Here is a 279,970-nt window from a genome sequence, read left to right on the forward strand (position 1 = left end):
ATATTTATTATGCCTTTGATGTTCCATAAGAACAGTTGTGGCTTCTGCTTAGTCTCCGACATCCGATTGACAATTGTTTATTAGTTTTAAAATAGCTGAAATTCATGTCAAACATTCCGCATGTTAGAAAAATGTTTATGAAGTGTTATCATAGTTTATTTAACTGTGAATGTTTAGGAAACGGGCATAAAATATAATGGACCACACAAGGCTCTGAGCAGCCTAAGGATGGTAGGCTCACTTCGTGGGCCACAGAAAAGAGCAATGCCACCTTCAGCCTCAGGCAGGGTCCAGCTGCCTAAAATGTTCCCCAGGTACACTGTTACAGGCTCATGAGACCAAGCAACCAGGATTTGGGTTTATTTAGTTTTGTCTTAAGGACATTCCTTCTAAAAAGTTTACTAGAGCAATGCTTGTAATGGCTGCTTTTGCACGACTGGCTTGAGCACAGGTTTTTAAGGCAGGGAGGGAAGGTTTGCTTCCTTTGAGCCACAAAAGCTTGGCTGATGTGCACTATGAGCACCCTGAGACAGATTTCAGATGTAGAGCATTAATATTCATGCATCATGAATAGTTACACTACACAGACATGATGTACTCTGCATTAATATTTATGGTGTCCGAGACACTGCAAGTTTTCCTTTATAGTTTGGGGGAAAAAAAAAAAAAAAAGAGTTTTTTGCAAAGGCAACAGGTTTGGATGAAATTTTAGCTCTTCTTTCTCCAGAGCTGTAATTTCCAGCCCAGGGTTACACTGGCAACTGACCATTTGGATAAACCCTTTATGCTCCTGCCTGCAAACATGAGGTGCAAAATACAATCTGAGCTAGCAGTTCCTATCATTTTGGAATCACTCTGCTCTGTAGCAAAGTCTATTCACCTGTAAGAACCAGAAGAGGTGCAGGTAAATATCTGGAAGTATTAAATCAGCAAATTACTGCAAGCAGAAAAAGCTGGCTCAGGAGCAGCACAGTACCTCGTCTTCATTCAGGACCCTCGGATGTTAATGCCAGTGAAATATATGTGGTAAAACAGTCCCTACAATTGGGCACCACCAACAGCTGATTGCCATCTACAGTTGCATATGGGAGATCAGATTTTGGAAATTCAGCATCAACAGCCCCCAATTTGGGGAGCTTTCCCTTGAAACCCACAGCTCTAGCAGCAGGACAGGGGAAGGAAATATCAGGTTGTTCTTCCCAGCAAGTGACAGAGAAGTGGAACAATAGGAAAGGATATTTTAGTCATTGGGTTAAAATGTTTTTTTCCCCTCACTGATAAAAAATGACCTCATGGGTCTCATTCTCAAGTCTGTGCCCGGATGAACCCCGCAAGACCAGCCACAGACTTTGAGATCTTTATTCGTTGCCTTACAACCACAAGCTCTGCAAAGATGCGCTGATACTGCAAGCCCTTCCAGGACAACTCTTGTATGACCAGCATCTTCTGTCCAGACATGAACCAGCTCCTGCAGACTTCACCACAAAGGTAACACAAGGCAGTTTACAAAAACAAAGCTACAGCAAGCCCTCTCCTAGTAAGGATCCCACTAGCAGCCCAGGGTGGTATTTCTGGAGGCAGCTTCCCAGGCTGGGTGTTACAGCAGTCACTGCACAGCTCCTTCGCTCCTCGCCCAGGGTCAGAGAAGACCAATCCACACCCCAGCTCGGCCCCCAGATTAATTGCTTTTGTCCCTAACCCTTTTCTGGGAGCAAAGCGTTGCTTCTGCCATTGATTTTATTTTCGTCTGCTGGCACACAAGAGGATCTGTTTTGAGCAGCTTTGCTCTCCTGTTGTTTTATAAGAAGGCATCGCTGTGTGCCTGGAGCTCTGACCTCTGGGGCCTGACTCTGTTCCCATTTGATGATTCTGTTCCCATCTGACAAACAATTTCCCACTGGTGTCCGTGGGTGCACGCTGGAAGGAGGGAAGGGCTGGCACATGGAGGGCTCGGGGCCCCAGCTCCACAGGGCAGGCACCATGGAGCGCCGAGCACTGCACTTCTGCACTCCTTCTGTTCCCATCACCTTCAGCTGAACGCTTTTTCCCCTCCAATCATAAAATTTCCACTTCTAATATTTTAAACTTATTTCTCATAAAACCCCCAAGTATGAAAATTTCTTTTAAAGAAATACACTATTAATGTATCTTTATGATGTGCAGCTGATGCTCACAGCATGGGCTATGACTTTTTTATGTTCCCTACTTGTCCTTGAGACATTTTATTTTGACACCATATCCTTATATGTTAAATTAAAACATATTTTTATTATCTGTTATATGCCAGCAGACAGCAGCGCCTTAAAGCTGTTGTACAGCTCCTCGTGTCCATCTCAGGGCACCTTCCCCTCTTCCTCCCCACTTCCCCCCTCCCTCCACCTCTCCGAAACCCCATGGAGCGAGTTATCCCCACTGACAGCAATTTACAGTCCCCATTAACGGTCATATAAATTCCAGTGGATCAAGGGAGCTTCGAGTCTACGATATTCAGACGCAGCTAATAGCTCTGGGATAATTGCCATCTCGTGTTCCTGCACTCCGGGCCCGACTGTTTATATCTGCAGGACAAGCGAGCGGTGAAACGAGTTTCCACGTTCCCCCGAGTCACCCAAGGAGCTGCCGGCTCCAATAGCAGGCGGAGGGCTGGAGGTGGCAGTCATTTCCTAGAGTTGTGGCTCGCTGCTTCTGCAGGGCTCCCCTGCTCCCGTAGGAGGTCAGTCCGGCTGCCCTTCTGCATGGGTTGCGCGGGGAAAAATTGGCCAGCTTGGTGTCATCACTGCTATCATAACAGCTTAAGGTGGCTTCAGTTCCTGCTGCATCGGTCTCTCAAAGCACCTATATTAATCTGTAGTTTCGGGGTTTGGAGTCGGTAGCTTGAAAGCTTGATTAATAGGGATATTTACTGCAAAATCCTAGTTGGCTTTGAAAGCTTGGCTAATAGGGTTATTTGCTGTGAAATCTTTGCTGATAAATAACCACCCAGCTTAACGGTAGAAGGAAATCGGGCCACTGCTCACCCCGTGGGTGATTGGCATGTTGGTAGCAGCAAGGAAAGCTGGTCCCCTCCTTCCCCAAGCCCATGGCAGGGGTCATTTGTGTAGGGCCTGGGAGATGCCCACCGCGAGCCCGGCAGAGCCGGCAGGGGCACGGCTGCGTGCAGCTCATCCCGAGTGGGGCTGAGCGGTGGGAGAAGCAGCCCCACGGTGCTGCAGCAGGGTCGGCATCGCCTGCGCAGGCTGTTTGCAGACAGGTGGGGACTTCTCACACCGGAGAGCCACAGTTCGGGTTCACAGCAAGGGAAATGCTCACCAGGTGGGACGCTGAACATCTCCAGGGAAGCAGCCTGAGTTTGGGGGAAAAGTCAGGGTATTTTGCACATGTGCTCTTCCTCTTTCCGGTGATGCTGACCAAATGTTCTTCAATGGATGTAAAACTCAAAAAGTTTGTGACTTAAAACCTGCTCACTTGTGTCTTTTCTTCAGGACTTTGAGGGTGAGGAGTCTGTTTTACTAGAAGGAACAATAATGCTCTAACAACTAACTGTGAATATTAGTTTTTTGATCTTGCTCATGCAAACTGCATCATAGCAAAGCTTTTGCAGCAAATGAGCAGGACGCAGCCCCTGGCAAGGCACCTGGTGGTGCTCAGAGCTCCCTGCAATGGAGCAACTGCTTTGTGTACCAGGGACAGACGACATCCTTGGACACATGGGCAGAGCAGGCCCCAAATCAGTAATCATTACCTGGGGGGCAGCTGAAAAAAAGCCATTTTCCCCCATAATCATACCTCGGTGAGGATGCTGTGACCCAGAGCCCACACCAGGGGGTTCCCCCCAGCAGCTCTGCAGGATTGAAGGCCCCCCCCCCGTGTCCCAATCCCACCCTGGTGCTCGGGGCAGCGGAGATGGCACCGCTTCTCCTGCTGCATACCTGCCCACGCTCCCACCGTGATTCCTTGGGCCTCGCGCTTGTTTGCTCACTTGCAAGCCAAGAAAATCTATTTTTTTTTTTGGTAGGAAATTAAGAGGAATCCTCTCTGTCATGCACATTTTTAATAAATTATTCACGAGCTCACGACTTTCATGTCGGCACAGTCTGTCAGTGCTGTTTGCTCGCGATTGATGCATCCCACCCCAGCGGAGGGGGGAGATTTGATCACGGCACAATTAAGGCTGACAGGGTTATCAGACGACCTTCTGAAAAATTGCAAAGCACTCTCCATCCTTGGTGAGATGGACAGCTAAAGCTTGAGGTGCTGCTCTGGTGCACCAGCTGGAGAAGGCAGCAGGGGCGCGCTAAGCGGGCAGCCAGGTGGCCGGGCTGGGCACCCTGCACCAAGACCCCACTGTTCGCAGCATATTTGTGGCTGCTGCCCTATAAATCTGCAGGGCTGGCAAGAGCTGCTGGCTCTCCGCACGGAGATGTCGAGCATCACTCCAGAAGCACCTCGTTTGTATGGAGCCCTCCTGGACGCGGAGCCAGGGACGCCATCGGATGGGCGTTCCCCAAAATCTGGGCACCTTGTTATCCTGGGGAGGGGGGGCAGGAGGATCCCAGGAGTGCCCAAGGAGAAACTCCTCTGTGCAAACCCTTAGGGTGGTGCCAGGCCCCTGCCTACACACCTTGTTCTCATGGGTTTCACGTGTTTCAGCATCATGAGAGTGCCAAACTTGTTGATAGTGGGTGGGAGTTTCGCCCGCCCGCACCAAGCGAGCTCTCCCGAGCTGCGCCTCGCCTTCCTGGAATTTGCTGTTATCCCCAGCTATTTGCTGACTCGCTCAGCTCGGTGGCTTTCATCCTCCCGTTACTCCCGAAACGTTTGCTTTGACTATTTGTAGAGCTGACCGAGCCTTCTTTCAATATACTCTTTTTTTTTTTTTTTTGGTTTGGAAAAAATTTTTTTTTCCGCTACGCTTTAGCCAAACTGTGCCACGTTCCCCTGGCTCTGCCAAAACGGTCATCGGCTTTAACCTTAAAAACTTCAGGAATGAGAACAGAGGAGAGGATTTTGGGATTTGTTGGTGGGCTGGGTTGTGCTGAACAACGCTCAGCCATTGTGAAGTGACATCTCTGCACCTACTTTTCCGTATTTTATTATTTTGACCATTTGAATCACTACTATGATATCCAACAGTGTTTTGAGCATGCGCATTGGCACTTTCCTGCAAATAATATGGCTTCAGGGCAATGAATTTTGCAAGGCGTGGAACGCAGATGAAGATGTGACTCTTGACACCCCTGGGAGGACGTCACCGTCCCCATCCTTGTCCCCATCCCTGTCCCTGCCCCTGTCCCCTGCCAAAAGGCATAAGCAGCAAAGCTGTGGATGCAGAATGAATTCAGGTTTCAACTTTTTTGATTTTGCAGTAAACCTAAGTTCAGTAAATTGATTTTTGTAGTAATAAAAGCTGAACACTCATAACACCCAAAGCGATAAACATTTTACTGCTATTTAGAATTTATATTTTATTTCTAGTCTTTCCTTGGATATGCCCTGAGGGGGAGCATTTTATGTGCAGCTCTAGAAATGAACTGAGTGCAAATATTTTTATTTTCTGCTAAGCATCAAAATTTTGATGCATTCTCATGAGACCAAATGCACTTCTTAAAAGTACAGTACAGCCAGCAGAGCAACTTGGCTGCTTTTTTAATTTTTTTTCCTGAAGAAAAAAAGTACTATCAGTAAAACTAGGCACCAGGCAAAACGGACTGAACATAATAAGTACCAAACTCTGATCTTGACCACCTCTTTTCTTGATGTTCGGCTAGAATGAATCCGTTTTTTGATGTGTTTATGTGTTCCTGTAACTTGCTCAAAGGCACAGAGGAAAAGATACTGAGGTGCCTCAAGAAGAACCACCTCGTGTGCCTTTGTTCTTGGAGCAGCATTTTTAGTCCAGGGCTGCGTAGGACCAGATCTCCTGCTGGTGTGAGATGCTTGCCTGGAGGGTTGGGAAGTCCCAGGATGCTGAAGCTTCAAATAACAACATGGTGATGGATGAGGAGACTACTGCAGGTGCATTTTAGAGATTTCCAAAATGTCTGAGCTATAACTCTTCTCTCCTTACAAGCCCTGGGTGGCCAGATTCACAGCAAGAAAATACACCTGGCTTTTTATGCAAAGGGATAAAAGAAGCAATACATATAAATGATATTAATGCTCTCTAAAACATGCTGGAAATATTCCTTCCGTAAAACCTATATGACAGGTATAGATGACATCTCATAAGGTGACCCAGATGATTCAGCACTTGGCTGCACATGAGTGATGTGGCCATGCCCAGTTCTCTAGCAGTAACCTCTTTACTCCGGGTAATGCCATCCAGGAGATGCGCAGCGCTTTCTGCGTGCAGAAATGAAGGCTGGAGGAGCCGGGTGCCGGATTTCAGCCAGCTGTGTTAACCATTGCCATGCCCCAGAAAACCTGCTTGGGGGGGACCGCGGCTGGGGGCGCTGAGCTCAGCAGGACCCCCCAGAATCATTGCCCAAGTACTGGGCTGTTACTGGGTGCTCAGTACTGGGGGGCTGCTGAGTAAATACTGAGAACTGGGGAAATGTTTGAGCATTGGCCTGTTTGGCCCCTCCGGACAGGACAGCATCCCACGGGGTATTTCTGGGGAGCCTGTGGTTGTTTTCTCTGCCAGTGTATGGGGACAAGTGATTTGGGGGATCAGCGTTCATGCATTTGCTCAAGCAAGTTTTCCTGCTTGCCCCCTCAGACAGAAAAGCTCCCTTTTCCTTTGCATGTAACATTAAGCGCCACCGCTGTCCTACACCAGCTAAATGAGGGCAGGATGAGACCTGGGGAAACTTCCTTTTGCTCAGCACCAGCTCCGAAATTGCCTTCCCATCAATGAAGCCGTACAATGAGCCATGCTTAATGAGTCAAAATGTTAATTAACACACACATAAATTCAGCAGCCCTGCCTGGGTGATGGCTGCCCCCCTCTGCTGCTCTGAATCCCTCCCCCTCATCATCATCACATCTTCTGGCTCTCTCCTTCATTAGTTTTTATCTGATGATTTAATGCCACCGCTAGCCAAAAAAATTATCAGTGCTTGCATGCACACAGAGCACACTGCAAGTGAGCGTTGTAAAACATGAGGCAATTGATGCCACAAAGATGTCACGCGGCGAAAGAAATATCTCCCTCGTTTCCACCGAGGACTGAATGGACATGGTGACCTGGGAGCCTCGGCACCACTCGGCTCCTGTAGAAGTAAAAGCATAAGAGCCAGGTAAAATTGTCTGCGATTAAACGAGGCATCCTGGCCAGCAAGAAGAGGAGGTTTGTTCGTTATCTGGTCTTGTGCCGCACTGGAAAATGTTGCTGTAACTGGGCTTTTGCTGGTAGCTTGGAGCAAACCGGAGCATTTCTTTGTCAGGAGTGCAGCGAGGGTACTGGGCACCGACTTCTCCTCTGCGGTGCTGTGACCTGTCTGCCTGCACGGTCCGGCCCCCTGCAGCACAGCAGACCCCGGTCCCAGCATTTTGGTGCCCAGCTGTGGGGCATTTGGAGCGGTTTCCACCCGTGGAGCCTTATCCAGCCCTCACAGGCAGCAGGGAGAGATGCTTTCAGTGCCTTCACCTGCTTCTCTCTCCTCACGATGCTTATCGTAAACCACGCCTGCCCACCCCACCTTGAAGACATCTTCCTGCTCCATAACTCAGCCAAAAAGGGTCATTAATTCCTAATTATTTAACCCCTGTGGTCCTCTGCATTCTTGATGTTGTGTTGTACGAGCAGCCTCTGACACAGCCGTATAACCCATGGCAGCCCCTGCGTACCCACTGTACCTCCTCAGCGGGCATCTCCACCAAGGCAGAGCATCCCCAGGGAAAGAGCCCTAGGGGTGCACAGAGCCCCATCACCCAGAGCCCTGCTTTGCATGCAGTAAACATAGGGGCAGTATTCTGATGTGTTTTCTTCTCACAAGCTGACAGTCCCAGCAAGCAGAGCTGGCTGCTTTGGTAGAGACCAGAGCAGGACACACACAGCCACGGGCTGAGGAGCTCCGGGCAGCAAAGCCCTGGGCTGACATCTGCCCCCCCGGGCACCTCCTCCTGCCCATCACCGTTCGACACCCTCCTATCAGCTTGAATTTTGGGCACCCACTAACAATCAGCACAGGGTGAAGTGTTTGACACCAGACCCTCTGGGTGGGCTTGGAGTAGTTGTTTTTCCTTGGTCATTAGGAGACATTACGGAAATAATTAAGCCATTTATTTACCGGTTCGCCGTGCCAGAGCACTGATCCATCAGCCCTGCACACCGGGGACTCCTGCTGATCACCAGGACCCTTAGGCAAGCGTAGAATTGGGTTTCAAAGAGGACTTCTGGAGAAGCACGGGGCCTCCTCCACCACTCGGGCTGCTCATGGAGCCACTGCATCCATTGCACTGCCTTGGCTGAGTCTGCCCTCAGACGCTGAGCAGAAAGGAATATGTTAATCGTCCCGGGCACTGACAGCTAACATATACACAGCCTAGATAGCTTGCCTGCTAGATAAAGGAGAGAAAACATCTCCTTGAGAGAAAACACAGGATTTCCTTCTCTGTGATGTTTCATCTCTGTTGACTCTGGATTTCGATCTCCCAGCCCCCTGGGCAGGATGCTCACAGCTGCCTCCCTGCCGCCTTGGGGATGCTGAGCCCCTTCCCTGCGTAGCGTAATGGTTATCAAGGTTCCCTATGGATGGTGCGGGTTTGGGGGAAGAAAATCTGTTTTCTTTGCTGTCTTTGCTGGGGTTGTTGGGTGCTGGTGGCAGCAAACAGGGCAGGGGCCCAGCACCCCGGCCCAGCCCAGCCCACCCTTTGCCTCTTTCTCCAAGCAGATTTTTGTGCTGCACGGTACAAAGGGGTTGCAAATGCCTTTTTCTCTGGCTTAGAGGGAGAGGGAAATGTTTCTGGATCTAACCCAAATATTCAAACTCTTGCTTTCTGGCATCCAAAGAAATCCGCAGGGTTTGTTTTGCAAGGAAGTAAGTGCTGAAAAGTGATCTGCAGAGGTTAAATACAGAGAAAGGTGCATTCGGGGTCTTAAAGGAAAGAGCGCCTTAAGAATAATGTTAATTATTTAAGACTAAGTGCACTGAAGGATACACCGGGAGTTTTTGTGCATCAGACAAGAGCTCAGATTGATTTGTGCTGCCTCTGCACCGCCATCGATTCCCAGTCCCAGCCCATTAGTCCTGCCAGCGGGACCTGCCACGGGGTTGGGGCTGTGGGCTCTGCTGGAAACTCCTCACTCAGGCCAAAACCCCACAGCTCGCAGCCCCTCGGACGCAAACCTGCCCCTGCCCGGCTGCTGGAGTCAAGGGAGGGTTTGGTGGAGAAGTACGAACTCCTGCACTAATGGCCAAGTCCAGCCCCTGCGGCTGGAGGGTCGCACGTGCGCTAGGATGGGCAGCCTCACCTCCTGAAATAGCTTTTTGGGGCTGGTGCTCACGAGGCTTAATATTCCTGAAGGTGCCGGCGTGATGCTTTGTTATGATGTGCCACGCTTTGTTAAGATGTGCCATGCTTTGTTATGATGTGCCACGTCACGCCAAGGATTTAAATTTGGGATCTTGCTCCGATTTGCACCAGCACCCGTGTCCTAGCGGAGCGGCAAAGCCAGGAGCGAACAGAGCCAGCACCACGGAGCAGAGGGGGAAAGGATCAGTGCGAAAGGGAAGGGCCCCGCCGCACGCAGATAGGGGTTAATAAGTGAGCCATTCATCTGATAGCGACACGGGGGAAGTTTGCAGGTATTCGGCCCCGCTGCAATTCGGCAATACCACTTGGCTTTATCTCTCGCCCAAGTAACACAAACATTTATGGAATTACATTTTAAGGCTTTTAAAGGTGTATTTAGAACGTGTTTTCTTTGAAGCGTTATCTTTGCAAGCTCTCATACGCTGATAAAAGCCGTGTTTAGCTGCCTCTCGAGGAGCGCTTGAAAACTGCCGGTGCAGAGGGGTTTTGCTCCCTTCGGGCAGGGCCACAGGGCTGAGGATGGCAGCGGCAGGAGGGCTGTGGTGGTGGCACCACCGTGGGTGACAGCCTCAGGGACAGAGCAGCTCTTCCAGGGCTGAGGATAGATGGGAACATGAACACAAGGGAACAAAGCCTTGGTCTCAGCATACATCGCAGCGTTCAAGCTACTATCCCCCTCCCCGGGAGCCTTCGGGAGAAGGGAAAGAGCGCGGCGAAACAAATGACTTCACTCCAGGATGGTTCCACTTAGCATCGCCGTCCCTCCTCCCGGCCCTGCCCAGAGATGAAGACGTCGTCCAACAGCTCATCACTCAGCAGCAGGCTCCGAGCCGCGCGCCAGCGCCCAGACCCCGCGCCTCATCCCGCAGTCAGAAGACCTGACCCGGAGCTCCTCGAAATCAATGGAAAGGCTCCAGTGGATTTCTACGGGTCTTGGATCTGAGCAAATGTTGGCAAACTCCACCGAAGCTAATGGGAGCTTTGCTGGCAGTGTAGGCTGACGGGTCAGGCAGAGGGAGAAAATTAATTCGTCAGGAAGATTTCGTCTTCTCTTCATGTTTCCAAGGAGTTTCTTAAAGGAGCATTGAGGAACATGCCTTCACATGGGGAGAGGTGCCTCTCCAAGTGCCATTTGGAATACCAGCAGCTCTGGATTGGCAGCGATGCCGTTGCACATAGCTGGAGGGAGTCTAAATGTCTCCCCCCATCCCCTTTGCCCCTTTTCTGTCCCTCCCTCGCTCGGCGCAGGCTGTCTGCTCCTGACCTCCACCCTCGCCTGGAGCCAAAATCTCTGCGCTGGATCCCGGCCACGCTCGCCCCAGCCCTGCTCGGCCGCCCCTGTGTTGTTGCTTTCATTCATTTTCTTCCCCCCGAATCGCCAGGCACAACTTGTCTGAACGTATGCCGAACCTGATAAGCCTTTGGCAGCCTCAAGAATAAATTGCTTTAATAAAAATGAAAACCATTTTGTGAGGGATGGGGATGGGGGTGGGAAGGGAAGCAAAAGCAAATGCGAAAATAATGTGCAGGCAAGGACCCATGCGATCACCTGGCAGGAAGAGACATTCGCAAATCAAAGCATAAATCACGGCCCTGCGAGCAGCAGGGCCAGGCAGGGAGGCGGGCGGTGAAGCCCTGCACCTTCGGGCTTTATTTGCGTGCTCATTCCTGCAAGGATCATGGAGTGGGCATGTCTTCCATCAGGCCACACTGGGGAATTGCTAAAGGACTCCCCAAAATGAGCGGGAGGAGAAAGGATCCCCCTGCATGGGAGTCAGGATGCAGGAGTGCGGGCATGCAGTGGTTTTGCAGCTTATTGGGGCAGGAGATGGAGATCTGGGGCAGGTGAAGGAGATGGGAGCCATCCCCGGGCATCCTCATGGGACGTGGGCACGTGCTTGGCATCTTCTGACAGCAACATGGGCACACACGTGTGAAGGAGGCTCACAGGGCTCGAGAAGGACCCTGCAAACCCAGGGCTGCAAAGTCAGGGTTTTGGCCCAACCCTTGGCGCAGGTCAGCAGAGATATTGGCCCAAAGACAGCGCATTCCCAAAAGGAGCTTTTACACTTAGAGAGCAAAAATTCATGGAGGTCCCTGCAACCACACAAGGTGCGCGTGAGGAAGGGACGTAAATCACCGCTTCGTGCAGCCCCAGCCATTGCACAACTGCACACACGACTTTTCAAGGGTTACATCACACAGCCCGGCAGATTAGCGATGAGGCCCTAGGGCAAATCTTACATTTCCAACGATTTTGGCCCTAGAAGGAAAACATAATGTTGCTAGCACCAGCTTAGCAATTTGTATGTGTAAGCACGGCGCTCGTTTAGCCGAGTCCTTTTATTCACCTTCTGGGTTTGGAGGCTACCCAGTTTTTCTTTGCATCCTCCTTGGTGGAGAGCTACTTTATATTCCCTAATTGCTGGTCGGAGACCACTGCAAACCGGGCCTTAAAGGGGGTCATTAGATGCTGGGAGAGTGATGAGAAACCAGTGGTGAATTAGTGGCAGGAGACCTGTTCCTGCCTTTCACCACGGTGAGACCTCTCCATCGTCTCCTGTGACATCAGCCGAGGGTGGCAGGCACAAGATGGGCACACACCACCACTCCTGGTTTCCCATCATGGGGAAGAGAAATGGAAACAGTGAGGGAAAAAATTAAAAAATGTGACTTGGTGCTTTCAGGCTTCATACACTGGTTGTTCAGGTGGAGATAACATGTTGAGGAGAGCCTGGAAGATGAGAACAGTAAAACGTCTCTTGCTCCAAGGGCTCGTTCCAGAAATCAACTTCAAAATAAGTTTTTTTGTCTTGAAGACCGAGATATTAATGATGAATTAATTACAGAGGGATAAATGACATAGTTGTGTTTTACAGGCAAAACATTTGAAGCCTACCAAAAATACAGACCTGTCATCTCTCCTCCGCTCTTGAGAGCCGGAGCCGTTCCAATGAAAACCTTTGCTAACAAAGTAGTTGTGAAAAATATTTACTGCCAGAGTTTCTTCAATTGACATTTGCATCTTCTGCAATTTGCCAAACTCTCTGTGTAATTGGAGCCATTTTCATGGGACTGTAATCAACAGGAAGGGTTTTTTCTTCACTTCTTGGTGTCCGCCTAAAAAAAAACCAAAAGCATCTTTGGCTCTGAAATTCACACTTAATTTTTTATTTTGTTTTGGCCAGAGGAGGAGGGAGGAGCAAGGGAAAATGGATATTGTAGGAGACAGAGCAGAGACAGAGGAGTAAGAGATAGGAAGGACTCTTTCATGCAGGGTTTCTCAAGCCGTGAGTCATGACCGCCTAAAGGAGAGCCAAGACGTGTCAGAGGACAGCGGGGTCCTCCCCGGTTCAGCCAAGAGGGAGCCAGCTGAAAACAGATGAAGTTTGCCTCTCCCCAGGGAAAAAAAAATGGATTTGGGGCGGGACCAGCACTGTGGTCCAGCTGGGATGGGAGCTGGATGAGGGGCTACCCAGCTGCCCCCCGTAATTGGGGAGGAACAGCTTAAAACCCCCAAATTTCATCAGCGTCCTCCATGGCGGTGAGAGCTGGGCACAGGGTCCAGGATGCCAGTGTTCCCTCAAAGCACCCGATTATTATGGGGTGGGTCAGGTTATTTCTTAGGGTATCTGATATTCATGTGCTGGGCTATTGGGGAAATCTGAGGAACAGGGATAGGAGCAGGTGAATTTAGGTGGGATCATGAAAACTTACAACGTGTTTCCTGACTAGACAAGTTGTGCCAAAGCCGGACATCAACAGTTACGTTTCCATCATCGTTTTGTGCTTCATTGAGAACAGCTGCCACCCAGTTTTCTGATGCCTTTGTACTCTCCTGCACGTTTGCAGCACCTTGGAAGGCAAGCGCCGCTCGCCCCAAGTGTTTGCAACCCAGATGTTGCAGGTTCAAGAAGGTGAAAGAAAACTGAGCCAACATGGAAAGGACTCATCTGCTTCTCCTTCCAACCGAGGGAAAAATTACAGCTAAAGGGCAAAGTAGCACCGGTGCGAGCAGGATGAAGCGTGACCGCAGCTCGCCGGTGCGCATCCAGGCCCAGGGCTGGCAGCGTTAGCCCGGAGAAGGAAAGGAGGATTTTATTGCAGGAAATTTGCCCACCTCCTGTTTCAGACCGGACAATGTATTTCCATTCTGAGAGGCAAAGGATAAAAATTGACTGGTTCCGCCATTTCTACGAGACTCGAAGTTTCCTCTGTTGGCTTTACAGGGCACATCTGCCAGCACTGGCACTGCTGGGGTGATGCTGGCCACGTGCTGGATCTCATGCTGGATCTCATGCCACATCTCATGCAGGCTGGGTTGTGAGATTCAGTGCTCGCCAGGAAAGAGCTGCTCAAACAGCACCAATATCCTCATGCTGAACATCTTTGCAGCAATAGCCTTTCCTAGCTCATGCACGCTCCCTGCAGCACTGCCGTGTCGGCATGAAGCTGCTGGGTCCAGGAAAAGCTACCCTTTTCTGTGGGTCTAAATATTCCAGGAGTTCCCGAAGGGGCAAGTTCATCCTCTTCCTTGACATGCATTTTGCTCTGCTTTGCTAACCATGACTGGAGGTTTGCAAGCAGTAGCTGCTGGCTCTGAAATCAGTGGGACAGCTCAGAGAAGCTGAGCTACGCCCTCCAGGAGCAGATGGTGAGAGGAAAAAACCTGTATAAAAATAGAATTTACTCTGTGCCACAGGTACACTCGGAGTGGCCTTTCTCCCAGCCAATCTGTTTTTTTTTTATCTTTCTGTAAGGGAAATCTGAGGCAGGTAAAGCCTTAAAACCAGCTTTTCCGAGCAGGGGTTGCAGAAGCTCCCTGTCACCCCACGCCCTGAGTGCCCAGCGCCAGCCCCTGCCCCAGGGAGCCCGTTTCCTTGCTGCTGCGGGTGTATAGGAGAGAGACAAAGTGGGGAGCAGGGCCGAGGGGCCAGGGGCGCCCCGGCCCCCGCAGCCTCCCCCCGAGCCCCCTCGGCGGGGCTCCCGCTCAGCCTCCGCCGGGCAGCTCCGGGCTCCGCCGGCCGCTTCCCAAAGCCGGCAGCAGCCCCTGGTGGACGCTGCCTGCTACTTGTGCTGCTCTGCAGTACCCCAGGCCGCCCCGCTGCGAAATGTGCCTGCTTTGCTCTATATCGCTTTTCTTTTTTAATTAATTTTTTTTTTTTTTTTGGCCTTCGTTCCTGCCTGTTTTCTGCAGCGTGCGGTGAGCCCAGGGGTGTTGCTCCCATCTGCTTGCTCCTGCTGAGGAAAGCTCTGGGCGCGTTCGATCCTATGGGGCTCTATGAAAAGTCCCGGGAGGATCAGGCTCTGAAGGGCCCTCAGGCTTGTTCCTGACGGCTGCTGTTGACTCAAGGCCAGAAATGGGGCGGCAGCACCTCAGCCATGGTGCATTAGGCTCGTCCTCATCAATGCAAACCCCACTTGGGCCCCAAGCGAGGGGACATTTGCCTTTTGGCCACTGATGGACCAAAAGGAAAAGTCCTGCACAGTCCATAGGAAGATTCTTTGGTGCAGGCAAATATATCCTGCAATTACCACTTTTAGCATGCATCCCTGCATGCCATGGATGATCGCATTCGCCTCACTCGGCTTCCCAGGAAAGCTGTGCAGGTGGAGCCGTCACTTCCAGCGAGGTTTCTGTGCGCAGAGACCACATCACTTCCAAACGAGGGAGAGGATGTATTGCCCAAATTCCCACTGACTTGACACATGCTAATGATTCCTTCAGAGAAACCGCGTTCAGCATGGCTGCGAAAATGCCAGAGCCCCCGCTGACAAGGCAATGATGATTGCAAGCCTGGAAAAAACGTTTCTTTAATCTTCACTGAGATAGATGACTGTTAACAAGAGAAAAAGATGTTTTCATGCTGGATCTCCAGCCTGAGATCACCAAAGACATCTGGAGCTCTGGTCCTTAATTGCCCTGCATGCCGCTGCACTGGTAGGTCCTGATTTCTGCCTAACCCTGATTTATTTTCTGCTTGCACTGTAACGGGGATAAGGACAGTGCTTCTTGCAAAAAGGCAGCCCTTAGGCAGGGCAGGTGCAAGACAAGCAGAGGACAGAGGCCTTACATCTAAATGGAAGTAGGGATGGGCAGGAGAACTTTGGCAATGCCACCAAGAACTGCAGGGGGTGCTCCTGCTGCTCACCCTGCCCGGGGGCGGGCAGACACTTCGGGCTCCTCATGGCAGCCTGGGGTTCTGTTTTATGTCTTTTGGTCCCAAAATACTGATCAGAATGGCACTGGGGCCCCCCAGAGTTAGGTTAGCAGGTGGGGAGATGCACACCATGGGGCTGGCGCAGGTGAAGTTGGCTCTAGCATCCCTAGATTTACTTGGACGTTCTCTTCCCTGACCTCTTATTTTGTCTTCTCTGGTCTTTTTTTTTTTTTTTTTTTTCCCTTAACTCTCACCTACTCTCCTATTGCCTTCTGTCATCTTCTCTTCTCTTTTTACTGACCTCTTCAAAATATTCTTTGATCTTCTATGGCCATCTTTCCTCTGGCCTCCTGGTCTCCTCTCTGCTCGCATATTATTTTTTAAATCTCTTCATCCCTGATCTTCCCACCCCTGCTCTTCTTTTCCCTGGCCCTCTTTCTTCCTTATTTCTGCCTTCTCTGAGTTTTTCCAACATCACTGAACTTTCTCTTAATTTTCTTTGGCCTTGTTTGACATTCTTTGACACTCTGGTCCTCTCTGACACTCCCAGACCTTCCCTTCTTTAGTAATCCTGGACTTCTTTTTTCTAATTTCTTCTTCTCATCTCTGACCTTCTCCTCTCTGTCCTTCACTGCTATTTTTCTCTCTGCTCTGCTCTTCTCTGATCTCCCCCTGTGATTTTGGTCACGTCCTTTCCATCCAGCAAATAGGCTGGAACAGCCTTCTTGTCTCGTCCGGTAATGGCAAGAGCTGGGATTCGGCAGGGTGAGCAGTGCACTAACAAGGGGAAAAACAGGCCTTGCCGTACAAAAAGATTCAGTTCAGAGGAGTACCAAACCAGATTGCTTTTTCCTAGATACCGCTGTCTGATGGACCTTCTCCCACACTGCCTATGGCAGCCCCGTTGTTGCCGAGCCTCCTCGCTGCCCGTGCAGCAACGCTCTCGCCTCACTGGTTTCCAGTCCCAGCCGCCTATCTCAGTCTTGATCAGATATCTCCAGGTTGCAGTAGTGGTTTCATGTTTCTTTGCTTAGAAGACTCTTTTTTTTTCCTAGAAAAAGTGCTTGATTTATTTTTTTCCCCTTTCCTTTTATTTATTTATATATATATTTTAATTCTCAGTTGGAAAGAAAGAGAGTTCCTGTCCAGATCTTTTTGCTTTCCAGCCTGGGAGCAGGATAATCTTTGATGCAATCACGGTTTCTCCAGGCAGCCTGCGTGATCTCCAATAGACATCTGTAAGACAAGGTGGAGATCATTTCAAAACGCATCACTTTCTTCTTCCCAGCAGTGCCTATTCTGCCTTCTCACACATCACCACAACCCGTCCAGGCACCTGCCTCGAGTTTCCTCGCTGCTGCAGCTTGCGTGGGTGGCACAGCCCATCCACCCACCAGCAGCCCGTGCCACCGAGCCCTCCTTTTACCCTTTCCTTTCCCAAAACCTCCGTGGGAGATGCTGCAGATAGCACAGCAGCTGCACCGTTGGCGGTGGCGGTGCCCCCACGACCGGTGCCGCGTGTCCCACTCGGAGGTCTGGCTGCTGCTGGTTATCCGGCAGGGCTTTGCGCCTCCCTGCTGCCCTGCCAGGCTGGTCCAAGCACGGCTGGATGCCTCTTCCGTGGGGCTGCCATTAACTCCACCACCGCAGACATCAGCCTGAGGTACTGGGCTGGACCAAGCAATCAATCTCTAATTGCCATATCCCTTTGTAGAGCAAACAGCCCAAAAGGAAAGAGAAGGGAATAAAAGCAAGAGCTTCCTTTAGCCCGCCGCAGATGGCTTGTGAGAAGTGTTGGGTGAAAACAACCCCCCCGTAGCCCCTTGCTCCGTCCCTCTCGCAGAGGAACGAGCCGGGAATTTCGTGCAGGATGAGCAACCGCCAAACAGTCCCTACAGGTCCGCCGAGGACCACAGCTCGCCGAGCGGCTGCTTGTTTACCTGCCGCCCATTTCCATGGCGTGGGCGTGCAGCCGCATTCCTGGCAGCCCCGGCTGGTCCCCGCCTGCCCGACCCGTCCGCGTGCCACCGGTGGAGCCCGAAGCCGACGTTTGGCAGCAGAGCTGCAGATCGCCGGCGCGATTGCTGCAGGAAACGCTGCCAAGGATGCTCAGCGCCGCGCTGGGCTTACTTAAGCAGCCAGCTCAGCAGCTGGGGTGTAAATCGGCGTGGGGATGTTGCTGCCGGTGGACGGATGGGGATTTACACAGCGACGGGGTCTGACTGGCGGGGGGAGCTGAGATCTGGGGATGTGCAGCATTGTGGGGCTTCCCCAGTGGGTAACTCAAAGAAGGGGCTCAGCTGAATGTTCCCAACCCTTTTCCCTACCCAACAGCCCTGGAAATATCCCGGGGGAACAACCTTCCTCAGCTTTCACGTCCTGCTAACCAATGTGGGTGCATCCCTCCTGCAGAGCCGCGCTCACAGGCATCTGCACCAGCGGGGCCCTGCACTCACCAGGCGGCTCTCAGCCAAGCAGGACGTGCCCTCTGCTTCTTGAACACGTCAGTGACAACTTTCTGTTGCTTTTTCTTTGTGCCATGCTGGTGGTGAGCACATGCGCTCTGCAAGCGCACACCTCCTGGGCTCGCAGCAGCCGCGGGGACGCGGGGCAGCGCGGGGGAAGCTGGACCTGCCCAGCCTGGTGGGACTGGGCCGGGCAGGGGAGTTGATGCCAGCATTTTTCTGGGGGATGCTGAAATAGCTGCACTTCAAAGGCTCAGGACGTGTCCACGTCGCCTTCGGCTCTGCCAGCCCACAGCTGGGCTGGAAGCTGCTTGTGTCAGCAGCCGGAGCGGGGAGACAACCCGGGCTGGGGCTGCCGGCCAGGATCAGCACCCACATCACCCAGCCTTCCCCTGCTGCTCCCCCACCCCAGGGTGCCCCGAGAGGCACTCAGAGACCACGGGTTTTTTCTCTACCTGCGCCTGCAAGCAGCCAGAGGTGTCGATTTGGGCACGTCCCTTCTCCTGTCCCAGGCTGTTTGCTGCATGGCCGTGTTGCGTGCCCTGTGCTGAGCCCTGCCACAGCAGGGAGCCGAGGCCAAAGGCAGCCCCTGGTCCACGCTGCCCCCCCAAGAAGTGGCCCTGCAGGTAGGCAACATCCCTCTGAGTTAGCCTTATGGGTGCTCAAGGGTTTAGTAGGGCAGGATGCCTCTGTCGCTGTGCTCTTCCACTCCGAAAGGGCCACGTTACGTAAAAAGCAGAAATTCCCACCTTAATGGTGGCTGAATTATTTAAATGGGTCTGTTTGCTAATGTGATTGACTCCAACCAACAGCGCAGGTTGGGCTGTAATTATGGGAAAACAATCAAATCTCTATCTGGGTTCAAACCCTACTGGTCCTGCCGCTTTTTCTGTGCTACAGCAGAACCTGCTCAGCAGCTTCAGCCGCGCTCTGCCTCCTTTCTGCTGCCGGGGCAAAGAATCGCAAACCAGCAGAGCCAGTCGGACTGCAAAGAAAAAATTATGGCTTATTGTCTGTGCGAGTTCACCCACACTGCTCACTTCTGCCTCCCGTGTCCCAGGTGACTGTCCTGATCCCGGCTTAGCTGAGCCACAGGAGTCGAGGGAGAGACACCCAGAGGCAGTCCCCCGCCGTGAGTATGGTGCCCGCACCGATTTTTATCTGTCCCCTGGCACTCGGCGCACGGAGCTGGGGAGGGAGCTTTGGGGGGGGCTGTGCCTGGAGAAGTGCCCCAAAACCGCACGGCAGCGCTCCGGGGAGTGCTGTCACTTGGTGCCGGCAGCAGGAGCCTGGCCCTGCTCCCGTCCGAGGGGCAGTGGCACGGCTTGGCTTGCTTTTCTGTCCCCTCTCTGGGCTCGCGGAGGAAATTTGGGTTTTCCTCGCAGGCGGGGAGCTGCAGGCGTGCTGCAGAGCGGTGGCTCTGGCGCTGCAGGGAGCGGGCAGACGGGTCGGCAGGGAGCAGGGCTGAGCCTGCCCAGCACCACTGGGCTCACCTCGCCAGCAAACCCTTCTCCTCTGGCCTCTCCATCTGGGCGGGAAGGGCGGTGGGACGTCGCTGGGATTTGAAATGCAAAGAAATGGCACCCAGCTCACGCTCGGGATGAGTGCAGTGCCTGCACGAGTGTCGGGGCAGGTTACGGTGTCGGGCTGTGTGCCAGTAGTCGGGAGTCCGGTCACATTTGTATTTAAAGAGCAGGGACCGGAGGCTTTCTCTGAGCAAATATCCGGGGCTGTGACAAAGCCGCGTCCTCGGTCACACCGGGACAAGCCACAGGAGCACGGGGGTTTGTGGCAGTGCCTGTCCTGGGCAGGTGGCACCGCTGCCCTGAGTGTCAACACCCAGCTCCTGGGGCATCGCCCCGTTCCACCCCTTCCATGCAGCATCTCACACTGGGCTGCACCAAACCACGGGCGCGCTCAGCAGCAGATAGCTTCCAGTGGGGTTGTCAGGCTCCCTTCCCATCCCCGTTTTCCCACCCTAAATTGACCACATCTCTATTGCCAGGGCTACGGAGCAGCCCACAGGCTGCAGTCCCCTCCCTGCTCTCCCCTCCCTTAAATCCAGGCTGAAGGATGTGATGGGGGGGTGAGGGGGGGGACTGTGTCCATGCACATTGCTTTTGCTGCTGATTTTGCTGCTGGGATGGTCCCACGATGCAGAAAGGCCTGAAAATGCTCACAGGGGAGCCAAGCACACATCCTCCCGTGTGCTCTGGTGGAGGACACAGGACACTAGCACGTGGTATTGTTTCAAAAGCCAGCCTGGGCAGCAAAGTGTCCCCATCAGCAATGTGTCACCAAGCATTTGAGACAAACAGATGCCTCAGCCCATAAAAATGCCTGGCTGAGGCTGTCCTGCTGGGATGGCACCGTGCAGGGCAGAGCCGTGGTGCCACAACAGGGCTAAAGCCCAGGCAGAGCGGAGCTCCCTGCAGAGCCCTGGAGAGGGTCAAGCACCCCGTTATCTTTAGATGCAGCAGCCAGGGGAGAAAGCGTGGTTCTGTGCAAGCCTAAGAGTAGCAGAAGAGAATAGCTGGGCATGCAAAATATTTCCCAAAGACGGCATCTTCCCCTGCACTTTGCCCCCGATGCGCTCAGCAGCGGCGAGGGAGCACAAGTCCCAGCTAGCCTGCAAACTGCGCCGCAGCGGGGGCTGAGGCAGGAGCTGCCGGGCTCTGCTGCAAAGCTGCCTGCAGCTGGGGGCTGCTGTACGGGGCAGGGAAGGCACAGCCTGGCTGGATGAGGCTGGGTGGGTTTTTTCCTCCAAATCCGAGGCGTCGGGCACTTTACCTCCACTAGACTTCCCATCTGTTTTGCCATGAGCTGCAGGAATTCCTGCAGGATGGAGATTTAGGGGAATTAGTCATTGGTATCTTTGATCAAAGCTTCTCCAGGACTTCTGGAGGCAGCTCCTTTATTCCTGCCCCGCTTCCCCACGAGCGTGCTCCTGTACCACTCTCAGCGATGGGAACCTGGCTCCCACACCTGGCCAGGAGCAGAAAGCATCCACCCTTCCTGCCCCGCTTCTGCTCGACCTGAGGAGACCTCGTCTGCATGACAGCTGAAATCCTCTTGTTGCTGAAATTGCCAAAAGGAACCTTTAAAGCAGAGAAGCAAAATCCGGAGATTTACTCCACTGTTGCTTTGGAAGAGCCGTGAGGAATGTGCAGGGAAACCCAAGGCGTGAGCTCTTGCCCAAGAACGGAGCAGCGAGTGCAGCTCATGTGGAGCAGATCCCTGCAAACGAAAGGGCCCCTCACAGCACCCCAGCAAACCCCTCACCCCAAATCAGGCACCAAATCCCCCATCGGGGCATCCCCATCAGCAGGGGACCTGGATTTAATATAGGGGGTTTAATATAGCTCCCGGGGAGGAGAAGCGCCGCGGCTCTCTCTCCCCCAGCCAAGTGCAACCAGCATCCAGTATGGTTTTGCAGGACCGAATGTTTCTTATTATAAACAGCACCAAAGAGAAAAGCTGATTCAGTTAAGGACTTCATTATCTGCGTTGTATCCAGGGGAGAGAGATTTATTCTTTTCATTTGTGTTAGACTGGCTCACGATGGCCGTGCACACTGTGCCACAGCAGGGACAGAGGCGCCGGTTTATGCGAGCGTGGTTACGATGGATTTTCACACCCCTCATCCCGTACAAGACCCACTTGCTCGTGCAGGACCGCAGATGCCCACAGCAGCTGGTTTCCAGCAGCTGGCCCAGCAGAGGCGAGCCCCCGAGGTGTCCCGGTGCTGCTGCAGCCTTGCTCAGCCCCCAGCAGGGCAAGAGCAACCCAGGAGCTTTGCGGGATAAAACCCAGGAGCTTTGCGGGATAAAACCCAGGAGCTTTGCAGGATAAAACCCAGGAACCTTGCAGGATAAAACCCAGGGCAGAAATGGGCTCCCCATCCACCAGGAGCAGTGTGGGCTCTAGAGCACGTTGCTTTCGAGGTTTTCTTCCATCGAGGAGGGGAGAACAGGACCAAAGTGCTACAATGCACACAGCGTAACAGGGCCATGGGCTGACTCCATCGCTCCCCAGCTCCCCAGGGCAGCTCCTTCCCGCTCCCCCCAGCTTTTTTTGGGGGGGAAGGGGGAGGCCAAGGGAGTGTTGGGTTCTTTGGGTGCTTTGGGCTGGGAGGAGGCAGCTGCGCCTCTGCTCCCGACAGAGCCTTGAGCTATTCCCTGAGCCTCACCGCTTCTCAATTAAAACACCTGAAAAACGCGATAATGCTTCATTACCCACTTCCCAGAGCATTTTGAGGTGTTAATTAAGCAATGTTTATAGAAGCTGTGGTTATCCCGAGATGCACAGGCAGATAAGTGACTATTTTCTTTCCTATTCTGAGCCCTCGTGCAGGCACACAGACTTGCCCTCGCTCCCCGTGCATCCACCCAAGCCCACCGTGCCCTGAGCAGCATCACGGCACGGCCAGAGGGTCCAAATGTGGCCGTCCCATGTGGGGAGCAGGATGGAAATCTGCTGCTAAACCTCATCAAAGCAACAGGGAGCTGCTGACGGCAGGGACTGGAGGGCAGGAGGGCAAAGCCCCCTTCCCAGCTGGGGAAGGTGCAAGGAGAGATCCTGTAAACGCCCGCCTCAGTCCCATAAATGCTCACCCCCTGTATGAAATCCAAAGTCCAGTTCCTGGGCATGTTCACGTACTGCAGAGGACCAGCCTCTCCTGTCTTAGGGATCCCACAACCGCATTGCTGCACACATCAGGTGGGGTATTTGGGGCAGTAATAACGTTATTGAATAAAATCTACATTGCTTTGGTGGCTGCCACAGGGGTTAGAGAAGCAGAAGCTGCCTCCAAAAGGGCCACAGCGGTGGGGGAGAAGCTGAGCTGCTGCTTTCACTAAGGCAGGGGCTGTGTTGTATTATGGCAACGCAGACTTTATGGGGTTTAAGTAAATAGGTGCGCAGGTTGGGACTTGAGGCTGGATTCGCCCCTGTTTTTGCCCTGAAATGGGGCACATCTACCTACCCTTGAGCAGGGCAGCATATCCCCTGTGCCCTGCAGCCCCGTGTCAGCCTGTGCCACTGTCCCTCATTTGCAGCAATGGGCAAGTGTTACAGAGAGCTGCAGGAAACCCAAAAGGCTGGAGAGGCGGCTGCAGCCTCGTGGCCCCTCTGGGGCTCGGGATGGCCTGGGAGCCAGCATCCCCAGCCAGCACCCCAAGCCAAAAACTGGTGCAGGTGACCCTGGGGCAGGGGGTCTGCAGCGAGGGCTGTCTGTAAACCACCCCCAGGCTGCTCTTGGCGCTGATGGAGCCGCTCAGAGCAGCAGCCCGGCTTCATCGAGGATTTTCGGGTTGTGCGAGGCGGAGGTGAGAGCTGAAGTTGCTCCTCCTGTCGCTCCTGTCGGGGGGGTTCCAATGTGCCGGCCCCCACCCAGCAGCCGCACACACGACCGGTGTGCAGAGAGCAAGTGCTTGGTGGGACAGCCCGTGCCACGTTCGTCGGCCGTACAAATAAACAATTGCCAGCAGAAATAAACTCCCCCAAATCTGCCAAGCGCACAGTTCATCGGCAAAGCAGATCGGCTTCACGCTGGCCTGCAAAATACTCCCAGCACTGCAGATTTTCCATGAGTGATCAGGCGGCTTTTCTGAGTATAAATTCAATTTATGCTTCTAAAATTAGACCAGGAACATAGCGGGGTAGCCAACAGAAGAAAGTTTGGGTAGTGAGAACAGCGCTGCCCAGCAGTCACACAGCGAAAGGTACAGTGCATAAACCCAACGTGAAGCTGAACCACTGCTGATGGGGAAATATCTGATTATAAATCCATTAAGCTCAGCTGATCCGACAGTGCCAGAACTTCAGAGTCCCGAATTTATTTTTTTTTAATGACTTAAGCTCATTTAGCTAATGAGCTGCTTTATTCTTCTGGGAAGGACACGGTGCTGAGGGTGGGGATGCGAGCACCGCCGGCTGTGCCGGGGATGGGAAGGAGAGGCCAGAGCCCCTGGGAACCTGGGAACCTCAGGCAGCGCTGCCTGAGCCCACCCCTTCCCAAACCCCATGGCAGGGGGTAGGAAACACCCTCCCCGTGGCTCTCCCTCCCCAAGAAAGAGGAAGGAAGGCGCACAGAGAGCAAGGGAGTGAAGCTATCACTGGCCCCGGTGCTTTTTCCAAAGCAGCCAGATTTAGGGGCTGGCGGGGGAGCTCCCCAACCCTGGGTCTGTGTTAGCAGAGGGCACCCGTCACTGTGAAATACACCCGGCCCCACGACGGGGCCGCATCCAGCGCCGCCGGGTGTATATTAATGGTGACAGCTCGGGAAAGGGCTCAGGGCTGTAAATGAAACCCCTGTCTCGGGGTCTCTGTGCTCTGGTCTTCATCAATAAATCTCCCTCGATAAATCCTCCCGAGTGGGGCGGAGGAGCAGGGGGCCGCGGCTTCGCGCCTTGGCTGGTGCACACAGGGTGAGAAGGGAGCACATCAAAACTGCTGGGAGCCCGGGCTGCCTGCAGGGCTGCTCCGCCAGGGCGAAAGGATGGATCCTGGGTACAGAAATGTGGGGGCTGATGCTCCCCAACATCTCCTTGTAACTGTGGGTGCGCACAGACCAGACACCCAATTTCCTCTCCAGGTCCTTCCCAGTCCCATGTGCAGGTCCCATGTGCAGACAGGGACGGGTGCTGGCAGCTCAAAAAGCACCAAAATTTGCAAGAGCTTTCCCATGCAAAGGCCCAGGACCAAAGCCCCAGGCAGGTCGCGCATCCCCTGCTGACTCAGGGGTGCTGAGAAGATCAGGATGAGGAGTCCCAGCCTCTCTCCAGCCACAGCCGCAGCTGTGCGCAGGGAGCAGAGCAGCTGCCCACACCCCAGCCAAAATTACAGCCCCGGATCCTGACCTGCCAGGCTCTGCCCACGGCGCTGAGTCACCGCAGCTGCTCGCGGCACCGCTGGGAGGGCTCTGCCCCATGGCCCATGGGGACCTGGCCCCATATCCTGCCTGCCCCCAGCTCCCACCACCACCAAGCCCAAATCTGCCTGCCCGGCTGCAGGCTGACACGAGGCGAAACGGGACGTGACTTTCCCGGGACATCCCAGCTGCAGACCGAAACGCCCTGGCGCTGCTTGAGATGCCAGCAGGACAGGGAAGGTGACACCAGGACAGGGCAGCGCTGGGGACGGCAGCGTGGGCAGGGGCTGATCCAGCACCAGGGAGAGCCGACGGGAGCCCACGCTCCCTCGGCGGCTTCGCTTCCAGGTGCAAAACCTTCCCACCTTGCAGCGCTGGTAACGAGTGCCTGAGCACTTCAAAGCCTGCCCAGCCAGCACACGGGGTTGCAGCCCTGAGAGGCAGTGGAAAATCTCACCACCTGCCCCTCGCCCCAGGCAGCACCCAGTTCAGGACTCAGCAATCCCCAGAAGCTGCCAGCTACACCGAGGGAGCTCTCGTTAACATCTTTTTGTCGGGGTTTTTTTGGGGAGATGAGCTGGGTGTAATTTCACCTGGCTCGTTATTAAGCTATGGTTCTTGAGGTTGAGCAGGAGAGATCGGTTCCCAATCCCATTTCACGGTGGCTGATCCCGAGCCAGCCTGTTAGCTGTGCGAGCCGCAACAAGCCACGCTGCGTTTGGGAGCGCACTGCGGGCTGCGAGGGAGCACCCAGCCCTGGGAAAGGCAGCTTTGTGCCCAGGGAAGGGGGAGCAAAGCTGTTTGGGGTCTCTTTGTTCCCCAAAACAGCAAAATCTCTGGTCTGTTTGTACAAGACTTGCTCAAAAGCCAAGGCAAGCTGCTCAGTTTAGCGTTCAAGGAGCCCGGTTTGCAGCGGAGCCCTGATGCACCCCGGCTGTCTTCGGGTCGCCGTCTCGCCGAGCCGAGCGTGGGGAGAGCACACAAGCCGAGCTTGCTGCTTGTGCTCACCGGCGCGTGCCTCATTTCTTTTTAAAATCAGACCCTTTAGGGGAAAGTTTCTTCTTCCAGCTCTGCATGCCCACATCTTGCATATGCAGGCGATCAGGCACACCTCTGCTCTGCATGCAGATAAAGGCGCGCGGGTGCCGGCAGGGAAGGGGAGCGTGCGGAGGCTGCGAGGCTCTCCCCGTGCTGCCGTGGGGCTGCGAAACTCCAGTCCCGACAGCTCCGCTCCAGCCCGTCACCTCTGAGACACAGAGGGGCAGATTGCTCCCCGTTAATATCCGCGTGGCTTAAGTGGCTTTGTCGGGAAGGGGATTAACGGCCATGATTCAGCCACCCGGCGTGATGTTTCATGGGTTTGCACAGCTCCCACGCGGCGACGCTGAAGGCTCCCACGGGGATGTCCCTCTTCTCGTGGTGCAGCTCGGGTCCTCCGCGGGTGTGCAAGGCTTTGCTGGCACACCCAGAGGGTGCTTCCTGGGTGCCCAGATCGCACACTCCTCCTGCCCAAACGCAGGGTGAGAGCCCTCTGCGATGCCCTGCAGCGATGCCACTTTCCAAGCCATCGCTCTTCTGCTTTGTCTGTGGTCCCAGCCCTGGGCTGATGCAGGCTGGACAGCTCTGAGAGTCCTCCTCCTGGTGAGCATGCTACTTTTGTTCCATGTATGGGTTAGCAAATTATTTTACTTTCTGCAGTTGGGCAGGTATTTCTTTGTCCTGTTTCTAAGGCTTTGCAAAATGCCATATACACAAGATATATATATATATTTTTATTTTTTTTAATGGACACTTTTTCTGTTCTAGGCTAAATTCTGAATAATTTAAAAGAGAAGGACATCCTTATACTGGAAGCAGGCACTTCCAACACAGCCTGGGAGCACGGCACAGCCCTGAACATGACCACAGACACTTTTGCAGAGTTCCTGAACAAGCTCAAGGAAATTCACGAGAAAGAAGTTCAAGGTAGGGAGACATGAGAAGTCTTCTTATAAACTGGCCAAGGTCCATGGTCTGTGACAAGGGTGACTTGTCGGTGTGAAGGTGGTGATGCTGTTCCCACCCACGTTCTGCAAAAGTGCTGGGAAAACACCTGGAAGAAAGCAGACGCCAGGGAGGGTGGCAGAAGGGTGCGAGCAGTGAGGAGTACATGTGCTGGGTGTCCTCTGTGAGGCCAGGAGGGTTGGGATATGGCTTGGATACTGGGGGATCAGAGGGAAAGGGGAAAGATGCAATAATCCGTGAGGCAGAAGTAGCCGGAGTTGGAGGCTCTGTTACAGAAAACCTTGGAGTAAGGCTGGATAGTTTATTCCTCTAGGGAGTTTCCTGGTCATACATCATTGAAATAAGAACCACTAAGTTAAGCAAACAAATGCCAAATCCAATTGTTTTCCTATTAAAATAATTCCCAATATCAGCATTATGAACAAAACAACAGCATTTTTGAACAATTCTGGCTTATGAATTCATTCTTGTCTTGTGTAATTTCAGGCCATGTGAGAGTTAGAGAAAACCATTGAGCAATCCAAACCACATGTTTACATCTATTTTGCATAAAATGGATCTGACAAAATGTACCGTCTGCTGATCCATCACTGAAAGCCATTCTTGTTGAGCTGTAAATATTCTCCAAGTTGCTTTGCAGCCCTGACAGCCATAAAACACTGCCCACCTGGGAGATGCCTGGCGTGGCTGAAATAACTGGAAACAAAACTGAAACAGACTTCTCGGGGGTGGAGGGGAAACGCAAACTCATTAAACAGTGGAAATACAAAATGTGCTCCCATTCTGTTCAGCTTTTCCAGTTACATTAACCCGTGCTGCCATTTAGCACAGGCGTTAGCCTTTCTCAGGAATTAGGTTTGGAAGCGGTGAGGTTCCTCCCAGCCGAGGCACCCTCCTGAACCTAGATTATTGCCTTTTGTGTCTGAGGTGCCACGGAACCTGCGCTAATCACCCACCTCTGTCTCTGTTAATTATTGCAGGGCTGCAATCAAAGCTAACGGAGCTGACGACGGAGAAGTGCCGGTGAGCAGTGCCCAGCCCCGCGGTGCCCACGTCCCGGCACGGTGCAGGGAGAGGTTCACGCTGCTCAGTTAAACACCTCCCAGGCACTTGTGTGTCTTGAGGAGGTGCCCACCAAGGCCACGAGCCCCGAGCAGGAGGTTCCCTGATTTAGAGAGCACCGTTTGGCTTTTGGGCTCCACCAAATTTAAGCATTTTGGTGCCTTTCGCCGTGCAGGTCACCAGCAGGGGCAGCCAGGGCTGATCCCAGCCCACCTCCACCCTGCCTGCCCACGGACACAATGAGAAGCTATATTAATTCCTGGGAATTCATTAATTAATTACAGTGCTTCCTGGGAAGCAACAAAACGGGACAAAGCAAGCTGCTGACTCCAAGGGCAGCACCTGGGCTGTTCCCTGGGCTCCAGCTCCAACACGTTTGTTTTCTGCCCAAGTAAAAGCGCTTTGAGCTGCAGCAGCGTGAGCAGCACAGCGCGCTCAGAGCAGAAACCTTTCCCATTGACCGGGTGCTGAGGATAAATCCCCAGGTCTGGGGAGAAGCCTGGTAACCCTCTTTTCTTGGGTCTTCTCTCACATTAGTGACGCCCAGAGAATCGAAGAGTTGTTTGCTAAAAACCACCAACTAAGGGAACAACAGAAGGTCCTCAAAGAAAACGTGAAAGTGCTAGAAAACAGGTAAGCTTTCATTTTCAGCTAAGCATTTCTCGGTGGCAGTGTGTGCACTCTCCTAGAGGCACAGTCTGGGTTTTGGTGTCTCCCAAAAGCGGGCTGTAGCACGTGAGCAGCTTTTCTGCCACTTGGGGGGCTGGCACAGGGGAGCTTCCCCAAACCGAGGGGTCGTGGGGCAGGGGCTGGGGAGGTGGAAGCATGGGGCTGCGTGAACGCTGACAGTTTTGCTCATGTGTCTTGTGATGGGTTGGGCACACACCCTTCTGCACGTGCGTGGTGCTCGTTTCCCACGGGGATGTGTGGTAACACGCTCCCGGCCATGGGTTTTCATCCAGGCTGCGAGCGGGTCTCTGCGACAGATGCATGGTCACCCAGGAGCTGGCAAAAAAGAAGCAGAATGAGTACGAGACCTCCCACTTCCAGAGCCTCCAGCACATCTTCATTCTCAGTAGGTACCAAGGTCTGCTGTAAGCTTGGCTGTGGCTGGCTGGGTCTTTGCTCAGGCAGTGCCTCTCTTTGACATTTGCGTGGGAGCCACTCCAGTACCTGCACACTCAGGAGGTGTTTGGTGATGGGGAGGAGGGAGGGAGCGATGGAAGCGTGGAGGTATTGAGAAATGAGATCTGGAAACCGCACATGAAGTACTGGAGCTGGAGGTGGCAGCCCTCCGTATCTCCAGTAAAATGAGAGATAAGGAATAGGGGCTGCAGCCCTGCTCCGTGCAGCACCCAAAATTGCAGCTCTCCTCTTGTCTCTTTGCAGCTAATGAGATGAGTCGCCTGAAGGAGGAGAATAAAACTCTCAAGGAAGAACTGAAGAGGCTCCAGAGCCTGGAGTAAGTGCTCTTCTGAGTGTCATTCATGATGTGCAGCACTGGTACTGCAGAGGCCTCCCTGCCATCGAGCAGGGTCTGGGTCAGCCCAGAACTGGTGGGTCTTTAGCGCCTAATTCCCATGGATTCCTGTAGAAGCTAAGACAGCAAAATACCTGTCATGCTCCAAGTCCTCACTGAGCTTTGCTCACTCAGCTCTTCACATGCATCCAAGAGCTGAGCCTTCGGAGAACACGGGTACCCCCACAGGGAACCGAGGATGGGAAGTAAAGCCCTGGGCTGCTCGCCTTGGCCACGGAGCTCGCCTTGGGATTTCAGAGCTCCCAGAGCAGCAGCCACAGGCAGCAGGATGAGTCTGGTGCAGGAAGCAGAGCTGCGTGCACGGGATCGCAAGGGGCTGCGGCAGAGAGGAGCTGCTCCAGCAGGCTGATGTCCCGGCACAGCGCTGCGCTGAAAGCCAAGCAACCCGTCGGGCGGGCCAGTAAATAGAAACCCGTTCATTCCTCAGTGTTTAAAGTCCGGGGGAATTAGCACGGAGGGATTAGTTTAGAAATGTGTTTTCTTTGGAGCTCAGAAGCACGACCTGCTTAAAGAGAAGCTCTGACTTCTACGCCCCGATGCTTTTCAAGGCCTGGGGAGTTTCGGAGCTGCCGATCCGGTTGGGTTTGCTGAGCACCAAGCGCGCCAGCTCTGCTTTTCCCTCGGTTGCTGCACAGTAAGATTTTCACCCAAACATCCATGTCTTGGCACAAAGTCCAGCCAGGATTTGATCCATGCCATAGGTGTAGGGCTCAGACCTGCAGCGGCTCCCTCCTGGGGACCAAAAGCATCAGCTCTGCCAGCTCAAAATGGTGACAGCCCCCAGGCCCTGAATCCACCCCTATGCCAGGCTGAAAGCCCAGGCGGGGACGTACGGGTTCTCACACAGCTCTTGCAACAGCCACGGCTGGCTTTTGGCTTACCCAACGTTGCGGCTTCCCGCGACGTTACCCACAGCCAGGTGGGGAAATCAGACCTTGAGCTGTCGCGCTGGCTCCGTCCCATGCTGCAGACTGCAGCTGAGCCAGTGATAAGCTGAAAGGGAAGGAGGCTGAGGAGCCGGTATAACCACATTGTGTATAAATATGTATATTTATATATCAGGTTCTGTAACTCAGAGCTGCCAGCACAGTGGCTCTCAACCTGGCGATTTCCTTCTCCTGCCCCTTCTCATTCCTTCGTGTCCCCTCTCCGCAGGGACAGGACCAAGTGCCCAGGAGCCATCTCCAGAGAGAGCAGCTCCGCGCCCAGCTCCCCCTTGGCATTACTGTCCCCAGCGAGCAGGAACGCCAGCAGCGAGAGAGGGGCTCCCAGGGCAGCAGAGGAGACCCACCATGACGTGCCGGGGCTTGAGCTGGGTGAAGGTGGGTGCTGCTGCCTCCCACTGCCTCTCGAGGGGTTTGCAGCCTTGGTGCCAAGCACACAAGCAGCAGAGGGTCCCTGCCTTCACATGCTGGCTTGAGGCAGAAGGAAATTGTGGCTCTGTGGGACCGTCACGGTGGGTGGCTGTGTCTTTTTTTTGCAGAAAAGCCTGCAGGACAGAGAAGCTCTCCGAGCAGCAGGATTTCCCCAAGCACCGTCCTCCAGGAGGCCAGCCTTGCAGAAATGGTGAGTGACAGAGGTAGCCTGACGTCCTCAGGTCTTCTCCCCACTATGGTGGCCATCTGTACAGATCACGAGGGGTATAAGATGATAGAGAAAGAGTAGGAGGCATTTAGGGGGTAAAACAATTAGCCAGAATTGGGCAGCCCACTGTTGCCAAGGCCAAGTAGGGAACCTACCCAATGCCAGGTGCAGAAATCGCCACTATTTGCAAGCAAAGCATTTAGGGTTTGGCATAGGCTCCTGTTCCCCATCGCGAGAGCGCACCCCTTTGGTTTGCTCCCATGTTTACCCTCCAAGACAATGCACCCAGCATCCCCCAGTCCTCTGCCCATCATGCTGGTTCCTCTCTTGTTAGGGAAACCCCTGGTCACGGGGAGATCATGCTGACCCACGTTTCAGGGCAGCTTATCCTGAGCTATAGTCAGGAACAGGAGGCTGGAGCTCTGTGAAAGATGGAAAAGCCTGGAGAGCATGTGAAATGTGGAGGGTTTGGGTACAGAGTACAAACACGCCACAGCAGCCCTGCCCGAGAGCATCACAGATGTCTCTCCATCTGCAGCATAATGAATATGGGTGTTTTCGGAGGGGCTGGCATTCGGTGGTTGCCGTTGCGTGCATTGATGTCAGCCTGCCGTGCCTTTGAAGCGCAGCGTGTGTGTCAGCCGAGGGATGCTGAGTGGTAGGGTGATATTGGGCACGGGGGGATGAGGCTGCAGGACCCGGAGCCCTGCTCCTCGCCATGGGAACCCAAGCCCACATCCACACCCACACGGATGCTTTTGTTTTGGCACGGGCTCTGCTTACCCGAACGCCACAATAAAACTGAGAGAGCAGGTGAAGTGGGGTTTTGGTAAGGCCGCGGGCAGGCTGCGAGGATAATTAATGGGGATCGCAGGAAGGCTTGGTGACATCTCTGGGTAGGCAGGGAAAAGTCAAGTCAGAACATGTGGTGAGCCCTCTATGGCAGGAGATGGAGATCGTGATGGCCTGGCTTCAGAGCCAGGGCTTCGCTGGAAGTACACCCAGCAAATAAGGAATAAAACATGTGATAGGTCCTGCTAGGAAGCATGAAGGGGAACGTTCTGGGGAAAACCAGTAATGTTACAGTTCAGCTGGTGATTGGGTTTGTACCAAATCGTTTCTCAGCACCTCTGGAGCGGAAACACATAAAAGCTGGTGGCAAGATGTTATTTGTACGGAGCACCCAGGAGAAGTTTCTGCTCACGCTGGCATAGGTCTGGGTAGCACCCAGAGCCCTGCTGCTCACAGCCAAACCGCTCACCCAGAGTTTTCTCCACAGGCATCCCAGAGGATCTCCAACCAGCTGCACGGGACCATCGCCTTGGTGAGACCCGGCTCCAGACCGTGTCTCCTGGAGAAAAGTCCTTCGGGAGCAGCAGTGTCCCCCCCGGCAAGAAAAACCCCTCTGCCGCTGGAGCGGGAGCGCAGCCCCAGCCTGGAGCCGTGAGTCCCCCACTCGGGGCTGGTGGTGGGCAGGCACGGGCCGGATCCTTGCCCCTGTCCCTTTTGGGTGGCTGGTATTCGCCCACCTTCTTCTGCAGACATCCTGCAATGCCCACAGCCCCAGGGAAAGGGGGCTGGGGGGGGGGTCTCCCAGTTTACACCAGCAACAATGACCGGAATCCAGCCCGACCAGCCCAGGCTCCTGCTCCTTCATCTTCAGACAGCCCCAGCGGGTGCCCGTCCCGCCTGCCCTCCCTGCTGCTCCTTATCTATTCTAATGGGCTTTTCTGCAGGGCTCAGCACCTCCCAGGGCTTCTCCTCCCCGTGGGTTTCAGGGCGCAGAGGGCTAAGCAGAGCCAGCACGGACCGAGCTGCCCGTTGTGGGGGGGACCTGTGGTGCACCCCCAGGGAAAGCCCGCACACGGGGCCCTTGCCAAAAAATAAGTGATAGCCGAGACTCGGCTTGCATGGGCAGGCTCACGTGCCGCACAGTGAGAGTCTCCCAGAGGCAATTAGGGGATTGTTCCCCTGTCCTGGAGTGATTACTTTTATCCCTCTTTCTTTTAGCTATTTAACAGCAACCAAACCAGACTCACCCAAGCTTGCCTCGTCTTACGAAACCCTAAAACTGACCGCCCGGAAAGAGCAGCTCTGCCTCCTCAACAGGCACTTCTCCCTGCACCAGCTGGGGCTGGCGGGCAACTGCGCCCTGGCCGACAGGGACGGCAGCTTCCCCAGCCACCTGCTCAGGGCCAAAGACGGCGAGGGCAGGATGAGGCCCCCCGACGACTGGGACGACCGCGCTGCCCTGCTCAAGCTCCCCGCCGCCGTGGTGTACATGAGGGACCAGCACCTGGAGGGGAAGCTGCACCTCCTCAAGCACCGGGAGCAGCTGCAGCATCTCCTCCTGCACCAGCGGCAGCAAAGCCAACGGGCCAGGGCAGAGAGTGACCCGAAATCCGTGCCCGAGGAGCGGCCCCTGTCCCCGTGGCCGAGCATCGTGGGGGGATGCAAGGAGGAGAGGTCCTTCCTGGAGGATGCCGTGGATGGGAAGGAGGAGAAGGAGCTCTGGCTGAGCCGGGATGGCTCCGAGCACCGAGAAAAGGTGGAGGCGGGGAGGGACTATGGTGCGGACGTACCGCTGGACCTGTCGGATGCTGGCCGCGGCAGGGAAGCAGGCTGGAGGGACTGCCGGGAGCCGCGGGAGGCCGGCAGCCCACGGCCGAGCCCCAGGGGCAGCCCCATGCACGGCCCCTGCGGGCGGCACGGGATGGAGCGGGACGGCTCGCGTCCCCCCAGCCGCTGGCCCAGCACTGCCCGGGCACCGCTCGCAGAGCAGCACGGTGCTGCTGAGGAGGAGGAGGAGGAGGAGCAGGAGGAAGAAGCTATGGTGAGTACCGCGCAGGCTGGCAACACCCATGGCCCCTTCCTTGCTGCTGGGAGCCCAGTGCTCGATGTCAGTGTCATTACACCCACCGTTAACGTCCCATTCTGAAATGGCCCAGGAATGGGTGGCTTTGCCACGTGTCTGCCGATGGGGTTTTCCACCTGGCTCAGCAGAAAGGCACACAGCAGCCTTTCTCCCTCCACACCGGCTGGTTCTCATCCCTGCATTTGTCACCGTCATCACGTAGGGGCTGGGGACAGCCCTTTTCTCCTGCCTGTGAAGGCAGCATTTGTATAGCTAGGCCACCTGTAGGCATTCATGGGATTTCTGCTCTTTACAGCTCGCTCTCTCCCGGACGCATCCTACAAGCAAGCCAACGCTGAGCGACCCAGAGGCCCTCACAGAGCCCAGGGTGAGACTGGCTGCCAGTGCACACAAGGGAGAACCAGGTAAGGAGCCCCAGGCAAGCGTGACATCTGAGAAGGCAAGAGCCAAAGGCGCATTCTGCAGTGCGTGGAGGCATCCTGCAGCAGGGAACAGCCTGTGCTGGCTGTTGCAACCACCCGCACTCTCTGCAGCCCACAGCAGGTGTTAACCAGCTCAGGAGACCCTTTCAGGGGACCGGGTGCTCCTAGCTCCCAGCTCTTTTGGACCCTCAGGGAATTCGGGATTTCACCCTGAGCACGGAGGGAGGGATGCTGCTACCCGCAGCAGGCAGGACAGGGAACACTCTCCCCTTTTCCACGCCCCGTCCCCAGTAAAAGTCCTTCCCATCCCCAAACTGAGCAGTGACTCCAGCCTGAGCTGCTCTCTCCTTGCTGACCACCGTGGGGCAGGGGGGCAGTTTTACCCCGTGGGGTGGGAGGCAGCAGCCATGTGGAGCGCAGCGGGAGGCACGTCGGCTGGGACCTGCTCCCTACCGGCCCTACAGGCTCGGCCAGAAAGTTGAGCTCGCCTGGATTAGTTGGTCTGGGCGTGTCGGAGTGGTTTGGGAACACTCTCCAGAGCGGGATTTTGCACGGTGGAAAAAAAAAAGGGGGGGGGTGTCCTAGGTGATTTACATGTTAGGGAGATATCATCATGGCAGAAGAATTTCAGCTGATTACATTCTGGGTGTGGGAAAATGCAGGACTTTCTTCAGCACTCACCTGAAGGTTGACACAAAGCCCAGGAAACAATGCACTGATACTTCTGCACTTTTCAGTGAACCTTAACGCCCGGAAGGACAGCGTGAGGACGGGGTCAGGCTGCCGGGGCTCTTGGGGTGCCTGAGAGTGGCACCAACGTCCCCCCCCGGGCAGGGGCAGGAGGAAGCTGCCCAGCCTGCAGCCCCCCTGCCAGACCTGGGTGGGCAGGAGCAGGCTTAGGGCAAGAAGTGATGGGGTGCTCGGGGTGTCAGACAGAGCTCTGAGAAGTCTGGGATTTTAAACGCCCCTCGGCTTCATCACCTGCACATGGCCACTGGCTTCGGGACAGTGCTCACCACCTCCTCATAGCAAAGCCCTACAGAGACAGTGTTATTGGGCGTCTGTCCCCAGAGTCCCCTGTTTGGTGTCCCCTAAATGTCCATTTCAATAAACAGCCATGGGGACACCAGAGCCCTTCCCTCGGCCGGGAGCACCCAGGGGGAGTGTGGCCTCGTCCCTGCTCCGTCTCCTCATGTCTTCGTGTTTTTAGGTGCCCTGAATGCAGACACCCAGTAACGAAGAGCCAGTGGCTCTGTATCATGCCTGTGAGCTTGTCAGCCCCAGGCCGGCCAAAACCCTTCCTTTCATGTTTCCACAGATGACGACGATGCTGAGTCCGGGCAGCAGGAATCCGACGAGGCAGACACGACGGACAGCGAGGTTGGTTTGCTCTCCCAGCCCCTTGGCTTCGGCTGCCTGGGCCTGGCAGCACCTTCAGACTGGGGATTCCTGTTCGGAGAGGCACTGGGAGGTGCAGGACGGGTTGTCCCTGCCCGGCTCCCTGCGGGAGGTGGTGGCTCTTCCTCCACCAGATGCCAAGCCCCACTTCCACAGTTACCCAACTGGTTGCTGAGGGGTAGCGATGTCGCTCTTTCCAGATAGGTTTCTGAACACCAGCACTTGTCACAACTCCGTGGCCATGGCCACAAAGGTCCTTGGCTGTTAGCGCCATGGAAATTGGGGCAGTTTGTAAGCTGACTGCTCTTCTGCTCGGTGCAGGTGGCTGCCCCTTGTGAGCACGACGTCCTGCAAGAAGCCCAGGCTGAAGGGAAATACTTTTGCACCAAAGACAGAGCTCACGCACTACAAAAGAAGAGGAAAAGAGGACAGGATCCCTGGACAAAAGGTAGGGAGAAGGAGTTCCTCATGCCATCAGCTCAGGGCTACAGCCTCAGCTGCTTCCCAAGGGGCAAGCCAAGGGCACCACCACGAACAGATGCCACGCTGCACACAGATTTTGCCCAAGGTGACGCAGCAGAGTCGTTCGGTTCCCTGCAATAAACCACACCGGTTGGCTCTGCAGCCAGAGGAGCCTCTGCTAATGGTTAGCCAGGGGCAGGGTGGGCAGGAGAGCGCCCCGGAGCACCTAAGCTAACAGGTCTAAGTCCCCCGTGTTTGCTTAGCCGCTCAGGGAGGAGCCGATCGGAGAAGGCCAAATTCCCAGCAACGAGCTGTTGACACTCGGAGAAAGGTTTCTGCCAGCCCTGTTGATTTTCCAGTGTGGCCGTGGAGGCTTTCCCTGGCTGACAAAGGAATGTGTCGTGCCCACGCTTCCTACAGGTGAATAAGCAGAAAACGACTCCTGATAAGGGCGAGGATAAGCCAGCGTGGCTGTCAAGCCTTAAATATTGCCCTGTCAGAAATATCCTGCTCCTAACCCTCTCTGCACCCCCAGTAAAGAAAGGGCAGTGTTGACCAAATTAAACGTATGTAGAGGCATAAAAGGGCCTTGTCTGATGGGCCAGCACTGCCCCTCGCTCCATGCCCAGCCCTCAGGGGTGGCTGCCAGCTCTGCGAGCCCCACAGCAGCTGGGGGAGGAGAGGATTTACTTGGCAAACCGAGATGCTCAGAGCAATGGGGAAGAAAAAGGGCCTGTGTCCCCAGGGCAGGCATGCACTGTCTCTGGTGTGGGCCCTCCAGGACTGGATGTAGACACTCAGACTTGTGAGAGGGATTTCTCTTCGTCTTTCTGTTGCTGAGCTTTGCTTCCTCCTGTGCAGTCCCTGTTTTGGGACTAGGCCGCAGTGACCTCACAGATGCAAAGCCATTGCTCTGCGGTTAACTCCTATCATCATCTTGCTGTTAGCAGGATCTAAGAAGTCAATGAGAGGGAGAAAGAAAGTCAAAGCTGAACAGTGCTCGGCGGGGATCACAGAGGAGCCAGAGAACTGCTCGGCTGCCAGCCACGACGCCTCCGAGGAGAGCTAAGAGCAGGACGAGGAGCAGCACAGGAGCTGCAGGCCGAAGGAGAAGGCTCAGAGACCTCGGCATCCCTCCCGCGCTGGGAGAGCGGCTCCTGCCTGATGTGCCAGGAATGAGGGAACTCAGAGGGGCTCTGGAACGAGCAGAGCACCACAAAAGCCTTCACTCAGCACCCCGGCAGAGGCTCGGCGAGGAAGAGGGCTGTGGGTGAGACCGGGAGCAGCCAGGTGGCTGTGGCGGGGCGGCACACCCCGTGCCCCCCAGCCCTGTGCCCTCCCGCTGGTGCCAGGAGGGGGAGATGCCGCTGCAGCACGGGCCCTGGGCCAGGACCAAATCCTCCTTGGGATTTCATGCTGGGAGAACGGAGCACCCAGACCCCAGGGATATCTCCCTGGTGGCTGCCCAAAGCCTGAGCACCACGGGGTCCTGCTGTCGCCACGCGTGAACCCACATCAATTAAATCCCTATCCAGTTTTCACACAAATCTGCATCTTTTTTGAACAGCAGAAAGCCGATGGCTTTCCTTTCTAGTTTGTGGGGAGCAGGCACAAGGGCTGGGCAGGCGGGACACGTCCCCAGAGAGGGAAGGGAGAAGAGCAGGAGGAGGGTGAGGGTGCACGTTCCCCCTGCCCGCGGTGTCCTGTGTCCCTGCAAGAGCCAGGCGGGCAAGTCCCAGCTGCGGCTCAGCAGCTCGCCCTGACCTTGGCAGTGCTGCCAGGAGCTTGTTTTCACATGGATCGACCATTCTTAAGCAATTTTGCTGATGCGTTAAGCATGGGCAAGTTGCCCTTCAGCATCGAGCGATGGGGCTGCTCACGCTCTGTGGCCCAGGACGGGACAAGAAGAGCGGCGGAGAGCATCGCTGCAGCCACAGCATCGCACCAGGGGCCAGGGCTGCTCGCAGCACACGTGCAGAGACCAGAGCCGAAACGGAGGCAGAGGTGCCGGAGACAGCATCTGCCCTGCCTGGTGTTTTTCCACAGCCGTTTGCTTTAGTAGGCGTCGCTCCCGGTTAAACGTGGGTTTGTTTTTAGCAGAGTAAAATAACACTAAAAATCAATAAATAAATAAACATTTATTAAATAAAAATAAAAAAAGGAAAAAGAAGATGGGAAAAAAAGGAAAAAGAAAGCAAAGAAGAAAATAAAACGAAAAAAAAGGGGGGGAAAAAGAAAAAAAAGAAAAAAAAGAAAAAAAGAAAAAAAAAGGAGGGGAGCGGGGCCGCGGTCGGGCAGCGCCGCCTGCTGGGCACAGCCGTGCCGAGCCGTGCCGGGCCGTGCTGCTCCTGGCAATCCCAAAACTTGTCCCTGGCTACAGGGGGTTGTCCCCTGCGTCTTCCCGGCCCGGGACAGAGGATGTCTGGGTTCTTCTTTCCCTTTGAGTGCCTCCTGCCTGGCTGGGGTCCCCAGGGCAGAGGATGAGGGGACCAGGGCAGCAGGGCTGCAGGCGTGGGACTCCATCCCGCTGCTGGCCCAAGCAACCCGCAGCTGCCTCCCCAAGGCCGAGGGGTTTTGTAGGGTTTAGGGTTTGCAGAGCTCCATGCTGGGCAGGGTTTGCCCAGGGATGCTGCTGGTGGCTGTGGTTTCGGGGTGCTGGGGGTGCTCAGCAGCTCTGGCACCAGGGATGGAGCAGTAAGGATGCTTTTTTTTTTTTTTTTCTGAATCAAGCAGCATCCAAGCAAGTTGTTGAAGGGAAATAAAGCTTTGTACTCTGCTCTTTATCCAACCCTGTAAATGCTGCTCTTATCCAGCCCCTGGCATGCTGGTACCCACCACCAGCACACTACAGACACACAGATAACTGCTGAAGTCCATTAATTCTCGTACTTACGCCTGCCAGTCTCTCGTTCGTACAATTCCCGTCAGATAAATGCATGTATTGATTTAGTGAGCTACAGCCAGTCTGAGGCTTGAATTGTTCTGCCATAAGGAAGGAACCTGAGCTTTCCACGGCTCCTCTGAGCCTCGCAGGGCTTCCAGCTGCAGGTGCAGCTCTGCTCGGGGCAGTGCATTTCCAGGAGTGTGGGCAGTGCTCAGCCTGGGGGCAGATCCTGCCTCCCCCAGAGCACAGTGCTCAATTGTGGCTCTCTGGAGTTGTGCTAAGGACTCTGAGGGATGTCAGTGCCCAAGAACCAGTGATCTGTGCTTCAGAGTTTAAACATTTTGTTCCCACACTTCCATTCAGCGCAGGGCAGCCTTGTGCAGGGGGTCTCCAAAAAGTCACCGAAATTACCCTTGGTAGAGTGTGTGAGTTACAGCCCACAGCGCAATAAAGCAGAAGAGAAGCTGTCCCAAGAACAGATCGGTCCTTCCAGAAGGCTGGCAGCTCACGTTTGTTTTGTTTAGGCATATTGTAGCTCTGATCTCATCCGTGCAGAAGTGTAGGCAGGGTGCTGGGCCCATGAGCTGGTTTCCCACAGGACTGGGTTCGGAGCACAGCCGGGTTTTTCTCCTCTCAGGGGCCGCATCTGAAATCTGAAAGAGCGGCCACGTAAGTAGTGCTGTTCACTCTTAGCCCATCAAAAATAGCATGACTGGCTGCCTTGCTGCCTGTCATGCAAAACAGTTCCAATTACAGACCGTCACAAGTCTTCTGCTTGCTGTTCCTTGAGCATTTTGTGTATGCTGAATCATTCCTACGGCAGCGATGGCTGCTCCCTGCTTGCAGCCCCGGGGAGAGCACACCGAGCCCCTCGTCCTCAGCACATCAGCCTCCCCCTAACTCAGCAGTGAAGCGACATTTTCAGCCACTGCTTTGTAAAATGGAGTAAGAAATAAGTTTGTGCAAGCCTAGATGTGAATATAAATCTCCACCTCGGAAAAAAAAAAAAAAAAAAAATTGCCGCCACACAAAGGTTCCTCTGTTGCACTTGTAACTGAGATGCTGCTGTGCAGGGAAGCAGGAAGTCGAACGAGCTGCAAGCGAGAGGGGACGTGGCTGGTGAAATGCAGGAACTAAAAGCACCAAAAATAGAGAAGTGCATGCCAGATCCTCCCCTTTCCCTTACATTCTTATGCGGCGTTATTCCCCCTACAGCAGTAGGTATTTTGAAGGTGCCTTAAGCCATGCCCTTTTCCTGAGCCACCTTCTCTGTAGCAAAATCCTTTAAAATGAGAGCTGATTGGTGCGTAACGCCCATGTATAGTGCTGGCTTCAGAAACACAGCTTTGCTCGACACTTCACTGCAGGAAAACTCGTTCCAGGCATTACCGAAGTCTTGTTTAAGTCCTTTTTCAGGGGTTTGAGTGGGATGGGCATTTTGTGACGGTCCTTCCTGAGGTCGGCTGCACCCTGCATGTGGGGAAGAGGCAGCAGCAATGCAGGCAGCCCTCGTGTGTGGTTCTGCTGGGCACTGCTGGGGGAGTAGAGGGGACACGGGCAACTGGAGAGCAAGACTTTAAGCTTTTGGGATGATTGCAGATGCTTTGTAGGAGGCTGTGAGGCAATGGGAAGGTTTTGCAAGTGCAGCACACAGTGGTGGTTCTTGGAAGGGAGAGATTTGGGGAATTGCTTTGCTGCTGGCCTTTATCTGGAGCAGAGGTTTCTTGCAGGGCTTTTTGAGCCAAGATAAGTGCATGATCCTTCTGCATCCCTCAGGCATCATGGCCTTCCACTCTGCCTCGAGCATTGTCAGCAAGCCTTTGGGAGACCCACAGCGCTGGCAGGGCTGTGCTGCACGCCCTGCTGTCACCAAACCGCTGCTGTGTGCGCTGACCGGCAGCGGGGCCTCTCCAGAAAACACATCTCACAAGATCCTCCCATGAAAGTTATTGATCTATTAACATCGCCTTGTAGTGCAGCTCTCGTGCCGCGTGGTTCAGGAGAGGGTTTGATTCATTCATTCACTGGCCCTCACATAAGCACCACATACATTTGTCACGCAGCGAGCGCCCAGCCCTCCCTGGTGCAGAGCCACGCGATTAAATCAATCTCAGCTCCATATTTTTTAAATACTTCGTGTCACGCAGGAAAGCCTGAGTCATTGTCCAAGGCATGCTGTTATCAGCAGAGGTCTGTTGGTAATGTTTCCCTCCCGGGGCTCAGCATGTTAGTAGGCTTTAACTGGAAATCTGCAGCGACAGAAGAGGATTGCATCACTCGCCGCGGGCGCTGGGAATCGGGGGGACACGGCCACACAGCTGCGGACGGTGCCAGGAGAAACCAGGGCTCCCAGCTGAAGCTGCTGTAACCAGAATAAAATCTTTACAGGTCACACTTGTGATGTACCAGTGGGGCCAACAGCTCGAGTCAGATGTGGCTGGCAGGTTTGGGATGCAGGAGGGGAGTCGAAGGAGATGGATGAGCCAGCGAGGAGTGGTCTGAGACGTACGTGTGTGAGGTTGGGAAAGGCTTTCATAATTTCTCGCATATGTAACGTGTAGGGAAATGTACCCCCTGCAAATTTCTGAGATGTAATAAATAGGAGGGGCTAGATGAGCTCAGGGGAATGCAAAGTCCCCGGCGTGGTGCCTGGCTTTGGGATGGACGTGGTGGGTGTGACGGTGGGCCCCAAAGAGTACTAGGCATCCTGGGCCTGATGATTTAAGGAGAGGATTTGATAAGGATGAACCGTGATGGGGTTCTTGGGACAGGGACCTTGGAGTAGAGCCTGTTCAGGAGAGAAGGGATGGTAAATTCTCGAGCACGGAACTCTTACATGTCACCCTGCCAGGAAGACTGCAGGTAAAATTCACCGGGAGAACCTGCCCATTTCTTGTGTGTTTTGCTCTGTACAGGAGCAGGCGAAGGCGTTGGGTGGGCGCTCTGTCACTGCACAGCCACCACCGCCCAGCTTCTGTGCCAAGAAGCACAGGCAGCTCCCAGAGGCCACGCTTCTCCTGCCCGTTGTCCCTCTGGGCTTGGGCTCGGCATGAAAGAAAAGTCCTGAGCTGACAGCCCCACCGGGGCTGCTGCAGTGGCAGAGATTTAGGGGCGCAGGGAGTGCTTCTCTAACCACAAGAAATCAGAAAGCATTTCAATGACTGCTGGGAGAATTATTTGTGGTTTTGAACTATGCTCCTGTGTGCTCGGGCTTTCAGACAAAAGCCACATTTTTCACTCCATTTCCCTTTTCCTGGGACAGATGGCGAAGCAGAGAGGAGCTGGCAGGAGACACCTGAGCACGGGGACAGAGCAGCACGGGACTGCAGGAGGGGCGCACAGCACCCAGGCTGGAGAATTTGTACAGAAAGTCCTCGGGCTTTGTCTCCATACCAGCAGTTCCTCCAACTGGAAGCCTGTTCCTCTGGTTCCCAGACTAAATATAATCATGACCTGCTTATCTTTGCTTGAGTTTGGGCCATGATTTTGCAAAAATCTAACACCCAGCCCACGTATGTACTTGAAATGCTGTCTCATATCAGATGCTCAGACCAAATCCTGCAATTCTTGCACGTAGGAAAAAAACTCCCAGTGACTTTGGTGACCCTATTCCCCATATAATGTTGCAACAAGGGCTTGGAGGCTTGGCCCACTGCAGAGCAGCTCCTTATTCCAGCAGATCCTGCCTTCGCAGCCATGTACCCACATAGTCCAGCCGTTAGTCCAGCAGCAGCATGAGGTGAGTTACGTACTGGAGATTCAAAGCGGTGCTTTACATCCCTGCAATAATGCTGCTGTAAATGCAAAACCGCCCGCCTTCACGTTTGTCCTGGGGCTCTGCAGAAGTTAAGATTCAAGCATGCCTCAGCTGAAAACGTACAAAATAGCATCAGGGGGTTTGCATCACCAACAAGTTCGGTCACAGCAGAGCTCTGGCTTCCTCCGTCCCCCCCGCTGTGGTGCTTCCCTCGCTGCAGGAAGCAGTGCGGGAGGAAAGGTTGCTCTGGGTTGCACCCAGCCCCTGCCCTCGGTGGAAGTGCTGCTGACGTGCCGCCCATCCGTTTCGGCAGCGGATTCCTTGAAACACAGCACCGTGCCCACTACAGTCTCACACCATGAGCTCGTACGCTTGTCAGATGGAGATGAAAGCTCCCCAGCACCAACAGCAGCAACACTCAAACCTCTGAATTCAGCTTTGAAGATAGCAGCCCACAAAGCTACGGAGGCTGGCTCCTTTCTGCTTCATCCTGTGCTGACTCAGTGGGACGATTTACATCCTACAGCTGTTTTTACAAGGAAAGAATGAAAAAAACATCGTTATTTTTACTAGATTCTTGGGTTCTCAAGAACTGTTTGCAGAAAGCCTGGCTAAGTTTCCATGCCCGTTTATCCCTTGGCTTATTTGATAAGCTTGCCAGCGGGAAAGATTTTAATTCCTTTTTATCCCAAATTATTTTTTCACAGCTGTGACATGAGATGATTCCGCCCAATAATTTAGGCTCAAAATTTGACCTATATTGAATGTCGTAAGATGCTAAGGATGTTCTTAGGATTTTAAGGGGAGACTTTGTACTGCACCGTATTATTTTAATAGCTTTTGATGAAAGCCTACAAGAAAACAGTGTATGTTTCCAATCTTGTTACTATTATTATTAAGTACTGCTAATACTGTAAGACAAACATTGATGTCCTACTTGTAACTGTATGTAACAACAAAAATAAAAGGATCTTATGAAACAGTCATATGAAAAGACTTTGCACCTGTATGCATTTTATCAGACAGTTTCAAAATCTGTTCTTTATTCCATGCCCACATTTCAGGTCATATCGTTAGACGTCAGTTTGACTGCTGGTGGAAAATGTGAACAATTTTTAGAAGATGTCACGTAGCTTTTTTAAAACCAGGACCCTGGCTGGCAAAAGCAATTACCATTCCGCGGGTCTAGCACTGCAAACACACGAACTCCTGCCTAACAGTGAATGTCTCAGTAGTCCCCTGCTCATGGCACACTGGGGCTGGTGTGCTCTTGCCTGCAGCGTCGGGAGCACCCACTGCTTGGAGCATGCACGAGGGGAAGCACAGCGTGGCTGCAGGGCCGGGCAGCCCGTGGGGCCACCAGCGCCCATCCTGCTGTGCACAGCACCAGCAGCTTCGTCACTCTTGCAAAACTCAGGTCACATCTGCAGGGCCCGGCGACGTCCTCCGAGGGCGGCAGAAAGGGCACAGCTCCCCTGCTCGGCAAGCGCTCGGGGCATCATCCCGGGACGTGGCAGACATCAGCTCAAGTGCCTGAGGGGTATGTTTACTCTGTGCAGTATAAACACGAGCCTGGGAAGCAGTGTGCCGCGCAGACATGTCTTGAGTCACTTTGTGGAGATAATACCAAGTTTATGTTCCTCCAGATCCCCACCGAGGCTTCTCCAGGTCCGCCTTTCCCATATACGGCCCCGCTCGGCGCCGCGCTGCCTCAGCTTTGCTTCGGCAGCCTGGGAGCACGGACGTTCGTCGCTGGGAGCAGGTTTCGGGTGCTGTCGGTGAGTCTCAGCGCCAGGTACCCGTGTGCTTGGGGCAGCAGGCTGGCGCTCATCCTGCCCCGTGGGGCAGGGAATACCGGCCTTAATCCGCCGGTAGAGCAGCGGACAGCCCGTGCACACGAGCGCTGCTCGTTTTAGCAGATGTCCCCGGGCGTGCACGACGGCTGTGGGACCACGACACTGCTGGGGGTCCCGGGGGGGCTGAGAGGGGAGATGGAGAAGTTTTGAAATGTCATAAAAAAAAAAAAAAAAGGACATGCTGAGGGGGGATAGGGGATGGCGGCGGGTGTGTGGCTGTGGCAGGGAAGTGCCCAAGGGAGGCCGGGGCCGGGGAGAGGCCGGGAGGGCTCCCGGAGGCCGCACGGGGCTCACCCGCCGGGGGCACCCCGGGGCGGCTTGGAGGCGCTGAGCGGCGGCGCTAGGACCGCGCGTCCCCCCCACTTTGCGGGCCGCCCGGCGGGGAAGGGCGGGGCTCCGCGCGAACCCCCCCCCCCCCCCACCCTGCAACCAATGAACGCGGCGGGTCGCGGCGGCTCATTTGCATCTCGGCGCGTCGCAGCCAATGAGCGGGCGGGCTGGCGGCGGCGGCGGCGCGCTCGGAGCCGCCCCGGCTCATTCGGAGAATGGCCGCGGCCACGGCGTGCGGCTCCCCGGCGCCCCGGCCGCGCAGACGGGGCGACTCGCGGCGGCGGCAGGCCGCCCTCTTCTTCCTCACCAACATCTCCCTGGACGGCCGCCCGCCCTGCCCGGCCGCCGAGAAGCAGCCTCCCCTTCCTCCTCCTCTTCCTCCTCCCCCTCCTCCTCCTCCTCCTCTGCCCGCCGGGGAAGGGGAGGAAGAGGAGGAGGAGGAGGAGGAGGAGGCGGCGGAGCCGGCCGGAGCCCCGCCGCGCTCGCTGGCCCCGCAGCGGGTTCCCCCCGGGTTCCCGGGTGCCTCGCTGCTGCCCGGTTCTTCCCCGGCTGCCGCGGGGAAAGGGGAAGCGGAGCAGCCCCGGGGGGGCGGCTTCACGCCGCTGCCGCAGGGCGCCCCGCTCTGCCCGCTGCCGCCCGCCCCCCCGGGGCTGCCGGGCTCCGCCAAACCGGGGGGCCCCGGGCTGCTGAGCCCCGCGCCGGGCGCTGCGGGAGGCGGCTTGGCGCTGGAGGTGCAGCGGCAGAGGTGAGTGAGGGGCCGGGGCTGGGCTCCTCCCCGCCGGCCCGCCCCCCCATCCCGGCCCTATAACCCTTCTCCCCCCCCCCCCCAAAGCTTCCCACCCGTTCGCACAGCCGCCCGGTCCCGCGGGGCGTGGGAAGCCCTGGGAAGAGCCGCACTTTCCCAGGGCCCGCAGCCCCCGGGGGGGTGCGGAGCGAGCGTGGGAAAGCGGCGCCCCCGGGGGGAGCGGGCGTGGGAAACGGGGCTGCAGCCTCCCCTCCGCCCCCCCCCCCCCGCTGCCGGGGGCAAGCACCTGCCCGGGGGGGTGCCAGCATGGAGCTCCCCCCCCCCCAGCCGCTGGAGCCTCTGCAATCGCCCTGGGAGCACCATCCAACCCCGCTGCCCCCCGGGGGCGAGGTGGCCGGCTGGGTGGCCAGAGCATCCCTGCATCCTTGTGCCGGGGTGCCCCCCCCGTTGGGAGCGGGGGCTGCGCCTCTCCTGCCCGAGCGCCCAGGATGTCGTGGTAGCCCTGCTGGGGGTGCTGGGGGGGCTCGCCCAGCTCTCCAGGGGTCTGCTTGCGTGTGCGGTGGGCGGCCAGACTGGTAGCGGTGTCTGGTGAGTGGGGGGGATTTGGAGAATATTTCTCCAGCGTAGTCTGGCTGGAGGTCTGCTGCAGCAGGAACCCTTCCTCGTGCTTTTCCTGGGCCTGGGTTTTGAATTTTGCTGTCTCCAGGTGAAGCTGGCCAAGGCGCTGCTAGGTAGGAGTCTTACTCCAGGTAACGTGACCATTACTGGTGTGCCTTCTTTTAATCTCCGCTGCCTGTTTGTGCAGTAACTCTACAAGCAATGCTAATAATTGCTTGTACTCTGGGAACTTTCGAAGCTGCCTTTAGAGGAGGATATTCTGGCCCTCAGTGCAGAATTACCATTGTATTTGCAGGGGACGTCTATCAGCCTGGAAGTATCAGTTTTCTAATCTTCTGAAAGGTAGGCTTCTGCTCCGGTCTTGGGGATTTGAGCTCCAAAAGAACTCTTTTTTTTTTCAGGCCACTTCTTGCATAAACAGCCTTGTAAAGTGAGCTGGCCCTCTGAGGCTGCAGATAAGCAAAACAATATCGAAGACATCTAAGTCTCCGCGGTCTTTATAGTGGCTTCCAGAGCTTTGTTAGTAGGCTGGAATGGAGGTGTTGTCTGTGCTTTAAAGCCAGGGAGCTTTGCTCATGCAGGTCATTGGTGCCACCTTTCTGTGAACATCTGCTAACAGATGGGTCCTGCTGGTCCTCGGGATGGAGGATGAGTGAATTCAAGGAAATGTAGCCCTGTGAGTAACGGTGTGGGGGGTCCTCCTGCGTGTGTTCCCTCCCAGGGTTTTACCTTATTGAATTATTTGTAGTGCTTGGTGCTTTTCTTCCCATAAAAGATGGGATCCTTCTTTCCTTACTTCTTGGAGAAACTGCAGCTGGGCCTGCTACTTCCATGTCCTCTGAGCATGGATGATGCTGTTGTGTACCGCTTGTTGAGCAGCGAAGCCTGAAGTCACAGTGTCACTGTGACACAGCTCCTTCCTAGCACTCCTGCTCCATGCACTCGGTGCTGTGCTGCTCATTTTCCTGATTTCTTCTTGTAGATAAGGCTTTTGAGGGAGAGTTCAGTATCAGGAGCTTTGCAAGTACGGTGGTGTCCATGTGTGAGACGTTCGGCGTGCCTGTGCATGGGCTTATTGAGTTTAGGACCACTGGAGTTCGTGTAAATTATTCCTTCCTTCCCTTTTCCATGCCGAGTCAGTAAGACGCTAAGAAAATACTCTTTAATATGTGTTCCTTGGATCTCTTCTTGTTTTATGTCCTTCCTCCTCTTCCCTTGGCATCTGATTTTGAGATGTTATGTTCCACTATAGTATTCTAATCAATCTAACCGAAAAGATTAAATCAGAAATAAGAGGTTGAGGGAAGTGCAAGGAGGGTAATTGGGAGAATAAAAGGGCTTTTGTATGAGTAATGACAAAACAGACTGATTCCTCAGCTTGGGAAAGAGATACTTGAAAGGGTATATGGCATCGTATTAATCACTTTATCTACTTCTTATGAGAGTGACTGGGAGTGAGAGTTCATCTATTTCTTTGTCCTTAAAGAAAGAGGAGTGGATAGTGAACATCACCGAAACTATATACATATATATATATATATATATACACACACACATACATATATTCTGATAAAAAGTTTTGCACTGCCTCATTAAACCCAACGTATCTATTTCTAGTTGCGTTGGGCACAGGAGTACGCAGGAGTGGCAGAGACAGACCATTCCATTGGAATTACATTTTTACCTGCGATGCCAAGGCTTTCAGGGTGAGGGACTCCAACACTTTTTTTTTTTTTTCTGGGTGGTTCCTTGAGTTGTGTTGAGACAGAGCAGCCCTGTTCCCTGTGGAACAGCAAATACACAATGAGCGATTCAGGAACTTTCTTCCTTGTGGAGGTTGTACTGCTTCCCCTTTTGTGTTTGGCATACTGCAAATGAAAGTTCAGAAATCAACAAGCAAATGTGTCTTCCCTCCTGCTGCGACTCTGAGATCTGGGTGATGTTTTGCCATGCAGTGGTGTTGCTGCTTCCTAGGCAGGTGAACATCATGCAAACATATGGAGGTATGAAGCCACCAGAGGAAAAGGGGAGGTGGAATCTGCACTGCTGCTCGGGACATCTCCTCTCTGGTGCCCACGGCAGGCAGCCGCTCTCCTCAGCATCCTTTTTTGGTCACTGTAAAAGGCTGCTTTGGTCTGCTGTGAGTGGAGTCTCCCTTAAATACACCAGGAGCAGGGCAGGGGGGTCCCCCAGATGCGATCATCTGTTTGAGGTGATTGGTGCTGTGAGTCCCGGGCCATCGTCGGCGATTTCATAGCGCTGGGGCCTGCCCAGATCTGAGAGGTCGTCTTCGTTGTGCAGAGTGTTACTGCAAAACTCGGTGTTGTTTGCCGTGGTTGTGAAGCTGCACGCAGCTGATGTGGCCGGGCAGCGTGGCTCAGGGCAGGCTGCCGCTACACCTCTGCTACAGCCGGCGCTGTTTGCTAGCAGCAGGCAGGATCTTTGGTACAGTCCAAGGAACAAGAAACCTGCTGAGTTGACATAACGTGGAGGTTCTCGGAGTTGCTCAGTAGCTGTCAGGTTCTTTAGGATGGAAGCTTCCAGTGGTGAGCAGGGTGTGTGCTAACAGCCCTCCCTTGGAGGCACGCTTTAATCTGAATGCTTTGTTTCATTGTGCTGCTGGCTGAGCGTGATGAACGTAATGACTTTAACCTTCCACTTTTGTTTTCCTAAGGTATCTCCTGTTAATAGGATCTTAAATGACAAGTCTGTGTTGTGCCGCTTTCTTACTCCGCTTGTTATCCTCCCTCCCTTTCCATCTTACCCCGGTCGTTCAGAGAACAAGCTTAACAGAAAGCAGTGGATGGAGGCAGCAAATAGCGAACAAATCGGTATTCACAGTTTTTTAATGAATTTCTGCAGCTGGGTCTGAAACTGGCAGAGCTTTCTGGGGAAACACAGACAGCAAAGAGCCCTGAAAATAGCCAGGTTATGAAAGCATGAAATGAGGAATGGGAACAACAGCCCTGAATGTCAATGCTTGTTGTGCACTTCTGAGGTTTCGGTACAGTGTGATGTAGAACAGCTGGTTTTGCCATGTATTGCTGCATTTTGCTAGGCCTAAAAACAAATTCAGAGACTAAACTATTTGCAACCAGTGCTTTAATGCCCTTGATGATCAGCGGTAAGGCAGCTGAACTGAATGCTGGTGGGTGCTGATAAATCAGAAATGACTGGGCTGGTTTAGATAACTTTAAGGTTTGGAGTCTAAACTAGTTGGTAAGAGCAGTGCTTTAGACCAGCTCTGCATTTAAGGGTTAATTGGGTACTGTATTGCTAACGTAGGTGTGATCAAATCCGTTCCTTGCATGGAATGGCAGAAATGCTTGGTCAGGCTTTCATGCTTATGATGGCTAATGTATTGTTTTATACTATTGTCAGCCCAGCAGCTGTTTTCACTTTGAGAAGCATTTATTTAAAAAGAAACCCTCTGCTAACACATGTTTTGTGGAGATGGGTGAAATAATGCTTAAAGGCCCAAGTTTTAATTTCTAAGCCTTATTAGGAATAACCTGAGCATGCACAGTACTTTTCAGGAAGCAACAATATCTGTCAGAGGCTGCAGGCTTTGACCTTTGAGACATGAATAGTAGGCTGTTGTGTGCTGCTCAGGGCTGAAAATGAACATATCCGACGTCTGAACTTTATTTAAAACTCAGCTGAAATGTTAAGGCAGCAGTGTGCTGCTTGGCAAACGGTTTGCTTCAGCAACCTTCTCGCATACTTGCACCTGCAGGTGAATTGCAAGTGTCCAATATTAAATGGCTTACAATTTATAGCTACCTGCATTATTTATCTGGCGTTCCCAGCCAGGTATATTCATCCGAGTCAGAAGAAGCGCGTTGTATGCCTAGCAGGAAACCTGGAGATCTGATCCTTGTATCCTGCACGCCTCTGGGAAGGCTTCTAGGTCAAAAGAGAGACTCTTCAATGCTAAGGTTATTTAACCCCTTCATTTAGAGGGGTCTGAGGGCTTTTAAAGTAACTGTGCTCTCCACTCAGAGGAGTCTGTGTAGGGAATTAACTGTACTCGCAGCTGATGGGGCCTGTGGGTGGGTTGTGTAGCCTTGCAAGGCCAGCATGCGAGCGGCCTGACAGCTGCAGCTCCACATACGTGGTCTTGCTTCTTCAAGCTAACATCAGAAAAGGCTGCCTGATGAATCTGAAAAGCTTGACTGTGAGGAGGAGGTGGTGGGGCACTGCTCCGGGCTTCCAGCAAGTTCTGCAGGCGCGTGGTGACCGGAGCCGCCTCATCCTGGGGCTGCTCTGCCATGGGCTTCAGTGCCCTGCCGAGGACTGACGTGGTACCACAGCAGTCATGGCTCTTTCCTAACATTTTATATGCAAGGTTATTTACTTTACAAGGCTTTCCCCGCATCAGGAAAAAAATAAGTTTTGTTAGACCAGCATTTTCAGATGTAGCTCGACTCTGAAGTCTGCAGGATCTCACTGTCCTGGCTTAAAACATAGTTTTTCTAGCTCACAGTCTGACATGCTTATCTCTTCTCTCCTCCTTCTCTTCCTACCCCCAGATCTCCATTAGTGCCTCCTTTTGAGCCATAGCACTCGCATTTGGCAAAGCTCACATTGAGCAACAGCCATGTGCTGGGTGCCGTGGGTGCACATCTGGAGCAAATGCTTAGGCTGTCAGTGCTCTTCGCTGGAACTTGGCTTAGCACAAGAGTCCTCCTTGATAACTGCAGATAAGTGGCTGCTCAAACTCGCATCAGTGCTGCCAGTAGAGTGAGCAGCTATCTCACCTTATCTGCGGATGATGAAGCTTCTTTGTCAGGGCTCAGAGACTGAGCAGAAGAGTTTCTAGCTGTGGTGCTTGCTGTTTGCGGGCTGCCATAAACTGGGCTTTTTGTTTCAGAAGAGAAACAGAAAGATGGAGTGAAAGCGACTCTCACAAAATTGTTTGTTTTTATTTTTGTTGTATGTGTTGTTTTACTTGTATGAAGTCTTGAAGACTTAGCTTCAGGTGTCCTGTATTGCTCCTTATTCCATCTGTCGCTTTTTCCACGAAGACGCTTTTGAGCCTCCTTTTGTAGATTGTTCCGAATTCTTCATGCTCTGCAGTTTAAATCTAAAAATGCGTAATCTGACGTGCATGCAAGTATAGTGAAATTTGGGTTCTGTAATGAGGATGAGGTATTGTTGATAAAGCAGATGACTGCAGGTGGGTGGTGCTCAGCTACAGACAGTCTCGCTAGCTCTTCAGATGAAGATCTCTAACACTTGTAACCTTTGGTTTATAGCTATTGTGTGTATAATCTACTGTAAATTATTATATTCTAACTTCTGAAGGTGGTGTTAAATAAAGAACCTTTAGCTGCTCTCATAAGGGCGAGTGAAGCAGAAGAGTTTCACAAGACAGTGCTCTGACTGATGAGAAGTACAGAGTCTTTAAAACTAAAATCTCGCTGTCGTCTCGTGCTGTGAGCCTGGCAGCCCTTCCTGCAGGAGCTCTGAACACCTCTGCTGCGTGCAGCGACCTTCTCTGGGGAGCACTCCTCTTGGTCAGTGCTCACTGGCACGGCAGTAAGGAGCTCGGCCTGCCCCGCAGACCTGCCTTGATTTGCTAGAAATACAGCACAGATTTGCACTTGCTCTGTTGTGGTCTTTGCAATGTTAGCATAAAAAATTGCCTCGGTGAGGCTGCAGCCTCTTGATTGTAGGTTAGTGGGGATGACAGATGTGGTGGTGGGAAGAACCAAGCTCCCATTAAAGCCCTGGGAGAACTCAAAACTTTCCTTCACTTGGTTTCTTCCTGTCACCTGTTTTGAATTTTCTTCTTCCCAGTAAAAGCTCTTTTTTTTTTTTTTGTAACTTGGGAGTTTTATTGTGCTGAAGGCTTTTGTTTTAACAAGGCACAAGAAATGATATCATCATCTCTCAGGGAAGTAAGTGCGTGAGTGTTTCTAGCATAATGTCCTCAGTGTTGCAAAAGACACGTGTTGCGTTTCACTTGCCTGTTGATCAGCGTTTGTGTTTAGTGAACAGAGCACCGAGGAAACCAGGTTGGTGAGCAGTCCCTGGTAGGAACACCTACAGAAACTGGTTCAGACTTGGAGAATGGTCACTGGCTGCATCTTGGCAGCACATCCAGTTTGCTTTGTGAGAAGCAGCTGGGATTTTAGGAGCAGGCTTTAGAATTACTTTACAAGAAGCGGGCTCTAGGCACAGCAGACCTTGCATCTGGCTTGGTGGTTCTATTGCAACAGATGGCTTTCATAACACTTACTGGAAGGCATTATTTTCTCCTTGGGTTGTCTAAACACTCTTAGCACCAGAACAATGTGATGTATGAAACGCAATGAATACAAAGCTCGTTTCCTGGTAGCATTAGGTCTTAATCATATGTGGTTGTGAATCAGCAATGAAGTAGCAGCCACTGTGACAAGTATCTACAGTAATTTATTTCCTTGTTAGTATTTAAAACCATCCAGGCTTAGTAAACTTTCCATTTACTCTGCCTCCACCTTCATTCAAGCTACAGTTTATTTCTGTCCCTTCTCATTTGTCCTGTGCACTGCACGGCGTATTCTTTTTCTTGCATGTGGTGTTACTGTTCGTTGAGCAATGCAGGTTTTTCTCTTGGCTGTTTTGGACCAGCAGGAAAGCCATGGTGCTGCTTTGGTTTCATGAACAAACCTTGAATACGAGCACAAGGGTGAGGGAACTGGGCCTCCTCTTTAACCCCGAGTTCTGGCACAGAGACCTGCTCTGCAGCATGAAAGTACTCCTGTGCTCATGTGGGTAATCAGTTTGGATTTATTCCTAAAAAGGCAGATTATTGGAGAAACGTCTTAGACTAGACCCCCCTGTGAGACTTGTATTTATTCTCTGGCAGTGTGACTCTTTAAATAAATGTCAGAATGAACTCCTGGGACCGTGGCTTACAATCCACACTGCACGTCTGTGCTTCCAGTAGCGTTGCCATAAAACAGTGGATAGCTGACCTTGTAAAGGAGTGATTAGCTATACACTTGCTGTCATTTACACGGGGTGTCATCTCCTCTGCCGCTTCATTGCGTGTGAGATCTGAAACCATCTACCTGCAGAAATGGCTGAGTACTGGGCATTCATGGCAGAGATTCTTCATAAAAGATCTATTTTCCCAGATACGTGGTAGTGACGGTGGTTTGACTGTGCTTTAGTGTAAATGTGGTGTCTGACTTCTCTTGACTTTAATTACTGAAAACTTGTTGCTCCCGGTGAGCTGTACTCAACCTGCTTTCCTACTTCAATCAGGAAACCGATTAATATAAGCACCGATGGCAGTAAGGCACGGGGTGTGAGAACAGGGAGTCTCATACTCGTACGCTCTGGAATGCAAGCTTGGAAACAGTAAATGTTGCCTGAGCATAGGTAACAGCAGTTGACAAAAATTAAGCTAAAAAACTGGAACCGGTTTCCTTAATCCCTTGGTGACAGTATTTTTGCCTAGTCAAACTGAAACGCAGTTCATACCAGGTTGTTGGCTTGCCCGTAAGGAAGGAAAAACTACAAAGTTTAATTCTTCAAAGTATGTCTTGACAAAACAAATCTGACAGGTGTGTCTTCCTATTGAAAACAAGATTTGGGATCTGGATTTCTTGAGCAAATTACCTTTGACAGTTGTTACTAAGCCAGTGCCTCCACAAACCAATAAATGATTTTTGTCTTTGTTATATTAAACTCAGTCTCTCGACAGCTGTGATTATACTGAGGCATGTAGAAGACCTTACAAAGGGCCATCAATATTAAAATAACTTTCAAGTGAGAAATAAGAAACCAAATTCTGTTAGCCCCTAATTTTACACTGTAATTAAAAATCTTTGACCTGGTCTGTTCAATTCGTCTATTAGCAGTATGTATTGCTAAAGAGCAACAGAGGATACAAGCCTAGCTGCTAATTTTAGCAGAGTGCCCGTGGATGCATGTGCATACGTGTGAAAGCATCGCGGCATCCTTCCCTCTGGCAGAGGGATGTGACTGCATCTGAAACGAGCCTGCAGTGCCTGTCCGTTTTGCTACAGGAGGCCTCAAGTCATGTTGCTTTTGCAATATCTTTGAGCACTTGTGCCACAGGGCTTAGCCTGCTGCCCTCTTCTCCTGCTTTTTGATTTTTGTTGCTGCGTAGGTGAAGTGAAAATCAGATGTGAGGATAGGAGTCCCACAGCAAACTTGCCATACCAGAGCCACACACAGAAAGCATTTTCCACAGAGCCAGGAAGCTAACATGGTCTTGGTTAATTCAACACCATTGCTTTCGTGGTGTTAGAGGATGGAAGGAGCTCAGATATTTTGGAGCAAAAATTTAGGTTGGGTGCAACCTCTACTTTTGCCTCTTCTTCGGATCATCTGGCTTGCTTCCTACTTTTTCCTACAGTAGAGAGAGAATGGCTGGTCTAGTGGTCAGAAATGGAAATTTGTTCTAACTCAGCAAAAGGGAGCAGCATATGATCTTTTGATTGTCTCGTTCAGTGAGACCAGTGTTGAGATCTTTAAACTCACCCATAAAAGTGTGACAAGAGAAGAAGCTACTGGAAATGCTGCCCATATACTGAGGAAGGATAATATGAGCAACTTAATATTCAACTTAGATATTGCTCTCCTTTCTCTGTGATCACTTGAGCATCTTAAAAGACATCCTGCAGGGCAGTGAGGAATCCTCTAGCTTGGAGGCAGTTCACTTCCACTCTTCGGCACCCCTGCAAGCATCACCAACAATACATTAATTACTTTAATGTTCTTCTGCAGATGTTTACAGGAAGGTACTACATTTAAAGTGAAAAATGTGCAGAGGTTGAAATAGTGGTGTCAGACAGGAGTGCAGGCTTTCTCCTCTCCTGCTTGACCCTGCCCTAGGAGTGATCGTGGTAAGAGGTCAGGCAGAAGACGGACTCCAGATGCTGAGTGGCTCAGAGATACAGTTATAGGTGAAAACAGCTGAATGCTGCTTGAACGGACCCTCTCTGGCTGTAGGGTTGGCTCAGGGTGCAAACCTGTCCCTGTGAGAGGAGGCGGTTAGTTAGGACAAGAGAATCCCAGTCAGATTTCAGGAATTTCTGACTTCTCCCTTAGGGAGGAAGGAGAGCTGTTGGTCAGTCCACCTGCTGTGGCAGAAATACAGGGACCAGCAGGGCTGAACAGGGACGCTTCAAAAGGGCCAAACGACAGCTGCACTTCTTGCATTTTACAGGATATCTGTTTAAGAGTGGCTGTCTTAGGACTGTCTTAGGAATCTCCAACTACAGCAACGTCCTCACACTTTCCTCTTGTTCTTTTGGACGTCTGTGCGGCCTAGCCTGTGGGTAGGAAAGGGGAAATACTCTGGCAGGCCATCTGAAAGGTCACTGGTCTTTAATCTGAAGCTGTGACTTAAACAGATTTTTCCTTTCAATTTGCAAGACAGGACATTTAGGGATTACCGGTGCTATACATAGACTGCTCTTAGCTGTGTCCTGTCCTGCTGGGAACACTTAAGAGCTGAGTAAACCCCTGGCCAGGAGTCCTGTGTGCTGCTTCTCCATTGTCGTCTCCCTCTGTGAGAGTTTCTCTGGCACTCGCTAGGACATTGGCAGGGCCGGAGGAGGACAGATGTCTAAAGCCCTCAGAAGTGGGGTTTGTTTAGTGGGAAGTCCACCAGAAAGGATGAATTTGTGGGCTGGCTGCTGCTTAAGCTGTTGGTTTTTATCTGATCATGAGGTGTTTTTCACGTCCATGTTTAGCTCACCACAGATTGAGCGGTGCTGTTGGACTGTGCGTGGCCGTGTGCGCGCATGGAGATAACAAACCCAGGCTTAATCCAGAATCCCTCTGCTCGATAGTCCCTTATCTCTGGGCACACGCTGTGTGTGTTGAAGCCCTGGGTGGGTCCTGTTTTATTGGCTCTTAAAATAGTGGGGGAAGCACCCAAAACGTGAGTTCTTGACCAAGGCTGTACTTCCAAGCAAACAAACCCTCCGTAGCTTGTCAAGGAAATAGCTGGTATTGGCTAACAGACAGGTTTGGGCTTTCTTTTAGGATCCTATTGAAACTACAGCCTGCTTCATAGAACTCATTAAAATTTTAACATTGGATGATTCGATTTCTAATTATCAAGTAGCATTGTCAGTAAGAGTCAGTGTAAGGTAACTGACAGTGCGTGTATAGATTTTTGTGCGCTGCTTTAGTATTTAGGTCGCGTTTGGCAACAGATGCTCTGTGTAAATGACTTAAAATCCTTTGAACTCCTGTGGATCAGAGCACAAGCAAGAGGTGTTATCCTAGATGAATCTGCTTAGCCCAGGGGACATGACTACTTTTTTCATCAGGCAAGAGTCCTGAAGTGATCCCGTGCTGCCTGGTGTTGAGGTGTAAATTACTGCGTGAGAGGAGCACCACAACTAACACAAACAGTTTGCAAACTGACTGCAGACAACTCAAGAAGCCGTAATAGTTTCCAGCATACTCCAAGGATGCACTAATAAAGAAGCTTTGCTGATTAGTGCTACTGAGGAAGCCAGCAAGTCTCTGTCATTGTAAAATGTTTGAGCACACAACCTGTTTAGCATGGTCTGGATTAGCGAGACCTCTTTGCGTATTCCCTGTTTTGAGATTTGAGGAGAATATCTTGCCTAGCGTGTTGAATTTCTCCAAGGTGACAACAAATATTTTCTGTCCTCAAGTGAAGCTGAAGTGTAGCTAAAAATCAAGTTTCCTGTTGGCACAGTGGGGGTGAGTCATTGTGGTTTTGAGCAAAGGGGCAGGATCTTCCTTTCACTGCAGCAGCGTTTTACTGAGATAGGCTCTCACAGAGCAGTGGGTTCAGGTGCTTTGTGTTCTTGTCCCTATTGCTGAGGAAATGCAGCAGTGTTTGGATTTAGGGCTCCTGATGGGTCTGTACCGTAGTGGCCCAGCATTTTGGTGGTCACTGTGGCACCCTTACTGGCACCTTATGCTGGCATCCTTTTAAAGAGCCTTTTACGTCTTTTTTTGTACCAATGCCTGTTGTCATTGGTTTTAGCTTTGCTTTTCCTTAGCTCACCATACAAGGCTTCTTTCTGTCTGCATCCAGTCCGGTCTCCTTGAACTAGAGGGGAGGAAGTTTGGGGACATGGAGAACTGCAGTTCATGCCAGGACCTTTGAGACTGGCCTCCGCATTTCACAAAGGTGTTTTCTTATTGCATGTTAGAAGCCAAAATAGGCTGGAGTGCTCCTGTATATCTCTTATGTAGTGACAAAATAGTGTGGTTTGGTTTCTTACCCATCTCAGCTGGAGGATAGAAGGCAAAGTCACCAGGACTAGCAGATTGTCAAGTAACTTCAAAATCCTGAAGTGCTGGGCTTCAAGACCAGAGTAAATCCTGAGTAGCTCTTCTTGATCTTTAACTTGAATCAACTGAAGCTATAAATCTTTGCTGTAAAAAGTCATCCGTAGCCCTTAGCAATTAATAAATCCCATTTTGGCTGACCTCCTTGCCCCCTCCACTCCCCACCACCCAAGGTGCCACACTTTTGTTTTAGTGTTGCATGTTAACTTCCAAGTTTTGAGAGCCTGGCCTTGGTCTGTCTGAGCAGTTTGGCTGCTCATGTGCACGAGAGCTCTGAAAACTGTTTTTGAAGACTTTGGAACTTTCCAGTGGTCTACAGCTGCATAGCCTTGAGCACAAGTTCTCCACAGCAGCATGACCGCCATCTCCTGTTACGGATCTGCAACTTCTAATAAATGGCAATAATTTCTTTCTCAATGTATTTATTGTTTTTCCAGAGGTGAAAATATGTGGAGTTTTAAGTCTGAGTTTTTTCCAGAAGTTGATCTTGTCAAAGCAGCATCCCACTACTTATATCTAGTAAGTGTCTTCTTAGTTGGCTCCATGCCAATATCGGCCATCAGTTGGGTTATGATGATACTTTGGAAGAAAACCTGGGACTTGAATGCATGTGGCTTGTAGTAAAAGCACAGTGTGATGTATGCTTAAACAAAAGCAGAAAAAAGTAGAATTTGATAGTTGTAGTGTCAGTATTTTGGTGATGGTGGCTGAATCTGAGTGCCTTGTTCCTACAGAAATTGCAGCCAGTTTCCAAATTTATTTGTAAATCTCTACCCACAAAGAGTATAATGCATCTTACTTGGCAATGTCTTTTTTTTTTTTTTTTGGCTTAAGTGTGATATCCTATTTCTGTTAAAGTAACTCACAAGATTCTTATTATTCTCCTTGTGTCTTCCATTCTGGGATTTCAGATGGGCCCTGAATACTCTTAGCTTCCTCTAATAGTCCTCTCTATTGTTTTCCTGAGAGATCTGTCAATTTTATTGGGCTAGTGTCATGGACTCTTGGTCCGCAGATGCCTACTGCTGGAGAAGCACAGTGTTCAAAATCAGGAATACAAATACAGATGTTCCATCATCATACAGATATCTGTATATATACATGTTGGTAGATTGATATAAAATTACTTACTCCCTTGCCTTGATGCACATAGGGAGCTTTTTATGCTACTTATTTAAAATCCTGTAAGAAATATTGATTGGGAAGCTTTTTAGGTGTTTAACTTTATAGGTAGGTGTTCTTTTGTGTTGAAGGTAGTGAGTGCTCTTGCTGATGAAGTCAGTATAAACGTGTACTCAAAGTGACAGATTTTAAAATTCCTAGAGGGGGGTAACAAGTTCTTGGCCTTTTTAGGAACGTGAAACCCCTTGGTAAGCACTCTTCTAACAACAAAACAAATCCCCCCAAAAAAGCTGCCATTTGTCTTAAGAGCTCATAGATCTGTTGCAGTTCATAAACTCCGAGGCCATGAACTAATATTGTTCACTCTTCATGGTGTTGTACATTTTACAGAAGGCGTTTTATCTCCCAGCGCTGCTCTCTAGACTTTTTAGAAGACATAGTGGAATATGCCAGTGTACAAAGGTACTTTTTTTCAAAAGCAGCATTAATCTTAACTCGTTGCATGCAGTCCTCTCCTCCCTCCACCCTCTTCCACGCCAATATCTGAGGTCCTGCATGCTAGTGCTGCCATCTGATCATAAAACTGGCATGACTTTTTTTCAGAGCACTTAGGATTTTTTTTGTTTTCTTTTTACAATTGCAGAACCAAGAATATATCTGGGTCTCCGAGGCACAAAAGTTTGAAGAAGATGCACTTCATCAAGAACATGAGGCAGTATGACACAAAAAACAGCAGGTAACTTCAGCTGTGCCCCTTGTACTTGTGTGTGCTCATAAGTAAACTCCAGTTCAATGTGGTTAGCTCTTTAATATCGGTGGGAATAATGCAATGTCCTTGTGGTCTTGCTAATTTTAAACATCCTTATATTGAGGGCAGTAGGTGCTGATATCTGCTACATCTGCAGCAATCTTCTGATGGTTCTGCCATTCTGCTTTGAGGAGAAAGGAAGTTAATTCATTCTCTCCAAACGCCATCTTTATCTCTAGCACAAAGACTGAGGAGGCTGTAGGAGCTCTGAGGAGGATGTAAGGAGAATGGTTTGGTTTATCCAAATTCTTGGCTGAGCAGGAGAGAGAATGGGTTGCATTCGTATTTATTATTGCTAGATGTGTGAGACCTAGGAGTGGTACCATCATCCGTCTAAATGTAAAAATATTTATGAAAATATATTGATTTTTAAATAGGTATTTCTAATTTTTATGACTGAGATCTCCGAGTTGTTCTCAGGATGATGCCGGTTACAGAGCTGGGCTGTGAGATAGAGCTTGGCTCTAAGGCCCTGTAGGGTCAGAAGGAAACCTCTGCTTTTGTGCTGCTATCTGGAAACATAAAATCCATATCAGTATCTATGTAACTTACAAAGCAATTGAAGAGGAATCCAGTGTTCACAGTCTATAAAAAAGTATTGTAACTTCTAAATCTCAATTCTTATCCTGATCTTTTCCTATCTGCTTACAGGATAGTATTAATCTGTGCTAAACGAACACTGTGTGTGGCTTTTTCGATCCTACCTTACGGGGAGAGTTTACGAATCAGGTGAGTCATCCTTAACTGCTTCGTGAAATCTCTGGCCTATTGTTTGCGAAAGATGTTTTTAAATGAGTATAGGTGGTATAGGTCTTGTGTTTGAAGCCGGTGAACATACTTGACTTACTGCTTACGTGTAAGGACAAGAACTTGCTATCAGCGCAGTAAAATCAGACGTTGCTGCAGTGTCAGTGTTCACTGAAACTTCTAGAGAAAATACTGGAAAAGGGCAAACCTCTCTTAAGGTCTTTGTTCACGTTTCAAGCACTGCAGTCCTGTGAAATCCTCGAAACCAACTTTGAACACAACGTGGCTCCTTGCCATGTACATCAGACAAGGATGCTACACTATTTACTAGAAAATATTCAACCTTTAGCAGTTAAGCTATAACTAAGTTTAAGAAACTCTTCCATTTTTCACCTGTCCTAAGCCATGAATGTCACTATTTGTAATCTAAGAAAAACAGAAGCAGTTTAGCCCAATTGATACCAATTGATTCTGCTTTTAATGTTTGCACTCCCATTTTTTTTATAGAACTGTAAATATGATCAAATATGAGAACCAAAACCTGCTAACTGGACTTGCCTGCAGCTTTGCTCAGTCTCTTATGAACTCTAAGTTGATTCTGTGAAGGCCTAATCTACGAGTATGCCATAGAAAATAATTTTTATTTTAATCCACTTCTGCCAAAACAATTGTCTTGCCACTTCTGTTCCGTATGTAACTTATGGAAGAAGGAAACGGATGTTTAGTGGTGGGAATTGTATTGTATTCAAATACACTTGCTATAAAAATAGTTGATGGGAAAATGTTTTCTCATTTAATTGAAAAGCAGCAAGGTCACTGGAGTTATTTTAGAGCACTTCTGAGCACGGTGTCGTTCTGCTTGTGTGTAAGCTGGCGATGCAGTTCTTCAGCTGAAAGCTGCTTTTTTGCATTGGAATATAGGTGACAAAGCTGCATGTTGCCATCACTGAAACAGAGTTCTGCTTGCAGCCCTAATTCTTAGTGTGAGCTTGTGTGCACAGTGGTTGGGAAAATTGCAATTGAAAGGCAAGTTTCTAATCCTGAAAAACTAGTAATAAAATCATATTTGCTGTTATGTGTTTGAGCATTAGTGTATTACAAATGGTATAACCTTATGCAGAAAGACCATACTTAAAAAAAAAAAAAAAGTAGTGGGATATATTTGATAGGTACGTTGGTACAGATCTGATTTTTTTAAAATGAGATGAAATCTGATTCTTGAGTTAATGAACATCTTCACATTTTTGAGTATTTAAAAATTAATGCTTGCTTGGAGATGGGGTTGAGGGATTGCCTTGTTTCTGCATAGTAGAACTCTGACCACGTGGTGTTGGCTGCAGGTAGAGGATCGGCCTGGCGTTTACCATAGAAGAAGCTGAGCTCGTGGTACGTTTTCCAATTGTGCGTTTTCTTGTCTTCATTTAGTGATCTAAAAATGGAAGGACAGAAGCAGCGACATCCTTCTGGGGGAGTTTCAGTCTCCACTGAGATGGTCCTTGGAATGGAAGGAGTAGAGCTAGGTGCTGATGGCAAGGTAAGGAAATACTTTTTTTTTTCTTGATCTCCATCACTGAACCATTGACTGGCATGGGGATGATGGGTGGGTCAGCTGGCTCCTTTCACCGTTGTGACCATTTGATACCAGGAAGATTATTTAATTTATGGATAGCACAACACTGCCTAAAGTGAGAACTGTAACTTTTGAAAGCAGTGGAAGTTTAGATCCTTAACGTCTGAAACGTTTGACTTGTCATAATGCTGCTTCTGGGGAGGCCGTGAAAGTCCCTGGTGATTTCTGCCTCCATTTCTGGAGAATTGTTTTGACTCTGGTATCTCAGGCAACATGTAAATGATATTTTTATCAAAACATTTCCTTTTTGTCAAAACAAAATATGGGTGAAATTTATACCTCTTCAGTTAAATCTGTGTACTGCCAGGCTTTTATTGATGTGATTCTCCCTTTTTTATCCCCCCCCAAATCCTCTACAACCCTTCTATCCTGAAGTCGTGAATGTACAGCATTCTGTCCCCCCAGTTTCAAGGTCTTTACTCCCAAGTAGAAACTCTGCAGATCTGAGTTACAAAATTCTCAGTGTCTGGAAATAAGCTTTCAATACTTTTTCCCCTATAACTACAACAACTTTTTTTTTGAAGGTTGTGTCCTATGCAAAATTCCTGTATCCAACCAATGCCCTAGTTGTTCGTAAAGCTGACAGCCACAGTGCTGTTCCTTCATGTCGAGCTAGTGCTTCACGGAGTCTTCCTGGATCAAGATACAAACCTGTGACAGCAAAAACTATTCCAGCAGGATCAGAGCTTGGTAAGGACAGCTTCTAGCACTGTCACCATTTGTGCATGCAGCAGAAAAGCATGAGAAAAGCTTATTTTTCTGAAACAATTGCAAGTGGTGAAGTGCTTTACTGGGACAGATGTACTGGTTTTGGAAGGAGACTGGTTTTAGCACACCCTAGCAAAGAAGGCTTGTTAATGAAGTACAGGGGATGAACCTTAGGACTGAGACTTGCATATATTCCTTACATCCTCTGTATATTTGGCCTAGTTTTTGCAATTCGAAGACTGCAAAGCATTTCCTTGGAAATGTGAAGTTTTATATTTCTCAACAAGAAACACCTGGTGTGTCTGGGTACAGATGGTCCTCCTTGCCTTCTAGCACTGTAACAATGCATAAACCAAGGGTTTTTGACAAGAATGCATTCTCTTGTGTAAAAGAGCAAACCTGACAATGCTGTTGTCTGCTAGATCTGAGTATAAGCAAAAATTCAGTCTTCTGCAGTTGTTCTCTGTGCATATTTCTGGAAGACAAACTGTTAGCTTGCACTGTCTAAAATGGTGCATTGGGCATATGTTGGAGATGGAGCTGGTTTGTTTTTAAATAAATCTAATACTGACTAGTTCGTTTGTGGAATGAAAACAGGTGACTAATTGCAGTTTCTGTCTAATGGGGTCTCCCAGCACTTCTAATGTTTGCTGTTTGAACACTTGATTAAAGAGAAAACAGAACTTAAAGCTCCGTCTCTTGTGGCTCAGTGTTGTGCTTTCTTCGTTCCTTCAGGAAGTGAAGCTGGGGAAGCAGCAGAGTACGATCCAAATCTTCTGGATGACCCTCAGTGGCCCTGTGGAAAACACAAACGTGTTCTCATCTTTGCTTCTTACATGGTGAGTAGCTAACTGAACAGAGGAGTGAGCGAGCTCCTGGAAGATCCTCCTATAAAGAACTTCCACAGGGAAGAAAAAATCCTCCAGGAAGTAGTAGTTGTGGCTTTTTGAGAACAGATCAAGGAAGATACAAATAGCTTTGTACACTGTGCTTGTCAAGGTCCAACTTGACATCTGTGTCACTTATTTATTGTAACCATTTGCTTACTGGTTCGTTACAAATTAAGATTTTACATGGCTGAGATTCAACCTGAGGTATTACATAAGCCACTACAGAAGTTACAGAGTTAAAAAAAAAATGTTTTGCCTTTGCACTAAAGTGTCCTTGGAAACCTTGTTTTGCTGTCAGTGCTGTTCACAAGAGAAATAATAAATTTTGCATCCTGTGTTTCAGACAACAGTCATAGAATATGTGAAGCCCTCAGACCTGAAGAAGGATATGAACGAAACCTTTAGAGAGAAGTTTCCTCATATCAAGTTGACACTGAGCAAAATTAGGAGGTAAGAAACAAGCAGTGAATAATGAGAACTTCTGCACTGTTGCAAGACTTATCTTCCACTTGTATGGAGCAAATACTAGATCTATTAATAGTGTATATATAATTAAATACTAATCTCTTGTTGCCAGTTGAGCTGACTGTAGGATGACAGCCTTGTACAGGAATGCTTAGGATGCTGGAAAAGGGTAACAGTTGGTTTTCATAGTTCAGCCTAGATGGGTTTTGTTTCATCAACATTAATAGCCAATTAACAGTGAAGCAACATTAGCATTGAAACAAATACTTGTAACCTGATTGTTTCGCTATTGTGCAGTCCCACTCTTAACTAGTTTGGACCCTCTGCCTATTTTCACCTTTCAATTACAAGACTGTAGACTCTAACAGGACTCTAGGATAAAGAAGAAGGTTAGGTCTGTGGCGTCATGGTAAAGAAAAGCATTTCATGAAGGCAGGACACAGAATTCCTCATCTTCCAGGAAACATCTGAGCACTCACCACTGAGATGCACTGTTGCACCTTCAGAGAGTTGTAATTGTGCAGCAGTCAGGGCCTTCTGAAACAGCCAGCTTAAAACACAATACTGCTGAATCACTGGGGCTATGTGCAGCTCCCAGCTGTGAGTGGAAGGTTTGCTCTTTCTTAGTCTACATGTTCTGCCAGTGTCCTGCACGCTCCTCTTTGTAGCTGTTTCAATTGTGTGCTTGCAGAGAGATCTTCTGTAGGTGTAGCGTGGATGATAGCAATGAGAGAGCGTCCACCATAAAGTTTGCCTTTTTGTTGAAGTGAAAGGCCAGCAGTAGTGAGAAGGGTGTAAACCAGTCTGTCTTTCCCCTCAGACCTGATTTTCCTTAGAGGTGTGTGGTAGACAGGTCTCCATCTGCACAGCTTTGATGTGGCATTGTGTAGGCCAGCGTGGTTCAGTCTTATGATATGAATCATGAACAAGTTTGGGATCTTAGAAGGAGACCTACAGCAACAGCCTGCGTGTCAGTGAAGCAGCTAAATCCATGGTGTTTATGGACAGATGAGGAACTGTTCTTTCACAGTAGATGATGTCAGCCAGGTTAAGTCAGTTGTTCATCAGCTCCAGCTTGCAGCCAGCTGGGCTTCTCCAGCTGAAGATAACACCAGTCATGGTTTTCTAAGTAGGAGCCTTGCCTGTATGCTCTTCTGAGTTCCCATGCTGAAGTGTTTCTAGAGCATTTGGTAAAAGCTCTCAAGTTTGAGAGGGTGGATCTTTTTTTTTCCCCTCTGTTCTCAGTTTAAAGAGAGAAATGCGGAATCTGAGTGAAGAATGCAATCTGGAGCCAGTTACTGTGTCCATGGCTTACGTTTACTTTGAGAAGCTCGTTCTCCAAGGCAAACTTAACAAACAGAACCGCAAACTGTGCGCTGGTGCTTGCGTTCTGCTTGCAGCCAAGATCAGCAGTGACCTCAGGAAACACGAAGTCAAACACCTTATAGATGTAAGTACTATGCAACTTGTTTCAGGTTTGGTCAAAACCTTTCTGTTTCACGGAACAAGGTAAAGATGAAATGCAAGATTTTTAGCAGCACGTGCTTGTATTCAAGACCAGCTCTTTCAGTAGGTTTTCGTTCTCATCAGGGCTCTTCCTTTGGATGCTTCTTTTTAATTAATTTAAAGTACCTGACTGATGCAGTCTAATGTCCTATCAATCCTATAGTGAGGTTATTTTCACATTTAATGTTTGCCTGAGAAACAGTAACTGTTGTGCGGGTGTCACAGCTGAGCTGATGAGGTTGTTTACCTTTTTGATCTGTGGCAGTGCTTTTGATTCTTTGACTTAGCATAAAACAGGAATATGTGATGCAGACTTAATCTGATAGTGCGTTGGTATCGTGTGGATAACTGATTCTGTTTTTTTTCCCCCTCTCTTTTTCATTGACATCATAGAAATTAGAAGAGAGATTCAGATTCAACAGAAGAGATCTCATTGGTTTTGAATTCACCGTCCTTGTAGCTTTGGAACTGGCTCTCTATCTTCCTGAAAACCAGGTTTTACCTCATTACAGACGGCTCACACAACAGTCTTAACCAAAGCTACTTTCCAGCTGATAGCGTCACTGAACACGATTGCTGAAGTTGCCACTGGCCTTTCTGTGCCACTGTGTGCATCCTGCTATGGCTACAGCTAGCTTTGAAGTCTGCGACGTGTGTGTGAACTGTCAAGGTGTGCATTATGGACACGTATGCCAAGACTGGGAGATGGTACAAGAAGAGTTGTTGAACTTTATTTTCTTTTGGACATTTGAAGCACAAATATTCACCAGTTAGCTGTTATGGCTGCTGATTATTCCTTATTTATCTTTTCAGTTTTACTAAAACTGTTCTTCCCTATGAAGAATCCTACGGTATTGTTTCTTTTTTTAAGCCTTTATTGTATTCCTTGAAACTAAAGGAAGCATCACTTCCATTCCAGTGCACCATAAAGTTCAGAAGTTTCCAAGAATCTTTTTGCATTTTTACATTAGTGAAACACATACTTTATTTTTTTTGAAGATGTGCCTAAAACCGGCTGGTCTGGTACCAGTACTTTTTAAGTTAGTTATGTTATTTAGTGGGAAATTCTGAATTTATATAGCCATTTATTCTTTACCTGCATTGGCCTTGCATATAAGGAAAATAGTTCCAGTATATCTGCACTAATGATACACGGGGCATCTATACTATATAGCTAGATTGAAATTACTGTTTCAATTTAGTTAACTATAGTATTTTAAGATTATACACTTTATTTAAAAAGTAAAGATTGATTCAAAATCTGTCATGAAATACCACCTGTTGAACAAGGTAGCTGCAAAGTGATTGCCATCCTAATCCACTCTTAAATGGAAGATGAGTGCTTTTAACTAAGAACAACTTGCTGTAAAATGTATAATTTCTGGTTTTGATTTGTTTGTGTTTTGTAGTCTGAAATAAGCACCTTTTTAGTATGACTGTATTATATATGGTCTTAGTGCTCTGAGCAAGTACATAAGTCAGTGGAGCTATTCCTGCCAAACTAAGCCAGTGAAACAAAGCATGCTCAATATTTAAAATGCTACTTTTTAAAACTCTGTTCTTCCAAGCATTGCGTCACTGTGATGGTCCTCAAAACTAGCATTTGTTGCACATCGGAACAGCCACTTAGCAGCTGGTGCCAGGCAGCATTCTAATGCTTATGCCAGAGGTTAAATAACTTCTTTGACCATTGGCTATTCCTTCATTTATTTTTAAAATATCCAGGTTGGGAATGAACTCTGATTATACGTGGAACCTTCTGTGACATTGGCTCTTGGTTTTATTTTCTGAAGCAATATTATGATACAAGTAACTGTCTATTTGCAGGAAACAAAACTGATGCTTGGCTGTTGTGACTGAGAAATTTGTAATTTGTTTGACTCCCAAATGAAATACTAGACCTCATAAGGTTACCTGCTATCTAATATGTAAAGTAATGTAAATTGCTGTTCCTTGTATTAAATGTTGGTTTTAGGCAAAGACAAAGCTGAATCTTTGTTCTTCAGCTGTGTTTTGCCTAAAGCTGATTTGTCGTCATTAGAGTTGCACCAAAACTATACTGGAGCCCTTTCCTCTTTAAGTAGGGCTCAAAATGTATCTTTTCATGTAATAACTACAGTGACTATCAAATCTTCTGTAACTGTGTTCAACTGTGTGTAGCTTCAAGTTATTTGTGTAAACTGAATATGGTTCTGACTTCTCTTTAACACAGAAGGACTTTCCAGTCTCTGTAAGTGAGATGGTAGGCGTTAAGTTAGACAATAACCTTGCCAGTTATCTTCCAAAAGGTTTAGAAAAATGTCTACTAGTTCAGCTTTCTACTGAATATAACTGTCATTGCATGCAAGAAATAGCAACGTACTAAACATCTAGAGCATAGAGAGCCTTGAAATTAGAAAAATGTGGTAAACACAACTAAAGTGGTCCACCACTTCCTATACTCATTGTATGAGGGGAAAGAGCTAGAACTGAGTAAAGAAACTCCTCACAAGGTATCTCCAGAAATAGTAAAACACTTCATTTCGCGTAAGTGAAGTTGCAAAATGTCTTTCTTTGGGGACTTCCTTCTATTTAGTGTATAAAGTTTTCTGTAACATAACTTTCTCAGACATCTAGAGAAAAAGGTATTTATTTTTGGAACAGTTCAGTCTCTATTCAGTGGAAGTTTGTCTAGTTGCAGTGGGCATTTGGGCTAGAGATCCCCTCCCAGAATGGAAGGTATGGTTTCACATGATAAATGGGAAAGCTTTGGGGTTTGGTTTTTTAGTTTGCGTTTTCTTCAGAAGAACAGCTTAGGGTAAGGAATACTAAATGCCAGAATGCTGAATGCTGTTTAAAGGTAACTCTAACGTTGGCTCAGGCCCACACAGCATTGCTGAGCTCGGGACACCACGAAGCAAACGCTGTCCTGGCGCTTCTCAAACGGGCAGGGGCAGTGTTTGAGCAGTGCTGTAGGATGTGGGCCTTTGGCTGACGGCATCCAGGTGCTGGGCCTGCGACTTGTAAACTGGTACCTCTGTTGTGGTGCCTCTGCAGGAGCTGTCACTTCTGCAGGGTACGCAAGCTGTGTGTGTCTGTTAATTTCTCTGTAGCTAGAGTGTAGTTTGCAGTCCTGTTCAATTCTGCCTGCGTGGTAATATTTATCTTCTCACCTAAAAGCTGCCACCATGTGGCAAGGGACTATTCCTACATTACCAATTAATAAACTGAGAGGGGGACCCTCACGAAGCCTGTTTGGCGTTTCTTCTCCCCAAGGAGCTCCTGTTACTTCAGACAAGCAGCAAGCGCCCCATGAAGGTGACAAGAGCGAGATGTTCCTGTCTGCACCTGACTCCGTTACGGTTTCTGTCCTAGTGTGTTATTTAAGTTCCTCACTTGCCGCCCGTTCCCCATTTCGCCCTTGTGAACCCACGATGCTGTGAAATAAACCCAGTTTTATACGTGTTTTGTAACCAAATGCCCTGTGTGCAGTGCTGCTTGTGGTTGGTGCTGGGGGGGGGGGGGGACACGACGACACACAACGGGGCTGAGGGGCTTTCCCCGGCCCCTCAGGGCTGGGGGGGGGTAGGGGGGGGGATAAGAAACCGTCAGGCAGCAGTGCGCTGATGACGTCACGCCGCCCCCATGAGCAGTGACGTCACTCCCAAAGCGCGGTTGACGTCACAGCACCCCCCCGGAAGCCCTCCCTGCCCTCCCGACGCCTTTCCGCTTCCGCGGGGCCGCCCCTTCCTTTCCGCCGCACCGCGCGCGAGGTATGGCGGCGGCGGCGGGGCGCGGGCGGCGGCCGGAGGGCCTGGGGGGCGGCCCGGGGCTGGGTACCGGGTACCGTGGGGCCGGGGGGGTGGTGGTGGTGGTGGAGTGCTGCGGGAGGGGCCGGGCCGGGAGCGCTGCGTCCCCCCCCGGGCCTCGTGGGGCCGGGCCTGAGGCGCGCCTCGCTTCCCGTAGGTGTCACCGGGCGAGATGCAGAACGACGCCGGGGAGTTCGTGGACCTCTACGTGCCTCGCAAGTGGTGAGTGCGGCCCTGCGGCACCGGCAGCTCCGAACGGCGAGGGGCTTGGCTCCATAAACCTGTAGCCCCCCGAGTTCGGTGGAAAAATATAAATTTCTATTCATTTTTGTGCATAAATACCTTGCAGAAGTATGAGAAAAGTAAATTTAGAGAGAACTTTCAGCGTCTCAGCGAGGTGCGGCCCGTCCGTCTCAGGATGCGGCGGCTCCTTTGTGGCTGCTTTCAGGAGAAAATGGGTGTATTTGTGCTGCGTGAGCATTTCTGAGCTACGCGCTCCTGTAGTGAACTTGTTAAGTGATTGCTCGTTGTCCTGATAGCGCATCTTAGATGCTATTTTAAGATTGGAGAAAATTGGGTTTTGTTATATCTAATAAAACACATACAGATGGTTTGTTTTACAGTGATATTTTTTTGGATTAAATGTTACTAAGGCCTGTGATTCCTAAGAGGACCAAAGTTAGTGACCTGAATGTCTTCTGAGAGCTCTAATGGCTCCCAGTGAAAAAAGACACAGAATACGTTCTGAATTCCATTGGCTGCTGGAGGCTTTGCACATTAGAAAGGGACAATGTGATATTCTGCATTTTGAAGGTCAGTGCTTATGTGTGCACTGAATAGTAATGGACTGGGTTCATACAGATTAAATCAAAGGGATAGCTGGCAACTTAGCATGACTACACAGCGAAAGTTTCCGTTAAATGTTCTTAAAACTTGATTTTGACTTTCTGAGCACTGAACCTTAATCTCTTAGCGTCTGAACTTGCACAGCTTTAGTTTTCATGTAGGTTTGATTTTGATAGTCTTTGTTTGCTGTCACTGTCCATTTCCTTTTATTGAAACATATCTTGTTGTTTATTCCTTAGCTCTGCTAGCAACCGAATAATCGGTGCCAAGGATCATGCTTCTATTCAGATAAACATATCTGAGGTAAGTTTTCTTAACAGGAGTGATGAATAAAAGAGCAATGCATTTCAATTTTCATAGAATTTAGGAAATGTAAAAGCTTGTGATGAATCTCCAAATAATTCACTAGGAGTCATACAGGTGTAGAACTAGAAAGCTTTTGTACACGTAAGGATATTAGTATGTCGCCCCTGGTTATTTTTCAATCTATTGGAAAATAATTCTCTCTAGGCGATTATATAAAGCTCTGAAAACAGTCTGTTCCAGTGCTTAACTGAGTAAATAAAACTTCCTAAGAATAGACATTTAGAGTTAAAAATTAGGGGATTCCTTTTCCTGATGGAAAATGAGTGCTCCATTCTGGAAGATCAGTACCCCCCGCTACCTTCACCTGTCAGTAAAACAGCACAGTTCTTCAGCCTGTCCACGTACATCCAGTTTCAATTTTTTATTCTCATTGATCTGCGCCCTTTACAGTTTGTACCAAGTTTCAGAAAGGTGTGCGGTTTCCTGGGCAGAACTCTTTTTCTGTTCTGCGTTGCTTAACTAAAGTGCCATTTTCCATGTTTTGCATGAAACATTTCTGTTAACGCTGAAATGAGTTCTCTGTTAACTGAAAGGAGATTGCTTATGTGTTTTGTGTGCTGCATTACCATTTCTTTAACTTGGTTCTCAGGTTCTTAGACGCTGAGAACAATTCGTGTCCCTCGACTTGGATATTCCATTTTCCATTATACTGACTTAAGCATGAATAAAATAAATAAAGGCAGTAAAGTACACAGATAAGGTTTACATTGAACTGTTCCATTTCTGTAGAATTCCAATGTTTTCTTTTTTGAGCTACCATTTTCTATTGCATTTTTGTAATGCCCTATGATACATTAGATGTTATATCTGCATTATGTAGCAAAGAATAAATTTGCTCTGAGAACGTTCTCTGTATATTCTAGCTGAACTATTTGCCTTGAGTTTTTGAAGTTTGCAGTAAAAAAATATTTGCAAAGTTGAACAGGTAATATTTGTCTTCAAGGGTTTGGCAAGCATGAGGTGAGAGCATAAAATTCTGCGAGAATTCTGTAAGAATCTGTATGGAGTAATTTGCTTGTAATTACAGGTCGACAAGGTAACGGGGAGAGTCAATGGCCAGTTCAAAACATACGCCATTTGTGGAGCAATCCGTAGGATGGTAAGCGTTTTCTTGAGCTTGAAAATGATCATGCTTCCCTTTATATTGATTAGTAATATTTCAGGTTTATGTTTGGCCCTGGAAATGCAGTGTGCCTTCTGCACATTCTAGAGGAGAGCTTTTGTTGCGATAATTACAACAGTGCGAAGACTTGAACTAATTGACTTGAAAGAATGAGTTTCTTCTGTTTTTTCTTCAGTTTGTTGGTTTGGAGAACCGTTTATGTTTGTTATTGTTATTTTTTAAAAATCACTAGAAGGTGCAAGTGGATTTTTTTCCTCTAAGAATGCACTAAGCAGCTGATATCTGACTTTGTTTATAATTATTAGAGATTACACTATCATAATTTAAATTTGTAAGCATGATGTGAAGCTTCCTAGAGTTCATTTACTCAGAAGTACATCTTTTTAATGCAAGTCTATACTTTGTCAAGTTCTGTTTCTGTTTCTGAAGAATGGCGAAGGATTTAACAGCTTGTTTTAAAAATGCTGGTCTGTGTATGTAAAATGCAGTGATCTGTCAAAAAAAAAAGTTTGCATTTCACTGCCAGCATGAAATGCTGCTGCTGCTACCTCTCTCTTTTTAATGTGTGATAGCAATTATGTGCTCACTTCAGAATTATCCTTTTTATTATAGGGGGAATCAGACGACTCCATTCTGCGTCTAGCAAAAAATGATGGAATTGTTTCCAAGTAAGTATGTTTACCTTATCCTCAATAACTTTTGCAGAGGTAATTCAGTACCCAAATTCAACTTCTAGGTTAAAATCTGTACACTGTATTTACAGAATGTTTACACAGTTGGCCAAATAACTACTTGAGCTGTTGAATAGTTTCTAACATTGTTTCTTTCATTTTCTTCTAGGAATTTCTAACAGAAGAAAGTGGTATGGAACATTTGATATAAAATAAACAGTTCAAATGTATATTGTGTTGTGTCTTTTGTTAAGTCATAAACACCAGTGGAGTTGTTACAGTTTGTCTTAAAAGAATGTAGAAATGCAAGCCTAAGAAGGATGCATATTATACAGATTCTGACTGTGAATTCATACAGAACATCACCTCGTAGAGCAGTGCCAGAGTTTAAAATCAAGAATTTCCAGTTCACTCCTCTGTTCCCTATAATCCGTATTTCCAGCTGTAATAGGTTTTGCAATTGTAGCTCATCTCCTCTTAATCTGTAATGAAACTATTTGCAATGTAACAATCTTAATTCAGCTTGCTGCTATTTCACAGGAAAAACAAAAGAGTTTGTTTTGGTTATGATATCCAAGTTTATTTTTTCTGCTGATAAGGGCTCACAGTATTTCTTTTGCCATTTACACGTTCTGTAAGCAAATTATTAATACTGAAGTTCATGGAAAACTTATCAGAAATATTGTTGCATGCCAGCAAGTTGATTTCAACGTGAGAGAGACTCGAGGCTTTACCTTTTTTACTCTCAGGCATGACTTTGGTGCTGAGAAGCAGAGAAATGATTTAAGGAGAAATAACTCTTAATAATCTGGCAATATTTTGATAACTGACTTAAAAGCTCTTCAATAGCTAGATAAACTTTCCACCTGCTGATGTATTATTTTTTTAGTTATCTTTCTAGCAGAACCCAGGGAGGATGCAAACAGTCTAAATAATACCACATTTGCTGACTTTGCCTCTCTTATCTGTCCATTCCCTGTCTCTGTTTAACTTCCATCACTTCATAGTTTTGACATAACACGCAAAGAAACTTTTATAATTTAGTTCGAAAAAGTTCGTTCAGGGTTTTACTTGTACTTCAGATACTTAGTTTTAATTTAAACTGATGGATTGCTTGCAAAGCTTATGAAGCAGTCATCGTGAAAGAAAAATTGTTTACCACAGAGTACACAGACGCTCAAGCTTTGCTGAGTTAGTTTCAGGCATTAACTTTAGATACAGGATTAGAAATAAAGTTGATTTTTCTGCAATGCCGAAGTCATAGGTGTACTATAAAACTGAGGTGTTTAAAACACTTAAAATCATCATGATCTTGCATTAAATTTCCTGGTGTCTCTGAACTTGCTCCCTATTTGTGTGCCAAGATATGCCAGAAATACCTTGTTTCATGGCCTGTCCAGTCTTCTGTTTGATCAGGCCTTCAAAACAAGGTTTTGTATTGCGTTTGTAAAGCGCTGTGCTCGAGGTGCTGTACCTTTACTAAGGAACCTTTGGAATCTCGCGTAACTTCATTATGTTTTAACAGCATATTAAGTACTGTATAGGCCCTCTGGAAGTTTTCTCAAATGATAGGAATGTTTTTTGTGACACTTTCCTGTTTATGCTGTAAGTTGTCTCCATGTAGAGCTGGTTACCATGTGGCTTATTTCTGACTTGTTTGCAAGTTGCTGTGGATGCATGTGGGTGTGGGAAACTTCAGCCTCAGGCTTCTCTCGAGAGTCTGGAATAGGGGTACTGTTGCCTCTGAACTAAGGAGGAGGATCAACTATCCCAAGTTGGGTATCTTTATCTGTATTCTGCCTGCTTCTTAGACACTTCAAGCTGCAACGTATTTCTTTGGAAGATTATGGTATCTACTGAACCTAGGCACTGTAAATCAGGCCACGTTAATGGGTAGTTGCAGCGTAAAGCAAACGTTTGTTTCTGAGCAGAGAAGGCTGAAATCAGATCTTAGCTTTTGCTAACATGGCTGTGAACTAAAACATCTTTGGTAGCACATTCTGTCTTCCCACTGTTAACACTTGAATTTACTAGTCCTCCTCCAAGGTGACAGAACTTTTCCTGGGTTTCAGTTAAAAAGACTGAAAAAAAAGCTTCATGTTGAACCCACAACATACTAATACAGAAAGCACATGAGACAGATACCTTTTAAATACAAATCAAAAATTAAAAAAAAAACAAACACCTTGTTTTGGAGTTTTTTTCTGCCATCAGAGTCAACCATGAAGGATGTCTCCAAAAAAAAAAAAAAATCTGTTGTGATTCTCCTGGAAATAATTCATTTTTCCAGCAGATAAATCTTTGAAAACACTTTCTGGAAAGACAAATACACTCTCCAATCTGGGGAAATTTTGGCTTGGCTTATGTCCAACCCTCATTACTTTCCTTCATACACAGTAAAGGGAGATAAGTTTTAATTGGACTTGATGTTTCTTTCTGACTTATCTTAAATTAGCTGTTTCTGCCTTGGTATTAGGGTAGAACTTTAAATAAATCAGTAACTGTTTACTGCTGGTAAATGCCTAGTTTACCAAAGAGTCTAAATATTGTTGACTTGCTTCTGATCTCCCGGGACTCTGTTCATCCATGTGGATTTCAGTGGAATTCCCCCATTAAGACAAAGCGAACTGACAGCTTAAAAGCTCAAGATGAGCTTGAGGTCTCTCAGATGTCTTTTTAAGCAATAAATGTCCATCAAACTATAACTACCAAATTAAATTTACACCGCAGTGTTAATTATTTAAGAATTATGTTGTAATTCAAAACCTCTGCTATTAATGCTGATTGTTGCTGCTTGTATTTCAGAATTTAAGAAAAAAAAAAATCGCTTTAATTTCTTGTCAAAATAAGCCTATGAAATGTTATGATCCTGTATCCTAAACTTAGTTCGCTTGGAAGTGGGTTAGTGCTGCTCTAAAGGCTTCCTGAAATTCACACCACCTTCACCAGCAGAACTACGCACAGCGTGAGGTTTTACAAAACTTTCAGCAGAATCTTAACAAGGGTGTCCTTTTAAAAATCAGTTCCGAGTTGCATTTTCCCGTATTGTGATGTCAAATGTTCTTTGTTCCTGTGACAGGAATAGTTCAGATCTTCTAGAGCCATGAAAGGGAATGAACTGTACTTGTACTGTACAAGATGGACAGAGTTGCCCTTACATGGTTACATTGCACCAAGTCATGAAATTCTTTTCTGTTACAAGGACTTGGCAGTGGCATCCTAAAGACAGCTGATTTAGCTGGGGCTATTTCAGTGTCTTTGGCCAAAATTCTGTTGCTCAGGCAGAGCCTGTCTACTCCTTAAAACACCTTGCTTTTTGGTCGGGGCTCGTAGATGTCTCGCAATGCCGATTTGGTTTCTTTTAAGCCTCGTCATCCTTTTCATGAACTACGTGTTGCTGAAAAGCTGCTTTAGACAATCTCTGCGTGTTCTGATCAGAGGTCTGGGGTTAGGAGGCCACTGCATCTCCTGTTGCTGGGAGCACAGAATTAGCGGCGTAGATCGTATCAGTTCTGCTTGCAAGGTGCCAAACAGGCAAAACCGCTAAGGCTGGGAGAACACGACGGGCAAAATGCTTTCCTGGCATCCTTTGTGCTTTACTCATAAAAGGAGCGCTGTGACTCAGAAGAAGGATACAAAAGGCCAAGGGTGTCTTTTGCCTTCGTGTGTATCCATTACTGCTGCTCTGTGCTCGCAGGCTCAAACTGCCAAGGAGCGTGGAGCAGAGGCTGCCTCTCTAGTGCTCCCTACAGAAAGGAAGCTGGAATAGCTTGAAAGGGTTACAGTTTATTTTCCTAAAGCAAGCAAAGGCACAAAGCTGCTGTGATACTGGGGGCTGCTGAAAGCCCAGGCAGAGGAAGGACTGAGCTAAGCTGTTGCACTAGATTTGGCAGCATTTTTGTTTTTCGGTCGGCTGTTAGGGAGGGCTGTCCATTCCCATCCCGTGTTTTGTTCGGTTGCTGTCACTCTTGGTGATACGCAGAAATAAAGACACCTCTCTGATGCAAGTACTGAATAGGTTAAGGATGCTTTTGTTTTTGGTTAATGCACTGATGGCCGTTTGTGTTTAGGCATCCCAGGGGGAACAGCTTCCCTCCATGTATGCTGAAGTAATCAGCCATGAAAAAAATATAGAAAACTAATTAGGATTTTTTTCCTGCTGGGAAATACTCTATTGTTTAATATCAGGCAGGAGTTTCCCTTGGCTAAATCCTCACTTGGAGCTGTAGTTACTAAGAATTGAGAACTATTAATAAGGTCAAAGTGGGATTTTTTTTTAATGTCTTATGAGGAAAAGGGCACTGTATTTAACATCTATTCTCAGAGAGCTGATAACAAGCAAAGTGAACGTGGCCAGACTGAACCAAGTGAATTATTCTGCAGTGCACATACCTGTGTTTTACTCTGTCAAGAAATTCTGTTCCGTAGTTTTCTTCTACGGGCCTGGGATTATGAAGAAAAAACTAAGGACGTGCTTCTTCTGCTGAGGATTTGGGAACACTTCAGTCTGGGACTGCAAGCAGCGATCATGAGATCTGTAAACCAGTTAGTAATGAGAAAAGGGAACAGAATGGGCGCTGTCAGAGATGGTGGGGGTGAGCCACCGCTGGTGCCGCTGACGGCAGAGCCTTCCCCGCGAGTCGCCCTCGGGCAGCAGGAGCAGAGCTGGCAAAGCCGCAGAGTTATGTAAAGGCCGTCACGGACACAAAATTAGAAGGACGGTAAGATGCGATGATAAGGGGCATGATCTAGTGATGGGACTCAGTAGCTCGGGTTGATGGTTGGACTAGATTTGGAAGGCCTTTCCCAGCCAAGCTGATTCTATGTTCTCCTGAGAAAATGGAGGATATCCTTGTGCTGGGAGACCAGACCTGCTAGGCCTTGATTTGAGATCATTGCAGGGATGGAAATAAAAAGTCATACTTTGCGGTCATTCTGTGTGCTGGGGCATGCCACGCTTGTCGAAATGCAGCTGTTGTGTACTCGGGTCTCTCAACTGGCTCTAAATGAAATAATTTTTTTATTGATTTCATAGGGTAATGGACCTCTGAGAAAAGCGCCTTGATCCTGTTCCATCTATCAGTGCGTACCAGAATGCCCCACACTGGCGTTCTGATGAAGCTACTGGGACCGTCGGCCTCCCTCGTGAACTGCAATGTCTATCAGGTAAGAAAGGTTGAGGAAAATGTGTTTTATTTCACAAAACAGATTTTTCATAAAGTCATTAGCGAAACTCTATATGGGTTGATAGTTGGATATTCTCTGAGCTGAGAAATGTGATAGTTTATGCCCTAGGCAAAGTATTTCAAATGTCTGAGGCTGAATGAAAATAGCACTTAAAAATAAATTGGGTAGTGCACTGGGAGGGTGACAGGAGATCATTACTTGCAGCTTGTCCCTGTTTCACTCAGTTCTTTCCCCTGTGAGGGCTAGAAATGCTGGGGATTTGAATCTCCCTCTGACTAGTTTGGCTAAAAGAAGGTGATTTCTGTGCCTGATTTCTGTTCTGGACAATGGAGACATGCTTGCAGCAAGCTCCCTCTGCATTCCTAGGAAAATTGGGTCATTTGTGCTGGGTCACTCAGCCAAGCACGGGAGCCAGATCTGTGACTGTACAGTCCACTGGCTGGCTCTTCTGAGGAAATAACGACCTTAAAAAGTTGACACTGCAGTTAAGTTCAGTGTCTGCTGATAGGTCACTTTTGCTCCTGTCTTGTGTCTGCTTTCAAGCTCTTGAAAGCATCATCCCAGCATTCAGTACAGTTGCTGGTGATCTCAAACTTGGAAAAGTTTCCAGGCAGGCTGACCAAAATCTGAGGATCTGAGACTGCCTGTACCCAAAAATAAGTAAATAAAAGGAAGCTAATCCCAGATGGTGCTGATTAAAATGTGAACTTAAAAAAAAAAAAAAAGGCAGATTAAGGAAGCAGCTTTCAAGCTGCAAAGTATATTACCTGAGAGGAAGCTTGATCATTGTAGCACAGAGCTCATATTTCTGCAAACCCAGCACATCTTGACACAGCACTGCCTTTGGAGAGCCTGCATCCTGCTACAGAAGATAATGTGTCAATTGGGTCTTTTAATCAGATACGGCATTGGTATCTCGCTGGTCGCCTTCTCGCCTAGTGAAACAAGTGGGACCACATTAGGCACAAATCCCTTCAGGGTAAAAGGGGGTCAATTTTTAAGATTTTCCTTACCTTTTCCCTAATGCTGCACATGTCTAGGGAAGAGGAGTCTCTGCAGGTGTGGGACAGGTGGCAGCATACCTTCCTGCCGGCAGCACTGTGGCCAGCATTCACTTCTCATCTTGGCTGGAAATGTGGGTATGGCCTATTCTGTTATTCAACCCTTTTTGGTTTCATTGCCTTAAAAAATAATAATAATAATAATAATATGCAGCTGGTTTCTGGTGAGCAGAGAGCTGTTCCTGGTGCCCTTCCCTTGAAGTGTGCATCTCAGGCATTCAAAAAAACTAGCACGCTGGCAGCAAGGCTCAGGAGACCTGGTTTCTACGTCTGACAGTGACATTTGTTTTGAGCAAGGCCTCTCAGCTACTACAACCTATACTAGAGTTTAACCATCTCTAAAATGAATGTGGTGAAAAAAGTAGAAAACTTCAAATTGATTTGAGGGGTGATCAGAAAATGCAAGGTGAAGTGACAGCATTATTTAAATAAACTGTTACATAAGGCATATATACTTTAGAGAAGATCTGCAGTAAACTCAGTAGAGTTGAACCAGTCAGGTGTCCTAATTTACTATTTTAAACACTTGCTGATTTTATCCTCTATGCAGCAGGGAAATTTAACACCACCTGTGAATTTTCTGGACATGCAAATAAAATCCATTTTTTTTTCTCCTCTCAAATCCCAAATCATTTATGAGGGTGGGACTATTTGAGGTTTTTTCTTCCTTTAGGGCATGGGTAAGGAGAGGGAGAGTCATATCAGTTGACTGCTGGAAAGGGTGATTATGATTTACAATGCTCCGCAGCTTGAGATAATACCCTTGGTATTTTGGGATTCTAAAATGCAAAAAGTAGTGCTCATGGGGAGCCTGTTCTCAGTCAGCCGTTTCTCATATCGGTAGCTGGAACCTAGGAGTCATGAATGGCACAAAGGGCTGATCCTTGTACAATCCATTGCTACTCTAAGGTGCACAATCGCTTTGCTGCTACTTCTCTGGCCCAGTCTAAAGCCTTCTTGGACCTCTGAGGTAAATGGAGCCTTTAGTATAAATTCACAGGATACCATTAGACTTAAATTCCCTTCTTCATGAATTTGCACAATGACAAAGCTACACCAGAAACTCTCCAGAGGTGCTCTGAGCTGGGAACAAACCAAGAGAAATTCCAGCAAAGGGGGCGGTAACTGATTCTAGCTCCAGATAGCAGTTGTTATCAGAGAAGCTCATAAATCCACCCAATTTAAACAGAGTGTCAGGCAGCATCCCGTTCTGCATTGAATGTCCCCTCAAGGGATGTACAGCTGCTTGTTCTGATCAACAATTTCCACTCTATCTTTCAGGTTCCCAAAAGACACTATTTCCTGGAAAATGTTTGTGGGGGTGCTCGTTTTGAATGTCTGTGTGGCCTTAGGGAGAAGGAGCAGAACATGTTATTATATGAATAAACAACCCCAAACTGCTGTTTCGCTGTCACTCGGATGGCTGGGAAATGCACTAATGAGTAAAACAACATATATTGGCAAAAACAACTTGCCAGAATTATGGAGGTTGTTTAAATGTTGACTTTGGGATCTGATTTTCTAATCCAAAGCGTCTGTTGGAATCTGAAAAGTCTGCATCGAGAAACAGTGCCAGCATCTCTCCTGGGACTTGTAATCAGACACTTCATAGATCCATGGTCCTTGAAGCAGCAACACACCAATACCATCACTGTCACCCTTTTGGTGTCATCACTGCACTTCCAGAGTTACTCTCCTTCTTTGCAGACGAAGGTAATTTGAGAAGGACATGAGGCCACACCATGGCAGTCTGTGCATCTTAACTCCGGCTTTGTCTCAGGCATTTGTTTTTGGTTACAGTGGCTGAATAAAAAATGAGGTAGAACTTTGGGAGAAAATTTAGGTTTTCTGCTTGGGGAAAAAAAAAAAAAACAGCTTTGTGTTGGAAAACTATAGATCTGCTGTTAAAGAAGGGTCTAGATGTGAGAAGTTGGCCATCTCTGGCCAGTGGTTGGTCCCAGGTATGGTGTTAGGCTGACTCTCATGCTCTGAGTAATTTTGCAGCACGTGCTTCCTGCTGCATGATAAAATAATAATAATTTGTAAAATAATAATTATTTGTGTTGTGGTCAGCCCATCCTTTTTAGGGCACGATCATGTTTTTACTGTTGTAAAACGTCATTGAGGTTGGCAGTGTTCTGCGCTGTAGTGAAAGGTGAAGGCAGGGCAGGCAGCAAGCTCGTCTTACTGTCCTGAAATGAGCTGCCTGCACAAATGCCAAACCTGTGATCTTGCTTTCAAACCACCCCAATACAGCGTCACACAGTATGAAAGAGACCGCGCAGCGACGTGCGCTGCTTCCTGTACAGCTTTGAAATGCGTTGCGCTAGGTGAACGAGAGGTTTTACAGCTGCACACAACCCTCTCTCGTGGCCAAAAGCTGGGAGTAAACGGAGCACAACAGAAGACGAGAGACGTGAGATGTGAGGAGAGACACGGTGGCTCGGTAGAGAGATAAAAGAACAGGGAAGCCATAAAACTGGAGCCGATGCCGCCAGAACCACCGAGCACCTGGAGAGGGCCTGTTGATTCCCCTGCCCTGCCCTGCCCTGCTTGGCAGGAGGCATAAAGCCAGGTGAATGTGGCAGCAATGGGCACATTTGGACAGGAGGGGGGGAACCAGGAGGGATCGGCTGCCAAGCTTGGGAGGTGCTCGGTGGTCGCGACTCGAGGAAAATTTCGAAGAAAGATGCGCTGAAATCTGGAGGGAGGCACTGCTGCCTACTGGAAGAGATTGGGAAGGGAGGGAAGGTTTTTTTGCGTGTTTATTCGCTACGTGGGGCCCAGGCCTTCAGATCACTGTGCAGGCAGTGCTCTGCCATGTGTTCTCTGTAAATGCGTGAGCAATCACAGCCGAGTGTGTGCTTTCCAACCAGCAGCGCTGCATTCGTCTGCGCTGTCTGGTAGTGGTTAATCTTAAAAGAAGCAGTACTTCCCTGTCTGCTCATTAGAAATGACCTGAGCAGCAACAGCATAATCCCTTGCACTAAACACATGGCTGGAATCCTTTTGATAAAGTCCAAGGCCCAGGACGGCTTCCTATGCGTACTTTCCTAAAAGCCTGGGTGCCCTGATGGCAGAACTGACTGTCCGATTCCCATTGTAATGACATTTCAGAAGCAATTTTGTTTGTTCTGCTTAGCTTTAATTGAACAGCTGGGTTAATAACGGGGAAATTCCCGAGGTTGGCATCAGAGATGGGAAGGAAAGGAGTCATTCTGGAGTCCTTCCTTAATCCCAGCTCCTTTGTTAGAAATGTGGGTATTATTTAATTGACTGTTAAATCCTAATCACATGAGCACCTTCCCTGAGTGCAATCTCCTGTAATAAATTGCCCGGGACTCATGGCAGAAGTGCACTCTGTTCTCCAGCCTGTGCTAGCCTGAAAGTGCCCTCTGATTACAGCTGATTTCTGGAGAGGGAACAAGGCAGGATTAGAAGTTGTTTTGAGTACAAATTGATTTTAAAAGACATTTGACTCCAAAACAGGATGAAGATACCACCGCTTGGTCTGCTTGAGGTCTTTGTAGATGTAGCTATTTTTTCCATGCCCTTTAGCAAATGCTGCAGGGTCCAGGTCTTATCGGAGAAAGAAAAGGTGGTGCTGTCAGCTCTCAGCAGGGAGCAACCAGGCAATTGCACAGGGGCTCATCTCACAGGGAGAAGGGAGGGAAGGAAATGGACTAGGTTAAGTAGGAGCTCGGTATCTGTTGTAAGGCGTCTGCACACAGTCAGATCTCTGAGATCAGCAGAGAGAATTTGAAGGTGAAAATGGTTACTAGACTTGAAGGAGAAACTGAGCAGATAGGAGGATGGGAAGGAAGACCTGCAAGTCTTCAGGTACGCTCCTTGTCCTACAAGACTCTGATGTTTTTCCAGTTGCTTCTGGTTATCCTGCCCCCCCCCCCCAGAGATTTTACCTTAGGGACTTGAGAGCAACCACAGCTGGAAAGGTCGGGCTGAGTCAGAGCAAGGCATCCCCAAGGAGCATGGGTGCTTGTACGGGGTGAGCGTGCCGGGGGCAGTAAGTGATTTCTGAGGTGCTCACCCCTCCACTGGCTCTGTGCTCACAAAGCCATGGGAACAAGGAAGGCAGCACTGCCCGTGTTCTGTGCACCAGAAGGATCTCTGATCGTAGACCTCCACGTCTGGAAGAGGGCCAGAATTTGCTGGTTTTCAGAGGCAGATTTCCATCCAGCTGTGCAGTCACCTATGTTTACAGCCAGCTTAGCGGGCAGGTTTGGCTTTGCCTAGACAATCTCCAATTAGAAATTCCTGACCCAGTGTTTTCTTAACCGTCAGGGCACCATCCAAACAGCAAAGGACTCCAGGAAGGTGGCGGTGTGTGACAGCAGCCTAGAAGTTCATTGACAGCAAAGCCAGGAAACCAACATCCTGCAGCAGGAGAGGAGCAGCCAGGTGGAAAAAAGCTTGCAGCATGGACGAGTGCAGGTAAAATAAAAAGTCTGGCCCAGACTGGTTACACGTGTGTGCCAGGTGCAGGCAACTGCAGCTGGCTGAAGCATGGCCTGGTCTAACTGTCCCTGGCGCCAGGCAGGCGCTGGGGTACGGGGCTTCCCAGGCTTGTGCTGAGACCAATTTCTTATTTTAAATTCTAATTTTAAAGCTATGGCAGCAAGAGAAACGGCAACGTGCATTGTGGTGGGCTCAGGAAGCCCGTGGTGTGTCACTGGACTGCCGTGCACCCTATGGCACGCTGCCTGTGACCAGCCCGTCAGCTGCTGTGACGCGTCCCCATGTCCCACCGCGCTCACGGTGGCTCCTTTGGCATGGTCCTTCTGATAACAGCACATTTCCTGGGCCCGTTGCAGGCAATCTCTTATCCAAATGTCATTTCTCTCCCTAGTCCTGAATCATCACCAGGCTATCGGTGCCTGTGTGTCGGTACCAAAGGAACGTTTTATAATATCCCTTTTTCTCCTCGGCTTTCTCCCAGCTCCCTTTAAATCCAAAATAATGTGTACTTCCTTCTGACCCCAAAGGCAGTACAAAACGAATGTATTGACATGAAAGTAAGCACTTTAATCAGTAAAATCCAGGACTTTTTTTTTAAAAAAAAAATAATAATAACAGGACCCTGAAGGGAGGGAGACTGAGAAAGGAAGAGCAAATAAAAAGAAATGCTATGTATGTTCTGGCTAGGAGCCAAAGGCCCTCTGGGCCAGGTTTGGATAAAATAGGGCTTAATTCTTGGTGTGAGAAACCGCTAGAGTGAATCTGTAGCAAACAAAGGCCAATTCACAAAGGGACATAGGCCACGGATGGAGTAGGACGGGGCAGCCTGCCAGTTCTGCCAGCTCCTGTGATTTTATCATGTCTTGCGATATCAAAAGTTTTACCTGAAGCTTCCTTTTCTGCTTGTATTTTTTTAGAGTGCACTTCTACACGGGACTGTAGGGGAAAACTTGAAATATACCCCAAATATGGTGCAGAAAGCACAAGACAGATGAAAAACACCAGAGTTTGGTAACCTCATAAAACTTGAATCGAGATTCCTAAACAAGGCTCAGGGAGAGAGGGGCGATTCTTTTTTATTTTTTTACTGTTTGGGCTGGGCACTGTGAAATGCTTTCTTGGGCCGTGAACAAATGTTTACATTTGAAAAGAAACGCTGTGTCAGCAGTCCTGGGGGGCTCATCGCTCAGTGACAGCCTTATCTCCCTGGAGCGCTTCCAGGGCCAGAGGAGTGTGAGATCCCCCCAGCAGTGGCAGGGCTCCGCACTGGCCTCTTCCAGACCACCAAAGGCTGCCCCCTGCAGATCCGAGGGGCCAGAGGGATGACACAAAGCCAACTATGGTAATAGGGCAGCACGCATCCACCGAGGGAATTTTCTCCGTAATGGGAATTTTGCCTCATTCTTAAAAGGACTTCGGTCCACTTTTTCCCTCGAGACCGTACCAAAGAGCACGTACCCAGACCCACAGCATTTCCATCCCAGCCCAGGGTATGGGTGGTACCAACGGGAACAAGTTGCCCTCACGTCCCATTATGTACTCGGTTCTTTCCAATAACCGGAGCAGAGAGAATAGCTGGGTCTGCAAATCTAAAGCCGGTCTATTAGTCGTGCACTGTATTTAATGGCCTACCGATTACACAGTTGGATGGTAGAATATACTTTTTTAATTGCTCGGCTCTGTGTAGTGTGTTTGGTAGTTAGCCCTCAAACAACGGGGCATTTACTGCACTTACGGAAACTAAAAGCGATACGTACAGTGGAGGCAGCTTGCGTGTTCCGCTCAAGTAGGCTGCTGGGGATACAGGATTGCTTCCCCCGGGGGTCATCCCTGTGTTTTCCCATGATATTATCTGAGTCTGAGGCTGGTCGTGGAATTCTGCCTACGCGCATTTCTTGTTGCTGTTGTAGGTCCTGGGATGACAGTAGGTCGGCCCACACAGGCCGGCCTGTGGCCTCACCGGCCCAAACCAACATTAGCTCATCGCTAATTTTTGATTTTGAAAAACAAAGTTATGGGAGCGTAGGGAATGGGTCTTTTGGGTTACCAACTCTGCTTTGGGCTTACCTCAGGCAACCATGTCTTGGGCTTTCCCTATGAGCTTTGTGGCTGAACAGGAGGTGTGAGGTGTGTCTGTGGAACAGTTTTGGCCTTATCAAGGCTCATTCCCAACAGAGGCACTTCCAGGAACGGCCCCCTGAGCTGGTGCCACTCGAGCAAACTAAATCCATTCAAGTTTCCAGGAGCAGACGTAGAGCTAACGAGCGGAGATGTCGTGATGTGGTCGGCAAGAGGGAGTTGGAGGAGTGTGCATCGAGCCCCGCTCTGTATTACTGGAACATTCAAGCCCCATCCCAAAAGAAGGGAGGCAGTAAATGCAGTGGGAGGGTGAGGGATGAAATAACTTACTGGGGACTGAAACTCATGGGCTGGTAACCCTCTCCCAGCCTCCTGGCAGCGCACACAGCTGTCCCTCACTGGAGAAGGGAGCCCCAACCACCGTGTGCTCAGCCACGTGCCCATGGCCAGAGACCAGCACCAGGACCCCTCTGGGGGCACTGGCCGGCTCGGTGTGCAGAGGTGGGCAGGTGAGGGTGTGCTGCTGCCTTACACAGGCTTGGTGTGACTGATGGCAGGGAAACGGGGAGTGTTTGACCCTCGTTAGTGGCATACATTCAAGCGATGCCCACCCATCGCCTGAATAGTCTCTTACGCTTGCAGGGCTCTGACAAAGAGGGTTGTGTTCTTGCTGTATATGATTAACTAAACCCTGTGTTTGATGTGACAGGCTGGATGGGGAGCTGAGGACACTGTTTGCAGAGAAAAAGGAGATGCATCTGCACTGGCACAGCCAGTGCCTCTGCAGTCGTGTGTTTTGGGTAGAGAGAGAGGCCGGGTCCTGTTCTTGTCCTGTCTATAGCTGTGGTACTTACAGTACATACTTGAAATTTGAAAAATCCCTTTGTTTGGCCTTCCTCAGGCTTCCCACATGGAAAAAGGGTGTGTGTGGATAGGCGTGTGTAGGACTGTAAACACAGCGTGCTTTCTGCCGCTTGCATCGCCCAGGCTGATTGGGGCAATGGTGAGGGAAAAGTCGCCTGCATAATGGGAATTGCTTGGCTAATTGAGGCTCGGGGAAGCCCCATGGAGATCCATTTTTTGTTGTTCAGAACCTTCTCTCTTCCTTGCCCTTTACCCCCACGTTTCCCACTGTTTAGACACGGATTTGCTCACAGACACCATTTTTTCCCCCACTCTTTCTACTTGTGTCTCATCCCCTGAACCACATATATCAAATATTACAAGGGTCAGCTTCTTGCAGGACAAGGAGATACAGATAAGTCCCCAAGACTTTACGTGTTAATTCATTTCAGCATCACCTCTCTCTGCTGCTCATCATCTAACACCATTTTTATTACTCTTAATTGCCTTACTCTGTTTTTAAAATTTGGGCAGCTCAATTTTTGCCCGCAAATGCTTTTGAAGATTGACAGGAACAACACTTAAATTGTTGCATTCCAGCACGAGCATGCCTTTCACATCAGTGATTGGGATTAAAATGATAAATCTTGTTGGTGTTCCAGGTTTAATTTCACCTACAGCATCTGTATATTATATGGCAGCAGCCACTAGAAATGAATGATGCCAAAACTAGACAGAGCCTGTGCTCTTAATTGTAGGGACCATTTGCTGTGCTGATGACAGACAGTGACTGCCTGTGTCTGCTGCTTTCACTCTGTTCATGTGTCTCTACATTTTTGCTTCAGTGCTGGCAGTGAGAATACAAGAATAGAGGTGAGAATACACTTTTTGCACCCTCTGTGGTTGATTTTGTGTGCTTCTTTGTTTTGGTTTGGTTTTTGAAGTGTTCTGAAAGATTGTCTTGTGCTTACACAAGTGTTAGGTCTTTCAGCTGGATAGAGAGATGCCCGCAGGAATTCGTGCCAGCTTCAGGAACTGGTCTAGGAGACATCAGGAATATTAGGGGACAAAAGCGTTTCCATTTCCTCCCAGGGTGGCTGTGTCTTAGCTGAGATTGCTGCCCACGGCAAGCCCCTTCCAAGCACATTTGCTCAAGGCAAGAGTAGGCGTGGAGACAGACATGATACAACTGCCTGTGCAGCTTATTGCCCAAATGTGTTTTCTGCATGTTGAAGTTTCTCGTCACATTGTAGTGCAGTGGTCATTAACACACAGCGCATCATTTTTAATGGGTTTATGTTGGTATAAATACACAGCATGTATTTCTTTCATTTTTATTTTTACAAAAAGAAATTAGACAAGGCAAGAAACACCAAGGAATAGCCTAAACATGTGAAGCTAGAGAATACTGAAATGTCTGAAGGATTGTAGCATGGACACCAAATAAAAAAGAAAAAGAAAAAAAGTAAAAAGAAAAATAAAATTTAGCCAGTGGGACTAGGACAAGTGTGAGCTCTGTACTAAGTGCTTTCTGAAAGAGTCTTTAGGACAGTGTATTTCATCAGTTTGTTTTTATTTTCCTTTTGCATGCAGATGTATGCTATGTATGCACGTGGTCAGTCTCTTATGTAGGGGGTGTCCAGCTGTTTGCTAACTTTTCCACAGCAAAACATCGCTGTATTTGGCATTTGGTTTCCTGTGAACACCTTTGCTTCTGGGTACTGCTTTGGTAATCCTAACAAATGCCTTCCTGACAGCTCTGACTGATTGTCCCCATTCACAAAAATGCATCTTAATATCTAATTCTCACCAGCAGTGCTAGCCAGGCAGTTTCATTGTTAAAAAGATTAAACCATGGAAGTACCAATATCTAATTTTTAAAAGTTAGGCTAGAGTCCTCCAGTGATGGAAGATGCCAGGAGAATGCGAGGGATATTGTATTGCCTGGAGTTTCATGGCCAGTATGCGTTAAAACTCTGTGAGATAACCCGCCGTCCCATTCTTTATTTCTGTAGGTGGATTAGTGCTCCCTGCCTCAATCCAAACTCATCAGAAATGAAAGTGAAGCATCTTTTGTTTTGCTTTCAAAATAATTTTTATCTTCTGCTTGAGTCACAAGCTAAAATTATAGTTGATTTTGGACTATTTACAGCACGAGGATTTTAATAGCAGGCACTCCCTGAAAACTCAAAGAACAGTCCCCAGACATGGACAATTTAAACTCTTTGCTACTGTGTCTTGTACTACTACCAACTTTTTCCCATGGATCAGTATCAGATAGAGACATGATCTCACTGAGGTGCATTTTGAGTCAGATTCCTGCCGTCTTGGAAGAGCAGGCTGCTTGTTTTTACATATTTAGGAGGTTTTCATGAGAAGTCATTTGGGCTTCCAAGTACCTTTGGGTTTCACTGAGCCTACATTTAAAGGTGCAATTACACCCCAACATATGTTTTGAATTAAGCCATTTGGGCTGACAGGGGTCTAATGTAGACCAGATTTAAGTAGCTTGAGTTACAGTCAGAGATCCCCACGAGATTGAGCTTGGCCAGCTGAACACTTGCTAAAGGATGACTCATTTAATCTTTGTCAGCATGCTAGATGATGCATGTTAAACCGCACAAGCGGCCGTATCTAACAGTAAACCTTTGTCCAAGCTAGCTCGTGGTGCAGGGCGCTGCTGTGAGACAGCCCTGAGGAAGCCCTCGGGGACGGTGCAGTTGCCGGTGCTGGCGGGTGAGCGAAGGCGGCAGCAGCCCGAGCCATGGGGGTGCCACGCCGGGCCGGCGCGTTTGGTCGGGGCACTCGCTGGAAGTGCTGAGCCATTGCCAGCAAGGTCTGGAAAGTCAGCGTGGTCTAGAGAAAGTGATTAAACAAAGATCTGGGGGCCTAAGGAAGCGTCCTGATTAGCTGAGATTTATGAGCCATGGTTGGGTACGCCACGTGGAACTGCTAAAACAGGGGGATGGGCCTCAGCCCTTCCTGGCTGTGGGGGAGACCTGCAGGCTGCTCTTTCCCTTCTATTTGGTGTCCGTGCTACAATCCTGCAGACATTTCAGTATGCACTAGCTTCACGTGTTTAGGCTTTTCCTCGGTGTTTCTTGCCTTGCCTAATTTCTTCTTGTAAAAAAAAATAAACAAAATAAAATAAATCTGCAGCCTCGGTCATCTTTATATTTTCAGTTAAAAAAAAAAAAAGGTAATTTTTCTAAAGAGACTTGGATTTTTCTGCAGTTTTTATTTTTTTTTTTTTACTGAGCAGGGGAGCTCAGGCCAGGAAACCAGAGGCTGCCTGGTGGTGCTGTGCTGTACTTGTGCTATGATGGCACTGCTCTATGCTTGCAGCAGGATCCAACACTGACAGAGCTGCAGCGTGGGCTGAGAAGTAGGTCTCTGGGTTTGATTCATAGCTGCTGCTATGGCTGGGGAGTCTTCTGCTGACGTTAGGTGGCCTCTGTCAATGGCAGAACGGGACTTCGTAGCTACAGAGTACTCTCAAGGGTTACGTCTTAATAATGCAGCAAATCCCTACTTTGCCGAGTAAGAGAATGACTGGAGTTAGAGACTTGTGCTTCGACAATTTCTGCTCCTACCGGTTCTGAAGATGAAGGCCGGTTATCAGCCTCCAGAACACCTCCTGAGGCTTCTCAGGGCTGTAAAGAGCCAAAGTCAGGCTGGGAAGAAGCTGAAGTAACTCCCACTAACTGCAAAGATCCAGGGGTGACCTGTGGGATGAGCTGTCCTGGCTGTCCACATCACACAGCCGTGTGAGGGGTGAGAGGACAACGCCAGGTCCCCCGGGGTTGTCCCCTTCGCCACAGCCACCCTGTTGTGCCAGGAATTGTCTGGGACGATCGCCAGCCACGAAGCTGGAGATCCCTGAGGGGCCGACCGCCTTCACCTCGAGGAGGGGGATCTCCTGGTACCTTTTATCTCTAAAATAGCTTATGAAGGTAGAAGTGAGCTAAAGGGGCTAGAAATGGCAGCCAGGCGGGGGAATGATTTCAGAGGAGAAAAATGCTCGTGAACCTCTGCGCTCCTCCCAGGCAGAGGAGCTGCCAGCCTTGATGTGGCATGTCATTCGTCAAGCTGTCACCCCCGGGGCCTGCAGACCGTTCTGCCGACATCGGCTCGCCCGCGAGGGAGCACGGGGCACACCTGTAACCTTTGCCTCCCAGAGCTGTCTGCGGTTGTCCCCAAGGCTTGCTTTTGACTGCAGACGCAGCAATAGGCGGCGGGGGAGGCGGGGAGGGGCTGCGGGTTTAAGTGGGTGCTCCTACCTGCAGGGCTGGGAGCAGGCAGCGTGCGGAGTGCCCTGCAAAACCTCAGCTCCTCTCTTGCAGAGGCGTGCTGTGCCCGAGGGGCGCTCACCCAGTGCACAGAGCAGCAGCACAGCCCATAAATGTCCCAGGGGACCCCGCATCAGCTGAACCCGAACCCACAGGAGGTTCATTCTTGGCGGGGGATCCCCGGTGCTGGGTTTGGTGGTGCTGAGGGGGGGTGAGAGCTGCCTCAGAAGGCTGCTGATCACCTTCATGGGGCGCGGAGCGCCTCCCAGCCCTGATTTACTGCAAGCAGACAGCTCCTGTCAGCTAAAGATCGGGCTGTCAGGTTTTCTTTCCAAGTAACTCCTCCTTTCCCCATGAGCAACAGAACTGGGCACGCACGTCCACATTTTGCTTAGAAAGCTAGTTGCCAGATGTTACGGCAGCTTGGTCTCCGTGGCTTATCTTACGGTGGGGCACAAAGGAAGCCCCGTGCCCGGTCCCCAGCCTCACGCAGGCAGGACAGGCTTTGTGTTTGCCGAGGATAGGAGCTGCAATGTGCTAGCAGAGGCACAATAGCTAGGCAGGAGATGAAACACACACCTGGTAGGAAAAAGGAGTGAATGCCAGCTTTTTTTTCTTTTCTTTTCTTTTTTTCTGAAGTAACTTGAGTATCTGTATAGAGGGAGTGGTCTTTAAACAAGGGTAAAGGCCTCCCAGGCCAGTAAGTTCCACTCTTCTTGGTTGTTGTATAATTTATACAGTACTTCAAAGGCATTAGGGCACTCTGCAAGCAAGCACTAAGGGAGAATCCACTCCTCAGAAAGCCTGCAGTACGACCTTACAAGCATTAAATCCCCGACTCTCCATTTTTGCCATAACCTGGAACCCTTTCCTGCCCTGAAAAGTCTCCCGAGGTCCCTTTTCCTTCCCTTCAGCAGTTGCTTTGTTCTCATTACATCTAACTTCCTAGATTAGAGCAGTCTCTGTTCTTCCTGATATTTCAGAAGATGCTGTTATGCATCAGTGAATCCATTTCCTTTCTTAGCTGCTGAATATTTACAGACATTTGATTGCTTTCTTTAAGGCTTTGCTCCTTTTTTTTGCTGTAATTTTTGTTTCTTCTGATCTTCTGGCTCAAAGGGAAGTGGAAGCAGGGCGATACCACTTGTTACTTCAAAACAGCAGCTACAGCATTTCTGATATCAAGGCTGGGATGTTTGCTGAGGATCAAGGGAGCCTTTTCAAACTTCATTGTGTGTTACTGTTAAGAGGTGGCAGCTGCATCTTAAATGAATAACCAACCTTTGCATCCAAGGGAGCAGGCACTGGCAGCCGAGGAAAGCTAAATCCAGCGGCATGGGCAGGACTTCAGTTTCTTCCCGGTGAATTTGGGCAGCCCAGTTCTTGTAGCTGAGCTTTGGCCCCAGCGAGCCCCCAGGGGATGATGTGACCTTTAGTATGAATTTAGATCGGCGCTGGGACTTTTCTAAATTGTGCCTGCCAGGGGTCTTTGGGTCACAGCTCTCTTTCGTCAGAGCATGCCCAGCACACTCTGGGCAGTGTGGGAGAAGGGATGCAATCGCTGATGTTATTTTCAAAAAAAACTGGATGTAAACTGGGTGTAAAAATTACAACCTGCTTGGGGTTTGTGTCTGCTGCATGTTTAAGAGATGCTACTACCCCGCGTAGGACAGCAAATGGGCCTTGTGCATGTCCCAGGTGGTGTTTGTGCCACCATGCAAATGGTTAAAGTAGCAGAGCTGCCCTTTTTGCTTAGATAAACAGAGCCCCTGTGTGAATAACTTGCAGCCCCTGCTCATAATCCCTTTCTGATCTCTGGTTATAAAAATGATATATGGAATGTAAACGCCATAAAGATTAGTAATCACCAAAAGGGTGGAAAAAATATCGGGAAGAGTTGTAGGTTTTTTCTGCATGCCTGAGGAATTCTGCAGGGATTTTTGTTTGGTGGAGCTTGTGCTGTTCTCCAGCTCAGCTCCTTTCAAACTTGCTTCTGGAGACAGGGGAGATGTTTGTGGAGGATTTTCAGCTATTTTTAAAGAAATCTGGCATGGACTTACTGTGACCTCTTTGCCTCCGTTTCTGAAGTTGTAAAGAAGAGTAACAGGATGTATCTACTTGTCAAAGAATTTGGGGATTTACTGCTGGCTCGGATGGTGTGAGGTTCTCAGGGACGGAGTGTCAGCGATGCGGCGTTATGTGGAGAACAGCGGCCCGCTGTCATTCTGCACGTTTTGGCATATTCATGTGGGATCCTTTTCTCCTAATCTTTTGCACGCAGGGCAGCACTGCTGAGCAGAGCTAAGGATTTTGGTTGTCTGCTGTAGCAGGCCTGCTTTTCAGAAGTTCATTGTTTACCTTAAAATTTCGCTGTTTTAAGGCGTACAGATTTGGACTGCAAGTCACGTTCTCCCTCAAAAAATCCTGGTCCCGTGGTACACCTTGTGAAATACTCTGGGGTTTAAAAGCGTGAAGGTGGATCTCCCCCCAAAAAACCCTGGATGTTTTAGGATGGCTTGAGGGGGCTGAAGGGCCGAGTCCAGCTGGTGCAGGCGGTTTGGTGGGGTGGGGAGGATCGGGGAGCGAGCCCACCGAGCCGTTGTGGCCCGATGAAACCACCAGCGCAGAAGCCGTGCCTGAGCTGTAAGGTGAGGGTTTCGGGGGAAGTGAGGAGGCAGTTTCACCTCAACTTCTGCAGGGTTTTCCCGTGTACCTCCCACCCTCTGCAGTGCCTTTGGACTGCGTTCAGAGCAGCTGTGTCGGGTTGAACACTATGCTCCAGGGACAAAGTTGGGCTTTCATTTAGTAGGAAGGTGTTTGTGGGATGTTGCCAAGATGGTGTTTTATCACAAATTACCAGCGCGAGCTGCATCAGAGACCACCCAGATCTCTCCCTGAGAACATGGCTGTGCTTCCAAATTCCTGTCAGGAGACACCATCGCCATCTTGTACCTGCAGTGGTACAAGTTGCCCGTCCCCTGCTGATGCCATGGGCCAGTATGTGAGGTTGTCTTTTCAGTCATCCTAGGAGAGGCTTTTACCTCACTGTGTAGCATCACATCTGCTCTGTCTGCAGCAGATTGCAGCTGGGACACTGGCATGCAGGCAAGTCATTCTTCCAAGAAAAAGCATGAAATTCACGAGAAAAAAAAAGGGCTCAACCCAGCTCCCAGATAAGAACTTCAAGTTCGTTTTTGTTTTGTTTTGTTTTATTTTTTCATCTTATTTCTGCTGATTCATCTTTCCTGAAACTAACTGTGCTATTTATATCGCCAATCTGGATGTGGCTAGAGAATTCTTCAGCAACACATTTGGGATTTTGTCCTAATATGATCGGTAAGTCTAGGTGAAACAGCGCAACTTGTGTGCTCCATGAATAAAATACTCAGCTGTAAGTGCATTGATCTGTCTTCTCTCCCCTAAAATGGATGGAGCAGTTTCGGTTCTGGCCTAGTGACATGCCACTTTGCTTTACATCATTCCTCCTAGTATTAGAAACGGCTGTCTTAAATCAGCGAGAGCTGGATGTCCCCTCTCTCGACAGCTCCTAGTGCTTACCTGTTTTAACAGCCCTGTACCAAAATAGTTGTGCTTCCAGAAGTCCGACTCTTGCAGTCTCACAGGGAGTGCTTAAGATCGCTTAAAAAAATAAACTGTAGAAAAAAAAAATTATTTTGCCTCCCTTTTTATACCTGGGTCAGTTCCCTGTTCTGTTTCACAGCCTGGTTCCACAAATGGTTATGTTGGCACAACCAGAAGGGGAGCAGAAAGAGATTAGGCTGACACTGCTGCCAAAGACAACATGTTGTCAAACCGTGGCCTCAGTCCCTCCTGTGCAGCGAGCAGCTCTCCTCCGTTCTCTCCAGCCCTAAACACGATCAACAACTAGAAAACGAGAATCTGACGCTTCCTCTCCCAAACCCAGCGAGTGCCTGTAATAATAAGGATTTGATAAACTCCTCAAAGCACTTAATCTGCTTCTTCTGTGAGCTGCAGGCCAGGGAACAGCCAGAGAGACACTGAACAGCAAAAGCAGAATAGATTGTAATTAAGTTTAAAACCCTGTGAAACTTGTACTGCTCTGTGTGGTGGGCTTGTTTTGGAACAAAGTTGGGGTTTGTGCAAGTTCTAATCTTGGTATCAAGTCAAGGCTTGTCCAGAGAAAGTGTACGTACCTTTATTAACATGCAAATCACATACTCTGTTTATTACACTCCCTGCATCCCTCCCTCTAGAGCAGTTTAATAGAAGCAGGCAAGAACTAATTAAATTCCTTTATTCATACCTCATGCTTGAAGTGCAGAGCTCAAGGCAAGAATGCCAATGGGCACACGCCCATGCCCTCTCCGTTTCCAAAACGAGCGTGGCATGCCTGACCTTCACCTCATTAGGGAAGGAATAAATCCCTAGCATGAAGATGAGGATGTCAGGCACTATATGCATAAATCACAAAAGGAGTTTCCAAACGGCTTTCATCTCGTGAGTCCTTAAAAGTTCAGAGCTATGGATCAATCCGGAGTGGATACCTTTCATCAGTAATTCCACATCTGAAGCTCTTTAATAACGTGGGTCCTTTAAATAAAATTCTGAAAGCCCAAACCAGCTGCAATGGCAGCATACACTCAAGTTAATGACTTTAATTACTATAAAATTACCAGATAGTGTATTTGTAATTTTAATCTCCTAATCCGCAAAGTACCTTTTTCCCTTTAATGTTTTGAAAGAAGGTGAAGCAGCTTTTGGTTTCCTTGCCAGTTTTTCTAGGATCTTTGAAAACTGGAGAGGAACCTTCCACAAATATCCCAGCTGTGGTTCTGAGGTTTCTTTCTTCTTTATTTAAAATATTATCCATTGTATTAACACAAACTATTTAAAAGCAGTAAGAGGACCTACCCCAGCAAACCAGCCACTCTGCATTTAAGAAGATTTCTTTGGTTACCTGGATGACTGTACAAAGGTTACACACCATACAAACCTTCCCTAAAGTGCTGAGGAAATTGCAGGTTATTACAAGGGAAGAAAATCTCACACTGAAAACCAGCAGTTAAAGAATAAACCCATGACAAGTCTCTATTATGTTTCCACCTACCTTATGTGAAACGCTATATCTGGAAAACCACACCAACATTTTTGCACGGAGAGATCCCAAAGTGCTGCCCCATGGTTATCATCAAAGGTTTCTGACCTCTAGGGTTGCAGCAGCCTTTCTGCACAGCAGCTCATCCTCTGGGACGAACCAAAGTTCTCCAGCTCATCAGGGCAGCCTGCAGAGAGGCTGCCTCAGCATCCTGCCACAGTTTCCCCAGCTCATAGCCTTGGAGAAATACTGGAGAAGTCTCTCAGCCTGCTGTGTGAATCAGAGCTGGTGATGTTTTTTTTCCATTCACCAGCACTTGGTATGGAGTTTAGGGATCATCCTGATTCTGAATTGTGTAAATCCTAACAAACTTGTCAGTTTTTGTGCTTGCTGTTTAATCTCCTGGAAGGTGACTTGGAGAGGCCTGACAGCATGTGTGGGATTTTCCCTGAAGTTTATTGGACATACAAAATCAGGCAGGGCTTAGCTGGTTATAGCAGAGTTAAAAGTCCATCACCATCTGATGGCTGAGCACAGCTCTCACAGCTTTTATCCTCATAATACCCCATTAGGACTGCTACTACTTTTGATTCTGAGTTGGTGAAGAGATGCAAAGATAAAGCTAAGTGATGTGTCCAGGGTAATGCAGGAAGCTAGCAGGGAAGGGATTTGAGCTTCAGCCGTAGCCCAGGTTCTTGGCTGTGGCACCATTTTTCTCTGGGGTGTTAGAAACAGGCTAACAGCTCTTCTGCTTTGGAGGAAGCTCCTATTTTTCCTATTTGCTATCTTTTCCTACTGGGGGGATTATTTTTAAGTGCAAAATAACTAGCTGTTCCTATTAAGCTACTGGAGGAATAATGTGCGTGGAAAAAGCTCAGATGTTTTCCCAAATAGGAAGTAATTTAGATTTCAGATTAATGCCTGTGACAATGGAAATATGTAAAATCTTTTCCTGATATGGAGCCCAAACTATGGCTAGTTCTTATCTGTGGTGGACACGGGTGTAAAAACCAGCTCATGCTACGTGGAAGGGACAAACGCTGATGAAAGTCGTAAATACCACCTTTTCTGCAGCACACCCAGGCTGGGCTGTGCATTGACAGGGTGAGCCAGTCGGTGCTGGTGAAAGGCTTAGGAGTGAGCAGTAATGTTTCCGTGTATCCCCTATAAATTGACTCTTAGAAGCCAGTCCATACATGCAGCACAGAACCGAACTGTGCAGTGAGCCCATAGTGCCAGGAGAGGCTGTGCTGCTGTATTCGTTGTTCCTCGTTGCTGAATAATTTGTTTTTTCAGGAATATGCTGTGATGGGCGCAGCCCAAGCAGGCGCAAGGAGGTGTGCATATCCTGTGCAGTGCAGGTTGCAGTTTTTACCCACCAGTCAGGTGAATATCGCAGCCCAAAGGCCTCCTGTTCTGCAGCCCCTCTTCTGGTAGCAAATCTTTTGCTGCCTCTTTCCAAGCCTTTTCAGTGGCATGTCTGCAGGACCACAGCTGCAGAATCGCAGCAGCCCTTTGCTACACACCCTGAGCTGCAGGAAGGAGATCAAAATCTGCTGTGACCTTTTGCTTTCACCAAGAAAGCAAGGCCTTAGCTGGCCGAGGCTAATTCCTGCAGAGGATATGGTTATGGCTCATGGCCCACTCGGAGATGAAAGCCCACAGGCAGGTGTGGAGACTCAAGTCATCTTGTAGCTGCAATGAGATATAGCTCAGTGGTCACCATGTAGGAGTTACGGGGTGTTAGCTGAGCTGTCCTCAGCCTTTCAGCTCAAATGCTTGGACAGCTACTGACATTCCCCCATTTAACCGAAGAAAGGAAATCAAAGTGCACGTTGTCGCTCTGCCTGTCTGTGATACTGCAGTTGCCCTCTGTCATGTCTAAAACGGGAGTCTTGGAAGCTTCGTGTGCTGGACAGAAATAGGTGACTGAACTCTGAGATTCCCGGAATGAAAACATTTTATGCATTTCCAAAAAGTTGGAAATATGTGACAGCGCTTGGTCTTGCTAGTCTTCCCCTCTTGCAGGCATTGTGTCCCTGATCCCACTCGGGGAAGCGAACCGTCAGACTTGTACTCCCAGCAGCAAGAGTTAGACGGCAAGTTACGAAGCGCAGGGGTGCTGAGCCATCCTCTCAGGGACCTACAAATCCTCAGTTCTGTCAGTGAAAGGAGCTTTGCAACAGGAAAATGAAGGGTTATCTGGATGGCTGGGGTGGAGGAGCCAGTGCAAGGAGGGAGCCCGAGTTTGGAGTGGTGATAGGACTCTGCTGCTGTCAGCTGCGGTTTACAAAGGAGCCACTTATGTTCCCTCTGCCGTCACGGTCCTGTGTGTGGGATGCTCCCAGCCTTCTGGGGGACAGCAGCACTGCAGCCAGGGGATATCTTTGCAGGTCCCTGCTCGAGCAAAAGAAAATCTCTCATCTGTGCAGGCCTTAAGCTTTACGTGGCCAAAGGCACGTACCTGAGCAATTCAGATTTCACCCATCTGAAGGGTAACGGGGTGCACACGGTGCCTGGGAGCTTGCAGAGAGGGAAGTGATGGGAAGAGGTGGCTTGTTCAGGTCACGTAAGGATCTCTGCCGGTGCCTTTCCCTGTGTCCTGTGGTTCTGCTGGTTTTCTTTCACACCGATGGTTTTAAGTTGCTGAAAAGTGTGACCTGAATTTTGCTGCAGAGGGGCTGGTGAGGGCTGTGCATGGAGCACTCCTTGCTTTGCATTGCATGAGGGCCCTCCACATTCCTCACCTGCTACACTCGCTGATAAGGTTAGCAGGGGAAAGAAAATGGTGCTAAATGCATTTTAACAGATGAGTGCAGTTTGCACTCAGCTGTTAGCCTGGTGTTGGTTCTGACTTAGGAAACGCTGAATGGGAAATATTAGCTTGAATTAGTGAGAAGTGCAAGATGAAAGCGAAGAGACAATTGCAAAGTGAAGCCCTGCAAATTTCCCCTGCACTCAGTCAAACTACAAAATAATCAGATTAAGCCATAACTGTATAAATGGGGCCTGAGTGTGTTTGCTCTGCTTACTTGGTCGTGCATTCAGGACGTTCAGAGTGGTGTAACTATAGCCCAGGAGGTATTAGTCACGCTGGGAGAACTTCAGTGAATATAAGAGGGCTTCATCTGGGCAGTTACCAAGGCAACTCTTGCTAATATTTCATTACAATGCTTTCGCGCTCTCCAAGTCCCACGGATTAGGACTGGGAATCTCAGAAAGAAGAGTTTATTGTCAATATTGTGCTTGGATTGCGTGCATCCCAAAGAAGAAAAAAAAATAAAAAATAAAAATAAAAAGGCAAAGCATTCTCCATAGGCAAAATCCACAATGCGCAGCTGGAGCTAAACTCTCTGTCATCCATCACTTCCTTGTGCCCTGTGGAGTGTCTTGGGTCATAAATAATCTCTCTCTTTCCAGCTTTGAAATAAGTGGAGATGCAGGTATGAGCTCACTTCCATCTGCGTTGAGATGGTGCGAAGACACCCTGCCGCAGTGCCGTGCCGGTGTCATTCGGAGTGGCTGCAGCAGAGCTTGCACCCGTTTGAGCCGATGCTCCCAAACAGTGGGGCCAGCACGCCGGAGATGGAGTGACTTCGCACCGAGCTGGTCCCGCTGGGTGTTTGCTGGAGCCGCGTCCCCAGTGCCAGCACCGGGGTGCAGCAAGCAGCGCCCGTTTGGCCTTTCCCAGTCCTGGGAGCTAAGGCACCGCACAGGAATGTTGCTTGGCTTGCTCTCTTTCCATTGCAGCCTCTGCCCTGGCAAAGGATGGGGATTGCAGGGCAGAGTTAGGGATCACATTCACGTCTCCTCATGTGCTCAAATCAAAGTAATGCAAACACGAGGGCGTTTGGTGTCGGTGGTGCATACCCGGGATGCTGACTCCCTCTGTTTGTCCTCGTTGATCTTTGTTACTGGAGAGGAGCTGCCCTCTCCCACACCTTTTGTTGCCCTTGCCCTTTCTGAAGTGAGAAGAAAATGCAAAACCTCTGCATCGAGACTGGTTTTTCCCTCTATGCTTTGTCTGCAGAAGGTTGCAGTAATGGTCTTACTCTTGTCAGGATTAGACTAGCGCAGCAGGCAGGGAGGTGGGCGGCTGCTCCTTGGTTCCCATCCCTCAGCCAAATCCCCCTGGCTGCCTGCTGACCCTGCACAGCCTGCTGGGGTGGCAGAGGCCCCACGTCCTCCTTGTACCAGTGCCACTGGTACCGGCCGTTCAGCTTCCTGGATTTGGGGAATGAGGTTATTTCCCACGTCCAAAAACCGCTTTGAAAAGGATGAGGGAAGAAATCCTTCATTTCTAACTTTTTTTTTTTTTTCCAAACTGCATCTAACCTCTTTACCAGCTGGCACTGTTTATAAGACCCACGGTTCTGATTTCGTCTGGGAAAACATGTGCAGAGCAATTAGAAAAGCTGCTGAGGAGCGGCAAAAACTGGAGCTTTGTAGCCAGAACGTGGCCTCCCTGCTTCATTCAGCTCTGTGCTTTCTTAAATGCTGACGATTGGAGGTAGCAGGGAGATCCCAAATTTAAGTGTTTGTTCTGCTAAGTCCAATAAGCCTGTTGCATTGCTGGGTCCATGCACGTCCCTCTAACTCTTGCCCTTACGACTGACATGAGAGCTATTGCTGATTGCTTTGGGGAGCCGCAGCCAGTGTGTGTTAGGCTGGGCATCCCTCTAAGCTGGCAAAACACACATACAAACCAAAGGATACCTTCTGGTCTGGGATATTTGCTGAGATGACCCTTCCTGTGGGATGAGCTTGGTTCTTGTAATGTTGCCGAGACCTGTTGCTTGTTCCTAGCGACGCTTTTCGTTAACCATCTGTTATTTCTCATTAAAGAAATGGGACTTAATAGGAAAATGCCAATACTACCATCCTGGATGGCAGAGAAGGTAGTCTATTTATCAAGTCCATGTGCTAGAATTTGATAGCGGTGGGGCTTTAAGGCATGAGTAAGGTCTCATCAGTCCTGGGGAAACTGGCTCTGTACGATATGATGTATGATAATTAGCCCTAACAGGAACCAAGCATGTTCACACTGCGGAGATCAGAAGAGTATTAGAGCGTGTCCCTGCCATGTTGGGACTCCGGTTAGCAAGAGGCACCCGTGGGCACCCGTCTCCTTGTTTTCACTGGAAGTTAGTGCAGGCATGGTGGGCTGCTGGAGATTTCAGCTGGTGTGGGAGGGCAGCACCCAGGGGAGCATCGCAGCGTGTGTCTCTGGGCAGGTGAGGCACAGCCACCATGCACAAAGGCAAAACAAGCAACCTGCGGCTATCACACAGATCTGAACGTATCCCTCCAGTCAAGTTTAGACCGTAAGTAGAAAGATTCCCCAAACAAAATCAGATAAGCAGTTCTGAATCACTCTGACTACAGGAAAGAAATCTGACCTTCAAGTCCCCAGGTGTAGGTGAAAAGTTACTGACAAAAGGCCAGCTTGGAGGTAGAAGTTGTTTTCATAGCAGGAGCTCTGTGCTGTCCTGGGGAGCAGGTGTATTTGTGTCAGCGCTGTGGTACAGTAACCTAGCAAACAGCACACGAGCCCTGTTTTGAGCTGGTTTAGTAGTGCTAATAAAATCAGGCCTTTTCCCTGATGTAAGCAGACCCGTAGCTTTCCAGCTGAATGGAGGCACAGTTAATGAAAATGCAGTCACAGGGGCAGGGCAGGCAGAGGGAAACTATGCAACAGTCAGCTGTGCCTTGCCTTTCTGATCTGGATGAGATCTTCCTTTTGCTATGCTAGCTACTAACTTGCTCCAGGACCTATTGTTTTCAGAGTTATTTGTGACATTAGCACGAGCTCTCAACAACGGCAAGGAGAAAAGAAACCCCTTGAATGGAAATGCAGTGGATGATTTCGCCCAAGCAATCCTTGTTGGCATGAATTATTCCTCCCACTCCAGAAAAAAAAAAAAAAAAAAGCGTGGATATGCATTAGAAGTGCCAACTATTCTTTCTGAGATCCCCGAAGGACATTGCACCTGATAATCGCCACCTAGATTTTGAAAAACGGGATGTGATCTGATCTTTCCAGAGGGCAGCAAGGGTCTGTCACGACCCCGTGCCTGAAGAATATTCCTGCACATAGCCACGGGGTACAGAAGCAAGTGCGGGTGAAGTAATCTGTGGGAGAATGAACTTCCTGGTATTCCAAGAAGTTACAGCGACAGGGTAGGAGAAATCCTGTTCTGTGAGTCAGCCTTGAGTCAGTCGCCCTCGTGCAGCGCTGGATCCATCCCACCTTTGGGACAGGCCCTACAAGCCTCTTCTGTCTGTGGGTTTCCAGCTTGCCCCACTGCTCGTTCACACTCGAGGGGCTGCATTAGCTCCCATCATTGCTGGTTTTCACCCCAGGCACATTCGCTCGTCTCCCTGCTTCCTCTGGGGCTTCCATTTGACCCAGGAGTCTTCGTTCTCCTGCAGTGCTGAGCAGCTACCGTGTCTCGCCCTAGAAGTGGCTGCACTTTTCTGGTGGGTGAGCTGATCTCTGCTGACATGTCAGCTCGTTAAATCCGCAGGGCCCTTCAGGGCCATGCTGGCTGAAGGGAGAGCTGTGTGGCGTAAATCTAAAGCGTGATTTAGTTATTAACATAAAAAGCAGCTGTGTTCCTGTTAGATTTGTGCAAAGAAAAACACGTAGCTAATGATGACCAAGCCTAAAGCATGCCCAGCAGCTGGCACACGCATACATTTCCAGTGCGCGCCGGAGTAATATGGAGGTCGGGCTTTAAAAGAAAGTATTTGGGCCCTTGCCAGGTAGACAGACAGCATGAATGAAACACCTGTTCTGGCTTTGGGAGGGTTTTGGAACCAGTTGATTACAGGGAAGGTACAGGCTGACCTTAAAGTGAATTGAATTCTCTGGTGTAGAGTAACATGTCCTGCTAGATTATGAAACCTCTTGATCTATTCGTGCAAATGTCCTCCGCAGACAAAACACAGATGCGTGCCTTTTTTTTTGTTTGTTTTTAACTAAAAGGTGCTGCCCAGGCATGGTGAATCGACCAGCTATGAATCAAAATAGTCTTTTTCAAATTTGAATGAATGTTTAAGTGGGAATACTCTACAGGAAGTAAAGATAAGATACCTTAAAGCGATTTTACAAAGGGGGAAAAAAACTATTAATTCTAGATGTCTTTTAATTCTGCTCTTGCTTTTTTGGAGCTTCTGAGGTTTAGGGTTTTGCATTTTCACATAATGTAATTCAGTTTTGAGAAGATACAAAGGAGATTGCCTTTCCAAGAGTTGTTTCCTGTTGCATCACCGTATCAGTCTGCTTTGGTTGGGTTTGTCCAGTTTTAACTGTGTGTCTGTTAACATTGCAAAACCAGCATCGGGAATATTTTAATCAAAGCAGAGGGTGCTTGGTATAACACTGCGGTGTAGAATATTAAGGCTTGCAGTAGAGGGGCAGATACAGTAGTGCGAGGGGTCTGCTCATCCCTTCTGGCCTTTGGCTTTGTGCATTCCTAAGAACAAGGCTGAGAAAGTGAGGCAGATCCTGCTCAAATTCCTCATGCCTTCCGCGAAGCTTTGCAGCCATTTCCCAGCGCAGATCCAAACCGTGCCCAATCCCCCAAGATGCAGGAGGGTTTAAGAAGCTGTAATTGAGCTGTCAGTTTGGAGAACAAACAGGGAAAATGTACTTTGAGTCGCTGTTTGGGGGCTGTTTGCACAACTGTCTGTGTGCATACGTGGAGGGGCTGTCTGAATAGGGAGGGAGCTCCTTTCCACGCCTCTGCGAGCTGAGCAAACCCAACGTGAGCTCACTGGAAGACAGGGACTTGAAACCTGCTTATGTCTTCTGCTTTGTGTTGTTTTACAGTCCTCTCAGGTACAGCCTGTAAAATTATGAAGCTGGAGACGTGCTTGGAGGCTATTGATTGCTCTGGTGGCTTGTGTTGGTTCAGTTCCAGCTCATGTGGAATTAATTCGCAGCATCTAGTAGCTGATCTTGACACACGTGTGTCGGGACATGACACGCTTATGAAAATGGTGATGTAGGTACAGTGTTGTTAGGTCACCACCGAGCAAAGCTCAGGAAACACATTCCTTCACACCGCTTGCAGCGGAGTAGTAGAAAAGTAATTAAATCTGCCTTAAGCCAACATGTTCCTGACCCCACATAATGCACGGTACAGAAACCATATGCTCGGTTATTTCTCTTGGCTCAGGCCCTGCTTGCACTGACAGCGCTGTACGTAGTGGTACCTTGCTAGGAAGCCCTGTGCAGGAAGGCAACAGTTCTTCTTCCATTGGCCACACGTTGGTTTTCCCAGAGTGAGGAGCATCTGTGCTTTCTCAGTGTAATAGACAATACAAACCCAGTTAATTTATCCACAGCGAGCAGAACTTGTTGGTATTCCCACTGAATTACTCGGTAGGCCTCGCTTCCACCTGTGGAACACTTCCCTGCACTTAAAAGGGGACAAGTAGATAGGAAGGCTGGTGATTGAAATTTGATGAATGTTTGTTCAGATTTAAAAAGGGGGTTCCCTAATTGAGGTAAGCTTCGGGGAGCCCAAGCCTTACATTTGTTCTCAGACCTCTCTGAAGCTCTTCCTTTCCCACCACCCTCCCAAAAAGCCTGCTGTCATTTCTTCAGGTTTGCGGTTTCTGACGGCAAGCTCTTCATGGTCCTGCAATTTTTAGGAAGGCAAAACTAAAAACTTCAGTGGAATTCAGATGCCTTTAGTGGCTGCAGAAGGATAGCAGTCATGTCACTACATGTAGTTTTGGAGAATAGTTGAGTAGGATTGCCAGAGGCTGGATTTTTTCAGTTCTTTCTGCAGTCAGTGGCGGTGGATTGGATTTAAATGGAGAGGTCTTTTCTGCTTCAGCACCTCCAGCGTGAAAGTGTATCACTACGGCTGCTAGCTTCATGAAGCCAAGCAAAGGAGCACTTTGCTTGGCTCAAGACATCAGTAAAATTCAAAGGGGAATAGGAGTAGATAACGTGAATAGTAAATGTCCAGAGCTGTTGAACTTAGTGCTTTAAAAAAGCTTCCTAAATGGAAGAAAGGCTTTGGTGTTCAATCAGATTTCCAGCTGTTGCAGATCAGGGAGGTCTTTTTGGGAGCAGAGTTTTCTTTGTCTGCCTGTGGGGGTTTTCACCTGCGATGGTTGCTGCTGGTGACTCTCAGGTGAGACGTGTGGCCTGGGGACTCGTGTCGGGGCCAGATTAACAAATACGTCATGCCTTGTTTTCCTGGGAGTGGCTGACCAGAGCTGGCATCGGGATGGGAGTTCAAGCCTGGAACCTCAACTTTTTGGTTAACCTCAAAATTGGCTGTTTGGCTAAGTTATAAACCCTCTGCCCCTTTCTTTTAGTGATTTAGGAAGAAAAAGACAAACACTCAAAAACCTCTTTCTTTAAAGCATTTCCCTTGCTTCTCTGAGCACTCCCGATCCCCCCGTACAGGTGGCCACGGCGTGTTTTCAGCCCCTGAGCTGCCTTTGCAGAGTAGCTCTGCGGCCGACTCGAGGCCCGCTCAGGCTGCAGAAGGGTCGTTTTTCCTGCACGGTGCTGCTGAGCCTGTGCCGCAAAACCCACGTGCTAACTGTGATTTCGCTCTGGATGGATTGTTCGCTTTCCTTAATTGCCTTTTGGAGGGGTGATTAATTACGTGCCGCAACATTACCACTAGAGGGATTACAGATATTAGACTGGCCCCAGTGTTTTGCCTTGTAACAATCTTGTGGGGGTGGGAGAAAGCTATTTTCTTAATCTGTGCCCTGCTTTCCTGTTAACTCCTTTTATGTATTCGCAGATGCCATGGGGTATAAGCAGCTAATGAAATATGGCATTCGATAAAGTTTGAGGAAGTTTTAATTCCAGTTCTGTGGCGTATTGGTTTCCTGTCCATAAACACGTTAGTTAACGATTACTGCAGATCACAAGTATATTCAGAGGTGGTTGTTCCACTTTCCCCAGAGCAAGCTGCCCATCTTAATGTGGACTTTAAAGGGCAAAGACTGCCCGTGCTTTTTCAAAGAATTTGTTTTCAAGGGCTCTATTTAGCTTTTAAATTATATATTCATCTGCTAAGTAGTAAGACCTGGCATTAAGTGGGAAAAGCAGTGGGAAAACCTCCAAAGAGACAGACAAGCAGGAATGGGTTAGAGACGCCTGGAAGCCCTTTAGGAAGCCTGTGGAGCTGAAGGGGGTTTGGTGGCTGCGCTTGGCGCTTGCTGGCCGTGTGGAAGCGGGCACCCCGCAGCACCCTGCGCTGAGTCCTGGTGTCCTGCTGCAGCGCCTGCTGTGCGTGCCCGGGGACAGGCGGCGGTAACTTTTCAGAGCAGGATGGTTCCTGGGGACCGGCCACTAAAAAGACGTAGAGACGATGATGAGGGGCAGTGGGCAAATGCTCAGCAGCAGCTTGCGGGGACCTGGGTGCGCTTACGAGCTTGTGTTGCTTTCTGCAGGGTTCAAATACCACAGCGCTGCGACGTCTGGAGTCCAGGCCTGATCTCAGTTGATTTATTTTGTATCTTCTTCGGGTAGAGAAAGAGCATCGGTCAGTTCAGGCACACCATTTTATCCGTACAGAGTATTGCTTGATTTTTGGATTGAAGAGAAGCCCGCACATGGCGGGAAAATCAAAGCAGCTTTTTGTTGGGTTTGGTGATGTGTATAAGTATTTTGGTGATGTGTATGAAGTATTTTGGTGATGTGTATAACTATTTTGGCGATGTGTACAACTAACTGCGCTGGGTTGGGTTTCTTACCCCTAAGATGCCTTCTACCAGCGCGTCTGCCCTCACAGATCACACCGTGGGGGGACGGCACTGGGGTGGCAGAGGGGGGAGCAGGCTTTGGGGTGGCTCTGCTGCTGCTTTTCCCCCAGGGGAGAAGGTGAAGGCTTCTGTGGGCTGCCAGCCTTTCCGCCCCACGAAGAGGCAAATCTTCACCGTTTAATGAAAACAGACGGCGTACCTCGAGGAGAGCAAGTTGGGCTCTGTGGGACCTTTTAACGCTTTGTTAATTAGTAATAGGGCTTTTCCTGGAGATAAACCAACCTATCTGCTAACGGAGTTTATTAACGCCCTAAAAACACCGGCGAGCGAGACCACGGCAGCGCAGCGCCGCGGACACAATGCCCACATTGTTCCCCGCGAACATCCCATCCCTTTCGTTCCTTAAAAAAAAAAAAATAAAATAAAAAACACTTCACCCCGTTTGGCCTCTCCACCCCTACAGCTTCTAAAGGGGGTGGGGGGGGGGGTTCCCAGGGCGAGGCCGGCTCCGGGGGGCGAGGGCGGGGGTTGGGGGGGGGGGGGTCCGGAGGCGGCGCCTGCCGGGGCTGAAGTAGTGCGGGCGCGGCGCGGCGGGGCGCAGTGCCGGGGCCGGGGCTCGGGGGGAGGCCGCCGCCCGCCCCCGCTGCCTCCGGGGAAGATGGCGAGGGAGGCCGAGCGGGGCGGCGAGAGGCCGGGGGGACCGCTGAGGGGGTTACTGGGGCTGCTGGTGTGCTGGTGGTGGTGGTGCCCTCCGCCGCCGCCAGCCCCGCGGCGTCCTTCCCCGGCGACGTGAACGGGCACAGCCTGCACCCGCCCTACTTCAACCTGGCCGAGGGCACCCGCATCTCCGCCACCGCCACCTGCGGGGAGGAGGCGGCGGCGGCGGGAGCCGGCAGCCGCCGAGCCGTGGAGGATCTGTACTGCAAGCTGGTCGGGGGGCCGCTGGCCGGGGGGGACCCCAACCAGACCATCCAGGTAGGGCGGCGGGGGGGGGGGGAAGGCTCCTAGGCGGGTGGGGTGGCGGAGCTGCACCCCGGGACCCCCCCCCCCCTCCTGGGGAGGGTCGGGGTGGGGGGTCTAGAGGAGTCCGAGCCCCCCCCCCCTTTGTGCTCCCCTGGCCCTCGCTGCCTTGTCCCAGCCGTGCCACCCTGCTGTGGGCGCCGGAGGAGGGGGGGAGGTTGGGTGGGGGGCGCAGAGCCCCAGAACCCCCGCTGGTGGTTTCCCATGCGGCTGGAGTTGATGCGGAGCCGGTGTTCCCCGGCTTGTTGGGGGGGGCTTGGGCACCCCAGGAGGGGGGTGAGGGGCAGGTTGGGGTGCCCCCAGGCATCCCCCTTCCAGCCTGGCCCCAGTGCTGCAGCCGGGGTCCGTGGGAAGCCCCCCGGAGCAGCCAGGGCACGCAGCACACGTGCTCTGCTCTCCCGGGCTCCCCAGGAGTCCTGCACGTGAAGCGCGGTTTGCTGGGTTCCCGTGGCTTTATTTTTACAGGGGTTGGTTCTTTATGGCCCGTACGGCCCTGGGTGAGCCAGCCCCTGAAGTCCTCTGCCAGCCGGAGAACGGCTACGACATGCGTGAGAATATTTAGCTTCGGGGGGCTTAACTCTGAAATTCCCCCCGTGTTCGGTGGGGCATTAGGATGAGAAGACGGAGCGTTTTATGGGCGAGCGTCAGGTGACTTAGCTCAGGGGTCCCATTTTAAGCAGCCCGGAGGGAGCTCGCAGCCAGGAATGCAGATGGTAAAAACTGCCATGCAGTTTAACGGCCCTGGCCCTCTTAAAAAGAAGGAAGAAGAATTGTAAACAGGCTTGTAAAACGCTAGGTTTAGCTGCGGGAACGCCGGACCTGCTGCCCCCCTCGGGGCAGCCTGAGCAGGGAAAAGCAACTCTGCCTCGAAATGCGCTTGCAGCACGAAGCCCTCGGCAGAGCCGGCAGCTGCTGCCCACCAGCGCGTGCCGCTTGTTGCTTGCGGGGTTCCCGGTGCTGCCAGGTCACCTGTTGCAGCGGAGCAATGGGATTGTCTGGTTTGAATGCAGCAGGGATGAAGAGCAAGGGAGAAGCGTCAGCTTCTGGGACAGAGCCTTTCTTGGCCTTTCCTCGGGGTTGGCTTTGTTGTAAGATGAGCTCCTGAAGCATTTTTCTCATTCTGGCCGCATTCTCCTGAGTCAGTGCCGTACGAGGAATTTTCTGGCTTTTGTGTTTACGACGTGGAATTTTGCCCCGTTTGTCATAGAAATTGTTGAGGATGTTACTGGAGGGCAGAAAGCTGATAGAGTTTCCTCTGAGCGTTGCCACTTTTTAAAGGGATCTGTTCCACATTGCTGCACTGTAAAACACTGCGACTCGAGCAAGCTTTGCTTTAAGTAGCAGTACTGGGGGAGACCCCTGGGAGCTCTCTGAAGTCACTGTGCCTACAGTGATGCACGTTAGTTTTCACATAGAAAAAAGTAAGGAAAAGTAAAGAATTAACTGCTACTACGTGCAGTTAAAACTGTGAATAACCTGCCAAGCAGAAGTAGGAGGATAAAGCTGCTTAGAAAAGCTGGCAGGTGTGGGTCTGCGTTTATCGCTCTCCTGTCCGCCTGTGTGCTGGCCCCACTGCTAGCCTAGCAGCACGCGCTGTGCTACGGCTGTTCTCAAAAATAAACCACGCGGGCTGTGCCAGCCTTGGGGCAGCTGTAACTCATCCTCCAAGTTCAGCCCTTTCCTGGTACCGCAGGGTGTGCAAATCCTCCTGGCCTCCCCCAGCTGCCGTACGGGGCTCCTTGGCTGCAGATTTTACTGCAACCCCCTCCTGTCCCCTGCACAGCTCTGGTACAGGATCCTTTGATCTGAGCACCGCTTCCAAGGCCAGCGGTGCGGTCTTTGGTTGGTCCGAAAGCTTTAGAAAAACCCTTTTGTAGCGGCTCCTTCCCGTGACCACAGGCAGCACCTAAAAGGGAGGGGAGGAAGCAGGAGGCTCGGAGCAGAGGTCAGAGTTCCCAATTCATCCCCTTTAGGGGTTTTGGCACCACCCGGTGACTAAAGCAAAGAGGGGGGTGGGAGGGAAGTGTTCAATTTAGGCAGACTGCAGTGACAATAATGAACTCCACACGCACGTCCTCGGTATTTACGTGTCCCACCAGAGTGCCTTCCCTTACCTATTCACCTGCTCTGTGCTGTGGTGTAAAGGGGCTTTTCATTGGGAATTCTGAAAGAATGCTTTTTGGGACCCTCCAAGAGATTTCCTCCTGCTGTGGCGGTGAAGGGAAGTTTGCTTGATGGAAGACCTCGGGAAAGCATTATACAGCCATCCAGTCAGTGAGTTCAGTCACTTCTGTTTTCTGCCTGTTTCCATTGGATATCGTAGTAGACTTTTAGGAAAGGGAATTCATGCACTTTAAAACATGATATTGTTAAAATGGCGATAATCATTGAGCTTGCTAAGATAATGCTGCCCTAAAGACACTTGCAGTGTTTTTGGCACAGCTTGTGGGAAGGCTCTAAACCTTTTCAAGGAGTTTCCTTTGCTTTATTGAGGGCTCTTTGGCAGAAGACAGCATTTCTGACCGCGGGAGGCTTTTCAGCCTGTAAGGATGTGAGGCGAGGCGATGCTGAGGTGCGCTGAAAGGGACTCACATGAAGGTTTGCTTCCCTCCTTCCCCTCGCTAATCAGCGGGGGCAGGCCCACCTTAACGAGAAGTGCCTTTGAGCCATCTGTTGGAGCTGAGACAAAAGGGAGATCACGGGTTTATTTTTCTGATCGGGCTTTACCGAAGATGCCTGTAAGCTGTCTGTCTCCCCAGGCAGGGGCAGAGGCACAGCGGGGTGCTCAGGTTCCCCATCCCACCCAGCTGCCCGGGGGCTATTCCGGAGCCGTGCCAAAGCCAGCAGGGGCTGCGCGCTGCAAGGCAGGGCTGCAGATGATTGCTTGATTTCAGGAGATTAGCAGTACAACAATAAGGGAAGTTACTGGCATTAATTGAGGCAATTACCGTAGACTTTAAAAACGTGCAACAAACCGTACTGATTTCATATCACCGCCTCGCCTCTCTCACTTTCATTTGAAACCTGCCCTCGCCTAAGCCCTGCTGCCACAAAGTGCTCCTTTGCGTGTTGCGTCGCACCTGAGCAGCGTTGATGCTTGTGGGAGGTCTTGTCCAGGTGTAACAGAGGAGGGCTGAGTCTGTTTGATACCTGAATGTTGTGGCATTCTCTCTTGCTGTCCTGTGCTCATCAATGACCAGGGTTTCTTCGTCCCGTGCCGTGTCACAGTGCACGGCGGGGAGAGCCGGCCCAGCGCGGGGTCGCCGTGGGTTGGTTGGGTGGCTGCAGCGGGCCGGCTGGTGCTGTACGCCTCTCTCCTGTGGTTACGTGTGTGAAGGTACTGAGCTTTGGGGGCTTAACTGCAGTTGAAACGGAGTAATTCTGAGGGCGAGCTGCTGCAGCCTGCAGAAGACAGCTGGTGAGACAAGACCTGCCGAGCTCTGGGTGAGCAGCTGGTTGGTCTGGGAGGACAGCCCCGCTAAGGGCTCGTGGCACACCTCCTTGCCTCGTCTGCAATACTACTTTTTGCTCCCCGTTTCCAGCCCCGCTTACCTCACCCCGAACTGCCCGGGCTGGGTCACGCTCCCTGCGGTTTTCCGATAAATTAGATGAGGAGAGCAGAGGTTGGGTCATGGCAAGGCCAGATAAACCAGGACAAAGCCATCTGCTTTCCCCGAGGCGAGCCGTGCCAGCGGGGTGCCGGGCTAGGCTTTATGCTTAGGGGGAACTTCAGAGCTCCTATTGATGTGAGCAGGAGCAGGCCTTGCAGGTCTCTGGAAGCTGCTCACCATTATAATAACAGATCTCCTCCTTATCTCCCTCCCTTGCAGTTTGCTCTGATAGCGGCCGTTTTGTGTTCTCGAAGCTGCCTTGCATCTTCCCTGCATTGCTGAAGTTCTTTCTGTGGCATACCCTGGCGATATCCACGCCTCTCCTGCTCTGGTAACCTGCTGGCTCCCCTCACCCAGTGGCTCACAGCTGCTTTTTAATTAAAATCCTCCTCTGATGTCAGAGCTTCCCTTTTCCCATAGAGACCTGGCATGCTGCACAGGAGCACGAGTCACTTTAAAGCACAAATAGCTGGAAACGATTCTCACCAGATCTAGGTCCAGCTCTAATGAAACAGCTAACGAGCAACTGGTGCATGGGGGGGCCGTGATACTTTTAACAGCAAGCTTAGCTCAGCTGTTGACGTGTTACCAGCCCACTGGCAGCTAACACATGCAGGCTGCTCAGCGGTGCCCAGGGATAACATCAGCATTACAAATGTATAGCAGCTGAGCCTGATTTTTAGTCCCCTCTTATTAGGCTTGAATTGGCTGCCACCCGTCAACGCGAACATTTGGTTCGAAACGGTTTTTGCATCCGTAGCAAGAATTTGAAGTCTGAAAGCACTTTGTTTTTTGTTGTTTATCCCCATTTTGTAACCTTTCCTCGCTTCTCCCCCCCGTCTCGGTGTGCATCGTGCAGAAGTTTCCACACAACCTGTTGCACCGGTTCCCCTTGAGGTTTGTGCTCAGGAGTGGGTCAGTTTTATCTGGTCTGCTCGCCCTCCTTGCTCGGTGCGCGTTCCAACGGGACATGTCCTGACCTCTCCGCGCAGCAGGAGCTCCCTGCCTGGCATCAGGGTGGTTTCAGCTGCCCTGTTCGTTGTCCTGGTGCTTACCCATCTGCTGTTTTCACCTTCCTGGAGGAGTTAATTAAAAGGTGTGCTTGTCTGGCACAGTTTGCATTGCATAATTGCCTGCAAATAACATGGCTGTGGGGGAGAATGCAGGGAATTCTCAGTTTCCTTTGCATCGCAATTCTCCCGAAGTTTGGGGCATCTGGAAAATCTCTGGGGTGGCTGTGCCTTGCCTCAGCCCTCCTAGGGGTGCACATGGAGTAAGCAGGAAGGAGACTGCCTGTCTTGAAACCGTGTACCTGGTGTAATATTAAAGCTGGCTGCAGCTGGGACAGGCAAGGGCAGCTTGTTTGCCTGGGAATAACTGCACCTTTTAAAGGCAAATTGCCTGCAACAGAGTTCCCCTTCAGGCTCTGTGGCAGCAAGTCGAGTGACAGAACAGAGGCTCCACAAAACAAGTTCCTTGCTAATTTCAGGGCTGCTTGCAGGTTTCCTTGAGAGTGGGTCAGATTCATTTGTGCCTTAAATAGGAAAGAAAGAGTTGCCCTTAACAGCTCAGGTCTCTGTCTGATCCTGCTCAGGAGGTGCTGTTAAAGTTGCAGAGCTGTTTTTTTCTGGCAGCGTGTCCAGGGAGCTGACAGAGACGCTTGCACCACAAAAGCAAGACAGAAAAGACTTCATGAGAGTGATTGCAATGAGGTCCCTGGCCAAGTGACAGCAGGGGCTGTCCCTTTCGGGCCTTGCATGGAAGCATCACCAGCAAAAGGGACTTGGCTGCTACACCATTAAGCTTGAAAACGTAGCTGAAAGGACTATACTTGTGAAATGAATGGGTTGACAAGAAACAGATTGCAGAGTTGGACAGAAGAACTGGCAGCCTGGGTGCGTAGGGATGTCTGAATGGTCCAGGTCAGGATCTCTGGGTATTGACAGGGCTGTGAGTGGCAGCCCCGGCAGAGGAGCCGTGGGCTGGTGGCCCTGGAGCTCGGGCTGCCGCTGGGTGCTCTGCAGCTGGCAACTGCTTCCTTGTATTGGGTCCCTCGGCCAATGCACGGTGAAAAATACCTGAAGTATGGAAGGGGTACTTCTTAGAGCAGTCCAGAATTTACATTGGGTCAATGTGGGTTTTTACAGCTTTTTCTTGTTCCTTTTTCAGTCTCTAAATGGGCACAGAAAAAAAAAAGTTGATGTATTGATTCACACCATCAGGCTTGCATTCTTTATTTTCCGAAGTGTTCTGGTACCTGCCTGCTTTGAGTCGTGTTTTCCTGGCTACAGTTAAATGCTGTCTTGGTGCTTTCCAACAGGGCCAGTACTGCGACATCTGCTCCTCGGCGAACAGCAACAAGGCGCACCCCATAACGAACGCCATCGATGGGACAGAGCGCTGGTGGCAGAGCCCCCCGCTCTCCCGGGGGCTGGAGTTCAACCAGGTCAACGTCACTCTGGACCTTGGACAGGTAACTCAAGTCCTGCTTGGTTATGTTGGAGGCTGTGCTGGCGAGGACCTGTCCTTCTGGGCTTCTAAAGTCCTTTAGCGGCCTTTGCTGGGAGGGTGAGATGAGACCTCCTCATTTAATGACGTTTTCTGTTAAAACTTGGAAGGGAAAAACTTCATCTGTCTGTTCGTAGTATTAACTGCCATCTGTGCTATTTGCTGTTACTGTTTAGCTCTTTCCTAAAAGTTGGGTCATGAAAATCTCCCATGCCACACAGGTGCCATTCCCCTAAAGGGGGAGTACCTGGCTCCTGAAGGGGTACGATTTTTGGAACACAAAAATACAGCCCTGAGGAATTTAAGGTTGTGCTGTAAAACTTTAACTGGTGTATTCAAAGCTCTTTGAAGATGGTTAGCCCGTGCTGAAGATCTTCCTGTAAAAGACAGAGAATGACAATGGATTCTCGGTCTCTAATGCTGGCAAGTCAAAGGGAATTAACATTGTAATAGCGATGACTGCCAGCCCACGCCGCCTCCTCTGCTGCTCCTATTCAGCCTCAGACCCATTCCTCTGGCAGCAGGCTGTTCTCTCAGACCCTCCTCGGCTTAAGGGAGAGCAGCAGGAAAGATGTCCCATCTGAAGCTGCAGGAAGAGGAAAGTGGTGTAAACCAGAGGCCTGAGGGGCTGCAGGACGTGGCTCTGCTTCCTGATACGAGACCGTTGCTCTGGCTGATGGACGGGGAACTGCTGTGTCCTCGGTGCAGGAGGGGTGTGGGACGCCCCTTCCTTTGTGGTGCTGTGCTGCCTCGTCTCTGCCCCCAGCACCTCCGTTTGGGGGATGATACGGGGGGAGGCGGACTCAAAGTCCCCAGGGTTGTCTCTGATCTGCTCCCTGCTGTGCCACAGCACCTGCTCCGAGCCTCTCAGCACCCTCCCGGATCTGTTCTCTCCCATGCATGCCAACCACCCAGAGCTGTGCTATACGCAGCACCACCAAAATGTCCCCGACTGCCCGGGGCACAGCGTGCGTCGCACAGTGCTGTGTGGGCAAAGCCTTCTCGGGCTGCACACAGTGTGCTGGTCCCGTTAGCCAACGTAGGTGGCATCTGCTGTCTCTCAGAAACCTCCCTGCTGGCAGGGCTGTGCTGGTGGGAGGATTGCTTGCAGCCTCCCATGTGGCTTTCTGGTTGCTCGCTGCTCTCAAGAAAGGGATTCTCAAAGACCAACTTTTCTGGAGAGCTTCTCCTCCTCCTTGTCACTCACTGTCAATTTTCTGCCTTCAGGCCACAGCTAATCCAGCCATGCCAGCCACTTGCAAGCTGCTGATTCTGGCTCATCTGTGGGTTTGCAGCCTTTAGAGCTGCGCTGGTGGGAGTCAGAGCCTGGAAAATTTTGGGGGGGGTGCACTTCTGCTGAAACTGAGCTGCTGTAAGCTTACCTTGGCTCCCAAGCCCCCTGTATTTGCTCACTGTACCCTGAGGGGCAGGATTGCACCACTGCTCCTGCAGGGTTGGTGGCACGGCTTGCATGGTGCTGGTCGCAGTTTGTCTCATCCGGTGGGGAGTTCCTCTGGGCTTACAGATTGTTCAGCATCCCTCCTGCTTTTGTAAAGTAAGTGCTTGCCCAGCTCGTTGGAACGGGAGCACAAACTGAAGTATCAGCCCATTTTTAGTGGCTTCCTCTTAATACGTGCCCTTATTGTATGTAATTGCTTTAATAATCGGTTATGCTCCTGGTGAGAGTCAGTTCTTTGCTTTTCCCTCCTTTGTTTTGGTGGGTCAGACAATAGAAACAAGACGAAACGTTACAAAATCGCTAATTTCCTCCTTTTGAAGTTGAGGCTGGTTGAAAGGGAGGAGGATAAAGAGGATTTTTCGGGACCCAGTGGGGTCTGCAGGGTGAGTGCTGGAGCGGGCTGGTGGACCTGGCAGCCAGGCTCTGCAAATTCCTTGGATACCTGTGAAAGATGCAAGTAACACCCTCAGAGGCATGTCTGAGTGCAGGGCTTTTTTTTTGGCTGCCTAACAAGGCCTCTCCTTGCTCCACGTAACACTCTAGGGAGCTCTCGGATCAATTAAGATTTAATTTAAGGATACTGATGGCCACGGACAGCTTTTGTCCCTCTGGGGAATTGCTGGTGCCCAGCGTGCTGATGGCAGAGTCCTTCAGCAGGGGCTGGCACAGGAGGCTGTGGTGTCAACCTCATCCCATCGCTGTGGTGCTTCCCTGCTGTCATTGTCCCTCTTGAGCCATAACTGCTTAATTACCAGCTGGAATTGAGTTTCTCCAGCAGTTGGCAAAGCTGTGGCAATGGGGAGAGGGGCAGTTAATGAAGAAGCCTGTTGGTCTTTGCTCTTGCTGCCCAGGAGTTTGCTCTCCTCAAAGGGATGTTAAAATCCTTGGGAAGGAGAGAGGGAGGGATGTAATTCACAGCCAGCAGATAAGATTTTCTTTTGAAAACAACCAAAAAACAGCAAAAACCACTCAGGCTGGCCTCCCAGCTGGCGGGAGTATATTAAATACTTGGCATCATGTCATCTTAGTGCCAGCAGTGGCCTAATCTTAACAGCTTCATCGGCAAGGGAGATCAGAGCTCCTGCCCTGGCACGGGAAGAGATTGTGGCCGCTGATCTGCTGGGGGCTGGATCTGAGCTGCTCCTGCTGCCGCGTCTGTGCCTGCCTTCCTGGGAAGGGGAGCTTTGTCTTTAAAGAGTTGGTAGGGTGAAAAGCTGGGAGAGGAGTAAAAGTCACCGAGGGTTCCCTTGTAAGACCTGAATTTGGGAGGCAGAAATAAGGCAAGCAGCTCCAAGGAGGGAAGTCGAATGGATTTTAGGAGCTGTTGGGGCAGGGAGCATGAATAGGCTTTTTTTTTTTTTCCTTTTAATCCTGACTTTATGCTTAAAACTTTATTATGCTTAGGATGAGTGATTGGGTGACTGCATGGCTTTGCCTGCTGCGTCCCACAGCTCTGTGGCACCACGACGGAGCACGGGGCTGGCTTCAGGGGGTGGAAGGACTGCGGGGTGCCGCGCGCCGGGGGGACACATTGTGCATTGTGCTGTGCTCACCGAGCAGAGGGACGAGAGGCCGTGACTCACCGTCACTGGAAACCGTCCCCTGTGATCTCGCTGTGATTAAGCGCCACAGTGGGTGGAAGGGAGGAAAGGGTGTGATGGACTTTTTTTTTTTTTTAACTTTTTTTCCCCAAGTAGGTCACTTGAGTCAGAGCTGACAAAACTCAGGAGGTTTAAAGAACCATGAATGGCTGGCTCCCTGCCAGGGCCTGACATCTTCCTTGCGTGAAGGTGAACCCAGGCCAGCCCTTCCCAGAGATGTTTGTGGATAGCTGGTGCTTTATGATAAACTACGGGGAGAGGAACGCTCGCCGTCATGCGAGAGCGGGAGCTTCGTGCCAGCGCTTGCCCGGGGTTAATTGCTGCGGTGGGAAGGTGGCTGGGCAGCGGCCCCAGCTCCCTCCGGCCCCGGGACGCTGGAGAACAGCAGAGTTTTGATTTACACCGCTAAAGGTATTTAATTCTCATTTCAGCAGGAACAGGCTTTATGGCTGAAAGCCCCCACGGAAGGGGTGAGCCAGGTCTGGCGGCGCAGCGGCAGCAAAGGGGCTGCACAGCCTCCCCTCCACCCTGGTCACCAGCACGAAACACCCGCGTCCCCTCACCTCTGTCACCGAGCAGAGAGATCTGGGCTGCTAACCGCTTAAAATCTAGTTCCCTTTAGAGTATTTGAAACCAAACAAGAAGTCGCAGTCGTTGGTAACTTAGGAAGATGGATAGGAAATGAGGAGGACTGAGGGGAGCTCCTGGGCCAGCGTGATGGTGCCTTCTGCAGTCTAAGGGCCATGTCTAGGCGAGGGAACAGGCTGAGAGCTTACTGGGTGCCTTGAGAAGTCTCCTTTTTGAGTTTCGTATTACAGTGGGACCTGCCAAAGCTAGCATTTTTTCTGGCCGCTGTCGGGCTGGTTACCTTACGCGTGCCAGGCTCCTTGAGCTCCGAAGACGAGGTGTCGCTTGGCACAGGGCAGGCTGGGCGCTTCAGCCCTCGGCCAGCGGCCTGCTGTTCTGTCAGCACGAGAAGTGCCTCAAAAGGAGGTGTGTTTTTTTTCCTGTGGTGGATTTCCAGGGCATAAGCCTACTTCGTCTCCCTCTTGCACTGCGAACTTGGCCCCCGGGGACCTGCTCTGCGCAGAAGTTAGCCGTGCAGGATGCTTTCGGGCTCTGGGTATGAGGCCTGGCTTGCAGGAGCAAGTCGGTCCCTCTCGTGTGAGCTGGTTTTCTTGGTAATGAATATGAAGTTCTGCGCTGGGTTCAGTGGGTGGAAATGCTGCCTGGCCTAATGCTAAAGGAGCGCTGTTGGACGTAGTACAGCAGGGCATGGTACCTCGTGCCTCACAGCACTCTGAAATCTTCTTACGCTTGTTTCTAGCCTCCTGTTTGTTTTCACTGAGTTGAAATAGTAATGGGAGCTGCAGGCGGAGGTCTTCAGGAAGCCTCTTTGAAAGGCAGCTGGAAGGAAAGCCTTGCAGGCCGACGGGCTGAGCTTGCCTCCCTGCTCCCAGCAAAAGCCTTCAGCACACGTGAATCTGATGTTTATTCCCTGGCTTAGTTAATTAAAATATCCTTCTTAATGAGAGAACTTATGAAATCCCAGGAAGAGAGCTCGTGGTTACTGTGGAATGGAGCTTTTCTAGCGGCTGCTTACCCCAGGACTGGGGTGGGATAGGGGTTATGGTCATCTGAGAAAGAATTTTCAACTAAAAACTTCTCACCTTCTTCCTTTTGCACCCTTGTTTCAGTTGCTGTGAGATCTCTTACTTGCCTCTGGACGATATCACTGCTGCCAACGTTTTCCCCCAAGGCATCCCGTTCATTCTCACTGTACACAGGGGAGACTTGCGATGGGTCTCTCTTCCTTTACTTCCCTTCGGTGGAGATGTCTTCTGCATCCTTTTTGTACACACGTTTATAGCGAATGCACAGCTTCCATTTGCCTCGGGGCCACACGGTGCTTTAGCTGCCTGGCACACGTTTCTCACAGAGCGTTCCAAAAACATGTGAAGATTTCAGGACTTCTGTACAAAGTCTTTAGTGTTTGGTTTTTTTTTTCCAAAATCTTTTCCTGTAAGGACTTCTAGTTCTTCATTGTGCTGGGGTGCCACTGTGGGAAAGGGGTAGGAGGCACGGCGACATTTATTGGGAGGTTTTGCACCTTAAGTAAAGGACTAGGGCGTAAAATCCCTAACAAAGACGTTCTTTCTCCAAATTGTTTTCTGGCTCTTGGAGCAAAAGCAGTATTAAAAATAAAGCATGTTAAGCAGGCTGAGCAGAAATCCTTTTTGCTTTCACCAGCTGAGGCGACAGTCTCCTCTCCTATGTAGAATCCTCTACAATCTACAATTACCTAAAATCCTCCAAAAGCAGATCAAGATCTCTGTTCACTTACAGGCTTCAAAATTCTAGTTCCCCGGCGTGAAATGGCTTGTGGTGCCCCTTTTGCTTATGGATCCTAGTCAGTGCTGCTGTGTTTTAACGTGACCGTCTAGTGGAAGCAGGGTGCCTGTTTGTGATGCTTCCCTGGGAAAAGCTGGAAAGGTGCGAGTGTGAGAGCATGCGGTGCTGAGAGCTGGCGCTGAGCCCAGCTGTGTGGATCTTCTCTCCCAATATATTTTCCTCTTTATTGTTTGAAATAGCTTTGCTTGTGAAATCTGTTCTGTTTCTTTCAAACTTGCAGTTCCCCTGACCCAGACCAGGAGCCTTTTTTTTTTTTTTTCCCTCCTGATGAGGGGGGAATTTTCTTTCTTTTTTTTTTTGCCTTTGCTTGGCCCTTCTCGACCTCTCCGTGCTTTCTGCCGGCTCCCACAGGATTCCTGGCTCTAGCGGCTGTGCAGGAGCCGCTCAGGTGAGCGGGAAGGGAACACTCAGTTGTTAATCAGGTGGGGATCTGTCTGCTCCAGCAGCGAGAGCAAACCTATCCCCTTCCTTCCAAGCAGCCATGCTAAATCAGTTACCAAGTTCTTTGGTATCCAGAGCAGCCAAGGCTGATCCTTTTTTCTGCTTTGTTACTGCTAGTGCTGGTTGCTGTAAGAGAAAAGACACGCAGAACATCACTTGAGGTAAATCATGGGTGACGTGAATTTTAATTCTATGTTATGTTTACTTGTGTCATGAACCAGTACTGCTTACAATCAGTTTTCCAGGTCTGCAGTGAGTAGGTGGCATTGCACTTGCAGCATTTGATTCCCAAAAGACCTGCCATGCCTGGCAGCTATGCCAGGCTATGAGCACTGAGAATCGAAGACTCCTGGTGAAGGAGGAGGCTCTGAGCAGATCACTCATCATCGTGGCACCTTTTGTGATTTCCACGGAGGTTATTTCTGACTGTCCTTTGCATCTTGCACAAATGACCCTTGTGCTTCAACTGCTTAATCTCCCCAGAGGCTCTGCTTGCTCTGCCTGGACCTGAACCAGCTAAGGAGAATTCAGGTGTTAAAATTCAGCCTCAGCCTTCCCCCTAGGACAGCTCTGGGTAACAACTGATGAAAAGATAATTGCTCCGCTTCTAAAAAATGCATGCAAGATTTCCAGGGTAATTTCTCCCTGGGTATCACTGCTTATTTTTAATTTCGCTGTGATGAGAAATGAGGAGGCTGACGGTGAGGTTTCCTGCAGCGGAGCTCTCCCTCCCTGCCAGGCTGCCCGGTCCTGCTCCGCTCCCTGGGATTCTTCAAAGATTAGGAGAAAGCCTCGAGGCGAGCGCGAGCCGGGGAGAGGTCAGGCAAGCTGGGAGCTGGCGTATGGGAGGCTTTGGTTTGTAATGAATAGCTGGAAGGCAAGCCTTGTAATTTCTTGCTGTTCTCCTGGAAAGTGTCTGCTTGGCTGGGCTGGTAAACAAGAGTGTGCCTTGAATCGGGTGTGAATGTGTGCAGATACACGTGCTGCGGGGGTCGGCTTTGTCTGACCCCTTTGCGGCTGCTCCAGGCAAGTTAAAACAGACCAGACCCAGCTAGTTGGGCCTCTGCTTTACTGGAGGGTTGTGTTTTCCTGCTGCAGACAGATGTGGCAGGCAGTGTTTGTAAAGGTCGGCGTACCCAGGGGAAGCAGGGAGGGTCGCAGCCCTGACACGGAGCGTGCTGGTGTCTGTGACCCAGAAATGGGCTGGGAAACGTGTTCTTCCTGAGGCATTGCACAGTGGGTTCAGTTCTCGGTGCTTGTCCAGATCATGATGAGAAGCCTCTCAAGTGGGCAATTCCTGCTTCCCAAGGCGGGTTTCTGGAGCCATTCCTGCCTGCCACAGCCCTGTCCTGGCTTAGATCCACAGGGCTGGCAAGGAAAATGCTAAAATGCACCTCTCATCATCTGCCTAGTCAGCTTCTCTGCTCTTTCAAGCCTCTTTTGCCTGCCTCACCCCCCACCTTTCTTTCTCTGCTTTGCCACGCCTGGCTCAGCCCCGCTTTCATCTCTGCCTCATCCTTTTATTACAGTCGTAAACGTGGGCCTCTGGGCTGTGCCCAGCCTTGATCCTCGGCCCTTTCCTGTTTTCGGGACTCGGGGCTCCTCAAATTCCAGACCTCCCCTCCTGCGTGGGGTGCCAAGCAGCGCAGTCAATGGTGCGTTGCCTCCTGCTTGACAGGACGAAAAGGAGGACGGTCGGAAGGCACGAGGTGGGAGGCGCGTGCCTGGCGCGATGGCACACACGAGCCTTTCAAATGGCTTAGGAGCAGCCTGAGGGCCTGTGGCAGCTAACAAGGGAGATGTGGCCTGTTCACACAGACCTGGGACACGGCTCCTGCTTCTAGAGGCGTGCCGAGGAGCTGGTCAAAGAGGAGAGGGTGGAACAGGGATCGGTGACAGGGGAGGTGCAGGGAGGAGGACGAGGCTCGAAGGTGGCCCGTGGATGGCTGCGGGAGGTGAGGGCAGCGTGGTGGCTCGGGGCTTCCTTGGGTGAGGTCACCAGAGTCAGACAAGGGCAGGAGGAATGACTTTGTGCTCCACAGAAGGGCTTGCCAAGTGTGACTATAAAAAGGCCTTTGTTAACATGAGGTCACCGCTAATGGAAGGTGGGTCGGGATCGTGCCAGCTCCTGTTTGTGCAGCGCAGGAAGCAACGGTGCTGGCTTCCTCTGAGCGCTCGGCTTGCCCCACGTACCTTGGAAAGGGAGCCACCGGATACAGGGAGAGCAGAGGTGGGGCTGGTAGCGTAGGTTGGGGACTTGGCGTCCTCTTCCTCTCTGTCCTCTTCTTGGAGACCTCAGAGCTCCTGGAGGAAAGTGCTAGGATGGTAGTCTGACTGTCTTGTCCTTCCCTCCGTTGAATTGCAAGGGCTAGAGGAAACATTGGCTTGGGGGAAAATGTTCATGAGAGGCTTGAGTCTCCTGGATGTGGTGGGAAGCTCTGCACCTCTTGTTCCCAGCCACATCTACCTGGAGAAGCTGTGGCCCTGCCAGCAGGGTTAAATTAGCCAAGCCCTGGTTGCAGAGCTGTGTGTCAGTGGTGAGTGGTATACCAGGTTACCCAGAGCTTAGAATAAGGTGCCTTTATCCTGAAAGAGCTGCGTTACCATCGAGGGCTTTTACATCGTGCCTTGTTTTTGCTGAAAACCGTGTCTTTGGAGCAGACCTGCTGGCAAAGCTTGCCTGTGTAACTGTTCTAGCTCGTGCCCTGCGCCTGAAAATAAATCATGCATCTGCTGCTCGGCATTCTGAGGGCTTTCGGTGGTCGTTTGCGTAACCTGTGCAGGGACAAGCAAACAGCCGAACCCCGAGAGCTGCCCCAGTTTTTCACACATGCATTTAGTTGCTCTTTCTTGTTTCACTCTTTGCCTGCTTTGATAAAGAGCACCGCTGAGCCCTCGCACACGCAAACCCTCAGCTGAGCTCTGCTTATGGGTTCCTGAGAGCTCTCGTCACTGTGGATCGGAGCGCGCCCTGTGCCCAAAACCCGGCTGGCGTGCTGCTGGAGGCAGCTCTGGGATACAGTCAAATGCAGATGATGCCAAGGCCTGATCGGAAGGGGAAAAGAATGGCTTTCTGGTATTTGCACACAGCTGCAAACAGTAAACAGACGTACAACTGCAAACAGATCCGTGCCACTGCCTTCATCGTGCGTTGTTCTGGCTGTTTGCTAAGGCTGCCGCTTAATCCTTCTTCAGTCCTCTGCAAAGTCTGCGTTCACCCAAATGCAGTGGGCACGAAGGTTTTGGCTGGAGTCCACGATGGGTTTTGTGTGTTCTGTTTTCTTTATTTACCAGCCGTTGCTTTCTGCCTTGGCATCGGCTCACACCAGGTCTCGGTAAATGGGCCCGTAAATACGAGGGCGCTCCTGGGGTTCGTGTGAGTACAAAACCTGCGCTCTCGTGAGCTCTGTGCGTCCCGGCAGCGGTACGAACTGTCACACAACTGCTGTAGCTGCAGATCTCTGGTGTTAGCGGTGGCATTGGGAATGTTAATCCCGCTGCGACCCTGGTATGCGCTGCTGTTGGGTCAGCGAAGCTGGCTCTGAATGGCAGTGTCATGGTGGGAAACCTGCTGACAAACGCTAACGTGGTGTGTGGCTCGAACGCAGATTTTTAGAAGAATGAGCTTGCTTGCACGTGTCAGGTTTGGTATTGTTGAAATCTGCTAACCACTGAACAACAGCTTTAAACGCAGCGCTGCCGGAGCTTGCAGGAACCACGCAGAAGAATCGCAAAAAAGCGACATTGCTGAAATGTCTGGAAGTTCGATTCAGTCGGGGCTCGGTGCAAGGGGATGTTTTCTCCGAGGCTTTATTAGGAAATCAGCATGGTCCGGTTAGGGACCCGGAGCTTTGGGGTGAAATCTGGCCCCTGCCAGACTTCCCCTTAGGAGGAATGCCGAGGGAGCTGCCGGAGCAGCGTGGTTTATGTCAGCGTGTCGGTGTTTTTGCCATGCATGTGCAGAGGGACCCTGCTGGAGGAAGGTCCCTGTACGTGTGGGACCTGGAGCTGCTGCCTGAGGGTGGCAATAAAAGGGACCTTCCAAACCTGCTGCTTGGCCCTGGGAATGGGCAAGGTGGAAATAAGACAGGAAGGGAATGGTGTTTGTGTGCTTGTAGAGCTGGGTCAGAACCAGATGGAAACTGAGTGTCAGAAGTGGAGCATCCATATCCCCCTCCAGACCCATTCAGAAGGATTTAGCTGTGCTGCCCTTGGGCAGCAGTGAGCTCGGAGCTCCTCTGAGGTTCGTGTGAGTTCTTCTTCTTCAGCATTTGGCCATGTAAAATGAAATCCTTTCAGTGGCTTTGGTGGCATGCTGAGACCTCTCGCTTTGTGCCAATTTTTAGCTAATTCATCCTCTTCCCTTTCCTTCTCCTCCTTACCCTTCCCAAGCGTGCAGGTTTGTGACAGGATATCCACTTCATTCAAGAGAACGGGGGAAATATTTGCCTGTAGCGTGGCCAGTTGCCAAGCTTGCTTTGTTCTCCCAGTCTCTGAAAGGACAGGACAGCCCAAGGAAACGCTCGGAGCTGAAGCTGGCATGCAACTTGGAGCGAATTTGCTGCGGCTCTGCGAGTGAAATGTATGACACTGGAATTTTTTTTTTGATCCCATAAATGCAAGGAAAGAGAGAACCTGGGTGGGCTGTGGACAGGCTGGGTCTGAAATCCTCTTTGATGTGAAATTGCTGTGTCACAGCCATACAAGTTGTGCCTTCTTTATTTTTTTTGGCAAATCAAGTGCTGACCTCGTGTCAGCTTGTGAATTCAGTTGTGTGGTTAAGTCGGCTGTCCCTGCGTCCTTCACCATGTTGTAGCTGGAGGCTCTCCTTGGTGCCACCGAAGCCCTGCTGTGACTGCAGAAAGCCTCTTGTAACAAATCCAGACCCGTAATGCTGGTGGCAAGGAAAGCAGTGAGTTGTCGTGTCCGAGTTATAACCCCTCGGTGTGGGTAACTTCTCTTGCCCTTAACTCTTGAGGCCAAGAGAAGTCTCCAGGGCCAGCAGGGTGCCTGGCGTCGGGGCAGGCTGGTGCCTGGCTGCTGCCCTAACACCGTGCTCTGCCTGCATCTGCAGGACAGATGAGTTGGCTTCTGTTTGTCGCGGTACTTTGGGTGCCATTTATCTGTGTGCGTGCTGTGCTGTGGTGGGGTCGTTGCCTTGGGTCCCCCAAGAAGCCCTGGGAACTCCCCAGGCATCTCGTTCACTACTGCAACAGCTCCTGCTCGCTTCTTGAGCAAGTCTCGTCCAGTGCCTAAAGACCAAAATCCTATTTCTACCTTACGGAGGGGGACTTGGGTGTTCCTTTTTTCAGCCAATGACTTGGCCAAGGGCTTCCTGAATAAACTGAGCAAATCGGCAAGGCTTTGTTGTTACTGAAAAGGGTCTTACTGTACCTCTTACTGCATTTTTTCTTTAATTTTTAGTATTACAGAGCCTAGAGTGTTTGCTCATGGAGGGGGTCCCAGATTTGTACAACTCCTTGCATGCCCTGAAGAGCCCATCCCAATGAGGCTGTGGTCCTGGCTTGTAAAACTGTGGGGTCTAAATAATCCTGCATCCTCTCTAAAGCAGAGACAAGTGTTCTTTTGTCTGGCTTCTCCGTTCCAGTTGTAAAGTGGTCCAGGAACTCCTAAGAAAATTGAAATTGTCTCGCCCAACGAATCTGGGTTGGTATTACTGTAACTTAAACAATGCATAAAACATACAGTCAGGACCATTTGTTTGCTCTGGATGGCAGGAATGTCCTCTTGAAAATGTGCTGTGCTTTGGCAAGTATGAATAGAGGGTTTTTCCACCCCCCTTTCCAGGTTTCTGAAGGCCAAAGTCTTGAAACAACTTAGAAAGGCTGCTAAAGCTGTGCTGATAAGATAGGCAGCAAATGTGCTTGAGTGCCTAACGTAGGAACAGAAACGTTTAAGCTGTTTGCTTTTCCCTTAACGGTGTGAAAAATGAGCGGGTCTCGTTGAGGAACCCCGGGGGATCGTGTGCTTCGAGTGAGGGCTGCACCGAGTTATTGCAACTGGTTCGTTCTGTCGCTGGGGCTGGCAGCTGAACTGCTTGCTTCACATTTACCGGGTGGGAAGCTGGAGCTGGTGTGGGCTCTGCAGAGCCCCTCTTATCCCAGAACCGTTTCCAGCAGTCTCTGCCTAACACTTTGAGCGTGGTGCAGAGAGGAGGTTGTATCTTGATGCTGCAAGTCAGTGGTGTTTGGAGGAGTCATTTTTTTTTTGTATCCAGTTAATTCCTTGTTTTCTTCCCCCTCCGCTTGTTGTTAGCCTCGCTCAGCCAATAAGCCACGTTGTGTGGGACAATTCTGGTAGCAGGGCTTTGCAGAGGGTGCCTGTCGGAGCAGCGGGCTGGGAGCGTTCGGGTAGCCTGGGTTCACAGCACCGTCAGCCCGAGCCAGGGGAGGAGGATGCTCGACAGCCTCTGCCGTGCACCAGCGCTCTCCTTCCCCCAGTCCCCACCACCGCATTTGTGATCTGGGGCGCAGCTTAGGGTCACACGGGAGATTACGGGGCCTGGAGACCGCTCCCTGGAGGTGATCAGAATCACAAAGAAATAGCGAATCGCTTGTTATCTGTGGTGTGAGCAAAGTGCAGACGGGGCCTTCCGCACTGACGCGGGCAGCCAGAATTGCAGCCCTGCCTGCACGTGCCGCTCGTCAAACCAGCCTCGATGCAGGTGCTGTGCCTGCCCAGCCAGAAACAGCTCCGCTCCCAGGCTGGGCGGATGGGTCCTGGCCACAGCCTTGAGGCTTTGCTCGTCTTTTTGCTGCTTTTTCCCCCAAAAAGGCCCAAGTGGTTACGCCGGGTCGTGGGGCAGAGAGCAGGGTGCTCGTTTGTGCTGTGCCCCTCTTTCCACCATGCCGGGCTGCCCAGACATCGCGAGCATCTGCACAGAGCCGCAACAGCAAGCGTCAGTTAGACACATTTAATCTGGCAGGGGCACCATGAGGGTGATAATGCCAGTGCTTAAAAACTTGGTTTCAACGCTTCAACCTTCCGGGTAAGCGGTGTGGTTACGTTGTGCCCCCGCCCTGGACGCGTGCCATCGCACACGTGCTCCCTTCTTTCACTGGTGGTCTTTCTTCCAGTGGTGCGTGCTTACACACCCAGAGCTCTTATCTCTACTCAATCGTAGCTTTCTTAAGCCCTTGTGTTCTCTGTAGCGCTCCCCTTATCTCTGTTCCTTTCCAGGGCTGGGCAGTGGGAGCAGGGAGGCAGGAGGGGCTGAGCAAGCAGTAAATGTGTGTTTGCCCTGCAGCGATGCCGCAGGCTGGCTGCGAAAGGCGAGACGGAGAGCGGTGGGAACACCTGCAGGACGGTTGGGTTTTTCTGAATTGCTAGAATTTTACAAGAAATTCCTGGCTTTAGCGTTTGAGGAAGGAGGGTTTGGAGCATGCTGCTGCAGCACAGAGCTGCAGTTCCTCGCGTGAAGGTCTGCTCCCGGAGTGGGGCTGAAAACCGGCCCGAAGGTTGCCGTCAAGTGGTCGGCGGGCTTTGGCTCTGCTCTCTGTGCCCTGATCTCTGCCAACCATCCGAATGAGGATGCTGTGAAGCTCTGGGAAGGTGCTTGCAGTAGTCCCAGGCGGACTGGGGGGCCAGCAAGCATCCACACTTCTGAGGTCTGGGTGGTGGGACAGGGCTCTTCCGGTCCTTTTGGTCAGTGGCTCCAGCCAGGCTGGGTCTCGGCAGCCCCATGGGCTGCATCCTGCCTCTTGGGCACAGCTCAGCACCGTCTGCAGGGCAGGCGTGCCTGGTCTCCTGCCCAGCTCACGAAATTACTGGTTCCGGTGAGAAGTGTTGCAGTTACTTCTGTGTTTCCTTTCCCTTTTCTCCTACAAGCCTTCAGCGGTGGCTTTGCAGTGTGCGGTCACCTCCTGGCAGACCTCCGGCTTTGGGATCAGCTGCGGGTGCCTGGGCTGTCTACGTGGTGTTGCCCTCTTGTGGTTGAACCTGAAGGAAAAACCTGTGGGTTTTATCGCTGCACCTCGCCGGGACACCCGAATTGTTTGATGGCAGGAGCTAGGGAGTGCAGAGCCGGAGCTCTGCTTCCCAAGAGGGTATGTTTTCTGCGTGGGGGGTTTATTATCCACAGCGACGGGCAGCGGCTCCACAACTGCAACGCTTTTACCCCGTTCTGTAGCCAGAGCTGAAGGTTTGGGGCATGGTGCTAAGAGCTGCGTCTTTGCCCACCCTTTGGGGGAAACCTGTGCATCTGTGGTTGCACCTGGACGAGGTACGCCTGCTGGGGTGCAAGCAGCTGCGTGGCCGTGCGTATCCCTGAATAACATGCCAATAGCTGTCCGGCGCTGTTGGTTTTGCGCAGTTTATAAGGCATCTGACCTTTCTTTTGCTGAGGCTTTCAACGAGCCAATTTACAGTCCTGGGAGGGACCACCCAGTGCTTGCTTTCATGGCCGGCGGAGGGGGAAGGGAGGGAACTCTTCAAAGAGCAGAGGAGGTGAAGTTACCACCGCGGGCCGTGTATTGATTTCATGAGCCATGAGGCTCAGAGTCAGATGCCAGCCTGCTTTGCTCTGATCTCAGCAGAATGTGACCCCTGTCCCTCGGCGGCAGAGGCACGGAGGCGATCGCGTTTCTCCAGGCAGATCCCGTTTCTGGAGGCCGCCGGGGCGACGTACCCCACGCCTGGGAGCGGTGCGGGGAGGCATCGCAGGGGAGACATTGGCTACACCTGGCGGACACACCACGAGCACAGACCCCCACACCAGCTTTGGAGGCTGGTGCCAGACAGGGTGGGTTGCTTGTAGCTGCCCTGTTTGCATGAGCGGCTTCGCCTCCCCTCCTTTGAAGATGACGACTGTCTTTGAGAGCGGGAGATCAAGACTCAGTTCTCGGCTGAGTTGAAAGAGGCTGTTTACAAATGTTTATCCTGGAAAATATTTATAAACCTACCCCTGGGAGCAGGGCTGTACAGCACAGTGGCCTCCTTGGGACCGCAGAGCACCGCCATCTATTGCTCGTGAGCCGAGCCCATGCAGGATGGGCTGCGTCCCGCTGAGGGCTGCTGCTTGCTTTCCAGGAGCTGCTTATTGTCCCCCCGGTGTTTATGTCGCTGTTGCGCACAGCTCTGCACTAAACGCTACATCACGCTCACAAGTCCCCTGCCTCTAGAAGAGCTGTGAGTGTCAGGCGAAGAACAGAAGTGCAATGGCTGCTGCTCCTTGCAGCTGCTGTAGAAGTGTTTTGGGTTGTTCACACCAGGTCATTAAAAGCTCCTTGTTAATCTCGTGGGGGCGTAACGTGCTGCAGCGCTGCTCCTGCTTCTTCCAGAATAACGGCCTCGTGCCCTTCATTCCTGCCGTGTGTCAGAGGAGCGAGATGCTGTCGGTCAGCAGCAGTGCCGGGGGGTGCACACCTCCCTGTGTGCGGCCGGGAGCTGCCCATACCTCTGCCCTCACCCACACGGAGGTGAGCTGCTGGGGACAGCAAGGACACGCAGTGGCTCTCGGAGGCACGCCGGGGTTGTAACCCCGTGCTCACGCCGTATCCACAACCCCTACTCGAATCGCCGTCTGTTTTTCTTGTGTTGAAGCACAGTAAATCCCCTGCTCCACCCCAGCAGTGCCGTTTTCTGGGCAGGGAGCAGGGGATGGGCGCTTGGGTTTCCGTGCTGGCGGGGTGGACCTGCTGCCACCTGCACCACAGCAAGGAGGGGATGTGGGGTGGCTGCCGCGCGGGCCGGGGCGCTGTCTTTGGTGCCGGTGGTGGAAAGGCTTTGGGGGTTATTTTACCCACGTCCCGACATCTGCATCTCACGTCAGCAGCGAGCCCCACTGCGGTTTGCTGTTCCTGTCCCGTGTGTCTCAATGTCCCTCGGGCTGGGCCGGGGCCGGGGGGACAGGATGCGAGCGCGTTCGTGGCGTAGCTGCCTGGGGTCGGGTTGCTGAAAGGGAGAGGGGGTAACAGGTGCACTGCTGGGAGCACGGCCGGGCTCAGCACCACGCGGGGACGGATAGAAACTGCCCGGGTTTGAAACTAGGTCAGGAGCACGGCCTGAAACACACCGCTCCTCCGGCCCGCGGCAGTTCAGTCCAACGGTGCCTGGCTGCTGGGGCTCGTGCGTGCCTCAGAGGCCAGAAATTCGGTGTTGCTTGAGGCTGTCTGAGCAGAAGTGCTCGCAGGAGTGATGTTGTTTGCAGTTGGCCTGTTCCTTGAGTGCTGGTACGTTTCTGACCGCGATAGCTGGAGATGTTTTGAGAGCATCAGTCCTCAAGCAAAGTGAAGCCACTGCATTTGCACTGGGCTTTCTGCAGCCAGGTTACCTGCTCGGCAGTCCTGGGGCAGGTCGGAGAAAAGCAAGGCTCTGTGGCAAGCAGAGCAAAGCAGCTGCAGATGTCTGAGCCACGGGAGCCACCGGGGCTCAAGACCAGAGCGACCGCACGTGTCTGCAGCGTGCTTCTTCTTAACACGTTGTTTATTTGATGTCCTGTTTGTTCTGGCGCAGCCTGGTCGCCTGCTGAGATAGATAACTGAACGCTGGAGCACAGCGTGAGCAAACTTCTCTCCTTGCAGCTGCCAGGAGCAGCAGCCCTTCTCCCCGTGCCTGTTCGGTGGCAGCCAGGGAGCTGCCTAGGGAAGGGGAGGCTCGCCACACATCCCCGCGGCAGGGGAGATGGCACAGCTCCTTCTGGACCTGCCTTTGGGGTCTGGGGTCGCCAAGAGACTGGGACAAAGTCTTTAAACTTCTCTTGTCCCGCAGCTACAGGAGACAGAGCACATAGGATGGGGCACGGGAAGGCTTTTGGCTGGATCACACCTTCCCTCTTCCCTTCTAGCTGCTGCTGGGTCCATGGAGAGGTCTGCAGTGCTTCTGGCAGCCTCTGCTGCACGGCCAGGGGGCTGCGGCCATGCTGGGGACAGGCAGCAGCTGCCCCCCAGGGACTGCCTGCCGTCCTACCACGGTGTGAGCCCTTAATTTCCTGTTATTAGTTACAATAACACTGCGCATATTTAGAAAACAACCCCGCGTTAGTCCTCCCTCCGAAAGAATTTGAACCTGTCATGAAATTCGGAGGAGAAACGTTTTCCCAGACAGCCCATCTGCGGCAGGACCCTGCTGCTGCTGCCAGCTGCTGCTGCTGGGAAAAGCAGGCGCTGCGTCCACCGGGGGACCGTTCCTGGGGGCGCGGGGCTCAGCACCCAGCCCCCGGGACCCCATAAGTGCCTCCGGCAGGGGCAGGTTTGGGCAGCCCGACACCAGCTGAAGTCACCACACTTCGGACGCGACGCAGGGCACGGATCTGTAGCGAACACAGCCCCACTCCCTCCCACCTCCGCTCAACGCCGCTGCCCTGTGACGTGTGGTCAGCGACTGCCTCCAGCCCCTGGGATGCGCTGAAGGAGCAGAGAGGGGTGTGTAATGGGGAGGAAAGTGCTAAGGGTTCCCTGGGTTTTGCAAGGGTTGGTGTGAGCACAAGCCAGAGCAGTGTTTTGCGTGCACGTCCTGCCCAGCGTCACCTCTGCTCTGTTTGTTCTGACCTGGGCTGGAGGGGCTGGGCCCAGGGACAGCTCGAAGCAGCGCCCGGAGCGCGTCGGTTGCTGAGATGTGGGGAAGGGATTAAAGAATTCCCTGATATTTCAGTGGCTGATCGAAACCACACTGAAAATCTCTGCCAGGGGGAGTTGCTGGATTTCATTAAATAGGAGCAACCTCTTTTCATCCTGCTGCAGTCAAGCTGCCAGGCGCAGTCAGAAAATATCAGAAACTATCAATAGCGCGGTTGATATCACACTCGTGATTTGATCTTATCAGCTCCTGCCTGTGAATTGTGACCGAGTTTAATTGACTCTTTCCCCGAGTTGGTTTGGGAGGGTTCCTCTTCCCCAGCAAATGAGTTTTCCAGCTGCTTACTTTAAAGGGAAAAAAAATAGTTAGGGATTTTCTTTGGCTACCTCTCCAGCTTCCAGCTGTTAAGTACTGGAAATGTGTTCTTCATTATGTCCGAGAGAGAAATGTTTCTTTCTTCCGATTGGGGTGGCAATAAATAATTCAAAACATAATGTGCTGTAGACAAGTGGGTTAGTATCATTTGTTTTCTGCACAGCAGTGTGCTGCAGGCTGCGCCGGCCGCGGCGGGGAGCAAATGCCGACATGACGAAGGGGCCGGGGAGGCGCTGGGGTCTTGCCTTAATTCATCAGCTGTCCTTAGGCTGAGCGCAGTCGCTTTTGTTATTTGGGTACGGATTCAACAACTGAGTGTCCAGTTCTACCTGTAGGCAGCTTTGCGTTAATTAAAAAAAAAAATAAAGGCAGAAATAAGAAGTGATTCTTAGCAGCCTCTTTGAGCGAGCACGCTGCACGTCGCTGCCTTGGCGGCACCTCTCCAGCCCACGGCACCTCTCTCCTCATCTGACCCCTGAGCACTCGAGTCCTGGAGTGATCTCGACAAGCCGGTGATGGGGCTATTTTGGATTAGGAGGAGGAGGGGTGAATTCCAGTTTTGCGGAGCGTTGCCTCCTCTGCCAGGGTTGGCTCCAGCTTGCATGCTGCTGGGGGTCTTGGCCGGGCCAGCATGACCAGGGCACTTCCACTAACAGGAGGGTCCCAGGACACAGCCTTCCACTTGTTCCTCCTAGCCTTGGGTAAATAAGTCTCTGAAGTTTGGCACGTGCTTTCCCTCCTTGGTCAAGAAGGTGCCAGGAGTTCGAGGAGATGAATTTGGGCAGCTGCAGGAGTTGCTGTCTGTGGTGGCTGCCTCTGGCCGGGCTCCCCCGGCAGACCCTGTGGTGACGTTGGGGACTGATGGCAGCGTCTAGGTCTTCTTGGAAAGAAAAGAAAGCATCTTTTTTGGAAAGGTAGGGAAAGATGGAGAGAGAGGGCTGTCATTGATGGTTAGCAGCAACCCCTTATCTAGATCAGCTTGGCTGAAAGCCGTGTAATCGGGACGCATCCCTGAATGAGCCCCTGGAGCAGAACGAGGCAACATCTCATCCGATGCTGCGGATGATCCATCGGTGTGAGAGGGAAAAAAATACTGAAGATTTTGCCGGGAGCTAATTGAATTTCAAAGGGGTATGAATCAGAGTAAGCCCCCAGTGAGAGATGAGATCACTGACGGAGAAAGAGCGGAGCTGGAAAGTGCAACTAAAATCTTTCTCAGACAGGAAAGGAGGCCACGGTCCCTCGAGTGGGAAGGTGGCCTGAGCCGCCAGTCTCTGGTGTGGCCCCGGTTCTGCAGCTGGGAGCAGGCAGCGCTCGCAAAGCCCGCACGTTGTTTGGGCTGTGAGGGGCACGCAGGCACCCCCGTGGGAGTGGGGACGGGCTTGAATGCTGCTGTGGGCCGGTGCGAGCTCCTAAGTGTGCGTGTGGTATCTGCTACCTCTGCTGACACCAAATTGCCGAAATCAGCTGTCGTGTTCTCCCCTGCCTGAGAACCTCCGACGACGTCTCCATCCTTTTGGCCTCTCTGTGTTCTCTTACCCCCAGCCCAAAGCTAACGGGAGAGGCAGGCTGTGAAAGGGCTTCTCACATGTTCAAGGGTTTTATTCCCAACGTGGTAAATACTTTAAAATGTTTTGCCCGCAAAGACGGCAGCATGTGTTTCCCTTTAAAATGATGCTTAATAAGAATATTTTTCAAAGAATTAAAATACCAATGAAAGCAGGAGGGCGTAAGCCAAACGCTAAGAAAAAACCCTTGAGGATAGAATGAGTTGGTGAGCAGTTGGGTCTTGAACTCTGTGGGAATTGGACGAAATCTGTGAAGTCTTCCCGGATATCCCGCCATAACTTGGAGCCCTAAAAATAGCACAAGACTCGAATGGCCCAGATGACCTCGAAGCTGCTTTGCGAGAGCCTTGCAGCGTAGCCAGAGTAGGTGAACACCCTGCAGCACATTTGGGCTTCAGAAACCTCTGTGGCGGGGATTGCTAATTGATCGCTGGCCTTCATTAGCACCGGGCTGTGATGGATGGGGCTGAGTTTGCTTCTGCAGCGAGCAAACAGCGGTGGAGGACAGTGGCCTCCTTTCAAAAGCTGAAGCGAGTCTAAAGGGCCCAATTAACTCAGTCCGGGGGGGGCTGTTTCACCGACGACCACAGCCCTCGCTACCGACAACCACAGCCCTCGCTGCCGCCAGCTGTGCTGGCTGTGAGCCCGCTCCCTGATTTATTTATCCCCGGGCTCCGCACGGGCCCCGGCGCTGACCCACGGTGCTCCGAGACTCAGCGGAGGAGATGGGAGCGCACGCAGAAAGGTGCTTAGAGAGGAGCTCTGGCTGGGAACAAAGCAGCCAATTTCCTTTCACCACAGACGAGCCTTATCTCAGGAGATTGCGTTTGTCTCTCATGGTGCCTCTGGTGTCGTAACCGCGCTCTTCCTGGAGATAGGGGGTTGAGCAAAAATCCCACAGCGGGAGCCTGGCCTCGGATTGCGGCTGTGACTCAGGAGGCCCGGCCCGTGGGGGAAGTGCTGGGACCAGGGAGCTTGGGGCTGAGTTTGTTTACTTACTTATTTTCTTTACATATATATATATTTATATTTCCGAGTTTAGTTTTTGTTTTCATTTTTATTTTGGACCTGACAGAGGAGGGGAGCTGCAGGGCTAGTTGTCCTGGCATGTTGCTGATTAGGACAGCTCAGTGCCTTTTGGGGTCCCCAGCCAGACCCCCGCTCTTGCGCGTGGCAGGCACGTGAGCATCCTGGAGGTGCCCAAGCACTTCTTAGGTCTATGACCCTCTGGGGTCGTGCTGAGGGACAGGCCTGGGCTCTGTCTTGCCTGGATCCGCTGAGGGCTGTGGAGATTTCTCCCAGCAGTCACGAACAGATGTTGTTCCTAGCAAAGATCTTCTCTAGGACATGGTCTCCTTGGCCAGACAGAAGGTTGGTTTCTCCAGCTCATGGGAAATGGTTTTACGGTGTGTCTTCAAAAATATAACCACAGGAATCAACTGTTTGGCAGTTGTTGTTTTAGAAGGGTTTCAACATGGATAGCAGAGAGGCTGCTTAACTAGTCCACCATGCCTCAAAGTAGGCAGCCCATGTTTTATGGTCCTGGCACAAACGTGGCTGAGACGTTTGCCTTTTCTCTTCTCCCCCTCCTGCAAACCCAGTGCTGCTGCTTGTGTGAGATTAACGGTGGGCCGCAGGTAGGTCTGGCTGGTTCGGGCTGAGTTCAGAGCAACGCTTCACCGTGATACACTCAAGGCACTGGAGGAATTTTGCAGTTATCCCATCCCTACTGGCCAGAGGAGACTGCTTCTCCTCTTCTGTAAACCCCATCCTGCCTCTGCCACTGTTGCTGAATAGTCAGGTTGTCAAGGAGTTTGGACTGGTGTGCATGTGTGTATAAATATATATATATATAAATATATATTTTTAGCTCGCGCTTTCCTGTGATGTTAAATGTTCCTGAAGCTGGGCAGGAAGGAGCTGGTGATAAGAAAAGAAAAGGCTGGAGTAAATCCTGCGAGCAGAGATAACGCTGTGCAGGGAGTGGGGGTGAGCTGGCACTGGAAGTTCAAGGCAGCTGGGCGCGATGGGCCCGAGGCAGCTTTTGGTGTAGCTCGGAGCACCGTGCTATTAGACACGAGGCCGTCGTGTTCACAGCTGTATGACATCATCGGTATTATTTTGTTTTAAAAATATATATATATATATTTTTAAATCTTAGTCAATTTAAAGGATTTCCTCTTACACCTGCCCTGAGTCATAGGGCTCCTCCTTGTCAGGCGCCCCACCTATTCTTGTGCCATTTAACCACGAACAGTGTTCACTGAGCCTGGGGACGAGCAGTGCGATGAAGGTGCCCCGTGTTATCCCAGCACTGTGGTTTATTGCAGCGCTCCCAAGCTGATCTTCAGGCGCCCACACCGTTTCCGTACGGAAAATGGGCAAAACCAGGAGGCCGCGCTGCGCTGGTTTCTGACTGTGGAGCAGAAGAAATGAAGCAGCACGAAAGGTCACACCAGATTTCTTAGCGAGGAGCTGTTTGCTGCTGGGAGGAAGTTGAGGAATTTTGGCCCAGCGCAAGCTGAAATTCCTCCTGGGTTGTGTGGGAGCCTTTTGGCCCGGGGGAGGCCGCCCCGCTCGCAGATCCGCTGAGGCCTCGCTTTGACTTGTCTTTGTAAGGACTTTTCTTTGTAAAGCTTTGCATCGTATGAGCTGTCACGCGTGCCCCAAACTGGCGGTGGCTTGGAAGAACAGAAATGAGAGGAATCGTGTGGAAGAGCCCCTCTGCTGTCCCATGGCCTCCTCCCGGCCAGGCCTCGCATGGGCAGCGCCCAGAGGGAGGACGTAACCTCACCAGGGGCTTGGGGCTCTGCTGCGGGGGATCTTGGACCCACACTGTCCCACAGCTGTGCCCATACACCTGGGTCTGCAATGTGCCGCGTTTCATGACAGGGCTTTTGTCGCGGCTGCTGCCAAAGTCACGGATTCCTTCCGTACGTTTTAACAGCAGAATAATCCGTGACTGTGGACGCTTCGTTGTCTGCATCTCGGCATGCATGCAGCTGGGTGAACCGTTAACCAAATTAACCGAGAGCTGTTAAATTACAGTCAGAGGAGATGGGAAAGAGCTTGGTGCTGCTCCCAATCTGACACCCTCTTGGTGAAATCCTCTCACGGGGATGTTGTCCTGGGCTGGAAGAGAGATGAACACGGTCTTTTAATGGGATTCTTTCTTTTCCTCGTGCTCCAGGTCAGAGTTTCTACCCTGTTAGACTGCATATTAGTAAACAGGAGGTACCAGGCAGTTGTTAAAAGTAACAGGGCTCTTGACTTGAAGCCCGTTCTTCTCTGTCCAAGGAATGGATGCCCCGAGAGGTCCCACCCTGTGCCCACAGCCCCGGTCAGTGCGGCAGGAGATGGGACTTGGGCCGGGCTCTCCTCCAGGCCGTGCTAGTGCTTGCTGCGCAGAGATGGTCGGTCACTGGGGAAGAAAAGGAGGACATGGTTTTCATTAAAATTAGACCTTCTCCCTCCTCCACAACCCTTTGAAAAATGCAGCAGAAATGCCTGGTTTGTCTCAGTCCACGTCCCATGGCTGTTTGCGCCAAGACTCCTTCTCCGTCAGCTGTGCCGGGGCCAGATGGGCCTTGAGCTCGGGGAAGGCTGTCGGAGGATGCTGTCGCTGAACTTCGCCGTCATCGCCGCAGAGGGGGTGGGTGTAGGTCTGGCTTCGGCCTCTGCTTGCTGCTGAACAACCTCTGTGCAGCTCCTGCCGTATTTGCGTGTCCCACAGGGAGCACAAGCAGGATCCCATCGGGAACAAGCCCCTGACCAGCTCCTATAACACAAGGAGCAGTGGATGGGTGGTTTTGTAACCGTGCTGGGAGAGGTGGGGGCACACACCGTGCCATTCCCTCCTTCATACGTGCGCGCTGTCTGTTGGTCAAGTCTTCCTTCATAAATGAACCGGTTGATGTTCCTGATGTATTGGCACAAGATTGTTCCCTGAGCGAAGGTGGCAGTGGGGTGAACCGCTCCTGAGGGAGGTCATCCGTGTGGGTGAGAGCCCTGGAGAATCATCAGGTGGGCTCGCAAGGCTTATTTGCAGAGCAGCGCCGTGCTGGGGCTCGCTGCGAGGCTCCGAGCGCTTCATCCTGGGCACGGAGCCTGGCCGCAGCCTTGCAATTCGGGGACGGCTCATTGTCTAAAACGTGCCGTGGCTGGGCGACACACCCGAAGATGGTTTTTCTGTTAGCTCTTGAAGTGTATCTAGCATTAAAAACTGCGTCAGTTCTTTCCCATTAGTAAATCTCTGAGGCCTGTGGGGCACAGATAGAACCGCATCTGCCCGCTGGGTCCTCCACTGCTGCTCTTCGCTCTGGTTATGAATTGGTTTTGGCTTCCAGCTGTTGTCATGACATGGAAAAGAAGGAGACGGCTGGTTGTCTATTAATAACCATTTTGAAGCAATAGCTCTAAAAAACTTTCCCTCGGAGATCTCATTTCATAGTTTATCTTTTTCATTTATTTACTGCTTCATTTCATTTATTTACTGCTTCATATTATGCAAAATGAACGTCCTGAATGCGTTCGGTAATTAAACGTGCAAGATGCTATTTTAGAAACATGCCGAAATCCATACAAAAAGCCTTCTAAGAATAACAGAGCAAAGAGAGAGAACAGTTCTTGCGGAGTTACCAAAAAAAGACTCTCCCTACGTGAGAACTGACAGCTCCCTGAAGAGAGCTGCGTCTCGCTGCCTCAAATAACTGCTATCATATCGCATCCCCCAAGTCATGCTTTCTGAGCGATTTCAGATTTAGGATGCAAGCACTCCCGTTAGTATTAGCAAGCAGGAACTCCCTGAGTCCTCTATTTATAGAAAAGCTAATTTTTCCGTATATTTTTGGGTGCGTAGACTCTGCTAGCATAGTTTTCATTTTGCTAAAATCAGTGGCACGCTTCTGTTAGATCCAGGGAGCAGAATTAAGGCAATGTACAAAGAGCCTTTGAAAAATCAGCCCCAAGAACATTTTTTTTTGTGTGTGTCCTCAAAGCCATCTCTGTGTAGGTGGCTGGCTTGGGGTCAGCTGTCTGGATTTGAGTGACTTCCAGTTAAATTCCTCTGTAATACCGGGTCTTTTGGGGGCATCGTTGCCCACCTAGCTGCATGGAGCTGCTGGCGAGCACTTCACCTTCTTCACTCGTGCACATCAGGCAGCTCTGCACGAGCACACGCAATTTTGCAGCTGGTGCCCTCGGAGCCTGCCTGCCTGTCGGTGTGCCTCGTGCCTCCGTGAGCCCAGAGGCTGACGTTCGTTTTCCCTTTTTCTTGTTTGAGTCCCTTTTTCCTTACCCCTCTTTCCAAGTAAGGCCATGCCTTACTGGGAGCAGCGCAGCCCTTTGGAAGAGCCCAGTGGGAGTTGCCACTAATCCTGCCAGCTGCTTACAGTGCAGGTGTTCTCCCAGAACACCTGGCTCCCAAAAAAAACATTCCCAGAAGCTTCCTGGAAGCATTTAACAGTCAAAGAGAGCTGACACCTCAAGGTAAATAGTCTGAGAATCTGAAATCCTGAATATGGTCACTGCGTCTTATCTGTCTTATCGCTGAAGGATTAGGAAGTGTTAAGGGCACCTTTACTGCCACCATGGTGCTGGGCTTGCACTGGTGTTTGCAAGAGGATTAAAGCAACCGGGAGGGTTTGAGTCCTTGTCGTGGGGGTACCCGCTCCTCTCTGTGTCCCATGGGGTGCCCCAGCCTGCTCCAGGGCTGAGCTGGCCTTGCGGGCCAGCATCCATCCCCCTGTGTGGGGTACCTAAGGGCATCTGCTCTGTGGCGGCAGAAAAGGCCTCTTAGCCCTTCCTGGGGGTGTGCTAGTTCAAGTTTGGGCTAAAAGACAAATATTTAAGTCTTGTCTCTAAGCAGACACTTTACACCTCTCCCACCACCCTAGAAAGTGCAAAGGGCGTCTCAGCTGAGTGCACGATATCTCCTAATGCACAGTGAAAGCCTGGGGTGGGCGAATCCTTATCTGGAAGTGGCTGGAGCATCATCTCGAGGAATTCCAGCCATCCCCTTCTGCCCTGACCTCATTTTGCTCTGCTGTGGTGCCTCCAGCTACCTGCGCTCCCCGTGAGCGTGTCTGGCTTCAATGGTACTGGGGTGGCTGCTGGGCTAGCGCAGAAACCAGCTCCTGAATTTGGAGGGGACACTTGTGAGCTGGGGCTGAGCACACGTGTGTGTGTTCAAGCATGCCCAGGCTGATGAATCAGCATCCCCCACGTGTAACCGTGACGCACTTGCTGTTTGCAGCCCCAGGACCTTGCTGGATGCTCCCTAAGCCCTGTGCCCTGCCCAGGCTCCTCCATGCCTCTGTCCTCCTTCGTGCCAGCCGGCAGAACCCTGCTTACCAGGCTCTTGCTGCTGCCCTGTCAGTAGGTATTGCTAAATCTTGCCTATGTGAATCTTCAGTCCAGCTCTGCGCAGGTTTTGCAGTGGCACCGCTCTGTCCGGGTTCGTGCCAGATGCCGCGGATCTGGTCCCCCAAGGATTTTTGGCAGGAGGCGTTCACAGCGCTGGCCAGGGAGAGACAGCTCGCCCAGGAGGATGCTGCAAAGATAAAGCAGAGCTGTGTGTGAGATCGGCGAACAAGCCAAATCCTTCTCAGAAGCGGCATTTAAAGAAAAAATCCTTTGTGGAAAGCGGTCCATCAGCTGTTCACAAAAGCCAAGCCTCTTAGAAAGGGCCTGAACAGGCACTGTTCAGAAAATACCATCGTAAAACGTTGGGTCGCTGCTGCTTTATGACACGGAGCAGGTTTCATGCTGGTTTGTGGTTCCCAGCTCGTGGAGAACAGGAGAGTGTTTTCTTTGATCTCTCTCAAACTGTTGGATTTTAAGAGAAAAACTTGAAAATGGCTTAGTGCAGAGCTCAGTCCCTTTCCTTTCCCCCAAGTCTCAGCGCTCACCTCTTCCCCCAGCCACGTCAGAACAGCCCCAGCCTTCTGTCTCCGTCCTCCCCTCTGCATATCTCAGCTCCGCACCGGGCTCTGGCTCCCATCTTTCAAACGCCAACTTTTGCGCCTTTTTGTGGTGGGTTTCTTTGGTATCGGGGACTTCAGTATTTTATTTAATGTAAGTCATATAAAAAGCTATGCCTGCTTGGAGAGGAAGCGCTGTTTTTGCTGCCTAGAAGGGCTGAAATTGTTCTCGTGTGATTAAATGTGGGCACGTACCTCCCAGCAGCTGAATACTGAGATATTTTAATGAAGGGTTCTGAAGGCTGGGCTAGGAGGAAATAAAGCTGCTCCAGGACAGCTGAAGCTCAGCACGAGTCAGCCAGGCAGTTAATGAGTAAATCCATTGCTTCAATGGCAATAAATGATTACAGGCAGAAGATCTAAAAGGGGCAGGTTGTTGACCTGGGGAAATTCAAGGGCAAGTCAGAAGCTCTCTGGCTTTCTGGGGCTTCCTCACCTTCCACATCCTTGTCTGCAGGGACTGCGGGGCTGCGGCCCGAGGCGCGATGTGCTCCCCCTGGGCTGCTCTGCGCTGGGGCTGAGTGGGTTTGGGAGGAATCGAGGCCTCGTGTGCCCCGCAGAGAGGGATTTATCGCTGCCGAGCTGCACCTGCTCGCCCGCCGCATCCGATACTTCCAGGAAACCTCCGGCGGCATCGCGGCCGCGCTGGTAACGCTATCCACAGGCGTGCTCCGCGGGGGATTTAGCGGCGGTTAGGAAGAGACGGATTGTTTTGGTTCTGCCTGGTGCTATTTTTGAAAGCCGGTGCCAAAGGTAATAAATCTGTCCTGCGGAAAAGGAGAGCGTCGTGCGCTGTGTAAACTGCTGCCGCGCGCTGCGGGGCTGGGCGCAGAGCAGCGCCGAGTCCCCGGCCAGCACGGCCTGCTCGTGCCTTTTGTCTGAGAACCAAAAAAGGGCCTCTGGCTGTTTGTCAGCACGTAGCGGCTGGTGTTACAACAGATTGTTGTAATAAAAATACAAGGAAGATGTAGTTTGTTTATTAGATGTTGCTGTGTGGCCTTGCGGCACCTTGGAGGAGTGTAAGTGAGACCTCACCAAAGAAACTCGGGATGCGGCTGGGATGTGGCTGGTCCCAGTTTGCTGTCTGTTTTTCACGTGTGTCCCCCAGGGCTGGAAAACTGCGATCGGTGCCTTGAGAGAGGGAACGAGGAGCTGGGAGAGCTCGCCGTCGTGTGCTGCTCCTGCAGGAGGACGGACGGGCAGAGGACACGCTGCCCCAAAAGCAGCGGGGTTTCTCTTGCCTCCCAGTCCTCGGTTTTATCCTTCAAAGTCTTGGCACTGTCGCAATGGGCAGTAATCAGAATTACATTTCCGTGGCATTTTGGTGCTCGACAAAGCTGCCCAGTGCCCAGATAGGCAGAGGGAAGAGTGGGGGGGAGATGGAGGAACTGCCCTCACCTCCATCTTCCCCTGCTGGCTCCGGGACTGGCTCTGTCCTTCCAGGCGCTGGGGCAGCTGCGAGTGATGGTCCCTGGAGAAACTGGCTCCAAAACCACTGCTGGCAGGGAGATGTCACTATAAAATACCCCTGTCAGAGTGTCCTGGCTGAAGATTCACTGTGTGAAATGAAGGGGGGGTTGAGTTGTACCCGGTGGTTTTTCAGAGACGGTGAGAGCCTGAGATCTGCTTGCCTGGAGGCAAGTGCGTGCATCAGAGCTGGTTTGCACCTCCCTCCCCTATGGAGAAGGGAAAAGAAATTGCCTAAGAGTCTGGGAGCATAGAGGTTTTTATTCATTCGCCTGATAATAGGAGCTAAATAAAAGCTCTGGAAAAAAAAACAACCATTGCTCTTGCAATATTGGTGGGGCAGAACTGTACTGGAACTAAACATGGAATGAAAAGTCTGGCTTTTTTGCCAGCTCTATTTTTGGAGTTACTGCTCCATCTTTGTAGCTTTGTGAGTTTTCTCAGCGCGTGCACTTGGAGCAAGCGATCTGCCTTTATTTTTTCCGGCAGGCTGTCATATACTGCGAGATAAGGGTGTTGGATGGAGAGGCAGGGGACTCAGCAGATTTGACGAGAAATCCCTCTGAATACCAGGATGCGGGTCCCGTTCCAGGGGGAGGTTCACTGCGGTCACAGACTCCTGAATGTTTTCTGTGCTCCGACTAGAGATGGGCCTAGCCCGTAAGAACTGGAAAGAAGAGGGTGTGAGATGCTGGCTGCCTGCTTTGTGTCCCAAAATTGCAGTCCCAGCTGGAAGGAAGTTCAGCCTAGCATCGCGCAGTAGTGCTCACGCCGGTTTAGGGCATGGAGCAGGGAATGGGGTTTGGCTCTGCGAGCAGGAGCGGGGTAGGAGTACCTGAGCTGGGCTTTGGCTGAGCTGTGGCTGAACCAGCGAGGACGCAGAGGTTCTGGCTCTTTCCTGCAAAATGCTGCAGTGAAAGATATGTTAGCGTGCTGGTCCTGGTCGTGGATATTGAGCCCTGCTGCTCCCCGGTGCGTTTCTCAGTGCCCAGCGTGGCTGTGGGCGTGTGGACGTGCACAGACCCACATCTGCAGCCACTTACAGCGCGCTGACACCAGCGACATCTCCTTGCAGCTCCAGAGGGCTCCTCTGGGCCGTGAGCCGCCCTGTTCCCCGACCCTGCCACTCCTGCTCCCAGGACCACTTGTGCCAGAGCGCGCAGCCGGCAGCACGAGGCCTTCTTTTGGCTCTTGGTTTCCCGTTACAGAGCACTGAGCCCCAGGCTTGGCTTTGAGTCGAGTTTCAGTGTTTGCACAGAAAATGCCTTTCACCAGGCACTGGTGTGGCTGCATCGTGACTCAGAGGACTTCTGAGAGCCAGAGGGATGCAAGGAGTTCGGACTCAAGGATGTTTAGTTAGGGACATTTCTTTCCAGCATCGAACTGGAAAGCAAGAAGGACCCCACAGAAATCCTGTGGAATTTACAGACTGTAAACTCGGAGCTGGCTGTCTTTGCAAGAAGATAAATGGAGAGGATAGGGCTGTGCCTCATGTTTCTAATTTCGTGTTTGGGGTTGCTGCCGTTCATTGAAAGCATTTCCCCCTAAGTGTGAGAACAGAAACACGAATGCTGCTTTTTGGAAGTGCCAAAAAAAAAAGTGTGCTGTTGGAAAGCATCTTGCCTTCGTGGATCTCCCAGCAATTTCGAAGTGCTGCGAGTAAAACTCCGCGGTGCTTCTGTGAAAGGGATATTTCCTCTGGGCTGAGGGATGCGCCGAGTGTGTGTTTCAGACCTGACCGGTGGTTTTCAGTACGGTGCATTAAAGGCAACTGAAGGAATTTTACACTGTGGCTTCTTTAACTATCGGGTGGTTTCTGTCACTTCAGGCTGGGTACTGCAAAATCAGTCATCACATTCAGTGGCTGAGAAAAAACGTTCCTGACACTGGGGTTGGTCTGTCTTACTTGGCAGTCGTCCTCCCACTAGGCGCTGCTGATGTGATTCTTCGGAGGTTTCGGAGGTTTCAGACCTCTGTTCGAGGTAGATGCTACGAATATGAAAAGATTGCCCCTTCGCGTTGGGTGTAACCACCAGTTTGTGGAGGAAAGTAAGGAACAGAGAACGTCAAGACTATTTCCAGAGGCACGGAGCACGTGCATCAGGCGTCTGCTGCAGGCGCAGAGGTCTGGTAGCTCGTCAGGCAGACCCCGGGGACCTGATGGAGTTAGGACCAGAGCAGTTCGGACACGTAACCCCAGTCCTGCAGGACAACAGGACGCTGTTCTGCTTGCTTTTGCAGTACTGCCTTGTTTTGTCAGTGCTTTGTTTTGTGTTTTGCTTTGTAAAGGCGGGTTAGCCCTTTCGCACCGCCTGCTCTGAGCCACGGGCGGTTCCCGGTGCCTCTCAGCTCTCCCAGTGCCTCCCAGCTCTCCCAGTGCCTGAGGCCAGAACACCTGCAGGTACACTGGAGCCGCAGTGGATTTTGTCCAGTTGAAGGCTGTGCCAGCTTCCAGCAGGAGCAGCGGTTTATTCCCTGGAGAATAAAGCTGGAGGAGGATTTCTGGCGGAGGGAAGGTGTAACTGCACTGGCTGGTGCTCAGCCCTGCTCCCGTGCCAAGGGGCAGATGTGAACCTGTGGGAACGGGGCCTGCAGAGAAAGCAGGAAAAAAAAAATCCCGAGCTGAAGCCTCTTTCACTAACAAATAACAGCTCTGCTGGGAGGGTAAGGGGGCAGAAAATGCCGCTCCTTCCAAAAAGCTTTGTCTCCTGTGCCTTGATAACATGCAGGCAGCAGAGGGGAATACGAGGCAGCGTTTAGGTCTGGTTTCCTTCGGGTTCCAGCAGCTTGAAATGTCTTTTTCCCCTTGCTTGGGCTCACAAGGCTTTTGGCAGCCGGGAGCTGCGCTGGGTTTTGATTTCTTTGCTCTGGCTTGCACCGGTCCTCACAAATCCCACGCTCCTGCCCCTTCGCGGCCGGAGATCAGCCTCCGACCTGCGACACCCCCGCCGTGCTCCAGGACCGAGTTCAGTCCCCGAGCGTCCCCCTCGGGCACCCCTCGCCCACAGCCAGGTGTGAGGGTGGGTGCCGGCAGCAACCCCTGGGGAGCGGAGCAGAGGCTGTCCTGGTGTCAGAGCAGTGTCTGGCAGGAGCCTGAGGAACCTTTCGCCCGCTCATCCCGCTGATGTCGAGACAGAGCCGGGGCCAGCCTGCAGGGCTGCGCCGTCCCCTCGCTCCGGGCCCCGACAGCGCTCGGACCCGCTCGTCTGCGTGGCTGTAGCAAGGCGTGTGCTTCATGGGTGACTTGGTAGCTTTAAATGCCTCTTCCCTGCCTCGTTCCTTCCCCTTAAAAAGCCTAGTTACCGGCAGGGCTGTTCTGGGGGCCTGTTACGATTAATACTCGCCCTCTGACTCCGCGACGTGTGCGGCTGGGGCAGGGCCGAGGTGCAGGCGGCTTTCTGGTGCCCCTGCGCTGAGGCAGGCAGGCAGCCATCCTTCTCCTTCCCTGCAGATGTGTCCCGGGTAATCCTTGGGGGATATATGCTCATACAGTACCAGCCTTGTAGGAGGAGGGACTACTGAGCCGTAAATCTCTGCTTTTCGAGCACTGAACTCCCTGTTGGGTTGGTTTTGATGTTAGGAATTTTCTCTGATAAGAGAACTTTATTTGCCTTTAAATATCAGTTTGTGACAGGATGATGGAGCGGGGATTCTTGGAGCAAGCCCGTGCCAGCCGGGGAAGGGAAGTTCTGCTGGGGCTTTTGTTTTTCTCTAGCGCTGACATTTTAGCTCTTTAAAGAGTACGTTTATTTTATTCTTGGCAAGGGTACATGCACACACGTCAGTGTCCAGACGAATGGGAGCAGCCCGGCGGTGGAGCTGTGCTGGAGCCAAGTGGGTCTCCTGCCCTCCTGTACCTGTGGCGCCTGGGGGAGAGGAGCAATTATGGGGCTTTTTTGCAACCAACTTCAAAATGTAGGTTGCGTGGGTGCAGCAGAGCTGTCAAGCGTAGAGCCTTAAAAAAATAATAATTTAATTTTGTGGTATTACGTGCAAGGTGCACACGGGGTGTTCCGGGCTCCGGGCAGATGTTAACGGTTCGGGGTGTCGCTTGGTACCCCAAGGGCAGCCTGAGGCTTTGTAGCACTTAGCAGCTTTTTGTGATCACCTTGCAGAGCTTGTTGGTGGGGTCAGGCCAGCACGAGTTCCCTGGGCAGGACGTGGCCACAGGTTTCTGGTGCCACCTGCTCGGTCGAGGCTAAGTCTGAGGAGCCGCCCAGCACAGCCTCCCGAGCGGGGCCTGTAGCCACAAAGTCTGAGTTTTGTTTGCATTTGGACTCGTGGGAGCTGAGCTCCGTAATCTGTCTCTCCCCAGCAGCCGCATCGTATCACCATCCTTTTAGATACGGGGGATTTTGCTCCACGAGCTGCCTGTGAGCAGCAGGCTCTGCAGAGCGGCAGCTCCTTTACTTTATTCAGCTGGGAGCCCCCAAGCTCCCCCTGGTTTTCACGAAGCTTTGAGCAGCCAACTAACTCTGTGCTCCTCTCTTTCAGCTCTTCCACGTGGCGTATGTCCTGATCAAATTTGCAAATTCTCCTCGTCCTGACCTCTGGGTGCTGGAGCGATCTACTGACTTCGGCCTTACCTACGAGCCCTGGCAGTATTTTGCCTGTAAGTATGGCAGCGTCAGGAGAGAGCTGCAGCATAGTGCCAGGTAGTGAGGCCGAAAGGAAGAAAGGCTCTTTGGGCTTGCTCTTTGTGCAAACACTGGGCTGGTTTGGAGCTGTTTCTGTGTCACTGCCGTGATGTGGTACATGTCTCCTGCCCAATAAGGCTGCAAGAGTTGAGTTTCAGATCGTAGCGGCTGGGTGAGGTTGTGGTGCTCCTCAGGGCAGGAGAACTGTTTTGCTCTGTGGGGCTAAATGTATTTTTTAAGGTATTGCCGCTGGTGCTCACTCAGATCTCTGTGGATGCCAAAGCTGGCACCAGTGTCAGTGGTTGGGCATTGCTGGTCTAGGTATGGAACCTCAGATTTCTTACCATCTTCTCTCTCTGTCTGTCTGCCCTTTACCGTGCTCAGAGTAGCATATTTCAGTTCTGCAGAAACAAACCTGCAGCTCACTTCCAGGTGGCTGCAGGAACCCAAAAGTCTGGGGGCAGAAAGCAGCCCCCTTCCCCTTACTGGTTACCGGAGACGGGATCCAGCCTGGGCAGGGCGGGGAGCCGCTGTCCTGCTGCTGGCTGGGTGGGATCAGAGGAGGCACTTGGACAAGGAGGCTCCAGAAATCCCGTCTGTGCATTTGAATTCCCTCCTCCCGAGTTCTCTGATTAAAACCTGATCTCTTTAGGAGCAGCTGGTTCTCTGGCAATTCGTCCCATGGGGTCTATGGGGTAGCCAGATCTGAGGAACGCGTTAACCACCGTCCCCCGCCCAGAAGCAGCAGCAGCAGTAATTGGGAGAAGATGAGAGTTAAGATCTACGACCAGAGCTTAAAACCTGTCACGGAGGGACCTCGGAGCACTCAGAGGCCTTGCCCTGGGCCGCCCCTCAGGGCTCATATTTCTGAGTTACCTGTCAGCCCGTGCTTTAGCTCTGCTGGCCTTTTCTTGTGCAGGAAAGAGCTGCAGGCGTTTTGTGTGCTGCGTTGCCTTAGTATGGCAGCTCCTCTCCAGCACTCGGATTTTCCCCTCTGCTGTGTGCTAGGGGGGAGTCGCTGCTGTCAAGTTGCTTGTTTTGTTTTTTTTTTTTTCTTCTGTAAGGAGAATTTCCCTTCCAGCTGCAGTGCCTCTCTTGGGGCCCATTACAGTTCTGTTATTGTATGGTCTGGGGCAGAGCTCTTGCCCTACATACTTGTCCCTGCTTGTAGTGGCAACGCTGCAGCATCTGGAGCTCTCTTCCCTCCTGCAACATCAAGCCCTGTCCACGCCCCCCCCCCTTGAGAAGAAGTGAGATGTAACGACACAGCTCAGTGGAAAATTCCCGTGGAAATAAAGAGGTTGCTGGTCCGAAACGTGCCGGGTGCGCTAGCACGACAAGTCCTTTGCAGAGGTTTATTTTTGGCTTGGGGAATTCTGTAGGTGGTCTAACAAAAACACTGTGCGGTTCGCTAGGGTGGTTAAAAGCAGCTGGCAGGGCTGTAAGCGCTCTCCAGAGACGCCAGCCAGCCTTGCCGGGGGTGACACCATCCCTGGTGGGAGGCGTTCGCTTCCCCAGGCTGTCCCGGGCAGGGCACTGAAGTGCTTTTGGGCTCAGCTCTGCAGGAGGAGGGCAGAAATGACGTTGTGGAAAGCATCTGCTAGGGCAGCTGATGGGGTCTGGGGGAGCGGGGCCGGAGGGAGCGTGGCAACGCGGATCCTCCGTGCTTCGTGGCGGGGAGGCGCCGCGCGTTCCTTGGCCACCAAAGAAGTGGGAGCAGCCGGATGAGCTTCGTGGTGGTGTTTATCCACATGAAGGGTTCCCCACGCAGCGTTTCAAATGGGGACGGGACATGAAAGACGCCCGGTCCCAGCTGGCCGTGGGGGCTGCGGAGCCTTGCCTGCCCCAGCTCAGCCCGCCGGGCAGGGCCAGCCCCTTTCGTTGCGCTTTGCTGGGCAGTGCCACCGTGGAGGGGAGGGCAGACAAAGCACAGAGCCAGGCTGTCCTCATCTCCACCCAGGGCTGACCTTCCCCAGGCTGCTCTTTCCTTAAAACATGGGTTGACTAAAACTGTCTTAGCTCGGAGACAGAAAGTCCTGCCCAAGGGCATCAGTACAGCCGGTGACAGAGCCAGAGTGCCCGGCTGCTGCCTCACGCAGCCATGGAGATTTGAGCTAGCTGGAAAAGATTTTTGTTTTTCCTGAGGAGCCGCTCTTGCTGAGCGTCCTGTCTCCGTGCTCAGCCGTGGCAGTGCTCTGGGGATCAATCACCGCACGCCAGCAGTGACAGGTTCCTCGCCTGAGGCTTCAGGATAAGCTGCCTTTACAGAAGCACCTGGTGAAGCAAAGCTCGGGAGCGAGACACCAGAGCTAAAATACTTCCACACCGTCTTCCTGGGGATGCAGCTCAGCTGCTGCCATTTCCATGGCAGCGTTTAACGGAGCAGGACCACGTGGCTGGAGACCAGGCGTAGGTGGCCACGAGGCGAAGGGCAGGCTGAAGCCGCCTGTGCTCACCGATCCCACACCTCCTGCCTGCCTTCACCCAGCAGCGCAGCACGCGGGGCAGGGGGCATGCCAGCTGGAGGCACGTTGCAGCAGATTTGGGAGGGTTACTCCCATGGATTAGGCTGGTGTTTCTCATCAGCTCCCCGCGTGAGCTGAGCAGCACTGGCAGGTCGTGTTGGCTGCCTCGTATTCCCTCTCCTCCCCGTGGAGATGGCGTCCGAGCGCTGCAGCGACGTGCGCTTTGGCAGGCGGTGCTGAGCGCTCCTGGCACGGGTGGAATGGGGGTGGGAAGGAGCAGCACCCAGGCTCTTCCCTGGGGGAGCAGCCCCATGCGGCTCCCCACCCTGCAGAATCAGGTCCTTCACTGCCCCAGCACGGTCGCAGTGGGTTTGCGGGCTCTGCAAGGTGCGGGGCTTGCAGGAATGGCTGTGCAGGGAAGCCAGGGCGTCCCTGCAGCTGCACGGAGACTTGTGGCATGCTCCCGGGAGCCCAGCAGGGTCCCCAGAGCAGGTTGCAGGGCCAGCAGATTGCCCAGTGGTGCCTGTCCCCTGGCTTTAGCCAGCCATGCATTGCCACGTAGTGGCAGGAGCCCTCGGGTGCTGTCCCCAGGGGGCAGTTCTCAGCAGCTTCAGCATTTCTGTTTTGTAGACGTAGTGGACATGGTGCACTGAGCTCCTGCATCAGGTGCAGAGCTCTGGCAGCAACCAGCCCTTCAGTTCAGCAGAAGCAGTGTAGCAAATTCCCCATCAGCAAATGAAGACAACAAATTCAGACTAGGGTTAGAGCTCAAACTGTGAGCTTAATGCCAAAATTACAGGGCAAGTTTTTTGTAGGTGGTCGCAGTCGGTGCAATGTCCATTTCCTACCTTCCATCTGTGAGTTAATTCACTGCACCGAGGTGATTTGGAGGAATTTCTGATGGTGCCTGTTACTCTCACAGTGACTCCCTGCTTTCTCAGCAGTGGAGCACAAGTGTGTTAGCAACAAGAGAGTTGATGCAAAGCAATCTTTACCCAGTAAGTGCTTAACAAAGAGCATAGACCCTTCTCTCCTGTTGGCCAGCGCGGAGAAATCAGTACAGCACTTTGAATTGTTCCTTTCCCCTTACTGCTTTCATCTCTGGTTGATACAGCTTCCAAGAGGGACTGCATTGAGAAGTTCGGACTGCACACTGTGGATCGTATCACCAAGGATGACCACGCTATCTGCACTACTGAATATTCCCGGATCGTGCCTTTAGAAAATGGGGAGGTGAGCTGTTGCACATGTCCATCCCCTGGGGCTCCCAGGGTTTCTGTGGCTGTAAAAAATGCTGGTGAGGTGACTGGCCACTGAAATAGATGGAAGAGTCTCGTAGGAGACGTTGGGCAATTCTTCCTTGTATGGATGAAGAAAGTCCTCTGTCCTCCCAGCGTACAAACCCTGGTAGAACACAGAGGACATTGGGTTGTGGCTGTGCCACCAGGCTGATGAAGCAGTGTTCCTGTTGACTGTTTCCTTTTGTGCCTCTATTTACATGGAAAAATAGCCATGGGGTGCAGCAGTCCGGAGGGACCTGACTGCCTCCGGTTGCAGTTGTGCTCAGGGCGTGAGTCCTAGGAGCTCTTCAGCCCTTCCCCTGCTCCTGCCCACAGCCCAGCTACCCAGAGGAGTGGCAGCAAAGTGTGCATAACCCATGAATATTTCTCTTTACAGAGAAATGTAAGTCAGCAGGAGGCTTTTGAGGAGGACAGCAAAGAAGAAGAGAAAATAGAAAGAGCCTGATAATAAAAACTTGCATATTGGGTAGTGCTTAAGTTAAAATCTGAACTCCTCTATAAGGGCAGGTAACAAGATGAAGTAGGCGGAGCAGGGCAGGTGCGTGCATTGGACAGGAGACTTTAGAATTGCTCATCCTCCAAGGGATGCTGCAGCCTTGGTATGAACAGTGACTGGGCACGAAGGACAGAGCCGTGCTATGTTTCATGCTAAAACTTTGCTTAGGGAATAGACGTTCAGGGCTGGGTTTTTTGGCAGTTGTTTAATTGTGTAAAAGGGCAACAGATTTCTAGTTTGTTTTCTCAGTGACTAAAAGTGCTCATATCAAATGGTTCCTGCTTGGCTTTTGGATGCCACTTACACTGCTCAGTGTTAAGACAAATAAGACCAGCAGGGAACTGATTCAGTTGTCCTGAAAAAGGATAAAGCTTGGGTTCTGCTGAGGGAGAGATTATTTTCCTCCCATATCAGAGGATGATGCTGATTTGTTTTCCTTCCTTGTGTTCTCAGATTGTTGTGTCTCTCGTAAACGGGCGCCCGGGAGCCATGAACTTCTCCTACTCTCCTCTCCTGCGGAATTTCACAAAAGCCACCAACATCAGACTGCGCTTCCTGCAGACAAACACTCTGCTTGGGCACCTGATGGGCAAAGCATTAAGGGACCCTACGGTGACCAGGAGGGTAAGGCAGACCTTGATACTTCTTGCCCATGAGGTGGAAGTGTTTGAGGGGTATTCCAGGGGTATGGGTGCCACCTCTAGGGAAGAGACATCCCGGGATGTTGCCCATGGGAATTTCCTCTCTCTGCACTTGGGCTCCCCAAGCAGAAGGTGTCTGCAGCGGGTGCCACCGCTGCTGTGTTTAGAGCTAGGGACTGGTTGGGAAGAGCTGTTCTTAGCACCAACAGCATGAAACTGGGAAACACTTCCTGGTGTCCCACAGAGCTTTCTGGCTGTGCTGGGACACCCAGCTTGTACTCATGGGCTCTGTTAGCGGTGGCAGGTCTTACCATAGGCAGATGTTGCAGCCTATGAGGTCAGGCTTGCTGGTGTAAGGAAAATGTTCCAACGCGTTATTTTACTGGTTAAAGTCCTGCTGAATCCTGAGTTGTGAAGCTTATTCGTAAGATATTAATGCCCAGTTCCTCTTGTGCTCTCCAGTATTACTACAGCATCAAAGATATCAGCATTGGAGGGCGCTGTGTCTGCCATGGCCATGCAGATGTCTGTGATGCCAAAGACCCTAACGACCCTTACAGGTATGTTTTTCAAAGTACCAGTTCTGTGTAAAAGCATTTTAATCATTGTGCTCCGAATGAAATACAGCAGTGTGAGTTGAGTCCCGTCCTGAGCTCGTAATTGTGCTGGTGTTGTTGCTCTTGGCTCTGCCCTGGGAACAAACTAGAAACTAGTTCAGCCAAAGCAGCAAAAATGAAAGATGTTTTGCCCATCTGTCTTTTGGACAGATCAGCTCCCTGTACACAACTTTGCCATCCCCATGGGGGCAGAGTGCTGGAGTGGGAAGGTGGGTGCGCAAAGCTGATCTTGTTGAACAAGGAGGTTTCTTATCAAAGCCCAGGGCTGTGTTCTGAACCCGTTCTTAGAAGACTCTTGCTTCCCACATGCTTCTTAAGAAATGGGGCAATGCTCTCACACGTGGATGGCCTCCCAAGAAAGTAGAGACTGCTGTTGGGTTATACTCACAGAACCGTAGATAAGTTATGTATGTAGCTAAACAAATACTCTTTGCAAAAGAACAAGAGCATGCAAAACCGTTATGTTTTGGCTCATAGGACTCTTCCCATCCGCCTCAGCAATTTGAAATGCCAAAGAGCTTCTTCAAACCATGAAAGCGTTGCGTCTTAGCCATCTGTTTGCATCCTGAATGTTGCCTTTATGAAGGGGATGGGTAGATTCAGCTGGACGAGGGAAGCTTATATTACTTTCTCATAAGGATCATGTAGAGCTTTTGGATCTTCTAAAATAAAATTCCAGTGAGTCCCAGCCAAGATTAAAAGCTGCTAAGCGTTAAAACAAAGATGTATTGAAAAGCAAGTCTGCGTCAGTGTGCTTAACTCCCTGACAAAGGGAAGTTCATAAATATTTGAGTGCATGGTTCCTTGTTTTAGACTTTGGTGTTGCTGGATGCACTGTGCACCCATGTACCAGAGCAGAGTGATTTTTTAACATGGAAATGCCTTGACATTGATGGCTCAGGGATTTCCAGGAAGGAAGGGAAAATTGAGGGAGGAGAAATACGTTGGGATCATTGTTCGATGCCACTTCTGCTGATGACTTGCTCTGCCTCCCGGAATTCATCTCCTCCGCTCACATTTGAATGCGTTTGGCATCTTCCCTCTAGGCCCCAAGCTGTTTTCTAAAGCCACAGCACTTGTTAGCGAGCAGCTGTTGCGTTTCACCCAGAGCAGATCGCACTTGCCTAGAGGAGAAGCCATCTCCTCCTTGGGTGCTTTGCACAGCCAGCACAGAACATCTGTGAGGCCCTTTGGGATCCATCAGGACAAAAAAGCTGGGTAAATAGAAGAACTTCTCATGGCGTTACTGTACCCTGTTGGCAAGCCCAGAGAAGTCAGTGGAAATACGATACCGGGGGCAGCATTTTGGTTGAGAAAACAAGTAATCGGTGAAGCCCTGCTATTTTCTCCAAGGCTTCAGCAGCAGCTGCGTGCAGCCTTCCCACTGAGGCAGGCACTGCCGGGCAGTCATCCCACGGAGCCAGCAGAGCGATACCTGCCCCAACCCTGCGCAACCAGAGGCATCGCGGAGGCAGCTGGGGCCTGGCACACGCCGTCCCTTCGTGTCATCGGCCTCGGCTGTAAGGACGGTGTCATTCGTCCAGAACTCGGTGCAACCCTGAGTGGGAGGCGCGGAGTGTCTCGCCGCACACGTCCTGCCCCCTCAGACGCCGACATGCCACAGCGAAAGGGCAAGGAAATGCAAACAGAGGGAGGCAAGGAATGTGATTTGGCCCGGCCCTGTTAAAAATCCCAGTTATGTCTCAGCCTGTCTGGGAGGTCTCTGCCTCTCGTTTTAACTTCCCGCTTCAGCACATGCCCGCTTTTTGTTCCCGTTGCCCAGAAAGGCAGGATGAGCACTTTGATAGAAGTGAGGTGAGCTAGAAATGTTGGCAGGGATTTTAGGACATGATGGAGCATGTTCGTGAGCTGACTTCCTGGCCATAAATGATGATGTTTATCCAGCTTAGGAAAGTTTTTCTGAAGTGCCAAGTTACGGAGGCTGCACTTCCAGACGCAGTGTGTTGGCAGCACATCTGGTGTGAGTGTGTGTGTGTGCAAGGCCCTGTGCTGTGAGGGCAGATACAGCCCCCTTAAGGGTCTGTTGCACTTTTTACACCCATCCCTATTTGCGCTACGGTCAAACGGGCTGAATTTAGCATTGGGAAGTCAAGTTCTCCTGGGTAAAGGTGAGCACCAGCAGGATCAGACATAGACCTTGCTCCTGGCACACCCCGTGAGCAGTGAGATAAGCATCAGCAAGGACTCGGCGTGTTGCAAACGGAGGGCCCAGGCAGGAGCCGTGTGTTGACACGCAGCTGCTGTGGATGTGAGCTCGGGAGGACCCTGCGAGCGCTCTGCTTCAGCCTGATAAGAGCTCCTGTTTCTGTGCCTTCATTGCTCCGTCACAGCTGTACGAGCAAGGGGAGAGACAATCAGAGAGAGGAGCTGCTGATTCTGTGCCTGATGCTGAAGATAACCGGCAAGATGGTATTTAAAGACAGAGGCCTGGCTGGTCAGAAAGCAGATCTGTGGGAGGAAGTCGGGAATGTTTTCCCCTGCTGGATCCCGAATGCTAGCTTGCTCTTTCCAGTTCTGGAAAGGAGAACACCCTGTGTGGTGGCACCTTTGTGCAGTCAGTGAGTCCTTTCGCAGGTGGCTCCCTCTCTCTCATATAATTGGAAGCAGTTAGAGAAAGGGGCACTTTTTCCTGATCCTAGTGTGATGTTCTGGCCCAATCCAGATACCGCAGCACTTGTGTGCCACTCTCAGCTGTGACACAGACACTCGCTGCAGACTGTTTACACGCTGTTGTTGAGCATCAGTTCCAGTGGGAAGGTTGTGGTTTTATGTTTACGGCTGGATGGCCAGGAAATACGTGTGCTATGTGAACGCAGCCGCTCCCTCTTCTTCCTTGTATATATTCAATCAATGAAACATGTAAATATTGTAGCTTGTGAACGTTTGTCCATAATTCATTAGCAGCATGGACTCGACACAAGGTGCAGTAAAGCTGCCGTGATAGATGAGCTCTCTGAGAGGTCACTGCTAACTCTGTAGAGCAAAGTAAATAAATAGCTCCTTCTTCATCTGAAACATGCTTCTTACTCATTGAGGGCCATCTTTTCGCCTTCTGGGAACTGAACCAATGCTTTTCAAACATCTCAGATGTTAAAGAGCTGGGATGTGTGGCTGGAGCCGTGTCCTCCAGCCAGGGACATTAATACTGTTCAGCAGGTTTATAAGTTCCCTGACTCAGTGACCATCTTTTTCGACACGTATATATTCTGGGTTAGTCTCCAGCTGCTGCCATGGAAAAAAAGCATCAGAAGATTTTGTTCTCTTGGAGGCATTGGGCAGTGGTCAGCCAGGTGAGAGAGGTCTGTGGGTGGTTTTGTTACAGAGACATGGCCAATGTTTGCCTTTCTCTGGGTCTCGCTCTTGGATCTCCAAAACATGGGAAGAACACAGTTTGCAGTGGGTGTTTCAGGGCTCATTTCTGCCACATAGACTCCAGCCAGCCCCTAAGGGACGTGGTTTCGTGCCTGGACTCTCCTGGCCATGGCTCAGTCCAAGAACGTGGGTAACGACAGGGCATGAGTGCACAGAGAGCCAACTGCAGCTGAGCATTTCATGGCATCTGCAAGGAGAGGGCTGCCCGTGGAGCTGGGAGCAGAGGTGGGACCTGCCTCATCCTCTCCGGCTGAAGTGAACTCCCAAACTTTCTCCCAGACTTTCATGTCATTCCATATTTCATTAAAATGAGTTTGCTTGTCCCCTGCTGCTGCCTCTGACTAGCTATTCACTGTACACACGCTTGCAGGTCCCACATCTTAAAAATACGTGTAGGTGGAAAACACAACACTCCCAACTCACTGCAGCCATCAGAGAGTGTGTCTGCACCTCTGTATTTCATCCAGAATCACTACTCCATTTGTGCCTGACGTTTTTTAAAAAATAGATTTATTTTTAAACACCGCTTTTGAATGGAAAAGCAGTGGAGGAGGGAGAGATGGGAGTGGCAGGCCAGCCCTGAGGGGAAATGAGTAATTGCACAGATAAAAGCTGGAACATGCTGTATTATCCATAAGTCTAATACAACAGAAAGCATTTGTTTTGGATGGGGATCGCCTTCTGCTAAGTGGAAGTTTTGGAGATGATGTCACTGCTGTTAATGAATCAGTGCCGTGGTCGAGCAGGGATGAGATCCGTCGGTCAACCGTCGAGATTTCTTGCCCGGCGCCTCGGGAGCCGCCTGTTTACCCAGCACAGCCCTGCCCGCGCTGGCTGGGGAAGCAGGAGGTGCATTGCGCAGGAAGCGTGGGCTGGCGTCTGCTAAAAGACTTCATTCACCTTTCCCAGCTTTCCTCTCTGCAAGCACAGGTACACCTGGAGGAGCGGATGGGGCACGCGTGGCCCCATCCCTCTCTGACTCTGGGCTCATTTATTCCTTCCACACCGGCCCTGCAGGGTGCAGGGACATCTCCGCACCCCCGCACCACGCGGCTCCCTCTCAAGAATTTGCTTCAGCTCAGGTTTCTGAAGCCCACTACCCCCTCCAGCCAGTTCACATTTTATTGTCTGTAGAGCTGACTAGGCAGTGGCACACTGATTTTTTTCTATTCCTTGCCTTCCTGTAAAGAAAAGAGAAGCGATAGGGGAGGAGGAGAAGAAAGGCAGGCAGTGGCACTGGAATAACAAAGTTTGGTGTTTGGCTCAGAAAAAAAAAAAAAGAAACTCAGAAGTAAGAAAAATGCCTTAGAAGCCTTTTATCCAAAATATTTGGATTACCAAAACGTTGCTCATTGGTGTATCTGACTGGTGACAGCTACGCACAGCGGGGCTCTGCGGCGGGTCCCCGTCCCGCACGCCCCCGTCGGTGCGCCGGGCTCGGCTGACCCTCGTTCCTCTCCCCCCGCAGGCTGCAGTGCGACTGCCAGCACAACACCTGCGGCGGGTCCTGCGATCGCTGCTGCCCGGGCTTCAACCAGTTCCCGTGGAAGCCTGCCACTGCCGACAGCGCAAACGAATGCCAGCGTAAGTTGGAGTTGGGTTTTTCCTCCCTTTTCCCAGCTGTTTGCAGAGCACAGGTTGGCCCGCGCTTCCCCGGCCCCTTGACGTTGCAGCGCAGCGAAGTCTTTCACCGAAGCAGTGCGGTTTGTGTAGTGCTGGGCGAAGCGTAGATCAGCAGCGCTGCTGAGAGGACAGTTTACACGACGGTTAATTTTGTTTAGTCGAGGCTCGCACAGGGAGGCCCGCAAGGTCTGTACGGGGCTTTGATTCTGCTCACGCCCCAGTTCCTCCTCCATATCCAAGGGTTCACACAGGCAAGTCGCGTTGCTCAATTCTGTCTCCAAGATGAATTGCGTTTGGGTCTGTTTACATACAGGACATCTTTATTTGTCCGGAGAAACCTTTGGTAGACGCCGACACTGGAATTTGTGCAGCACTGGGAATGCAGAGCACAGAGCACAGCTACATCGCACGATCTCTTTTAAGTGCAGGGCAGCAAAGGACAGTTAGATCTTATTCTTGTGGGTTTATAGAGACAGCGGGCTGAACTTTACAGCTCACCTCCGTCCTGGGTGGGATAAAAGAAGCAAGAATGTTGCCCTCTAAGCCAGGCTACTTGAGGCCCCAAAGTTGGGTAATTTCTCTTTCTCGTCTCTACACGCCCGCACATATTTTTCTTCTGGTTTTGTGCCTGCTGTCGTGTTTTTTTTTGTTGTTTTTTTTTTTTGTTTTTAAACTAGACCTTGTGAAAGAGCTGTTTCTTCTTTGGTTTTGAATTGGAAGATCTCTGGAAGCTTGGGTGTTCCCCCAGATGCATTCAAGTGACTTTCCTCATGGAAATGTAACCCATTCGATATCAAACCCACAAGGAAGAGTTAATATCTTGAGATCCAGCTGGTGACAGAAGGACCTCCAAGGACTGATGACTTAGCTAAAATCTCTCTGTATTTTCAGCTTGCAACTGCAATGGCCACGCCTATGACTGCTATTACGACCCCGAGGTGGATCGCCACAAAGCCAGCAAAAGTCGCGAAGACAGATATGAAGGGGGAGGTGTCTGCATTGACTGTCAGGTAGGCCTGAATGGCTCTGGTGGAAAAAGCTGTTGCAGATCCTTGTGTGCGTATTTCTGCAGTCACACCTGGAGTTCGGTCTTGCTGGCAGCTCTGCCAACCCATTCACGCTCCCTCTGTTATCTTAATTAGGGTCTCTCTCTGGAAATCTGGTCTCTCTGCCATAGTTTGCACCAGTAACGACAACAACACACTTGGATCCCTCGCTGTCCCCTGGTATTACCATTTTAGCTGTGCAGTCTTGCTGGGAAGAGGCAGGTCACTCCCATCCTCCTGTCCCAAAGTGGTCAAGACATTTTTACCATCTGAAGCAAACAGAATGGGCTTGAGGTCAGATATGAACCTGAAGCTCAGACTGCAGTTATGGGAGGACGCAGAGTTTGCAGGAAATGCTTTGTTTTCAAATCAGCATATGGAGTTTTGAGCAAATTTAGGTCTATGTGCTGACACTCCCGAGTTGCTCCCTCTGGGCCCTTGAGCTGTTAGCAAATCTGGCAGATGAGCATGAATCCTCTGCTGCAGGCAGAGGAACTGATGTCTGTGTAACCCACTGTCTTTCAGCATCACACCACTGGCATTAACTGTGAGAGGTGCATCCCAGGATACTACCGGTCCCCTGACCACCCGATCGACTCTCCGTACATTTGCTATCGTGAGTGTGATTTCCTCTGCAGGCTACCCTCCTGGACTTGGTGACGCTGGGGAGGGTGGTTTGGGGATTGGCATGAAAGATTTTTCTGGTGTAGAGAGTCCAGCACCATGAGAGATGGGGCCATGAGGGCAGTTCCTGCTGCAGCTGGCATTGTCCATGGAAATCTGTGTGCACACGTAGCCTGTACATGTCTGCAGCATCCATGTAATCAGGAGCAGTGGTATGTCCAAGGCTGGAGTGACCTAAAACTGTGTTGTCACCTCTGCTGTACCCCCACGGAAATCCAGTCTTAGCTGCTGTCTCTGTGCCCTTTCAGCCAGTAGCTACAAACCACTGCTGTCTGTGCCTCTAAGCCAGACCCTCTCAAAATCACTCTTTTTACTTATGGAGAGAATTCCTGTCGGATGGTGGGGGCTCTCACAGAGATTCTGTGTTGTAGCAATGCCCCTGTTGTGCTTGTGGCTGGCAAGGGTCTTGATTAGTGATGGCCACTGCAGCTTGTCCCTCTCTGCAGGCTGTAACTGCGAGTCTGACTTCACCGATGGCACCTGTGAGGACCTCACCGGCCGCTGTTACTGCAAGCCCAATTACACCGGGGAGCACTGCGATGCCTGTGCCGAGGGATACCTCGACTTCCCCCACTGCTACCGTAAGTACAGCGAGCGAGGCCATGCGGTGGCCAGGTCTGGGATCTCAGAGTGGGCGCAGAAACGGTCAAAGCTCTGTTTGTGGCTGCTCTTTAGATGTCTTTCCCCCGTGCCATGTTGGCAGTCCAGTCTCAGGAGTGGTTCCCACTGGTGTGGATGGAGCTGTGCTCAGCCTCGGTGGAGGCTGGAGCAGAGCAGAGCTGAACCCAGCTCCCTGTAGTCAGTGGGAACTTCCCCTTTTGTCTAGAGTCTGACCTCTGACTTTCTATGTTGGAGGGAGAAAGGCGTCTTTCCAGAGCCTGGGTCTAAAATGGCTGTAGTTGTTTTTTATATAGTGGGATGTCTGCACCTGGTTACATCTTTCACATTTTTGTTCAGCCCGTTCAGTTTTGGGACCATCAGCCCATTGCTATTCTGACAGGATTTCTGTGACTGCGTGATGACCTGTGCGGTGTCTCTTTCTCCAAATAGCTGTTCCAGCTTTCGCTTACAACGATACTGGAGAACAAGTGCTCCCTGCGGGACAGATCATAAGTAAGCACTGCAATTTTCCTTGCTGCTTTGGCAATCACCCTGCTGTTATTACTGTTATACCTCGCCGCCTAACGTGAGATCAGGTCTCCAGCTTACTGGACTTGTACATTGTAAGGGACAGCCCTGACACACAGTGGTTCTGAGAGAGGAGGCAGCTGAGGGAGAGGGGAAAGTAGCTGTGGGTCCAGGCCAAGTGGGGATGTCCCTTCTGGTCTCTCTGTAAGGAACACCCTAAGATCACGGAGGGGCTGTGGCTGAGGTGGAACTCCATCTGGGTTCTCCCAGATCTCAGCCTTTGGGTTTAGGTACAGACCTGTACTTGTGCCACACCTGCACGTTCTGCATTCTCCATGCAGTGGAAGGCACGGTGGGTCCACGCTGACAGCCCCCGCTGCACAAAGCCACAAGTGGCACAAACTCCTGGGAAGCATCCACCGGCGGCTGCTCGCTCTGCGTTGCTTCTTGTGTTGTTTTCAGTGTTCACCATGCCCTCAGCTGTGCTCCCCTCCAACTCCCCCCTCTCTGATGATCACCCCTCTCAGTTGATCTCATTCCTTGTCTTTGTTTCTTTTCCCACCGAGTCCTCCTTTGTCTCATGCTCCCTAGCGTGCTGGAGATAACCTTTTCCTTCCTTCTGATATTTTAAACTCTGTATCTTCCAGGCAGGTTTTTCTTTCCTGAGCTGGAACTTCTCACTTCCCTTCCCATTTCCCTGCCTCCCCCTTCCTCTGGTTCTTGGATGATTTCTGCACTTCCCTCCCCAGCCCGTCCCCCCATGCTGTTGCAGGAGGCAGGGTTGGCTGACGGCCTCAGCATTGCTGACCCAGAGCACCAGCCTGCCCTGACGGCGAGAAGGGCTCAGATGCAGCTGAGCATAGAGTGGCCAGAGAAAGAGTCCAAACCCCACCCTGGGTAGCTGAAGTCTTTGGTTATTCGTGCGCAGCTCTTGGGCAGTGCTGCACCGAATCAGCCTCCTGGGCTTGTGCAGTCAGCGTTTGCCCACCCTGTGCATTGCCCTGTTGCAGGCCAGCACCTTGCACAGCTGCATGATGCCGGTGTTTCCAAATCACCCTGCAACCCCCTGAGCCAGCCGTGCCGGTCGGCTGAACAGGCTTTGGTTAAAACATTTACATCTGACAGAAGGTTATTAGGGGGCAGACCCATGAGCTGCCACCTCTCACTGCAACCCCTTCCCTGACTTACAGGGCACAGAGTTCAGCTGACAGCGCTGTGTTGTTGCTTGCTGTGTGTTCCCCCCTGCAGACTGTGATTGCTACGCCGGTGGGACGGAAGGCAACGCCTGTCGGAAGGACCCTCGGGTGGGGATGTGCGTGTGCAAACCCAACTTCCAGGGGACACACTGCGACCAGTGCGCTCCAGGCCACTATGGACCCAGCTGCCAGCGTGAGTGACTCCGGGTTAGCGGCCTCGAGCCTCCCCCTGCTGGCCTCCCTCCTGGGCACAAACTTGCCTCTCCCCATCCTCTGCTTGTGCTGGGGAGGAGGAATTCTCCGGCCCTACTTCCAAGTGACAAATTCCCAGGACTTTTGCCGGTATTTTCCACCCAGCCCTAGCCCTGCAGCGTCCATCCAGCCTGGGGGTGCTCTTGAGAAATTCCGTAGGGGTGTGAGCTGTGGGCTGGGCATGCTTACTGTCAGCCGTGTCCCCTGTGGTGTCTGCAGTGACTGCATTTCCACCCCAGAAGAACGGGAGTTTGGTTTCTTTCCTAGGAAGGGAGAACGCTAAGGAGCTGTTTATTTACTAGTGCCCTTCTTGCTTTCCAGCCTGCCAGTGCTCCGGCCCCGGTCAGTACGATGGCACCTGTGACAGCGAGACAGGACAGTGTCTGTGTCGAACGGGATTTGAAGGGCACTCGTGCGATCAGTGCGCTCCCGGCTACTTCAACTACCCGCTGTGCCAGCGTGCGTATCCGTCCTTCCAGGGGCCTGGGGGGGCACGCGTGTCTTTGCTCTGCAAATGCATCAGTGTGCATCAGATCTGGCAAAAACTGTCTGAAGACAATCTCTGCCCTGCTTACAGATACTTTACTGGAAAAAAACGATGCCAAAAAGTGGGCACAAATCAAGGGTTGCATAGTGGCAGTCAGGGTGACAGCGGCAGTCTGCCTCCGCCGACTGTAGGGTAGTTGTTACAGCAAAGTCAGTCTTCTGGTAGAGTTTTGAAGGAATACGAGAAGTGGTTTTGTGGGCATTTTGGATAATGTGCAAAAATTTGCAGAGATCAACAGTTTGAACACTTAGGGCAGGACCCGCGTGTCCATTTGAAAGCCTCAGAAAAAGCCACAAGTGTTTCCCTGTACTCCCAGAGCAGAGCAGACGTTTTCTCTCTCTTGCAGTGTGCGGCTGCAGCGCTGTCGGGACGCTGCCGGGAGGCTGCGACTCCTCCGGGAGGTGTTTCTGCAGACCTGAGTATGCCGGGCCGAGGTGCGAGCAGTGCAGCGCTGGGTACCACTCCTACCCCCACTGCTACGGTAAGAGCACAGCATCGGTGGTGAATTGGTGGGGATGTGCACGTGTCAGAGTGCTGCCGTGAAAAAGACAGGGTGCTTTGTCTCCCCAAAACACCTCTCAGGGGAGGAACAAGCTGGCTCCGTGCCGGCGAGGCAGCTGAGAGGCATCTGGGGGTTTCCTCATGGCGGAGTGAGGTGATGCGTAGCTGAACGCAGAGGAGAGAAGCCATCCCAGCTCCCTGCTCAGCATCCACCAGCCATGCATGTTGTGTGAACGTGCCTCAAATTGTGGTTATTCACGTGGGGCATTTTAATGAGCGTTAATATTCAGTTCCTGCTGGCCTGTCACCTTCCAAAAAACACGCCTTTTCTCAGATGATGGTGCTTCCCAAAATCAAAACCCGTGTGATTTGCACTATGAATTTGGCAGGCTTGTTCTGGAGGTCATGGATTGTGCCAAAGCCTGGAGGACAAAGTTTTTTTTATCGGTCACACTTCCTTATCCCAACCCGTCTGTGACCTGGTGTCCCAGCTCCTGCCTTTTTGCCTCTCTTTGGTGCATTAACCTACTAAACTGCTGAGGAACATTGAATTGGCTGTAAAAAACTCTCAGGGGCATTTTCCTGGTACGGCTATATTTGAAGATTAAAGTATTCCCTGTCTCTCTGGAGAATTAAGAAAATTAATTTCTGATGGAAGTATTCCCCGTCTCTCTGAGGAATTAAGAAATTAATTCATTTTTGATGGAAATAGCTACTTCCCGTGGGACTGAGCAACAATTCAGACCAGCAGTGTTTGGCCACAGCTCATGTTCCCTCAGACTATTGAGAGTCTTGCTCTTCCAGCCTGCTCCTGTGATTCCCGAGGTGCGGTGGACAACAACTGCAGCCCAGCTGGCCAGTGCCGATGCCACGCAAATTTTGCAGGGCATACCTGCAACCAGTGCGCCCTGGGCTTCTACGGCTACCCCAGCTGCACACGTGAGTAGCCACCCTTGTGAGAGGATCCTAGGGGAGGGAGGGGAGGAGCTGCTGCTACTGACATTGGAATGGTTTTCTTTTCCATAATCCGTCTCTAAGGGTTATACATGAATATAGCTGGCTCTTAGAGCAGGAATCAGTTTTCCTGTGTACGGTTCACCTGGCTATCCATCTGATAGGCATGCTTTATAATGAGCAAACATCGCTAAGGAGCGCTTCCCCGGAGGCTGTGCGGTTTTGTCTCCCCCAGTTCATTCGTTGTCGCTAACAGCAGGAGCCTGGGTCTGCCTGCTTGCTTTGGAGATACAACCCAGTCTGGATATATGGCCTCTGTAGCAGTGAGCTCTTAAGAAGCAGACCTACAGAGTATGAATTGGGGAGCAGCTGTGGTTCAGACTTCCTCTCTGAAAGAAGTGTGTGTGGGTGAACATAAAATGTGCTCAGAGTTGCATCTCTCTGTCCTGGGGTTTGAGTGTCTGCAGCCAGAGAGCAGGGCTCTGAGAAGGGTGATATGTCCCAGCAGTCTCAAACCACATGTTTGGGTTATGCTTTGGTGCCTTGAGACGTTCGGACATGGCTCACGGGACACATTTAGGCTCTTCAGGACTTACTCCACCCTAGTTCATGCCAATGCACAGCAACTGTGCTGAAACCAGCAGGAGTACAGTTGTACAACAGGCTGAACAACGAGCATCAGGATTTGGGGTTTCATGTCAGCCTCAAATTCAAGGTGTCATGGTGAGAGCGTTACAGCAACTTCCCCGGGTGCCGCATCGCTCCGGGAGCAGAGCGGCTGGTGCCAGGGCTGAGCGATGCCTGTGGCAGGTGCCTGCAGCCCAGGATACTCTGGATAGCCTTCTCCAGCTCTGGGCAGAGTGTCCCCAGCTCCCTCCCCGTCGGCAGTCTGGCTGGGAGCCAGATGTACTCTTATGTCTCCCGGCAAGAATTTACTGCTCATTAAAAAATAATCTGTGATACAGTTTCCCTGAAGCAACAAAAGAGCATCATCACCCTCTTGCACCATACTAAATGTGGATGCCTGAGCCACGGCCAGCTGGCAGAGCGCTCCTAGCAAATGCTGATGCCGGCAGTATGCCTTTGAAGAGGCTGGAGACATGGATGAAATGGTCTCGCAGGAATTCAGTAGTCTTTCTTTTTTTTTCTATCCTACAGCAATATCCAGATAGCAGAGCTGTAAAGGAGTCATGGCAAGGAAAGAGGAGAAGAACATGTTTTTGTTTGTTTGTTTTTAAATTGGTAGTTTAATTAAACGCTGTTTTGCTGCGCCAGTCTAGGGTGTCAGCTTAAAACCTTCCCCCTTGGCATCAGAGCAGGGATTTGAGGAGCTCCCAAGAGCTGCCCGACAGCTTGCTGACCTTTCATGCGATAGGGCAGCAGGATCTCTCCGTGCGTCTGCAGCAGGCAGGTTATACAGGAAGCTGCAGAGCCATCACCCTGCCTTGCCCTCAGCCGCTGGCAGTGCCACGGCGGTGTCTGGTGCTGCAGACCTGCCGCCCGTCCTCAAGAGCCACAGGGCAGACGCTGATGGCCGAATGCTGCTCTTAGGAGTCTGGGTGCAGCTGGGCTTTTGTAGGGGCTGATCTGTCACTGGTTGCTGACCTTTTGGGGATGAGATCATGCAGTCCCCTTGTCTTTAACCAGAACTCCCCCCACCACTGGAATAACACCTCACTGTAGACGAAAAGCTGTGATAAAAATGTGAAAAGCATTGTTTCTCTTATTTTATTTTTTTTTAACTAAATCAAAGAACGAGTTTGTTATTTATAACCTGTGTTTTTGAACGCTTTGGTGAAGGTCAGGCAGACAAAAGAGGTTGTTGGTGGGAAGCCTTGAAGGCAGGAGCCTTTGTGCCCCGCAGGCCCAGCAGTTGCTCTCTCCTCTTTTGCAGCTTGCCAGTGCTCCAGGGAGGGCTCTCTGCACAGCATGTGCGACCAGGAAACAGGGCAGTGCAGCTGCCGGCCCAAAGTGACGGGACTGCGCTGCGATAGCTGCGTGCCGGGCGCCTATGGATTTCCACACTGTGAAGGTAGCCCCCTTCTCCTCCTTGGGACGGGGACTCTGGTCTGGGACGTGGTATGGTGCCGGTAAATGGGCATGTCGTTCCCCAACAGCTGTGCCAGGAAGAAATAACCACCCTGAGGAACAGCCGGGGTGTGAGCTGTCTCTTTATAAATCCCTCCTTGTGCCTCTCTTTTCTAGTGGGCTCCTGTAACCCGGCGGGGTTAGTGACTGCAGATCCCTCACTGGCCCCGGTGAGTACCAAGTGGAGCTGCCAACCACTCGGCTCATTTTTTCGCTTGATCCCCTTTTTCTCACTTTGGGCCGAGACCTTTCTTAAGCACAGCGTTCAAAACAGCCACTGCCCACTCCAGAGTAGCAGACACCACATTCAGCCACTGTGCTGCAAGTTCTCACCTGCTCCTTTCTCCTCCTCCCTTTCTGCAGGGCTCCTGTGCGTGTCGGGCATACGTTGAAGGCCCAGCTTGTGACAGATGCAAGCCCTTGTACTGGAACCTGACTCCGGAGAATCCCTACGGCTGCACGAGTAAGGAAATGGCATATGCACAGCCTCAAAAAGCCCCTTCCATGCTGTAACGGTGCAAGACCCACACCCAAGTTGGTGGGGACCATCACTGCTGGGTGGTTGTGATACCTTTCCTTCCTTCTTCTCAATGAGACGCAAGTAAAGCTAGAGGTGTCTGGGGAGGGAGGAGAGGCTAGAGCCCAAATCTTTCTGCTTGGTGTAGAACGCAGGGCTCGTGCGGTGAGTTGTGCCATTCTCAGCCCTCCCTGCAGACTTTGCACACTAAGATTTTCACGGCCCGCTGTGCAGAAAAGTTGAATGTCTTCCACAGCTGTGTCTGCAACAGTAACTGCCCAAAAATGACAAGTGAGCCCTTGTGCAGTGCTACCCCCTACTTGCCCAGTTCCCCGCTCCTCTTATCCCAGTCGGTGTCCTCTGATGTGCTGGGTATTGTCACCCATCAGGCTTCTCCTCAGGTGCTGATTGGTTTTCTTGGCTTTCTTGTTCGTCTCCTCCTCTCCAGGCTGCAAGTGTGATACCAGGGGCACCATCAGCGGAATCGCAGAGTGCCAGCAGGTGGGTTTGCTCCTCTCTGCCTCTGGGCACCTCCCAGTCTGTGCTGTGCCGGGAACGTTTCAGCTCCGTCTCCAGCAGCTGCTGCTGGAGAAGCCTGTCCTGACGCTGAGCTCTCAAAGGTTGCACCACAATCTGCGCTTGCATGAGAACATAGGATTAAGACCTGTCATAAATTAGGCACCTAAATATTTCTGTGTCTGGCCCAGGATGCCTGGTTTTTTGTTTGCCTGCATTTTTGGGTAATTGCACTTATCTGGCCCACCCACGCACAGGAAGCATGAAACTCAAAATGCTCCTCCAGTATCCCAGACTAGGACCCAAATAGCTGAGGAATGGCTCAGCCATGACGAGCAGCGGGAGGGAATAAGCTCTTCTTTCTGCCTGCTCTCTCCTAGGGCGATGGGCAGTGTTTCTGCAAACCGAACACCTGTGGCCAGTTCTGCTCAACGTGCAAGGATGGCTACTTCAGTATGGAGAATGCAAATTACTTTGGCTGCCAAGGTGAGTCCCCTTCTGGTGTGTCAGGTGAAGGAGGGGGGGCGCAAGAGTCTGCACATACCCCCTGACTGGTGGCCTCGGAGGAAAGGAGCAGGGCATGTCCCACCTCCTGCTTTTGAATAAACCATGGCAGGTGTTGGATCTTGGTGTGTATCTGGAGACCCAAGTGGGTAGACACTGGTGGACGAAGGACAGATGTCCATCATACCGGGTGATGAAAGGCCAGGAAAGCTCTCTTGGGCACTGCTTGCTTTAGAAACTGGTGTGCTTAACCATTGCTCGCGTCCTTGCAGCTGTACCCCATCTTCCTCCTGCCGGGAGCAGGTGGACGTGGGGTTGGCTGCTCTCCGTGGTGCCCATGGAAGGAGAGGAAGGAGGAGATCCGGCTGCTGTCGGTTGGCCCACACGGTCCCGGAAGGGCTGGGAAGAGGGAGCGAGGCTGCTGCTGGCGGCAGGGCTGCGGCGCCCGGCCGTGAGGGTTTGCAGACCTTGTTACTCCCGCAGCCGTCTGGAAATAGCTCAGCGCTGAGGTGGAAGAGGAGCTGGTCCAAGTGGGGCCGGGGCCAATATGAAAACGGATACAATGGAATAAAAATAGTGGCCCCGGCCTCCCCACCCGCTGGGGCGCGCCTTTGATTAGGGACCAGGAGCTCGTTAGCACGGCGGGAATGTAAACAGGCGCTTCCTGCCCACAGGCTGCCGATGTGACGTTGGCGGGTCCCTGGGGCCATCCTGCGAGGAGCGGAGCGGAGCCTGTCGCTGCCGTCAGAGCACACGTGGCCCCACCTGCACTCAGTAAGCTGCTAGCACCTCAGGGTGCCGGGCCTCTCGTTCGCTGTCTCAGGGCTGGTGTCCTCTGCCACCACTGGGATGGGGACCTGACCGTCCGGGCTGCTGCCACATCGGCCGTGTGCCTGGCAGAGCCGTCCTCCTGCTCGCAGGGGTGACATGCAGAAGTGCTAGTGTCACTAGCATCTAACATCTCAAAAGGCTAAAGGGGACGTTGGTGAGCGAGTCAGGAGCCTTTCCTTCCAGATAACTGGGTAACGGTGCTCCTTCTCTTCCGCAGACCTGCACGGGACCATTATTTCCCTGACCTTCACCACCTGAAATTTGAGCTGGAGGAAGGTACCACGCCAGCCGGCCGGGCCGTGCGCTTCGGCTACAACCCCCTGGAGTTTGAGGGGTTCAGCTGGCGAGGATACGCGCAGATGTCCTCCATCCAGGTATGCCTGCTGCCTCCGGCCCAGCCCAGCTCCCCCTGCGGAGGATGCGGCTGGTGGAGAGCTGACGTCCTTTCGGCACACATCTTTTACCCCAAGTGCTTCTCAAACCCCCAAAGTCACATGACAGCCAACATAAACAGCACAGTGAATATATATAGCCTGTTTGTGCAGATATTTCCTGTAGTGCTAGGGACAGCATAGACTGATGAGGGGAAAGAGCCTAAATTGGGAGTCCCCTGACATCCTAATCCGGTTAGATAAAGGTGGTAGCTTGGCGATTACTTACAGGGATGTCTGTAAACACTGTATCTGGGTTTCCTTGTGGCTATTTTGTCTGACTCTGCTCTTTCCTGCATCTCTCTGCATAACCTTCTCTCCCTTTTCCAAAAATAAAGTAGATCCTTCTTTGCTGCCATGTCTGGCTTGGATCTCTTGTTACTGGTCTGCCTCTGCTCTTGCTGATAGATGGTTTGCCATAATGATGGTTTACACTAACCAGGAGTTGTCTAAGCCCCACAGATGAAGCTATTTCATCTGTTGACCTTTTTTTTTTTTTTCTTGGGTGGATTCTTCTTCTGCATGGCACCTGCAGAAGTGTCACCTGTGTGTGTGTTTGGGGATGGGGTGCAGGGCAGTGATTCTCTGACAGTCTTGTCCCATGTAAGATGTTCCTTATTCTGGTGCGTTTACTTTCAGTTTTCTTCGCTTTTTACATGCTTAAGTGAAAGAACAGAGGGGACCAAAATATTAGCCATTTCCCATTGAATTTGCGTATAGAAGCTAGGCAACAAACTGCTGTAGGTTGCCTTGAGAAAACCCTAGCCTTAAAGTTTAAGTATGGAGCTCATGCTCAAGCTCATGGCTTTGTTTTGCATCCAGCATTGGCAATGAGATAGAAACAGGCCTTGACAGAAGGTCAAGCTCTTGGCTTTCTGCTGGCAGGTCTCTCCTGTAGTTTGCTCTTTGCAAGGTCCTCCCAGTTTGCTCTCCAGTGGGAAGAAGGTGTGTAACTGGAGCTTCGAGGAGTCTCCCCAGGCATATCCCCTGTTTCGCTCTTTAGGCAGAAGGGTATTTAAGCAGGTGCTTAGATCTCTTTAAAAGGGATAGGACGTAAGCATCTACTTAACTGGTATCTTCCCAAACAGTGTCCAGACAGGCGGAGGGCTGACACGTCCCTCAGTGGCACATTCCCTTGGCACCACTAGTTCATAGTGCTGCAGGTTTCTGGGGATGAGGCACCAGCTCCATTTGTAGCCTTTTCTGTAGGCATCTGGGCAGAGACCTGTAAGCACAGGAACCAGGAGCTTCAGTGTTTGGTCCCTGCCAGCTGGTTATGTCGCAAAGCCCGGAAGCAATACGCAGATAAGAAAAACAAGAACTTCTTAAAACCTCTCCTCTGGCACGGCGTGTGCCCCAGGATAGCCGAATGACCCCGCTGTGCCAAAGAATCTTTCCCGTGTGGTTGGAGCCTCTCCACCCGCTTCCTGCAGGCAGCTTGCTCCCTCCACGGGTGGCCCTGGAAGGGACAGCGTGGCGAGGCAGGGCCGATGTGCTTGTCTTCTCCTTGCGCTGTGGCATGTCGCTTTGGGAGCAGTGAGCCGAGCGGCTGCGCTTAGGCTGGTGGCTGTCGGCGGTGGAGGTAATTGAAGGTGTGCTCTGCTTCTCTCCCCTTTCTCTCTCCACCAGCCCAAGGTAGTGGTGACTCTCAATGTGACTTCCCCCGACCTCTTCCGCCTCGTCTTCCGCTACGTCAGCCGGGGGCCCGCCAGTGTGGAAGGGAGGGTCTCGGTCGTTGAGGAAGGAAAGTTTAATGTTTGTGACAACTGTAAGTGCATTTTTCGCTTCTAGACTAACTCAGAGCATCCCGCACTGCGACACTACTCCTCCGCCCCTTCTCCTGTCCCAGGTGTGCCCATCCCAAGTGTGCCCATCCCAAGTGTACCCATCCCAGATGGCCGGCCAGTGCTGTGCCCTGGGATAGCAAGGGAGGGGGAAGAGAGGCAGGCAGGCAGGCAGGTAGGCAGGCGGGTCCGGCTCTCCCGCAGCGTGGGTGAGTGGCCAGGAGCTGGCCTCCCAGTGACGTGTGCCCCATGTGCTTTTTTGCTTTTTGCAGAATAAAATCAGAGTCACTGTAGACGTGAAGGAGGCAGAGCTCTATCTGTTCCATGTCATCCTGAGGTATATTAATTCAGGAGGGGCCACTGTGTATGGCAAAATTACAGCTTATCAGCCACGAAGGAGAGGTAAGGATCCCAGACTGCTCTGCTCCCCTGCACCATCGCCACCTCCTCCCCATCCCAGGCAACTTCCTGCATCATCCTTTCCAGAAGACACTTCCATGTGGCTTTATCCCATTAGTCCTGCCTTTCCAACTCATAGGCTGATTTCAGCCTGCAGCCCCCCTTATTTAACAAAGCAGTGACAAGCTGGTCCCCAGTCCTGGGGCTGTGCGTCGAGGACTGTTATCAGCCAGGCTGTTGCTGGATAAGGCCGCTATACAGCTAAGTACAGTCTCTCCAGCAAGGGTCAGAATCGCCTCAGTGCCCCAGGCAGAACTGAGCTGAGTTTCCACAAAACCAGAATGGGCCAAGCGCTGGGAACTGGATCCAAACTTTGGCTGCTGGACATAGTTTTATTTCACAGATGCCCTCATGTGGCAGGCCTGTCCTTGCCTTGTGCTTCTCTCAGACCAGGCTGATGGTTTCATAGAGTACAAGCTTTGGAAGTGACTTGGAATTGCATGTGTTATACAGGCTATGCGCTCTGGTAGTTAGTTTCTTACCGAGACATGAGCTGCTGGAGAGGAAGAAGAGACACCAGAAGATAGCTGAACAAGCCTAGAGACCTGGGAATTGATTATTCTGGGAATCAGTGTGAGCAAGCTTGCATGGGGACAGAGCTGAAGCCATGCAAGTGCCCTAGGGCACAGCTGGCTGATTGTTTTTACCCCTCTAACAACTCTGCAGTGACATTGTCCTGCTGTACAAGGCTGTTGACATCAGCTATCTAATTTATCAGAGTGTGAAGTTCTGTCCTCTGTCTTGAATTGACATAGAAGATGTTTTGCCTTTGATATCATATGCTAGGTTTGAAATGCCAAGATATTATTTTTCTACCATTTTTGAGGGAAAAAAAATAGCTGTTTTTTTTTTACAGCCATGCTACACAGCAGAAAGCCCAGAGAAGCATGAGCCACACTCATGCTTCAGGATCCGACCAGAGGTCAGGAAGTATTTAACCTTTCCTGTCCAGCAGCAGAGCTCATTTGCCTTATGATGCGTTTCCCTCCTTTCTCAGAAGCAACACTTGATTTTTCTAGTGTTGAAGGCAAACTGCCAGGCCAATACAGCAGCAATGGGATCTAGGAGGGCAGCTTCCTTGGTAGGACAAACTGGCTTCAGAAATGCTGCCTGGGTAGAATGGGCTTCAAATGGTAAAGGACAAGTGGCTTGGAAAGAAACTGAAAGGACAAACTGGACCATTTTATCTCTCCCTGCTTGAAGAAGATAAGTGAGGAGATGTGGCTTGCAAAAGGGGAAGCCTTTTCCAGGTGTATAATCTACTGACCAGTTTGTCCCGTCTCACCTCCACAACCCATCTCGGTTTGAGTTGTGCATCCAGTCAAAGGGATGTCAGACTTCAGCTGCTCAGGAAATCTGCCCCGTTGCCTGTTGAGGGAAATCTCTTCATTCCTTGCATCCTCACCTTTGCTTCCCATCTGAGAAAGTGAGGGCTTGGCCTTAGCTGATGCCAGGCATGTTGCAGACCTAGCACACGGGAGAAGAGACTGCCTTATCCCAGCAGCAGCACAAGTCCCTGCTATAGCTTCGGACCCTCTGCACTATGCCTCGATGCCCGTGTACCATACTAGGATAGTCAGTGTGACATTCTCCACGTCTTCATCTCATCTGCTCCCCATGCAGCCATACTCAGTGAATCCTTCTTAATCATGTGCTTCAAAACCTCCTGAGACTGTCAGGCAGGCAGGCAGTCTGCTCCTAGGTGCTGTTTCGTTTTTGCATCCAAAGTTAATGAATTCAAAGGTTACGGAAATGTGTCAGCCGAGCCAAGGAGCTGTTCAGCTGCAGCAGGATCAGGCCTTAAATCTCTTCTGGCCTGTCAGTTAAAATCAATGTCTAAATCTCAGGCACAGAGAGTCTATTGCTGGCAAGAGAGACAGGAGCACAGACTGGGGGGCTGAGAGTTTGCCAGAAGGCAGGTATCTTTCCCATGGAGCTGCAGTGAGAATACCCCTAAGGAAAGTGTACCTGGGCAATTCTTTTTGTCTGTCTCAGAATAAATTCTTCACAGAGGACTTCCTTCTCTAGCAGGCAAACTGCGCTTTGGAATGCAATGCTCTGTGCTTTGCAGTCCGGGGAGGCAGAGCACACTGTGAGAGCCGTGGATTATCATTAAGGATTGCAGAGATTCTTTTTTTTTTCTCCCATTAAGCTACTGAGTAGATTTAGAGTGGATGCCTCTGTTACGGGTTGGTGTGGGATTGTGGTGCCTCTGCTACAGCAGCACCAAACGAGCAGGAGCCCAGGACTCCCTGCTGCATTACAGAGCCGCTCCCCTGGGCGCAGCCTCTGATTTGCAGCCCCAGGTTTCCTATCTCCCCCCCCAGTGCCTTCACAGCCTCTTGTCCCTCCCACTCCAGGTACAGAGCAGACCAAGCAGATTGTCTTTGCTCCCAGCACAGAGCCAGCTTTTGTCACCGTCCCCCAGAACAGCTTTGGGGAGCCATTCGTACTCAACCCCAACACCTGGTCTCTGGTTGTTGAAGCAGAGGGTGTGCTGCTGGTAAGGACCAGTCCCTGCACTCCATCCACCATGGGGAACCTCAGCAGCTCCCCAGGGGCAGGTGTCCCAAACAGAACTAACTCTCCTATTTCTCCTCCTAGGACTATCTGGTTTTGCTACCCAGCTCATACTATGAAGCTCCAATCCTGCAGCTAAAGGTCACGGAGCCATGTACATACCAGCCAGCCCCAGAGCAAGCTACCCAGAAGTAAGAATCCCCATGGTTTTGTGCTGTTTGAGACCTACTCAGCTCCTCTTGGCGTGAGGTTAAGAAATACACACAGTCTATGTCCTTCGAGGGTCTGGATGCAGTAAAACTGCTTTGTGGAGTACTTGTCATGGTTGATAACATCTGGGCCTGCACTGGAGCAGAAAGCCAATGCACAGGTCACCTCATCCATGGCACAGTCAGTCTTTGTGTTCTCATGGATCCTGGATATCTAACTCAGACAGTAAGACCATAGCCCCTTTCCTACGATTCGATGCGTTCCCAGTGCCCAGGACCTCTCTGTCCATTTTGGCAGGAAGGCTGGTTGGATTCTGGACATCAGTTGTCCCCTCCACTAGTAGCAGATGTCACTAGTATGAAGAACATTGCAAGGGGAGAAGCTTTTTGTTGTTACTGCCCTTGCTGGTCCTATAATACACACTCTCTTGCTCCACACTATCCTGAGATGCTCCTGGAGCCCTCATGTCGGACCAAAACCTTCTTCAGACCTTGCTGGGATCCTGTCACACGGGTGCTCTTGACTCTTACAATCTTGATCTAACAGCAGTACTTTCCAAATTCTTTCTCAATGCTTTTAGCTGCCTCTTGTATAAGTACCTGTCTGTGGATGGCTTCCCTGCTGTGTCCGGGGTGGACGCGGTGTGCAGGCTGGATAACCGGTTACCCAGAGGGTGTCCCACGGAGCAGCTCACGCTTTTCCATCCCTGGATGGCGACATGCAGCGGCAACGATGTGAGTAGCACTTCTGTTTCACTCCTTGCACAAGTACTGTGGCAGCCATCTCTGCTCCCACTGTTTATGCGTTACATACACCCAGGCAGGTCGCCAGAAGGGCTTTGCACCCAGCTGCACTTGCATGCCCTGTTGCTCAAGACACCCAAAAGCAGTGTCTTGCTTGCAAAGGGCTTACAAGGACATGGGTGGTACTTGGTAAGAATTGTCACTTCGTCCCCTCAGTCTCTCCTTGTACCCCTAGAGCGTTCCCTGAGAGTCTACAGCATGCAGGTAGACTGCAGTGACAATACTCGGCAGACAAATGAAGACAGAAAGACAAACCTCAAGGTGTAAATCTGGAACAAATCTCCCTTAGCAAAAAAGTAGCACGTGCCTTTGAATATGGGACATTCTGTCCTGGTTCATTCAGTGGTAACTGCTCCACGGGGACAGGGGGAGATTGATTTGAGGAGTAGGGCTGTGAACACCTTTTGAGTCAGCATCACTTGAAATACCACAAATGAGTGCCGTGACATATCTCCTCCCATGAGAGGTGCAAACAGCAGTGGGGTGCAAACTCCAGCGTGTGCATGGGCTGTGCAGAGGAGGCTGGTTTGCAGCACAGGCATCCTGCATGCACTCACTATGGGGAGTGGGACAGGAAACCCCCCTTCAGTTGTCTCTCTGTCCTCCAGGTGGAAGTCCAGTTGTCGCTGCCTATTGCTCAGCCCGGAAAGTACGTGCTGGTGGTGGAGTACGCCAACACCAACGCTTTGCAGACAGTCGGCGTTGCTGTCAGCTCGCCACACCTGGCCATGCAGCAGGGCACGTTCACCTTCTACCCGTGTGTCTACAGGTATGGTCAGCCCTGAGACAGGGAGAGGTTTCAGTCTTCCTGTGACATAGTGAGGACAGACTCCCTCAGCTGAACTTTTTGTGCTTTGTCTCATAAATGAAGAGTGCTGCAGCATCGTATATCTAAGCTGTGTACCTCCAAACTCAGTCTAGCTGGACACGGTTTTAGTGACTGGCTGTCCCTGGGAACTACATGGTATCCCTGGCACACTACCTGTGCCGGTGGAGTCCTGTAGTACCTGTGCCAAGAGACATATTGCTCCCTTTTACAGCTGGGTACGTTGTTCGGGGCCCTGATTTAGGGAATGGCCTACGGGTGGGTTTGTTGGAGCTGATGGTGCAGGTCAAACCCTGTCCCTTACAATAGAAGTGTCTGATTTCAGACTGCAACCTTTGCAATAGGAAACAAATGTCTGGGCTGTCCTTGGGAAACTTCACTCTTATGACTTGCCAGAAAAGGCATCAAAAGATTTACAGGGACTTTGTATAAATGCCTTCAGGACATATAGCTGGCAAGACAAGAAATAGATCGTGACCCTGCTCAAGGCTGGCCTCAAAATCTGTGTTTGTCTCACAGTTTCCTTTGTCGAGGGATTGCTGTAGATTCCCAGAGCCGCTTGGCAACTTTTGAACTTACCTCGGAGGCCACAATTCGGTTCATCACTGATCTGGCTGACTTCTTCCTGGTAAGGCTCCCCGCGAGAGCAGCTCTGTTTGCAGGTTGCAAGGAGGAGAGGCAGGAGCAGCACCTAGTCTGTGGAAGGGCTTTCTGCTCCTGACTGGACTGGATACTAGACCTCCATCCGAGTCATGAGCAGTACAAGGCGGAGAGTGTGCTCAGCAGTGTGTTTTGAAGTAGATCATGAGACGTGGGTTTGGGAGAAGATGGTGAGAAGCTGCTCTTTGCAGAGGAAGCTCTGAGCAATGTGACAGTGCCTCTTCCCATTTTACCTGGAGGCATTCGTGGTTGCTTAGCTGAGGATGAAGAAACCCATGAATACATGGAGCCCCCGAACACCTTAGGGCTTGTACCAGGGAAGGAGGGGCAGCAAACAGGGCCCAGCCTGCTGTGCATTAGCTGAAGTGTCTGATGAGGGGGGTGTTCAGTGTGCTGGTGGTGGACTCCAAAGCTGCTGTGGACTCGCAGTGGCAGAGGCTGTTGTGTAACCAAGCGTCTCTCCTTTTCACGGCCTGCAGCACAAGGTGTACCTCGTACCCGCTGCTCAGTTCACCATGGAGTTTGTCGAGCCAAAGGTGCATTGCATCAGCGTCCATGGCACGTTCTCATCCAACAGGTAACAGAATCCCTCAGGATTTAGAGTGAAAGTGGCTGTGACCAAAAGCCCTTGCTTCCCCCAATTCCCTCAGCTTTGGAGCCTCTTAAGTTCTTGACACAGGAGAAAGACATCTGTGGCATAGGAGGCTGCAGTGAAGCTCCTCACCCATGGCCACCATGCAGGCAGCGATGGAGTAAGGACTGGAAGTCAGGCAGCTGCTCCTTTCCCTAAACACCACGTTGCCTCCTGGGGCAGCTCCTCAGCTGTCATCGTGAACAGGCTTTCCTGTGCTTGCTCACATATGGCAAGGGACACTCACTGTGTCCGGTATCCACTGTATTCTTCAGAGTGCTCTGCATAAATGTTTGCACAGGAATCAGCCTTTGCAGGATTTTTGTCCTTCCTGCTGAGCCTGTGTCCCAGAGCCCCAGGTCCCAGTAGAAAGCTCTCCCTCAGCAGGCATCCTTCATAATCCTAAAGGTGTTACAGGGTGTGCTTTTCCTGCCGGGATCCCCAAAGCCTCTCTCCTAACATCTCGTCGTCTTCTTTTGCAGCAGTTCCTGCATTCCCTCAAGGTTTCTGAAGCTTTCCCAGTCCATCATTTTGGAGGGGGGCCAGGCTCTGCCCATTGCCTCTGATGTCCCCCTGGCCCAGGCAGTCCACGTGGCTCCAGCCGGGATCCCGCTGGAGCCTGCACCTCGGCCTCCCACAGCTGTGGACCCCACCGCAAAACTCATCCTCCTGCAACAGCCCCAGGTAGCAGCGTGGGCATGGGGTGGGCTGTCGTGGTGGTGCTGTAACACTGGATAGCTGGGGCAGGGAGAAGTTTTCATTCTTTGTTCAGTAGCTTTAACAATTTAGCAATTAGACTTTAAATCAGAATTTAACCAGGACTTTAAACTTGTCCCTGAACCTGTAATTCCCATTGAGGTCGTACCTCCCTCCTGCCCTGCTTGTTCTTCTGGACTCCCAGGAACAGCTTTGCAGGTGGTACTGTTAGAAAGGGGGGTGTGGGGGAATGGGAGGCTGATTCACCAAATGTCTGACTGTTACCTGACAGTTGTGCAGTAGGAGCACAAGTCTGTGCAATAATAAATGAAAAACAAGCAGGTGTAAGTGCAGGCATCAGATTTAATTTTATTTATTTATTTTTTCTCTCTCTGTTCTCGTGTTTGGGGCCAGGATGCTGTTGTGTTTAACAGCCGGATTCAGAACCTGGGACGCTACGCCTTCATCCTGCACTACTACCAGCCCAACCATCCCACCTTCCCTGTGGAAGTGTTAATCAACGGGGGGCGCATCTGGCAAGGTGAGATGAGCAGAGCCCTGGGGAAAGCTGCAGATAGGCAACAGCGCTGTAAGAGGCGCCCCAGAAAGTTTTTCGTGCTAGACAGTAACTGGGTTCTCTGAGGAATGCAAACATGAAGTAAGACAGACCCTCAGCTCTTACAAACTGGGTGGGTGTGATGGGATCTGCAAGGGAAATGTGAGACCAATATCTTTGTTGTTTTTTCAGGTCAGACCAATGCAACTTTCTGTCCGCATGGCTATGGGTGCCGGAGCCTGGTAGTTTCTGAGGACCAGATTATTCTGGACGTTACTGATAATGATCTGACTGTGGTTGTTCGAGTGCCAGAGGGCAAGCAGCTGTGGTTGGTGAGTCTCATTCTGGGAAGCTCCTTGGCATGCTGGACCAGGCTCCAGCAGGGCTTGGGGATTTTTGCAACTATGTCACCATAAGAATGTTTCCCACCATCCTCAGTTTCTGAACTACCTTAGAAAGTTGCAATCTCCAGTGTTAGTGGCGTAGAATTGTGGGCAGGGTTCACATCTGTCCAGCTCAGCTAAGACTCACCCATCTTGTCCTTGCTGCAGGATTACATCCTTGTGGTGCCGGAAGACAGCTACAGTTCTCAGTACCTTCAGGAGGAACCCCTGGACAAGTCCTATGACTTCATCAGCAGCTGTGGCATTAACAGCTTCTACATCAAGTGAGACCTTTGGCTTTGGGTGGCTGCTCTGCTGTACAAGGGCTGCATGCTCCACAGAAAGCAACAGCCTTTTCCCTTTGCAGACATCGTGTGTGGCAGGGGAGGGCTCTGCTTAATGCTTTCCTTATCTAATGACCAAACCCAGGGGTGTTTGGGGGATCTCAGTGTCACAGGGCTCTCCATCCCACCAGTTCAGTGTTTCTGTAGGCTATCCCGATGGATTTTGTGGTGGTGGAGAGGTTGGGAGACTGTGCCGCACGATGACTCTTCCTGCCTTCCCCTGCAGTCCCAGCACATCGTCGAGGTTTTGCCGCGACTCCGCCATCTCACTGTCCCTCTTCTACAACAACGGGGCGCAGCCCTGCCAGTGCCATGAGGCAGGGGCACGGGGCAGCCAGTGCGAGCCCTTCGGCGGGCAGTGTCCCTGCAAGTCCAACGTCATCGGGCGAGAGTGCTCCCGCTGCGCCACCGGCTACTGGGGCTTCCCCAACTGCAGGCGTAAGTTGTCCTGTCTCCTGCTCTGGCCGTTTTGCCTTGGGCTGCCTGGGTCTTGCCCTCACAGACACGGCTTCTTCCTGCCTCTTCCAGCCTGTGACTGTGGGACACGTCTCTGTGACGAAGTGACGGGGCAATGCATCTGCCCTCCGCACACCCTGAAGCCGGAATGCGTTGTCTGTGAGCCCCAGACCTTTGGCTGCCATCCCCTCATCGGGTGTGAGGACTGCAATTGCTCTCGGCCGGGCGTGCAGGAGCTGACAGAGCCGGGCTGCGATGTGGACAGCGGGCAGTGCAGGTGAGGGAGCCCTGTCCCTGTCCAGGGCACACCTGGCAGCATCTCCGGTCCCTGGGGGAGTAACTGGACACGTTGGCAGGCTGCAGGGAGGAAACGGGCAGGATGGGGAAGTCCTTGTCAGCACTGTGTCCCTGCCAGCACGGATGAAACTCTGCAAACCCGACTGATCCTCACACAGCAGCGTGAGGCTGAGATTTCTAATGCTGCACCTCTTGTGTCCTGTCCAGGTGCAAGCCCAATGTCATAGGGCGACAGTGCGACCTCTGTGCCCCCGGCTACTACCACTACCCCAACTGCCAGCGCTGTGACTGCCACCCAGCTGGCACTGAAGCAAGCACGTGCGATCCGGTCACAGGGCAGTGTCACTGCAAGGTCAGTCCTCCAGCACTTTCACGTGGTGCGTTTCTGCTCGGCTCAAGTCTCCTTGCTCTGGCAATATGTTCAGCCTGGGGGGCTACGGGAGTCTGGTGGGCCAAGAGGGAGCCAGACGCAAGGAGTAGCTGGTCCAGAATACCCTGAAAAGCTTCTTTTCCCTATTTTTCCTGGCTGCAAGGGCTCACTCACCAGGCAGTTGCTGGGGAGTCAGGCACTCTGAACCACTCATACAGCCATCTCTGTCCTCTAGGAAGGCCTAGCAAGGAGCTGCTGACACTGTTGAGCTTTGTTTGTCTTCCAGGAAAATGTGGAGGGCCCAAGGTGTGACCAGTGCCGCCTGGGGACGTTTTCTTTGGACGCCAGTAACCCCAAGGGTTGCACCAAGTGTTTCTGCTTCGGTGCGACAGATCGCTGCCGCAGCGCTGAGAAGTACCGAGCCGAGGTAAGGGGGCTGCCAGAGCTCACAGATGGGTTGTGTTCCCGTCTGCCTGGCTCTCTGCTGCCCGGGGGTCTCCATCCTGCACTGATCTTAACCCTCTGGAAGATAGGCTGCGAGGGAGGTTATCTTTGTCTTACTGCGCCCATCTCCCACTTTCAGCCCCTTTTTCTGGTCCCTGGGGCCTCGTCGGGTGGAAAGGCGTAGCAGGGTTGTGCCACGTGGGGCTGGTGCTCAGCTTTCCAGTGGCTTCATCAAGATGCATGGGAGGTTGTGACCCTCTTGGCATCCTTTCAGCTGTACTGAAAAGTGTCAGCATCCAAATACATTCTGTAGTTCCACCAGAGCACAGCGGGGGCTCCCTGGAAAACACGTACGGTTGATGTTTCCCCGCAGTTCGTCGACATGAACGGGTGGCTCTTGCTGAGCAGTGACCGCCAGGAAGTGCCAGCATCCCTGAGCCTGCGGGAGCAGCTCCTCCGCGCTGATCTCAAGAACCTCCCAGATGCCTATCAGGAGCTCTACTGGGTTGCACCCAGCTCCTACCTCGGGGACAGGGTAAGAACACAGTGAGAGCTGGACCAGCAGCCAAACACGTCCCTGACCCCACCAACATGCATGCCGGCAGCGTGCCCACAAGCCTGCAGGCATGGCTCACTCGTGATTGAGCACAGACAGCTTGGACTCAGGTCCCTGGTGTGGACTTGCAGCAACGTATGTGATTTGGCTCTCCCTTAGGTTTCCTCCTACGGTGGCCACCTGCGCTACGAGCTTCACTCCGACCCCCGGAGGGGCGACGTTTTCATTCCAATGGAGTCCCGCCCGGACGTGATCCTGAAGGTGCAGCCCGAGAAATTCTCTGGTGGCTCCTGCTAACGTGAGCAGGATGAGGTGGTGACTGACACTTTCCTTGCCGTTCCCAGGGAAATCAGATGAGCATCATGTTTCTGGAAGGCTCCTACCCATCCCCAGGGGGGGTACATGAAGGTCAGCTGCAGCTGGTGGAGGTGAGTGTGCACACACGTGTGTACCAAGTGCTCAGATGCTACTGAAAGGACAAGACTAGCATGTAGGCAGAAGGGAGGATTGCTTTGAGCTCAGTATTTTTGTTGCTGCCTGTTGCAGCAGAACTTGCTGCGAAAATCCAGGAACTGTTTTACCTGTGCAAAGGGGAGACATCCCAGTGGCAGGGAAGTGAAGGTTAGGCTGGATGTCCAAGCGCCTGGTACAAAATAAGGGCTTATGCTTTCTGCCAGTAATGTCAGGTCTTCTCCCACTAGGGTAACTTCAGGCACACGGAGACGCACAACCCTGTGTCTAGAGAGGAGCTCATGATGGTGCTGGCAAACCTGGAGCAGCTGCAAATACGGGCACTCTTCTCCCAGCTCTCCTCATCTGTGTCCCTGCGCCGTGTGGTCCTGGAGATTGCAACGGATACAGCTACAGGCGTCCAAGCCAGCAACGTGGAGTTGTGCTTTTGCCCAGCTAACTACCAGGGGGACTCCTGCCAGGTAGGGGCAAAAGGGCACGCGCCATTCCAGGCAGAGAGTAGTTGAGCAGAGACCATATGGGGCCTCAGACACCCCTCATGCTTAGTGCAGGTGGCAGTCCATGGGGCTTGGATCATTGACCCCTGAGGGCTTTAGTTTTAATCGCAGCTCAGGTTGTGTCTGAGAAAGGAACAACATCTCCCACATTCCTCCGCACCAGCCTGCTCACAGCTTCCCTTCCACCACAGCACTTGGGAGCCCTGCATTAGCTGCACCTGGTGTCTTGGAAAAGGCATGATGGGGAAATTGTTCGGGTGTTGAAGACCAAAATCAAGTTCTTGCAGTATCTTGGAGTAGGTCCTACTGCCTGTGCAATTACCTCTTACTGATGAGGAGCAGAAAAGAGCTGCATGGAAAAAATCTTTGTTGTTGCTTTTAATCTCTTCTCTATCTATACAGCCCTGTGGAAATTCTGTCATGGAAACTAAATCAGTCTCTGCTTTGTCAGGCTGTTTTTCACATCTCTGTCTTCTCCTCTCTCCTCAGGAATGTGCTCCAGGTTACTACAGGGACACCAAGGGGCTATTTTTGGGAAAATGCATTCCATGTCATTGCAACGGCCACTCAGATCAGTGCCTGCCAGGGTCTGGGATATGCCTTGTAAGTAAACAGTGAGCCAGCATGGTATTTTGGACTTGGAAGAGCTGTAGTGTGTGATGAAAAAAGCTCTTCACATGCAAACTGCATCAGTGGGACCACGCTTGAATCAGAGCATTTGCTGCACGTGCCATTTCAGGGGTGGTCCCACTCAGGGTCAGCCTCGGGTGAAAAACAGTTCTAGGAAAGAGAAAGGACCAAAGCATCCAGATATCTGGTGGGGAATTGTCTGTGCAAGCCACTATTTCCTGCTGTCAGTGCTGAGCCTGCTTTGTCCTTGCAGAACTGCCAGCACAACACGGAGGGAGACCACTGCGAGCAGTGCAAGGACGGCTACGTGGGCAGCCACTCTGCTGAAGGGTCCCTGCAGTGTGTCGGATGTCCGTGTCCTCTTTCCGTTGCTTCCAACAAGTGAGCACCCTTGAGTGGAATTGCCTGTTTGCCCCTTCTGTTTAACTGCTGGGAACAAGGCTGGCCCACGTCAGGGCACTGGTTTGGCGCTGGGAAGTGAGCCTTTTCCATGACCCCAAACCCGCTCTCCTGCCCGAGGTCCCAGCAGTCCACGCCAAGTAACTGACCCCCCGGCACCACGTCAGTGAGGTGCCTGCACCTTCCCGTTCACCCCTTGTCGTTTCAGTTTTGCTGTCGGTTGTATCCGCAAGGGCTCCAACATGCAGTGCCTCTGCAAGCCGGGCTACGCTGGACCCAACTGTGAGCGGTAAGGAAACCCGTGTTTCTGGGGCCACAGCCACGCTAGTCCCATGCAGCCACTGCTGTGGCACAACAAAAGTTGTTCTAGCAGAAACTGCAGAGGGAACAGTCGGCCTTGCCCCCAGTGTGATTTGCTCTGGCAGGAATTCTTTCGGTCCCTTTCAGCCTGCAGATACCCCGTGGCTGTCTTTACTGCTGATATATTGTGCTACTGGGGTTGCATTACTTAGCTGGGCTTTGCCTTAACTTGCAGCCTGTGATAAAGGCACCTTTCTGGGGTATCCAAAGGGAAAACACAAAGTGCTTTGAGATCCCAGAGGGCTGCATCAATTGCAAATCTTGGATGCCCTCACTGTTATAATTGCTCAAGACTGAAGTGTGGTGCCAGCAAGGGCTCTGAGGATCCCCCCAGTGCCCTGGCTGTGTTTTAACTTGCTGTGTTTCTCCAGGTGTGCCCCGGGATACTACGGCAATCCCTTGGTGATTGGCAGTTCGTGCCAGCCCTGCGACTGCAGCAGGAACACGGATCCCAACATGCTCTTCAGCAGCTGCGACTCCCTGACGGGTGCCTGCACGGGGTGCATGCACCACACAGCCGGTGCACGGTGCGAGGTCTGCGCCCCTGGCTTCTATGGGGATGCAGTGACAGCCAAGAACTGCACGCGTGAGTGGGGCAGGCAGCATGCACTGTGGGGAGAAGGTGGACAGACAGACCTCTGACATGTCCAGAGCCTTGGCTGAGCTGCGCATTGCCTGGATGAGTCGTGCACTCAGTTACATACGTGCCCGGACAGGCAGCCTCTAAATATGATGATAAAAAAAAAAAACAAAAAACAGCTCTAAAAACGTACCCTCCAGCATCACAACTCCATAACCTCCAATCCACCCGTCTGTAGGCTGCCAAGCCCCACCCAGGCTGGAACAGCCTGACTCCAAGCAGCTACTGCAGCCACGGCGCTGGCAATTCCCCGGGAGCGTGGGTGTGCACAGCCCGCTCCCAGCACCGCTCAGCTCCCTCTGAGGAGCGGCAGCTCACGAAAGAGGGGCTGTCCTGGGCGAGGGTAATGGGAATAAATTGTCGGCTGGAGAAGGTCCAAGAGGAGAGAGGCTCCGTGGTAGGGAGAAATAGGGTTCCCTGTCAGGAATAAGGGGGTTTGGGGGTAGCTGACCAGTCTCTTCAGTTCAGCGCATAACTGGGTGTATCTTTTCCCTGGCAGAGTGCAACTGTTCGCCTTGCGGGACTGACTCATGCCATCCGCAGACTGGCCAGTGCTTCTGCAAGGCTGGGGTGACAGGCCAGCACTGCGACCGCTGCGAGGTGAGGGCCACCTGCGTGCTGTGACAGCGCCGGTGCAGACACGCCTGCCCTCTTTGTGAGCGGGGCACCCGCTGACCTGCTTTTCCCTAGGAGGGGTACTACGGCTTCGAGGGATGCTCCGGCTGCCAGAGGTGTGACTGCGACGTCGGTGCTGTGGGGAGCAGCTGCCACGTGCAGAGCGGACAGTGCAGCTGCCTGCCCGGCGTCAGCGGCCTGCGCTGCCAGCAGTGTGCCCCCGGCTACTGGGGCTTCAGCGAGAGGGGCTGCAGAAGTGAGTCCTGCTGCTGGGTCCCTCACATGGAGGAGTGGCAACAGCACAAAATGATGACACGGGCCTTTCCCTGTTATTACGCTTGGCAGAATGTGAGTGCAGAGGGGGCTCCTGTGACCCGCGCACCGGGGAGTGCACCTGCTCCAACGGGCTGACGGGGAAGCAGTGCGACGTCTGCATGCACGACTACGAGATCCCGGTGGCGAACGGCCCAGACAGCATGAGGTGTGAAGGTCTGTGTCCTGCAGTGCTGGGGAACGAGGGGCGGGAAGCCCCGGGAGAGGGCCCCGTGCTGACTGCTGCGTTCCCCTGGCAGTGTGCGATAGCTGTGTCCTGCTTCTGCTGGAGGATCTGCAGAGCATCGAGATGTCCTTGCCCTCCATCCGCAACCAGCTGGTCAACCTCAACGCCAGCTCCATCGCCTGGGCTCGCCTCCACGGCCTTAACAGTACTATGGCAGCTATCGCTGTGCGTGCAAGGTATAATGCTGGTTTTTGCCTGTGTTTGCTGGCCTGTTGGCCTAATTTCAGCTCATTTTTTTCCAGAACCAGCTGCGTGAGTACCAAAGAGCCATGAGCAAGGTCAGGCAAAGGGCTGATGAGCTGGAGGATGAGAACACGGACCTCACGCAGGACTTGAATGCACTGCAGCACAAAGTAGGATATTTCTCCATCTCCCTCCCCTTGCCAGAGCAAGAGTCCCCCCCTTTTATCTAAAATGAGGGCTTTGAAGGCTGTGAGGAACCTAGTTCTGGCAGGATGGATCTCCTGCTCAGCCCAGCTGTGGATGTTGGGATGTCTTACTCAGCTGCCCAAGCAACATTACCTGCATGGCTCCATTGGAGGGCTGTTAAATTTCTTGTGATATTGATGGCTGTTTCTTGATTTAACACTAGCTTTTGAAGGAGCTCCATATTTAACCAGTAAAAATAAATAAAATGTCATTTACAGAAGTAGCATATGGGAGGGAACATAAATGTCCTAGTCTGTCTTGGGTGTATCCCTGTGGCAGGGAGAAGCCATGCCCTGGTAGCAAACAAATACACCCTTTTTATTGCAATTATTCTTAGAGGCCTCAATACTGCACACATTTTGCTAGGTGCAATCGGTACATTCTAGAAACACTACTTGTGTCTTCAGAGAATTTGTAAAATGAGCAGAATTTGATTTGATTTATAATCTCCCTACTTTTAACCTAAGGGAGATGGAAAAGTCTCTCCTTGATGACGTGTGTCCCTTGGGCAACTGCATGGACAAATGTCTGCCTCTGTCTATATTTTTGTCCATGCTTCGAACAGCTAAACTGCAGGCCTGTACCTTCTCTTGTTCCCTGGTCAGGACCCAGGTGGGCCTCGCGCTGGGTTCTAAGCCTTTTCCTGTGTCAAGAGCAAGAGCACAGGACAGAGATGCTCTATGTGGTCTTAGAACCATTTCAGGATCCAGAACCTATTGCACCGGGAGCTTCACTTCTCACTTGTGCTCCTGTAAGGTAGTAAATAAGACCATTAATAACACATCACAGGAGAGCAGCACCAGATAGCTGTTGCAGATGTGACTTCAAGGAGCTCAAAAGCTGTGTATTCCTAGTCTTGTGTGTTTTTTGGGAACATCATACCCTCTGATGGGTCATGTTAAACATAACTTACGCTTGAGCTAAGCCAGTGTTTTGTGTTTTAGATGACAATGACTCACAGAAAAGCAAACCATTTAGAGGAGAATACAAGAGAGACTTACCAGAGAGGGGAGCAACTCCTGCTGAATATCCAGAGTATTCAGAAAAGCATTGGAGGTAGGTAAAGAAGCATCCCGGCTTTGTGGGTTTTTGCTGCTGGGAATTTCGCTTTGCAAACAGCAGAGTACTGCATCACTTAGAAAGGGCCATGGAAAAAAAGAAGGGGAAATGCAAATGTAGTGGAGATCCTCCCATACTCATGGGTGTTTAGGTAGACCAGAGGTTATTGTGAGTCCCAGCTGTCTGACTGAATGCCACCTTTGGAAAAAATACATGAAACTTGCACCAATGTTATTAAAATGCATAAAACTGTCACTTCAGGAGAGATTTAGCAAAACAGGGAGCGACTGGATCAAGGAGAGGAGGCAAAATCACAAGAAGGTGCTTGGGATGTAGCGTGAGTTAGTGGTAGCGGTCAACAAGACAGAAACATGGCAATACACCTGGGTGATCTTGCAGTTTGGGTGCCTGAGTACTGAACAAGGGCTGGCTGCGTTGTGGTGAGGGTGATGTGAGAGATGGAAGGTCTCAGAAGGTTGTGAAGGGACCGGGGTCCGTTGATGCTAACAGGACTGGATTTCTCTGCAGACTTGGTGCGGCAGATGGCCAAGTTCGGGGCGGCAAACGCCAGTACCACCTCCACTGAGGAGTTTCGGCAGAAGATGGCTGAGGTGGAGAGGATGCTGAGGGAGATGAAGGAGCGGAATCTGGGCAGCCAAGAAGAGCTGGCGAGGCGCGAGCATGAGGAAGCTCAGAAGCGTGAGTCCAGCTCAGCAGCACGGGACAGAGCTGTGCAGACCCTGCTTGGTTTGGTTGTTCCTGACAGCGTGGTTTGGAGCCCTTGCAGACACTACACATCATAGTCATCTTTGGAGGGTGTGGTTATTAAAACAGACACCCCTCACAAGTTTCACAGTAATTTCTGGGTCATCTTTGCCACCCCAAGGGATCACTTACAATTTTTTTCCCCTCAAAGTGAATTTTAGAGCTGCTTGTATTAACTGGGTAGTTCGGTTTTACGACAAAAATGACAACACTTAGAGCCAGGAGTTAGCATTTATCATACAAACATTACATGTGGATGGGAATGAGTCACCTTGTGTTTCTTCACTGTCCCAAGAGAGTGGTTCAGAATAATAACTGGCAGCCCGCCATCCTCAGCAGCCCTGCCATCCCGAGGGCTTCCCTTGCAGGACCAAGGGGTCACATTCTGCTCCTGTGCAAAGCTCTGCTGCATAATCAGGCAGACCAGCTATTGCAGGGAGCTGAGTGCTTCTGATTAGCAGACAGTGGCAAAACATAATTCAGCAGTTGTCAACTGGAATTATAAACTGTCTCTCACTAGAAATAAGTAAGTGAAATGGGGAGTAATCAAGCAGTGGAGTGGGACTCAGGTAGAGGTTCTCCATCCTATGGAGCCTTACAGGCATGGCTGAGCATCTTTCTGAAAGAGATCCTATTTCTCTCACCAGCATTGGGGATTTTTAGACAATACTGGATGAGATCCTATTCTATCCAGGCTGAAAGAGGAAGGGAGGGAGGATAGTTGCTTCAGGTCTTGATACCAACAAAGTGAGACCAGAACCAGGCTTTTCCACAACCAAGCACAGAAAGAGCTCTTTAACACAGGAGGATGGGTTAGTGACGGTTCTCACCTCCTCCGTCCTCAGTGTTGCATCGGGTGAAGAGCGAGTTTCATTCCCACTGGGAGTCCAACCAGGACCTGGTGAGCAGCATCCAGGACCGTCTGGCACAGCACAGCTCCCAGCTGATGGATCTCCGCGATGCCCTCAACGAGGCTGTGAACAAGACCAGGCAGACAGAGGACTTGAACAGTCTGAACCGCAACAACCTGGAGGAGAGTCAGGTAGACCTTCACCACATATACTCATTCTGCCCAGCAGTGGGGGGTTCCTGCCCTGGTCCCACTCGCTCCTAACTCCACATCTCTGTCTAGCAAAAGAGCCGTGAGCTCCAGAAGCAGTATGGGCTGGTGCAGGAGACCCTGAGGATGGCCGAGGACTCCCTGGCCCAGGTCTCCAGCTTCCTACAGAAGATGGAGAGCGCAAAGGAGGTGAGTGATGGAGTTGCTTTGGTATGGGCAGAGCACAGTGGGGCAGCCCTGGGGAGTGACACGTGTCCTTGCAGGCGTACGAGAAGCTGGCGGCACTGCTGGATGGAGCGAAGCTGCCCCTGACAGAGCGGGTCAAGAAGTTCTCCCCAGCCAGCAGCAAGATCCCCATCGTGGAGCAGGCGGAGGAGCATGCCCGGCTCCTGAGCGAGCTCGCCAAGAACCTGTCCAGGTGAGACATCCACCCAGCTCCCTGGTCCTGCCTCTTGGTTGGTCACCACCCAACCCAACCTTGACCTGTGAGGGTTGGGGATGGGAAACCACAGCCCCTCCATTGCAGCAGAGGAGCAGTGGGCTGTTGTTTCCAAGGCTTTAGCTCCACAGGCTTGACAGCTTTGTCTTCCAACACAGCATTATCCAGGGCACAAACCAAGATGGCTTTATCCAGAGGGCAATTGATGCCTCCAATGCCTATGCCAGCATCATTGAAGCTGTGAAAAAAGCTGAGCGAGCAGCCCACGACGCCGACGAGGCAGCAGGCAAGGCTTTGATGGTACGTGCTGTGCAGACGAGCAAAAGCCAAATTTCCTCAATGGTCCTGCATTTTTTCACAGCCACACGTAGTGGTCTGCTGCCCCCTCCCTCTGAGACTTCAGCGCTTCGTTCTTTGTCAGATAACATGAGATCTGCCGAGGCCAGGGCTGGTCTATGGGGGTTGGGGTCTCCCCATCACACCCCACAGGACACCCCACTGCAGTTGTCCAAATGAGCATTTTTTTGACAGTGGTCAGGAGCAGAGACTTGAATTACTCTTCCAGACTCCCAGGCAGCGCCTGTTTGTTTTTACAGAATGTCATATCAGAAAATCTCGGGGCTATCTCTAAGGAGCTGAAGAGGAACAGCAGCAACCTTGAGGAGTCTGTGATGAGAGAGCAGAGAAAACTCAATGGAGGTGAGAGAAACTCCTTGCAGGATGAAGGCTTTGGGCAGAAGTAGCAGATCACGATGTCCTTTGGGCTGGATTGAGACCCAACATGCTGAGTATGTGTTTATACGTTTCTTTAATTGCAGCTATTAAAGGCACTCTGCAGACAGCGAAGGACAAGCTGGCCAACCTCCGCACGAAAAAGGAGCAGCTTTTGAACCAGCTGCAGTCTGTGCAAGACATGCTGGGAAGGGACCAAGGTTTGTCCTGGGTGGGCACTGGTGCTCTCTGCCTCTTTTCTCAAGTCCAGGCTGTGAGCCAAGACTGCTTCCTCTCCTCTCCTGGCCACCTCAGAGATTTTCCTCCTGTCTTTCCAGAGGACACAAAGGAAGCGATCCAGAAGGCCAAAGCAGCAGCGACAGAGGCCAACGAAACAGCTTCAAGAGTGGAAGATACCCTGAGCACCATGAGGAAGAACCTGGATGAGTGGAAAGACAAGTACGGAGGCCTTCGAAACGAAGACCTGAACCGAGCAGTCCAAGACGCCAGGAAATCTGGTGAGTGCTCATCCTGCTTGGCTGCTGGGGCTGAGTCCAGTGCAAGCCAGTGCCTGGACAGATCTGTCCTCAGAGACCGTGCTTTTAGGAGCTGTGCTTTGTAGCTCCACATCAAGAGTGTAGGGACATGAAGAAGCCAGTACTAGGTGCCTCAAATCCTGCTCCTCCGTTTTAATTTCAGTCTGCAGCGTGTGTATCACCTGGGCCTTTACTGCAAGAGATTGCATGCACTGGAGCATCTTTAAACCCCTCTTCAAGGCTGCTGTGCTTGGGGGGTGATAGCATGACCCTGCTTGGACTTGCACGTCTCAAGATTGCAAGATCTTCACATCTCCCTTCCTCACTAACACGAAAACACTGGTTCCTTTCTAATTCCAGTGTCCAGCCTGGAAAGCACCATCCCGCTCCTGCTGGGGACGCTGAGCAGCCTGGAGAACAGGAGGAACAAGAATGCCACCGTGTCAGAGAACATCGTGCGGATCCGGCAGCTCATCACGCAGGCGAGGAACGCCGCCAGCAAGGTGGGCTTGTGGGAGGGTGAGGGCTGTGCACAGGGGGCGAGGGGCTTGGGGTGAACGAGGACTTACCTGAGGGTGGTATGTAAATGGGAGGGGGAGCTAGAAGAGCTCTGGGGCTACCAGGCATGGCTGCTTGCTCAAGGGAAGACTCCAGAAAGTGGACTTGGCAGAGTGGTCATGGACAAGAGGTAGCAGCAGTGGTTTCAGCCCTTTGGGCTTGGATTTCTTTCCCTCCAGGTGAAAGTACCCATGAAGTTCAATGGCAGCTCAGGCGTGCAGGTCCGGATGCCCAGCAACCTGCAGGATTTGGCAGCCTACACATCCCTCAAATTCTACATCCAAAATCCTGAGCCCAGGAGCCGGCAGCGACGGCAGGACGGGGCAGAAGAGGGGCGGTTCGTGTTGTACCTGGGCAGCCGGGAGGTGAGATGGGACCACGCGGGCAGGAGGGGGGCAGCGGGAGCCCAGGCAGGTAGCAGTGTCAGTGGGGGATCCTGCCTGGACATCATGCCCTCGGTGCAGCCCTCAGCACCTGGGGAACCAGGAGCTTTTCTCCCCATGCCCTGCTGTTCCCCCTGCTCTGGTGCATCAGGGAGAGCATCGCTTGGTGCGCTCCTGTGCATCCTGATTGCCAGCATGTGGCCCTGTCTCTCCTGCATTCAGGCCACTGGAGACTACCTGGGTATCGTGCTCAAGGACCACAAAGTGCAGTGGGTCTACAAACTGGGTAACGAGGAGCCAGCTTCCCTAACCGTCGATGAGGAGATCGGAGAGCAGTTCGCCACCATCAGCATTAACCGGTAGGAGACTGATGGGACACGTCCTGAGGGACCTCCCTGGGAGCCTGTCCCCGCAGTGCACGTGCATAGTGGTACTGTGCCCAAACCCAGGCAGGCCTCGGGCTTGCAGAGGTGCTGTGGATTCCACACCATTCATCAATGATCGACTTAAAAAAAATGCCAGGGAAATTGTCTTACCGTGTCTCGGAAGGTCTGGGGGGGTGCCTTCACGAAAGGAAAGGTGAAAGATGATGGTGCTCCTCAGGGAGAGTCCCTTCAGCCTGGTGGCAGCACTGAGAACAAGAGTGCTGACTCCTTTCGATGCACTGCTGCTGTGGGGTTCCCTGGTGGGAGGTGCACCCCTTTTTGGCTGAGCTGCATGGGGAGGCCCTTTGCTCAGGGAGGGCAAGGTTGGCTCATCTTTGGGAATCTCCACTTACCTTGACCATCCCTCCTTGCCGCAGGATACTGCAGTACGGGCAAATGTCGGTGATTGTGGAAAGGCACACGGTGCACGAGACCAAGGGAGACAGCGTGGCCAAGGGGGAACAGGGGCTGCTCAACCTCGACCCGCACAACGTGGTCTTCTACGTGGGCGGCTACCCCTCCAGCTTCACGGTGAGGCGGGCAGCAGGGAGGGAGGCACGGTTTCCTCGGAGGTCTCAGCCGTATCTTTGGAGCTTCTTTGGGGGAGAGCCCTTGATATGGTGGGAAAACCAGGACCAAACTTGCCTTATCTGGTTCCATTCCCAGCCCCCTCCCACCCTGCGTTATCCCAACTACCGTGGGTGCCTGGAGCTGGACACGCTGAACGAGGAGGTGGTGAGTCTGTACAACTTCCAGCACACCTTCCAGTTGGACACCACCGCTGAGAAGCCCTGTGCGAGGTAAGGCACCACAGCCAGGCCAGGGCAGCTCCTGTCCCAGGGGCTTACCCTGACCCCTGGCTGCCCCAGAGCGTGGCAGTTGGCTTTGGAGTGATGCCTTGTGTCCCTTCTTGCATGGTCCAGGTCCAAGTCCACAGGAGATCCCTGGCTGACCGACGGCTCCTACTTTGATGGTACCGGGTATGCAGAGATCAAGTTTGAGAGCCAGTTTGGTACAACCAAGCGCTTCGAGCAGGAGATCCGGGTTGTCTCCTATAACGGCATCCTCTTCTTCCTGGAGAATCAGGCAGGTGCCCGCTCCTCTAGGGAGCCTCCACACCTCCGTGAGTGGGCTGGGGCAATCGGGAAGAGAGGGCTTTGGAAGTGGCAGAGTGCTGCTTGGCGCAGTATTTCTGCACTTTTGTTAAAAGCCACAAGAGGGCTGGACACAGACCTCACAGCCAAGGCAGTCACTTGTCTGGTCCCGGAGGGCCTCCCCCAAGCTCCAAGAGCTTTTGAGCTAGGCCAGGGTTCACCGGCGCAGTCAGTGCTGTGAGGAGCATTTCCACCTCGCAGTGCCATCCCTGTGCCCCCCGCACAGGGCTGCTCCTTGCACATGAATCCCTCCTCATTGCCATGGTGATGGGCTGAGGCACCGAGACCTGCTTCTGCCGGTGCTGAAAGGCAGGTTGGGCTGTGCACCAAGCACCAGGGCATGGTGCTGAGCATCCACCCTGCCTCCTCTAGGGTCAGTTCCTGTGTCTGGCCATCCGGGACGGGAAGCTGGTGCTTTACTATGACTTCAGCACTGGCCTGGAGATGGCAAAACCCAGCAGCAACTCGTCCTCCCTCACCGTCAGCAGCACCACAAACAAAGCGGTAAGGGAGAGTGGTGGGTGCACGGCTCACTTGGGGGGGTGGCTCTTCATCCAGAGGGCAAGTGGCTCACCTGACCCCTGGTTTTGGGAGAAGGTTTGAAGCCTGCTGGCTCCGTGCCTCCCTCTGGGGTGTTCTTTGCTTCGAGATGTGAACCGGACACCTTGCGCTGTCCTCCGTGATGGATCCGATCGCCCCAGGCTGGCAGGTCATTTTTCTCCTCTGTCTGCAGATCCAGATCTTCCTGCTCAAAATGAACAACAAGAAGCGCATCCTGGTGCGGCTGGAGCGCCTCACCATCTTCATGGTGGAGCAGGAGAACTCCCTGGAGAATGCTGTCTCCTATTACTTGGGCGGCGTGCCCCCAGCTTTGCTACCCCCCAGGTGGGTCCAGCCCAGATATTCAGCTCCGTAGTCCTTGGGGGTGGCCCTGGCCCTTCCCCAGCCACAGCCAGGGCTGCTGGAACTCTGCAGGGAAGGTTCCTCATCCTGCCCATCACCATGGGCTTGAGGGCTGAGGTGCTGATGGGTGTCATGAGCCCTCCTTGGCCAAGCTGGGTGCTATGAAACAGCCTCGTGCATGAGGCACTGGAGACACGCCAGGCCTTCGTGGTCCCAAGTGCTCTGTTTGAGAGGCTGCAGGGCCAGAACCCCCCAGGGCCGTCCGGTAAGGCTGTCTGCTTCTCCCGCAGCTTGAAAGCACTCTTCCCCATGGGTGGGCCCATCCGGGGCTGCATGAAGGGCTTGAAGGCTCTTGGCAAATACGTTGACCTGAAGCGCATGAACACCGTTGGCGTGAGCTACGGCTGCACCTCAGACCTTCTGGTAAGCACGATGTTCTGACAGCTGGGAAAAGGGCCCACTGGGGAAAGGATCACAGGACCCCTGGGACAGGCCCCATCTCCTGTCCAGGCAGAAAGGTGCATAAAACCCACGGCCCCTCAGTGCAGGGGGCAGGGCAAGGTGCTCCACGTGATAGCCGTAGCACCAGGCAGACCGAGCGAGAACCTGGATGCCTTGCTCCTCTTCCCAGCAGCCTGCAATGCTGGGCCTGTCTCTCACCTCTCTTCCTTGGCATCCCTTGCAGGTGGCTCGCTCAGTCAGTGTCCACGGCCACGGCTACCTGACCCTGGCCCTGAAGGATGTGCCAGGGCTGCGGGACTTCTACAGTGGCTTCAGCTTCCAGACGAGCCAGCACGAGGGGCTGCTCTACCACCATGCTACCCAGGTGGGCTCCTGCTGTCCCCCCAGTTATCCTGGCAGTGGGGCAGAAACGTTAACTCCTGCTCCAGGGGCGGCAGTGCTCCTCCTTGGGAAAGGGAGGGATTTTGGTGGAGTCAGGGAGTGAATCCACAGTGAAATCTCCACCCTGAGCTCTTGGAGGGTGGTGGTGACACGGGCCCTTGTGCCTTCCTTCTGTAACGGCACGATGCTTTCTGCAGGAGGGGACGTGCCAGGTGTCCCTCCAGAGGGGCCAGCTGGCCTTGAACCTGCTGGAAACCAAAATCACCACTGAAAACGCCTACGCAGATGGCCGGGCCCACTATGTGGCCTTCTACAGTGACAGCCGTGGGTACGTGTCCTGGCGGTGCGCGGGGCCCGAGGGGCCAGCCGCCACGGGGACCTGCTCAGCCCTCGCCACTCCTCCCTGCCAGGGTGCGGCTGTACGTGGACGACGAGCTGCAGGACACCACGGCAGGCGCCAGGCCCAGCCGGCGGCAGCGACGGCAGGATGGACAGCTGCTCTTCCAGCTCGGGGGCTCGCCAGAGCCAGGTGCCCTCAGCAACCTCACCGGCTGCATCGGGAACGTCTTTGTCAAGAGGTAAGCGTCTTTGCACAGATTCAGCCCTGTCCTGCCTCCCTGGCTGGCCCAGTAACAGGAACTCTTTCTCCCTGCGTGTAGGAGGTCAGAGCCACAGATGGTGGTGGACCTGCAACAGAACGTGGAGAGCATCAACGTCACCATGAGCTGTGCCTGGGGAGAGCAGCCACAGCAGCTCAGAGTTGCCCTGAAGAAGGACAGAAGGAAACCCAAGGTACCAGCTGCTGTCAGACCTCTCCACGTCCTTTCCCCATCCTCCCCAAACGCCACCATCGCCCCCTTCCTGGGCACCTCTGCCCTGCAGCACTCACAGGGGTGCTCCCCTCACTCCATTCCTTGGTGCAACTCGTGTAGGTGCCGGGCAAGCCCGTCTCAAAGGACCGCCGCCATAACCGGGAGGGGCTCTGCCAGCTGCCCCACGCAGCTGGGGGCACCTTCTGCTTTGGGGGCACCCCGAGCAGCCGCTGGGAGTTTGAGGAGATCCCGGCCTCCTTCAGCCAGAGGTGAGGCTCGCTCCGTGCCCACCCCACGCACACTCAGCCCCAAGAACTGTCGCTCGGAGAGTGGTGGCTCCTTGCAGCTGTGGGCGGGCAGGGTGCTCCCATCACCCCCCTGTCCCTGCAGGTCCCACTTCTCCCTGGAGGTGAGGCTGAACTCCTCCAACGGGCTGCTCTTCTACGTGGCGGGCAAGCGGGGCACCTTCATGGCTCTCTTTGTCTCCAACGGGCGCTTCGTCTTCGTGGTGGACGTTGGCAGGCGCCGCCTGCGCATCCGCAGCAAAGACAAGTACCGGGACCAGCAGTGGCACACGGTGAGCAGCGGGATGGTTTTTGGCAAGACCTCTCTGAAACTTGTTGCTCTCCCCCCTCCCCTGCTGCCACAACCCTGTTCTGGGCATCGCTTCCTGATTGCACGCGGGACTCCCACCATCAGGTGGGACAGAAAAAGGGACGGCAAAGCTGTAGCCAGGGCTGACTGAACCTCTGAGCCGGCCTCCCCCTTCCCCAGGCATGGTTCTGGGGTTCCTCCCACCCCAGGAAGCCCCCAGCCCTGGCACTGACCTTTGGTCCTTGCAGGTCTTCTTCAGCAGAGACCAGCACCGAGCCCAGCTGGTCATCGACGGGCTGCGAGCCCAGGATGCTGCAGTGGCCACAGCAGGGCTCTTCGTGGCCCGGAGCCCCTTGTACGTGGGGGGGATCCCAGCTGGAAAAGCCAAGGCTCACGTGCCGGTAAGGGCTCGGTGGTCCCGTGGCATCATGCCATCTCTGCTAGTTCTTGGTCCCATGGTACGGCCCCGTGCCTGCTGTGTTTGGCCCCTCTGCACTCACTCTCACGGCCTCTCTCTGCAGGACACGTCAGCCTCCAGCTTTGATGGCTGCCTGAGGAACCCGCAGCTGGATGGAAAGCCCCTGGGTGCCCCCTCACGCACCTTTGGGGTGATGCCATGCTACGAGGGCGCTCTGGAGAGCGGGGTCTTCTTTGCTGCAGATGGCGGGTCCATCAGCCTAGGTACCCCACAGCAGCCCGGGCTGGTTCCCGTGGCCCTGGGAGGGATATGCCTCTAGGAGGTCCCTCGTCCCCTTCTCACCAGCAGCATTTCATTTTCAGCTGATGCAGTGGCAACTGAGCAGGATCTGGAGGTGTCACTGGAGGTCCGTCCCCGCAGCGCCTCTGGGCTCATCTTCCACGTTGGCACAAGAAGGAGCCACCATCTCCTGCTGTACATGGAGGAGACGAAGGTAGCAGGAAGGGCGGCTTCCCCCTGAGTTTTCAGAGGCATCTCCTGCCCACCATGCTCAGTTCAGTGACCTCTGATGATTTTGTCTCCCGTGCTAGGTCACCGTGAGAGCGAACACGGGGGCTGACGAGTTCCACACATCAGTGACGTGCCCGTCCCTCTGCGACGGGCAGTGGCACACCATCACAGGTGAGGTGACAGCACTCAGCTCGGGGGTGCTGCTCCCCTCCTGCTGCTCTGCTTACACCTATGAGGTGGTGCCTGGGCTCCCTCCTTGGGTATTTAAACCCCAGCTCCCACCTGTATGTGGTTAATCTGGGAGATTGTAGCTGCCATTAAGTAATTTTCTAATTAGAGCCCTTGCCCAGTCTCGTTAGTGCTGTCAGACCTGGTGAGCCCGAGGGACGGGGCGGTTACCAGGTCACAGAGCCACCGGCAAGGCCAGGGCTGCCCCGTGACACTGCCAGGCCAGGCCCGGGCTCGGCTCTGTCCTGCTGGGGGTGAAAGGCTCGGGGCTACAAGGCTCGGTTGGGCGCACGTCGGTCCAGTGGGTTCAAAGCCTGCAGCCGGGCCGGGTGACTGAGCAGGAGCCCCACCTGCCTGGGCTCAGCCTTTAATGCATTTGCCATCGGGGGAGTGCTGAGGGTTTTGCATCGGGGCCTTTCTGGGTGGGGGTCCCAGCCCCTGCTGGGAGAGGGCAGCTCTGTTCTGCAGGAAAACACCCCAATTTATGGACGGCTGCGGTGCCACAAGGCAGCTTTGGGGGAGGCTCTCCTGACCCCGGGCGTTTCTCGAGCGCCACAGCAGGGCCTCTGCCCAGCCCAGTTTTGCTGTGCTCCAGCACTGGGCTGTGCCAGAGGGCGGCGGTGGACTTGTTCTCCAGGTGAGGAAGCAGCACTGACCGGTTTTCCTTTCTTTCTAAGTTACCAAATGGAAAAACGCAATCCAGCTCGACGTGGACACGGAACGAAAATACACAATGGGGCCCAGCCAGCCTCCTGCACCCAGCACAAGGGCGACCTTCTACTTGGGAGGACAGCCAGGTGGGGGGGGGGGGGGGGGGGGGGGGGGGGGGAAGATGCGCTCCAGAACAAAATTCCCCAAAGCAATACTACTGCTCTTGCACATAAAATGTCCTTAACCCCCTGCCCTGTTTCTAGCCCCACTAATGCTTGGTTTTATTTGTTCCACCAGCAGAAACAGACCAGGCCAGCACAGCGCCATCGTTACCTCCCCTCCCTCATTACGTGGGCTGTGTAAGGAATCTGCTGATCAACCAGAGCCACGTGAACCTGCTGCAAACCGGGACCGTCAGGGGCTCCGTGGGCCTTAGGGGTTGCCCCGTGCTGTAAGTAAGCGCACCTCAGCGTGCAGCCTGACCGACAGACACCGCACCGCTCCCTGGGCCCCCGCCATCACCTCCTCGTTGCGATTAGCCGTGGCCAAACTTACCTGACCTGCAGCGACTGCAGCGCAAGCCTACAGGCACCAGTCTGGGGCCAAAACCACGGAGGGGCCACGAATCCATGGGGAGAAGGGGGGCAGGGGAGGAAGGTGGAGAGAAGGGGGCACTTTAGAGGCATTTTTCACAAATATAACCAAAAAGTTGGAGCAGGATGCGGAGGCAGGTCCGACTCCTTCCCCGGTGGTCAAGCGTCCACAACAGGACTCGTGCTGACACACGGCTCGTGTGAAGAGCAGCTGTCCCCTGCCGAACGTGGGCTGAAGCACACAGCAGCTGTGCAGCATGTCCCGAACCCTGTTCCCTTCACCCCACCCTCACAACGCACATAGGTTTAGGTCACAGAACACTTGAGGCAGTTAATAACAGTCACAGGCTGTCTTCTGCTGAAGGCTGGAGGCAGTTTCTGTTTTATAATGCAATTAGGACAAACTGGATTAATTCCGTCACTTCTGTGTTTTTATAAGCAAGGCCGCATTTAACCCTGCCCCCAAGGTCAGTCTCAGTACACCTGCTGCCGCTACACAAATAAAGAGCTTTGCAAGGGGGACCTTGGACAAAATTCTGCTCTCAGAATTAGCATCTGCCTATCAGATTAATTTATAAGATTTTTTTTAAAAAAAAGGAACAAAATGGGCTGGAAGAACTGCTGAGGGAAAGCAGGCCATCACACCCACCACTGAGCTCTTTGCAGTTACAGCCAGCTCTTTGCTACCACTGACAAAAGTCCTGTTGTACGAAGCAAGAAACTGTTGCTTGAAAGGGAAGTACTAAAGAAAGGTTACCTCTGTCTGGAGTAGCAACGTCACTTTGCCATCACCTCACCTGCCACCAGCTGCCTTCTCCCGTTCAGCCTAACTCACTCCTGTTACAGTGCAGGCTTCACTTGAAAAACACTTCTTTTCCCAAGACACCTAGCTCACTTGTGCACTTACACATCATATATATATTTGTGTGTGTATATATATATCTAGCCACCTGGGGACAAAATCTTGCTTCTGAAATGGACTTATAACTTATATCATATTGTTTTTTATGAGGGGTAAATATTGTAAAATGGGTTTTTAACATGTCCATCTTAAATGTAATTATGACCTGTTTTTAAGTTGTAGTATTAAAGATGGTCTTTCTTTGTAAATCACTGGTACATACTTTGGAGTCAAATAAAGTTTTATGTTATTCTCTTTCAATTTTCTGGTGAAGAGAAAGAACGAGACTAATGTAATAGAAGAGGACTAATCCCCACCTCAGGAAGCGGCACAACAAGGAGGCCCTATTTGTATTTACCACAAACAGTACCTAAGCAAGTACTGCTTAAGTGCACGTCAAATAGACTGAGAAAACGAAAACAGTATGGCAGATAAAGAAAATTCCTTTATTTGTAGATTTATATAAGCATAATATGAAGTTAGTAATCCTACTGCAGTTGCTTAAGTTAGTATCTAGGATATCTGTAAGGAAGAGCAAATAACTTAATCTAAACTCATATCTTCCTCTTCATCTTTCTTGTCCTTAGAGTCTCCTTCCTTTTGGTCTGACTTCACACTGTTCTGCATTGCTTTGGCAAACGCTTCTACATCTAGAAGTTAAATACATTAGTTATTTAATTTCGCATTTTCTGGGACAGAATTCATTGTCTGCATGAGGTTAAGAGTCATTAGCTGGAAAGCAAACCATTGCTTAATAGCAAGAGCCTATTAGCAGAGAAGAAAATGCTAACACTCATTCACCATATAATGCACGTCTGGATTTATGCAATTTAAGCTTGTGTACAGGCAGTCTAAGCACTGAATTACTTCCATAATGGAACAGATTCTAAACATTCCTCAAGGAACAGCGGTACTTTCCCCCTTTCCCAGTGCTAAAGGCCCTAGCTCTGAACTTATTTTAGCTGAATCATTAATGACTCTCATCCAAAAAAAAAAAAAAAAGTATTTCTAAACAAGCTGCCTGACCATCTCCGGTCATTTGTAGCCCTTTCAATAAAACAACCAGAAGGCTGCACAGCACCTCCCTCTGCAGAGCCCTGAATTCTCTTAACTCCAAGCCTGACATCAGCACCGTGTCTGCTGCGCAACACCCAAGCCACTCGCCTTTTGATTTCAGAACCAGCAATGTAAGAGAGCTTTAGCCAGTTACTCAGAATCATTACCTTTTGCATTCAAGGGCTACGTATGGGCAGTGCAAAAAAAAAAAAAAAATCACAAAACACACACAAAAAAGAAACAAACCCAACCACTTCATCACAGTCCCCACAGCATCGGTACGTACCTCCTTTATTTGCTGCATCTACTGCCTCTGCGGGTAAGCCGAACTGACTCATTAGTGGGCCGAGCTGTCCTGAAGCTAAGGCAGCACTGAACATGCTCAATGCCTGTGAACAGGAGTCAAGAGCATCAAAACCGAGCTTGCATCACGGTTCTCCGTCACCACGTGTCTGTGGCTACTGTGCAGTAACCGAGCGAGGCCAGCAGTCCCTGGCCGTTTCCACACCCTGTTACGGACACTGACCACACGGCCCACCTGGGAGCAGCCTCTTCCCTTTTTAGAACAAATAAACCAAAACCAAAACCCAACCCACCAACCTACTGCACTGGGGCCAGGCTTGTAAATGCCTCTACGCCACAGGCCCTGCGAGTATTTTGTAAGGAGGAGCAGTGTTTGTTCTTGAACAACTACGTGCCGGTAAGCATAAATTAACAGGCCGTACTGGACCGAGCAGGAAACAATCGCAGTGACGGAGCCTCCTGGCACCCCAGCACGTGGCTGCCCCGCTTAGGTGCAGGATGTGCTGTCATCAGTTCGCCGATCAACAACAGCCCTCATTTCTGAAGTCCTGTCTGCATGAGACTTGCCACAGTTTAAGCTAAGAACGTTCTTTAGCCAGGGGAATTTTGCACACTGACAAATTTCAGTCACTAAATTCAGGTTGGCCTGTAGTACACCAGATTTAATCTGACCAGTATGTCCAAATGGACACTCCTGGAATTAAATACTGGTGTTTCAGGAGGGAAACAGGGAAGTAGTGCTGTAAACATCAGCATCTCTTCCCTTCTATGTACTTGTTTTGATAACTGAACTTTAAAGGGACTGCTTACAATCCACTCTGACAGGCAACAGTGAATTTGCTGCTACTCTGCTGTCATTTGCCAGAGAGCATTTATAACAATGACAAAGGGAAAGCCCAAATCCAAAAGAAAGTTAAAAAACAAAACAAAACAAAAAACCCCTTTGTGATCTGCCCTTGGGTGGCCACAGGCAGGATAAACCAGTGCCCCACTAAGTCATGTCCCTCCCCCCTTCCACCTTCACAGATCAAATTCCTGCTCCAAGCAGTGGCAGGGACCTAAAAAAGCCGGGCAGGATGAATCGTGACACACACGGGAGGAGGGAAGGAGACCTGCGCTCTGACTGCTACCTGCTGGAACTGCGGAGACGTCAGCGTGTTCTGGATCTCTTCTGCAGTCTGCGGCAGGGATTCCCCCGAGGGAAGGTAAGGCATCAGCCGCTCCTGAACTTCAGCGTTGGCCAGAATGGGAGCCATTATCTCGGGAGTCAGAACAGTTGCCAGGTCAACTAGGAAGAAAATAAATGGCTGGCTGTGAGACTACGGACAAACCCGCATCTCGTCACGTAAACAAAATGTTCCAGCGGAGTACTGAAACGCATTTAGCGCGCTGCTGGCATCCTCCCTCCCTCCCTCAGTCCTGGAGCGAGGGTAAGATTCCTGATGCAGCCAAGATCAGCACTCAAAATAAATAAATATATAAACATTTAAGAGACCTTTCAAACCAAGTTAGAACGGGACAGGACAGTAAAACAGCTCTGCCTGGCCAGAACACCGTTACCTTGCTGCCCTCCTGCTCCAGACGGCACATTCATGGTAGCTAGAATGTTCTGAAGGTCGCTCAGCTGGATGGGCTGGGTCGGGCTCGTGGCCGAGCTGGTTCCGTTACCCGAACTTGGGACGGGGCTCGGGCTGGTCACGGAGGCAGCCGCAGGAACGGACGGGGCAGGCGTTACGCGTGTAGAAGAAGTCGTGGAAGATGGTGTCACAGCAGCCGACTGGCTGCGAGAGCTGGAAAGACAATTCGCGCGGAGTTAATGCCCCGCAAAAAGCAGTTCTGCCTCTTCTTTTCAAAAAGCTTCTTTTCAAACTACAGTAAAAACGAATACCCTCAGTTTAGTGAAGTAATAAGCAGTCTTAATTCCCGTTACATTTTCCATTCAGTTGGCCACGACTCCTCCCAGGTAAGCAGCAACTTCCCGTGAGGAAGCTGTTACAGCCTGGGACCAAAGGGGCGCCCTACCTTGATGAGGAGCTGCTGGTCGGGGGTCCCCCACTTCCAAGCAGACTAGCCAGCCCAGGACCTGTCAGCGCACCCAGCCCACCTTCCGCAAACACAAGAGAAGAGCAGGTTTAGAGATTTGGTTTTTTTCAGGTTTCCTGCACCCCTCTGGTCCAGAGAGGTCACTCTTGTACCTGAAAGGTTTTATTGCTAAAACAAAGGAGGAGGGGGTGAAAGAGCCCAGACCAACCCCCACCCACCGCTCTGGAAATAAACAGCTCTCGTTTTCGGAGCTTGCGTCCCCGTTAGAAGCCTGCCTTACTCGCACGTTTTAGAAATGACTCGATTTCTGGATGTACACAAGGATGAAATGACTTCGGTTCGTGCCGTACACGCGTGACTGTTGTAACAGAGCTCTCTCTCTCTCCCTTTATCTGCTAGTTTCCAAAAATCCAACTGGTCCCTAAACTTTAAAGCCAAGGCCCTCAGCACAAGACTGCAGAGGCAGCCTCTGAGGCACCACCGCTGTCTCCCCCCGACACCTGCAGTTTTTGCAGCCTCACACCTAACAAAGAGACACAGCAGCAGAAGCAAACGAGTCCTCAAACACCCCCCAGGCAGAGCCACGTGAGAACAACCCCGCACAGGACTGAAGTGCTCCCAGGACGGTGATCGAGAAACGCAGCCGGAAACCAACGCCAGACCCTCAGCCAACCGTCATATGCCAAGAAGTCAGAGCAGAGCCTCCTTCACCCACACCACGTCCAGCCACCAGGGAGTTACTGCAGCACCACGAGCACCAGCTGAAGAGAGGCTCGGCCCCCGGGTGCGGCGGAGCTGTCAGTGACCGACTGTCCCCTACAACTCCTCTGAGCCACGATCACCAAACGCTCCATTCACCACGCGCCTTGCCTTCGGTGCCTTCTCGCACCACGCCTGGTCGGACACGCTTTTCTACTCTGCGTTCATCGTCCAGCTCCTGGGACCTATCTGCAGGCACAGAGGGCAGAACAGCAGCGCAGTCAGCGCCCCGACGAACAGACCGCAGCACGCAGGCGGTCGGAGCAAGCACCAGCCGCCTGCCGGGCTCCGTGCTTTGCACAGGACCGCTCCTCAAGCGTGGAACCCAGCCTGCAGGGCCTGCCTCGTGCTCACTCACACACAGCTCCCACAGCAGCAGGGACACCGGGGTGAAACAAGCTAACCAGGCCGCACCGCGTGCTACTCTATCCAGCTTGGCCTCGCTCGGAAAAGTTTACCCAGGAGCTGCAATAGAAGCAAAGTCCCGAGGGATGCAAACCAGACGTCAGAGAACCAGACGCTACCCAGGGAAGAGATCCACACGGACTCACCACAACCACCGTTTGCCGAGGCAAGCAGATGGTTCTGAGTTACGTGTCGAGCTGTCTTACGGCTAGATGTAAAGGCAAAGGAAGAAGAGCTGCTGAAAAAACGTGTTGAGAATAAGAGGAAGGAAGTTCCAGGAGTCATGTGAAGCTTCAAGAAGGAAGCAAGAAGGTCTTTTCCAAACACATCCTAGGAAGTCAGAATCTTTCAGCGCTAACGTTAGATTCGCATCTGAACATCCCACCAGCGCCAGACCTGTATCTGAAGCTTGTAATTAATCACGCTACTGCTAGATCCACAAAAATGGACTTTGGAGCTTAAGCACAGAACCTCAGTCATTGCCACCTGCTAGGTATTGCTTTGCCTTCCGGGGTCTGATTTCTCAGTAACTGCTCTGCTGGCCTTGGAGCACGGGCAGCGCTGAGAACAGACCGCAGCGGTGACTCCAGTGCCACTATCACTCCCTTTAGAAAAAGCAGAGCAGTGGTTCGAGCTCTCCCCGGAAGAGAAAGCCCTAAGCTGAGCCTTCCTCTCCTGACAACAGATTGCTGCAGGGCGGGTACGCGCCAACCTTCCTCTTGAACTCTGCTTTGCACACCAATATTCACTGGATCAGAGACGATACGAGCAAGAGCCCACAGCAGGACAGCTGGGGTGCTCACCCAGGAGCCCCTGGTTTTCAGTTCCTGCTCCAGTGAATATTTAGGAGGAAGAGGAAGGGGTTTAAAAACAAGAACAACAACAAAAAAAAAAGGCAGAAGATTCGGCAGAGCAAGGAGCAGAGCCTACGTTCCTTGCAGACAGCAGCCTAAGACGAGTGCCATCTGGAATTTGGTACCCCTCATTTCCTGCCTTTTTTTTTTTTTTGCCCCACGGCTCACGTTTGAGGCAGGGCCTTGCTGCTTTCTCACGTGAAAGAAGCGCTATCCAAATCAATAGCACCACTTGAGAATATCGTCAGGTATAAGATTTAACCTGGCAGGAGAAAATACCATTTTGGCATAAAGATATTAAAGCATTTTACCAAGTCCTCCTAAGCCCGTTGGTCCGATCAGCTGCATGAGCTGGTTATGGCTCATGTTTCCAAGAAGGCTTTGCAAGCCACCCTCACCTAAAAACAAAAACATTCTGAAACACAACATATTCACAGAGGTTTTTTTCACAGCACTCCGGCTCAAACAGCAGGAGATTAATTGGCATCACATTCTGTATGGAAAAAACAGTTTCAAGTGTTTACTGATTCACGATGCTCGTAAAAGATAAATGCAACTGGGCTTCGTAAAAAGGTAAGACTCCAGAGAATCTACTGGGATCAAGCCCCTTCTTCTGGCAGTCTTAACTTTCAGCCTGCACCTATTACAACAGCGCAGTTTATTTTGCTAAAAGCGCGTTTACACTTCTGGTATTAACATTGTCCCCAACTCACCCTCCAAAGCCAGCAGGAATGTCTCCCTAAGGAGCTACAAGTGCTAATTCTAAACAAGGGCCTCGCGTGGAAGAGCAGGGAACGCACTGTACCTCCTAACGCCGAGAGCTCGTGGCCTCCGCTCGCGTTTCCACCCAAAGCACCGGGCATTGGGGGATTGTTGAGATACTCGTTCACTTTGCGGCAGTGCTCTTCGTCCTTGTCGGTCTTCGGTTCCTGCAAGGAAGCCGCTCTTGGTACAAGGCGAGCTGGCAGCGGTTCGCTCCCAGACCTTTACCGTTTACCTCCCACAAACCTGCATCCAGAAGAAGAGCCGCTTGGATCCCGCCTTGAACTTCAATACGTACACGCGGCCGGTAGTGCACTGCGGCACCCTTTTGAACTCGCAGTCGTCGGGGAAAATGATCAAATCCTGGAAGAGGTGGCGGGAGGAAGGAGCAGGCGTTATGGGGAGCGCGGGGATGTTACTTCCAGCCTCCCCGAGCCCCCTGCCCTCCCCCCCGGCCTCCCCCCGTCCGTCCCGATGCGGGTTTAGCAGCGCGGCTCCGCCAGGCCCCGGGGACCCCCTCTCACCCCGGACCGCCTCAGGGAGCTCCCGGCGCGGTGCCGCGGGCCGAGGCCGCCCCTCAGCGCCCCGGGGCCGCACTCACGTCCTCCACGGTGCCCGAGGCGCGGTCCTTCCAGCAGAAGTGGATGAGGGAGTCGTCGGTCTGCTGGATGTACACGAGCCCTTTCCGCTTGTCCGGCGTCACGGTGCTGCCCTTCAGCGCCATCTTCCCGGCGCGGAACTCCACCAGGTACTTGCTGGACGAGCCGCGGGAGCCCGGCACCAGGCTGGGGAACAGCGCGCCCGAGGACATCCTGCGGGCACGGGGCGGGGGGGGGGGGGGGCGGCGATCAGGGACCCGGGACGAGGCCGCCCGGCCCCGCCGAGCCCCGCGGCCGCCCCTCAGGGCCCGGAGCCACCTCAGGCCCCTCAGGGCCCGGCCCCCGCTCCCCGCCCCCCCCCCCCCCCCCGGTACCTGCCGCCGCCGCCGCCCGCAGGCCCCGCGCCGCTGCCGCTTCCTGCCCCGCGCGCCGGAAGCCCGCCCACAGCCGGGCGGGGCGGGCGCCCCCTCGGCCCCCCGCGGTTGGGCGGCGCGGCTGTCACTCAGCCGGCGGCCCGCCCCTCCCCCGCCTGCTGTGTCATCACGGCGGGAAGATGGCGGCGGTCCCCCCCCCCCCCCCCCCCCCCCCCCAACCGGCCCCCTCTGAGGGGCCTGAGGGGCCGCGCGGCCCTGGGCGGAGTTGTCTGGAAACAGAGCTGTGCGTGACAGAGATGCGTAGCAACAGACGTTAAATAAAAGTCAATAAAATTCCGTTTATTAAAAATAAATCCCACTCAGAAAGCGGCTGTGGGGTGCACGGGGCCAGACAGCCCCGCGGCCAAGGGTTGAGGCCTGTGGTAACACCTCTGGGAGGCGGTTACCTGAGCAAGTGGGGGAGAGCTTTTCTTTTTTTTTTTTCCTTCCAACACCAGGTTTCAAATCGATGAGAAATGGGTTTCAGTTACTAAACAGCAGTAAATACTGCCATTTAGTCCTGTTTCCTTTTCCTGGTTAATCTGGGGGATGTACTTCCCATCTGCGTTAACTGGGGTACCAACAATTCCATAAGAGGCTGATGTTTGGAAGAAGCTGCTCCCAACCCGCAGTATGACATCGCCTCAAAGACACAAGTCAAAAGCCACACAGTTAATTTTTTCCTCCTACCACAACTCAGCCAAAGCCCCAGCCCTGGGCACGTCCCCGGACGGGGGGCACAAATCGCCACAAATCGCCCCGCACCACGGGGGCTGCTCTCGCCCCTCACCTCACGGGTCCCCTGCAGGACGCCACAGTGGGTGTCCCAAGCCGCGATTTAAATCGCCTTTTGTCTGATAGCATCACGGTGATAACAAAAAGGGACCCGGCCATGGCCGAGCAGCAAAGCCAGGGTGATCTCGGACAGTTTTCCTGCCCTAGGACGCGAGTCTCACTTCACAAAAACCTCTCTCTCACCACCTAGAGGCCCAAAGGGAATTAAGTATTTATTATAATCTCTTTCTAGATGGTTTCTCTACATAGTTGTATTAACATATACTAACACATTTATCTTATATACAGTGTTTAATCAAGTTATAAAAGTGACATTCTTTTAAAAGGTGCAAAGTTATTAAAGTTTTGACATGTAAACTACTGAGGCGAGATCTGCATTTAAAATAAAACTTTTTCACTTTCAGAGCAATCACAATGTGGTTTAGGCATCCCATGGCTAGCCAGGCATAAATTTGTTGGCAGCAATGAGAAAATATTTTGTTAATGTTTTCGATGAAGAACAATAAATTAAAAGAACAGACTTGGAACCAATCTGAAATTTCACTAAGAACATTACACTAAGGGAAGGGGAGAAAGGGGTAAAGACATAACTAAAGAAGTGTTCTTATTTTAGAAAACTTTCCAGTTCATTTTTTAAATTCCATGAAAATTCTATACTGAAGTTTTGATTAAACGTTGTTACAATTGTCTCTGGTTTTGCAAAATGAAAGGGGTTTAGGTCTTTGAATGAGAACTATAACCTAGAGGAGAGAGATGCTAACCTGCACATTCCTTCTTAAAACCAGAGTATTTCTTTAGCAATTACTCTATTTTCCATTCTGGTAATTCTATTTATATGTATTGTTTTAGAAACATAACTCAAACTTTAAACATATTATTTAGTTCAAGGAAGTTTTAAACTCCCAGAAGATGTTAAACTGGCTTAAACTGTGAATCTTTTCAATCCTCATCTAATATAAATGGTTCCCCAGTCAGCTTGCAGAGAGTCTGCAAGGAGGATTACAGTGCTTGGAACAGTCATTAAAATCCATTTTTTATAAAAAGGATGAAAGTGTTTTTATGCTGTCCCATACAGATCAGCAAGGTCTTTTTAAAAGTGTCTATGCATTTATTAGGAGCAAACACAAACTTACTGTCTACGCCTTATTACCATGTCTAGCTCGTGTGTTTGAAAAACTTGCAATTAGCTCAAAGCACAATTTCTGGCAACACAATAAAGTTGCCATGAGCACGTTCAGATTCGGTCCTTTTTGGGAATCTTACAATTTTGGGGAATTTTACAATTTCTCCCATTTTTCCAGTGAGGAAGACAATGAAATCCCGCAAATTTAAGGTTAATCCAATCATTACATGCATACATCGAGACAAAAGTGTTTCTCTGTATGTTCGTTTCCTTTTGCTTTCTAATCCTGTAGCTAGGATAGAACAATCTACTCTTTGGATGAAGCCACAAACATGTTTAGGCATCGGTTGGATTGATTCTTCCACAAATTCCTCAAGGTGCTGATGCTTAACACCAGCAATTACTGAATTTTACCGTAAATCTAACAGTAGTGTAGCCACTTTCCATTTTTGCCTAGTTACTCGATTAGAAGCTTTCATAAAAGAACAAGCAGCCATAGGATTAGTTTTAATTACTGGACCTAATTTTTCAAGCCTCCTTTCCCCCTCTCCCCCCCAAGAAGTGTACCACTTTGAAAGAAAACGAATGCATCAGTTCAGTAATTGATCTGTAGCTCAGTTATGTCCAATATTATGTGGCTTCGATGTTTCGATATGGAACAAAAAAATCCCACTTTTATGCCATCACGTGCTCACAGAAAACATGTAAAAGGTATAACTATGCCACAGCTTTAAATTGATTCTGCTTTTTCACAATGTACAAAACAGACATGACCTAATAAAGAAAAACATGCAAACAAAAACATCCTGGAAATATGAACCTGTGTGGATATATATACCAAGTGCTTCCAAATAAAAGTTTAGTCTAGAAGCGTACACAGTGCCAAAGCTGCCAAAAGTAGTGCGGAAGATCTAAGCCTCCAAGTGGTAGCAAGCAATATATTTTACATTGTAACCACCTCTACATTCCTACAATTGCTTCTGAAGCTTCTCTTATTTTAAGAACAGCATTTGACTTCAGAAAAAGCACACAATTTTTAATGCACCTTTCTCTTCTCTTAACGTATATTTTTATGTAATTTTATCACAGGTATACAGTTTAATGCTCACAGTGTCCAAAAATTGTGAAGACTGTAACAGACAACTACAGTTTGAGAAGCTAAAGTTGTTTCTTGTTTCTCCAAGTCTTTGAATTATTAAATCATATTGAGAGAGAGGGGCCAGGAGCTCCAATCCCCATATAGTGCTACATACCGTATGAGAGTTTCACATGCATCTCTTCATGGGGAACAGTACTAGATTTTATCACGTTGGTACCATATTAACTTTTCATCCCTGCTCCAAGTTCAGAAGACTTCAGATTCTTCACTATTGTACTAAGTAAAGAGGATATTATCTCTATTTTATTAAAGTTACACAGTTTTCAAGGATGTTATGAGCTCTACCAGATACAGCATACCTTCCTGACAAAAATGAGAGGGGAAAAAAAATGAAGAACCAAAGGTCCCTTTAAAAATTAGTGAAAACATGATGATTTCAGGTGCAGCTTTACGGGAAGAACGCAACAGTATTTAAATATTTGGCAATCCAACATTAGTGATAATTAAATCCTTGATTGTTGACTGATAGATGTTTTTGTTAAAATTTACTTAGAAAAGCTGGTTTTTGCTATTAACAAAACCAGAATAACTGGCTTAGAGTGAAATCTAGTGATGTCCAGATGAGATGAGCAATTGGTTCCATAATTTCAGTATATGTCTGGACAGTCTGAGAAATTTCTATCAAAATAGCCACCTGAGTACAGCCAATCTGAAGTCCCAGTGTATGGGTTAGTGCCTTGATGAAACCATCTGTGAAAAAAATAATAAAAAGAAGGTAAACTGTTAGAAGAGCAGAAAAAAAACCAAACACAACTTTGTTTCTTTCACAAGAACACTGTTAGAAGACACTGATATTTCTTACTGGGAAAAAATTACCTCTAGAAATATTCCAAACATGAAAAACAAGGCATTAAACTTCCCACATTTTCAAAGGTATTAACTGGAATTAGTCTGTAGCTGTTCCTCAGGCTTTGGGAACAGAATGCTGAATTCCATGAGATCATGGGAGCAACCCAGAGTTCTTGCCTTTGAAGGAGACACCTGCAGCAACTGGCCTTGAGTGTACACCTTACTGTACAGCACTGGCTTCTGAGAAAAACAGCCAGAAGGAATGGGAGCCAAATCATGCGTCACTGCCATGCACTCTATGACTGAGAAGTCACTTAAATATGCAACAAAAAGAGCAATTTCTGAAGTAACCAAGCCAAGAAGTCCGAAGAGTTTGTAAGTAAAGACTCCTAGAAGACGTTACTCAACTTCCAAAAGCTGGACAGAAATTGGTTAAAGGAGAGATGAGACTTAACTTTTTATTAATTCTAACAGAAAAGATGACCTCTGTAGGCTTTAGAACAAAAAAAAAAAAAAAAAAAACAACACCACACAACCAACCAAAAAAAAAAGAAAACCAACAACCCAGCATTACCAGTTACTTATGACAGGTTGCAGCATTTATTATAAAATAATTTCTCTAGGACAAAATCATCAGCAATTTTGCCTTCCAGCTACATTATTTAAATGTTGACCCAGCAAATGCTTTAAGTGACATTACAAATTGTGCTGTCATGAAAGAAATCAAACACACGTTGTCTTGAATAAAAACATTTCAGGCAACAAAACCACACCATTCCAAGCAGTAAATGCCCAACTCCCTCCTCCTTACCGTGTCTGCCACTCCACTTCGTCTTTTGCACGCTCCTTGCGAGCAGCTCTTTGTTTCTCTTCTAGTCTCTCTTTTTCTTTGCTAGCCACATCTAGCAAACATTTCAATAGGGATAGGTTATTTAGTAAAATTGAAACAAAAAAAAAAAAGGCAGAAAAAAATGGGAAAGACTGCAGAGAAATAAAATACAGCTCATTTAAACAAGAGAAGACATTCACTGTACACAATCTCACTCCACAATGACAACTGCAGGTAGCAAATCTAAAACTGTCATTTCAGAAAAGTTGTGACTACAGAGTACAAACTGAAATTATGGCCTTTTATCTTTCAGAAATACTGCACCCAGGCACCAGGGAAGAATTTAACCTACAATGCGCCTAACAGTGCTTTTTCCACTATTTCATCGTGTATTCTTCCCGACAAACGTGAGAGCAAGACAGCAGGTCTGGCAGTTTTCCCCAAGTAAAGAAACCTGCAAACACACCGTAACCTAGGACAGCAGTCTCGGGATCCCTCTTGGACACACTTGCTCTCCCAGGCATTTCAGAGAGAAAACAGACACTGCACGCTGTTCAAAAGCATACTCGCTAGCACAGAATGAAAAAAAGTTAAGGCTGCTCTGGGAATGAAAAACTGAAGACAGTGTTCCTATATCCCTTCGGTCATCCCCCCCAAATTTTAGTAATGTTAAAATATTTCCTCCACCAAACACATACCCATGTTTCCGTTTTCCATATTTCTGATATCTGGACGTAGCCGACAGTCGGTGGGAGCTAATATTGCTTCCATGCCTTTTTCTAGTTCATTGAGACTCACGGCAAAACTGGTGAAATTGTACATCTTAAAAGCAAATTAAATACAGGTTATTTTGGCAAAGCAGCAGTATGTTTCCTATACTGAATGGACACAACAAAGCTTCCAAGAGAAATTATTGAGTCAAACCTTTTCCCACTGGCTACCCTGAAAGCGAGTTTAGGTGCAAAACAAACTGCCTTTTTTTTTATTTTTATTTTTTTAAGTGGAGAGAAGGCAGGAGCAACAAGGAAGGGCAGAAGGGAATGGAAATCACACCTTTCGTTTCTTATGCAGTCTTTGCTGCAGAGGATCAAGATACATTTTCCTCATGCTTGATATTTAGTACCATGATTTAAAAAAAAATAATCCACACCCAAAACTAAAAAAGCAAGTCCTTTTTCTCCGGAAAGCAGACATCCTTTCATTCATTCATTTCAGAGGACAACATTCTGGGCTTTTTCAAAGACAATACCTAAATCTCTATGCACCCATTTGTGCAATTTCCAAAAAAGTCTACTTGAAACTATTTAAGTTAGTAGCCAGATGCACAGTTACTGCATGTTTTGTAAGCCTGTCTCCCAACGGCAGGGTCAGCAGAAGGGAACGTGCACCCATACTTTAGCCACTCCAGGTGCAAAGATCTTGACAGATCAGACAGGCTAACAAATGACCCCAAACCCCACCCTGAAGCGGCTGCAGGCAGATCATGCATTCTGCCTCCTTTGACGCAGGAGTGATGCTTTCAGCACAGGGATGAAGCAGACAGCTTGCCGGAGTTTAATTTTGCTGCTGCAGCAAGAACTGCCAGGATGTGTCAATAAGCATGCCACAGCTAGACACTTCTACAGGGTTTCCTTTGAACATTGTCATGTTCCCCGGGATGAGTCACTACTAATAGGAACACACAGACTGATTGAAACAGTTACCTGCGAAGAGTTTGGTGGTCTACAATTTATCCTCCAAAGCAATTTGCTGCCTGGCACAAACTGCACGGTGTCTTGAACTTCTGGCATATCATCAGCCTCATCATTTTCAGATTTAATAACATCTTCACTCTGAAACAGAGATAACGTTTGGCAGGGGAACAGAGGGAAATCAGACAGTTTCATCTAGAGTTCTACAGAGTGACTGCTGGAGAACCCGTTCAAATTTGAGATGCTGCTCTCTCTCCTGTACTTCTGTCTCACCCTTCACATTTGCTTTTCCTCGTTCTTTATACTGTTCCTCCAACTTTCATCTTAATATCTTGCTCCTGACACAGAATAGTCTCCCACCACCTATGTACAGCTTCCTCATCCATTAAAAAAACATGACAGTGATGTCTTTCAGAAATTAGATAGCTTCCCTTCTATCCCATACCATAGCTTTTGTCTAACTACTAATTTTGCCTATTACTTCCTCAGGTTTAGATGAGTCAAGGCAGCAGTTTAAACCAGTTCTCATAATGGCACAAGAAAGATAAACAGCACACGCAAGCTTTTGGGTATTGCTTCATCACTTGCAAAAGATTTGGATGTGTGACTGAAAAACAGATACGCTCTTGTTCCAATCTGATTTTCTATGATGCAGATTCTATGAGCTGTTATCCCTGCCAGTTTTCTCACTATGAAGACTTGGTACTTAAGTTTAAAAACACGGTGTCTCTCTCTCCAAGTTCCTTTGTTACCAGACGCACTGCTATAATCCATAAAATTAAATGCAACATCCTTCAGCAGGCTGCTCTCAGAAGACCAAGTCACAGCAGACCTGTTCCCAGCTCCCTTTCGTTGCACAAAACGGAAGGACAACAGAAGAGTGGGCTTGCAGCTCATCTCGGAATGCAGTGATTTCTTAGGCTTCCAAACACAGAAAAGCTTTTTTATCCCCACACTCCAGGTCACATATGCATCTCAGAAGCTACTTGGACCTTTAAGAGTGTCATTGGAAAAGACAATTATGTCCTTGTAAATGATTCCTGTTGTCACTCACAGCTGCTGACTTCTGCCTAAGACCTTCACTACAGCTCTCTGCTACCAAGTGAGCCTTTACAGGACCCCCTGACATTAATGCAGGCTGACATTCTAACACTGGTTTTACTTCTACTTATTTTTCTTATTCTTTTCTTGGAGTAGCTGCCACTTAAAATTTCCTACTGTTCTTGGTGCCTCCATGGAGGCAGAATAATTAATTCCTGAAACTAGGTGCTTAATGTGACAGAAGGCCTCACCAATTCCGTCTATTTCAACCTAAAACAAGCCACTTTTTCACATCAGGACTCACACCTCACCTCAGTGCATTTACATTAATGCATGTGCTAGCTAAATTGCACTAAGAACTCAACAGCTAAAAAGAAAAAAAATATTTATTTTCCATGGTTCTGGCCAGCTTTCCCATTCTCGGTGCTACAGTTAAAGAAAGCCATGTGTCAGGACGGGCAACCTCATCTGGCTGGCCTGTCATTTCAAAATGCTGCATGGGGGTGGAAAACAGAATGAAGAGTTTTATTTTATCACCTCGCTATTTTTATTCCACTGTTCACTCCACAGACCTCAATCACTTTTGTTCTGGCTTTAGCTATTTTAGGAAGAAAATACAATCTGGTTCTGTAAGCAGTTAGAGGAAAGAAAGAGGCTGCACACAGCACGAACACAGCGGAAAATAACATCTTCCTTGTAAAGCTGAAAAGCAAGCAGAGCACACACAAATTAAGCATTCTCTCTGCACAGGATCAGGCCAAACAACACAAGCTGTCAAGCTGTACCACCAGATGTGTTTTCACCTACTTGAACTGCACAGACCACAGATCACCGGGCAGCTTCCCCCACCTACCTGAAAACCTATTTTCTGCATATTCAGTTCCTGCCATCAGCCTGAACCAGAGGAGAATCTGACTGTCTTAGCTCACAGCCATGTTGTGAGAGTTCAGAGGCTTTCACCATGAGGAAAGATTTAAAACCACAACAACCAGAAGAGAAGACACAGTAACAGTCTAGAGTTATAGTATCGCTTTTTCCTCTCCCCTTTTATTTTCTTTCTGCCTCCTCTGACATGGCTCATTTGTTTTATTCAAAAACACCCCATTAAGTTAAACAGGGCCTGTTTTATACACTGGAAAATAGCTCCATATGGTTAAAATTCTAATTTCAATCTTTTGGTTTGAGTATACACTATTCTAAAAGACTCTTTTAGACTACTTTCCACGTCAACATCTGGTTTACCGTCAGGCAGTTCCCCATCTAAACAAATTCAACAGGAAGGAAGGAAAGAAAGAGTTGATTTTCTTAAGATGAACAAAATCTTATTATTTAAAAGAAGTCAAAATATAAGCCTGCACCGTGACGGAATCCAGAGCTAAAACCAAGGCCTGTTGTTGCTCTAGATTCCTCTCGTGAATATTTAAAAGAAAGTTCAGGCCTCTTAAACAGAGGCTAATCACTCTTAACTTTAGTTTATCATTTTCATTTTGAACAAGCAACCAGGGTCTGCAAGATTTCTGTTGATACTGGGCAACCCAACAGTCCTCTGCATTTCACATTTTTCATTTAACACTAAGGCTTGGGAGTAACGTGTCTGACCTGGCCTACACATGATGAAAACCCCACAAGTCTCCAGACCCCTTTGTTGTCAAGGCTGTCTGCATCACAAACTCTAAAAGGCCACACGACCAACGTAACTGACGTAAGCATTCTTTACTCCCTAAAGAATCCTTCGTCTTACCGGCTTCAATTTCTTCTGCTCACCACCTCTCTTTTCATTCTTTTTGTAAGTCTCATATGTAGTGGGATCAGTGCACCATAAGCATTCTGTCCACTTGCCATAGATCACACACAGCTTCTTTTTGCTGCAGAGAGAGCGAAGGAGACTTAGCTTTTGCTTCTTATAAAGCCTAAGATGAGTCATGCAGATTCCAGTCTACATTAAATACACAGCTTCCGACTCTGTTGTCTATTTCTTTGCAAATTTCTTAGAAGCTAGATACCTGATTAATGCAAAGAAAACAATTCACCTTATTCTAGTCTTTCTGCTGTGCGGTCTTGCAGAATGCATCCTCGTGACTTAGGCACATGCTTTTTGCTACTGTTAAAATGAGTGTGGGTGCAGCGAAGCCAGCAGCTTACAATATAGACCCCCAGAGTCACATCACAGCTTCAGGTTTGATTAAGTACTTCCAATAACTGTATTCTCATTCTTTTAAACTGAAGACTGGAACTGTGACTGTGAAACAGTGAAATCAATTGCAACTACTCTGCATATTCCCTGAATACCTTTATTTCAAATGACTGAACTGGAAAATTTTGCCTAATAATGCTTAAAGTGCTTATCCTAGAATCAAGGAGTTTAAAACCAACACCGAGAACAAACGATTGTAATCTGCATTGCTAGCAGCTTTGCAGTCACATCAGTTGTGGTCATCATCATGCCAGCACTAAAGTAATGCCACAGTGCTCAGAAACAGAGAGGACAACAGGCTTTTATCACTTACTTTTTGTCCTGAATGTATCCCTCTACTCTGTGAAGCTCTTTCCCAAACAGTCCACATGGTTTAAAGTTAAGGACACATTTATCTCCAGTACTGTAGAGGAAATAAGCACACACTTAAAGAAGTAAGCCCCTAGATACATTAATAAATTCACTTTTTTTTTCTTTAACTACACCTTATTTTAGCTTTTTCTATGCAAGCACTGTGGATTAATTATTTATATAATTATTTTTATTTAACTATGGTTTATTATTTTATCAGGGCATTTCAAGATACTATAAAAAAAGACAAAAAAGAAAATGTGTGCAGGAAGACAAAACAAGCCTGTGAAAGCCAACTGAAAAAACAACCATGCTTCTGAATTTCATGTATATCTAAAATTAGCCAAAAATGTAAGGAATAAAATGGAATACAGCCTTGCATACTGCTTAACATACACTATAAACACACCACAATTCAGGTTAACATCTGTTTACAACTAACTGGAATTAAATAAAGCTTTACGAATGACCTACACAGGGAATCTCGTTAATGGCATTCGAGAGCCACCTTTAAATTGCACGTCAAAAATTCTGAATTAAATATTTTACAAACACAAAGCAACATTATACTTCAGCATCTGAGATGTACATATGTAAAATACTGTCTCCCAGGGAGGTTTCTGGCCAAGTTCTACGTTAAGCACAAAGCATACAGAGACCATCCCAGTCTTATGTGTGAATGCAAGAGACAGAAACTTAGATCTGATGTGATGAGAAGCATCAAAAGAGCAGCTCTGCTGAATCAAAGCCCTAACCTACTGACAGAAAAACAGGTGCAGAATTAATAGAGTTTTCACAAAATCCTCCCTTCTTACAAGGTCACTCTCTCTTTTATTTTATATAAGGTAAAAAGCTTTTATATAGGCAGTTGGCAGAGCAATTGACACGCATTAAGTTCACATTTTCCTACTCTGCAGTCATTTCTCTGTGCTGCACCCTTAAATTAAGGCATTCTCTATTATTAAAACTAAAATGAGTGGCAAATCACAATCAACAGGTCAATCAACAGGAGGTCTATACTGCAAGCCTCCAACAATTATTCCATTTAATGATTCTGGAGAGTTAAATCTAATTTCTGTCTGCTGTCAATAAGGCTGAACGTGAATAGGTAACTCACAAATGTAAAACCTTTGCAGCCCAGAAGCCATCTAGCTCTTTTCCTTTTATATAATGATGATACTAAGCCCAATCCAATGAATAGCTTACATTTGACAGAAGGTGGAAAAAAAGACTTCGGACCTATAAAGGTCTATGCAGATCTGAGAAAAATCAAAAGTATCTGCTTTGTAACGACAATGCAGCAACCCCTATAAAGCCAGCCCTCAGTTCCATGGTTAGCATTACCTGTGATTTACAATTTCTACTGTTCCATATTGTTCTAGCCACAGTTTACCAATAATTACATTATGTACACAACAGGTTGGATTTGTCCATGTGTAGGCTTCGTTATGTCTGTAAAAAAAAAAAAATAGAAAAATAAATCAGTTTCTTGAGCTTGAGGTGGAATGTAAGCCGGTTTTCAATTCTATTTGTGGCAAAATATTTAGCACTCCCGTGAACAGCCTGCAGTTAACTTCAAAACAGAAAAGAAACAGACTTTTCTTCATAAGCCAACAATGCGCTGTATGTAAACATTAGTGCAAGTTAATAAAGTGATACCCCCTTTAGTTTTCTCCCTGTTACATAGTTGAAATAGTCAGTTTTACAGTTGCTGCGCTTTTGATTACAAATTCCAGCTCAGCTTAAAGAGCAGCCCAGGAATTCATCTTCTTCATTTGCGCTTTTAAAGTTATACGTGACGGATAATGCTCAGATGAGAACTGGACTGACAAAGCCTAATATTGTCTTCTATTCAGCTACTGCAGCGGCGTTACAAACTTCTTCCTAAAGCTTTCTCGTAAACCTGTATCATAACCCAGAGAGGATCTTTCATTCCTGAACACGGACGTCTGAGTCCTCCAGCAGAGGTTAGTCACCACCAGACCTGACAAAGGGTTGGTAAAGGCACTCCTTGAGGCTTGGTCAGACTAACCACTTAAGCAATTTTTCATACAAACTGTGGGTGGTAAAGGCTTTTGAACCTGAAGAGTACGACAGGAGTCAGCAACTGCAGAAATGGTTTCCACAAACATGGCATCAGTGTGTGAGGCCTGAAGGTAGGCCTCACCGAAGGCAGGTTTGAGGGGTGAGATTAGTTTTTGTTTAAAATCAGTTGGGACGTGACAGCACTATGTTCAGTCTCAGAAGCACGACGTTTAAATGTTGAAAATATTATTCAATTCCACCCTTTTCCCAAAGATTTACTGAGAAGGAAGAGTCCAAAAAAATGAGGAATGTTCCACTTACTTGTTTTTGTTTTGTAACATTTTGTAAAAAGCTTTGCAACGATGAGTTAACAGATCCTAAACCCTTAAAAAACATTATTGTCAAAGTAGTCAAAACGTTAAGTAACAGGATTCCTTTTATCACTAGCCTGGCAGTATCAAAGCCTCCTATTCTTACGCATCTTTCAATACTGATAAAAGAAATGCAGAAGTTACCTGGTTAGCAATCAACCCATCTTAGAAAAGCTTGCAAACTCTATTTTAGTACCAAAAACACAGAAACAAGTAGCGTCCTCTGTGACAAATGCCTTGTGCTTCTACTTCCATTAAGCATGGAGAGAACACACATATTTAATCTTTCCGCCTGTCAGTTTTCAGCACAGAGAAAAAACAGATCAATGACGTCTGACTATTTTCCACAGCAAACTATCTTCAAGCATACTTTAGAATAATGACTACTCTTCAAGTGGAAAAAAAAACCCTGCATCCCACCAGCCTTAGTGTACATTTTTATTCATGAACTACTTGACAGCAAAATCTTGTGTAGCATAAAATATACCAGAAGACACTCATGCCCTGTGCAGACAAATTGAAACGTTCGTTTGTGCTGGAGAAGCGAGGAAGATGTGTGTTTTCTACCACACCTAAAACAGTTGTTTTTAGCATAAATGCAGTACTTAACAATGACTACAATTTTGCTCAGGCCCCGAATAATTCGCAGACTCCTCAAACCAACAGAGCAGGATGAATCAAAACATTAACAGGCTCAAAATTTGAGCTCAGCTTCTGCTACTAACCTGTGCAAATATTTAAAACAAGTGCTTTAGTTGTTTACACTCCAATTTAAATCTGTACTGTGATTTGATTAGGCAGAGCAAGAACTTTAATAGTCTTCCACATAAGGGCTCTCCCTCCACCGAATATTTTTGTCAAGTCTGCATTCTACATTGAGATTCATAGCTATATTTCTACATTCAGAAGAAATTTCCTCTATTTACAGCACCATTTATATTCAAGACCTGTTCATACTTTTATAAGCTTTGGAAGATTAGATGCCAGCAGCTTGACGAATAAACTGTGCTTTCAAAAGAATCTACAGGAAGAGTCAATGCTTGATGTGGCAGTCAAGTTGCCTCTTTATTGAAACCAAATGTTTAGAAGTTTCATAAGGTATTTCAAAACAACCTCAAAGTCAGGCCTGAGGAAAGCTTTTGGAAAAGCACCTTTAAGCATTCAATTGCAGAATGCTTGTTCTGTGATAGTACATGTTTGTGACCCACTTTGGAAAGCTCCAGAGTCTGTGTGCCACCAGGGCACAAACCAGCTTGTGCAAGGTCGCCTTATTTGAGACATGCTCAGGAATAACCTGGAAGGGTACTCATGGTTTTACTTGGAAAATGATCATACACAGGGAATATTAAACAGATGATAGAAATCCTGACAAGTTCCTTGCATTCACCATCACATAAAGCAGCTACTCCGAAGCAGCAGTTCTTTTCACACAAACATGCACGCAAACAATCAAAACCAACAACGATATTTAAAAGTGAAACGAGTTTGAATAGCCTGGTAATAGAATTTTAGCTCTTTGATTGAATTTTAAGTGCCCTCACAGAACCAGCTTTCAATTGCATTCCATTTTAGGAAATGTTAATTTTCATGGTGGAAAAACTGGGTCAAATTGCAACAGCTACACAAGCATGGCATAATTCCAAAACCAGAGTTCTTAAATTAAGGAGTGAAAAATAACCTGTAAATAATTTTTTACCATCTTTTCAGCAAGAGGTTTTCAGACGCTCATCGACAAAGAGCCAAAAGAAGAATATCACCTACATTTTTATTCAAGTAAGTGTTAAGGATATAAGCATAAAAGGTATTGACTTCTTATACTCACTTTAGAAGTTCCAAAGTAATTGTTCCCCGAGGCTCCGCTTCTATACTCTTTCCCCAGAATTTTAGTTTGGGGTAGATTGATCCATGAAAAATAAAGTCCTTATTGAGGCCTTCAGAATAAAACGCACTAATAGGTGGGTGATGGCTGACTTGCTCAGATATAAACCTAAATCCTAAATCCTCCCTAGCAACAAAAAAAAAAAAAGAACATTAACCCCTAGATCGACCTCTTTTCTTTCCTTTTTTTTATTGTTACAGAATAAAAAAGTAACTTTTTTTTTTTAAAAGGATTTTTAGATTACTCTGAAGGTGAGAGTTTCCCTTTTCTAGTTCCATGACACTTTCACAATTAATAAAATGAAAGCAATTATACACTTAATACTTTTTCCCCTTTAAACACTTCTTTATACAAAGAAACAATTCCCATTCAAACACCTAAGTGGCTTTCTACCCAGAAAGGCTTTTCAAGAATTTTAACTGAAATAACTCTTGAAAACAGTGAAACTGCTTGGGCAGCAGTAGAAGATCTACCTGGAAATTGATTTCTCCACCATATCACTCATTTAAGCACACCGAAAGTCTCCCAGACTAACTCCTCTATCTGACACGATCAGCAAAACATGCTTTAAATTAGTGTATAGTCTCTGGTCAAGTGTCTTTGGTAGAAGAACTTAGACCATTTTTTCTCCGAATAATTCAAAGAATATGTAAACACAAAATTATCAGCTTTTATGAAACTTCTTAAATATTTAGAATTAGTTTGGGGAAAACAATTTTAGCTTTAATCAGAAATATATGTTTGTAGATTTTTATTTATTTCCCTGAATAAACACCTAAACTAGTACGAGAGTGTGCTCACACAAATAGCCTCAGCTCCCACTTTAATTATTACCTGGTTAATTCATAGGTTTCTCCTAACAGTGGGTTAAATGGTTTGCCAGTTCTCTCCCACTGAGAAGCTACAGCAGAAACTGCAAAAGCAGCTACAGCCTATAAGCAAATAAGAACACATTGTTATGAGAAAAGTATATTATATTAAACTCATAATTTTAATGTATTTGTTGCATATTGCAGGATTTTATTATTCGCACCAAAAGAAAACTCTATATATTGCTTAAGGCCAAAACCTTGGTCAGGCAAGCATCATTTCTAACATGGATGAGGTTTCTTGAATCTTAGCAGATACAAATGAACGTTAGAGTCTCTTGCAGGCTGATAAGTAGGGATATGTACTACACACACAAAAACAGAGTACAAGAAGTACATTTCAATTTCACTCATGTAAAACAGAGCTGTAAGCAAGACCAGTATGCCCTAACGCACACAGGCCTGGTATCACAATATTCATTCAGTTCCTTGTTGTGAGGCTAGTACTACAGAATCAGGGATTATACATAACCGTAGAATAAAAAACAGTTACTGGAACAACAGAACAACAGCCAGTCTGGAGAAGAAGAATGGCGAAGTTTGTCTCTGTCACAACAATTTTTCATCCAGTAACTTAAAAATCATGGAGCCACTGAACAAATCAACTTAAAATGATTTAAAGCCAAGATCTCATTTTCACAACAAATAAAGACATAAGAGGAGCCACAGTTAAAGCAGTCCTGAAAAGGTTAGGGCCTTGTTCTTATGATAGCACCAGAGAAAAATGCACTCAAGTGAATGTTTTTTTAGAAAATGAAAGACGACTGGGAGAGCGCAACTTGTGAACTAAATAGAAGCTGGTAGCTGGTACTTACCTGCATTCTTTCCAAGGGGTCTGCATGACTACAAGCCTTATTAATGAGGTATATATGTTCCATATATTCTGTTATCCGCTGAAGGAAACTCAATGGCTCGTTGAACACAATGGGCATTGTAATCTTAGACAATTCCTAGGTAACAAAAGGATACATTAGTTTCTTAGACACAATAGTAAGTTATCAACTGAGAAGAATTTTGAAAAGTTGTGGATTAGTTTAGTTCATAGAATCATTCGGGTTGGAAAAGACCTTTAAGATCATCTGGTCTAACCTTTAGGCAGCACTGACAAGTGCACCACTACACCATGCTACTGAGTTCTGCATCTACAAATGTCGGCGTAGCATTCTTCAAAAGGCATTCCACAAGGCTGTAGCAGAACTCTAACTGCTATAGCTGAAAGGGGTTAAAAGCACTGCAGAAACTTAGCAGCAACCTGAAAGAATAAAAAACCTTCAAAAACTGATCCAGCTAACCCAGTGAATTCAAGAAAAATGTTACCTTCCGTTCTGCTTTCTACTTAAAACAGAAGAGGTTTAAATTTATGTAGATAGCAGCACTGACGTGTCAACCAGCTCATTAAAGGTATTTAAGTACCCCACATTCCTTTGAAAATCTCACATACCTATTTGCATAAAATCTAACTATTTTAGATTACTGCAGGAAGCACAAATTCTTTTTTAAAAGGAACAGTTATATAAAGAATACTATTTGAAGCGCTCTAACAAATTTTGGGGGCTTTATTAAATCCACCTGTTCCTTGCGTCAGTATGTTTCTCATTTCACATGTGCATACAAGACAGACACAGAGTTCACACAGAGATTTCAAGCTCCCCAGGTCTTATACCATATCCAAGCAAATCTGGTTGGTTGTTAAAAAGTTGCACTCATGACTGAGCACTTCAGTCACTTACAGCTTACAACTCAGGGGAAGGGAGAATGCCAGCAGATAGGAATAAAACATTTTCCTCACGTTGTCACAGGCAGTAAGGAAAAGTGACTCCAAACTAACTTGATTTGGTCCAAGCAAATCATTCTAGTAGATGTGTACTCATCCTAACAAAAGGAGTTTTAACAGTGCATTCCTCTCTCTTAGAGGACATAAGGTAAGCTGGCAGAAGGGCTCACTGTTGCATTCACATGGTACTGCACTGGCAGCCCTAGAGAAGATACGAATGTAATTGCTTAATGCTTCCAAAAAGCATCCGTGGCAGCAAGACGTTCAGTGTAGAACACCGAGAACTACATTCTTAATGACTTCAGTCCAGTTCTTACAGGACAGCGTTAGAAATGCCAAACCATATGCTCCAACAGCTAAAGCAAGTAAGGCAATAGAGTTGCAGTTTCTTACAGGAAAAACGCAAAAGGTACCAGGTACATTCTGTAGGCAAGTTTTAAGCAGTACAGTTAATGAGCTTAAATTAGGAGTCTTAACATCAGCATATTTCATCTAGGCTAACTTACCAGTCCAATGCATTTTTTTAATATGCTCCACACACTAAAATCACTCCTAGAAAACATTGGGGCAGGTAATGATGTCCTGTAATTGGAAAAAAGAACTGTCACCATAAGCCCCTTAAACAACAAGATATTTTAATGTACAGGGACTCAAGTACTTAAGAAAGAAAGCAAAGCATTAACCCACAGTTGACACAGGAAGCAGGCAGGTGAAATGTGTTCAGTTCCAGAGAATAACCTCTTCCAATGGTGAGAACAGCAATGCCCCAAAAGGTCACGAGCCAGCACATACTCATCTCACATTTATTAGGCAGTACTGTGTGCTTACCTGTGTCTCTTAATTCCATTTTCTTGAATCTCTGTCTCTCCGTTATGCTTTTCAGTCCTATTGCTTTGGTGCGGATCTAGATCGAGCATTTCTGTGACTTTGTGATTTGCTTCTGAAAAGTCTCCCGAAGAATTGTCAGAATCAAAGCCTGTAGAAAAACACAAAGCGGTAATTTCCTTAGGAACATTATTACGCCACAGAGTGCCACTCACATTTTACAACTCTTGCAGCGTAAGTACACTTATACCAGGTTATTTTATTTTAAAAAACATCAGAGTGAAGAACCTTTATTAAGTGACCGAATTTCCAAGAGTATTTAGAGTGAAGTATTGCATAAGGATCAGGGATTCTCAACCATTTTTTCACACTGCCGAATCGTACAAGTTCTTCAGCAGCTCTTGATCAGACTAGCTGTACTGTCTCTTCTTCAGAGCTGCAGCATGATTGCAATAATTTTGTTTAGGTATGTAGTTTTCCTTAAAGACTTTAAAAAAAATTACTTCGCCTACTCACACAGATAGCAACCAAGGAGCAATAAAGAGGAAAAAATATCCATTTCACAATCCAGCAGCAAACATCCAGACTACTAGAGCAACAGAAACACGGGATATCTAAACTTCTTTGTTTCCTACACCCAATTCCATCCACTTGGGTTGGCAGCTACTGGAAACAGGCTTATAACACACGAAACCATTGTGCATGATGAGCCCTGCTTTCCTGGAAGTGGCTGAACATCTGCCTGCTGATGGGAAGCAGCAAGTTAACTCCTTGCTTTGTTTGCATGCATGGCTGTTGCTTTACCTAGGTAACTGTCTTTATCTCAACCCGTGAGTTCCCACGCTTTTATCTTTCTGATTTTCTTCACGATCCCACCCAGGGAGGGTGGGCGACCAGCCGTGTGCACGCTGAGAAACAAAAAGCTACATTTTTTTTTTTAGGGATAAAAACAGTAACATCCAAAACTGGAAAAAGGAAGTACCACTGATATGATCTTATTTGGTAAACAGCAGTTATAAAGGGTGATGTAAGGTATTAAACCCTCTCCTACATTTTGATGTCACAAGCGTGTAATTATACAGCAATAACCCCACCTTAAAAGGTCGCAGTACATAATTGGAAAGTATGATAGTTATAGATACTCAGGTTATGAAAATGAAGATTACCCTGAAACACCTGTCTTTAAAAAAAATAAAAAAAACATGCCTCTCTTCAGCCAACCCACAACAAAACAATATTTATCATTTTTAAATGGCATTTCTAACCACACACTAGCTTTTTTGGAACCTGTTATTGTACAAGGAGATGGAAAAGGCAAATACTATAGGCTGTAAGGAAATAACTTTGACTGATGAAGTGGGGGGGAAAACGAGAGCTTTCAGGCACACATGCCCTCAGCCAGAAGGCTGATCAAGTGCACACAACATACGGAACTGCATCACATTTAATGGGCATTTCAATTAGTTGAGAGTCTAGTGTTTAACTGTGCTTTCAGTCTTCGCTAACAGCCAGCTTGTCTGCTACAAGCCCAAACAGAAAGTTTTAAAAGCTGTTTCTCGATGAAGCTCTAAATATTACCATTCTGAGAACTACCCAGGTGACATTTTTCACATAGGAAATACTGATTTAAAATAAAAACACTTTACTGAACCATTCTGTTATAGTTTCAGTAACTTCCAGAAGTCTTTCTCCAGCTGCTATTAAAGCCTTGAACTTGTAAAACCGAGTTTTAGCTTTAGTACAGGCTAGTTTTTGTAGTGAAAGGCCACTAGGAGCGAAGAGAAAAGCGGGGATTTAAAAGGGGGACAGGGAATCGCACACAGAAATACAGTTTCAAAACTTAACATAATCAAAAGCCCCAACTTACAGGCGGTAAGGGTCAAACAAAGCTTTTAAAAAATCTTACATTTCCAAAGTCAGATATCTAAGCTGGTTGACAGCATTAATCTACTTCAAGAGCTTAAAGAAAAAGGACTTGCCGGTAACTCTAAGTTTCATGGTCTTCTTCTTCCCCATCCTGCAAATGAAACAAGTCCCCTGAGCCTACGTTACACATCCACCTGGGAGGGCGCGGAGGCACGGCACTGAGTCACTGCGGCAGCCACACATTCAGCAGCTTCCTCACATACTAATTAAGCGCTGTCACTCAAGACGGAAAGAGAATCAAAACAGCACAGTACTGGGAGCCCTCAGACCTGAAAAGGGTATAAAGAGTAGGGAGAAATATGCTGGAAGTGTACGTGGCAAGGAAAAGGGGAGGTAACTTTTCCCCTGCCAGAAGTTGCCAGGGTTGGGTTTTGGTTTTCAACCCAAGCCTTCGCCACCCGCAGCCGTGTCACGCTGCTTCCAACAGGAGGCAGGCTGGGCTTCCACAAGGCTTGCAGTACTTAAAAACTGTGGCAGAATCTGCTGATTTAATACAAACACTGTGAAAATATATACATTTGGCAGCAGGTACCTCACTTCTTGCTCCCCAAGAGAAAGTGAGAGTTTACAGCGAACAAGAGCCAAGCGGTAGGAAACAGAAGGGCAACACGCTCACAGATGCTCGGGGCCAGATGAACCTCGCAGACACAGAACAGATTTCCCTGGAACTGCAGGTCATTTAAAAAAAATAAATGAAATTATTAGCCAAACATTTTGCTGTTCCATTGCAATCCTTCCACAAAATACCTTGGCAAAGAGAGATCTGGCAGAATTAATAAAAGATACAGGTCCGACCCAGCAGAAGCTGATGGCACACAGTCTGTAACAAGTTTATAATGAGATTAATAATCCCCAAGTGACATAGGCCAGAGGCAAGCGATCAAAGCTGTGCGCTCCCTGTCTGGCAGAAGATTTCGAAGAATCTGCATTCCTCCAGGAACGTACCGGTTTGCCTGCTCCAGTCTCAGAGCAGACTGCCTCCTGTATCTGAGAAAAAGCAGACGCCGTGCTGCCAAGAACTAACTGACCTTGCAGGTAACATTTTCAAGATTCCCACGGCAAGTACTCATTGCTGAAGTAAGATGCCACGTGCCCAGCTAATCGGCAATGACAGTCACCTCCGAATGCGAGGAAACTTCACTACGGAAACTCTCTCCATCAGTCACAAACCTGACTCACCACCTCTACAACACGGCCCGTCCTGGACGTTTACGAGTGTGCTCATCACCCAGCCAGGGTCACACCAGCCGCCAGGAGGGTGACTCGCAGCCACGCAGCACAGAAATCCATCCCATGAGCGTGACTTCTCGTTGTGATGGGGACAGCATCAGAAGCAGGAAGCTTCTCAGCCTACGAGATGAAATCCATCACAACAGAAACCAGGTGTCTCCTTAGGAGAGGTTTACATTCTAGAAGTAGTTATCATGAAGGAATAACTAGAAGTTACAAAATAACTAGAAGAGTTGTGGTTTCCTCAAGGAGTCAATTCGTGTTTTAGAGAGCACACTACAAGGGCTGCTGCTAAGACTGCTGCAGATTTCCAAAGCACAACTTCTGATGGAGTTCCGCTGCCCTGCTAAGCCTGGTTTGCTATTTATAGGGCAGAAACCACAGAATCCCAATCACTAAAACCAGGGAACCTGCGGGAACACATTGCAAGTCCCACCGGGGAATGCAGGGCCCAGGACTCTGGGGGAGGAAGTGGAGAAGAGCACGGGGTACACACTGTTTTCATCTCCGCATGGAGGTGAGGCACAGCTGGAGAATGTGCTTGTTCCTGGTAGCCACGTCCCAGGCACACACTTAGAGGAAAACAAGTACACGTCTAACGCTGGCTTCTGCCCATCTACTGATCTGACTTAAATGATGGAGAATATTCCTGGAAGGAACAGACTGAGGAGTCTGCCAATGGCATTTCAGTTTTTTTAATCAAAATTCACAACCCCAAATCCTGAAGTTCTCACTGTGGAACTGAAAACCTTACCTTGACTCAGAAAGGACCTCAGTTATGAACTTGATCTCCTGGGTGTACTAGGTCTGCACCTAGCAAGTCCAGACCATCCAAAAACTAAAAGAATAAGCAGGCACAATCAGGACCCATTAGAACCTAAAGAATCCAACACAGCACTGCCTGAAAGACACAGTCCATAGAATTAACAGGAGTAAAGAGTTGCTACAGGCACCAGCAGCTGGGAACACGAACACAGAAAGATGTAGTCAGAGCTGTTCTTAGCATCACACTTATGTATGACTTGGACAAGGCATAGCTACAAACGACTAGGTCTGGATTTCATTACGTTTGTGCAAGTAATCCATCAAACTGTCAGTGACTTCTAAAGCACCTAGCCGGAGGAAGAGATTGAACACCTGTCTTTAAAGACAGTATCGAGGGAGGAGGAATCTGCAACAAACTTCTCTGAACTGAGCACTCCTGGTAAACCAAACACCTGTGGGGCACGCTCAAGGGCAACATACACTAGGGAAAAAGTTCAACCTCATTTAGTTCCTGGAGCAGCTGCTGCAGACCAACACTCTCCGTCAGAAGAGGGCTGTGCTGAGAGCACATCAAGACATCTGATTTTCTTTTGCTTTGAAGCTTCTCTCCTCCCATCACGTGTCGCCTAGTAGAAGAACAAGCTCCGGACAGGACAAGGAGCGCTCTCAGAACTGACGCGTTACAGATGCGAGATGACTCGTGAGCGGAGCCAGCAAGGCACAAGAACATCTCATGTACAACAGCTCAGAAGTCATTACCTCCTTCAGCACTTGTAGGGCAAATCAACATTTTGGAGTTGAGGAAGGAGGGAAAAGATGAAAGAAAAGAAAATTCAACTGCTCAAACGCAAACGACTCCAACACCGAGGGCTGTGTGTTTCTGCAGCAGGAAACACAGGAACGCATCAACATCTGTGGCAAGCCACAGAATCCATGCTTAGATGCTCACTTCTGTTCAGCTTTTCAAATTAAGTAATTTCTAGGTCATTCATGGCTGTGGACCTGAAATCCTGGAATTACAAGATCACCAAAGATGCACTGGAACCGTCCATAGTATTTTCAAGATTTTCACAGCATGCTTCACAGATTTTACAGAGGAATTTGGAGTACTAGCCCCATCACTCCTAGCTAGCATCAACACAATCCAAACATCCCTCTCTTCCCCCTGACATAACTGTGACAAGTCCTGTACAGCCTGCTGTCGGTCACACTGGTGACCCAGCTCCCTCTGTTTGTTCCTTCATAGGCCTCTTCAACCGACCATGTCTAAGTCACAGCATCTTTGAATGGCTCAGGTTGGAAGGGACCTTACAGATCACCCAGTTCCAACCCCCCACCATCGGCAGAGATGCCACACTCTAGATCAGGTTGCCCAGGGCCTCGTCCAACCTAAGTCCACCTTACCCACTTGGATCTGCCATGCTACTTCCATTCCTTCAGCATTCCCATTATTCTCTGTTCATTCCCTGGCTTTTACATTCAGCACTCACCACTGTCAGCATTTCTCATTTCACTGCTATCACAGGATTTCTAAGGAGACAGTTAAGTGGGAAAGTTACATTGTTCAGGATCTTTGAAAGGGCTTTTTTTTATTAGAATATTTTAAGCATTTTGTTTCACAACTAAAAATATATAGAGCTCTTACAAATAATCATTTATCCTTATTAGTTCAAAGAAAAGTTCTATCTGATACACTGCTTAAGTGTGATGTGATCACCGTTTGCTTTGCTAGAAGCAACACTGGATTGCAAAGACTTCTGGCTCCCTATCTTGAAAGCCACTTTTACAGCAATCTGTAGAAGTGTAGAAAAACATTTCTATTTCAATGCTTTGGAATAAGTTTTCTATTAAAATAAATAAATTATATAACAGTAAAAATAATCTACAGAAGATGCTTCACCTTTCAAAGGGTCTTAAAAGCATTACTTCTCAAGCTGCTATAAAATTACCTGCATTTTACAGAAAATGAAAGCAAGACTCAGGCACTAAAGGACTGTTGTAATGATAAAATAACAGCCAGCATTGAACTTTAAGGAAAAAAGAAAATTAAATAATTTCCACATCTGAGCCTGAACCTGAATTATAATTCTTCCTCTCTTCTTTTCAGAAGAGGGTACTACAAGTTTCACCAGAAACAATTTTATTTTAACCTGTAATGGTAATATATTACTAACACCTCACCACACACGTAATGCAGCTCATGCCTTCCCCCCACACCTTTTTTTTGGTAGTGTGCCCATCACTCACCCGTAACGGCATCATAGAACTCTTCTTCACTATTCATCCTTCAGTGTGAAATCTCTGTACAGCCAGGCCAGCTTCCTCTAATGCATTGTTGAATCTGATTGAGAGATTAAGTATCTGTACGCTGTTGAACTCTTCTTTTGCAAATATCCAGCTGCTTTAGATGATCTGTTTGACAAGACAGGGACAAAGAATTAGCAACGTCTACGCTTCTCGTATGCGCACAGACACACTTGAAAAATACTGATTTTCCTATTTCTTCCACAACAAAAGGAAGTGCACACGCTTGGATTCTTGCATCTGTGGTAAAGAGTCACTTCTGACACCAAAGTCATTCTGAAGATGATTGCTACCTACCACAGGAACAACAGATGTGCTATGCCGTGCTTATTCTCCCTATATGAATAGATTATACTTTATTGTAAAATATACCTTATTTACTGCAAGTCACAGTTCAGGCAAGTACAGCTAGAAGAGGAGAACTGAAGGAAGAAAAGGACAGCTGGCCAAACAAAAATTATTCTCTTCAGCGAGAGGCTAAACCTTACCGCATCCTTAACAAAGAAGTATGGGAACAAGAAAAAAGAACCTTACATCCCCAAATCTCGGTGTTGCATAAAAACGCAGGGCCTCACACACATTACGCAATTGTTATCTAACCACCGTTGCAGAAGTTTTGTCAGGCTGCTGCTACGAACTCCCGAAGGAACGACTGGAGGTTTTTCTCTCGGGAGGGAGAGCGTAAAGAAACTCCCAACTCCTGCTCAGTGAAGTCAAGCACGCTGCAAATAACTTACAGATTTATGAAGCATTCCAGCTCTGCTTTACGGACAGACTAAATTAGATCTATTCCAGATGGTTGGCAATGGTGTAACGCAAGCAGTTTTACTTCACCCACTTTTAGGCAAAGCAGAATAATCAACAAGTTGAGTTTCCACCCTCCCCAATGCTCAGCAGGTACCAAGGACGAGCCAAGCACACCGCGCTGAGGGGCGGCACGGCTTGCTGTCAGTATCTCCTCCAAAACAACCTCAATATGTCGGTCACAATTTTTTATGATCCTTGACGATCCCACTGCTTTTGTGAGAGTAGCTTTTCCAGCGTAATTATAACTTGCACAATTCCATTCCAATTAAGAGGAACAAAGCCAGAAGTGCACTCTGCTCCTAGCAGAAGAGCTTGCCATGTTTCAAGCCAATTCCTCCTCTCCTCCCCTCTGCAAGAGACCAAACTACACGATTCCCCCTGTACTTCAAGGCTTTTCACCTCGCTGCCCAGAACAAAAGCTGTTTGAATGCCTCACACACAGACAGTCCTCCCCGTTCAGAAGGAGCAGGAACAGCCTATTTCAGACCTCAGCTAAGTTAATGAACGCGGCGCTCGCCTTAAAGCGTCGCGTCTCCCAGTGCCAGGTATCTCAGTTTCTCCTTAGGAACCACCTATTCTGCCCACCACCGCAGGATTTTACATCAATCTCTGCATCATGGTTAGTATCTGAGCTCCCACACAATCTTCAGCAATTTCCTCCCTTTACAAACCCTCATCTCCATGAGGAGGAAACCTTCTGCAGCTGCTTCTCTTGACTGTTGCTACCGTGCTGTTGCAATTGCTCTGAGCCAAACAAGTTCCCTTCCCTTTTCCATGTGCTCCAGTCACAGCCCTCTAAAACCTTCTTCAACTTCCTTGCCCACCAGCAACAGGTTTCTGATTTGGTTTTGTCAAACTGCCTCATCCTCCTCGGGAAGGATGCAGCAGCTCAGAAGATGCACACACCACACGGGGATGTGTGCAGACTTCCAGCCAGGGCTACCAGCAAGTGCTCTGCCTGCAGAGGCAACGCAGCAGCGGCTTCGTTTCAAGAAGATCCAAGCTTTGCATGCTGCTGACAGAAGCAGAGAAAGGGAGAAACTGAATTAATACCTGGTTCAAAAGCAGCAGCTGGCCCAGCTTTCTGGGCGAAAAGAACAGGATGCCATGCTCCTGCTCAAAACAGCAGCAGAATTAATTACGGCCTTTAAATGCCTACTTCTCTTGATGAAATGTGCATCCACAACTCCCTGTCAACAAAGAGAGGAGGCCGTACCGTAACACGGCCAGCGGACCCGCTGCTGCCTCACCTCGCCCAGCAGCAGCCCGTCCCGACTGTAAGAGCAGCTTGCTCATAGCGAAGCCGCCAGCAGTTTCTCCCAGCTTTACAGCCACGCCAGCAAGGTACCTCCAAGTCTCTCTTCCAGGTCTCCATCTCTATCACGTCTTCGTGGGAAATCTGTCCTTGAGGATGCAGTTATATAAACCTTTCAGCTGGGGACGGGGGGAGAAGAGGGAATCCTAGGAAACTTGCTTTCAGCTGCCCACAAGTATCGCGTCCTGCCAGCACAGCAGCAGCCAGCAGCGCCAGAAAGCTTGCCCGGCACAACATACAGCACAACGATTCCCTTACTTCCTCCATGCTTTCCCATCTCCAAACACAAGAGAAGTGCAGTGAAAGACTTGAGAGACCGACAAGGAGGAGCGATGCCACGTTATCCTTGTGGTACAGACCTCACGACTCACCCTACAAGGATTGTTACTGAGCACGAAAGTTTGTCATATCCCTGGAAGTTACAAACAAGCAGCGATCTACTACCTAAAAACCAAAATATTCATGGATGTCACTTTAAATAATAGCCACAAATTCTTTTAAAGCGTTAGGAGCATTTTAAAAAGGATAAAGCGATGTGTTTTGCATCGGAGTTGCACTAGGAATAACTTAACGCTCCTATCACTGCTTTTAAATTCGGTTCTTTTATTTAGCAGAGATTACCATGAATTTGCATGCATCTGAACACACAATGATATCAGCATTTGGCTTTCATGAGCCAAAAAGCTAGGATTAAGTCCCTTTCTCTTTCTAAAAGGAACACCAAAAAGTTACTTTCGAGCAGGCTGAAATGCCAGAAGACAAAAACATCCTGTTTGCTTCAGGTTCAGCGCTTGTAATCTGTATTTCCTCCTCCGTGCCCATCATGTTCTGAAAAGATTTCACTTCCACACTAGCAACTGTAGCTAACAGCTTTTCTCAAAGCCGCCACAGCGCCCTTCGAGGAAGGGTGCACAACCCCCACGGCAGACAGACCTCAGGAGCTCAGGACTAATTCCCAGCCCAGGAAGCCTTTTACGAAGCACAAGCACCGTGTTCTGCTCACACCTCGTCCTGCAGCGCGCATGAAACACAAAGCACACGCCGATGTTTCCTCCGCATTCCCAATGATCGCTGCGTGGGGACATAAAAACAAAACGGTTTTCCACACAGGGCTCCCTTCCCACTCGCTCATTGGAAATTAAGGATGCAGAGAGAGCCATCCCAGCCATACGTGCCTGCTGGCTGCAGGTGGGAATCAGCTCGCTGGGTTTCTCTGCGACTGCCAGTGCCAAAAGGCTGTGCCCGAGCAGGAGGCCCCGACACCCAGAACGGGGCTCTGGGCTGGGGATCGCGCTCCGGCCGTCTTGCCGCGTTTACGCCTAAAGACAGGCCGCATATAAATCACTTTATAAATAACAGGAAAAAGCTGCGAGTAAAGGCATCTTAGCAGGACTGGAAATTGGAGATTTAATGATGACAGCACACTCCTGACCGCAAGCAGCACAGGTTTCGTGGCTTACAAGATAAATGACAAAGCTCATCTATTTTCTCCTATTTAAGGCTACAGATTGGTAAACGCTAATTTGATTTATTACGGGTCGTGTGTGCATGCATATAAAGTGCCACATTTACTTTTATTTTTCTAATAGATTGATTTCCCTACAGGAGAGACGCTATTTTGAAGGTCAAACTGGAAGAGACTACAGATAAACTAAAAGAAGAGATTAAGAAAGCCTAACACCCATCACAACAACTTCATCGGTAGTTGAAGCTCGGTAAATCTGTACTGCAGACTGTATCAGCCTATATTTTGCTCTGAGAAATTCACTATACGAGGTTATTAAGAATATTCAGAAGACAATTTTACTCCAAATTATATATAAAGTGGGTGCAAAGCAATTAAGAGAAAACAACAAAGTTTAACATAATCTACTTGAGCGAGCCTTGAACAAGCAGTTTGGGCAGAAGCTGGTTTTCCTGGTCCTTTTGCTTATTTGTATGCCAATGACTACAATATGCAAAACCAGCCCAGCAAGAGTTCAGCTACGCATTGCATGTGAAGCCCAAAACTTGTAACATCTTCTGCTTATCTTCAAATCAAAGGACTACCACTTCGGGTCCCCTGACATAAGTTTTGCGCCTTAATGATGTTGTAAAGCCATCCACAAACAGGTTCAACAAGACACGACGCTCTCTGATAGCACAATTTGAAATATGAATGCCAGTGCTGAAATAAGAATTCCTTGTTGGTCCCCAAGTAACCCTGAAAGGTAAGGGGCTGCCGTACGAGTACCTACCAGTCACACGGGCACGAGCTCTGGTTTGCACCTTCATTACTCAAAGGTTTCATCAGCGCTGCAAAACTAGTCATCAAAACCAAGTCACTTCATTAAACTCCTTTAAACTCTCACAATTTATTAGGGAAGCTTTGCACATTCCTGTTTGCCCGATGACCGGGGCCAGTCCTTTTCATTAAGGATGTGAGGATGCTCTGCAGGGGCACGGCAGCGCTCCCTTTGGGATCCGCGTGCAACAAGCACTGTTCGAAAGCCCCAAGGGATACACGCAAGTAAGAGGCACATGCAGAGGGCGGCCAAAATAAAAGCTAACACTCACCCAGTTTTTAACAGGTAGTTAAAAAAAAAAAAAACAACACAAAACTCCTTCAAGTGCTACTGGAAGCAAGCTACAGGAAGACGTGGAAAATGCTCATCACCTACGACGCGGCACAAGGAGCGCGCCCTAAGAGCCAACAGATGAACTGAGCAGACCAGGAGCAGGGCCCTGCTCTCTTCTGCAGAAAAGCATCATTAAAGACAGCAAGATGCCTAGCGGCCTGTTTTCCTTTTTCTCAGGGAGGGAAATAAGAATGAAGGTGCAGCAGAGATGGAGAAGCCCGCAGCTGCATTAAATGCTGCAGAGACGTGAGCCGATTCCCGTGCAGCCCATCCCACACCTCGCAACCCCTACACAGAGGAGGGAATTCTCAGGATCGCTCGCTGCTTTCCAGAAGCGCATCCATCGCGGACAACTGGAACCGACGGCTGTCCCCAGACACACGTGGCACACTGACGGTCACTGCAGGCACTGCGGCACACCCCAGAGGGTTGCTCTCAGGGAAAGCGTGCTTCTCTCCAGGCGAGAACTCTCATCTGTGTTTACTATAAAAACCAGGAAAGCAAGACGCAAGACTTTGCAAGTCACCTTAGAAAGCACCTGATGTGCCCAGCACGCTCGGTGACACACATCCAAGTGCCAGCAGGAGAGCAGATGCAGGCGCTTGTTTCTGAGACCGGTCCATTCCCTGGAACCAAGGGTGTGGGGATGCCGAGGGCTGCTCTCGGCACCTGCATGCTCCAACACCAGGAGCTGGCTGAGGCTGCAAACGTTACCTGCAAAGGCTGTCTAGAGCATCGTCTCACTTGCTTACAGCACTACCAAGTGCTGCAAGTCGATGTTTCCTATGCCTTTTACCTAGCCAGGTTTGGTAATTCCTAAAGTTTGTCACCACGCATGCTTGCTCCTTCTCAAATTCCATTCCTCAACAGAAAAACAAAGGAAAGAACAGACCAAAAAAACAAACCAAACAAAATTTTCTGTCTGTCTTACTAAGATTCTGGATCCTGACCACTTGTACACCAATTTAAAAAGAAACACCACCAAGACTCGCCCAAAAATAAACCCCTAAGAGCCAAACACGCAATTACCATGCTTTAGTTGCTCTAACATAACTAGTTACTCCATACTAACTTGTTCTTCTACACTAATCACCAACAAAGACCCAGCTGGTTAACCAGAAGCTGTCACTCCTCCTCGAAGCAGCGTTTCCACGCTGCAGGAAGGGGAGCTTTCACAGCTGGAGCAGCTCGTTGCCCTGGAATGCAGCTCAGCAGGAGCCGCTTCAAGGTCCAGCTGACGACTACACCTGCGCTGTTTCAGTCCTCCGGACCTGAAGCTGAAGTCCTACCCCATCCTGGGAAGCAAACGTTGTACTGACACCGTTCTGCCGCCTTCACAAAGCCCGGGTTTTCGCTCTTAAAGTGCACGTTCTGCCCTGTGAGAAATAAATAAAGCACGCAGACATGTTCGTCGTACAGGCAGTGACTACAGACACGGCATCTATTCGTCAGATCGAGGAGCACCGGAGTAAAACCACACACGGGAACAGCAAGCAGTTACGCACATAAACAGACGCTCGCCAGCATAAGCAGGTAGGGTGTTAGAAGTTCAATCCACTGGAATTAAAGCGCCACCAGAGAATTAATGAACCGGCACATTCATTAGGTTTTTCACACGCCTGGCAAGGCTTTGCTGGAGGTGCACTTCCAGAGCAAATTTTAAAACATGTTCAGTTTGTTCAGCTGAAAGTAAAATACTTGCAAGCAAGAAAAAAAAAAAGAGTTATAAAACAAAAAAGGAAAATCAAGTGAGGTTTTCATCACACGAAGAAAGAGAATTTTCTCTCAAGTCTCATATGGTAAAAATGCTGCCCAAATATTGCCAGAGGGGAGGCAGAGAAGGGGCAAATCCCACGAGCTCTGAAAGGACACTCAGTTTTCGGATTTTTGCTTTTCTTTAATGGGTCAAAAGGGCACAGGCTCAGTTCAATAGAAATAGCTTCGTCAGAATTTAAAATTAGCTTGGTACAAAGGAAAAATAACTCCATGACCTGCTTAATCCACCCAACAGCATGTGTTAATAAAAAATAACGTTTCCATTCGTTTGATATCCTGCATTCAGGATACAACTTCTGTCCAGAAACTCTCTCCAGAAGAGCCAGGGGAAGATCGAGTATTTCCTTCACGTTGACACTTAAAACAAAAACACAGAAACCACCAGACAGCAGTCCTAAAACACGACTGGTGAATAAGAGCCAACCCCACCTTTTCTCAAGTTGCCAGCTGAAATAAAACATAGCTGTAGTACTTCAAGGGACAGAAATAAACAGCTTGAACTAGAAGATAAATATTAATGTGGTTTTGCTTCTTCTGTATCTCCTGAAAGCATCAGACTGCAGCGTTTCATCTCTGAATGAAAGCTTCAGCAAGGATGAATCTTAATTGACTCATGAAATTAGGTTACCGACAACAGTGGATCTAAAACATCTATAAAAATTTGCCAAGAAGTCATTTTAATTGGCAATTTAGATGCCTGCTGTAATTATGCACTTGAAATCTCTTCAAGCAGCGAACAGCTCCACAGATGGCAGAATCCAGAAGAGGATTTTATTTACCACGTCGGAATTGTTTCTTACTCCAAAGTTCAAACATAAAAGCACCTTCCACCAAGATGTCTTGGCACAACGCAGCTCACCCGGCGTTTCCAGCACGAGAAGGCAACTTCACTTCTCAAAGTCTGTCAAACGGAGAGCACAGAGGGTTAGGGAAGAGATCGGCCGCAGGCCTGGCCCCCTGCCACTCCTCCAGGTCTTTGAAGACTGCAGCTCTCCCTGCTACAAGCCCTAATGAGGCTGGCAGGTAATAAATGCCCCGAGGACCGGGGAGCACCTGTGCTGGGTCTGCCTGGCACGGAGTTAATTTCCTTCGCAGCAGCCTTGTTTTGGATTTGTGAGCGAAACCTCCAGAGCAGAGGCCGGTCGGGAAGGGTCGGGGCCGGCTGCCCCACGCTGCCCGCGGAGCTGCCCCATCCGTACGCCGCACTGCTGGGCTCTGGCCAGCTGGGGGGGAGCTGTTGGTTTTGCACCACCTGGCTTTGTTTTATTTCTGGTTTTTCCTCCGTCACTTATAATGCTGGTGGGTAGGCGGCTGCGTGGGGGCAAGCTGCCTGCCCGCTGACCCCCAGCACAGCCACGGCTGGCAGCTTACCTGGACCTGTTCCTGCAGCCACGGTGGCAACGAAGCAAACATCCAAAAATTCAGCGTTGGAGGCGTGTGCCAAGCAGGTTCATGGCAGAGAGAATCGTGTTTTGTTCTCCCAGGTCTATAGATTTCTGATAACAGTTCACGAGGATCAGAGCCAACTGAAATGCCAGCGCTCTGCTCTGCGGCTGAGGTACGGCTGCAAAATTTGCTTCGTTCTGCATCAGAACGAGCAAGAAAAACTGCCCCGCACACGGAGCGCAGCCCTGCTGTCAGCAGCATTACTTATCGAACGTAAACATTTCTCTGGACAGAAAAGGCCCTAGCAGAAGGGTGACCCTGCATTAGGAACCGACGGCTATCCCCAGGTTCACTCCAGCCAAAACTTCTGTTCTGTGGCCAAGGAGAGCGGCCTGCAGAACTTGTACCAAACCTAACGACACAAACACACCAAGGAAACGCGATTTCAGATGAGTACTTTCTCATGCAAAACACTTCACTGAAATTCCCGCAGATTTTTGTAAATGCTCTGGCTTTTAACACAGCATTAATATTTGAGACACTTGGGTGCAGAGCTCTTTGGAGCTTGTAGTCTTCTCTTGGAAAGCAGGTCACTGTTCACAACACTAAAATATCCTAACATTCTATTTTACACGCCTTCCCTACCCACGATACATAATGCTAGACTTGATGGTGACTGATACACCAGCTCATTTCCAGCCATGCTGTTAAAAAAACAGTAATTCAAAACTGCCTTGTAGAACTAGTTGCTCCTTACTAGGTTCCTGAAGGATTTATCTGACTTGAAACAGGGACGAGGTGGGAAGCAATCGATAACTCCAAGCACAGTGGCTTTTTTGGTACATCTAACTTTGTCAATAGATACACAATCAACCATTTATGAACTATTTATCTTTGAAGCAAAACTTACTGGGAAGACAAAATTAAGTGTGCTTCAATATTTTTCATCATACTGTAACCACCCCTGTAAAGTGACCCTTGAAATTTAAGGATATGAAGGCAGTTATGGCATATAAGATCACCAGAGAAAAGAAAAGCCCGTTACAGCTCAGTTTATAGGTCCTCCTACTCAACGGCGCTTTTTAAGCTTTGTCTCCACGGACCCGTTCTCTCCAAGCAGGCAGAGTTTTGCATTTATTCTCTGCTGGGTACTGTACTACTTCTCTACTTACAAATCATGTTCAGGAGCCTGTGAAAAATTATGATAGTGATCATACTGTAAATAAAGCAGGACTACACAGCCGACTAACCGAGTGCAAAGCCCCACAATGGAAGCAACCGTATTTTAATGCCTACCAACCATTCCTCACGCAAATTCTGCAGCACCGGCTCATACAAACAGCTCACAGAAACGTTCCTGTGACGACAGCAGACCGTTTCTTAAGGAGTTTTAAGATTATACCAGAAATTCACAAGTTTTAGAAAGTAAGGGTGTTACTTCTCTAACTGTCAAGATTTGCTTTATTTAAAAAAAAAAAAAAGGAAAAAAAAGCTAAGATTTGACTTCACAAGCCAGGATACGTATCTCTGTTTAGTGTTTTAATAAAAATTCCACCTAGTTGTCTGCTTGGTAGCATTAATCCTCTTTGATAATAAGAACGCTGTACAGCACTACGTTTAAGGCCATATATATAAGGCCATGTGTATAAAGTTATTTGCATCTTTATATTTAGATAGCATTGTTTATTACTATTAAAGCACAAGACTCAATAGCTTTTCTGCTGTTGTGCAAAGCCTAGGAAGAACACACGCACCAGCAGAAGAGCACAGCTTCTTCCCCAAGTTCCAGCTGTCCCGCAAACAACCACGCTCGGTGAGCTAACTCCTCAGCAGCCTCACCACGTACGAGATTTTTAATTGGGAGTTACTGAAAGGACCCTTGCTTTCACTTGCTCGCACGCCGCAGGGAACAAAGCCTGCGCTGGCCTCTGCCACCTACGTGCCCCCGGCTGGGGAGGTCTGAAGCGAGTGACGCGAAGCGCAGAGACATCTCGGGGTTCACACGCCTCCCGCCGTTAGTCCTTCCGTAGGATAATTAGTTTTGAACTATCACGAGAACCAAAATACAATGAGGTGTGTTGACGGGTTCTTTTGGGAGCCCTAAAAACTGACCTAGAAGAGTTAAAGCAATGCTGGTGAAAATACAACCAAGTTATCAGCTCATGAACGCGCGCTACCAGACTGTGCCACGAGCATGGAAACTCCTCAAAGGTTCGTCACATCCCAACAGCCCCAACCTCATCCCATCCGCAGCTGAACTGCAGAGCAAAGGAACTGAGCCCAGAGAGGAGTCCCACAGACCTGGGGTTCCATTAAACCAACGCTAAGCAGGGATATTACAAACCCAACAGGTTTGGGACTATCAAACCAAGAGGGCCAAGATTAAAAGGCCCAGACGCATTCCCGCAGCTGCAGGAACGATTCACCCCTTGTGCCCGCTCCCGTCAGATTTATAAACACTGACGGGAGGAAAACACTGCCCAGCCTCCTGCGTTTCCTGAATGGAGGGCAGTTGTAACGCGCCGAAATCCGTCTGATTAGATTATGCGCATAACAACGTATACCGAAATAATCTAAGGATCCGTCTAGACAAGCAAATGAATTTCCAACCGTATAAAAAAAAGCAAATTTAAGTAAGCTGGGCCTATTCTTGTACCCTACTGATCCTGAAAATTAAGCCATTATCTTTGTGCACCGAACCTACAGTACGTTTTTGAGGAGCATAACTGCAAGCACCAATAAGCCGCGTTTGACACGTTCTAATTGCTCGCTGCTTTCACGCAACGAGGCTCTAAGCCTACAGAGTAAATAATTACATCATCATCTGTTCTTCTCACAATAAGCTGTTAAGAATTAGAGGTCTGAGATACCGTATTTTTTAATGCCAAATTCTACAGTGGCCTATTAAAAACAAAAACCACATAAAAGAATCAATATAATATATAACCTCCTTTTTTTTTTGCCACAGGAAGCCTATCAAAGCCCTGTATCTTCCAAAGCAGGAGATAAAAAGTGGCCAGCTTTCTCAGGGCCGCCACTTCCCGATTTATTCCGCTAGACGAAGATGCCCCTGTGATCAGCCGTACATTCAAACTCAGCAAAAACATTCGAGATGAGCACCCCTTATTTAACACATTCTCTCTGCAGGCCTGATTTTGTGCATTGCTTTCAAGAACACGTAAGAGAAAACATTTCAGGTATTTCGCAGAAAACAGACCGACCAGTAAGCACAACAGTGTCAAGGACACACATTTCTCTCCATGTATCTTCGTGGCTCAGGCAACAACACTGAGTGAATGACTACAAAAAAGCCAGCTGGTAAATGGAAGCCCTAGCTATCGAGCAGTATGATGCAACACTGCACGGCTCAAGACCGAGCTACTTCAGACGCCAGAGGTAACGAATTACCTGCCGAAAAACAATCAGCGGACTTGCAAGTGAATCCTGCTTTCAAACACAAAATCATCTGGCTGGCACTACAAATAGCTATGTAAAAACACAGCCTTATCAAAGCGAAAAAGCCTGCCTGGTATGTTTTCCAGCCAACACTAACCTCACAGAGAGCTAAGCTTTCCGCCGTTGTTCTAGGTCAGCATGTGTGGCATTCACACAGTCGGATTCACAAGAAGAAAGGCTGGAAGAATTAACAGTTCCAATGGTACGACCTGCCAGCTTAAGCAAGAACGTATCACGGAAAGCAGTCAGAGTTTTAAAACTGATTTAAAGAAACCACCCAACCCTTAAAAGGGCCGTGACCACACTTACCAAACCAGCTACATTTGCACAGATGTTAGCAAACAAACAACTGCCTGCACCACGCTCAGTTTTCCTTTTTCAGTATCACACCGACTGAACCCTTTAACCTGTCTAGCCTTCAACTACATCCAGGCAGGGTTTGTTATTTAATCATTTCTGTCTTGAACTTTTGTCTCCTGTTTACAACGTTGCATCGGCATGGCTGAAGAGCTCATTTTGGAAGAAACAGCCTATTTATTCCTGGACAGCAGCTGTCTCGGTGTTTCCTTTGAGCCCTCCCTGACGTGACAAGTTCGTTACGAGGCACTGCTGTTGGTTCAGGAAAGCAACACTAAGAATCACTCCCGATCTTAACCCAGATTGCCCTCACCTCTGTCATGTGGTCAGAAATCTGTATGACTTGACAAGTATTTTAAGAAAAGCTATGTTTACAGAAACTGAAAACCCAGGGGATTACTCAGGGATAAGTCTCTGCTCGGAATTTCTTGCCTCCGTGCTAGTTTAGCCAGTTCTCCTACTTCCATCCCACGGCTTTACGTTTGGAAGTTACCCAAGTCACTGCTTCCAGAAATCGCCCTGAGGTTTTAGAAGTCCCGGAGCACACTGGCATGAAGTCTGTACGACGATACAGATGTGGTTGCCCCCAGTAACAACAAAAATGTGGTGTTACCGAACTTTGGAAAGCTAAGTTGGAATTAAACAAATTTAATTCTTCTCGCACGCATATGTTTGCAAAAAGGAAATGCTACGAGAGGAACATTAATGCCAACCCATGCAGCAGATCCCTGTCTCTTTTTCTTTTTGAAAGTTTAAGTGAAGGCCATGTATTTTAATCGAGAAAATTCACAGTAAACAAAACTACTACCTGCCTGCACTGAGCGTGCTTTGGCCAAATACTTCTGAAGGGAAATGCCAGACTAGGGCAGACAGAAAACAGACAGTGAATGTGAGCACACATCCGAAATTCTGGCCTGCGAGTGCTGCGGAGTGACAAGTGCTTCTGAAAGGAGCCCTGAGTCTAAACATACAGATAGCACAAACAATTAATATCCAAATTAAGTAAGTGGCAACGTAACTTATACCTTTGTTACCATGCAGAAGTTCTGGTGGCATGTTATTTAAACAAAAGCCTCTTTTCCTGCTATTTTTCCCATCTTGCTCGCCTCCCTTTGAGGAGCTCTGTAAGAGAAACATCGAGGAGGTGACCGCAGAGCGACAACCAGACTCCTGCAAGCCCCGACAGCTCCGGCCTTCAGCCGGGGCCTCACGGGCTCCTTGCGGCTCCCGCATCGCGTCAAAGCCGGGCTCAGCACATTCCCCTCAGGGGCCAGGGCTCAGAGGGCTTCCCGCAGCCACCCGGCTCCGAAAGCAGCCAGGAGAAGGGAAAAAGAAGGAAAGATAAAAAAATAATTTGCTAGGCAGGCCTCGCGGAGCTCCAGTGCCTCGCAGCCCATGCCGCACGCAGAAAGGCCTGGGCCCGGTCCGTGTCCTGGGCCCTGCCCTGGTCTTGGTCCCTGATCCCTGTCCTGGCCCTCGTCCTTGTCCCCGTTCCCATCCCATCCCTGTCCCCATTCCCGTCCCCGTCCTGCCCCCATCCCCATCCCTACCCCGGGCCCTGTCCCTGTCCCCATTCCCATCCCTGTCCCTGTCCCCGTTCTCACCCTGGCCCTGTCCTGGGCCCTGTCCCCATCCCTGACCCCATTCCTGCCCCAGTCCCCACTCACGTCCCTGTCCTGGTCCGTGTCCTGCTCCCTGCCCCTGCCCCTGCCCCTGTCCCTGTCCCCGTCCCCGTCCCCGTCCCTGTCCCTGTCCCTGTCCCCGTCCCCCAGCCGGGTCCCTCAGGCTCTGCCCCCGTCCTGCTGAGGCCCCGGCCCACGCAGCCCCATCCCGGCCCCACGCAGCCCCAGGATCCCGCTGGGGCCGTGCTGTCAGGGCGGGCCCCGCCGGCCCCCTCGGCCCCGTCCCGGCCCCGTCCCGGCGCCGCCATTACCTGGCCCCGCGCTCCCCCGCCGCAGCAGCCCCCCCCCGCCCCGCCCCGCTGACACCCAGGCGGAAGTGCGGCCCTCGCAGCGGCGGAGCGACGTGAGGCTCCGCCAATCGCAAAGCGAGGCCGCGCCCCGCCGCCGCCCGGACGGACGAATCGGTTCCCTCGCCCTCTCGCCAGGGGGCGGGGTGAATGCTAATGAGGCGGAGAACTCCGCCGGCTCGGGCTGCACGGCCGCGGGGGGGGCTGCTGGCCAATGGGGCGGGGTGGGGGCGGGATATGCAGATGAAGGTGGGTACCGTGAGCCCCCGCGGCGCTGAGGGGGTGAACCAGGCGCGTTTAGGGGGAAATGGGGACGTCTCTGCTGAACAAACGAGGATGGAGGTGCTGCAAAGGGTATGGGAGAGTGTTCTCTATGGGATGGCACATTGGTGTCCCGTCTGTAGGGAGAGATTAATTCACCATAACGTCACTAGTACAAAGCCACCTCCTGATTGACGGTGGCAAAACTAGTAGTCTCCGGTGCCCTATAGACGGCGGTGGGGGCGCTTTGTCAGGGTGTGGTCACTTCAGTGCTGTGTGCGTTCTGGTATTAATTCGTGCTTTGCTCAGGGTTTGTCTATAGAATTCAAACCATCCTACACAATTAAGATTTGCCTGGTCTTATGTGGTAAATTCTATTTAGTCGTGGGGTACAGCACGTCACCCACAGGCCTCAGCATTCAGGCCCTTCGCCCAGCACGGCCTGCTGTCCTCTGTGGCCTCGAGCAGGTCAACGGGCACCTGGAGAGCCCAGCGAAGTGCTCGGCAAAACGGGGCTCGGGAGTCAGAGTTGCGTCACCAGGAGAGCAGCCAGCAGGTGCCTTTGTTTCTCTCCCCTGAACTTGAACCTGTTCGTACACAGCCGTTAACTTGAGGCAGGTTTGTAATCGCCCCCTTCGTTTCAGAGGCAGACTTAAGCAGTTGACGTTGTTTGTAAATGTTGATGCAAGTATCAAAACTCTGAGTCAGGAGTTTAAAACGAATTTGATTCATAACATTTCTCTTAGATAACACCTATTCTGCTCTTTTTATTTGCCTTCTAGTTTCTGAATCTGCAAGGAGCTTTGCCTTCACACGCGCTTAAATGTCTTTCATGATCAAAGAGACTCAAAACTCTCATCCTCCCAAATGTCTCCCGCCCTCCCTCTTCATACTTGAAAGCTAACAATCAAACGAATTCTCGCTGGACCCAGCAACCAGGACTTTAAAAGGAAAAGGAAAAAAAATAAAATAAAAAATAAACTAAACAGAATGCGAAGCGTGCACAGAGCGAGGTGCTGCAGATCAGCCAGACGTAACAAGCATCTTTCCTGAGGAGTTAGGAAACCAGTCAGTCTGGACGAATTACGTCTCCTATCACAAAGTCAAAAAGACCCACTGGTAATGGCCCAGGGAAGCCTTGTCCTCACGAGCAGGAAATCATCCTGGACATCAGGAGGAGCAGGCACAAGAGTTAAGAAAAACCAGTCAGGAATGACAAGCTGGAGACTGAACAAGGAACTGGAGGGAGCAAAGGAGGGAGATGAGTCACAGAAATACTCATCCTCAGAATTATCTTTCCCAACAATTGGTACACTTCTGAATGCAAAGCAAATAGAGCATTTTGACTCTTTAGCACAGAGCTTTTTCATCTGAGGAAGTTACAAATGCTTTTAACAGGGGAATGACTCCAAGGCCAGTGAGGAAGTCATCACTGCCAGACCTCTGCCACCAGCACAACTCCTTGTGTCGAGGCTGGGATTACGGACAGGAGGGCTGGGCAGCGTGGCTGCACTTCGGGGGCAACCCTGGCTTTGGGCACACGCGAGGGCTCTGGCTGCAGAGCAGAAGCTCGCCGCAGACTAAACACCATGAATGCCCTGTTCATTTCTGGTTATCCGCTGTAGACAGCAAGGAAGTCTTGCAAGGATGGATGGTGGTCAGAGGTAGGAATGGAGGCAGAGACCGTGATCACTACACAGTTTATTCCTCCACCTGCACTTGAATAAAGTGAGTATGTTTTTAGAGGTTCAATAGCAAAACCACAAACCATTCCTTTGCTACCTGGCTCCCTCCTACTATCTCCAAGCACTTTACGTGGCACACTGTATGCCGATTCTGGAGTATTACTCACTCCTAAATGAGCTGACAGCTCCTGGCCATCAGCCACATGCTGACAATAAATGAGACATGAATTAACAATGATAACGCTCCTTGCTCTGGAGCAAATATAAGTTCTTAAATAAAATCTCCCTGGAGAATTTCTCATGCACACTGGGATTCAGGAGTGTTCGGGGGAGCACTGCTGGCTCTGAGGATGTGTTGGTCTCTCTGGATCCAGTCTTGCTACACCCACACGTTGGTTTAGCCCTGCGATGATGCAGGCTGTGTTGCAAGGCAGGTGTTGTTGGACTTATCTTTTGGGAATGCAAAGCTTTGGGAGGAGAGGATAATTTGTTTCATTCTAAATCCTTTTATAAGATCTTACTAATTTGCCCAGAAAGGTGTGGGTTTTTTTTTGTTTTTTTTGTTTGTTTGTTTCAGTAAGTCATTATTCAGCAATCCATCAGAATTTAAGCTCACCATTTAGTACATAAATGCCCATACTTAGCAAAAAAAAAAAAAAAAAAGCCAATTGAGATTTTCTTCTGTTGCTAAATATTCAAGGTTACTCTCTAGCAGTATTGAATCAAATGTATGTATATATATTGGACAGGAACAAGAATCTAGATCCTTATTTGTTTCCCTCCTGTGCTGGCAATGAGGGGAGAGAGCAGTTGCCTTATAAAGGAAATGGCATTGAAAATTTTGCCTTGCTGCCAAAAGTTTTGCAATGTTAAACATAATTAAAATGGGTTTTTACAGTGGAAAGTACAGAGCAACTGCCTCGTTCCTAGGTGTAACTGTCAGCTCCACGTGTAATAAACCCAACTGTTCACCTACTGTGGAGCAATGCAATCCACTTCAAAACTGTTCCAAGAAAACCGTGTCACTGCAGCAGGTTTACAAATGACGAATTGCAACAGAATAAGGGAGGGCAAAGTGGAAAAACAAAACGCATTGATCCTGTGCTCTAGAGATAATCCCATTCCTGTGTGGCATGCTGCTGCACAAACACACGTTGTCCTTCACCGGCTGCAGGTAAGCAGAGACAAATGCCTCTTCTCTCCTCCTTCAAAGGGAGCCAGCCTGCAGAGGCAGCCACTTCAGTCACGGCGTGTTTGGGCAAGTGCTCACCTCTGCCACTGGAAGCTCTTTGCAGATGACTCCTGGCAAGGGCACTTCAAAACCCAAACCATTTGTTTAGCAAGCACTCCAGTGACTTCTGCCTGACGCTGTCAGTCCCTGCCACGCGCTGTGCTCGTCTGCAGATGACCGGGGCTCCCAGCACGCCACTTCTCCAGACCCACTCGTGCTACGGGAAACCCAGAACGAATCCGGAGTTTCCCCTTGCATCAGAGAGTTTCAAAGACACGGCATTGTCCTTGCGGGTATGTGCTGAGTGTGCTTGGAAGCATTCTTTCTCCTGTCTACAAACAGCTGCACTTCACAGGAGCACGGGGCTTGTCCATGCTTGAAGGCTAATTTGTTCTGAGGGAGGGTGTGAATTAAAAGCGCAGTAGCGATCCAGAAATATCTCTGGGCAGCTAAGCCCCAAGATATCACAACAATTGATTAAACACACCATCGCTAAATGCAAGATCAGCGGAGAAATGCCACGAGCAGCGCACCCAGGAGAGAAGAGGGTCGTGCAGCGTGGCGGGGCCGTGGCTGCGGGGCCTGGGGCTTGTCTCCTACCACAGCTCCTGCCTGATGGAGCTGTGCCATCAGCCGCACAGCGAGGCTGGAGACTGGGTGGGATGGGGGGAAGGAACAAACCCCAGAAGAACGCAAACAGGACTGCAGCGAGGAGCACAGCCCCTGGTTGTTGCCTTTGGGTGGTGCCTTTTGCGTGGGCAGATGCCAGCCTGGACAGCTGCAGCGTGCCTCTGGCTCAGGTGGAGGTGGTGGTTCTCCCCTCCTGTTCTCTGCAGTCCTGCAGTTTGCTTGTTAAATATTAATCATGATTATTCAGGTAATAAGACGGCACACCCCGTGTCACGCTGTGCTGGAGGCTGTGCAAACATGGAATAGGAAGAAACTTTCTGCCTCTGAGAGTTTGCATTGAAGGCACTCCCACTTTCCAAATGAGCGCAGGCTGCATCCAGGTACAAGTGAGGCAGACACAACTTTGCAAAATGTGAAACATCCAAATGTTCCACGGTCCGAATAATAAAGGTTTCCTCCTATAGCCTGTCCCATCTTGCAAGACAGACTTTATAAGTTCTGTTGACTGTAATACTGAATTTCAAGCTGCTGGCACTAAAAAAAAGGAAGATATTGTGAAGGAGCTAGTGTCACATAAATGTATTCAATATAAAAAAGACATTAAAAAAGCAGACATTGGTAATACTGATAAGGCTTTAGTGAAGGACCCGGTAATGCTGAAACCACATGAATTTTAACCAGCATCTTGAAGAAAAGCAATTCCAGAGAAAAAGGAATCCATAAATAATGAGGAACATGGCAAAAGCTGAATAAGTAGAAATAGCCAGTCTGTTAAAAGGCTGAATAAGCATGTTCTTTGTAATGGCATGTAAAGGAAAAGGCACAACAGGCTGTGTCCTCCGCTTCAGTGATAATTTCCCTGGGAGCCGCACACATTCAGCTGAGGGCAGTGCAGGGTCTGAGCCACTTCTCTTCAGTGTAAACTAAAGTTTTGAAATTTCGCATAGTCAAAGTTGTAAAAGCTTAAAAGCCAAATGCTGAATGTACAGGGACTTTCCAGGGTAAGTGAGAACGTTTCTTAAAATACATGGTTTCTCACAAAGTCTAGAGGTTACCCTGCCGAATCCTGAACTCCTCTAATTCCAGATACGACTTTGGCACTGGACACTTCCACTCCCGGAGCCAAGTAGCGATGAGCAGGAGGCTGTGCTCAGGATGAGAACAGTTGTGCAAAACTAGGTCAGCTCCATATCCCGCCTCACCCTCCCTGGGAGAAAGGTCCTTGCGTTTCTTCCACCTCCATAGAAGGGAACATGGGGATGGATCAGCGTCAGCTCCCAGCTTTAATCACCCCCACATTTGCACAGGGCTTGGGAAGCACCAGAAGAGCCCCTGCGGAGCCCCATCTCTGGAAACTTGCTCCTGCTGCAGGCTGGGCACCAACGTGCCTCGGCTCGTTCTGTTTCAGGAGCAAATCTGAGGATGCTCCATTTTCCCAGCGCCCATGCACCACCACACTGCCGTCGGTTTATCTGCCAGCAGTCAATGATGCTTTCTATCCTAATAGAGGTTTATTTGTCAAACTTGGCCACAAGAGTGCCTTATTTAGAACTAATTACAATGTCTGGTTTTAGCTACATGTACATCAGCGTGGCAAGTCACCTTTGTACTCTCTGGACCAAATTTCTATCTATGGATGTCAGCATTTACATCAGAGACTAATTCAACAGCTTGTATGATGCTTTCTTTCTGGAAATTTCAGTCAGTAGAAGCTAATTGTATTTATTGATGCGAGATCAGAATTGATGTGTGAGTAAGATTTAACCTGACTGAGCGCTTCCTTGGTAACTTGTCTCCGTCTCCAGGATCTCACCATCACCAGCGGCTGACCGGGATAGGTGTGCACGAGGCAGGGCGAAGGGATGCTCCTCACAGCCCAGAGCAAAAGGGATACTTTCCTTTGGATCCTCCCCACACTAAGTCAGAAAGTCAAACAGATTTCTACTGCCCAGGTAATGCAGAGGTGTTGCTTATGCCAGGTAAATTAATTTCAGTAAGTTCCTTATAGAATTAGATACTATTCATTCAGTAGCAGTGTTTCCCCAACTCAGCACCAGTTCCCTCTGCACATGCTTTGTGGCTGAAATGACAGCAGAGGAGAGTTTCCTGTAGCACGCACGTACCGTTCCTGTATATTTTCAAGTACACCTGGCGACACGTCCACACTGTGCCCCACAGCGCGGGGAGGAGCCATCTGGACTGGCGGAGGTCCCAGCATGGGGACAACTGCCCTCCCACCGGGGTGCCACCTCCTCACCACGCAGCACAGAGCTCAGGCAGGTGCTACCCCTGGAAACAGGTTCTGCAATTTTATAAAAAGTCCCTGACTTTAACCCTACCGCCTGTAGCTGCCAGTAACACCTGAAAAAAAAAAAAAAATAAAAGGGGGTGGGGGTGTATTGCAGATAAGCTTTTTTACTGATAACCTATAGGCTGTTCTAAATCAGTTCAGCACATAATTTTCTTTATCTTTGCAAAATTGCCACCATTAATCCAACAAATATTTATAAGCACATATTACTTGCTGGGACAGTTTTCTGCGCTGAATGTAACAAAGTCCTGTTAACTGGTCCCTAGGCAACCACTAGGACTAATTAGTAACCACTAATTCACACATATCCATCAAAATAAGATCCACATTCATTTTATGCTTCAGTATCTTTTGTGCTTGAAAATCATCACGTAAACTTTCCAGAAATAAATGATATTAATTTGCAGATTGGTTAAAAAAGGAAAAGTATAAAAATGGTCTCATTGTGATATTCCACAAAAGCAAATCATAAAATATACGGAATATTCGAGCGTGAACAAAAAAAATCAGCTCCTGTCCCAGATGGAGTTGGAAAGTTTGGCTCTAGATCTGACGTCTGCTGTACGAGCAACCCTGACAGGAAGAGTAACTACGATGCCTTTCTCTTCAGCTTCTGTCAGCTACAGCTGACTGTGTTTGCTTTTAGCCCAGAGCAGGAACGCGGAGCAGAAGGAGAAGAAAAACCTTAATTGATATTCACAATGATGTCTTACATGTTCAGCATTATTTTTGTCTAAGGGAGCTCTTTCAGAAAATGTGAGAAAAGAAGTTATTAGGTAGAAGAATGGCCATCAGAACTGAAGAAAGGACTCTGTTGGGAAGGAAGGGACTGCATAACTCTAGGTATTAAAGTACCATGAATCATTTTGGTTGCCGTTTATATATTTGGAAACTGAAAAGTAAGACAGATTCAGATCGGCACAGTGGAAAAAAAGTCCATTACCTTATCTAAGCTAAATGCCAAACTGGAAGTCTCTAATGATCAAGGCAGATGGGTTCAATTTGCAGCTGACAAGTAGCCATTCCCTTATGCTGCCAGCATAAGAATGGTAAAACCTCTCCGTGACCCCATTTCCACGCATAAAACCCGATGTCCTGAACCCAAAGCCAAACCTGCTCCAGCCCTGGGGGCTGTGATGCCAGCAGGTGGCCAAGGCCAGTGACAACGCGGTTGCCAAGCTCTGCGTGGCCACCAAAGCCCCAGCCCTGCCTGCCATTTCCCAAGCGCGGAGCACGATCCCTGTTTTCCAGCCATCCAGCCCCAACGGCTGGGGCAGGCAGGAAGGAGCCTCGCCAGCTGGCTGTTAGCTGAGGGCTTCCAGCAGGGAGAAGCCCAGACAAAGAGCCTTGCTCTCCCCCGGCGTTGCTGCCCAGGGCCTGCTTCACGTTTGGATTTATTCCCGGTCACCGGCCCTGCCGGGGATGGGACCTGGCAGGAGGGCAGGAGGGGAAGCCGGCTCACCTCTGCTGGGTTTCCTCGGCCTGGCCATTCCGTATGCAAAGCATGCTGCCATTTTTCAAGCCCTGCCACCTGGAAGCGGATTTTGCAGGTACTCTCTCCTCATTGTCACGTAGGGAGGGTTTTGGCTCAAAGCACGGCATTTACACTGGCATGAATAACGGGCAAGAAGACAGAACTCACAGGAAACTTCTAATTGACCAAGATGTGATTCATTACCAGTCCTGCGCAGTCTGAATTAAAACAGCATTACAAAAAAAAATAAAAAAAATAAAAAATCACTGAACCCCCAGGCTGCCTGGCAAGCAAGTGCCCCAGTAACGCTGCCGTGCTGGTGGGGATGGCGAGGGCTCCTGGCAGGCGGCTGCCGCAGCGCCCGGGCACAGAGCTGGGCTCTGCCCACGGCTGCCACCTCTCCATGTGCAGCCATATGGCCTCGGGCAGGGCCTTCGCATGGACCAGAAACAACTCTGCTCTGGGAGCGTGGGAGCGGAGGGAATGCAGCCAGGCCAGAGGGAGAAGGAGAAGGAAGGAACAAGGATCAATTAGCCTCTCATTTCCTCAAATTAGTATTTCAGTTGTCATGAACACAGACCATCCATTCCAGAAGCAGAGAGCAGAGATTAGAGAGGATTTCAGGCAGCAGCAGAAGGATGGACTTCAAAGGAAACCCCAGCTCCTGCCTCCAAACTAGAGGCTGGAGTGAGGCTTGCCATCACCTACCATCATCTCTGCCTCGTCCAAACCCTTCACTCACCCACGACCAGCTGCGACATGCCTTCCCAGAGCACCTAGAGCACCTAGAGCACCAGAAGCATCGGAGAGCAAAGCTCTTTGCTCCCACCCTTTCCTGTCCTCCCCTGCACACATCTCCCCTGTAGAAGGAGCTGGGGCAGCTCTGTGTGTCAGCCCCATCCTTGCCACGACAGCCAAGGAAAGATTTCAGCCCCGACCATGTGCGCACAGCAGTAGCAATCCGGCCCACCCTGCTATGGCCAGCCCTGTGCTCAGCTCCAGCCTCGTCCCATGTTCACTTTGGGTCTGGGACTCCCCTGGAGCTGTAGCCAAGACCCTCACCAGCACGTGCCCCCCATCAGCTCAGCACAGAGACTTCGGTGAAGAAAAGCCCCTGGGGAGAAACCTCTGCTACTTTGCTTGGATGGCTCGATATGTATGAAAAAGATTCCTGAAGAAGAAGAGCAAACGCTTGGCTGTGCCATACCCGGGGCACCTGCTGCTGCTCAGCCCTCTGTCCAGCTGCAGAGGATCAGAGCACAGACACGGTCTCCGGGAGATTGTGATGCTGGGTTTTCCAGATTTGCAGGCACTGAGGTGACAAAGTGCAATAGCTGGAAATGAGACAAATAGCCAACCCTGGCAGCACTCGGATCGGCGCTGGATGTTCTTCTAGCCCAAAGAGGGATTAGTCCGGAGCAGCTCCCTGCCAAGTGGCAGAGGAGACACGGCTGCCCTTTCAGCTATGGTGAACTTCATCAGGTTTTCAGTAAGAAAAACAGATTATCTGCTTGCAACAGCAGCCTTGGAGTGCCACACATGTTCTTGTTGCTTCAGGTGAATAGAAGCAGAAGGGCTTTTTCCTATCTTTTGTATGTGCAGCTGCTATTTAATGTAAATGTACTTACCAGAAATTGAATAACTCCCACACGAGTAATTTTATCCCCATCCGACATTTAAATTATGAATGCAATAATCTGCAGCACCACGAGTTACAAGGCAAGGCTAGAATTCCCGAGGCAAGAAGTCTATTTTTAGACCTTTCAAGCTCAAATTTTTACTAGGTGCAGAAATTTGCTTCCTTCTGCTGCTTTGGAAGTTAATTCGCATTGAAAGTGTCTGGATACGTGTTCCTGACTTTTGGGTGCTGCCTGGTCAAAACAAAACTGCTGCTTTTGCCACCAAGCACTGGGGAAAGCGTGCAAGGAAGAACCCCCAGCTTGCGGTTCTGTAGCTGGTGCCCAGGTCATGATTGCCTAATGTGGTTGCTCTGAAAGCACGGGGAAATGAAGAAATTGCTTGTTTCCCTTGATGACATCCTCCAGCTGGGATGTGACCTGGCTTGGGAGTTGCGCGTTCAGCTTGAACAGGGGCTGTGCAAATGCTCGCTGAGTGCTTCCAGTTTTAATCTGCATGACTGACAGCAGTTGTACAACTCTGCTGTCTAGAGACCGTGCAGAAGATGCTCCTGACTCTCATTTGCAAATGCTGTTTGAATTCATGGGTTATTTTCTTCTCTATTTTTTGGAGGGCTTTTTCTCCTATCGTGGAGACTTGATGTTTTACTTGATGCTCTTGTTCTGTGTGCGATACCCAAGAGAGACCCAAACACGATGCAGATCTCTTGTTACCCGCTTGTGCGTAGCGGTCCCAGAAAATAAATGAAAGCGAGAAAAGCCTCAGATACACTACAAAAACGGAAGACCCATTCTACTGGTCTCTGCAAGGGGTCAGTGACATCTAGAGCATGGAACAACACTGGTCTCAGAAGAGCAGCTCAAGGATGAATCACCTTTTGCTTCACGTAAAGCCCTTTATCTCAGAAGAGGCAGGAGGCAGGGCTGATAATCATCGGCTGCCAAGATGTGATGCTCTTTCCAAATCAGGACTGGCAAGCAAAGCCTTCCACGTGAGTCTTGGTCTGGAATTACAGCGAAGCGAGAAATCCCAGCTCTGGCTCTCTCTTCCCTGGACAAATTGTCTCATCACCATTTCTTAATCAAACAGTGCCGAAACAGGAATGCTGGTACTGGCTCAGCTGCCGTGCTGGCCAGCCCTGAACCCAGCTGCGAGGCAGCTCAGTGGCAAAAGCTGAGCACCGCTGTTGAGCATCTGAATGTTGTGTGTGGGGCACATACAGAAGCAGAGGGTAGGGCTCTGCGGGAGCCCAGGCTCCCCAGTAACCCCCAAAGGCTCTAGCAGAGCGGATGGACCTTAATTTCCTTCCCTCTGCAGTGAAATGCACTGCTTTCCCCTATGTCATCAGGCTTTCACTGTGCTTGGGGGAAAAAAAAAAGAGATTGTGGCAAATGGAGGTGCAATTCTTTTAAAATGTTCTTTTTTTTTTGAGAAGTAGCAGCAACAAAAATTACATGAAGATCAAAGAGAAAGGAGACTATATTCAGAGACAACTCAAAAAATAATATGGGGCAGTTGCTGAGCAACTCTCCGATGCAAAGTATTGCTATTTTCTGGTGCCTCCCCCGCCCGTACAAGAGGGACGGTGTCTAGTATTAGTCAAAGAAAAGTCTGTGTGATTGCCTGAGCACAATTAGATCTAAGGTCTTTGCAAACAGCTCCTATCAATCAACCTCCAGCCATTGATCTTACATCTAAAGCACTTATTGAAAAATAAATGATGCTTTTTTGATCTAATCAACTATTAAGGATTCCTTTCTTCCTTTTTGAGGCTAGGTAAATAAAATTCTTCCATCAGAACTTGCTTAATAATTATTCTGGACACACAGTGGACCAAATCCTGAGTGCGAAGCAAAGCGATGACTCAAAGGCTGATTTCTTTTTCTCCGGTCTTCATTTTTTGTTCGAATATCTATTCTTCCAGCAGGCATTCACACAATTTGGTGCACAATGCTAAATTCATTCCCATAATCAGGGCATTGTCTGTTATCTGACTGGAGCCGCGACGCACATGTGCCGCGGGGATCTGCCTGCCTCAAAGTGGTGCCCAAGGATTTCACCTTCCGCCTCCTGCCGTCGGTCCGTCCCCGTCCCGCTTTTGTGCCGCATCGGTTACAGCTGCAAAAACGCTTTTGTGCTCCGAGGAGGGACAGCGAGTTTCCATCCGTGGGGAGCCTCCAGCATCAAGATTGTGCTAACGCCGAGTGCTGTCAGAGTGCGTGTGGCCTCGGGAAGGGCCGGGGGGGCAGGTGCCATGACAACTTGGCAGCAGGGCTGGGACAAGGAGCGCAGGCAGGGGAACAGGTCAGATGGTCACCATCCATCGCTCCCGCTGGGGTCTCCGGGGAGGAGATGTTTAGATCCCTGATAGCCATGGAAATAGGAAGCTTCTTCTCGTTTTGTCGTAGAAGTGAATAAGCTTGGGACTACAAACGGTGAGGAATTAGCGAGGCTGCACTGGGGCTGATGCAGGAGAGAGGGGCAGAGATGGTGTCCGCATTCATCCCTCTGCCACAGCGCGTCTGGAGGGCGGCGCAGGGCCCACCAAAGCACACCTGGAGCGCAGCAAAGTGGCCCTGCAGCCCCCCGGCACACACAGGGCTGTCACACCCAGAGGGACGCAGGACAAAGAGCCTGCAGTTCCAGCGACCTCCGCCTCAGCCTGCAGAGATGGGGGCACCCCACTTTCACATCAGGACGGGATGGAGAAGAGACGTGGCGTGCACGAAAGGGCCCTGCAAGCGTGACCAAAGCGATGTCAGCCACAGAGACCGCACAGCGCTTCTTCCCAGGGGCCAGGACCCGAGGCAAAACAGATGCTTGACCCTCGCCGGCATCAGCACAGCAGGGCTTGCCCTGCTATTTTCCAGAGTTTTTAAAAAATGCCCCTTTGAAAGCAGCGCAGCCGGCTCAGCTCTGCCTCTTGGATGCTGGCACGCTGCCACCCTTTAATTAAGTCTGCTGTTATGTCTAACGCTGGTGGCAGCATTTCAGGTCGGCGGCGCGGAGGCTGTGGGAATCGGCGGAGGAGATCAGGTGGCTGTGGAGCTGTGGGATGACTTGGATGTTTGAGTTAATATGCCAGAGTAATGGAGTTGACATTACCACACTTGCTGATCAGATCGATGGGGAGCACAGATCTAGCCAGGGCACGGCTCCTTTGCCTGCAGGAAAGAGGATGGCTGGGAGCAGAAAGCATTGGTTTGAAGCCCAAATCCTCTTTTCATGGCACAAGCCATGGGGAAAACTACTGCCAGAGGCCTCTCTAACGTCCCCTGGCACCAACCTGCCAGCTCAGCCCCAGACACCTACGCCCCTTGCACACTTTGCTCTGTGCCTGGCTATGAGCTGAGCTCCCAGCACAGGCAAAAGGAGTGGGGACTGGGAAGGGGGCAGCTTCTGCATCTTTTTCTCTGTGCTGGAAAGCAGACCTCAGGTCCAAGTCTGGGTGGTTTTGGCTTCACTTCTGGTAGCTCAATGTGCAGCAGCTCAGACTCACGCTGTTTCTTATGTGCTTCAATAAAAGTAGAGTCTGTGACCAACTGCATTTCACTACTACAGACACTGTTCCTTGCAAAACACAACTTTGTTGTGCTTTCTGCAGCGTTGTTTCGCCTCACGCAGCCTCCTGGGAGGAGCAGCCTGTTCCTGCCCCTCTCCCATACACACGAGCTGCTGTGGTTGTGCAACCCCAGGGCTGCGTTTTTACGCACAGGACACGGTGACAAGGCACACCGAAGTCTACGCCCACTTCAAATACAGGTTTCCAGCAGCCGCTGTGCTGCACGTCTGTCCCCAGGTCAGCTGTGCCCTGCAGACAAGGTAAAGCTACAAGTGGGCAGTCTGCAAAATCAGCCTCGCATTGCAAAGTGCTTTGGGATCGTGACTGGGAGGTGAGGCTCTGCCTCCACCAAGTGATCGGCAGAAAGAAGAGAAAAAAGCCTGCTCGGGGTTGCACTTCTGCAACTGCAGACTGGGGGGGGCAACACCCAGCGATTTGTATTCTGCCGCTCATTTTCGTCAGCTGTACCCTGCTGCCCCGGAGAAGCTAATCTCTGCTCCGTCCCCACAAGGCAGTTTGATTTGATCTGCTCTGCTTGCGGCTAGTGCCATGTACAGAATAGTGTTGCAATTAAATATTTTCTCCACTCTATGCTAATGAGAAGCAGGAAGAGCTAACAGAATGCACAATGGCAGATAATTACAGCCAAGCAATTACTGACACAATCCTATCTCCTTGGCCTCGCACTTCTTTTTCCACTGCTAAATGCTTGCCATGAGCCTGCCACAGCAGCCGGAGCTGCGAAGGTGGCGAGCAGAGCGGTGGAAAGGCTCCTGGAAGCACGTCCCCTGGATCCCCATCAGCCCTGGGCACACGCCCCTGCCACGGCTGAGCCTTGGCAGGGCTGCATCGCCAGTGCAGGAGGGGACAGGCTGCCTGCATCTGGTCCGAGCTGCTAAAACTAGGATCATTAAGAGAAAAAATATCTTAATCGCCGTAACTGAATTAAAGGAAAACTAGGGAGCATTTCCCATTTGCTTTCATGAGGGCCTGTATCTGACCAGAACTTTGTGAAGTCTAGCTGCCCTAAGTGGCCCCCCATGTGCTTTCCCAATCACTTTCATTTCTTGCTCAATCCTGAGTATCTAGGAGCTGCTGTCCAAAATACCCACACTTTGCACAATTACTTTGGATGTGAAACCCCCTCAGCGTGTGCTGATGCTCAGAAAGGGCTGTGGCAGGCTGGGGAAATCACATGTTTAACATCAACAGAAGTAAACAAATGAGCACATTTTTAGACATGCAGGCTCAGACAGAATTGCTTTAAGCCAATGCCATAACACTCTTAAATGCCGAGCGTCACATGAAACGTTACCCAGAACCACCTCCTTCTTGTTCCCAGCCTGCTCGCAGACAAGTGGGACCCACGAAGCCCGGCTGTGGGCGCTGCAAACAGCATCGGCTGTGTGTGATGCATTATTAACAAGAGGAATTATGAACTCTATTTCAAAAAACTTCTCAAAGCCAACCCCAGTGCCACTACACACAATTCTTTGCAAAATTAGAGACTGTGATTTGAGTTGGACGATTCATCTTGTACCTGAACAAATGCAATTAATTTAGCACCGTGCTCTGCGTCACCTCCCTTTTTCCATTGCACTATGGCGTGCTGTCAGACAATGCAGTAGGACAGCACGAAACAAAGAGAAGGGGAAAACAGCATCTGATATTACAGGGAAGCCTTTCCTGCAAACCACCAAACTCACAGCGTAAATCAGAGCACGACAAAGGGAATTAAAAGAGAAAGAGCAATGCGCGAGGACAGCTTGGTGGGACAGAAAGCTGTGGATGCTTGCATCTAGGGAGATAAAAACCCCAGCTCCTCACCTTCTGGCAGAGCTTTAGCCACAAGGGAAATACCAAAGGTGACTGGTGCCAGCCTGGTCCTGCTCCCTTCCCAGTGCCCCGACCATGCTCCTTCACCCAGCCCAGCGCCCTCACCCCAGCTGCGGCTTTGCACCGTGTTCCAAGCTTTGTTGTTGTCCTCTGTTTTCTAAGCAAATTATCAAGGAAACCTTTGCTCACCTCGCACCAATACAGCCTTCATTAGCTACTTCCACGTGGAAAAATTGCACATCATTGTCTTCTGTCTGTTTGCCATGAATTTTCAGGCTCACCGGTGTCTCATATGCCCTGGAAAGAAGAGCAAGAGAGACAGGTGGGGAATTATTTCTCGCTTCCCATTCCCTGCTAACAGGCAATGTTTCACAGCCTCAACTCAACTGAGACGTGTGGGAAGTGACAGAGCAAGCAGAATTTCTGTGGCTGTTGGCCTTGAGATAATCAGGTACGGGGTATTCAGGCAGGCTTAAAGGAGACCTGGCTCCCAGAATTCCCAAATTCTGGCTCGTGTAGCACGCAGGAAAATTGCTGATTGACCATCATCCCTTGGAGGCACAGGGATCAGATCAGCGACCTGTGCATTACCGGCCATGCTGAGACGGAGAATGACAAGGGGGATAATGGCAGAGGTGCTCCAGATGGAAGACCTGGCTCCCACGCAGTGAGTTTTCATACACCTTGTGTGACTCAGTACCTTAACTCACACAGGAGGCGTCTAACGTCGTCTCTTGTCCTTGGCTTCTCCGAGCACCCCGCATCCTCCCTCCAGTGCAGCTGCACCCCTGCCTGGGGGGGTCAGCACTGCAGGACCTGATTTCTTACTGCAGAGGGGAGGACTTTCAGTGTTTTTTTTCCCCATTATTTCTTCCAGGATGTTCTGAACTCGGTGAAATCACAGTGACTGTTGCGTTCAGCAGCAGCTATGTAACATTTGAGTCTCCCGAGACAGCTTAGCTGAGTGGTTTCACAAGAAGAGTGCCATAACTGCAGTAAGGAAAATGAGAATCTTGTTATTTACAGCAGCAGCAAATTCCCTGTCTTTACAGGGGAGCAAGGGTAGCACAACAGGCCAGAAACCTCGGCAAACACCAGGCTGGCTGCTGAAGTGGCTTTTGTTGCTAAAATGCTATTCATTGCAAGCTAATCCAATAAACAGTTCTGCTCAGGGTTCCAGCTCCTCTCTGGACCCAGGGGAGCTCTGGTTTCTTTGTCCTCCACTATTTTTCTGCACCAGTCTGACTCCAAATTACTGGCTTGTCTGGAGGCCAGAGCAGCCCAGGAACGTGTATTTGTGCTTGGAAGGGGAATGACAGTAGATAGCAGCACAGGCAAAAACATCCCGAGCGTCGTTGCTGCTTTGCCTGCAGTGAGCTGATGCTTCCTAAATGCTTTACCTTCCTCCTGTCGCCGTATCCCTTTTAATCCCTCTTCGCCGTGCTTTTGTAGCCGGATGCCTGACATACTCTCTATTAGTCTCTGCTGGCTTATAACAAACATCAAAAGAAAGCCTGAAAAGATGAGGAATCAGAGATCAGAACCTAGAGCAATAGCTAATAGAAGAGAATACATTAGGCACACTGAGGCTCAGTATGAAATACCTTTTCCATCTACCTTTGTTAGCCAGATCTAAGTGTAGGCTTGACATCGACGTGAGCAGTCAGAGATGTGGCTGGGAAAAAGGTTTTTTATTAGAAATGCCAGGAGTCAGGGAAAATCCTTGCACAGGTGAATTTCTTTCTCGGTTACACTGATCTGGAGACCCGTGAAGCATAGTTCAGGCTTCAGGAGGAAAGGGGCAGGTGGAGGAAGCAGCATCCTTCTGCTGGCAAACTTTTAACTGAGGAGCTGAGCAGGATCTGACCTGTTCAAACAGCGAAAAGGAGGGCAGAGGAGCCAAGGGTGACTGTGACTCACAGGGGGTGGGACAGGGAATCCAGCAAAGCAGATGAGGGCTAAAAGGACAGACAGACATCTTCCCCTCTAGCCAGGAAGCGTATCTTCCTTTGAAGGAAGTGCGCTTTGAGAAGTGACTACAAAGCTGCTGGATTTAACTGTGCGATGCCTTTCACAGATTGCCCTTGAAAGTGCTCTTGGCAGCACAACCACTTTAAATTCCTGCAGACCTGCTAAGAGTGGCAACAGCAGCGTCTCCAGTGACGCTGGCCTGCCCTTCACCCTCAGGAGATGCATGTGGGGGTGAGCCCAGGGTGAGCAGGTGAGCCCAGGGTGAGCAGGTGAGCCCAGGGTGAGCAGGTGAGCCTTCTGATGAAGGTGCTGATCACAGCCCGTGACTGTACAGCGATGTTCAGACACTGGGTGCGAAGGCAGCTTCGGTCCAGCCAAGCTGATTCTGTCTACATCTGCACTTGGACCTCCCCGGCATCTCCTTCCTGTCCTCCCAGGCAGCAGAGTGGAGGTTTTGGTGCCCTGTCCTCCCCTTTCGGGGGCAACCTGCACACTTCACACAAGGTCTCCAGCCACCACGGAGGTCACTGGCGACAAGACAGCAGCCTCCTGCAATCAGACCCCTCGAAACAGCCTCCACCGAGGAAGGGGCAGCCGAAATCGAACGTCACCTTTGCTCTCCTTCCTTTTGGCTCTGGGGGACCCATGCACCAAGCTCAGGGCTCAGTGCGTGCAGTGTCAGATCATTTTCAGGGGCTGCCTGCAAACAGGAGACTTTTCTGGTTCTCGTGGCTGGTTCAGATGAAGAGTCCCCTACCCCAGGATGTGTAGCCCAACGCGGAACAGCAAGGACGGCTCTGGGTGCAACAGTGCCTTCACCCTCACATGGAGAAGGGTTCTGGGTGAATGAGAGCTCTCTCCGTAGGACCTGGACAGACTCTGCTCAAACATTTCACAGAGGCTGCTGGGGAGTTGGAGAACAACAACAAGCTTCAGTCCCTGTTGGCTAGACACTGTCCAGCAGCCTGGAGACAACAGACTTCATTATCACGGGCCTTGCACAAGTCAAATCATCAAAGAAAGCAGAGTTAAAGCTCGTTAGACTTCTGATTTTCCTGATCTTAGCAACAAAGGTCTTGTTTGCCTTCTGCTGTACAGAACTACCTCTACTTCTGTGCTGCATTTCTTCCACGGCTGAGTATGCTTGTGAAATAAATACCAGACTGCAAATCCAAACCTCAACTTGTAGAAAAGCCCCTCAAGTATTGTGCCTGAAGGACCTTTCACTGAGCACCTGACGGAGGATCTGGGGACAGCTTCTGCTTTCAGTGACACCAGCACTACTCTGAAGGAACTCCCTTGGTTCAATCAAGTCACGCAGAGATGAGAGGAAAATCGCCTCTACGTTTCTGCTTGGAAAGCATCTGGAGGACAGAGAGCTTCGCTCTTCTCCCTGTTGCCAACAATGAATCAATATGGTTGCATCTTCGTAAGAGAGCAGAGAATTGGACCCACTTTAAGTGGCGATAATGAATTAGACTGAATTAAACTTTGGTACATATTAGAGAGATGTTAGTTACTATATAAAGTAATATAATTAATTAGTCCAGGAAATGTGTTAAATATTATATGAGGTTACCAATGGATTTCCTGCCTCTGGGCCCCACAGACCAGCAGGAAGCGAGGGAGTTGACATTTGCAGATCTTCTCCCATAAGAACCTCATGGCAGCTTGGAAGAAAATCATGGGCTCCATAAGTGTTATTAAACTCTATCCCTCTAATTGCTTAATGTCATTAAGTTTTATAAAGTTTGATCAAGCGTTAAGAAGCACACTGCTCTGCAGCTTGCACCAGCCAAAGTCCAGAGGAACCCAGCTTGTTTCTCTACAGCTGCTCTGTTTTTACATCTGCCCAAGAACAACACTGGCTTCAACTAGAAATTGTTCAAATGCTCCCACTTAGCTCCTAACCAACCCTACTTACCACCACTAAGAGCATTAGGAATGAAGCCCAGCCCTGCTTTTTTTAAACCATCTCCTGATGGAGTACCAAATGTAACCAGTATTTTTTCAGCAGAACTCTAATGTTTACTCCTCCACGTGGGAAAATGCTTCCAGCGTAGTTGGTTACAGCTGTATATGGATCTCACGTCTTGTTACTCAGATCCGGCTGCCTCTCTCTGCAAACATCTATCGGTCTTAACAGCTGATGCCAGCTCAGTCCAAGCTGACAGATGCAGAATGACTTTTGGTTTTATTCCCCTTGTGCTCTGAAATTTTCATTTCAAAATGCAATATCGAATTGGCCTTGACAAGAACCAGGTGTTAATTCCGAACAGACAGTTACTTCATTACTATCCCTATTACTCATCCTGCTCTACTGCGTTTCCCTTTCCCAGAGTAGCTAAACTCAGCATTTTCCTGCTCACAGAAGTGCAGTTGGTTTCCACAAGACTAGAAACGTGACTTTCTTTGATGACAAGATGATTTGTAATTTTAGGGAGTTAGTTCCCAAGAAGACACAAACAGTCGCTGAAGTTAGGGACAGGTCCACGTACCAAACATCCCTCTGTGCTAAAAGATACGGTTGTTTTTGTACACTTTGGGAGTTTGGGTTGGAAGGTTAGAGTTAGAGGTGGGGGTGGAGAGAAAGAAGGATGGAGGAAGAGAAAAGAAGGAAGGAGAAAAAAAAGTATAGGGCTTGTTCTGAACACAGATGGACCACAGCCTGCCCAGGCTGGAGGCAAATCCTCTCCAGTGTTTGGGGTCCTCTTCAGGTGCTGCTGGTGCTGTGCTGTATGGCTCTCAGTGCTGTGCCACTTCAAGAGGAGAGATACTAGCGCTGTCCCTGCCTTTTTGAAAGCTGGGTTCCCAGAGTGCATCTTCTCATTTTTGAGAACTATTCCTGTCATTGTTCTCTATATCCAACATGAAACTTGCTCAGTTAAGTCCCTTGCAACACGACAAGGCAAAGGCCTTCTGCCACCAGCAGAAGTTGTTTTGACATCTGGCTCAGCAGCAGGATGAAGCACACCCAGGAGCTGATTTCATGATGTCCCATCCAGGTTTGGATTGCCATGCTGTTTTTCAGTCCTAATAGCTCTCCAACTTTGACAGACAAGCTGTTGTTGTTTTTATTTTATATATCAAAGAGTAGCATCTCGCTGGAAAGGCATCTCTAGCATTGGAAATGCTCCCCTGGCATTTTCTCTATCCTATCTTCTTATCCTAGCTATAAAAAATTCATCTTTGGGTTTGGCTTCCCTGTTTGTGCAGTGGCTCGGTGGTCTGGCAAAGCAGGAGCTCAAGGCCTCCTCTGGAGATTTCATCCTTAGCTGCTCCGAGTTCTTTTCTCCGCCACACTGCCCTTACCCTCACCCACGTGTGCTGGTAACTTCTGAGAGGATCTCAAAAAAGGGAATTTTCCAAACTGAGTAAACATTTCCTATGACGAAAAGCAGAACAAAAAGAAATAAAACAAAGGGATGGGCCCCACAGTGACAGATACTTGTGTGAATGCCAGAGCACTTTAAACCCTCATCAGTAAAGACATGAATACAAAGAGGTTATTAAATCATCTCTTTCTTTAAAATTTGTTTCACAGACAAGCTGGCTCCACAGGGCAAAAATAAGCAACGGAAAAAACTACAATCACGCATAGCAATAGCAGCATCTCTTCTGGAGGTTTGGGGCTTGCCCTGCCTCCAGCCCTGCACTTTCTCAGTGCTCTGTAGAAGAGCAAACTGCTCAGTGTGAAAGACCCAACTTGGTGGAAATGCCAAGATGGACATGCAGCAAGAGAAGGTGTCAAGAAAGCTCTCGTTTCGCCTTTAAATGTTTCTGTTGCTAACGTGTCTTCTGATTTCCATCTCTCTTGATTTCAGGACACAACTGTCCTCACCGGGTAATTGCAATGATGCGTATCTAAGCTTGCACCGAAGTGCAAATGCCTCCGTGGAAGGGTCAGAAGAGGCTGATCAACATCCAGGGGAAGTTACATCCATCCGTATGGGTTATGGATAACCCCCTCATCGTTAGCACCTTATATACCGGTCTTGTTGGGTTTATTCCCGGAGCGATGGGAGCTTCCATCTCTCCCCTTGACAAAGAAGCGAGCGAGAGCAGCACGCAGACTCGCACACACCTTTGCTCCTGCACAGCTGAGCTCGCACGAGGGTGGGATATTTTGCCCAAACACCTGTGCCCCACAACAGAGGCACTTTTACTGATGTCAAAGCGCCTTAGGATTCCTGAGCCGCAGCCAAGAACGTTAGTGCAAGCACTGAATTATAGATGCGCCTGGAACAGAGGGGCAGAAAAATGTTGAACCTTATCAGCCAGCTGCTGCCTGGTGGAGGCGGGGGCTGTTTGTTCGTAGAGCTTGGCTGCAGCCATCTCCATCGGTTTTGACTGGGATGCGTGTGACAGCGATTCCAGGTCATGTATTCTCCGAGACAAACCACAGGGAGACTGTGTTGTTGTTTTAATGATTCAGGCATGATTATCACTTTGTCATTTGTAAAAGATCACAGTCTCTGAAGGTGGGAGATGTTGTCAATTATGTAGCCATATGTAATCAGACGGCTATGGAGGAATAGCCTCCCAGCTCCAGGTTTATTACATTGAAAAGCTTTCTGTGGGCCAAGAAAGTGCTGGTTTTAAGAAACTCTCTAATGTACTCTTCAGAGCTTAAAAGACATTTAATGGAATAAAACTTAAGTGGATTAGATAAAAATGCCAAAGCAAGCCAACGAAGTTATCTCATCACAGACATATTGACATGCCTCCCAGAGAGGGGAGAAATCCAATTCCTTGCATCTAGATTTCCTGGTTCATTAGAAAGATACAGAGCATCCAAGACAATCTAAGAACTGAATAAATATCTAACAGAATATCAGCATCTCTAAAACTCTTCTAAGAAGCTGAAAACAAATTTTGTAGTGCGGTGCTCCACATCCAGTGTTTTGGCATATGTTGTCTTGAGATTTTCATGAATTGCAAATAAATGTATGAGGCAACCAGAAGAGAAAGTGACAGTGGCCCAAGACAAAACAGATGCATGTATAATAGCTCAGATTTGGCATGGACTATAGCATATGCCTTGTAGATCAAGGAACACCTCAAGTGTTACAGGGAAAACATCATGGTTTAATAAAACCATGGTTTTTATAATACGAATTACAGGGATTTAATAAAACTACAGGAGGCTAAATTTGAGAAACAGGAAGAATTAAACCTGGCCTGTAGAAGAAGGTGCTCCACTGAGATGAGCAAATCCCAGCACTGTCTTCGGTGGTCAAAATAATCAGCCCACATGGAGACTTCATTTATTTGTACAAGAGTTCTTGGGAAGGCAGAACTTCTCCATACCTCCTCTGTCCAGCTTGTAAATCTATGCGCAATTCTGCAAGTCACAGGAGAAAACAAAAATGAGATGCTGTACAGAGGAAATACATCTGTGCAAAGGAAACTCCAAATTGGTCCCTCTAGGACCTCCAAACTAAAATAACAAACAAGAGGAACAGAAGCCAGTGGCACTAAGCCATACGCATACAAAGCATGTACAAACCACTCGGTGAGTCTGAGTGATCGCCTGCGACCAGCAGCAGCAGAGGCGGTGGGCGCCGGCAGCGCTTTGCAAACACGGCAGTGGTCGGTGGTCCTGCGGCACCGCGCTGTGATGCGGCAGCGCTCAAATCCTGCAGTGCCCAGAATCCAGGACAGGGCCAACTCCAAAATGACATCCAAAGCTCCTTAAACATCTGGAGGCTGCAGAAGCTATTTGTCTCTCAGCCCGGAGGCTTCACAGAGACACTCCGTAGAACAACCGTTTCACAAGAGGGTTATTCACCCCTTCTTCACTCACTGCTTCAATCTGAACTTTCAAGTGCAGACTTCTCCTTCGGTATAAAGCAGCCTTAAAAAAGTCATGTATTACCTCTGTCTGTTTTTAAAGACATAGAACATCTGCAGAATTCATGTTCAGGCTAAATGCTTCTCAAAAATCAAGTAGGGAAGGAAGCAGAGAGGGGAGGAGAGCTCCCAGTCCCCTTGTTCAGGAGTCTCCCAGGAGAGGAGCTGCCTAGCAGGCAGTGGCTCACGAGGAACCGCTTACCAGTGGCAGCAGGGCTGCCCCCGAGCTCTTTACCCCCTTCCTGGGGGCTTCTAGGACTTGTGTGCTGGTGTAGCTGGAGCCTGAGACTGGGAAACATCAGATCACCTCAGCACCTTGGCTGCAAACTGTGGCTCCTCAACTGCCGCATCACACCCGGCTGAGACTTCACGGACGCCTTTAAGAACCGGTTTCATGGGGGAGCTCTGGGCTAGGAGCTCTGCATCGGCCGCCTGCTCCTGCGTCTGCCTGAGGACTAAGCGGTGTGCAAGCTGTGAGGCTCAGGAGGCTCCCAGCCCCAAAGAGCACCCCAAGGGGTGACTACAGGGTGATCAATACACCCCGTGTGGACATACGTAAGCACTTGTGAACATCTATGGTATCTCCATGTGACGTATGTAATGCGTAGGCCAGGTCAGCACGTTAGCCATCGTACCGTCTGCTTGCATAGCCTTACGTGATCTGATCTAACTGGCGCTCCTAGGCTGGCTGCCGCCGTTGTTTCATCACCAAAACAGCACGTCTCCTAAGTGTAGTAGACAGATAGTCGTCCTTCTGCTGAAGCAAGAGAGAAAGAAATATCTAGAGCAGGAAAACTATAGTCTGCTCGGCTCTGTCATCCCTTATTTACCTGACATGCCAGGCAAATTACTCTGGATAAACAATAATTGAGAATTGTCCACATTACATTTTACAAATCGCTTTGTAAATTACCTTAGGTACAAAGCACGATTTCTGCTTTCTGTTCGGATGGCGAAAACTCTGAATAATGAATGACAGCTAACAAACGGCAAACAGCTCCCAGTGACAGCGCTGCAGCATGCACACAATCATTCGGCATTTGTAAACATTTTAATGAACACTGATGATTGTCTGAAGAGCTAGAGATTACAAATAACACGAGAACCCGAACAGCCACAGAATAAAAGCGGTGTGGTGCCTCGTTAAGACATCCCCCCTCCCCCCAAAAAGGAAAACCTAACTGAACACGATTCTCTGTCCCATCTGAGGCAACACACACACAGCTCGGATCCTCCGCGCACTGCTGGGTGCCGCCAGCTGGGTGCTAAGCCGGGGAAGGGGAAGGGGAAGGGGAAGGGGAAGGGGAAGGGGAAGGGGAAGGGGAAGGGGAAGGGGAAGGACGTGGCTGGGGTCCCTCGGAGGCGCCCTGCTGCGAGGTGCCCTCGCCCCAGCCCGCGGGTGACTGCCCCTGGCTGAGAAGAACCCCTTGGCCGCCCCCCAGCAGGGCCGGGTGGGCTGAAGGGGAGCTCTGCGACAGCTCCTGATGGGAAAACAGCTTTGGGAGGGACCGGGAGGCGGCAAACCTCCCCGCGAGGCAGCTTCGGGCGCGGTTCTGGGTTCGCAGGATTTTGTCGCTTCGCTTTTTTGTTTGATCTCCGTTCTTCAGCGACGTTCGCAACTTCTCCGACTTCCCCAGAAGGGAAGGAGCTCGGTCGGGGCCCCGGCCCCGGCTCCCGCTGCCCGGCCCTGCCCCACGCCGTCTCGGGGCGGCCGCGGCGCCACCAGCCCCGCGGGGGAATGCAGCCCAACACGTGCGGGGGGAGGCAGGAGCATCGCCCCCTGCCCCCGGTGCCCGAGGGCCCCTGGCTGGGTGCTAATTAAAGGACAAATGAAGCCTTTAACGCCGCTCCCCGCCGCCCCGGGGACCTGAAGCAGGCACCGGGAGCGCTCCCCAGGGCCGCTGCTGGGTCCGGGGCCGCTGCGGGGAGGCGCTGACACGGCCCGGGGGGGGGGCTCGGGGGGGGCTCCGGGGGGTGCGAGCACGCCGCGGGGGGGGGGCGCGCAGGACGCGGCCGGCTTGGGGGGGGGGGGGGAGGGAGAAGGGGAGGTCCGGGCTTCCCCCGGGGGGGCTGGGGGTCGGTACCGGGGGGGCGGGGAGGCGGGGCCGGGCCGGGGAGGGGCGGCGGCGGCGGCGGCAGCCCGGGGGCTGCGGCTGGGTGCGGAGCGGCGGGGCCATGGAGAGCGGCGGGGCCCTGGGGGGCGGGGGGCCGCGGGGGGCCGCGCTGGGGGGCGGCGGGGCGCTGAACGGCTCCGCCGCCGCCTCCGGGCGCTTCGCCGCCGGCGGCACGGCGGCGCTGGGAGCGCTCATGGCGCTGCTGATCGCTGTCACCGTGGCCGGCAACGCGCTGGTGATGCTGGCCTTCGTGGCGGACTCCAGCCTGCGCACCCAGAACAACTTCTTCCTGCTCAACCTGGCCATCTCGGATTTCCTAGTGGGTAAAGTGCCGCCGCGCCGCGCCCGGCTGCAACTTGGGGACGGGACGGGACGGGACGGGCAGGCAGGCACCCGGGCTCCGTCCTAGGCAGCACCCCCGGGTCCCCCCCCGGCAGCGCCCCGCTTCTCCCCCCGATACCCCTCTGCACCCCCTCTGCACCCCAGGTCTCCCCCGGCAGCCCCGGCGCCGCCGCCCCCAGCCCCGGGCGCTCCCCGGAGCCCCCGGGCGAGCAGAGCCGGCAGCGGCCGCACCCCGGCCCCGGGGCTCTTGCGAGGCCGCCCCGGCCCCCGTGGCCTCCCCCGCGGGGGCTGCCACCGCGCAGGGTCCCCGGTTTCGGTGTAAATGACCCCCTCCGGTTGCAGGTGCCTTCTGCATTCCCCTGTACGTGCCCTATGTGCTGACGGGGAGATGGATCTTCGGGAGAAGCCTCTGCAAACTCTGGCTGGTAGTTGATTACCTGCTCTGCACCTCCTCGGTCTTCAACATCGTGCTGATTAGCTATGACAGATTCCTCTCGGTGACAAGAGCGGTGAGTCCTGTCATGGCAGCTGAAAGGGGAGTAACTCTCCCCTGCTTTATTCTCCCAGATTCGCTGCAATAATTAAAAGCTTTTTTAATCCTTCAGAAACTACGAATCTTTTAGCCTGGTGATGGAAAGCAATAATTATCCACAAATACATAATTCAGTTGTGGTTTCAGATTATTATTTCTGGCATAATTAAATCATTTAAGGTTCAGTCCGCATTGTGCAGGTGTTCCCTTCTCAGATAACAGGACAGTGTACAAAGTGAGTCAGCGAGGTAAGCAGACCTATCGCTAACTTCCAGGGGCTTCTTATCTCCAGGACAAAGCAGATTGTGGTCAGATTCTCAGCTTCTCCTTGGCTACCAAAGTTGAGGAGATTTCAGAACAAACTTCAGCAGGGCACTTCCCGGAGGTCGTTGGGCATGGTGAGATGAAAATGCTCAGCCTTTTGCAGGAGGGAGCGAGCAACTCACGGGCTGCTTGTTTTTTTCCATGACTCCAAGTACGATGTGGATTAGCTACAAGGAGCCTAGGTTCAGAGAGACCCAGAGCTAAACGCCTGCCTAGCCCAGAGCTTGAGGCATGCCTCTCCCCGGGAGTTGCAGGGTGTAGCTAGGGACAACTCACGCAAGTGGCTGGGAGCAGCAGCCTGCCAGGCTCAAACAAAGTCAGTACATTTCCACTGAGCAGAAGCCACGTCTGTTTTTGGAGCTGCAAGACGAGGGTTCTAAGTCTTCCCTGCAGGAGTGTGATTTATCTAGCAATTGCTCCTGTTGCCTATGGCATATGAATTTGTTACACTGCTGGGAGATTGCCTAGCAACTTTACCAGAAACGCTAACAGTTCATTTGTGAAGAGCCTCAACCAGTTGGTATGTGTGGCCATACTTAAGGAAAGGTTTCCCCACTGCAGGTCGCCTACAGAGCCCAGCAAGGCAACACCAAGCGAGCGGTGCTGAAGATGGTGATGGTGTGGGTGTTAGCGTTCCTGCTTTACGGACCTGCCATCATCAGCTGGGAGTATATCTCGGGCCAGAGTATCATACCCACCGGGGAATGCTACGCTGAATTTTTCTACAACTGGTATTTTCTCATGACAGCCTCCACGCTGGAGTTTTTCACCCCTTTCATCAGCGTAATGTTTTTCAACCTGAGCATTTACCTGAACATACAGAAGCGCACCAAATTACGCCTGGATGTTTTCCATGAAGTGCACAACCAATCCTTCACTGAAGAGATGGAAATGAGCCCAGAAGCAAAGCTTTCTTTGAAATGCTGTAAGTGGGAGCAGAAGGAGCCCGCTGAAACCCTCGACCTCTCTAAGAGCAAAGCACAAGCAGCAGCCTGCACTGCCAGCCTTGGTGCAGAAGACATGCAGACACCCAGCTCAGGGAGCTCTGGGAAACCCAAGTGTTGCAACAAAAAGAGCTGTAAAAATTCAGCGTGCACTCTGTCCTTAGAGAAGCGGATGAAGATAGTCTCCCAGAGCATGACTCAACGCTTCAGGCTCTCTAGAGACAAGAGAGTGGCCAAATCACTGGCAATCATTGTGGGCATTTTTGGAATTTGCTGGGCACCATACACCCTCCTCATGATTATCCGTGCCGGCTGCCATGGCCACTGCATCTCTGATTACTGGTATGAGACTTCCTTTTGGCTGCTGTGGATCAACTCAGCTGTCAACCCTGTCCTGTACCCTCTCTGTCACTACAGCTTCAGAAGAGCTTTTATTAAACTCCTCTGTCCGAAGAAGCTAAAGATCCAACCTCACGATCCTCTCCAGAACTGCTGGAAGTAAAGCTAGCCCTGTGTGTGGATGAGAAGAGCCTTCTGTAACACAGGTTTTTATAACAGAAAAGTACTGTAGCTTGCTTCCTTGGAAGAAGCCGGGGCCACTGGTCTGGCACACGTGAGGAAGGCAGCAGTGAGATCACTATTAAATTACTCTAGTTCATCACCAACAGAAACAAGCAGAACAGAAGGGTAAGGCAGTTGGTTTTTTTAAATATTTTTTTTGACATTAACCACAGACAGTGAAATCTGCATCCTACACCTGCACAAAAGAGCACAAAAGAGCTCTGCTGCCACCTAGTCAGCCTGAGCGGCAACAACATTTTGTTAAAATAAGTATCTAACCTGAAACCACTGGACTAAACTACAGTTTACACTTAAGATACTACATGATTACATGGAAAGAAAAGAATGGACCTCAGAAAGAAAACCACCTCATTTATCATTGCTACTACAGCAGCTTCAGCCATAAGCCAGGTCCCTACTGCACGTGGTGCTGCAATAGATGTCCCTTCCACCCCCCAGGAAGGGGCAAATCTCTGCCACGAAGAGCTTACAGATGGACTTAGGGGCACCAGGTATCCTGAAGCATTCTGTTGGCATTCCCTGCTTCCTGCTTCAGAACGGATCTGATTCCCTTTGCGTCCAGCCACGCACCAGCCATTGCTCTCACGATACACGGGTACGCTTCTCTCCTGCCCTTCGCCAAAGCTTCCTGTCTATTCCTCCACATAACCCTTGCCTATCTTGCCTCCATTGCAAAGCTTCCTCTCCTCTCTCAGAAGCTGTCCTTCCTCGAGCACTGCCCTGCGTCCTGCAGCAGCTGTCTGCCTTTCCCCCTTTTCACTGTCAGCTGTTGGACCGGCTGTGCCGTGCACCACGTGGATGAGCACAGCACCACAACGTGAGCAGCATCGAGCCCAAGGGCGTGCAGCAGGAGCAACAAGCGCAGGCACCGGCCCTGCAGGATGGTGGGAGCCCCGGCAGCCTCAAAGAACGGGGCTGCTGTGCCTCTAGGAAAGGTGTCAGCAGGGTTTCAGCTTCTCCATGGGCTCTCCCTCATTGTGACCCAAAGACCTCGCCCAGTCTCATCTGCAGGACCTCATATTTACTCTTTCAGCGATGCGTTACCAAATGACAAGTGCTGGGAGAAGTGAAGTTTGCATTCCTTTTTTTTTTTTAACGTAGTTTCAGACCTCTTAACTTCAGCAAGCTCTCCAGAACTCTCACATGCTTTCTTTTAAAGCATATTATTTTGAACGGAGACCCTGGTCAAGCTGTTCCAAGCAACATAAGTATCTTTTTAATTATTATTTTTTATTTTTAAAGCAGTCAACTAATTCCACAGATAAAGCACCAGATTCAAGAGACCAGGGCTCTATCCTCAGTCTCAGCAGGAGATCTGGGGCATTTTAGCTCTGCTTCCCATCTCACACTTCATCATGCTTGCCCATGTAGTCTATAACCTCTTTGGGAACAGAGCCAGAATGACCACAAAGTGGAAGACTAACTCCTGATCTCTGCTGGCATTGTTCAGTGCTATAGTAATATGAATACATAATTAGTTGCCATGGCAAAGCTCATGTTTAACAGTATTGTGCAAGGAAGCTCAAAATCCTAAGTCTGAAAACTACATTTACAAATGGAAACCCAAATGCTGTAAGGTAGTACCCAAAAGCTTCTGATGGTGTGATTGCCCATTACACTTTGCTATTGTGAGCAAACTGTTTCTTGGCTGTTGCTAGGAATAAAATAAATCATTATTCAACTTTATTCCAGTGACATTTGCTGAGTAGATCAATATTGTTGTCTGAAGTCAGGTTTTAAATGAAGTCTTGTTTTGTATATATATATATTTCAGTCTTGTGACATGTTCAGTCAGACCATTATGTATGAATTAAAATATATGCTTTGAAGTAAGCGTGCTAAGAGCTGCCAGTATGCACTGTTGAGCCTGCTTGTACCTTTCCTTGTGTCTGCTACCTTCTGAGAACCCCAATAAAGTATTTTTCTACAAAACTTGCCAAATATTTTATGGTAAACAGGGTGTTGGTGGAAACGATGAAAACCAACTGAAAGTAAAACCTCTATGGGTTTGTCTGAGGAGACAATTAAGGCCTATACATTTTACTTTAATAATAGTAATTTTTAAAGCTCCTGGAACAGCTGAATTTTGCTTACCACTGATTAGCAGGTTCTTGATAGCGCACACAGTTGGTGGTGAGAGCATATCACTTAATTCTTTCCAATTCTAGTTCTTTTCCAGAGCATGTTACATGAAACTTAGATCTGAAAACATTACATTAACCTTCTCTCTTCCTGTGACTCATGAAATTCACTGGTCTGCCTAAAAAAGACAAAGTCAGAACGTGAACAAGAGACTAATTTCCAGCTGTGTTTCTCTTCTTTTGTTCACAAAGAGAGGACTACTAGATCATTCAATCTGATAAAAGAAAAGTTACATTACTTTAAATTACACCTAAAGAAAAGGATGGAGGAATCGTTTCTGTCTGTTTTACCTGGGATTCAAAACAGCAGGTAATAATCAAAACCCTTCTCTATCTGTCTGTATCCTACGGTTCTAAAAGATGACTTCTGATACTTACCTGAACTTAGCTGTAAGTGATTTTATTCATTGGCAGATTTTACAGGGAAGATACTTCTATTCCTTCCTCCTGCCTTGCCAAATACAAAAGAGAAATAAACTACTTATGCCTGTACGTGAGGTCACACCTGAGCCTGGTTTTCAAACTCAGAATGTTATCAGCTGGTTTGAAGTTTCAGGGTAGCTGATGACTAATTCAAATTCTGTAAAAGGAGTATTGGAATTCTGCTGCTTTTTACTGTTTGGAATATAAATGTCTATATGCATTTGGAAGAGGCAGGGACTAGGGAGCACCTAGGCATAATCAAATATGAACTGTGAAAAAGCATTACCATTAGGCAACGCAGGGCTCCTCATCAGCTAACCTACCAAAACACACATTTTCTGCTACCATACCTGTTAAAAAAGTTGCCCAATTCCTATCGTCTAGACACAAAAAAAGCAGACAGGAGCTGTTTAAAAAAAAAAAAAACATGAAAGATGACTTGCTGTAATTATGAATATGCATCAAGGATTTGTGGAAGCACATAGGCACAGAGGAAAAAAAAAAACCAACTATTTCCAGAGAGAAGGATCCAATTTATGCATGGAGTGTTAGTAAACAGTATTCATGCAGTCCTAAATTGTACTCAGGAGCTTTTTAAAGAAACAGGCTAAATGACTTACTGTAAGACCTGTTTGGAGGCAATGTCAGCTCCCTTAATACAAATCTACACTCCATTAACTAGAGGTTGTAAAGGGCACAATAACGAGGTCTGTGGTCCTTTCACAGAGCAGTGTCTGCATATCAATAAACTATCAAAGAACATTTTTCAGCACAGCTACTTTCTTTCTGGCTCTGTGATGCTTCCTCCCTCATCACCAATAATGAAATATCTCTTCCCACAGATAGAAGATCCTTGCTCCCACAGCCTCTCTTCAGTGCCCTTCCTCAATTATGATTCCTTATTTGTTCTCGCCAACCTGTAGTTATATAAATTGCTGCATTGTTCCAGAGACATCACTGAAGCTTCATTAGCTCGTGTAGGAGGCTACAGAGGAAGAAACAATGCAAGAAGAGCTTTTGTTGAAAAACACCTGTCTGGGATAATTAATGAGACTTGCCAAGAGGGATGTGCTTTGAAATCAGGAAGATGTGATTATATTTTGATTTGAAAGAGTGCTAGTGTTTTCCTTCCATGTTTGGAAGGAAACAATCTCATAACAGAACTAGGACGGAAAAACACTAAGTTAAGTTCATTCACAGAGAGAAGTTTAACAATGTGGTTTCTAAGAGGGAGGATTAATTTTTCATAGCCCCAGCCCCAGTGCAGTGCTACCAGCACAACTTTGAAATGTGGATCTGGTCTTGAAAGAGACCTTTCTCCTCCACTCTACTGAAATTATTCTGCAAATAGATGGAACAGAGTAAGGAGTATTTTTATATTATTTTTACTTCTGATCTAGGAAACACAGGCAAGAATAAAAACACTACCCACCCTGGATGAGTGCCAAAAGAGGGAAAAGCTCACTTGGGTTCTGACACCATGAAACTAGCATTTCTCACGAAAGATTTCACAGATGCCCTTGTAGATAGCAGGAAGCTCATAACGCTGCTGTGTTCCCTTATCCTTGAAGGAAACCTCCCTTTCCTCCATACCTTTGCACAACGTATTTTTCTGCCAGTACAGTTGTATTTGCAGCGTTAAGGCAATATGCTATTATTACAAAAAGCAATCAGGAATTCTGCAGGGTGAAAGCTATCATCCATAACCTGTTACCACAATTTGATGAAGATATTCAGCTACTGTGGGCACTCACTTAAATCCCACCGCTGCCTGGGGAAGGGAAGACTTGTACACACCACAGAGGCAAGAAAACCAGGTCTGTCAGCAACCCGCTCTTGTGAGCTCAGGTATGCTTATGACTCATTAAATCAGCACCACTTTTGTCGCTGTAGTCCAGGATGCATGAATACTACTTATTACTAGGTATTTACAAACCACACACTTTTACTCCATAATTTACAACCTGTTTGCACAGCCTGAATATAAAAAGGAACCAATATTTAATCCAATTACCAAGCATTATCGGTAATGCTATGCATACACATTTGTGGGGGAAGAACAGGACTATTATTTTTCCATTTGTAAAATTCTACAACTTGATACCACTTTAAAGTGACTCAGATACACCAGGCAGGACTTTTTGTTGTCATGTAAAGGCTTTTCTTACACATCAGAAACCTGCCAGTAATTCCTAGGCCCCCTGCCATACCGGACAATGATCACACATTAGAGATGGCAAGGCAGTGCCATGAAGTAGGTAGGTGTGGTGCGTGTGTACAAACACCACAAGCATCCACCCTGTGCACATAAACTTCACGGCAAAAATAGTTTTTATAGGCAGGCTGTGCCCACAAGCTGACACCTGTCCTTTTAAGCACAAAAATGCATCCATGATGTGGCACTGACTTCTGAATTCTTTTTAACACAGTATCCCGGGATTCAGCAGCACAATTAACACTGAAGGAAAACTGATTGCCGTGTAGTTAATAATCTCAATTCAAGATATCTCTCTGAGCATTCACAAACAAGCTCTCTGCTAGAAGGGCAATGACAGTCCTGGCAAATACTTTAGCCATTAAGTAACAGCTCACACACAGCTTTAGTCGTTTGAAGCTGTTTATTGAACAACAAACAATGACGGGAGTTGCATATATAATTCCTTGAACATGAGGTTGCACATACACCCTGCAGCGTTCATGAATTGATGACGGATTGACAAAGCAGAGCTATTACCCTCCATTATGAAAATAATTTACTCTCTAAAAAGCACAAATTCAATAGGCCATTACAGCTAAAGCACTGTTTAATATCTCTGATACAGCTTGTATTCAAAATATACAGGGATAAAATAATATGTGTAATACTTGCATGAAGCCTATGTTAAGCAGTCTCATAATTAGGAATTAAGCTGTTATTCAAGAGCTTTCATGAAAGTAACAAGTAGGGAGATCCTTTGTTGTTGCTGTTGGTACTTTATGTGACAGTTGCAAAGTGCTCCACAGAACCACATGGACAGAAGAATGCCGACACGTAGCTCCTTCTAGAGTAAGGTAAAGACTGAAGTCAAACGAGCACAGATGATGGACACTGCACGTACAGAGCAGCACAGCAAATGAAAACCTCAACAGAGGGCCAAAATGCCCAACATATCCCTTCTGAAATTCTCATCAGAAAGAACTCATGCAGACAGAAGCATGCAGAACAGTTCATAAGGAGCTGAAATCCCCCAGAAATTCCTCCTCAGAAATCCCACAGGGCTCCTGAGTGGTTTCAAAGCGGCCATCTCAAAAATGCTTTCTGAAAACACAGGTCTGAGTAATTTCCTTGGAATAAACTAGAAATACGACCTTTTTCACTCATCTCTTGAGAGCTAGCCCCAGCTGAAGTGTTGAACAAAAGATTAAGAAAGTGGAAATCAGCTATTTAAGGTCATTACGATCAACTCATCCGAATAACTGTGTTTTCACCTCAGCAATTAATTCGCCAGGTACTCACTTTTATAGAGTGCCATTCAATCACAATTCATAAATAAGGACATTTTCTAATCAATATTAACCACTCACAAATCTGGCACGACGGGGTATGAAATCAGCAAATAATACAACAGAAGAATTGCCTCCTCCACACCAAACCAACCCAAAACATGAATGTTAGCTAGTCTAAATGCAAGCTAGACAACAGTGTCTACAGAGGTATTTGTTTTGCTAGGATCTACCAAATTGTGTTATAAAAATTGGTATTTTAAGAAGAAGAGCAAGCATAAAATATTTTTCTAAATCTGAAAAAGTTTATTATTTATTCCATGACATTTGTGACCCTCTGTAATTATTTCCTTCCTTAACATGGAAGCACCGAGGCATTAATAGCATTCCCACTTTCACACTAGTATTTTTTAGTTTGAATATTCACTAAAAGCAAATTTCTAATTGTATACTCATTAATCAAGTGATGAATGAAGTGACCCAGTTAGTTAAATGCATCATTAGTTTTGTTCCAGACTAAGTACATTACGAAATTGACTTGTGTAGCACTAACTTCATTTAGATTTAGTATACCATTCTAGAACTGTTCTACATCGATCAGTTTCCTAAACCACTTGAATACATTTAGCAAGCATTAAAAAAGCAATCGTTATCTTCAGATCTTACATGAATGAGTAGCACCAGTTAATAAGCTGCACGGGTTGATGTGGCAATATTGTTGCCCTTCTACAAATCAAGTTTTATTTACCATGGAAAAAAACCTGAATGCCTTCAGAAAAAAATAGGAGATACTGAAGTCAGCTCACAGAAAGCTCCTAAACACTAAAACGCACTGCAATACCGTGAATATGGATACTGAATATGGCAAAATGGATACTGAAGAATACCTCACAAGAGTATTGTCAGTTCTGGGGAAGGCAGATGTGAAGCAGCACACACAACTGGCCACCTCTTCTGTAAGTCAGGTATTTCTGTGCTTCTCTGTAAACACCCAGGTGAAGTGCCTTGAAGCTACAAATACAAACGTGACATATCTGGTCAGCTCTAAGTTATGCTCGTACAAGGCTCCTACAAATAAAAAATAGTGTTATTGTAGGGCTAGCACTACGCTCAAGTTTTTCCAAATTCCAGGCCCTCTGTCTTGTCACACGTTTCCTGTGTGACTTTACAAGTCACTAGGGTACAGATCCATGTGGATATTTAAATACCAATTTCCTAAAATTTAGTGGGACATAGGCTTCTTACAGCTAGATTTGGACCTCAGTCTTCTGTGATTCAGTTTCCACCAGGAAAAGGTGGTTAATGAATCAAACATAAGGTACTGTATTAAAATTAGAAAAAAAAGGAAAAGGCAGGATGTAAAACATCAAATTTTCATCCCTCAAAGCCATTTTCCTGACGGCAATATGTCAATGAAGCTGCAAAATTTCTGTTGATATAGAAACAGAGACATCTTCACTTACAAAAATGAAACAAGTTTTGTGTATCTATAGTTAGACGGGTTGGTTGGTATGGACCTTTCAAAACTAGCATAGACTTAACCCATCACATGGATGTGCGAGCTTCAAATCCACAACTGCTGGCACCGAAGTTACATTTAGCAACTCTTACCAGTTTTTGTTTTTCTAGACAGAGCTCACTGTCCCAATAGTAGTTTGTTTGAACTGATGTTTTAAACTTCTATTACATGCCTGGTGTGTGGGCGGGTAAATGAAGAAAACAAACAATTTCTAAAATAATCCAGTAAAAACGTTGATTTCATGCAGTGACCTTTTACCAGGTTATTTTTTAAATGTGATAAATGTGTGTCCTGTCTGGACAAAGCAAACTAGCTGCCCAAACTCATCTTCCTGATTTGTAACAGAGGAAAACAACAGGAAATGAATAGCCACAAACCAATATGATTTCATGAATAAGATAATCAAAATATGGATACTTCATCTGTAATATCACAGATGTCTTCTTGACAACCAGTGTTTTAGCAATTACATTGCCTCATGCAAATATTTTTCTTCATAAGCATTTTCTACTTTTAGTGGAAGACTAATTTATCTAGATTTAGACAATGAATAGCTAACTTCTGTCAATGGTTGATCAGTGTGTGTACAAAGGATGTACTGGGTGGGGATTCACATGTCTTTGGAAAACAGTGATGTTCCAATTTCAATGGGAATTAAGCACTGAGGAAGCAAACGTCAAGATTCAAATGAAAAATCTTTAAAATTATGACCAAGCTTTTCCACGGTATAACCAATCCAAGCCCTTTATGTTTTCTAAAATGCTGACTCTTCCCTATACATTTATTGGCTGTGCATTTCTCCGGTTACAAAAATAAAAAGGCACCCGCTACGGATTTGAATAACAGGAGATAATTTGTTCTGCAGGTAGTTTTTAGCCGTGCTTTTCAATCAGTGTTAATATGTCTGGATCTAAGTGCATTTCTGAAAGGTGATTTAATCTGCATAAAACGTTTTCAGCCTATGTGAATAAGCACAAGACTCTTCATGCTTTGTGTGTCTTATTCTACCCAATAACCATGACAAAATGACGGCATTTGAGCACACTGCAGTGCTGTATTTTGAAGGAAAAACGCAAACAAAACCCCCACAAAAACAACCAACAACCTGGGCCTGGGTCACCAATGCATTATGCCAGAGCGACTCCAATTAAAATTAATGGAATGTTACCAGAATAAAATGAATTGTAACAAAGTAACCAGTCATACCATTACCTCTTACTGAAATTGAGCACGCAGAGATGAGCTAGTTATTAAACCGTAATTATATGGTTTAGTAGCACGACTAGCCTTTTGTCTTCGCTCCAGGGAAATCCACATGTAATGCAGGAATACTTCCATCTCGGTGACAGGAAGAACAGCGCCTCGCAAGGAACGCACACTTCAAGGAGTCCAAGTGCTACTCCGGATAAACAAGGGCAGAGGGAAAAAACAAACGAAAAAATGGAACAAAACCTGCAAACCCGGTGGATAAGGCACCAGACTCCGTTAAGGTCTCTTTGGACAATTCTATTTCAATCAGGAAAGAGGAGATGGAAAATTACTCTCTGGGGAAAAATGAAGGACAAACACAATCTCAATATTAAAACGAGCTCGATAAAAATCTCCCTGCCTTTGTCCTACCAGCTATGCTTTATACCTCAGAAAAATGGGCACATACCACATAATAAATTTCAGAACTGCACATAGAAAAATCAGGAGTGCAGCCCAAAGGTAGCTTTGTTCTGTTATCAAGAGTTACCAAATCATCCCTTATCATTACTGGCACACGTATATAACCTGCCCTCCAAATATTAATAACTTCAGTCTTTCCAGACCTTTGTAGCGTGGGCACAATTAATCCCTGTTTAACAAGATGGGGAAACTTGTTAATGGGGAACAGCCTTGGCAACTGCAGTATGGAAGAGAGAAGAAAACAAAGCCGGTTTTTAAAGGCCAGGCACACGGCAGTATTGGGGTGAAGTTTTAATTTATACCAAGGCCATTTTCACAGTGGTAATGAATTTCATCATTAACGGAAGCAGTCCACATCCCCATCCATTTAAAAATAAAATACAACTTCCAGAGAAATGACAGGGCTGCGGACCCACTGAAGAGATGCTAAGCTCAAAGCTTACCAATTCTCCCTGTGCACGCTGTGCAATAGGCCCAATAAAGGAGATTACCTCTCCGCTAAAGCCACACCTCTCACAACCTTTATGCAAGACAAAAATCTGCAGATTACAGACTAGAGTGTCCCCCCAGAATAAGAGTTCCCCATGTAAAGGTTATCTTGCTGCTAGTAAAAGTTCGTTTTTACACAGCAATGATTTCCTTACAGTGATTAAACCAAAGCATTTACTCCTTGTCTTTAAATTTCTGTTGCAGAGTTCACAGTTCATACAACACAACAGCATTCCAGACCTTCCTGCCCCCTATTTATGTTCCACCTGCCATTCAATTAACGACTCATTTGAGTTGCACACCTGCAACACACCGAGCCTCTGGCCCCAACATTAGCTTCACATTACAGGTGTCAGCATACCAAGGAGCTCATTTAGCAACATGATGTTGAAGACAAGACAGCAAAGGAGTTC

The 279,970-nt window shown here is 49.9% G+C and overlaps 7 protein-coding genes and 1 long non-coding RNA gene across 14 annotated transcripts; 5 read left to right on the plus strand and 3 right to left on the minus strand.

The window, feature by feature from the left end:
- The first annotated feature begins 19,045 nt into the window (after positions 1-19,045).
- RBBP8NL (RBBP8 N-terminal like) lies at positions 19,046-38,413 on the plus strand. Of its 2 annotated transcripts, none has more exons than XM_048074664.2 (14): positions 19,046-19,235; positions 26,781-26,939; positions 27,959-28,001; positions 28,578-28,673; positions 29,003-29,115; positions 29,430-29,502; positions 30,736-30,902; positions 31,064-31,146; positions 32,444-32,607; positions 33,175-33,997; positions 34,335-34,443; positions 35,780-35,841; positions 36,181-36,307; positions 37,269-38,413. In XM_048074664.2, the coding sequence occupies exons 2-14, from the start codon at positions 26,873-26,875 to the stop codon at positions 37,388-37,390; spliced, it is 2,049 nt and encodes a 682-aa protein (XP_047930621.2). In that variant the 5' UTR covers positions 19,046-19,235; positions 26,781-26,872; the 3' UTR covers positions 37,391-38,413. The 2 variants fall into 2 exon arrangements, with proteins under 2 accessions (XP_047930621.2, XP_047930622.2); XM_048074665.2 differs by having other exon boundaries at positions 19,048-19,235; positions 37,272-38,413.
- A 6,930-nt stretch (positions 38,414-45,343) lies between these two features.
- Positions 45,344-69,145, plus strand: CABLES2 (Cdk5 and Abl enzyme substrate 2). Of its 2 annotated transcripts, XM_048074666.2 has the most exons (10): positions 45,344-45,893; positions 59,325-59,396; positions 59,578-59,670; positions 60,394-60,471; positions 61,915-62,023; positions 62,644-62,809; positions 63,563-63,666; positions 64,061-64,167; positions 65,428-65,632; positions 66,082-69,145. In XM_048074666.2, exons 1-10 carry the CDS (start codon positions 45,364-45,366, stop codon positions 66,220-66,222), a joined length of 1,605 nt encoding a protein of 534 aa, XP_047930623.1. In that variant the 5' UTR covers positions 45,344-45,363; the 3' UTR covers positions 66,223-69,145. The 2 variants fall into 2 exon arrangements, with proteins under 2 accessions (XP_047930623.1, XP_047930624.1); XM_048074667.2 differs by lacking the exon at positions 59,325-59,396 and having other exon boundaries at positions 45,345-45,893.
- Positions 69,146-69,346: 201 nt separating this feature from the next.
- Positions 69,347-72,712, plus strand: RPS21 (ribosomal protein S21). Its single transcript, XM_066978598.1, has 6 exons — positions 69,347-69,440; positions 69,634-69,698; positions 70,562-70,625; positions 71,716-71,787; positions 72,424-72,479; positions 72,652-72,712. The coding sequence occupies exons 2-6, from the start codon at positions 69,649-69,651 to the stop codon at positions 72,659-72,661; spliced, it is 252 nt and encodes an 83-aa protein (XP_066834699.1). The 5' UTR covers positions 69,347-69,440; positions 69,634-69,648; the 3' UTR covers positions 72,662-72,712.
- Positions 72,713-106,883: 34,171 nt separating this feature from the next.
- Positions 106,884-197,405, plus strand: LAMA5 (laminin subunit alpha 5). The gene is given in 81 exon segments (XM_066978595.1): positions 106,884-106,964; positions 106,967-107,215; positions 113,192-113,344; positions 145,712-145,829; positions 149,434-149,552; positions 150,570-150,740; positions 151,220-151,317; positions 156,236-156,351; positions 157,282-157,400; positions 157,962-158,052; positions 158,567-158,701; positions 159,171-159,233; positions 160,497-160,637; positions 161,018-161,155; positions 161,590-161,724; positions 162,549-162,683; positions 164,593-164,730; positions 164,904-164,956; positions 165,150-165,249; positions 165,752-165,804; positions 166,200-166,305; positions 166,998-167,097; positions 167,372-167,528; positions 169,215-169,353; positions 172,189-172,331; positions 172,433-172,539; positions 173,139-173,292; positions 173,970-174,130; positions 174,707-174,815; positions 175,327-175,424; positions 175,961-176,162; positions 176,589-176,715; positions 176,923-177,062; positions 177,282-177,397; positions 177,684-177,895; positions 177,986-178,190; positions 178,418-178,562; positions 178,867-179,007; positions 179,398-179,559; positions 179,740-179,841; positions 179,925-180,008; positions 180,282-180,512; positions 181,038-181,151; positions 181,432-181,559; positions 181,786-181,866; positions 182,309-182,523; positions 183,077-183,177; positions 183,268-183,448; positions 183,538-183,681; positions 183,765-183,916; positions 183,994-184,104; positions 185,125-185,236; positions 185,768-185,938; positions 186,850-187,046; positions 187,137-187,253; positions 187,328-187,482; positions 187,662-187,803; positions 188,100-188,202; positions 188,322-188,435; positions 188,553-188,732; positions 189,111-189,253; positions 189,488-189,673; positions 189,914-190,050; positions 190,494-190,647; positions 190,783-190,916; positions 191,040-191,202; positions 191,643-191,774; positions 192,004-192,155; positions 192,464-192,596; positions 192,859-192,999; positions 193,214-193,344; positions 193,427-193,594; positions 193,676-193,808; positions 193,949-194,097; positions 194,219-194,405; positions 194,671-194,823; positions 194,944-195,103; positions 195,203-195,333; positions 195,431-195,521; positions 196,256-196,375; positions 196,530-197,405. Coding segments are annotated over 81 exon segments (11,103 nt in total). The 5' UTR covers positions 106,884-106,898; the 3' UTR covers positions 196,685-197,405.
- Positions 197,406-198,148: 743 nt separating this feature from the next.
- On the minus strand, positions 198,149-205,027 carry ADRM1 (ADRM1 26S proteasome ubiquitin receptor). Of its 2 annotated transcripts, XM_066978596.1 has the most exons (10): positions 204,879-205,027; positions 204,507-204,717; positions 204,152-204,268; positions 203,949-204,072; positions 203,455-203,541; positions 201,105-201,186; positions 200,643-200,872; positions 200,213-200,370; positions 199,066-199,168; positions 198,149-198,373 (listed from the first exon to the last, which is right to left on the minus strand). In XM_066978596.1, the coding sequence occupies exons 2-10, from the start codon at positions 204,714-204,716 to the stop codon at positions 198,267-198,269; spliced, it is 1,218 nt and encodes a 405-aa protein (XP_066834697.1). In that variant the 5' UTR covers position 204,717; positions 204,879-205,027; the 3' UTR covers positions 198,149-198,266. The 2 variants fall into 2 exon arrangements, with proteins under 2 accessions (XP_066834697.1, XP_066834698.1); XM_066978597.1 differs by lacking the exon at positions 203,455-203,541.
- Positions 205,028-205,899: 872 nt separating this feature from the next.
- OSBPL2 (oxysterol binding protein like 2) lies at positions 205,900-242,586 on the minus strand. Of its 3 annotated transcripts, XM_066978190.1 has the most exons (15): positions 242,506-242,586; positions 241,598-241,694; positions 228,801-228,965; positions 222,636-222,783; positions 222,314-222,389; positions 220,849-220,983; positions 219,999-220,096; positions 219,108-219,290; positions 216,234-216,341; positions 214,852-214,941; positions 214,086-214,209; positions 211,316-211,444; positions 210,311-210,434; positions 209,595-209,685; positions 205,900-208,684 (listed from the first exon to the last, which is right to left on the minus strand). In XM_066978190.1, exons 3-15 carry the CDS (start codon positions 228,835-228,837, stop codon positions 208,582-208,584), a joined length of 1,446 nt encoding a protein of 481 aa, XP_066834291.1. In that variant the 5' UTR covers positions 228,838-228,965; positions 241,598-241,694; positions 242,506-242,586; the 3' UTR covers positions 205,900-208,581. The 3 variants fall into 3 exon arrangements, with proteins under 3 accessions (XP_066834291.1, XP_013044376.2, XP_066834292.1); XM_013188922.3 differs by lacking the exon at positions 242,506-242,586 and having other exon boundaries at positions 241,598-242,224; XM_066978191.1 differs by lacking the exons at positions 241,598-241,694; positions 242,506-242,586 and adding an exon at positions 241,381-241,402.
- A 7,145-nt stretch (positions 242,587-249,731) lies between these two features.
- On the minus strand, positions 249,732-259,211 carry LOC136786522 (uncharacterized). Of its 2 annotated transcripts, none has more exons than XR_010825391.1 (3): positions 258,774-259,211; positions 257,359-258,683; positions 249,732-255,582 (listed from the first exon to the last, which is right to left on the minus strand). It is a non-coding gene; the product is annotated as an uncharacterized lncRNA (long non-coding RNA). The 2 variants fall into 2 exon arrangements; XR_010825390.1 differs by having other exon boundaries at positions 257,359-258,159; positions 258,570-259,211.
- Positions 259,212-267,168: 7,957 nt separating this feature from the next.
- Positions 267,169-271,763, plus strand: HRH3 (histamine receptor H3). The gene is made up of 3 exons (XM_048074578.2): positions 267,169-267,430; positions 267,792-267,958; positions 268,867-271,763. Exons 1-3 carry the CDS (start codon positions 267,169-267,171, stop codon positions 269,749-269,751), a joined length of 1,314 nt encoding a protein of 437 aa, XP_047930535.2. The 3' UTR covers positions 269,752-271,763.
- Positions 271,764-279,970: the final 8,207 nt, after the last annotated feature.

Source organism: Anser cygnoides, chromosome 16, assembly GCF_040182565.1.
Source record: "Anser cygnoides isolate HZ-2024a breed goose chromosome 16, Taihu_goose_T2T_genome, whole genome shotgun sequence".
Taxonomy (NCBI): Eukaryota; Metazoa; Chordata; class Aves; order Anseriformes; family Anatidae; genus Anser; species Anser cygnoides.

Excerpts from the sequence above, each read along its gene's own strand:
- RBBP8NL (XM_048074664.2), top strand. The coding sequence starts at position 26,873 with ATGACCACAGACACTTTTGCAGAGTTCCTGAACAAGCTCAAGGAAATT. Across the intron at positions 28,674-29,002 it reads GTGAAAGTGCTAGAAAACAG|GCTGCGAGCGGGTCTCTGCG; the intron begins GTAAGCTTTCAT and ends GTTTTCATCCAG. Across the intron at positions 33,998-34,334 it reads AGCAGGAGGAAGAAGCTATG|CTCGCTCTCTCCCGGACGCA; the intron begins GTGAGTACCGCG and ends TGCTCTTTACAG.
- CABLES2 (XM_048074666.2), top strand. The coding sequence starts at position 45,364 with ATGGCCGCGGCCACGGCGTGCGGCTCCCCGGCGCCCCGGCCGCGCAGA. Across the intron at positions 63,667-64,060 it reads TCATCTTTGCTTCTTACATG|ACAACAGTCATAGAATATGT; the intron begins GTGAGTAGCTAA and ends CCTGTGTTTCAG. Across the intron at positions 65,633-66,081 it reads AAGTCAAACACCTTATAGAT|AAATTAGAAGAGAGATTCAG; the intron begins GTAAGTACTATG and ends TTGACATCATAG.
- RPS21 (XM_066978598.1), top strand. The coding sequence starts at position 69,649 with ATGCAGAACGACGCCGGGGAGTTCGTGGACCTCTACGTGCCTCGCAAG. Across the intron at positions 69,699-70,561 it reads CTCTACGTGCCTCGCAAGTG|CTCTGCTAGCAACCGAATAA; the intron begins GTGAGTGCGGCC and ends TTTATTCCTTAG. Across the intron at positions 71,788-72,423 it reads GTGGAGCAATCCGTAGGATG|GGGGAATCAGACGACTCCAT; the intron begins GTAAGCGTTTTC and ends TTTTTATTATAG.
- ADRM1 (XM_066978596.1), bottom strand. The coding sequence starts at position 204,716 with ATGTCCTCGGGCGCGCTGTTCCCCAGCCTGGTGCCGGGCTCCCGCGGC. Across the intron at positions 204,269-204,506 it reads CCTCGGGCACCGTGGAGGAC|GATTTGATCATTTTCCCCGA; the intron begins GTGAGTGCGGCC and ends CACCTCTTCCAG. Across the intron at positions 204,073-204,151 it reads GGCTCTTCTTCTGGATGCAG|GAACCGAAGACCGACAAGGA; the intron begins GTTTGTGGGAGG and ends GCTTCCTTGCAG.
- OSBPL2 (XM_066978190.1), bottom strand. The coding sequence starts at position 228,837 with ATGAATAGTGAAGAAGAGTTCTATGATGCCGTTACGG. Across the intron at positions 222,784-228,800 it reads GTTCTATGATGCCGTTACGG|GCTTTGATTCTGACAATTCT; the intron begins GTGAGTGATGGG and ends GTTTTTCTACAG. Across the intron at positions 214,210-214,851 it reads GGATACATTCAGGACAAAAA|CAAAAAGAAGCTGTGTGTGA; the intron begins GTAAGTGATAAA and ends CTCTCTCTGCAG.
- HRH3 (XM_048074578.2), top strand. The coding sequence starts at position 267,169 with ATGGAGAGCGGCGGGGCCCTGGGGGGCGGGGGGCCGCGGGGGGCCGCG. Across the intron at positions 267,431-267,791 it reads CATCTCGGATTTCCTAGTGG|GTGCCTTCTGCATTCCCCTG; the intron begins GTAAAGTGCCGC and ends CTCCGGTTGCAG. Across the intron at positions 267,959-268,866 it reads TCCTCTCGGTGACAAGAGCG|GTCGCCTACAGAGCCCAGCA; the intron begins GTGAGTCCTGTC and ends TCCCCACTGCAG.